Consider the following 277,246-nt stretch of genomic DNA (forward strand, 5'->3'; position numbering starts at 1 on the left):
ATGTAAGTAGGCTATGGGAAATAGACAGTGAGTGTGATTATACAAGATTGCATCCCCAGCTGAAAGACGGCCTTCAGAGGAGCACTGTATCCGTATAAAAGTATCTGCAGATTAGACGGAAACCTTATCTTCAGAGAACACCGTGTAATTATAAAGCTTCCTTGGGAGAACATCTCAGGAAATGAACATCCACACAAACAGATGCTTCTAGACACCGCAGAATCACGTCTGCTGCTCTCCGTGATTTGGTCATTTCACACGAGAGCACTCGACAGCGCCCCCGTGTGACTGACGTGGCGCGGTGGCCGGTCACCGCTCATCGGTACGCGCATGCGCATTGGGGACCGAGTCGAGCAACACGGAAGTAGCGTGGAAGAAGATAACAAGCAACACCTCGCGGCAATCTCTTTCTCAGGGCTAGTTTTATGAAACAATAACGCTCGCACATCGGATCTGGTGAGGGATATCGCTTGACTTTAACACTGAAAGCTCGTGAGGGATGATGGCGTCCATACCGTCTCTGTAGCCGAAGCTGCGTCTGCCTCATTGAAACAGCGAAACGAACTGTTGGCCAGCTGCGCGGGGTCTCCGGAAGCTGAAGAAGATGCCAGCTCGTAACCTTGTGTCCAACGAAACCCCCAACAGCAAAGTCAGGTACTCCAGGCTGTCCACTGAAGATGACGGCTACACGGATCTACAGGTAAGACAACCCTATGGGCTATGCTCACGCAGCATACGCACACAAACTTGTATCAAAACGATGTATGTTGGATGCTTCTCATCATCTATTTAACGTTATCTTTACAACTGTATATATGACCTACGTTACGTTAAACAATGCAATCATTAACACTCTGCATGTCTAATACATTTTTCCAGTCAGATGATTTTCTCAACATTCACCCACAGTATTCAGTAAACAATGCAATGCAATAAAACACATCTTCATGCACATCATTTGACATGACATTTCATGGCTCACACAGTCAGTCAGCTGATGCTACCAGTCAACCAAGGACATTGTGACTAATTTAGACTGGCCAGTCCAGTACATGACAAGGGAAACCACAGAAAGCATGCTGGGTTGGAGAATTTTTTTTTGAAATATTTCACCTCCTTCGCAGTTCAAAAGAAGCCCACCCAAAGTCCCATACAAAGCCATAGCACTAGCTACAGTCCTCTTCCTAATCGGCTCTCTGTTAATCATCATCGGCTCCCTTCTCCTGGCCGGATACTTTGGAGTAACTGTGAGTGTACCGCACCACCTTTTATACAATATGAACAATCATTTTACTTCATTTAAATGATTTTTTTCTCTCTTTCAGCACTCTGACCGAACTGTGCCCGTCCTCATCATTGGGATCCTTGTCTTCCTCCCCGGATTTTACCACCTACGAATAGCTTACTATGCATCAAAGGGCTACCGGGGCTACTCCTATGATGATATCCCAGACTTTGATGACTGATAGACACTACAGCTTTAGCCACAGTCTGCTTGTACTCCTATATACTGCTAATATTTTGTTTTTGCTAAATGATAGGCACTGACCTTTCCAAAGTAAAGTAAGTCTGAATAGATTCTGTGCATTCTCCTCAATCAATACCTCATCAATACCTTGATCATTTTATGGGGTGAGGTAGTTAGTGCCAGCTTGCTGTAATGAAGCCAAATCATTATCATGTATAGTTTGATTTGTATATTTCTTTTGTTAGCTTGTTAAATTAATAAAAAATTAATTTAAGGTATTTGTTATTTATATCCTATAGATTATTTAGCGTGACACATATGAGCTTGTTATGCATAACGAGAAATTCATCCATGTCTATTTTGGCACTGATACAGGACTGCTAACTAGCCACAATTTGAGCTTATTCAATTATTTCCATGACAAACTGAAATAGTCAGTGAGGGATCTGTAAATTGAGGTAATGTGTCTGGGTGTTGGAGAGTAGAGAAATCCCAAAACTGCCTTGTAATTAATTAATTTACAGAAAAATGAAGATGAAAGTTTTAAAGTTTTCCAGCTAAATGCTAAGCGATTCACCTGCAACATCTTTGTATATCTTGCCTGGATAACAGATATTTCATAAAGTTTCCCCTACCCTCAGTTTTATTCCTGGTAACTTCTTAGAGTACTTCTTCCTTGGGAGGATTTCGTGTGATTAATGTCAATCCTTTGATCTCCATATGGTGCACTTGGATATTGGGATTAAACAAGAGGTCCAACAAGAAGTACACAACTCTAAAACCTGACAATTTTTCCAACCTTAATCGGAACAGATTCTGCTGTAATTTGCTGAATTAGCTTATCAATTTCAACATGATTGGTGGTTTGCAGGAAAATTTGAACTATTACTGTACAAGCCAACAGGGGGCAGTATTATGTCATAAAATAAGCGACGATAAACACTATGAATTGCAGCATAACATCGTTGTGGTACTTCAGTATTTTGTGTGTCCACGTGGGAGTCATCATGTTCAGCATTTGATTGGCTAATTTAAGAGCGACTTGTCCCTGATGTGTCCCAATAACCCAATAGACCACCTCACTATAATAGCTCGAGGACATCAACAGAATTGTGGTAAGGCTAATTTAACATAATGATGATGGTAAAGTTGCCAAATTAATTAAAGCTTTGAGGTAGATTGAACGAAATACTCAATAATGTAGTTTTTTGTTGAGTTATCTCCATCAGAGTAATGTTAAATAGAAAAGAAAGAAGACGGTTAGCTCACCCCTTTACAACACGTGGCTTGACACGACACAAGAAGTCACTTAAAACAATTTTAAAAACGTCCTCTAAATTAACGTTAGCATAACCGTTTGCCAAACTAAGTAATGGCATCAATAATATCGCAGTTGACAAAATAACATGGACGGTAAATTATCTGATATGTGCCTGGTCATAATAGTTAGTTAATTAAATGTAAGGTTTCCAAGGAGAACGTAATGTTAGCTCGGTCCGTTAGCTAACTGAAAGCTAACTAGCGTTAGCTGTAGCTTAGCTTAGCTCGAATTTGAAAAGCAGTGAGTTGCCAGCTATTTAGGTAACGTTGAGTACACATGTAATGCCAAATTAGTTCCTCGTCCTATTAACACATTGCATTGAAATACATGTTGTCATTAAAAAAATGTATAGTCTAATATTACAAGAGAAAATGGACGTTATAAGGCTTTTTCAGTTCGGTGTGGACTTAGTCAGGTGTGGTAAGGGGTTATTACACTTATACAAGTCAATATTAGAGTCATGACTCTAGCTAGCTCAGTATATTTATTATCCTCACTGAAGTTGGTCCTTCGGGGAAAGTTGCAATAGCTTGGTGTTTGCGAGGTGGGTGTGGTAAAACCATCTCATATGCCTTTCATTTGAACATTTTAAATGTATCACACCTGTTCTCCATTTCACACCACGCTACTTACACTTGACATTTGTATATATCTTTTAACACCACATGTTTCTATGACCACGATGCTAGATGCTGTACGTTAAATGTTTACGTTCACGTTACTGGAAGCGTGTTTGCCTTTTGTTACCCGCCCCAAGTCTTTCCCACGAAAACGCGCTTTTCTCCTTTTGTCTGAGGCGGTAAAGTACCAGCAGCATCAAGCCACACAGAGACAGGTGGCAAACTAACGGATGTTACTTATTTCAACTTCAAAATAAAGGAGTTGCGCTTTAGTTCTTATACATACATAAATATTTCATTTAGGACTCGGGTTGCAAACACTTTCAATGGGTTTAATGGTGGCCGAACATTGTCAAAGGAGGAAAGGCACAAGTGTTACTGACGACATGCCTTGATTCTGTTTAGCTAAACGCAGAAGAATGGGAATCAGTTTAATTCATTTTTTGATTTACAACAGCCTGAATAATACCTTCTTTCATAGGGGTTTTATTGATTCATGTCCAGAGTTTTGCACGACCTAATGTTACATCTTTGTCATCAAGGTATCCAGGTATTCAATATACGATAATCTTACATTTCGCAAAAGCCAGGCGGGTTTTTATTTTGAAAGCTGTAACAGGAAGTGTAGTGATTGTTTTCTGTCCCGCTGTAGTAGGAGGGGGGAATTATAATAATGGGAGGAGAGTCACGGCGAGAGTAACAACAGCAGCGCTCTCACTAAACGTGCAGTGTGCGTTCTCTTTCGGATGAAACTTGGTTATGGATTAGCATTGCATCGACCGAGGGCCATCATCATATTTGTAAAGTTAATTCTAATCTCCAATTTATAATTAAAAGTATTCCCAGCAAGTTTGGAGAAAGACGAATGCGGACATAAAAGCTAAAACGTGGAAAGTTCAAAGGGACTTTAAATGGGCTGGCTGTTGGACTGATGAAGGTGTCCTGGGTTAATGGATTTTATTAGAAGTATTCTTTTGGGAAGTCAGATAATAATCAACGGATTTTAATTTATTTTGATCCACTCCAACGGTTTGAGAAAAAAATGTGACCACCTGCGTTTTATCCAAGACTTTTTCTTCTTTTTATTTTAAAAGTCGTTTTTTTAACTGACTTGAATCCTAAGCTATAGCAATTGGAGGTTTAAAAAAAAAAAGCATCAATGGATTGAAAGATTCCCTTTTCAGCTTTAAGTGACAAAGTGCCCCAGACAAGGTAAGTAGCCATGGTGAGAGAGCTAAAGCATCCTTAAAGGTATCCAGTATGACATTAGTTTAGCTTCCATGCTAAACGCAGTACTGGTGGAAACAGTGGGGCATTCCGCCTTTGTTTATGTTTAGTGTATCACATGCGCCACTTGTAATCCCTGAGGGAGTGTTTTTTTTTCTCCTATAATACCAGTGAATAGGTTTACTACGCCGTAATGACCCACAGAGAAACTCTGTTCTGACTCCCAGGATCAAGATACAGAGAACAATAATCTGTCAGAATAGTGTGTGGGTTTTTTTTCTCCTATGTTTTTATTCATGCGCCTCAGCTTGTATGGTCAGACAAAAAAGGGCACCTGTTCTGTTTTACAGGAGGTTGGCATGGTGACATGAAGGACTGAACATCCCTGTAGACGTGCAGACATAAAGAGCTTGATTTTTGGTGTCTTTCTATTTATATGGCCCAGACAGCCCACATTATCTTAGCATTTTTGTTCAACATAGTGCAATCGTGTTGTGCATTTCTACACAATGGATGGATCCCCCCCCAGGGCCGGGTCTAGACAGGCATGTATGAGGGGGCAGCCACATATCTTGAGGGGGCATTGTGCTCCAGCACCTAGCTCCAGCACCTAGTTTGAGGGGGCACACCATTTATTTGAGGGGGCCAGGCCCCCTCTTGCCCCTGCCTAGACCCGGCCCTGATCCCCCCTCCAGTGTTTCCCTTCCTTTTGTTTTTGTTGTGCTTGTTTGTGGTTGGTAAGACATGAAGTGCACACGTCACTGGATGATGGATTTGTTATCAGTTGCTTTTTTACACTTAAAATATATTTTTAAAAGAACTACCCAGGGGTAATTTTACATGGTAATACTCCGGATAATTTAATATTCAGCATGCCTTGATATTTCACCAGTGTTTTTCACTATTCAAAACACTGGCAACGTGCACATAGTGAGCAGATGTCATGCTGGACAATTTTATTGAGAAAGTTTAAGATGGTCACTTCTAATGGCTGTTTTAGCATAAGTCTGTTTGTATGTTCAATCTTGTGGTTTACCAAAGAAGAAAACAATCCACATGCAAGATTAAAGACAGGGCCATGATGGTCACCATTGTATGTTTTATGTCTCATTAGTGTTGACCTGTCTGAAATAGCCGTTTACATCTGGGCAGCAGAAATGGTCCCTTACAAAACAAATGATAATGCTATCAGTGAGATTAGATATTCAAGGCTTGTTTTGGAAAGCTGCCCAATATTAAAGTTATGAATTGATTGCCGTGCTATGCCACAACGGTAGACTTCAGGTCTTGATGTTGTAACTTTTGGCTTTTGACCCTCAGTTGCTCTCACTTCCGTGCCTTTAAAGAAGCTTTGTGGGACTGGCCGGTTCCCGCAGGTCGAAAAAAGCCACGACTTAAAGGAAGGATTTTAACTGCTTTGCCTCCATTAGACTTGTGTCATTCCTTACTCCCGTGAGCTCATTTGTTATTTATTAACGTCACTTTCAGTATTGCACCATTACTGAAGGCATTCATTGCATAGTAGTGGCCAAACTATTCACGTTTTTGTGCGTGAGTAAATGTCCGGCCTTCAGTCAACTGTCATTTGCAAAGGATATTAAGGGATACTGTGCAGTAGCACTATGAGTTGTGTCACAAGCTATGTTAATCCATATACATATACAACACAGGCTTTCCCAATCACGAGACTCTGGCTTCTCTCGCGTACCCGGGGCGTGCCCAGCTCATTTCCTCTAGTAAGAATACATGTCAATACAGATACTAAATTGGGTTGCTGTGCCATAGACAACATCCATGGATTGATTGCTTTGTTGTATTTATTGGCTGGTGCGACCAGTCAAGGCTGGATTGATGGCACACAACCCAGTCTAGTGTAAATAGCCGGGACATGTACTGTTTGTGCGGATCTTTTGTCATCACTGCGGCATTTCTACCTTTTGTATGAGATGGTTCTGTTCACCTGTGGCTGGGTATCGTGTGTTGTTCTTGCTAAGTTGCTACGGTCTTTTTTGTGCTGAGGCTATGTCCTCAGTCAGGATTAACAAGGATTACGAAAAGAGTAATGCTACTTCTTATCAGGCCTCTATCTGTCGCTAACGCCACTGATAGCTCTGCTCAGGTACTAAGGAACAACTCGCATGCTCTCACACGCAATGGGTCAAAAGAATTTCTGTGTTTTTATTTTGTGATTGTGCAAACAAAAATAGAAACCCTCACTGCTATTGTTGCACATCAAGAAAAGAGAAGACATCCACATTGCTTGATTTTACTCCTGCATTATACAACCCGGTACAAAGAAATCCTTAACTTTGGTATGATTTCGTTTATGCCTCCTCATGGTTAATTCTAGTGTGTTTTAGAGCATATGTGGAGAGATTTACCACTTAGAATCTTGTATTCAACACTAGATATCAATTTATCTAAACCTGCATTATTTTTGCTAACAATTAAGCGAAGAGAGTATTGTCCAAATGGTGGTGTAAGTCTACATTTATTATGTCATTGCTTGGCAGTGGAGATGGGGAGGAGTAGCATCTACAATTGAGGTGTCTGATGATCTGTTTTAGAGGATCACTGGCTGCATTCCACATGGCCCTTTGTCGACTGTAGTCTCCATAGAATAAGGACAGCACAACCTGCCGGCTCCAAGTGGGCAGAACGTTCTGGAGAGGATAGTGACTTGGTTCACCAGTGATTGATCTCTTCACAGCCAGATGACAAGATTGTCCTTGGTTTGTCTCACCAATGTGATCTCTAATTCAATTACACTATTAACACTCTGAGCAGCAGGGCGGGATTAGCGTCGGTGTTTCCAAATGAACAGTCCAGAAGGTTAAGTCATGACTAGATCTAAAGCAATTTGTGTCAATGGAATCCAGTGAAATGGTCAACTGTGTCCACATGTCTGTTACGCAACTAAATTGAGGGGTGATGAGCTTGATTGTTACATCAGTTTTTACCTCAACATTCCAAAGATCCTGTCGCTTCATTGTCAAAGATCTCTCTGGTCGTATCCGTTTCACTGCTGAATGGTTGCCCTATTTGCCCGACTTCATTTCAATCCACAAGTTATATGATGCGTTCAGTCTTCTCTCTCTGCAGGGCTGTGTGAGAATAGCAAAGATGTTGCTAATTATGTCAACTGTCCTTCAGATTCCCTTGTGAGGAGATTAGTGTCCAGGAGTAAACCCATCTCACCTTGGACTAGTGGAATAGGAGATGTGTACATCAACGTACCTTTCGTAAGATAATTATGTATGCAATATAACGTATGTTTGCATACGTCTCATATTGCAGTCAGATACAATCAATCAAAAAAAATCCTTTTGTTTTCCTGTATTTGACCCCTTGACCTGGTTTATATATGCGGGCTCTTTTCTAAGGCTTCCTCTGTCCACCATGTCAATTAAATGCCCCCTTGCTCTGCTCTGCTGCCTGAGGAAATACGCTGGTTGTCTTCTGTCCTTTCCAGCACCTGCAGATAAAGCTGCCCTCAGGGCTTCCTCTGTAATATATTGGCTCAGTGTGGGCGTGGCCGTCTCTGTCATATATCCTGGTGAGGAGGCACAGCAGAGCCGACGGGATCAAGGACGAGATTAGTCATTCTTGAGGTCGTCAAAAGTTTCTCGCGGCCTGGATATGAGCAAGAAGTTTAGATATACGATAAGATTAGCACATTTCTTATGCTTTTGTGTTATTAGAAGGACTGTTAAGATGACGGTTAAGGTGATGCACTGCTGCACAATTATTTCCACAATTATTTTAGCTGCAGGTAAATGATTACACAGTAACGATTAGTTTCCTTATTTTCTTTTTTTAATCCATACTAAGAGTACTGCTTATTCCGTCACCCCCACTGAGCAAATAACGTTCGCACAGTAGGAGTAATCCTTTCCTTATTAACAAGCATTCTGTCGTGCTAAAACTACCAACCTCAGCCTTTTATTTGAGCCTCTACTCTTCATCAGCTTTTACTGTAAAGCCAAACCCACTCTAATGACTTTTTGTCCCACTTGTCTTTGCAGCATTTGTCCTCTGCTTTATTTTAGAAAGATCTTAACCCAAACTTATCACACAGCTTCATGGCCAGCTCCACCGGCAACGGTCTCAACCTTGTATCGGTCAAGTGCGAGCAGACAAATGCACGTTTATGCTGCTCTATTCTGGGATGTTTGTTGACTCAAGTGCAAGAGTCAGAACATGTCCGTCATGTTGCTCAATGATGCTGAGTTTCTACAGTGCATCTGGGGTCGGATATCAACACCTACTTTCTTTCTATGAATGCCTCCCTTCTTATATACCTTAAATGAACTCAAAGTAATGAGCCGGTATTAGGGGTACTGAGTGGAGGGGGCAAGGTCCTTCATTATGTTTGAAGGGCAACAATTTAAACTTGTGCCTCCAATCCAATTTAAAGTGGAGGGCCTCACGGGGTTGCTGCAGCTGTTCCCATCTTCCCGGCTGTGAAGTACTGTAGACCCACAATTTGGTTAAGTGGAGTCTTGTTTGTGGGGCTCACTATAAAATATAAATCAGTGAATCGTGCTGGTTTGTTCACACGAGCTGTTTGTGAGTTTAACGGTCAGGTGAACGGCGCCCAGGGCCGTCAGCTCGACACGTGCCGCACTAAATGGAGCCTCAAATTCAGTTTAATTTAATCGCATTTTTTGCCACTTAAGGCCCTATTTTTAAGCAGTAGTGTTAAGAAGAACCTCTGGAGTTGAGAAAAGACGCATCTCTCAATATTGATTGTGTCACCTGTCAGTTGCTATTGGCCTATTTTGCGCGAGACAAGACCGCCTGGATGAGCTGAACCAATCACAAGCATCAGGTTAATCTGTTCATACACCTACAGTAGAGCCATATGTTCCCTGTGGAAAGACACAAACACAATGCGGATATTTGTTGAAAAAGCCTTTTTACCTTCATCCAACCAAAGCGCAAACATTTGGCAGAGGAGTAATTGTTTTCAAAGAATACGGTTTAAATAGCTGCGAGAAGCATCTGTAACAGGGCGTAGTGGTTGGATTATGAGTCAATGTTAACTGGAGGGATTACATTTCTCTGAGGGCGGATGTGAGGGATGTCGTTGTACAGTCGCGTTCTGTTGAAGAGTGAACGAGATGTGTGGTCTTCTCTTTCAGGTCGGGAGATGTGTGAAGCAGTGTGACGGACGGCCATGGGACTGCAGAGACGGTGGCTCCCGGCTGTCACGACTGCTGTAGCCATCTGTCTGCTAAGTACGTATGCTAATGCATGCAATACATTTCCATAATTCATCTCTCCTTGTTTAGAGTTTCTCTCAAATGGTTAGAAACATTTCTCAGTGGGCGTCTTCGTCAAAGCTGTTAATACTACTAAAATTGTGAAATTGATCATCCACACAATAGATCCAAACTTCCAAAACGTTTAATACAATTCCCCAAATGATGTGAGTCATCTGAAGCAGCTGGACTAACTAAACACAAAACACCAGTAGAAACGGAATTATGTAACATGGAAAAGATTTATTTATGTAAAAAAACAGATTAATAACAATGAAAATATGCTATTGTTGATTATATTTGACTGATGTTGATTCTGCTTTACTGAATATCTTCAGTCTTTGAAGATGTATTTTGAAAACCATTTCTCAAATTAGCGCAGCATTATCACATCACTTGTCACTTTTGACTTTGCATGTTTGATAAGAATAGTTTTTTTTTTATCTAAGGACTAAAAGGGAATCTAGATTGAATTTAGTCAAATTATTTGTTAAATTTGTACACAGTTAACTTGTAGAAAATGAAGACCATTTGACGGGTATTTTATATTATGTGTTTATACACATTAACCCCTTTTTGTAAAACTTTAGGGCTTTCTCAGCTTAACCAGATGGTCTCCCTCCATTTGTCTCTGCTGTTTGTTAACTCAGCTTCACCAAAGGTTCCATATTTACCAACGTCCCTCAAGACCTGCACTATGGCCCTTGTATGTTGCCGCTTGGCTGCCATCGGTTTGAGTGACACCACAACAAAACTGGCACAGCGACGATTGCCTTAGATTGGAGAAAGTAAGGAGGCGGGGTTACAACATAGGGACATGCGTTGAGTAGAGAGAATGGGGCCAAAATCCAACTTAAATAATATCTGTGGGTGTGGATTTAGATCAATCTGGGATTTATGCAACCCCCAATGTGAGGCACGCTTCTCTATGTGTGCGTGCATGGGTTTGTTGAGGGGGGGGGGGGGGGGCGGGGGTGGTTGGTGGGATTGATTATGCTGGTCTGCAGGCCATGTGTGAACCCCAGGGGGTTGTGGGAGGTCGGCTGCTGACAGCACGGAGGGTCCTGCCGCCCTGCATCAGAGCATGGGGCCAGACCAACCCCCTTCCGAGATTAAAGCAATCACCAGGCCAGATGAGTAGCAGAGCAAACACTGGAAACCCAGTTGCGCACACACACACCACGTCAGCACACGGCGGCGAGGGAGAGGGAGGAGAGCGGACATTGCTCCAGGTGTCACTAATGGGATTGCTGTGTGTTTGCTGGCTTTGCAGATATATGATCCTGTCACCAAATGGCACTCTGTTGTTTTCCACGTCCTCCCTGACCCAGGTTTCAGCGGGGAATGCTGTGGGGATCTTGTAGATTCATGTTGACTAGTTTGCCACCGACTGTTTTGGGCCCTGGCTTCTTCTTCCCGGAGTTGTCCTGCGCTCTCCACTCTACCAAATAGCGCCGCAATTTTTTTATGAGCAGTTTTAACCACAGCAAAAGCTTTTTGTGGGAATCAATGACTCAAAAAATTCCAGAGAGGTTAATCTGGCCACTCTTAAAGCCATAACTCTCTTTAAAAGGGCCATATTTCTTAGGCTTGTGTGAAGCACAATTTATGTGTTTATTCAAATTTTGGGGAGTCATTGGTCATCTGTGTTATCTGAATCTCATGCTTCATCCCCGGTGATGTGCCGTTGCTTTCACAGGTGTGTCTCAATGTGTGTCCTCGTTGGTTCGTGCCAGAGAGGGGGGCTCTGCAGAACTAAGCTGCGATCTCAATCCGCCATCCAAAGAAGCCACCACCCCAAACCTCTTTCCTCTGCATGTAGTGGAGTGGGTGCGCCTCGGTTACAACGTTCCCATCCTCATCAAATTCGGAGTGTATGCTCCTCGAGTTCATCCAAACTACAAGGGTAAGAGTTTCTCCGATGTGTTTAATTTTAGACTCCTTTTAGAAAACACAAGACAAACACATGTTGTATCTTCAGCGGCAATCCTTTGAAATATACCTGAGGGAACATTCTTTGATAAAACCTTTTTCCAGCGCTTTCAGCAATTTAACTGCACAAAGACCCTGATGATGTGCGTTGAAAACATGTCTCAGTAGCAGGAAGACACGCTGACTCTGGAGCTGTCATCGTAGTAGTTTGTTTCTGAAAAGTTTGTGGGACCGGCCACCAATTGACAGATTTCTGTAATTATGGTTCTTAGGATTTTTATGAGGAAGTGTCAATGTGACAACATTTCTCGAGTAACAATCCTGTGCGGGCAAAGTTAGGCATTAAGTGGTTTGGATTGGATTGGTATTTATGAAGACTTGGGGAGGGGAAGTTTGAATGAAACAAAACTCCAAATAGGTAATCCATCTAAACCCTAACCCCTGTAATTACTGCCGGCGTTCAGTCTGTGTGTGTCCAGACTGCAGCTCGCAGTGCAAGGGGAAAGGCAAGAATGGATGTGTTTTAGTGGAGGCAGTTAAAGGGGGGTGGGGTAGCTGAGCAAGAAGAAGGAGGGTACCAGTAACGCCGTGTATGGGGGGGATTAGGAGTGTAGGTGGGGGCTTGGAGGTCTGATGACAGTGTTTTATTAGTATGCTGAAGGGTGACCCACTAAGAGGGGATTGTTGTGCTGGAAGGAGGATGGATGAAGCATTGGGAATAATGGGAGTTTTCTTGCTGGAGCCCTATAATCCTTTCATTGTTCTAACACGGGACAAAAGACACAGAGGGGTATCACAACCTCCCCTTGCTTTGCCGAAGCCAACTGGAATACTAGGACACCCCAAATCCCATACTGTCCCAACTAGGTCACTAAAATGTACAGAAAACCTCGCTACAAGCCCTCCGCGTTTGTCCTAAGCGCATTTAACGTCTGCAGGCACTGCACCAAAAACAGGCTACCGCTGCCGAGCAGTCAAACTACATATGTTTGTCATGTTAACCCTCCAGTAGGCCGTTAACCATGTCATTGTTTAGGGGCAGTCATCTGATGCACATGCAGCCATAATGAAGTAAACACCATTTCAGAGATGTAACTTGGAGTAGAAGACTGTTTGGGTTGTCCTAATAATCTGGTCCCTGTGTGTACTTGTCTGGTGTGGGCTTTACCCTGTCTGCCTCAGATCCTCATATCTCCCCTCCCACTGGAGGCAGATGGCAGCATGTGAAGCGTGTCAGCGCTGTGTCTCTAATGTATTCAACCCTCAAATTAAAATGTTTGGGGATTTCAGATTTAACCTAAAGACAGTTGAGTAGAAAACCTTTCCTATCCTTTGTCTTGGCTTGTCTGAGGTGTTGAACAGGAGGGTAGCGATGAGGGCATGTACCGTTGTTCAGAGCCCTAGAGGGATTTACAACATGATGGCTTCTTCCAATATAGCTAAGTAAGGTGTCAGACTTCAATTTGCATTGCTAAATGAAAGAGCTTTCCTGTCCTTGCTTTGGTAAACTTATTGCATTGCAAATACCGAGCAATAAAGGAGACTAAAATAAAACATAAAAAGCATTCCCAAAGGCTGTCTGTCCTTGGTCTGTTTGCTTTATCTCAAGCTCGCCGATGCAATGAGCCATTTTTAGATACTGAGAAGAAAGAAAGGCAAGTGATATCTTAAATAAATATTTCAATCCATTAAACAAACATGTTTTGATACAGTATCAGGTGTATTTTAGATTGCACTGTGTTTGAGAAGCAGTGTCCTTTCCTCAACCTGTTACAGCCAACAGCGTCTCTGAGAGCCTCCCTTGTCTGTGAATCAGAAAGGTCTCCCACACCCTGCTCGCCCTGCAGGCCTGACATTAGTCAACTCACAACAAAGAGGAAACAGCCGGATAAACGCTTTCAGACACATTATTATGGTCTGTTTGAATTTAATTAGTGGAGACAATATGTTCAAGGCTTGCAGTGTCAGGATGCTTTACCGTTGCCGGGTTAGATCAAATGTCTCCTGTGTGCTGAAGTAAATCAGCAGAGACGGTGAGCAGGGAAGTCCCGCCTGAGGTTAGGACGACAATGGGTAAAACCCCTGATCTCAGCAGGCCTTCATTACGCTCTCAGTGTGACCTCTGATCAATGTAGAGGCCCGCACTTCACCTACACACACACACACACACACACCTAAATTTACAGATGCACATACACACAAAACCGGAAACCTAAAAACTTTGAACAACACTGCTTTTGTAAACTTGCAACTATTGCCCCGATTTGCTGAGCTGAAAGGTGAAACTGATCACCTTCATCCGTCACCAACCAGTCTTTCCACTATGACCAGCTCAGGATGATGTTTGACAAACAACAACACAATGAAAGAACAAAAGATGGCTCCAGCTGGGGAATTTTTCTCTGTTTCAAAGAAGCAGGCCAGTACGGATTCTCAAGAGTCGGTGCTGAGCAATCAATGCTGTCCAATTGTCTTTCCATCAATAAATCTACTACTGTAAGATTACTTCAAATTACCCACCCAGAATATTCAGCTCAGTATGACAAGCTTGATGCTCACTAATGATGAGGGTTCCTTTCAGAGACTGTAAATGGTAAATAGACTGGACTTGGGCAGCGCTCAAAGTGATTTAATGCTGCACGTCATCATTCATCCGTTCACACCCTGATGACAGCACACACCGTTCACAGTTGCTCATCAGTAGCCAACGTTCACAGCTACGTGAGCGATTTTGGGGAGAAGTGTTCTGCTCAGGGAAGAATCAACATCTGATACTAGCGCAGCCGGGAAATCAAACCTCTGATTGGAGGACGACCCTGCTCTCCACCGAGTTACAGTCTTAAGCTCTTTTCCAATATTCAACTCTAACTAAATCAACTTTTGATTGTTAACATTCGTCATCTCTTACAGACTGGAGAACAAAGTTCAAGTCAAGCACCCAAAAAACAGTTCAAACACTTCTCGTGATTTGAGTGGACCGAATTCCATATTTTATAATACTCTGCTCCCCCATTGTGTCCAAGGGGTGCTCATGTCTGTGGCAAGTTGAAGTTTGCCACATGAGCTGTGTGTGTGCTTTGAACAAAGCTGGACAGAGTGAGAGGGACAGAGTTAACTGTAATCTAGCTCACGACAAAGAGCTATTCATAAGAGGGTTAAACTGATTAGGGAGACAGGAGGATTGAAGAGAGAAATTTGGGGGAGTGGGAAGGGTGAGCTGTCAGAGGCAGGGGGCCGGTCCCAGACTTATGATTGTATTCAAATCAAAACACAACCCACAATGCACCTCTGCTCGGCTCTCTTGTGCACATACGGATGGACAAAGAAAAGCAGCGATGATGCCTCTCCAAACAGAGTAATCCGTCTTCCTCCGTAGTGCCCCGGGGATTGTATCGCATGAATTCACTATGCGCCGTGTATTGTCAGGAAGTACCAGTGTGAACCCCCAATACCCAAAATCTCATGTAGGTTTCATTGCTTTTTTTATTACCTTTATTTAACAAGGTAAAATCCATTGATAACCGATTCTCATTTACAAGGATGACCTGGCCAAGAGACAGGCACAGTCCACACAAGTGACACAAACAGCACAGACACAACACAGTATGACACATGGCTAAAAACAACATAGTTAAATTAATAAACACTATGTACAAAAAAGGAAGCTATGGAACAATGAAACTCCTGTCCTGGAATATAAGTTGCCACAAAACCAAGTAAATACATTAAACATGCAAAAGAATGTTGTAAAAAATGTGACTGAAATGAGCCAGAATTATGTGGATAAAATGTATGTGACGTTGCCTCAGCCCCTTTCCATTTCAGTGGTTTCATTTCACTTCATCAATCTTGACTCCAAAAAAAAAAAGAAGAAAGAATAGGAAATCAGAGACCGCGAAGCAAAGGCCGGCTCCTGGCCAGCGGCACGAGTCTGAAAGCTGCGTAATTTGAACCTGACTCCCGCTGATATGAAGACGGGGCGCCTCCAGGAGTTTGCACAGCACGGCTGGATTAATGTTTCAATTTTTCTACCCGTAGCTTCCCTGAACGGTAATTCTTTATAAACAAAGGCTGATTTTAAGGTAGACTGGAGCTGTCATGTGATAGCTGCCGGAGGAGGGGGGCAGCAGCTATTGTTTCAACCATCCTCCCCTTCCACCATGGAGTCTAATGACCAGTGTCTCTGGAGGAGGACTTGTGGACATTGTGCGAATCTAGAGCCAGGGGGGCGATGTATGGTGATGGATGTGTCTGGCAGGGAGTTTCGGAGCACAAAGGTCAGAAAGATCAACCTCTCATAGGCTGTCGGTGGGTTATTGATGCGCACAATACGAGTAACCTCTCTGTAACCTCTCGTTCGATTCCTCTTGGACATAAAAGCAGGCCGGGTTCTTACTGATGTAGCTGATCGTTTCTCATCCTTTGTGTCGTTGTTATTGCAGCATATTGCCGTTGTTTCCGTGCATCGGGCCATCGGCGAGAAAAGCAACCCTTTTTTTTTTGTAACGGAGCACCTGCTGAGTGCCATTTGAGATCTCTGTTCAAGTCCAAAGATGCAACATTCAAATCTAAATAAAGCAACATTTGTCACACAGCGTCAGCCTTTTGTCCGTCCACAGGCCCAAAAGAAAATACTGCCTCATTCATATACCCCTCTTTCACTTTTCTACCTCCTGTGCCGCTGGATGTGACACAAGATGGTTTCTAAATCTAAATGTGTTTTTTTTCCCCTACTTGTAATTTTTTGAAATCTCTTGACAGTAGACTCCCACCCCCCACCCCCCGCTCCCGTCTGCATGATCGACCCTCCCCTACCCACGTTTGGTCCGGCTGTGTTTCTACAGCAACTGAATTCAAATCTAAACCTACAGCCCGGGCTTTTCATGGTCTCATCGCTATGGTAACCTGAGAGAATGAGGAATGGGAGGGGGGTGGGGGGGAGGGGAGCTGCCGTCTCTTTGTAGTGACAGACAAGAGGGAGGCTACGGAAAAGGGTTAAGTGTTGGACAGCAAAACCAGAATTCCCCTGTGGAGACCCGGTGGGCAGGGCGCTCACAGATTTTTGAAAATCAACATGTACTACACACCCACGTGCTTCTGAACCCACCCGGTCAGTTCAGTAGGTCAGAGGGATTCCCAGAGGCTGCGTTTCTGCCGTGTTACAAAGTACGACAGGGGGTGCGATTAGCCACAGTGATCCCTGAGTATCCCATAACATATCGCCACACAAAGACGTGCGTGTTAAAGAGCGCGCAGGAGATTTTGCACGTGAAAGTGTTTTTCCTTCTTAGTTGGCGGTGCGGGAGTTAACTCTGTGTCCGACTGGAATGGTTTGTGTAGGAAATGGGCAAAGCAGGGAGGATCCCTCGTGGAGGAATGAAAGGAAAATACCTAAAATTATCCGCACACCTGTAATCATCTACCTGCACATTTCCTCTCTCCTCGCCTCACCCAGTTGTTTGACACATGCTGGACTGAAACAAGAGCTGCTCGTTTTATGGCGCCGTTTAAGTGAGCGCTGGCCATCTTTTATGAGGTCAGTCAAACATTAAACCTAACTATTAAGCACAACAAGGGCTCAGGAATGCAAGGTTAATTGTTAGCCATTGTCCGCCTTCACTCACAGTGTGAAGGCCACAAATAGAGTTGAATGAATTTCATAGCATTCAGGCTCTCCTCCAGACGCTGCTGTGTGGAGGGAAAGCGTGTGAATGGTCAGAATATTGTGTTTCTTGTGATATTGTTGCCTCAGGGTTGCCGGACATTCAAGAGTTCTGAGTTTATCAAGAATCCAAAAATCAAAAGGAAGTGGATTATTTTTTTTAGTTCATTGCAGAGGATTGGATGTGTAAGACATTTTCTACATCATTCAAGGGACCTGTTGGCTGCAAAACAAATAGGACGAGATGCCAGAGACTTCCTGTATTCTTTCAAATGGTTTTGGCCGGGGGTGACAACGTATCTGTTCCCCCCCCCCCCCCAACACCCATCCTACTGTCGTTTAAAGCTCTGAGATTGAAGGGGAAAAAAAGAGTTCATTGAGAGATGGAATAAAAGGAAGAGGGGGGTTGGGTGTGGAAGGGTAACTTCAGTACCCTGAAAACCAGACTGCAGTCACCAGGCAACCAGCAGATCAAGTTTCAAAGCATGACAAGGAGTTGTAAGAAGTACAGAGTGTGTGTGTGTGTGTGTGTGTGTGTGTGTGTGTGTGTGTGTGTGTGTGTGTGTGTGTGTGTGTGTGTGTGTGTGTGTGTGTGTGTGTGTGTGTGTGTCAGTCAGTCATTGGGAGATGTGTGTTTGTGTCCTTGAGTGAGGATCCATCTGTGTGTTTCACGGTGTTCACACATACACATAATGGCATGAACTAAATTGTTTACCTCAACTGTTTACCCCACCAAAAACAAGCAACCTGCTTAAAAATGAAGGCATACTCATCCTCACACTCCAGCCCCCCACCATCCAAACCCTAAATCACAGGGAACCAGCTTCATCTGTAATTTAGTTATTTTTGTGTTTACTCTCCAACTTCAGGGTCGTGCACATCTTACCCCTCAGCCCCCTGCCTGATAAATAAGGGTGATGTGGTGGCTTGTTTGTGACCAACTACAGTGGATGTTCACACGCTGTGTGATTTGTCCTCCAGCATAAAGTCTGTGACTGGCCTTTGTCACACTGGAGGCCTGTGTCCTCTGCATTGTGAACCCTCTTCCTGCTTCTGCTGAGTCTGCCTGTCTGGCCATGTGAGTGGGTGAGCCTTACCCTCTCTCTCTCTCTCTCTCTCTCTCTCTCTCTCTCTCCCCCTCACAGGTCGTGTGTCTCTGACCAGCGGTGCTTCCCTGTTGGTGGATCGTCTGACCCAAGAGGACGAGGGCTGGTTTGAATGTCGAATTCTGCTCCTGAACAGCAAAAAAGACGACTTCAGAAACGGCACATGGACCTTCCTCTCCATCACAGGTGCAGCACTGCAGGGTTTTGGGGACTCGGGAGCAGCTCCTTTCACTGCTCATCACTGGCAGTGTCCTTGTTTAGAACAGCCACAGCATGGAGCTTGGCTGAGACTCTGAAGGCGCTGGCAAGCCGAAGTGTTATAGCGGCGCATCAGGGGTGTCGTGTGTGACGTTCTGTGCACACAGTGATCACATCTTGTATTTGTCATTGCTTAGCAGGCACTAAGCTGATGTCAGCGTAGGAATTATTCTTAACAATAACATTGACCAGCACAGCAAATGGGTGTCGTGTGTTGGCTAGATTAAGGGTAAATGCTTAAACCAGAGTCTTTTTAACCCTCCTGCTTCCTACTCTGTCTCTCTCACACACACACACACACACTAGTTATCCCTTAAGACTTTGAAATTCCATTGAAAGTGTGAGGTGGGAATTTGATATGATTGTACTAGAGTGAATGAAAGGCCTGCACACGTTGCATCAGGTGGCAGATTAACACGGGACACCTTTTGTAGTGTTACATCAGTACGTGAATGAAGTATCCTATGAATGCATGTTTCCCTAAGACTGTGTTAAGCAGTCCCTAAACTAAACGCAACACACATCCGTGTACACAGATGATGGCATTTCTTTCCAATTAAATGAGCGCATGTCATTTTAACATGGACAGTTGCATTGCCGAAAATACCATGGCCCTGATAGTGAGGTCCATATTGTCCTTTCAATAACACAGGCACAAAAACATTTACAAAATAGCATTGTTATGTCAATTCTGTCAGTCCAGTTTTTGTGGGAGTTGCTGCATTTTGGTGGCAGTTATTGTGTGTCATTTACATTTGTGGTTCTCAAAACATCACATTAGTAAGAATGTGCAGCGGCTCATTCCAATTTATTCATATGTATATAAATAAATCTGAGTTATAAATCTCATTAACGAACAGATTAAATCGCCGCTTTACATCCAAGAATACCCACCAAAGTCCCATCTCCACACAGCAAGCCGCCACTAAACTATATAGGTTTTCTTTTTAGACATTTATCAACATGTTGTCCGCCTTGAAGAACGTGCCATGGTTAAAATGTTTTGTATGCTTTTAGTGCTAGTCAAGTTGGTGCTTGGGTTTGTCTCTTATCTCCTAACTGAATACGTAAATGAAATATAATACCTGTGCTGTCTTCGTTCCAGCTCCACCTGTGTTTATCAAGACGCCACCAACTTTCGTGGAGGTTCTGCTCGGAGACTCGCTGACTCTCAGCTGTGGAGCCCATGGCAACCCTCGGCCAACTGTTGTCTGGCATAAAGATGAGAGCCAAATAGAGAAACATGAAAAAATAAAAGTGAGGTGGATTAACAGATGGCATTTTTTGTATTTTAATTAGATGCTTTATAATTAGCATTCACCCGTAAAAGTCATAGCTGTGATGTTCCTTTTAAAGCAGGCTGCTTTGTTTTTCCGTGAGACCCCCATAATTTTCCTTTCCTTTTTTTCTCTTCTGTCTTCTTTCTCTGTGCCCTCTTTTAGGTACTCAATGGTACCTTGTCTATGGCCTCTGTTACAAGAAATATTTCAGGAGTGTACAAATGTCACGTGTCCAACTCAGAGGGGAACCTCACCCACTCTACACAGCTGCAGATCAAAGGTCAGTGTTGAGCTGTCAATCATCAGGGAAATCTCATGTTCAGTGAACCAACCAAATGAATTGTGTTTTATTGCTTCTCCGAGACAAAATATCAGTCTTCCTATCCTTGTTTTCCTTGAAAATGTGTCTCCGCTATGCATGAACTCAGTGAACAGGTTGACAACCATAGTGATAGAGTAGAGAGTCCATACTGCCACCTACAGTCCATCCCATGATGTGGCTTTAATTCATGGACTTCCACACCATCCATCTCTTGAATCTATGCCATCTATGACTGTATAGACTCTCCTAACATCGGGTTGTGTTATGTTTTGTTCCAACTTGTCAAAAGGACCTCCAATCATCATCATCTCCCCCGAGGACACCACTCTTAACATGTCCCAGGATGCAGTTCTGCAATGCCAGGCAGATGCCTACCCTTCTAACCTCTCCTACGATTGGCTGAAACAAGGACAGAATGTTTACCATATTGAGTGAGTACATGTCTTTAAAGTATAATGTAGAGTACATGTCTTTAAAGTATAATGTAGACCCGAAACGCATTACATTACTTTTTATCTGTTGACTGTTAGATACAGATAGTATGAAATAATTAAGCACAGTATCCTAATGTACTTAATTGGAAACAAGGAAGGCACGTTTTCCAAAGCATAATTATAAAGCAATCAGTTGTAATTAGATTAGTAATCTTATTATTCCATTTTGTTGTGTGTTAACAAGTACGCTCTAAACTCGAGACGAATTAGATCACGGGTCAGATCATTGTGATATATTCCCACTTGTTTTCATCATAGTGAAATTGGTTTTCTTATCACTGTGATCACTTCTTGAATTGCACCATGTGTTCTGTCTTTTGGCTTTAGGTCGCTTAAATCCAGAGTGAAGGTTTTGGTGGACGGAACACTTCTTATCCCTAATCTCATTCCCGAGGATGCTGGAAACTATACCTGTATCCCAACTAATGGGTTACTCACCCCGCCCTCGGCCTCCGCACACCTCAAAGTGAAACGTAAGGGTTTAGTCTGCTGTGAGAGAGTGTGGTTTTCAAATACACATTCATCTTCTTTATATTTGCGATCAATTCCTCTCATTTCATCACAGACCCTGCACGTGTGGGCCGAATGTCCCGGGAAACATACTTGCCTTCAGGCATGGAAGGGGTCATTATCTGCCCGGTGCAGGCTGATCCCCCAGTGCTTTATGTCAACTGGACAAAAGATGGGAACCATTTGAATCTTGACAAGGTAAGCCGTGCTGCTTAGAAACACTTTGTCACAAATGCAAGAAAAATCCTCATAAAGTACTGCCTCATTTCTTCCTTCATTGATCTTCCCAGCTCCCGGGTTGGATAGTGAACTCCGAGGGATCTGTTTTTATAGCAACAGCCAATGACAACGCTGTAGGCATGTACACGTGTACGGCCTATAACAGTTATGGCACCATGGGACAGTCTGAACCCACTAAGGTCATTTTGCAGGTGAGGCTGGTGCCCTCAGCTCTTATCGACTATTTTTCAGAGTTCTAAATGGATGAAGGTAAAACCATTCTCTCTATTTCCCCCTGCCTCTCTCTCTCTCTCTCTCTCTCTCTCTCTCTCTCTCTCTCTCTCTCTCTCTCTCTCTCTCTCTCTCTCTCTCCTCAAGGACCCACCATCATTCAGAGTGCTTCCTCGGCCCGAGTATCTCCAGGAAGTGGGCAGAGACTTGATCATCCACTGTGAAGCCATCGGAGACCCTGCTCCAAACATAACTTGGAGCAAGGTAAAAGAAATGTTTAACTACATTTAGTGGGAGTGCATACACACCTCATGCTATGCCTTATTTTTAACCTGCTACGGTCCTTCTTCACAGATTGGTCCTTCCCCTCGCTCCCCGTACACGGTGCTGGCCAACGGCTCCCTCCTGCTGCAGCCGCTCAGTAAAGATCACCAAGGGGGCTGGGAGTGCTTGGCTACGAATCGCGTAGCGACCGTCAGTGCAGGCACAGTGGTCATGGTGCTGGGTGGGTGGACCGACCTTATTTCAGCGAAAGCGCGCGTGTTGACATTTTGACACATTTAATCGGATCGCATCCACTCGTGTCGTCGGCAGTGTGAACTTACAGAATCGTTTGTCTGTTCCTCAGGCACAAGTCCTCATGTTGTGTCTTCAGTATCTGTCGTCACAGAGATGAACCAGGCCAATGTGTCCTGGGTGCCCGGCTTTGATGGCGGATACACCCAGAAGTTCACTGTATGGTCAGTAACATGCTGCACGAAAAACAATCCAAACTGTTTCATGTTCTGTTTTTATATTTTCTGTTTTGCTTTTTTTTCTCAGGGTCAAGCAGGCATCTCGAGGGAAACACGAGTGGGCGTCTTTGCCCGTGCCGACATCCAAAACCTACCTGCTAGTGACGGGGCTGCTTGCTGGCACCGGCTATCAGTTCAGTGTCCTGCCTCAGAATAAACTCGGCTCCGGACCTTTCAGTGAAATTGTGTCCGTGCGGACTGAAGGTTTGTGCAAGTTCTGTCTGGACTGTCCTTTACTCTCTCTAATGCTGTTTTGTGTTTATCACCTTGAACTTATATTTTGTTTTGTTATCAGATGTGCCAACAGAAGCCCCTACAGCTGTCACCACTCTCCCTTTCCTGGATCCTCCAATATTCCTGTCAGCCAACCGGACTGACCGAGGAATTTTCCTCCAGTGGTTGCTTCCCGAGGCTCCATCCTCTCCACTGACGGGCTTTGTGCTCCAGAGCCGAAGGGATCAAGGCCAATGGGTCGTCCTCAACAGCGACATCAGTGCCAATCAGAGTGAACTACTTGTACAAGGACTGTTTAGGGTATCGATCAGTTCATTCTATATCTTTTATTTAAATGATCAATCAGTGTGTGGCTTCTGGATATCTTGCATTCACAACCTGGTTGCATGTTGATTCATTAGCTATTTGGCCAATTGTTTCATATCAAACCAATGTGATCATTTACAAAACATTTGAACTCTCAGTGGGCATACTAGTTTATGTCTTTTGTCTCTCCATCAGGATTCCAGTTATGATCTGAGGCTGATGTCTTGTAGCAACAAAGCTCTTAGTGAACCGAGTGAGTCTGTCAATGTTTCCACCCTAGGTGAGTAGATTTGTGTACATCATGATGCCACTACCTGCATATTGAGCATAGGTTCCGGCATCCCACTTGCAACAACCCTTATTGACTGATTACAGGGATGGAGATTTACCCCCTGCGCCCGGGTTTCTTGGAGTTCATTCCTGAGCCCCTGTTGGCTGGTGTGCTAGCAGGAGTGTGCTTCCTGTTCGCGGCCATCGTTCTCTCGTTGGTGACAGCGTGCTACATGAGTCAATGGAGGCAGCGTCGGCGCAGAAAGAGAAGACAAGGTGAATGGTTTATTTTATCCAAAAAGTTGAGTTACAACTCTGCTTGTGTTGGCTTCCAGGTTTATGGTGAATACAATGTCATGTTTTGACAATTTTAACTCCTGCATTTCCACTCCTCGTAGATCTCCCATCTGCCCTGCAGAAGAGCTCATCCCCACAGTAAGTGTCCTTATCTTCTTTGATGTGTGGATGTATGAGCAGAAAGTTACATGCGGCACCGTCTAAAAGTTTTTTGTCAGAACCCACGGTTCTTTAATCAATTTAAGTTAAATTAAAAACAAATTCTTGTCCATGTCTTTCTCAGAACTCGATCACCTCCTCGCAGTCCAGACAGTGTCCTAAAGCTGAAGCTGTGTCCGCCGCTTCCCTTCTTCCCCAACTCCTCCTCCTCCCAGTCCGATCGGTCGTCCTTTGATAAAGGCAGCCGCGGGGAATACCATGACCAGCGGAAACAACTCCTGTCCAACTCCTCTCCGCCACCACATTACACACTCTTTGAGAGTCACTTGGGCTCTCAGGACGCCTCACCATCTGCTCTGGAGTCTATCTCCAGAGGCCCAGATGGGCGCTTCACTGTCCAACCCCTGCCAGAGGACTCCAGTCTGTCCAATAAGAAAAACTCCAGAATAGAGGTTCTGCAAAGTAACGGCGGGGCGAGTGGTTCGGGAAGCAATAGGACGTCATTCAGGGAGTCACCCGAGTCGAGGATCTTAAGCTCAGAGAAGGACAAGAGGACAGAGTCTCCTCTCACTGTGGACGTCCCAGAGCTCAGCCGACCTCCCTCCTCGCCTGGAAGAGTACGCGCCATGGCCAGAAACTTCTCCCGTCACGGCTGCTTTTACTCCGACGACGAACAAAGCTCAGAGGCTCTACTGGAAAGAGCCAGCTTCTGTTCAGACAACAGTGAGAAGAAACCCAGCGATTCTCTCAGGAGATATTGCATGCCAGGCAACACTGAAGATCTGTTCCCAACCCTGGGGAGGAGAACAAAGCAGCTGGACAGAGACAGACGACATCATTCAAACTACCAATCTCTGGAGAGTCCGCTGACTAACAACAGCACCCTGGTGTCACAGTTGGACAGCGAGCTGGAGAGCGGTAGCATTAACAAGTGTGTCCAACTGGCAAAAGAGAGGGAAGAAATGGAGAGGGAGCTGGAGAGCTACACTGCCGGTCAAAGGAGTCAAGGTAGCGGGAGGCACGAGGGACAGTCTAGTAAGACGAAAAGCTATCAAAGGGACAGATCCAATGTAGAGGAGGAGCCCGTATGGAAGCCACAAGAGGTTATGATAAGACCGAAACACAGGCCCTCTGGTCAAACAAGCCGGGTATCTGACTATCGAAGGGCGTGCTACTTTGGGAACACCAGCAGTCCCATGGACCGGCTCCCGACGTCTCGCATACAGTGGGACCTGAGTCCTGTTACCTCAGTCACCAGCCTCATTCCTGTACGGAGCCCCCGGGACACCGCGTCATCGACCAGACCGCAGCATGCTCGCGCGTGCCGGGACACCACAGAGGACTCTCTTGCCGTTGACTCCTCGCGCTCTCCAGCCACTCAGAACACCTCCCTACCCATGCTGTCTGGTCACGTGACCTCAGAAAGTCTCCCTGCCCTGTGCCTAGAAGCACCAGATAGAGCCAGGTCACAGAGTCCTCTGAGAGAGACGGACAGATGCAGGAAGTCCATGACCGAGCAGGGCTTCAGGGAAAGGACACAGCAGGGCGCTGTTGCTTCAAGGTCCAGACACTCGTATGCTTCTGCAGGAACTCAGCCCTGCGGTTCAGCTGCCAGAGGTCCTTCAGTTGAGTGTGAGAGGCCCGATGAAAGTTCAGCCTCTGCACAATATAACCCGCCTGAGAGAAATGCTAAATACTACACAGCCACAAGAGACCCCAGTCCATCAAATTATCCTACCTTGCCCTATGAACACCCTGAAGTAGGGGCAAAGGCCAAAGAGAAAGACACTCAGGCCCGGGATGACCGACGGAGTTCAGGGTTTTACTCCGAGCTAGAGAGAGAGGGTGTGCGAACGCGCTCCAGGAGAAGTGACAAATGTCTCTTCTCTGATAGTCCGAGCCCCGTTTCAACATTGACACTTGTAGAAGAAGTGGATAGTGACCAGTCCCAATTTTCTGTCCCTGTCGTGTCTGGGTCCTTCAAGGCTAAGCCTGTAGCTCCGTCTCCCCAGATGTCCCCTCTGCAGACTAGTGCAATTCTTGAATACCTGAGCCTTCCAGGTTTCATTGAAATGAGCGTCGATGAGCCTGTGGAAGACGCCGCAGTCACAGACACCGCTGGACAAGGTTCACAACCAGAGCCAGAGGAATCCCCCGGGGCAAAGCCTGATGTGGTTCCTACCAACTGGGAAGTTCATGTGCAGGACAACCGGGGAAAACCCTCGATACACCAATCAGCCGAAGCCAGCTTTGATCCTGGTAATAAACAAGGCCATAAACCCCCCCTCCGTGCGGAAGCTAGAAATTCTTCACATCGAGTGAGATTTCCCGACGAGGCGACCACATCGCCGCCCGGTCCAGAGAAAACTAGCAAGCAGCTCTACAATGAGAAAACACAAATTCGAGTTGCCAACAAAAGCACAGACACACCGGGATCCAGACCGGGGTCCAGGTCGCCTCACACCTTGTTCAGTGCAGCTAGAGGAATGGCTGATATAGTGTCCAAACACCCACAGAGCTTTGTAGACAGTTGTGAGTCTGTACCAGAGCAACCCCAAAGACCCCCCCAGGGCAGCAGGACTAATAACATTGCATCCCGGATATGTCTCGCACCTGTACCATTTCTGAAGAAGTCCTTGAGCATAGGCCCATGTAGGACACTCTCGGGTATGGGACAGCCTCGTCCTTTCCTCAAGAAATCCATCAGCCTAGGCTCACAGAGGTGGGAGCACTTTGAGAGCCCCAGGACGTACGTTTCTGAGAAATGTTACTGGGACGAGTTCCCAAACCCAGACGTCAGGGTGAAGTCCTACAGTTTGGGTCGCAGTCCGCCTTCCCTCCCCAGGCCGGGACCCTCCTGGAGGGAGTACGTCCCATTCAGACGCCCCAGCATGGGAAGCATGGAGATGCCCCGCCACGCACTAAGACCTTTAGCAAGTCCTTGCTACCTCACTCCTTCCATGTACCCACCTAGACGAACCTCAATGTCCCCGATGCTGGAACCCTCCGACCTGCGGCGGCAAGCCGCTGTTTTCCCAGAGTCCTCCAGGTGGTCTCCATCCTATCAAGACACCACAAGGTCTGCCCCGCATAAATGTGTCCCCGGGCCCTCGTCCATCCCTGTCCCCCAGCACCAGCACTGGCCAGGATCCAGAGGGGACAGCATGAGACCCATGGACCCCGGCAGGGGCCCACCGAGGACATACCTACCCAGAGGCATCAGCTGGCCCTCGCCTTGCTACGCCCCGTTCCCACCCAGAGAGGCAGAGTGTTACAGACAGCCTGACAGGGTGATGGTGGTGAGGAGGGGAGGGGAGACGGAGACCAGGGAGGGAGGCAGGACCAGTTACGCCAGTCAGAGCAGCGGCAGAGGCAGCGCCGGACTCTTCCGGCAGTCCCTGTCCATCACTCCCACGCTGCTCAGCTCCCCCGAGACCACAGAGGAGAGCGAGCGGCACGCGGCCGAGATGGAGCTTCCTGTAAGGAGAACGAAAAGGTGAAACGGCACCACACCTGGAAAATAGCTGCAAGCTCGCTGGAGCGTCTTCTTGGCAGGGGGATTTATTTCTGTTGCCAAAATAACATGAATTCTGTTGTTTTTGTTTCTTGTTCGGGATGACTGTCACCTGACCCCTTGTTCTGTGTATCTCATTAGAAGGAACACATCAGTAGATGAGAGTTATGAGTGGGACTCTGCTGATGCGTGCGTGGACTCGGAGGTCCTGGAGGCCATGAGGTTTGATCAGTCGTGCGATGGTCTTTGGAGAGGCAGGGCGGAGCTCAGACATGATCAAGCCGGTGGCCTCCAGGACCAGCAACAGAAAGGTGATCATTTATTGTCCTTTTTCTCGTTGTATGTGACGCTTGATGTGATGGTGCTGCATGTGTTCACCCTGTGCCCTTTGTGCTGTGATTATCGTGAGCTTGCCCATCCATGCATTTCCTCTCCCGGATGCCATCCCCAGGCCCGTGTACCTCAGTCAGACCGCCTGTTTCCAACCCAGCTCGCTGCCAGTACGGCCGCTCGCTAAGTGAGGCGCGTTTCAACGCTCTCCGCCAGGAGTACCAAGAGTACAGGCAGACTCAGGAATCCATCTGTCCCCGTGAGCCCTGCCTCGACCGTGGCCACGATTCAGACTCTGACTGCGGGTCAGCACTGCTTTAGCAGTTTCATCCGGTCCGTTACTCTGCCTGCCCTCTCGCCTTCTTCCCTCTGTTCTTTCCCACCTCTCACTGCTCCCCTGCATGCATCCTTTTCTCGCCTGCTACCCGTGTGCAGTCAACATGTGCATGCGAAAAGCTATGTGGCTCAAATGTTTGAAGGTTGCCCTTAACGACCGTTCTAATGCTGTATTTTGTCTTTGTCTTTCACAGGTATATCTAAGACAGAGACCAAAAAGCAGTTTTGATGAACCGACGACAGCACTGTGGTACTGAACACTGTCACTGGAGCTTTCCTACGTGAGAAAACAACATTGTTTCATAATGTTAATCATCTGTTACGGCAGATTAAAGTAAAACAATTTAAAGAGACAGCACCATATGCTGTATGCCATTAAATATAACAGAATGCAAACCCTCACATATTATTTTTCCTGTACTCCATTGTGCTTTGCACAATGAAGCTGAGAAGGGATTATTTATTTTTCTGAGAAGCTCGTGCAACTGTATTTTGGGATTTTTTTTTTTTTTAAACCTTGACAATCAGGCACAAGGGGCTCCTTTGAGAAATAAAACTCCCTCCCCCAACTGAGATGAAAAGAGGCCTGCTTTATAAAAGCAGTAGCATGCTACATAATGATGGTTGTATTTCAAGTTCATGTTCATCACATCAAAGTATATAGGTTTGTTTGCAAGCTAACATCTGCTAATGGAATTGGCTATGAGTGCAATGTTGCCGTGTTGCCAATCAGACACCGATCAAAGCATTTTCACCACCGTCTCTCTCTGAGTATGACAAGAGTACTTGTATAATAGTACCCGAAAATCACATGATTAGGCAACCCTGATGGTTCTTTATTGAAAAGAAGAGTTTGTTATTTGCCACCGTGGTTTTCCTGTTTGTTCCCTCAACTAATTTCCTGTTATATACAAATATTCCACAAAACGTGAAACTTGAGACTTTATGAATGAAATAACTTCAAATAGCCTTTCAGTATTTGTTCCCGATGTACAAATGTTTATATGCACCTAAATGTGAACCCTGCTGCATTGTATATTCCACTTCAACCTTTCATCTCATGACAAAATGCTACTTTACTCCAGCTGAATTGGTCAAAGCTAGCCCCTGTAATTAAATTACAGATATTTGCCTTATTTTTGTTAACGTCACATGTTACTTGATTCACCATATGAGGTTTGAGCTGACGAATTTGAAAGTGATGATCAGAGGATTCAAAATAGTTGAAAAGTTGTAACTTTTTTTTACAAAGGTTTTGCTCACATGAAGACTATCTTTGAGTTATGATATGCAACAATGTTTACAATTCACTTCATTGATCTGAAGTCAACACTGTGAAAGACTTCTGATTCTTATTTGAATTTCTGTGAAGTCCAATGAATATTAGCCTACTTTTATTTTAGTTCCTGAAAAGAATTACTGAAAAAAAGCTGTTTTATATAACGTCACCTCATAAACAGAGGTTTTAAGAATATCTTTGTAGCTAAGATTCTAAATTTGTGCTATATTAAACCCAGAGTCTTCATATGGAGCAAGTATGCATTTCTGATGATGGTTTTGTACAAAATATAAATTTTTATATCTCAACACCTGGTCGTTTATGTCATTTTTATATGTTTGTACTGAATGAATAAATTGTTTTATTCTGAATGCACCTGAATGAAATAATGTCTTTTTTTGTATGTTGAAACAAAAAGTTTCCAACAATAAACTCAGCTGCTCGTTCATTTAATTCTCCGGAGCTGGGCCTCCCCTGTAATCACTAGTGAAGCCTTTTTAAATCTGGTTAACGTATCCTCTCATCTCACCTCAGCTACTTGAGAGGCTTCTACGTGCCTTCTGCCTTCGCTTCTATCTGCTTACACTAGACATGCCGTTACTGTGATGGGGTTCATCATGACGAATTAGATCGAAGGCTGAGGCGAGGACAATGAATTCCTCCCAGCATGTTATGAAATTCTTGGGTCGTGACCCATGACCCCCTCAGATGTGTAGATCGGCTCTATGTACACATACATTGTAGCCAATACAGAGAATTACACAACAGCCATTTGTTTTTAAACTAAAGCCTTTATTTTGTTTCAGGTAATCAATCATCACAATACAAGGGTATGAGTTCGAATACACTAATTGCTTTTCCAAGAGAAACTGTCACATCACTTGGTTGACATTCGCATGACATGTTTGACCATATTTCCAATGCCATCAAAGATGTAGTGATAGTGATAATCTGTTTCCCACATGAAGGAAGGAGTGCTGACCACTTTGTTCTTCTCATCCACATAGGCCTCGTAAAAGAAAGGGTTAAGGGCAAAAGCGGGAGTTACTCAGGATCACAAGCAATGACATAATGGTCACGAATCCAGCCTCACAAAGGATATGTATGGCTCACGGACGTTGTGGCTGGCGCCCATGCTCTTCACGGCCTGCACCACGCTCGTGTGAGGCCAGTTCCCCCAGCGAGTGTTTTCGTCCCGTTCGTAGCCCATGGTCACCTCGATGCTGGGCAGCACGCGGCAAGCCAGCACCGGAGCCATGCTGGCCAGTCTGAAACGCCGGTCGAGGGTTTTAAAGGCGAGTCGACGTTGAGACGCCAGACGGATCAGGGTGGGAGGGTAATAGCCTTACCAGTATCGGACAGGATGGGTTTATAGCCGGAAAAAGAAAAGCTACCCAAGTACATATCACCTGGACAGCAATGTGAACCTCAGTGTGCGCTTAGAAAACTACTAGAAACATAGAAGAAACATACTCGGATACACTGAACTGTACGCTTGAATCTCAAACATTTTGTGAAGTTTTAGTTATTCGTACATTTTTGCTGCCACTTGATATGACTATTTCACTGATACAGCTGACAACATGGCCCTAGAGTTGTTGCTAACGGGAGCACCATTCCCATTAATCCCATTAAAAAACATGTTAAGCAGCAATCTTGTACTACATTTGATGAAACCATATATTTTTTGAATGCCCCACACAACTGCAGTGTGCTCCACCCGCCCGGGGGATTTCACTTATTGTGCCTGACTGGAGTGGATGTGCACAGCCCACACGTGACTGATAACTCTCCACTTCACCTGTTGTTTTTATTTGATAATTGAAAGTGCTATTCCTCCCAACTTGAACCTATAGAACCAAAGGTTGAATCTGCTGAAGAGGAAACACCTGAGTGCCTTTAGATAAATACTGGTGTGGGCTTCTTGGTACTAAGTGAAGATAACACACACACACACACACACACACACACACACACACACACCAGCAAAGTGCAATCGCACCTTGTGGTCTCCGTATGGTGTCAATTTAGCTCTGCTGCAGGAATTCTGACTTCATTGTAGGAAAAGTGCAGGTGTTAGCAATAACATAAACAATAGGTGGGTTTCTTTCTAACACTGATGAAGTGACCAACATTTTAATTACTTTAACATCAGTGTTAATATACATACCTTTCTACAGTTGTCCCATGTCCCAATTCCATAACGGGGATTGTTTATCTCTTGTGTCTTTATCTAGTTAAATGTAAAATCAGCAACAATCTGCAAGTTTGCCTCATGGTTGGATTTAAAATGTGAATTCTAATCTTGCATGCTGCTGCCCTAATACTACTGGTATCAAAGAGAAGTAGATTTTCACTGTGTTACCCTTTCACTACTGCTACAGATTCAAATGATACATACCCGATGGGCTTGCGTGAGCGGTGGAAGTCCTTTAGCACCCTTTCCACATCACTCTGCAGCTTGCAGTCTTTGCCATCCTTCACGAAAGAAGATCTAAAGAGTGGATCATCGTACACTGGTATTAGTTCTTCGCCCTTGTCACGCCAGCCTGTACCTCCGTTTTTTACTAAATTTCCCACTACGCAGTCTTTGTATCTCCTTATTTCTCACAGATTCTTTGTGACGCCGTGGCCTCCGGGAAAGATGACTGCATCAAAGCTGTTGACGTCCAGCTTGGACAGGTCTTGCATTTGCATCATTCCTTGACCATGACTGAAGCGAGATGATTCCATCATCATGTTCCTACGTGACGGCCAGAAATAATCATAAATACTACCTTATGGAATTAATCACGTCAGGTGTGTAAACACATGTTAAGTAAGATCCATTTGAAACTGTATCAGTGTCTCCTAACAAGCGTACCGGTTCTCCCCGGAGCCAGGCTGCTTCTTCATGTGGTCCATCACATGCATTTGCTGTTGATTTGGAGCAAAAATCTGGAAGCGAGCGCCGTTGCGGCTCAGGTGGTACATGGTGCTGAGGACAGAAATGGAAATGGCCATCCCTGCATGGTGATGAGGTTGAGAGGAGTGTGTGACATTCTGATACTCACTATACTCCCTCATGGACATCAGTCCCATCCCACCAGCCGCAGCCTGAGAAAACCTGGATGACATTGTCATTCACAAATCACAATTACGCCCACACTAAGCATTTGACTTTTTTCACTGGCCACGTGTTGGTATGTTTCACTTACCACCGCAATATTAGTATTTCCCCAGTTGCCATGGTCACCGTGGTGAACAAAGCAGGCAGGCTGCCGAGAGAGAACAGTCAGTGTTTGTTTCGAGAGCAAAGTCCTGGATGCCAGCATGATTTAGCCTCACTAATCTCACTGTGTCAGGAGGAGAATGTAAAAGTTTGCCAATGAGCATGAAGACTTTGAATGGTAGTAACATGGATCTCGCTGTGCCTGTATATATACCAGCAGAGAGCGACCTGGTGACGTTACCACGTAAGCTCTATTATCTCTGAACAGCAGTTACTTATTTGTCTTCAATGGACTATTCCTCAGCTCGAACACCCTTCTCTATTAATACCTTGTTCATAAACCTGATTACCTTAAGTCATTTGGCCACCGAGTGATTCTTGAGCTCTGAGAGTATTCTGAACCTGAAGTGCTTCAACACTGAAAATATCTTGACCCATTTAGAAGACAACTATTTGCATAACATTTGGATGGAGAAACCTGCAGAAATAATGCATTTCATGTAGTTTTATATTTTGTAGCAGTTGACTGGTAACTTAAAACATGACACACTGCCACCATATGCAGTTTTAAAAGAAATGGTGATTATTGTATTTGAATATGGGGGCTGTGATGCCTTTCCCAGTAGAAGGCAGACTGTATGGCCTTTAAAGTCTATTAGGTTGTAAGGCTCTTACCTACTGTAATTCCATCTTCCGTCTACGTCTAGACAGTAAACCCTGAAATACCCCGGTCAGACGGAAAAGTCAAAGTCACTATATACGGTTTAATATCTACAGCTCTCACCTCTGGACCGCATTGGGTGAAGGAGTTGCACTCAATGAAGAACCAACGATTCAATGTAGAAATGACAAACATGAGGCAAAACATGGCATTAATCTTTATTATGACCACTTTTTATGTAGAAACAATCAATATTTACATACTGGGGATGAAAGCATACGATGACAATTTGAGAAACAAAATGCAGAAATGAGTAAACGGAACAATATACAACCAACTAGTCACATCAATCACAATTTTAAGCCTCAGCTGGCTGCGAGATGTTCTCATACAATTCGGCCTGAAGGGTTAAAATGTGCACACAAAAGAACGTGCATAAAACAAACACGGACTGAAACAATCACGAATGGCAATCACAAAGTAAAAATACAAGAAACATGACATGAATAACTAAATGTCTCTCATTGTGAAACATAAAGCCATGTTTCTCAAGTCCTGCGTTGCTGCTGGCTCTCCACCACTACACATGCCACACTCCTTTAAAAACACCACAAAGTGGGGTCGTATTTTGACAGTTTTCTTGCTTCAAGTAAAGATGTGATTACCTAAGACTAAACCAGTGGCAGGTGTCTACCGACAAAAGAAAGAACGTCTCCACAGAAAACTAAATAAATAACCAGGTCCATTTGATAATTTATAAGAAAGAAATGTCTAAAAAATTTAGTATATTTCTACATTTTTCATGTTTTAGGAAAATAAAGTTAGACGCACTGCAAGCATATAAAAAATAAAAACAAAATTAGGTTTAAGAAAACTTTCACGCTCGGACCGAGAGCAATACAAGCGCTGCTGATCTGCCAACAGCCCAACGTCAATACCGTCATTGGCACTGATCAGGCTGCTGCCGTTTCGTCAATTACTTGCGATGAGCCATGTTAAGCAACTCTTGGAGTTTAGTTTGCTTTACATGTAAGAACCAATTCCTAAAAAAACATTTACATGCAAATCACTAAAGATTTGAGTGGTGAAAGTAAGAACCGTATCCTAAACGCCACCACAAAAGAAAGCTTTCATGCACCCAAGCACTGTCACTCAAAGAGTTTGTGCACCAAGTGTGCACGCTGTGTTCATTATGGAGCGTATTTGCGAAGATATCCCTTTGATAAGAGCGGTACTTTCCTCCTCGAGCCAATAGCCGTGCTGAGAAAGAAGCGAGAATTAACAAGGCCAGACTGGCGGCATTAGGGCGTGTAGGCAGGCGGCGGCTGAAACTGATTGGCAATGTCATAATCAGCGGGATACGTCTCACTGCTGTCCTCCATCTCCGAGAGCAACACTAGAGCCTGCTCCTCTTCCTCGGTGGGGTAATGGCGCAGCAGGTTTGCCGCTGTGGCGAGGATAGAGGCTCCGCCCGCCCCTGCCACCAGGTAGAAACTGATGGCAAATGTGACGTATATGAGAGAGCCGTGGTACTTTTTGTGTTGCTGCTGTAGTGACAGGATTAGCTCCGAAGCCCAGTAGCAGAAGCCTATGACGGTGGCACACTGCAACACTGATGGGAAACAAACAAAAACAGTAAGTTAGAACAAACACCACAACCTGCCTCTTCTTCAAAAATGTATAAAAATCCAAGAATCTGAAAGGAACCGTTGTACAATACCTGTGAGGATGTGTGCAAATGCATATCGGCGTGTGATCTTTAGGGCAGGGTGTTTGGGTCCAAACACATCTAAAAAGAAGGCAATCAAACTGCACAGGATGCCCAGGAAACAAAAGGCAGCGATCACCCTCATCAGCAGGATGGTCTGTGGATTCACACAGTAATCTGAAGGCACACAGAGATGCCACAGAGAGTGAGTTACTAGACTCATATATACCATTTTCTGGTTTTGAATGCACTAGTGTTGGTCCTCACCGTCCAGAAGCTTGGGGTCAATGTACCCGAGGACATCTGCCACCCCGAGCTCTTGTCTCGGACACGTGCCTCCATGAACCCGCAGCCAGGCCGGTTCTGCGAGAGCCGTGCACAGCGCTGTGATGGACAGCGCTCCGGGCAGAGCGGACACCAGGCTCCGCTCCGGCTGCTTGGGGACGGAGGTGCCCCCTCTCCTCCTCCGGCCTCCAGGGACAGTAGAACCCGGCGGGGCATACATGGCCACTCAAATATATCCCTATAAATAGTTGAGTTTTCGTTTTTTCTATTATTTACAGTGACGTTATATGCCACGGCACTAGACGACCCGTTGGTACTGTTGATCACCTGACCGGCCAAAAAAATAAACAGTTGGCCGGTACAGCGAACGTTACCCGGGCGATGGACGTATGACAGCAGTCAGGGCGCTTTGTTCTAATCGTATCTAATGTTTCCAAACAACGTTTGATCCTAGAACTAGCTGCCTGATACAAACGCGATGATATTAAGTGACTTACGCGCAGACAATGGACTGGTGGCCTTCTGGGCCCGTTAGCTATGTTGTTAGCGCGTGAAGCTCAGCCAACGACGAATGTCAAACAATAAAATCAACTTGATGGTGACGAAACCAGAAGAACGAAAATATATTAACTAATGTTGCAAGCTGTTGTGGTGACAAATGTCCACCAATTCGATATAGAAAATCAAGACAAAACAAAACAAAAGGGAGCTTACGCTGGCTTCCTGTAAAATATCAACTTCCTTGTTCACAACATTCTTCTTTGTTGGTTCAAGAGGCTGCAGTCTGCGCGCGAGTGGTGCTCAGTGCTCCCACCTGCTGATGAGACAGCCACATCACAGCGGTAAGTAGGCATTGCTTCATTTGACCTATAAATTATATCGCTTTTTTGTGATAACATACTTTGAGATAGTTAGACGGTGTGCTGATTAATGATGAATTGGATACAACTGTTTATGCCCAAACTCTTTTTCTGCCTTTCAAATTACAATTATTTGGCGAAGAACTTTCAATGTGTACCTTTTGTTAAGCCTTTCATATACACCCACACAAAAATCTGTGTTGACATAGCATGACATATGAAGTCATACAATAAATAATAAAAGGTAATACAAAATTGTGTTATTTCAATGTATTTATAATCAAATATATATTTTAGACTGATATAATTAAGCAGGTCAAATAATTAAAGAATTTTGATTAATAAACAAAAACAGCTTTTAGTGCGAGGCTGATATTGTATGACGACAAACAAATTAAAATAAAAGCAATGCAATGAGTTGGCACTTCCTCGGAGAAACAGGAGCACGGTGATGGATACTGGAGCTAATCTCTGATTATTTTCGCGCAGGGTGGCGATAATTCACCCATTACGTTTAATGTCGACCGCCGCGAAACCCCACGAAGAAGAAAAAGAAGAAACAAGCAAACATGGCGGCGTTTCCGACCCGGTGGTTTTTTTGAACTTTTGTGCGTTGAGGCGACTCCTACATTTCCTTTTCGTGTTATCTTCGAGTTGACAGACCCCCCCCCCCCCTCCCCGTCGTCGCTGACAGCAGCGGTGAGCTCGTGGTGTTCGTTAACGTTAACCGATAAATCCCTCGCGTCCGTGAAACCGTCATCGTCCGTGACGGATATTCAGACGGCTCCGGAACCGACACCACGTGACATCAGCGGGTCAAACATGAAGGCGGGGTTGATCCCGGTTCAGACCCTGAACGCGCACCCGGACTCCCGGTGCTGGTTCGTCGGCTGGAGCCCCAGCGGGACGCTGCTAGCCTCATGCGGGGGCGACAACGCCATCCGGATATGGGGACGAGAGGGTGAGTTTTAGACTGTTGGCTTTTACAACATTCAGCTTTAGAGTTGATAAAGATATCATAGTTTTGCATTTTATTAAATAACGTTACAACTATTGTTATTGTAATCACTGAGTTCGTTAGGCTGTAATTTATTTCTTCCGGGATACTTCAAGAAATCCATCGCACACAACCGTTGACGGAAGTAAAGGTCCTGCCATATTGGCACATATTGTTTACATTAACATGGAGTCAATTCTTCTTACTAGTTTGCCATCGCGGGGCCGATCAATAAGTCAAACGAAGGGGTTGTTTTATCATTCTTATTATATATTTATTATAATCTTCTATTATTGGTAAAACGTTGGTATGGTTCTTTGGATACAAATTCAATCTAATAATCTGAAAAACTTGATGATATGGACAAAATCCTCTGAGTATATGCATTGAGTTATAATCCTTTCATGGAAAAGAGGTTAGAAGGGGACCGTAGATAAAATAACCAGAGAGCGAGGTCTGTTTGAGCTAACCCAGTACAAATCCAAGCACCTCACTACATTGCTGCACAGATCCAATGAATTGTTATCACTAATAAAGCAGTCATGCTCATCCATTTTTAGCTGCTCCAATATTAACGAAACAATTTATCTTTTTCCAGGTGACTCGTGGATATGTAAGAGTGTGCTTCAGGATGGACACCAGCGCACTGTGAGGAGAGTGGCCTGGTCTCCCTGCGGCAACTACCTGGCGTCTGCCAGCTTTGATGCGACCACTTGCATCTGGAAAAAGAAGAATGATGACTTTGAGGTCAGCGGATTTACTGAACCTTCACTTTGAATACGCTGTGCCCTCGTAGATTTTACCCAGAGTTTCACCGTGTCTCCTGCAGAGTCTGACTGTGTTGGAAGGACATGAAAATGAGGTCAAGTCTGTGGCGTGGGCACCTTCGGGGAATCTGCTGGCAACGTGTAGCCGAGACAAGAGTGTCTGGGTCTGGGAAGGTTTGTGTTGAACTGCATCTAGATTCATTACATGTCATCACAAGCTGACGCTTTTATCCAAAACTATTTTTCAACCATAAGGATACAAACCCAGAAGAACAAGGAAGTGCAATTTCATCAAATAAGCCGATTTAAAACTTACTATAGATAAAAGCCATTATAAGTACAATTGAAGTGTTACAAGTTTTTTTTTTTTTAGGTGAAGGTATAGTCTGAAAAGGTGTCTTTAGCTTGTGGCGGTAGATGTAAAGACTCTGGGGTCAGATTCATGATTAGTGAAACTACTGATGCCATGTCTCTGAATCCCTTCGTTTCACAGTGGATGAAGAAGATGAGTACGAGTGTGTTACCGTTGTGAACTCTCACACGCAGGACGTCAAGAATATCGTGTGGCACCCGACCCAGGAGGTAGGTTCCTCCTCTTCTGCTGCTCCTCAATGTGTTTCACCGTTGTCTCACGATGCGTTTTCCCAATGTTCATACAGCTCCTTGCGTCAGCCAGCTACGACAACAACGTTTGTATTTACAAGGAAGAGGATGACGACTGGGAGTGCCGAGCCACTTTGCAAGGACACACATCCACGGTGTGGAGTTTAGCTTTCGATGCCACCGGGCAGAGACTGGCCTCCTGCAGCGATGACCGCACCGTGAAGATATGGAAAGAGTCTCCTAATGAAAGCGGACAAGGTTTGTTTTCCCCCGAAACAAAGTTCTTCAGCAGGCAAAGATCATAAGTCACATAAATGTGGTGAAATAATCTGAGGCTGATGTTTGTTGTAGCTTCCACAAAGTGAAGTTATCAGTGCAACAAAAATGATTTTAGATTTGTCAGATATATTACTAACTTTACCCAACACTTTTAGTATGTATTGAAGTAAGTGAATAAGTAGGCAGGTTTTTTTTCCCTCAAGCTCTGGTTTCTTGCTCTGCTTGTTTAACAGGAGACTTGTTGTGGAAATGCGTTTGCACTCTGTCTGGGTATCATGGACGAACAGTGTATGATATTTCCTGGTAAGAAATCTATTCTGTTTGTACATCAGTAATCCTTTGCTATATCATGAAATATTAAGTCTTTATTCATCCATATTCCAGGGAGGATTTGAGGGTAAATAAACCAAGGTAAAATTGTTTTTCCCTGATTAGGTGTCGGCTGACTGGCGCCCTGGCGACTGCCTGTGGTGACGATGCTGTGAGAGTGTTCAAGGAAGACGAGACGGCCAATCCAGAGCAGCCGATGTTCTCGCTAGCTGCTCAGGTGACCAAAGCCCACAGCCAGGATGTGAACTGTGTCGCCTGGAACCCGAAGGAGGCGGGACTCCTTGCCTCCTGCAGCGATGACGGAGGGATTTCCATCTGGAGGTTCCAAGAGGAGGACTGAACCCAACTGGCTTGAAGAAGTTAGAGCGCACGTGGGAACTGTACTTTAGAGTTCACCACAAATAATTCATCCAACTTTTCCTGATGGCTCAGCTTGATTTTGCATGAACATGACTAAACTAATGCTTCAGCACATCTTTTGTTTATATATAAATAAAAAAACATGAATTGTGTCCCTTCTCTTTATTGCAAAAAAAAAAAATCCACAGATTAAAAACATCACAAATTTTATAAAAAAGTTTTTCCAGGATGAGAGCATAGGTCACTAATTTAACACAGAAGACTATCTTGGTGGGTTTATGACATTTCAATGAGATCACAGAAAAATACTCAGATCTGGGCTTCAGTGAGCCTTTGACTAAAAGATCTTGTACACTTATTCTAGACAGGTGTACATTACTTGGGTGACTTAAAATGAGACAAAAGTAGTTATTTCCATGAGGGTAAAGATGACAAGTCAATCACTGTTCAGGCTAAATATCTACAGTAAAATAAAAAAAAGACCTGATCCCTCTCAAACAATAATGGAGATGCAGTAATTGATTAGTCGGAGTCACTGTCTCCCTCGCTGTCAGCCTCCTTCACATCGGCACTGAACTTGTACTCCTGATCACAGCCCATGTATGCGTCACTCATGAAGTACAGGGTGTAATTATGGACGCCCATCGCTGGTGCAACAAAGTCAAGCTTGACCTGCAGAAGGGTTTGGGGGAGAGAAACAAATCGAGACCCGTTAGTTTAAAGCACATCCGGAATAAAATACTGGTGAAGTGTCTGTTCACAACAGGCCGAATCAGTTTGGCTTGCAGCTGTCGTGTACTGCTACAACCTCCTTATCATTCCCCAGCATTACACCTGCCATGACATGCGGTAGTTGGTTGTCACACACCCACCCAAGTCATGACTACTTGCGGTTAAACACGCCAGTGAAATGGCTCAGAATAAATATTCTAGCTGCAGTTTGCCCAAAGTGGACAACATATGCAGGCCCCCAAAGCCCAGCTCCCTGATTGGAGCAGTGTGCCCTTGCACAGTGCATCCTTCCTTCATCCGACATACAAGACTATCACTGACCTTTGCTTTCTGCTGGAGAGTCAGCCTCTTGATCGATATAAGGCTGTTAGACTTCGGGTCTCCAATCACCACCCACCAGCCCTCCTCGCGTTTCTGTAACAGTGGAAAATATTTAGAAAAGAGTCGTTACATGGCCTGGGGAAAAAATATATATTTATTCTTGAACATGCAAAGACATATTGCCTTTACCTGTGGGAAGAGCGGTGCGATGACAGGTCCAGTCACCTCCTCCTCCCTCTCCAGCTGAACCTGAACCAGAACCGGACTGCCACTGCGAAGAAGCAGACATCAACATTTAACCATAAATAATGTGGGAGGGACTAAAAGCAGCTTAACTTTAGGATTTAACTTTAAGTTTAGGATGGAACATAACTTTCGGTTTTCGTTCGGTCATTACTACAAACAAATGCTTCCGATATCGGACTCCACACATACCTCTTTATGTTCTCCTTTTCTGCCACTTCGTAGGACAGCTCTATGTTCGGGTAGCGGTTAGAGAAGCGAGCCACGTCGGCCATCTGGGCGTCTGAAAGCTGCAGCAAAGCGGTTCTTTCTTCATCTTCCATCTCCATGATGTCAAAGATGCTCTCTACACCCTGAAGAAAAGAGCAATGTTACAATGGTCAGTGTTACGCATACAACCAGTGTACAATCATACCAAAGTGAGTGACGATTTAGAATAACATGAGAGCAGTGGGATGGATACCTTGTCGGTGCAGCGCTTGATGTGCTCTGAAGTGAAGAAGGGCAGCTGTTTGAGGTAGGAGTCCTTGGACCACATAGCCTGAGTTACCATCTGGGCCAGCTCCATAGCCGCTAGGGCAGGACTCAGCCAGCCATTACTGGACAGGACATCAACGCAGGCCTGGATCAGACGCACCGCCTACAAAAACCACACAGGTACATCGTTCTATGCACAGGTACATCGTTCTAGGCACAGGTACATCGTTCTCCTTCCGCTCCGGTGCCAAAATCTCCTTAAATCTGCACCTTGCTCAGGATGTCCTCTGTGTCCGACTGCAGCTCAGCGCTCAGCTGCATCCTGGAGAGGTGGGCCTGCAGCAGCAGGTTGGTCTTCACGTGGGGGTCGTTGTACTTCGGGTTGTTCAGTTTGTGGGGGACTTTCTGGGCCAACTGAAATAGAAAAATAACTTGTTGCATCCCAAAGGCATCTGCTTGGTAGGAGTGTGCTGAAAAAAGTATATTCCGAGTTGTTTGTTTACCTGTCGGAGAAGGGCATCCTCGTGATGTCTAATGGGAATGTTCTTGTATTCGGCAGCATTGGAGATGATCTCAATCAATCCACGGATCTTTGTCTTGGCATTCAGGGACATGCTGAACAACTCTGCCAAACACAACCACACAACAACAGGTCAGTCATGTGTTCATTCAACACACTTTTATGTAAACACACAAGGTATCTAAGACCGGCATGATGATTAGGAGAGTCGGATAGGACCCTTTAATGGCACAAACCGATGGTGGTGTAGTTGATGTAGTAGTAGGCAGCGATCATGCCCAAATTGAGCGGCGCGACGTCCATCTCGTCCTCAATGCTGATGCACTTTGACTGCTCCAGGTCATGCAGCGTGTGCTCCACCAGCTCAGACAGGTGGTCCGACAGATGGCGATGGGACATGCCTGACAAAGTAAGCACAAAGCTTGATACCAACATTTTATACAGTGTATAAGAAAAAACATTTCAAAGCAGCAGTTTAATGCTTAATGCTTAAACCAGATGACTCACCTTGCAGGTTGTAGTAGTTGGGGTTCTGGGTCATGCGGCGGTACAGGAATGTCCACGTCAGGTAGTCCACAGCGTCCTGCTTGTTCTCCACAGTCTTTGTTACAATCTCAGCATTGAAGTGGTCATGGAGGCAGTGGTCCAGATGAGACTCCACCGGCAGCGGCTCGTACAGGAACTTTTTGAAGAAGTCCTAAGAAAAGAAAAAAATATTTAGATATTAGTTTGGTCTCGCAGTCATACAAGTTACCGCTTTCAAGACTGAACCAGACAGAAACAAACAGATTTCTCTACCTTCTTGGAGCCCTGACACATGATAACACAGCGTCCCTCATCATCCAGCATTGGTCTGTTCGCCTTGCCCACCATCTGGAGGACGTCGTATATGGGATAGTCCACGTAACTAGGGGAAAGACGGGAAAACGGAAGTGTTAATAACAATACATATCATCCATAGTACAGATCTTTGTGAGAGCATTGACTGTTGGGAGCCTTACGCATGGATTTTGCCGTTGTAGTACTGGGTGTCCATGACTATGACGAGGTGTGCCGATATGTTGATGCCCCAGCAGAGTGAACGAGAGGACACCACCACCTGAACAGCACCTGTCAAAAGGGAAAGAAATTAGATTAAAATGAATTCTTTAGTCCTCGACGTACACAGACCAAACAGGCACAAAGTGACTCATACCAGAGTTGAAGAGCTGCTCCACTATTCTGCGTTCCATTGCAGACAGGCCCTCATGCAGGTAGCCCACGCCATTGGCCAGAGTCTCTTTAAGAGTGGAGTCATTGATTTTCTCCAGAAAGGGAGCGAGGTCCTTCTCCGTGCAATGCAAGAACCTACAGAGAGACAAACATCTGTTGTTTGTCCAGTGTCGAGGCGTAAGGGTAACAATGGCGCCCTCACGGCCCCCTCATCACATGTACAGGCATGACGTTGCTGCAGTGACTGACCTCTGAGGGACGACGTCAGCGGCACAGAAAGTGAGGATGTCGATGGCCGTGAGACGAGTCTGTCTGCGGGACGGGACAAACACCACGGCCGGCTTGGAGGGAGAGTGCCTCATGATGGCGTGGTACACCGGCTTGGCCATGGACAGCAGGCGAGTCTGGGTGTGACTCACATTGAAGCCCTAAAAAAACACCAGAAATGTTAACAGCAAGGTTCCTGCACAATATCTCCATTTTCTATTTACTTGCGCACAATTTACAAACCTGGATGTGCAGCTCCAGGGGCACAGGTCTGACGTTGGGGTGGAAGTTGAACGTGGCCGTGGTGTTGCAGCCCAACCAGTGGGCCACGTCTTTGGCGTTGGACAAAGAGGAGCTGAGGGCAACGATACGGATGGGGCGCTCAATCTGAGAAGAGATGTACCTCATCCTGGAGCAGATGACCTCCAGCACAGGCTAAGAAAAAGAACCAAGGGAAGTTAACATGACGCACAGTTTACACATGACTATGGCATTGCACTCCAAATGTGTATGACATGAAATGTGTTATGTTCTTACTCCGTTTTCTCCTCCAATGAGATGGGTCTCGTCCACGATGAACAGGCTGACGTTCTGGACGTTCTTCCTCTGTTTCCAGCGGCGAGACAGGATGTCCCATTTGTCAGGGGTGCTGACAATAATGTCTCCTTTTCCCAAAAGCTTCAGATCTGTACTTGTTTCTCCCGTCAAAAGCACCACCTTTTTGTTCAAGATGTCCTGAAACTTCTGGTGCCAGTCGACAAACACCTGGGTGACAGAAATTCATAGTCATTTTTCATTACCACCGATGTGAAAATAAAGAGACTAGTTTTGAAATAAGCTCACTAAAATTACAGTGGACTTCATACCTGTTCAGCCAGCGCTTCCATCGGGGTGATGTAGACGCAGCGCCCTTCGGCGTTGTGCAGCAGCATCCTCAGAATAGCAAACTCGGCACAAATTGTCTTCCCGCTGCCGGTGGGCGCTCCAACAAACACGTTGTCATCGCTGTTGTACACAGCGTTGAACACTGGAGAAACAAAACAACTGCAGTCAGGACCGACCGTGATATGGTCAGAGAGCCTCGGGGCACTCCTTCACACGGAGAACCACAAAAAACGAATACAGAGCAGCAGACACTCCTCTTCTCGTTCTGTACCTTGTGTCTGAATGGGGTTGAAGAAGGGGAACTTGTTCTGGTAGAGAGCCTCAAAGGCAGAGTTCCTGAGAGCAGTGACAGGCAGCGGCTGCAGGTCCAGCAGCTCAGTAGGTGGAGGGTATTTCTCTGGTAGGATCAGATGACGGAAGGACACCGGGAGCTGAGTCTCACAGGCTGAAGGAAGACGGGACAAAATAAAGCAGTTAGTCGAAAGGCTGGGAAAAAAAAAAAACTCCCAGAGAATTCTCAAGAGAAGAACGTTTCAATGAGAAACTTACAGAGCCATCGGTCCGAGACCACGCGGATGAAGTACTGCGGAGGGAGAGGCTCAAACACCGGGACGAAGAAAGTCACAAGGTGTTCGTCCTGAGCGTACTTGGCTTTGAGCAGGAAGTACTCGTGGTGGAGTATGACCTCACTGTCCACATCCTCAACCAGGATCCAGAAAGCCTCAGAAGATCCATGAATCTAAGTGGGAGAAGTTACGTGTGTCAGGAGGCCGACACACAGCTTAGTACAGGCAGCACATCATAGGTCTACGGACTGACCTTGTCATCCCACTGGAAGTCAGGCGTGATGGTGAGCTCCACTTTCAGTGTAGAGCGGGTGATGGGCTGCAGATGGACAGCCAGGTCCAGTTTGGGGAACTGGTGGACGAATTTGTGGATGGTCTTCCCCATTTTTGGCATTCGGATCAGCTCACCTGAAAGATTGAACGCATTACTTTTGATGACTTTCCGGGCTGAGGAGGGAATTCAGGGAGGTTGTCGTGGGGGAAGAAAACTCACCGATCTCATTGTGGTTGAGGTCATAGAGACGCTCAAAGGGGAAGTTCTTCTTCTCGATCTTCTTGATCACTTCCTCTGGCAGTTTCTTGAACTGTCGCAGTGGAGACATTGACTGCCACCTGTGGAGAGCAGGCGTACAGAACATCAGAGGGCGGCCTCTGAAAACATTACAGCATGAAGCCTATTTTGGAGAGCGAAGAGAGACCCACTTACATTCTTTTATCAATCATCTTGCAAAGATTCATGGTCTTGTCTGTCAGTTGAGCCCAGCCCCGGTTGAGAACAATCTCAAATATGGCCCGCATTAACCTCCCAGCACTCTGCAAGGGATAAAGAAATATTAATAGAATAGATTACATTTGTTTATTTCAATGACAAAGAGTAGATTCTATTACCACAAAACATTTCTGATATATGACACATGAAGTCAAGCTCCAGTACTAAAGAAACATTTGGGAAAACTTCAATGCGAAGAGATAAAATACCTGTGTGACATAAACCATGTCGGCCATGAGGGCAAAGCCTTCCAGTTTGAGTTGGGAGATGTACGCCTGGAGCAGCACGTTGATCTAAAAGGATACAACACAAAATACAAGGAACATTTTTGCTTTATTGTGATCTATTTAATGATTCTTAGTAAATGCCTTCACGTTGGTAGGGCACGTGTCTGGAAACTTGTTAAGAGTAGGATTACATGGCCTAAAATCAACCACATTGTTGGTATGAGAATGGCTATTTTTGTAAACAATGACATGTATTTTTATACAAAGTTAAAACTTGATCTGAATGCTACCTTGGCACTCGGCTCCTCGATGCTTTCCTTGACAGGAATAGGAACCCTTTCCAGCAGCTTCTGAAGTTCCAACTTCTCCTCCTAAAAAGACAGCAACATTTCAGCATATAACTTGATCACGTTAAATGGAGTTTTGTTGAGTTATGACCAAATAACCACGAGTGGCAACCATACCTCTCTCACGTTGATGTTCCTGAACTCTGAGGAAAGGGAAAATACTCTGAAGAGCTCAATCTCACTAAGAGTGGGCTTCAGCAGCTGGTTGTAAGTTTGAATGGAGTCATGAGTGATGTAGAAGTGACTGGCAATGCGTCCGAGGTCTGTAACCTTCAGGTGAAAAAATTCAACCATTAAAACTTTACAGCATTGGAGTTTAAAGAGAAGATGAGATAATAACTGATAGATGTGCATACCTGGAAGCTGCCGGTCCTCTTGTCATATTTAACAAGAGTGTTCTTGTCCAGGACATTGGCTGCTGTGTGGACCAGGTCCATCCTGCGTCTCTCCAGCAGGGGATCTGCGCTCCGGTCATCGTGGGACACACCGTACAGGGTGGGGTTACGCAGCATGCGCACATACAGGTAGGTGTAACCCAGCCAGTTCACGGCATCCTAAAGCAAAGAGCAATATGAAATGTTTTAGAAATGTTTTAATAGGATATGTGGTTGCCTCCTTATGCATTCGATGATGGATTTTTCCAAGCCACCCACCTTAACGGTCTGCACATTGCCCAGAACGATCTCAGCGTTGAGCATGTCAGGCAGCTTGCACACCATCTGACTCTCTATGGGCAGCTGCTGGTTGAGCAGGGACAGATAGTACTGCAGCTCTCCATGAGACGTGATCAGGATTCCTTCTCCCTTGGTGTCATACTGGGGGCGGCCGGCTCGACCAAGCATCTGAAATAAAAACAATAATTAAATTGGGTTTTAACCGTTAGTGAGAGGTATAAAGCACTCTTTCCTGCAGTTTAGTACATGACCCGCTTTGTATCAGGCCAAACTCACCTGCAAGATGTCCAAGGCTCCAAGTTCAGTCCATCTGCCTTTCTCTGGGCTGTACACCTGAGTGCCTTTGATGATGACCGTGTGTGCAGGCAGGTTGACACCCCAAGCCAGAGTAGCTGTGGACACCAGGACCTGGATGTGTCGATCTGCAAACAGATCCTCTACCAGCGTACGATCAACTCTGGTCATACCAGCGTGGTGGATAGCAAAGCCATAGGGCAGCAAATCCTTCAGTTCAAGGTTCTAGATGACAAAGTTGAAAGTTTAAGTCAAACAGGGTTCCTAAAGAGTACTAAAAACCTTTACAACTTGGTTGCAGTTTCCGGTTTCGAGGTGTCGGCTCACCTTGCACTGCTCGGCCTCTGTTCTCAGCACTTCAGTGGATGCTGAACCTTCTCTGAGGAAAAGCCCCAGCGTGTCCTTTTCCAAACACATGTCTCTTATGGCCCTTGCCGTCTTTCCGGTCTCCTTTCTGGAGTGGACAAATACGAGCACCTGATGGGAGACAAGTGAATGTCAGGATTTTCTTTAATCTGGTAACAAACTGCTGATTAGTAGTAGTAGTTCAGCAAGTAGGGCTGCACAATATTAAGTAAATTTGAATAAAGGAGTTTCTTCCTTGGTTAAAAATAAGACATACCTGGTTCTTTCCTGCATGCTCCATGATTTTTTCATAGACAATCTCATTCATGATCTGGAAACGCTTGATGGCCTTCTTCTCTGTAATGCCGACATAAGTCTGCTCCAGCGGCACGGGGCGGAAACTACGGAGAACATGAACACAGGGTTACTGGGGGGGAGGAATATGCAAGATGTGCAGCTGTCATGGAGACTTTCTCCAAATGCATGTACCAAAAAATGAAAAATGCACTTTTTTTGGTCATCCTTCTAACAACGTACCTGTTGTCAAAATAGAAGAGTCCCTTGGCAGGATCTACACGCAGGCAGGTAGCCACATCTTCATAGTTTGGCAGTGTGGCACTGAGGCCCAGCAGACGCACGTCCTCCTGGGTCAGCTCCACATTGCGGATGGTTCTTGCCACCAGAGATTCCAACACAGGTCCACGGTCATCGTGCAGAAGGTGGATTTCATCCTGCACATCCAAGTTTTATGTCAAAACATCTGCACATGTACTATACTAGCCATGTTTTATAACATGATCTTTCATCAACATATTCCCGGTACTTACAATAATAATGAGCCGCACTAGCTGTGTGTAGGTACGATCTCCGCCCTTTCGGGTGATGATGTCCCATTTCTCAGGGGTACAGACAATGATTTGAGTGGCATTAATCTCCTCTTTGCAGAGCTGGTGGTCTCCAGTCAACTCTGACACTGTGATACCGTAACTCGCCAAGCGCTGTAAAAAAAAATTTAAAAAAAGGAATAATGAAACCAGAAAAAAAACAGATGCCAGAGAAATGTAGTTATCCCTACAAATCCCTGCAGGACAGAGGTGGGCCTCACCTTACTGAAACTTCCCACCATCTCCTGTACTAGCGAGCGCATGGGAGCAATGTAGATGATTTTGAAGTCGTCCACGTTGATCGTTCCATCCAGGTTTATGTGCTTTCCAATTTCTCTCAGCATCGCCATCAAAGCAACATTGGTCTTACCAGCTCCCTGGGCACAGAAAGAATACGTTATAGGGCAAGATACACTTGGAGAACAAACAGTCACCATGCTTTGTGCTAGTTCAACTTACTGTAGGTGCACACACTAGTAGGTTCTCGTCTGTCTCCAAGGTTGTCTTGTACAATTTGCTCTGGATTCGGTTGAGGGTTTTGAAACCTTCAAATCCGGCCTGTGCATACTTAGGCAACTTCTCAATAGGGACGAGCACCTGGTGACAAAATAAAATGCTGAATGAATTCATCTATACACTACAGGTCAAAGTTTTGCATTCCTTGCGCACAGCAAGTTTGTTTGTAATGAGACATGACAAACCTCATCATCAGCAAAGGGCTTGGGTTTGAGGGCAGGCACGTGGACCTCCTCATAGCCTTTGCGTTGTTTGCGAAATGAGCCGTCTGGCAGTTGGCAGCGCTTGTTGGCCATGAAGTGGCTCCCCTGGGTGAAGGCCAGGTCATCGAGGTCTAACAACTGCCGAGTGGCCATTGACTGCAAAAGAAAAACAACATGTAACATTTTTTGTAAATATACCAATAACCAAGTAATTTTGGGGTACCTTACAATGAAAACACCAGCATGATAGTTGATATGGGAAGAGAAACACTAATTACCTCTCCATGGTCAATGTCCATTGCTTCATCAACACGAGACTTCCTCACCCTCTCCCTACGAGATCGCTCCTCCTAAGCAGACAAACGTCCATGAGCACCAGATGGCACAGAAACAACTAAAAAAATAAGTTTGTGAGCAAAGGGGCTTACCCGAATAATATCCTCCTTCTCTGTCTCCTGCAGCTGATAAAGGATCTTTGACAGTTCCTGATCAGACTCCATCTTTCCAATGATCCTCTCCTTTTCTGCCTCACTCTGAGCACTTGCCAGCATTGTGCAATACTGAACTGTAGGTCAGAAGAAAAAATGAGTTACTTCAAAAAAGGCACAAGATCATTATGAAAAAAAACATGATTCTATGCTACCAACTTACTCATACGACGATGCTGACGGAGGATTTTGATAAAATCAAAAGTGTTGAAGCCCAGAAGCAACACCAGCTGGTTCTCACATTCTCTATCATCGCTGGCAGTCTGTTGAATACGGCGACACAATTGACGATCAAGTCTGAATAATATACACGTGTACATGCAAAAAGCTCACAACAGACATCCTTTACCTTGAGGATTTCTAACACTTCATCAGCTTTCTTTTGGGAGACAATGGCATCGTCATAGAAACGGCTGAGCTGACGCTGGAGCCAGAAGGCATCGATGTCCCGAGGATGTAGATCTTTTTTCTTTGCTGACATTACGTCGCCCGTGGCACCAAGCTAAATGGCAAGTGAATTATTAACTCTCAGTGGTGTTACAAAATTACATTTTTTTGTAAACGTTGATTCAGAAGTTGCACTTACATTGGCTGAAAGAGCGCAGCCCAAACCGGCCTCCTCTCCTTCGCTGTCTTCATCCGAGTGTTCATCGCGTACCTCTCCAAACTGATCTTCATCCCCCTCCTGAATGGATAGAAGGAATAGATATATACACATGACACAATACACCTTAAACTGATCTTTTAGCTACATATCAGGAATAAGATTTGGTTTGAGTAAAAAGCCCTCACCTCCTCATCAGATTCAAACTGGACGTTCACACCGTAGGTTTCATCGATATTGTCATCTGTAAAGGCAACATTTGGCCCACGGTCACAACATTTTCTTGGAAACATGACACATCACTAACTTGTTAATAACTACTTTGTATACATTTTGGTGTAATTACCCATATTCTGCAAGTCCTTGTCTCCTCCGTAGTCAGAGATCTTCTTTCCCAGGTTAACCAACACATGGTAGCGTGTGTCATCCGCAGGCCCGAGAAGCTGCTCTACTTCACGCCGCCGTTCCTTGTCCCTCATTTTATCATTCTTCAACACGGCTAAAACTTCATCTGCCGCACCGCACAGGATATCACGCGGCTGCAAGAAAATATAAAAAGGTCCTTAAAGAAACCTTAAAGAAAAACGCTGAAATTTAAACAAGTGTTTAAAGAGTTTACTGACCTGATCTCCCAAAGCAGCATGAATGAAGCTAAGCAACACCTCATATGTCTCTCTGGTTTCTTTGGTTTTGGGCTTATACACAATGCCCACCATTTCATCAATGCCTTCAGAGAGAAGGGTAAAACCCTTCATCTTGTTAATGTCGTGTCTGTCCTCATCTCTCTTTCGCCTTCTGTATAGACGGAACAAGGCAAAATGAAAAGAGTTAAGAGTAGCATCACTCAGGGATGACAACATAACTGTTAACAATATCTTGAAGACCATACATCAAATTTAGCCATTTGTGCCAAATATATTCCAGTCCATGACCGATAAAATAACACTACCGTGGCATTTATTTTATGTGTTTTGGTGATGGATAATTCTTCTTTGCAGATATTGTTGTGAGCTTTAGTTTTTTTTGGAAGTTGTTACAAAATAATAATAATTGTTGATTTGCAAAATGCTTGTTTATGTGTATTCTGGGTTTATATTTACAAGAAGCAATGTCTTCTGCAGCTAAAAGTTCAAAATGTCAAGTTTAGACACAAAGACCCATCAGATTGTTTAAAAGCTTAATTATCAGCTTTGTTGGAAGGCTCTGACGACCACATAAACGTGTTACTGTCCTTACGGGGTTTAATGTACACAAGTTAGTTGTATAAACTTTGAAAATGTCGCTCAAACGTGTTGTTGACATGACGTACTTGTCTCGTCTCTCCTCCAGTTTCTGTGGTTTGGTCCTCTGAGCCTTGTCGCCCATCTTGGTCCCCTCCAGCTTCCCCACCAGGGACAGCACCTCTCCGTTGGGTTCATCTCTCCGTGTGCGGTCGATCAGGGAGCGATCGGCTTGCAACACCAAGTTGGAGTTCTATCAAGTCGAGACAAACGCACGTAAGGTTACGCTGATCCGCTAGCAATCCACAGCTAGGCTAGGCTAAGCTAGTTAGCGGAATGGCTAGCTAAACACGAAGTGGCTTGACTTATACAACTTTTAGCGTCGATTCTTTTGTTCCCTGATTCCCTTAAAGCATACTACAAGAGGGACTAGAGACACTACGAGAAATACTAGGCTTGGAAATCATACGTTTGACTTAATAAGTGTCTCCTCAATCACAGTCGCCACTCACCGCTTTGTACTCGTACTGCAGGCTACGGGCAGTAACATCCGCCATCGTGCGAGTTTCTTCTTTTCGCTTTTAATGCACTTTTGACTAATCGCTACCACGCCGGCACACTCGGAACATCCAGAGCTGACTCCACGCTGTTTCTTCTATGTGGACTCTGGGATCATCCGTGCAATCATAAGGTTTTACAGCATGGAACAGTTTTCAAAATGTCGGAGTGTGATGTAAGTAACTGCGTCTCTCCGACGTCACAAAACGCAGTTGTCTTTTCCGTTTCCGGTGTCAAAGGTCAAACCTGGCACACACAGCAAAGAGGGCCCCCTGTAGGCTGTTTTAAACTTTTCATACTTTCGTTTTAAATTGATTGAGAAGTAATTAGCACCCACTGAGATTGTGTTCCTTACGTAAAACGAATGAAAGCAATGATTCTGTTATTATTGCCAACGGGTTGTGCTAAAAGCTTTACGTTCTTTTAGCCATTTTCTTAAATAACCCAGGCAATATGGATATAAACGTGTCTGGTTGCTCCGAACATGTCAGGGACATATTGAAGGTAGACCCAGATGACAGCTTAGAGAGTTTTGTGTGTCCAATGTTTGCTCAAGAATACTTGAGCCAGGGATCGACCCCTCCTAACTTCTTAGTAACAGCCCCTGGTTTAATAGGTCGGCCCTTCGATCAACAGCCATTTAACAATATATCAATATACATTTAACAAGTGTATGCTAAAGTATTTCACGTGTCAATTTGAGAATTCTGGAACATGGTTCTAAATGTATTAGGCTCTGAAGGTATAATTTAGGATCACCATTATGAAACAAACTGACAAAAACAAGTAGATGAGAAGGAAGATGCATTTAACTCCTTTTACACATCTGCCAACATCTGTAATTTTCCTCCATTCTTTAGAATCTAGTCAGCCTGCCTTTTAACCTTTGTCACACCCAATGGCAGACACACACGAACACACGGGCAGCACAGTGAAACAACTCATAGGTAACATTGTGCATGTTGGGGGTTGAGGGATTACTGACAACTAAGTATAAACGTCCACACACACGGTTGTTCCAGGTCATATTAGAATGTGTTGATCCTCCTCTCGAGTCTATACATTACTTAAGAAGCACACTTGTCTGTCCGCTCTGCTTTAAATGACTTATAGTTGTGTTAAACATCAAGGACGGTGCTGTGCCTAATTCTTTGTCATTATAGATAGAATTAGACAACTCAATAAAATTATTTGAACATTCAATATGCGTTTGTGTTAATTCTCCGTTGTACTTGTGTTCAGACAATTTGATCTGTGTGGCCTGCTGACTTAGGGACACCACATGAGCACACTTCAGCTGTCTGAGCAGCTGTTGCTGTGACGCCATCTGTGAACAAACTCAGCCCCGGAGCTCCCTACAGGAGTGTGAACACACACACACACACGGCCTAGATATAGTGGAAAAGGATTGCTTTCTTCCAGGAAGAGTCTCTATAGCAAGATTTACAGCCTGTGCCACCACAGCTTTGTATTAAGCCACGGTTAGCCTAGGTAAGGCTTTAGCGGCTGCAGCTCCAGACATGTGGCTCCTACTCTTCTGGTCTCGACCGAAATGAGTGCCATCATAATCATCTTGTGCTAATAAATTCAAAACAGCCTCACATTTGATCATTTCTCTGCTACAGTATAATGACCCCGTTAAGAAGAGTTTCCCCCTTTGACCCTACCGGTTAAAAGTGACCAAACAGGACATTTTTTACAAATGGTAAAAAAGAACCACATCTACTCCACCAAGACAACAATGTAAGAAATGGTGAGCTGTGAAAGTCATCACACAATGAAGCTTGGTAACGTCTCTCTGTACAGTTTTATTTACATGATACTATTCTGTCGTAATGCTGGCTAGCAAGATTATATGTAATACATAAATATCAACACAGTTTGTTGTTTTATCATTTTTTGTACAAATTTGCATATAACTAAGAATCCAAAAGGAAAAACTCAAAATACATAGTTGTCTTTTAAATGAGAAAAAAATAAAAATAAACATCCTTACAGGGGGAGAAAAAGGGGTAATTAAACACCGGTCAAACATACATTGGGTTTCAATGTGTCAGGCAGCCAAGAAAACACTCTTACATAGGAATGTGCACATGCACACTCACAAAATACACATACACGCTTCTCTACGGTGCTCTAAAGCAGTCACACAGACCAATAGCCATTAGACAGATGAGATGTTACATCTAATCCTGGTATCTACTATTTTTCATAAATCTAGCTCTGGCATGCTCCTGTAGTTCTGTAAACGTGTGCTGATAAACCGGGTAGCTCCACAGACAAAAAGGTACACACACGCAAATGTTTTGTTAGCGTATTAAAAAAAAAAAAAAAAAAAAAAAAAAAAGAAGTTAAAAATCATGATTCACATACCCTAATTCCACAAATGCACTGAATGCATGCGCTAACATCAGTACAATATCAATGGAAGAGGAAAAAGGCTAATACATCTGATAATAGTCACTCAGCAAATAAAATATCTGAAATCCTAAGTTGAGAGGTGGCAAATATCTCTGAAACACTAAACGCAGATGAAGAGTAACTCATGCATTTATCCCATTCATCCAAGCTCCTACACTAATGCTGCCTAAATCCACTGACCAGGCCTGCAAGGGAAGGGGGGCATCCTTCTTCTCAGGCCACACAGCCCTGCACCAGGCGTCTGCGATTAAAACACGAGTTCAGACCAGTTGGGGAACTCCTTTACCCATCACGTCCACGGTTTGAAAACGTTGATTAAAACTTGGGGCGTAATTAGTTTGTGCCCGTCTAGCAGGATACCTCCAGCCATAATGGACAGCCTCATCACAATCAAACCAACCAAAGTCAACACAGCCATGCTGATCAGAGGGTCACTGAGGCCGACTATCAAGATGATCCATAGTTCTGCTGGGGTCGAAGCTGATGAGAACAACGTAAAAGAGACGACAACAAAGCTTAACACAGCAGCTGTGAGGTAGGTAAAGCTAGGAAAGACAGAGACAAAGTAACAAAGCCCCTTGTGCGTGGTGGGGGACAGTGGTACGGTTCTCCAGACGTCGACCGACTCCAGTACCGACGGAGCACAGAACAAAAAGCTCAACGGTTGAGGAACACAACTCGTGTGGACAGTTACGGTGTTTTTTTGAATGCTTTGCGAGACATGCGAGTGTCTTACACACGACAGGGTCTGAGTAAAATGGGTGTCTACGGTTTGGCACAAAATGGCCCTGGTTTGGGTGAGAGGAGCACAGCACATCCTGTGTAAGACAATACATATTAAAAAGAAAAACAAGAAGAGGACTGAACAGCCGCAAATTCACACACAGAAAGTAGGAAAAAAAACACAACTAAGGAATTAATAAAATTAAAAGCAGAAAGTGATCAATCATGCATGTCCCTCAGGCAGGATCTTTTGATTTTTCTTCTTTTTTTCCAACATTTTCTTGAGGATGCAATTTTGTACATCAAGTCCTTTCGATCCCCACTTGGCTACTCAATGCTCCTTCCAAAAAGGTTCACATGCCAGTCTTTTTTCAAAGGTGTTGTCATCGTTGCCACTTCTATCGTTTTGTAAAATCTATATTCTCTGGATCTTGTCAGCCACCACCACAGGGTTTTCTTTACGGATCTTGGCGGCCGCCTCGGCCTTGTAATCATAGGGACAGTTGTGCTTGTCGGAGTACCGGTGGATGCCACAGAACAGGTTGCCGCAGCGACAGTCGAACCCTGGAAGCACAAATGTCAGGAGTCAAAGTTAGAACAGGAGAGGTGAAAGTCTAAGCATTTTCGCTTGCTTCCCCTCTGGTTTAGTCTTTTGTTCCGTGACTACAAAAAGACATTCATAATATTTGTTTCATCAGTCACACCTTTGAGTGCCTATCTGCTCACCTGTAAGGCCAACCCTTTTGCGACACATGAAGCACCTATTCTTCTTGGGTTTTGGGGTTTCACCTTTGCCTTCTTCACTACTGGAAGAAGCTACAGGAGACGGGCTAGAAGCAGCAGGCTGGTTTACAACTACAGAGGGGAAAGACAACAGGGGGAAACATTACTTTTTAGTTATGCTTGATTTCATACTACCATATTCTATTATCTTGAAATAAGACCAACCAATGAGAACACTTTGTAAAAGACATGCAAACCCACTGGAAACTCTGTCTCTCTAAATTGCATTACACAGAGAAAGCCCTCTGGTGTGGGGGTATTTTTAAACAAGGTTTATTTTAAGATCTCCTTTCTTTCTTGGAGACTGTAAGTAAAACCAACAGTTGGGTCGAAGGTATGCAGCCAAGCATTTAAAAAAAAGAAAGAAAAAAACCCTGGGTAGAGTGCTTCCTATTAGGCGATATTTGCCTTACGCAGTCTGTATGGAAGCATTCATCTTTATGTGTCTGATCTTCGCCCGTGTGCCAAGTTTGTCGGCTAGCCCATATAAACAAGAGTGCGTCTAAGTGGGTGTATGTTTTACCAGGCTCTAACGGTTCAGGCTTGTCCTCTCTCGAGATGCTCATTTCAGTCATTTGTTGGGTCACAGGAAGAGATCCTTGAACAATTCTGGAGATTTAATAAAACGGGAGAAACGAGGATGAGCAAAAGAAAAAGGAACCAGAAGTTCTCACATTCTCCAATTACTAGCTACCATAAAAAAAAAAACATTGCATTACTGACCTAGACATGTCTGGTGAAGAGGCAGGGGAGGCGTCCACCTTGGCTAGACTGGCTTCAAGTCTCTGGATGGCCGTGGCCTCCGAGATAGGCCTGCTAGCTGAGCCTGGGAGAGAAGAGAGTGATCCCCATTAGACAAAACAGTAAACAGGTTCAGCTACAAATCAACCCGATATCAATAGTTGCAAATATATTCAGTTGACTGGGGCACAAAATTATTGGAACCATTTTCTTTCTCAAAGCTGTACTCAAAATAGTCTCTCTGCTCGTTGTACTGTGCTTGCTTTGTTTGAAACGTAGGTCTCAACAGGTTGTCCCAATGTGAGAGACACTTCCATGTTTGATCTTAGAAAGGTTTAAAGGAATAAACACCCAACTAACCTTGAACACCGTAACGAAGAAAACAGCTGTCTTTGATTACAATGAGTGGAAAAACAGAGAGGGAGGGCAGGAGGAGGAGAGCTAGGAAATACACGGACTGGCCTTTCATAAAAATCTTTACACCCCCCCCATTATCTCAAGTTATACATTTATAGCTCACCGTACACCTATTTGTTTATGCGTCTGAAATCAATTTGGGGTGCAATGGTTCAAACAGCTTCCCCAATCTCCTGTTCACTTCTCGATGAACTTACCCATAGGGCTGTGGGGGCTCATGCGGTCGCTGCTCTGCTGCCGTGTGAGGTGATCCTTATAGCACACGGAGCACATGCCATCGGTTCTCGGGTTGCCATAGAAACCGCAGCCTGTGGCACAAAGCATCGGCACCGCGCTCTGGTTCGTCTCTTGCGCCATTGCTAACAGAATGGGAGAAACGGAGTGAGAATTAGACTGACAGACACACAGAGAGATTTTTTTCCTGCACCAACACATCAACGTGAAATACAACTGAAGGCTGCAGTGTTTTTGCCGTCACGGGGCACATTCTCCAGTCAAGACACTGCTGTCCCACCAATCCAGTTCCAAAGAAAAAAGGGCTCACAGATAACAAGCACCACGATATGAAAATTTGAGAACAACGTCCCTTTCTCCTTTGCCTGAATGCAGCAATGAACACTTCTCCACAGGAAGCCCAGAGGACAAACAAACACTCGCTGTGTTCTGCTCAGCACCTTGGCAGAGGCTGGACGCTGTTCTGTCCCACTCACTTGGTCACATTTGTGCCCCCCCCCCCCCCGCCAAGTTAAATTTGTTATCATCATGATAATTGTATGACCAGAAATGACTCCTCCCTATTACTAACACTGCCTCGTCAGTCAACTCACTTCCTCCAGTTAAACGCGAAATGAAGCGGTGACTCACTGGCAGTACCTCTGCAAAAATCAAAAGAACAAAGCAGTTATAATACGCAAGCCAGAAAACAAACTCGTGTGACTCGGGAGGGAAACCGTGTAACCCTATGGCGTCATTTTCTCCACTGCGATGCAATACAACAGGAAGTTGGGTAACAGGAGGCGCTTCCATTGAGGCAATAGATTTAAAACACCTTGATGAATGAACAACACACAGGAAATGCCAGATCAGCTGGGGAAGAGACCTCTTGGGAAACGGACTCATATTTTGGCCGCTGGTTGGTGCGTCGCAGAGAAGCTCGTCTACATTGTGGTCACGGACACAAACCGTGCTTAATGTTCCAGGAGGTGACGGGTGGCAGTTGTTTAAGAACATCCCGTCAGCTCACTCCAGGTGGACAGACTAACACGGCCCTTTAAATATTGAGCAACCCACCCAGCTCATCTCCCCGTGCCGTGTCACCTCTTCTGCCTTTGTGTCACGTGTTCTCAACTGCTGACCGATGAAGAATACCAGACGTGACTGAATGAAAGTGATCATCTTTGCATGTGATCACCAGAAGCCTCCACTTTAAACCAAACTCCTGTTCATTATCATTATCATCAAGGTGATAAGAGAGAAGCACACATGCATAAAACATAGCTGATTGTTGGCAATGTCGGTTTCTGTCTGCTGCTGCTTCAACCACATTTATTCATAGGCAAATTACTGCTTAGTGAGCTGAAATGTCCTAAATATGACGTATGACATTGTGAAATACTGAGCACCTGACGGGGCAAGTCAGGGAATTTCCAGCACAGGGCAGATCACCAGCCAGTCATTCACCCAACTTCCTCTGGCAAAAACACTAAAACACTCGCAGCAATAAAACGTGAACTAAATTGTTCTCTTTGGTCACCGGCTGATCGACTATTGAACCCAGTCGAAAGCGACGCGGCTGTGAAAATGTCGAGCAAACAAAAAAAGAGGGGGAACACAGCGCTGCTGTTTGAGACACGGACTCAGCTCCCATTCGAGGCCCCGCTGGGCTGAAATCTACTGAGTCACACCGTGGGACAGAAGACAATGTACAGGCACGGAAACGTTGCTCTTTAAAAAAAAGAAAAGGGGGGGGGGATACTGGTCGGAGGCAGTCAGAAAAGGCCGCAGCCCTGATGTTTTCTGAAATAACCTACAGTCTAGACAGTGTGGTCTCTGCTCCCTTTGTTTCTTCTTTCTTCCTTTGTCTGCAAGCTCTCCGCTTCCTGTTTAGACATCGTTTCAGTAGCTCCCCCATTTTCTAGCACCATTTTCTTCTACTAGTTGCCATCTTCTACGTTTTCTCTCTCGTTTTAAAACGAGACAACCACGACCACATAATCACACTGGAGTCCATGAGAGACTACTCGGTGGTGGGTGGGTGGGGGGGCACACAGCCCTTTAAACGCCGAGCAAACCTCGTCTAATTCTTAAGCTAAAACAAACACCAGGGGCATTTCACTCACATTTAACCGTACCCAAATCATCAGCCGTCGTTTCGGAGCCGCTCTTTCGCTCCCACATGCACATTCGGCTTATAAATTTTCTATTTCTAGACAGGAATTAGCTGGCTTTGGTCCCCCCCCCCCCAGCACGGGACAAATAGAAAAACAGAGACAGCAATCAGCACTAGCTAGCTGCCTCCCTTGTTTTCCTCCCCCGAAACAGACGGAGTCACGTTTGAGGGCTTGTGATATTTCGCGCCAGGATGAGGACGGCGGTGACAACATCGGCGAGCCGAAGACAAACAAAAAAAATAGCTTGTTTACCACACATACACCCCCCACCCTGACCTTTCAATCCCCCGGTAAAGGTCGCCGTGACCGACCATCCGCTTAGTTAAACACCCTTCTTTTCGTTGTTTACCTCCACAAGCTGAGCTCACTTCAAAATTCATCCTTAAGTGAAAAAAAAGCAATAATCCAAGATCATCACCTGCTAAAAAACGACGAACGAAGTTTGTCCTGGCGGAAGAAAAGAAAAAAGCGGTGGAGGGCTGGAGGTCCCGCTAGCGTCCTTCCCTCTTCCTAGCTGTCCGTGTGGCGTTGTCCTTCGTGTCCGCCGGGTCCAGGTGGCTTTAACGCTCCCTCCCCTCCTACCTCTCTTTCTTCCTCGGTCCGTCTCCCGTTCCTTCTGGATGGATGTTTGTTTCCTTCTTTAGTACGAGGAGTGGCGGGTGACGTCACGGGTAAAACGACGTGCCGCCATTGGCTGGCCGAGGAGCCCCCGAGCGCCGTGTACAGTTTAGGGAATCAAAGGGATGTCGGCTGTGCGCATGCGCGCAGTCAGAGTGTTGCGTTATTACGCATATGCTCGTCATCCACCAACAAGGCCACGAATCTGCTGTATTGAGTAATCCACCTAGACAAATGCAAAAATAAATAACAGTGTTGACACTGGGAGCATAATTATTGAGCGGATGCTAACCTGGAAATGCCTCTTTGTTCAATATTGTGTATATTATGTGACAAGGCACTATTTCTGCTTGAAATTGCGTCGCCCCTCCAGCGACCTGGCATGATTCTATTTGCCAGGGGGGACAAAACAAGTGTACATTTATAACCTCAGAAATAAACAAGACTGGTTGTTGTGGGCGAGGTTGATACTGTAGGCTGCCTATGCCTTAATTCCCTCCCTCCCCACAGACAACACACACATACCTGTTTTGTTGAGGTTTAGAGTGTAACCATCTTTTCTGGAGGTGTGTGTGGATCATACCATAACTATAATTTGAAACTGAAACTAAGTCGAACTGCAGGAAGAATCAGATGTAATTTTCTAATCAGATTGTAAATACAATCCAGATTCAACCAGCTCCTCTGAAATATGTTTAATGTGTTCCTTAGTTCTCATTTGCCCAGAATACGTTTCGTGTTAAAAAAAACAGCCTTAAATCGTAAGTATTGATACTAATCAGATAATCACTCACCTCTATTGAAGATTATTTACTTCAACCCTACCCTCTAAACGTAATATTAACCATCACATGGACATGGGCCACCCCAACCTTACACACAGATTTCTAAATTATCTCTAAAACTAAAACTGTTTTTAGAGTAAAACCACTTTGTGAAGATCCAGTCGAGCTAGGACACATTAAAAAGTGTCCTTAATCAAAAAGCTTATTTTGGTCCTAAAGAAGTACCCCCCAAGAGAGCATTCACACAAACAGATACACTACCCCAACAAACCACACACACATACACACACACACACACACACACACACACTGACTTAAATCGTAGTTACTAGTTTCGGTAAACAGGGTTGTATCCACCACCGAGGGCCCTGATGGCATGACCTCAGTATTGATTCAAATTTGGGGACAACTTCTATGATGTTGGCTACAGCTCTGGTAAACATACTTCGAGTGGTACACCGTCCTCATCTGGCCAAACTGTCACTGAAATTCTAACACCAAAAAATCATGTGAGTTCTTCCGTTCTGCTAAAGTTAAAATTAGCTTCTTTTTTTATAACACCCAAGGTCACCCGATCATATCACACTGGCCGTGTTTTTGTGAAACAAGAAAACAAGTTCCTCCCACTGTGATGCAGTGTGTTGTGTGTGCTGTATAGTTTGCCCCGCAGGTCTGACAAGTCCCGACGCATTGCCCCACCTTGTCAGTGTAACGTCACACATGTGCAAGCGCCACAGGCCACGCTGAGCAGAAAACAAACACTCGGGGGCACGGCCGCGTCATCTGTTTGTGCGTATCTGAGCTTGGGGGAACATGCTGTCTCATCAGCGGATGGTTTCGTGGAAACTTAGAAGGCTGGTACAGTGTCGCTCCAGTTCAAACCAGAATAGAGGTTGAAACAGGGAAAAGGTTCCCCCGAATGACAATAAACGTAGCTGCTGATCTTCCACTTTTTGAGAGGACACATATATAGTTAGACACACATATAGATGCATATGAGTGGAAGATTCTGTCTTCCACCAAAAAATGAATTACCTCTGTTTACTAATACATTTCTTTTACTGTAAGAGAGTTGAGACTTGTAAACATCAATAGCAATATTAAAGGACCACTTGCTTGACCAGCCGTACCCTGTTCAGTCAGATTGTTAATCTCTAGTAACTAAACCAGCTGGTGATTATGTGAGTCGCCACGTTCTCACTTATTATTTAAAGTAATTAATTTAACATCGTAAGATGTTACTGTTGTTGTTGTCTTCTGTGTATTTGCTTTAACAACACTAAGTCATTTTGCATTCAATTTAAAACAAGGTGTTAGGAGAGGGTCTTATGGCATAATTTGATGATTAAAGGTACTAATCTAATAATGTAATCAAATTAGATTGAAGGGCTACAATATTGACCACTGAAAGGGAGATGTTGAGGACAACAGTAAAGAGAGCTTGTGAAAGCTCATCAGGTGGAAATTTAATGGAAGTCATTCTCCATGTGTCATGCACTGCTCCCTTGTTATACAGACATAAGCTTTTCATATGAGAGTCAAGAAGGCACGGGGGAGGGAGGGGGAAGTTAGGGGGAAACCAGGTCAGTGTTTTACACTGAGGTCTCTGTGTGTGAGTGTTGTGTCTACGCAGACCTGTAAAGAAGCATGTGTATGCAAAGGGTATGTGAGGGTTCATTTGTTTCAGTGAAGGGAGGGGGCAGGTGAGGAGAGAGCAGAGGTGTCGAGTATCACTACCCATCCCCCGTGCTGTCACAGTGCGGGTTTGTAGGTTTTTAGCACCAGCTATGAATGTGTGTGTGTGTGTGTGCGGTTGGGTAGGTTCAATGACGCTGGTGGTTGAATTAAAAGGGGGGACAATAATTATTTTGCTCGACCACAACATATACAAGCGAGTAGCAGCCAGTGACAATGTTTCCATGACAACAGATGCAAAGAATAATCAGCGATGCTTTTTGTTACATTTCAGTCTGTGTGTGGGGGGGGGGGGAGGATTACAGCCTGTCTGTAGTTACTAAGCAGATATTGGCCTGACCCACCCACACACACACACACACACACACTCACACTGATGCACAGCTTGCCTGTGTCTGGTGTCTGTGTGGTGACACTGTTGATAAAGGGGATGGTGGTGCAAATGGCAGCTTATCCATTTACATAAGCTGTGTGCGGGGCTTGATAAGCTCTGCACTGAGGCAGACTTTAACCATTGCTTCAAAACTTGATCCCCCACTCTGCTCTGTTCACATTCAACTTTGAGTACAGCCCCTCATTAAAGGGGCGACCCATGTGTCTGTGGGGGGGTCTGTTTGTTAGCACAAGTAAAGAAAAACATTTTACAAACAGAGGGGGGCCTGTGTGATTCTGGAGAGATCAGGGACAGCTTTGTTGTAAATCCTTGCAACTTTTGGTTCCTTTTACACTGTTATGTTGCAATTGTTGAGAAATTACTAAACGAACATGTGACATAAACTACAACTCGCTCAATTATGTGGAAATGTGTCCAGAAGCATTGCAGGTTTAGAAAGGAAAGTGGAATAAAGCAATAGAGAGATGAATGGTAAAAGAGCAACAATCGGATCAAATGAATGTGATCGCCAGAATCAGCACCAACTAACCATTTAGTCCCTCACTCGTACGGCTGCACAACTCCTCTATGAATCTCTCATGAATGTGTTTCTTGTTATTTCTGACCAGGAAGGGAGTACCCCCCATATTTTTCCAGGCACACACTAAATTGTCTAAACTTCCCTCTTTCTTTGTGCACACAATCCTTGTGTCTATCTGGATGTCCGTGGGAATAACTTTGTGTGTGTTTGTAAATGTTTGTGTGTGGGATTCTTTTGGAAAGCTGCAGAAGGTTAATACATATGTTTGTAAAAAAGTGTTTATGCGGCTTTGGAATAATGAGGGTAGTTGCTGTTGAGTTGCTGTGCCTGTGGGTTTGTCCTTTGCAGCGGATACGTGAGACCCTGAAGGCTGCATGCCTGCGTGAGGTGAACAAATGTGAACCCTCGCATGTGAGTTTGTGAAAGAGAGAGAGAGAGTGTGTATGTGTGTGTGAGTGTACATTTGTGCACAGCAGATGTCCTGTGTTCTGTCCTGTTCCCCAGACTGGCTGGTCTTTGTTGCTGCTCCCTCGTGCAGATGGGCCTGGCCACGTGCTGCTATGTCTGCAAGGACACGCCACGCCTCCGCCGCTGTAATCTGTCAATTGCAGCGGCCAAACCCCGCCTCTAACAACACCCAGGGTACGCCCACATGGTTGACGACACTCTTTTAGTCATGCATACTTCACATGCTCTCTTTTTCTCTCTTAGTCACCCCTCAGTGTCTGTTTGTAGTTGTGCCATGAACAATCTGCTACAAAATTGAGCAACACACTTGTCTCGTCCTTTCATGTAAACGACTTCTTTCTCTCACTTCCTCTGTAGCTACTGATGTGTTGAGGGCTGAACTCGTCTTCCTGAAAAGTTATATTTCTTCCTCTTATTTCATACTGGCACAACAGTCACGTCTTTTGTGAAGAAACACTTGGAGGCATGAGAAAGGAATTTAGTAAAAGGGGTAAAGCAAGGGAGGGAGAGCTCCAGGTGGGCAAAGGCTAAGTTACGAGGCTGAATTGTGTGTGTATGATGTAATAATGTTCCAACGTGTGATTGTTTTTAATCTAAAGATTCTCCATGCGCTGATGGTCTCATTTTGAATACCTTTGGTGAAAATGTGTTGTATAGCCTGCAGACACAACTGATTAACATGCACTTCTGAGCTCCCTCGCCTCTCTGAGAAAAAGAAAAAAAACAAGCATTGCCCTCTGGGCCACAACTCCCTGCTGCTCTCCGTTTACTGTCAACATTTCTGGAACTACAGGGACTTACATGCCAAATAAAGTTCACTGTTGTTTTACAGCAGAGAGAGGGATAGAACCATGCAGGCCGTGTTTGAGCATTTGTTTTTTACTGTACACTGAAGGAAATGGGACATTAAGGATATAGCTGTACCACCGTAATCTGAATATGACCAACAAATGTTGCGTTTGCTTTCATTTAAATTGTCTCAACAGTTATTTTCTCATGTGTATTATTTATATTCTTTAAAATTCTTTAAAACTAGTTTTCAAACATGCAGTGTTTAAGACCTTAGTGGACAGACTCCCTCTGAGATCATGTGTTTTTTTTCTACATCTCTGCATCAGGTGGCAGAGAACTTGTTGACAGACAGATTATCTGTTACAGAGATGCTGTTATAGTCATACTGTACACTTTACAGGGTTTGCAAGCCCTTAACCATGCCAACTGTGCAAAGAATCACTGTCTAATGTTTGCAGAGTGCACACTGATAGCTGTAAGTCATTTCAGTGTGTGACGAAACAAAGCATACAGCACAGATGTCCTGCTCGGATTCCCTCTTCAGAAACATGCAAACCGTAAGAATCCTTCACTCTAAAGTACATAGACATGCAGTAACATGTATTACATAAATGCACATAATCCTATAGACAGACACATTTGTGTGGTAAAATATTGCATGTTGCAATGTTCTGTTTATAGCTAGATACCACGAGAGATCAATTTACTGTCGGATGCGTAGTGCAGTGTGCAGTGGCCTCGATGACCTCCCTCACCTCTATCACAGGAGAGTACACAAACATGCAATGGGCTTTCTCCATGTGTGAATGCACAGATACACAGACAGGTGAAAAAACGGTCAGTAAAATATAAAAATAATCATAAACACAGCAGAGGTGTGTCTTCCTACACATTCAAGTAAAGAGCAACAGCGCCCCCCACAGGTTCATTGATTTTGTTATTTGTATTTTCTTTTTCAGTATGTTTTCCTAGTTGCTTGGTAAATTTTTGAGGACCAGCTTTTTGTCCTTTAATGGGTGGTGAGTTATCCCAATGTGTCCCCCATCTCCTCCAGAAAATGATGATGAAAGATAACACACATTCAGATGTGTCAGATTGCTGGATTAGTGCATTAACCATAAAACCCATGACTCGTTTCATACTCTTTAGCGGCCTGGATGAAAATTGAAATGAAATGTCCGCTTTGGCCTTTATTTTAGTTTCATGAGATTTAGACTTAAGGATGAGTTTGTGACCAGAAACACCACAACAGACACTATTACTGCAGTTATTTGTACACAAACTGTTGGAAAAACCGCAATAATGTTCCACCTTAGTACAAAACCCATAAGACTCATTAACTTAGAAATAGTTGGTCTGGAATCACTATCAAGGTCTGTTTACTGCTTTACTGGTGCTATACACTGATTTATGTTGCTCTTTTTAGCCATAGAGTGTGTCAGAGGAGAAGAACTGATGGATATGTGAATAAACAAATCTAGGAATCCATCTGTATACTAGTAGTATAGTATAGTAATTTGCCTTTTTTTATGTTGATCTACTCAAATATAATGCTTCACCTCTCAGTGAAATGCAACAGCTGAGTTATGTGTTGTGGTACATTAAAAACATCTCTTATGACTCCCTCTAAGGCCTGCTGCTTTCATAAATCTCTTATATTTTTATTTTTATACAAATTCTGACAAGTGTGCACACACACATTAAACATTCACAAACACACAGACAGCTACATAAAGGCAGTCATAACTGTTTTGAATAATTGATCACGAGTGAAATTAGGGAGCTCTAGGGTTTCCAGGCTGTCATTGTCCCTGTTTCAGGTCGATGGGTCGCGAGGAAAAAGTAAACTTCTCATGCAAGTTACTCATGTACCAGCCTTTCACCACAAACACATCCGTACACACACGCAGACACACACACACACACACACACACACACATTATTCGACCCCATGGCAGTAGGGGGGACACCACTGAAAAGCTGAAGGTTCATTTCCACTTGACACATGTTCAACGTTGGCTGGATGCTGGGGCCTCTGCTTTAGGGGTTAAAGGACCATGAAAGGAAGATGCCTCGAGACAATTTGATTACTTCTGAGAATGACAGTAAGTCCACTACCATCTCTTATTTCATTTACCAGATGGCTATTTTGGTTTTAATCATATTTCGAGTCTATAGTGTATCTTTTTAGAATTTTGTCTGTGGAAACAAATACCTGATGGACAATCGGGTTTGAATTATTTTCAAATTCTAGTATATTTCATCATGTTCATTAGAACAAATTATGATGGATTATTTAAATAAAGGACTTTTGGTTCCTGTGTTTGTACTGTTACATAGTTGCGCTAAATTATTATTACAAAACATCAATATTTATTACTTTTTTCACGATATAACAAGACAAATTTACTGGATTTCTGGTTTCAATGATCAATAAGACTCCCCCCAACTATCTCAAATGTATTCATAATTTCTTGCATAGCACTGCATATTTAGTAGCTGGCCTCTGGCTTGTGGCTGTGTCCCTGTCCTCGTGGACTCAGCCGACCCGTCTCCCTTCATTAGGCCATTGTTTGTCTCTTTTGTGCCACTCTTCTGCACACAGTCTTAATGACCCGATCGTGGGCCACTCCGGTTACACACGACACTCTTCAAAGGGTTGACTAAATTAATATCATTCCAATTTGTCACTGGTCCTCTTTGAGAGCAGGACAATAGTGCCAGGTTCCCAATAAGGTACACTGAGCTTGACCAGTGAAAGGGGTGAGTGTTGTATTGAAGATATTGAGAAAGGACTGGATTTTTAAAGCTGAGGTCATCGGAGGACAAATGACATGTCGTGGATACAACTCTGAAAAAAGTTATGATTATTAGACAACAAAAACATAATAGAATGTAAATTAAGGAGAGAAGAGAAACATGTTCACTGTTTTTTTCTGATTATATGATTAACAAGTATGATCACTTTGATTTCTTCACTGACTGAGTCTAATCTTGTAACTTATTGGATCAACTCATCGATTACGTAACGAATTGTTTAAAAATATGTTAAACTTTTTCAGGATGTTCCCAGTTTGCATCCGGTTGGGAGGAAATTATTCAAGCGTCTTGTATTTTCTAACATGAAGAATGTTTCATGACTTGGGTTGGTACCTGTCCTGTTATAACGCACTTAACTCTGTCAGGAAACTGAAACAATGGAAACCTTGAAAAAGATCGGCATCATGTGGGAAAGGATTTTGATTAACTGCAGTGGTCCTGATTCTGATTTGTATGCTTGTTATTGTTGTCATAACTTGAGTTAACTTCACAAATAACCCAGCAAATAAATGATGAAAACAATGATATTCTTATCTTTATTAATTTGTGACTTTGCCTGTCTCCGGCAGTTGGCCTTGTACTGGAATTCGAAGGTGAGTGGGTTCTTACCTTCAGGCGGTTTCAAGAGGTCAGACTATGAAAAAATATTTCAACAGCACCAAGCTATTCGGGAGGCAGGTTTTTCCCCATGTGTCCTCTTACATATCTGACACCTTGTACATATCTGACACTGCTGCGCAAACAGGTAATCTACAGTTTCAACTCCCCTCATAGTGGCATCTAATACTTACACTCCCTTTGGCCCCTTGCGCCACGTGTGCCCGTAGTCACAGGATTATGCCATCTGAATTTAAATTTATCAGGGGGAGAAAAAAAAAGACAGTTTAACTATGTGGAGAACAATGACAAACTTCACAATACAATGCAGAAATAAATAAATCGAAACCATTGAAGTGTCAATGATGTGTGAGTGTAAATGATCTGTGCAGCATTTGAATGAATTAACACATAATATATGTTTTAACTCCAGGTGAAGATTCATCTTTTCAAGAGGATCACGAGAGGCATCGACACAGAGAAAAAAGAAGCGATGGTGATATGGGGAGAAGGAAAAGAGGAAATGAAAGGAGAAAAGGAACATCCAGAGCAGAGGAAGGGGATTCACAGACCAGGCCTGAGAGGATAGATAGGGGAAGGAGGAAGAGAAGAAGGAGTCATCAAGATACAAAAGGGAGAGAGGGGGATGAGGAGTTGCCCCCCAAAATACAAAGTGGCAGGGCTGCAAAAACAAGAAAGCACACAAAAAATGAAAAAACAAGAAAAGAAGAGGAGGAAGAGGAGAAGAAGGCTGAGAAGAGTGAAGGCAAAGAAAGACATGGCAAGAGAAAAAAGACACATGGGAGTGCTAATAAAAAAGATAAAGAAGAGGATGGAGGTAAACATACAATGAAGGAGAAGGCACAGGAAGTGAAGAGAAAAAAGCACAAGCGAGTTGTTGAAACAAGGTAAAGTATTATCCAATAAATGAACTGTATCCATAATGTTCCCTATCAGGGAACTCAAGCTGCGTGAAAACGCCGTGGGAACGTCATGAAGCACGTGTGAAATCAGTCCAATTTCGAGCTGGTACGTCTTAGGCGGGCGACGCCAGGACCAGGAAGCTATAAACAGCCCCGAAACACAAGCCCATTGGTCTCTGTGCCTTCATCAATTGCTTGTGTGAATCTGACGATGGCTGGTAACCAACGCTGTGTGCCGTGTGCTTCCCCCTGCACCCGCTTTATTACGGGGAGGGATTCGCACCTGCTCTGTGTGGTGTGCCTGGGAGCGGAGCATGCCCAGCTAGCTCTCGAGGGGGCTGGCTCCGTGGGCATTGCGAGCGCCTCTCATTGGGTACGCTACTCTCCCGTCGGGCGCTCTTCGAGGAGGGCGGCTCGATTCGCGCTCCCCGCGGTTCGGGTCCCGTTTTTGCCGAGGCGAAGCGGCGGCTGTCCTCGGGGTCGCAGGTGTATCTCTCGGAGGGGTTCGGGACGGCTGAGGCACTTTCCCGTCCTTTTGCCGCGAGATCCAGGGCCTCGTACCGGGCATCGGAAGCACGCATGGCGGGTTCTTCCACCCGGGATGAGGCACCTCTCACGCAGCCATCCAGCTCTGAGGAACGGGATGTGGTTAGCGTTGAGGCGGCGGAGGCTGAGGACACATCACCTCATTCCTCCGCGGCCGAGGAGCTGTTGGAGGTACTCGCCCGAGCTGCTGAGAGGCTCGGCATTGACTGGCCGGCGGAAAGACCGGAGCCTACAACATCAAGTAAGTTGCATGAACTGTTTCTGCCTTCCCGTGAAGTACCTCCTCGCCGGTGTTTGCCTTTCTTCCCGGACGTCCACACTGAGGTGTCGGCGTCCTGGGGGAAACCGGTGTCCGCTCGCGTGTATAACCCGCGTACTTCACTGTACTCATCCGTGGCTGAGGCTAAACGGTACGGTTACGTGAGCATGCCGGTCGCGGAAGAGGTACTGGCGAGCCATTTATCTCCCGCGGCTGCGCCCTTTAGGACACCGGCATTGCCCACCAAGCCTTTGAGGACTACCTCTAAGCTGGTGGGCAAAGCTTATTCGGCGGCAGGGCAGGCGGCTTCCTGCCTGCATACGATGGCGTTAATTGAAGCGTATCAGGCGGAGCTGCTTGCGGACGTGGCCGAGGGGAAGGCATTCACTCCGGAGGTAGTGCGTGAGCTGCGGCACACGGCGGACTTGGTTCTGCGCGCCACTAAGGAGACGGCCAAGTCGGTGGGCCGCTCCATGGGAGCCCTGGTAGCCACAGAGAGGCACCTGTGGCTCAGCCAGTCAAATATGAGGGAGAAGGACAAGTCCTTCCTCCTCGACGTCCCTCTCTCCCCGTCAGCTCTCTTCGGGGACGCCATTGATACGGCCGTGGATAGGTTCCACGATGAGAGGCGGCAGGCAGCGGCATTTGATCAATTCCTTCCCCACCGACGCCGCGTCCCCGGGGCTGCTCGTGGGAAGGGGCAGCCCCGGCAGTCGATGAGCGCGCATCACCTGGCACAGCAAGAGAGTGTCGCGTCACGCGCACCCCCTCGCCGAGGCTGGGCCGAGACGCGGCGCTCTCAGACTGTGTCTTCGCGCGGTAGGGCTGCTCTGAGGACGGTCGCTGCCGCCAAGAAGGCATCGTCTAAGCGGCCCTGCCGCCAAGGTCACTAGGGCCCGGAGGGTGATCCCCACCGGGAGGGACAGGCCTTCACTGCACTAGGGTTCCCCCATCCTCCCGGTACTCTCCAGGGGTCAGGCTGTTGTCCCCGCCATCGTTTCGGGGCACGGCCGGCCCCAGCGAGCGCGAGCCCGAGGGCCGCTCGCTCCCTCCGAGGAGGGTTCCGGTGCTGCTAGACCAGTGTTTCCCTGCCAGTGAGCTGTCACAGGGCACTGTGCCTGCAGACCCGAGAGTTCCAGAGGCCAGTCTCGAGAGGCTGGTACCCTATCCATCCTTCCACAACACAGGAAGTTCCTGAGGTTCGCTTTTGGGGACAAAGCTTACCAGTACCGGGTTCTTCCGTTCGGCCTAGCTCTCTCGCCCCGTATGTTTACCAAATGCGTGGATGCAGCTCTGGCACCATTGCGTCTCCAGGGCATCCGCATGCTAAACTACATCGACGACTGGTTGATTTTAGCTCCGTCCGAGCGACTGGCGGCCCAACATAGAGATGTTATGCTCCCCCACATCAACCGTCTGGGGCTGAGACTCAACGCCAGGAAGAGTGTACTGTCCCCGCTGCAAAGGACCACCTTCCTGGGCGTGATCTGAGATTCGACCACGATGCGGGCACGTATGTCTCCCGCTCGAGTAGCTTTGATCCTCTCTGCAGTCAAGCAGGCCAAGCTAGGCCAGTCACTCACTGTCAAACAGTTTCAGATACTGTTGGGTCGGAGTGGGTATTGGCGTTCCACAGCGCCTGATAGGGAACGTCTCCGGTTACGTATGTAACCGTAGTTCCCTGAGGGGAACGAGACGCTGCGTGTTCATGGGCTTGTTTCGGGGCTCTTTATAGCTTCCTGGTCCTGGCGTCGCCCGCCTATGATGTACCATCTTGCCATTGGACTGATTTCACACGCAGGGGCGTTCCCACAGCGTTTTCACGCAGCGTCACATTCCCCTCAGGGAACTAAGGTTACATACGTAACCGGAGACGTTCTGCTGAGAAAACGTAATCCTCCCATTCTGCAAGGTTATCAGAAGGACCTTTCACACCACTACCATGTCATGCACACAAAGGTGCAGGGACATTTAACCCATCTTCTATACCATAGTCCACAGCCAAGTGAGGAGGAAGACCTTGATGAAGAGGTCAATGAGGAAGAAGAGGTGAGACCAGAGTGTCTCTCATCGGAGGAGCTGGAGAAATTGAAGGAGGCCGTGGACGAGAGGAAGAAACTGATCCAAGCTCTCAGGGGAAAGCCGTGGCCCATTAAAAAGAAACGTGTGACATTAAGGTAAAACAAAATCACTCATGTTTTCATCAACGTGCACTTTAAAGTAGTGTCCTGAAAAAATCAGAATCTTGAGCTCATAATCTTTGTCCTTTTAGGGAATCTCAGGAGTTTGTGGAAAAATATGAGGGAGCTTTAGGAAAAGGGAAAGGCAGGAAACTCTATGCATACAAGGTCTTGATGAGCAAGGTAAGGAATTAATGAAGGGCTCGATATCAATATATCTATTCATATTATTATTTAGATCATATCTTTTTAGAATATGATACATGTTTTTAGGAATTATATTTCTTCTGTAGAAATGGATGAAGTTTCAACGTGACTTTGAAAACTTCAAAACTACCTGCATTCCCTGGGAGATGAAAATCAAGGAGATTGAAAGTAAGTTTGGTTTCTTGTTATAGATATTTAGTTTACTTCACGTCATAGTATTCAAGACGCCACGGACTTTGCAAGTCTTAGAGACATTTAGCTTACACTTACTACAGCAGCTGCTTACAGAAAATCAATATTGGTGTCACAATCATCCTGACATTTGTTCCCTCTGCCCCGCAGGTCATTTTGGCTCCTCAGTTGCCTCTTACTTCATCTTTCTGCGGTGGATGTATGGCATCAATATGATCTTGTTTTGTCTGACCTTTGGTCTAGTTATGGTGCCAGAGGTACTGTACATGGCGTTTTCATAAAAACAGAAACAAGTTGTAACTTCTTCAGTTTTGCTATCACGTGTATATCTTTTGTGTGTGTGTGTGTGTGTGTGTTTAAATAACGCACCTTGCTCCAATGCTTGTTGCCAACAGGCATTGATGGGGAGACCGTATGGCACCATCCCAAGAAAGACTGTCCCCCGAGCCGAGGCAACCAGTGCCATGGACTTTGCTGTCTTATGGGACTTTGGAGTGAGTTGCATCATCACACTCGCCTCAATTTCTCAATCCCGATACGTTAAAAGTTTCACCTTCAAAAAAAAAAAATTGCTTCCAGGGTTACGCTCAGTATTCGGTCCTCTTCTACGGTTACTACAACAACCAGCGAGCCGTCGGCTGGCTCAAGTTCCGCATGCCTCTGTCATACTTCCTGGTCGGCGTGGGAACAGTGGCCTACAGCTATATGGTGGTTATAAGAACGTATGTTTATTATGACTACATACGCATGATTAATCTCCTTTGGGCAAAATGTGTTATTGTTGTTATTTCTGATTACAGGATGGCCCGTAACGCAAACGAGTCAGGGGTCGGAGACGATAACAGCTTTAATTTCACCTGGCGAATGTTCACCAGTTGGGACTACTTGATAGGAAACCCTGAAACTGCGGACAATAAGTTTGCCTCCATCACCACCAGTTTCAAGGTCAGTGTAGCTGGTAGAGTACAGTGGCCGATGCCTTGTACGCCACATCCATCTGTATCCGGTGTCCTTCTACCCCCGCAGGAGGCAATTTTAGAGGAGCAGGAGAGCCAAAAGGACGACAACATCCATTTGACTCGTTTCCTGCGTGTGCTGGCCAACTTCTTGGTCTTGTGCTGCTTAGCGGGAAGTGGATACCTCATCTACTTTGTAGTGCGCCGCTCTCAGAAGTTTGCCCTCGACGGTCTGGAAAATCACACCTGGTGGGAAAGGAACGAGGTAATACAGGAAATACACGTTAAGCAAGTCGTACGTGTGATTTATGGTTGTGAAGCCTTAGCAACTACAGACCTTTTGGATTTCAGCAGATTTCAAAACTGTTATTCATTTGTGTTTTCTAGGTGAACATGGTCATGTCACTACTGGGGATGTTCTGCCCAATGCTGTTTGACGTCATCAGCGCCCTGGAGAACTACCACCCCCGTGTCGCCCTGCAGTGGCAGCTGGGTCGCATCTTTGCCCTCTTCTTGGGTAATCTCTACACCTTCATCATTGCGCTTATGGATGAGATCAACCTCAAAGTGAGAACTACGGCATCAAGACGCGGGAAATCCTTTATAAATGTAAAATATACTTCACCTGTGGCTTGTATATGAATTGCAGAGGGAAGAGGAAAATATCATTAAGTTCAATATAACCGTCTGGGAAGCCAGTCTTTACAATGGCACAGTGTCAGAAAACGGCACGGCTCCACCCATCACTATCGAGCCCGCCGATGTGCCCCGAGGGCCCTGCTGGGAGACCATGGTGGGCCAGGTCAGCGGCCACCTGTGTGTGTAAACTAGTATGTAATTGTATAATGTAATCTTCTTTTGTTTGTTACATATATCCTAAGTGGCCAATATTTAATACAAATATGGATAATGGATACATTTTTTTAGACTAATCTCTGTATTATGACTTTTAATCTTTATATCCATATTCATTCCAGAGGCGTAGGGCCAGTTCTGTGATTAACTGTAATTTTGTCTGAGTGGAGAGACATTGACTAGTACAGCTACTGTACTCTATTGAGCGACCGTGTATTGATTACAGTGGCTTAAATACAGTAAATATTTGAAATGGAGAAAGAAATGTACTCGCACTAAATTCTGTTGGGGTGGGACAGAAAGTGTGGTTACATTACTTTAATACAAACTAACCGTGACAGGCATATTAAATATTGAGATACACAGAAAGAGGAAAAAAGTAAAAATATACAACCTGTGTAAAGTTACCACAGATATCCCCAAGAGAGAATACGATCTCATATTTCTTCATTGAAAGTATGCATTGAATTGTGTATGTCTACAAACATAGAAGCCTTATACATTGAATGATTGTATTTTATGTTGCTTTGTTTGTTGTTGCAGGAGTTTGTTCGGCTCATCATATCTGATACCATGACGACCTATATCACGCTGCTGATCGGTGACTTCCTGAGAGCCGTGCTTGTCCGTTTCCTCAACTACTGCTGGTGTTGGGATCTCGAGGCTGGATTTGTGAGTCGTCTACACTAATAGATCTCAGTGACCCCTGATATGTATGTTTTTTTATTACTGTAAGTTTGTATTTGTGGTTACATATGAATGAAGTTCACCCTTTTTTCAGAGGTGCATTGAAATCAGGGTCAAAACTTTTATTTTTGTGTTTTCTTGTGTCGCTTGTGAAAGCCTTCCTACTCTGAGTTTGATGTCAGTGGGAACGTACTGGGCCTAATCTTCAATCAAGGAATGATATGGTGAGAAAACCATACTGGTTGAAATGAAAACCACTTTCAGTTAGTCCTCCAGTCAGTGTTTAGCTCACTTTTTCCTCCAGGATGGGTGCTTTCTACGCCCCCTGCCTACCCGCCATGAATGTCATACGGCTCCACGTGTCCATGTACCTGCAGTGCTGGGCCGTGATGTGCTGCAATGTGCCCCAGGAAAGGGTCTTCAAGGCCTCTGGCTCGAACAACTTCTATATGGCCATGTTGCTGGTCATCCTCTTCCTTTCCACTCTGCCTGCCATCTACACCATCGTCACCATCCCCCCTTCTTTTGACTGCGGACCCTTCAGGTAACGATGCTTGTTCAAGACAATCTGCCAATTTTAAATGTGGTGTCTCGGCACTCCGTCACGCTCATCCTCTTGTCCTCAGTGGGAAACAACGTATGTTTGATGTGATCCAGGAGACTCTTGAGTCAGACTTCCCTGCCTGGTTTGGCAAACTGTTCAGCTACGCCTCTAACCCTGGACTGGTGCTGCCCTTCATACTGCTTATGGTGTAAGTGATCAGCAGACTGCAAGGTTCTTCTTCTTCTTCTTATCATTATTCAGCTTAAGTTAAATACACAACCACATTCTCATCACTTCCTTTAAGCTGTAAAGTTTAATGTTCTGATGGTAATAATCTTTTATCTTTTCTTTCAGATTGGCCATTTACTACTTGCAATCCACATCCAAAAGTTACAAAGAATCTAATATGGAACTGAAGAAAAAACTCCAAACGGTAGTCCAAAATGTGTTTTCCCCACTGATCCAGCACTCTTATTTTAATGTGTATTTTTAAAGATGCTTGAATAACTAAAGTACGTACTTGAAAATTTCACATAGATATCGCTCATAGTTAAGTGAAACACAGTTGAGGACAATTCTACGTCACAAAGGTATCCTGTAACATTCTAAATTAAAAGGGGCTGTTCAAATTTGTTCTAAAAAAATTGTCACACATGCCAAATGTCAAACTTTCCAAAAGTGTCTAAATGCACCAACAGTGAACTCGGGGGTCTGTTTGTTGTGCCTTTGGCAACACTAGTTGTGTTAACATCGTCACCCCAGCAGAGAGCAGCAGAGGAGGCAGCTCCTCTCTGTCCAAAGAGGAGCAATTTAATGAAATAAATACAAGCTGACATTTCTGTACTTAGCAGTGGTTTCTCAATTCTTTTAATAATTTATTTTATATCCGTTTCAAGCAAAATGAGGAGAACAAGAAGAAGAACAAACTAGCAGCACTGAAGGCACAAATGGATCTAGAAGAGGCCAGAAAAGGTTCATCTCGAAAAGCTCAACAACAAAAAAACAAAAATGCTTCACTGCAAGTCCAAGAGGGTGAGGCCTTTTAATTTTAAAAGAATTATTGAATGCAAAAATTCAATTTTGGTTCATTTTGTTATTCAACTTCGAAATGTTTGGCCTAAATTATCTGCCCTATTTTCCCACTACTGCCATGCAGAAGTAGCCATACAGTTAACACTGCGAGCTTGTCCTTGATAAAACATGACTTAACTGCTACTCTTAAATCCATACAGCAGTTTGCATGGCAGTAACGTTGAAAAGTGAAACACTTATTTTGTTCTACTTTCTAAATCAGCAGATGAAGAAGACCACAGAAACAGTCAGAGGCTACATCGTAGTAAAAATGGACGCGACGTTTCTCATTCAGTTAGAGAACAAAGAGGCCAACTCCCAACCTCCAAAGGCCCTGTCGCCAGGGCCTATCGACATGGTAACCAGGGGACTCCTGGGTATCTGCCCAGTTTCCCTCAGCAAAGTGAACCGAGGATGCACAGAGTGCTGAGTCTGCAGAGACACTGAGGGAATAAAATTCTGTATTTGAGCAAATGTCACTTGAAATCCAGCACATGGATGTATGTGGATAGTCATATATTGGAAAGTTAGTCACTTGGTGCACATTTTCTCCTCCTGTCGATGATCAAAAAAAGGTTGCATGCATTTCAAATGAGTAGCTGATGCTTTGTTTACCAATTAAACGTTAACAAAAACAGAATATCCTTATTTTCTTATTTCCGTTGAATTATACTTTAAATCATTAAGTGTCTTTTCTCACAATCACTAAATTTGTAAATCTGCAATAAATTGGAAATCCATTTGAAATTAAATTATTCTGACAATTTTTTTCAAACAAAATAGGAAAACTGTTGGTGTATTTTAATGTTTGATTGGCTTGGTTTAGTCAAGTTAATCAAATGGGCAGATTGCTATAAAGATGTGCTAGACACGGGGGTGTTATACTTGAATTATTATTGTTGATTAATTCTCTGCACTTTACTTTTTACTTGTTTTTCAGTTTCCCAACATTACTTTTTAAATTTTCAAATCATTCTACATCACAATGAAAAAATATTTATTTCTTCTCCCTCTCCAAATAAAAGTTAGGAAACCAGAGCACAAGAGCCCTTCAAGCTGTGACTGGGCGAAGTAGTAAATACTTAATAAAACATGGAGTTCATTTAGCCTAGCAAGGTTTAAATGGAGGCTTTTTCATCTCTTGCTAAACTTGTACCCTGAACTTTAAAAGCCGTTATTTAATGAGCTGATACACAACAAACATTAAAGTGTCTGATCATTTTTTTGGACATAATTCAATCTGTGAAAATCCTTGAGATTTGAGCTGTTTGTGAATCCATACACTTGGACCTCCTGACCTTTATCATGTATCAGGGGCCGTATCATCTGATAACCGCGCGGCCGTATCCAGTGTCCGTAGCTGATCGTTCTCTGCGTTCCTGTCAATCAACCTCTCAATTCAGCTGACCTGTCAGTCACACGTAAGAGTAAAGGTGTTGTCTCATTAGGAAAAGTTTATTAACCTGAAACCCTATATATTGATGGTCATTCAAAGTCTTGTTCAATTAAACATTTAAGAAGAACAATACAAGGGTTTTCATCGAGGAATAAGTTGTGTTTAATCATTTAGGACAGCTAGTCATTAAGCTCAGAGTGGCACTGACGTTAAATTTCAGTGTCAATCAAATCAACTTCCGTTGATGCTCATGGTTAATTCATGACAAGTGCATCAAGTATTAATCCCTGCAGCTATTTGAGAACTAGTGCATGGAGAAAGCCTCTATATTCTTTCATCGTGGGCCAAGAAATGTCAATCGCATTGTGGGCACAGTCTTTCTCAGTGATCAATAGGACAGTAGGACTGAAAGAGATTACGTAAAGTCTCCCATCCCTTCTCTTTGATGCTGTCATAATATGCCACACACAGTTGTGTTTTGGCTCCATCCCAGTCTCCCTGCCTCGTAATACAGTTTAGTAGAAAACTGAGCCATGGCAGGTTGCACATTACCGGATATCTCAAGGTCAGCTGTATGCAAAGCATCTCTTATTCCCTAACGCCGAGGATCGTGGCACTGAGGCGCTTCAAGCACTGATTTGACTGCTGCTACGTCGTTTGCTTTGGAGAGCAAGCGTTGTCACGGAGTGTGAAGTTGTAAAGTTTAGTAACTAACTAAAGGTTAGACACAATTTTGTGGACATAAAAAATAAATGCATGAAGCCTCAATCTAGTATAGTAAGAAGAACGGATGAATATTAATATTACATGGTTTCAGGAGTGGTAGGACAATCCAGGTGAGGAATGAGAGGAGTTCAGTGAGATGGATGTAGCTTGGGTATTCTTTATGGTGTGCTGCTCTCTTTGTAAGCATCATAGCAGCCAAGCATCTCATGTTACCGCTGTATAACTTCACAGGTTGAATCATACGATCGGAGCATACACAACATTGCTCAGCCGAGAGTCCTCATTTCTAGCTCTGATTAAAATAATAGTTTGCTTTTTTACAGTCTGCCCTGAAACATGGTGGTATGGCTAATGTTAGGCATCAGCAGTCTAAGGTACTCAAATCAAAGACCTATTTTCACAATCAGTATTACTGTACAGTGTTTCCTTGTTGAGCAACTGGAAGAATTTTGTGAAAGGAATGGGATTTGTGATTCATTCCAAATAAATGAGGTATTTTAATGTACATCTTGGCTTGTCAATATTGTATTTAAGATGGACTCGAACAAATGGGGAACTATCCTTAATAAACAGCTTGTAAACCTGACAGACTTGTCCCTTTAATGAAACACTGTTAGTGAAGTTACAGGACTCTGTATAGTATTTAAGTACAATGACTTGTTTCACTTTTCTCTCAGGATTACTTAAGCTTCCATGTAACTTTAATGAGGGCCCGACCTTCATGTCAACATTTGCTCTGGTGTCTCCTTTCTGGCTCACAACTTAGTGATGGCAAATTTCCTGTGCCATCAGTTTTTGTGTGTTTGTTTCACCACATAATTACACATATTATATGACAACAATACAAGTTATTAGAAATTATACAATTAGAGGAATTCTTCAGGATTAAAGTAAGAAGACTGTATCCAAGCTGCTATTGTTCCAGTGAAAAAAAATTAGCATGTTGATGGACAAGTCCATTCTCTGACCATGTGCAGCATCCTGATAATAATCTAATTAACTGTGTTATCTTTGTCTGTTGTCGAGGAGCCCAGCCTTTTAACAGCCTAAGCAGAGGAGCACCTGTTCCTGTGTGTGTGTGCATGTGTGTTTTTGTGTTGGAGAGTGGGAGGGGGTGTACCCTGGCTTTCTGAAACATTATCTTTACAAGAGCCCCTGCAAGAACCCCTTACACCAAGTGAACCATGGCTGGAAAGGAAGCAGCGTGTGAAGTGAGCAGAGGACTAACTGCAGGAAATAACTTTTAGAGATGCAGCAAAATGCCCCCAAAGAAGAAAAACGAGGCTGCAATTAAAGTTGAACATGGTAAGATTTATTTTTACTCTATTTTTCTATCTTTAGTTTGTTTGCTTAGTGTGAAATAATTTTTTGGTTGAGATGAGTCCCCTGCATTTCTGCATGTTCACAGTTGGGATGGAGATTGATGTTGCATCAGACAGTGGGAGTGAAGGTAAGTTTGTTTGCTTTCCTTATGTCTTTACGTTATGCCATCATGTGGTGATGTGATGACCAACAAGTGTAAAGTACGTTTTACCTCTTCCTTCTCTCTTCTTCTAAACCAAGTTTACTCTTTTACACTTTGTAGAATTTTGCACACTTTACTGTTACTTTGAATTCTTGACAGGCTCTCAGCTGATTTTCTAAAATGTCTATGTTTGTTTTCAGATGAGGCCAGACGGAGGTTTCGAAAAATAAGATCCAAACCTCAACGTAAATCCAAACCAGTCAGCGATCTGGAGGAGGATGAGGAGGATGAGGAGGATGAGGCACCGAGAAAGAGAGTACGAAAGAAGAAGGTCAAGCCCCCGGACAGCGATGAAGAGGAAGATAGCCAGAGTGTGAAAAGAAAAAGTTCAAAACCATCCAGGAAGAAAGCCAAGGAAGAGAGTGAGGAGGAGAGCGAAGAAGAGAGAGAGAAAAGAAGAAAAAAAACAGACTTGTCCAAAAAGAAGAAAGAGGACCAGAACAAGGAGAAGAAGGGAAATGTTAAAGAGAAACCAAACAAGAATATGGGTGGTAACCATGACAAGAAAAAGAAGAGTGGGAAATTGAGCAGGTGCGGTATTCTCTAAGAGCGGACTCTCACATACCTGCACCCTCCACGGACCCGTGAAGGCTTCCTTCAGCCTCTTACAGACGTCTGGCAGACTGCGGGGATACAAAGCTAGTGCAATTTCTTCAACATTGTTTCAACATAGAATGGATAAGTGATGAATAAGTTTACATGATGCTGATTCGGGCAGATGTGATGCATGGTGTAATCTAACTTGTTCATCCATTATTTAGGCAACTGCTGCCATAAAATAAAGGCAACGGGACAAAAACCCCCCGAGACACCAGATACTGTTTCATTGGGAGTGTTTGGGAGTTGGCTGCATTTTAAATGTTCCAACTGCCAGCTCTGACTATCTAGTTAAAAAGGTCACGATTGACAAGCTCTTTAAAAATGATTTGAGGATTTTTGTAGAACGTTATGAAAATGTTATCGTAGGTCACTTTCTCTGACTTTGGCATATTTATTGTCATGCGTTTGGAATATGGTACCTTTAGACTATGGTAGATTTATACTACTAAGTGAAAAAGTGACATACAATAAAACAAAAATGGTGGCGCTGTTGCCTTTAAATAACTAAGAAATTGTGTTGTATTTTGACATTGACGTTGCCTTTTGTGCCAATTTGTGTTGTAGTTAAGAAATGAGAAACAGCAAAGCAGGAGGAGAAATGTATGAAATGGGTGCACAAAACTTTGACCTAAATGCTAATATCAGCAGGCCAACCTGCTCAAAGCGTCAGGTTAAGCTACTATATTTGCAAATGTATGGAAACACACCAGCATGCACTAAATCCAAAGAACAGATAGCTAATGGAAACTGATGGGAGCAAGTATATTGCCATAAACACATATTTTAAAAATTGAAAAGTGGTCAATGCAAACAGCAATAATAAAACAGACTAGTTGGTGTTTTGGGTTTCAGATTTGGTTCCGGTGGTGGATTTGGCATGTGACAGCTCTCTCCCTTTATCAGCTCATCTTCCGCCTCCTCTATTTCTGGTGAAGAATCGCTGTCGGAGGGAGAGATCGCAGCCCTGAAGGAGCAGGTAGAGGAGAAGAAGAAACTGATTGCTACGTTAAGGAACAAACCCTGGCGCATGAAGAAGAGACTTGTGCTGCTCAAGTAAAAAACAAAAACTCACATCCTCTGCCTGCTTACGTGTGATTACTACTCTTTGGCTGCTCTAATCTTTGGTGACTGAATCATGTCACTTTTTAGTTTTTTTGGTCATTAACTATTTGTTAGGACCACCTCCCTAAATGCATACCATCACTCATGTCCTGTACATGTGATATCGACCATTCATTATTAAAACATCTACGTCGCTAGCTGTTTTGTACTTCTCTTTATCAGTGCAGTGCTGTTGCAAATCAAACCATTCATACTTTCAGGAGACTGGAGACATAAAAAATGGACTCAACACAAAACCCAGCGCATGGAAACTTGGCAAATGATGAGATCCAAGCCTTTATTCATCAACATTCACATAGGTATTCAATAATGTAACCCTAAACAACACCAGCACCCCTGTACACATCTTCTCTGTGTGAGAAGACATTAGCCTTACGAAGGGATAATAATGTGTGTAGTCGGTGTGTATGTTTGTGTATGTACAGATCAGTGTAGGCAACCCGATAGGTGAACTGTCTTAAGTCTTTCATGAGCTCGACACTGTTTTATGCATGTTGTGGCTAACCGACCTGCTGTTCGCCAACTCTTCCTTCCTAAATTCGTAATTCATGCAACGCAATGCCATCAATCAGTAAGTCCTCCCAAACATGTCACTTTTCCTGTTGTTCCTGTCGCTGTTGATTAATTGGGTGAGAAAATTGTGTTTTTCATTTGGATATTCTGCACATTATTTATCTAATCAGGAGATGTTTTTCTCTAAATGGTCCAACAGGGAGGCACAGGGGTTCGTTGAAGAGTTTGAAGGAGCTCTTGGGAAAGGAAAAGGAAAGAAGTTGTATGCATTCAAAGTCCTGATGGCCAAGGTTATCTGCTCATCTTTCTACAATTAATACAACTTTAAAACGAGGATGAGAAATGATATGAGATTGAAAAACGTTTCTATTTTTATTTCAGAAACTAATCAAGTTTAAACGTGACTTTGAGAACTTTAAAACAGCCTGTATACCCTGGGAGAGGAAGATAAAGGACGTAGAAAGTTGGTGCCCAACATTATTGGAAAATAGTCACTGCTCTGCGTTCACATTGTGTGTAAATCACAATCTCCGTTCTCTTAACTGCAGGTCACTTCGGTTCATCTGTGGCGTCCTACTTCATTTTCCTGAGGTGGATGTACGGCCTGAATATGGTCCTGTTTGGGTTCATGTTTGGCCTGGTGGTTCTGCCCGAGGTACAGGTTCTCATGTCGACGCAGTGGGCACACGAGGATGCTGCACATGTTTTTCAGCTCCTCTGTCTCACTCCCACATTCCTCTCCTCTGCTTTAGATTCTCATGGGTCTTCCGTACGGCTCCATTCCCAGGAAGACTGTCCCTCGAGAGGAGCAGGACACGGCCATGGACTTCTCCGTGCTCATCGACTTTGGAGTAAGCATGACCTAGACAGGACTCATGGGCGCCTTGTATTTCAGAAAGAAAGATGTTATAGTTTCATTAGCCACGATCGTAGTCTTGTTCAAACGAGGGAACGATTTGCGCAGTTGAATCTTTCAATTCCTCATCAACAGGGATTCTGCAAGTACTCCTTTTTGTTCTACGGCTACTACAACAACGAGCGAACGATCGGGGTGCTGAAGTTCAGACTCCCTCTTTCGTACTTGCTGGTGGGAGTTGGCATCTTCGGATACAGCCTCATGGTGGTCATAAGAACGTAAGGCGAGACACAAAAAACAACCCTGTTTACACAAAGGCCGACTTTTTTTTATGTGGTCTTTTTGTCCCTCTCAGGATGGCTCGTAACTCAAATGAAGGCGGCGATGGGGCGGAGGAGGGAGAATTCACCTTCAGCTGGAAGATGTTCACCAGCTGGGACTACCTGATAGGAAACCCAGAGACCGCGGACAATAAGTACGCCTCCATCACCACCAGCTTCAAGGTGAGCAGGTGTGTGTCTTCGTATTGGAGCAGTGTAACGTTAGTTAACACTTCCTTTGATGCGTGACGATGGAAAAGATGTTGGAAATCTTAAGTGCGTAGAAAAGTTTATTCCCCTGTAATGACTTGTTTTGGCTTGCTGCAGGAGTCCATCGTGGATGAACAGGAGAACCAGAAAGATGAAAACATCCATCTCCGACGCTTCCTCCGGGTTCTGGCAAACTTCCTGATCACATGCACTCTCGGAGGCAGCGGATACCTCATCTACTTTGTTGTCAAACGGTCGCAGGACTTTGCAAAGATGCAACAAGAAAAACTCTCGTGGCTTGAAAAAAACGAGGCAGGTGGATATTAATCCTGGTGTTTTAAGTCAAAATAAGGAGCTTTTTAAGCGTTGCGGCGTGAAAATTAGGAGACTAACCTCCACTTTCTTGTCTGATGTATCAGGTGGAGTTTGTGATGTCTCTGTTGGGGCTAGTGTGTCCTCCTCTGTTTGAAACCATCGCAGAATTGGAAAATTATCACCCTCGTATCGCCCTCAAGTGGCAGCTAGGACGAATCTTTGCCCTCTTCCTTGGAAACCTTTACACCTTCCTCTTCGCTCTATTTGATGAGGTTAATGAAAAGGTATGACGGATGTCTACATATTTGTTTCTTCCGGTTGCTCGGCAGGCACAGTTGGGTTTATACATATTGGGCTTGATTTGGCCTGTATTTTGAAAATCCATTGCTAAAACCTCTGCTGCATTTTATCTAGATGCTCAACAATTTAACATATGAATGACTTGCTTTTAAAATACTGTACCCACCCTCAGTTAAGCTACAAATCGTGCGAGAGAAGATGCCTTTAAAGCAAAAGCTCTGAGATTTGTGTCAAGCTTTTCATCCAACTCTCAAAGGAAAGTGCAAAGCATTTGCTGAATTGTGTAACTACTCCTTTAAATCTAGGTGGCAAATTGAGCATATTCCTGTGGGTGTGACTTGTAGTACATAAGTAAAGGTTGAGTTGTGTAAATTAAATGAGATACTTTCTATGCTTTAGCTGGAGCAAGAGAAGTCCATCAGGAATGCCACTATATGGAATTTGCAACAGTACCACGCCAACTACAGCCTCCACTTCAACACGACAGATGTGCCGCCTCCAAATGTGTCCCCAGCCGATGTCATCAGAGGACCCTGCTGGGAGAACGCAGTGGGAATAGTCAGTAGTGGCCTTAAACTGTTTTCCAATGGTGAATGAGAAATGATTGGTGTATAAACACTACTGCAGTAGATACCAATTAGTTCAGTTTGCAGATTCATGCCTTTACTTTATCTTCCGATTAACCAAACAGAGGTGACTGATCATCTGAATTAATTGGTAGCTTTGTATTTGTTTTCATTTCTTTTACTTGGTTTCTTGTTGGTTTCTGATGTCGTGTAGGGATTTGTGAAGCTGGTCGTGTCGGACATTCAGGTGAGCTACCTGACCATCCTGGTGGGGGACTTTCTGCGAGCTGTCATTGTCCGCTTTCTGAACTACTGCTGGTGCTGGGACCTGGAGGCTGGATTTGTGAGTAGGCTACTTTTGTGTGTTTGTTGGTCAACGTGTCTCTGTGTATATTATCTGTGAGTGTGTACGATTCGTTTACAGCATGTTTACAGTCATGTGGTCAAAGAAGCTGCATCCGTTTATGTCAACATTTAGCTATTATTGAACACTGTTTGAGTACAGCACAGTTCGTATAGCATCCAAGTCAACCTGACACCTTAAGACGACATCTTGCAGGACAGCTGATCCCTGACATCCAGTAACACAGAGCACTGCAATGAGAACTTAATTACAGAGAGAAAGAGAGTGAGAGAGAGAGAGAGAAACATCGCAATTTAAAAGTGATCAAACTGGAACATGAACTCATTTGAGCATGATAATCATATTGTTGTGTTGATTCTAGCCTTCATATGGGGAGTTTGACATCAGTGGAAATGTGCTGGGGCTTGTCTTCAATCAAGGAATGATATGGTGAATTACCCCTCGTGTTTCTGTCATGAATGTGCTAATAATATGTAAGAAAGTCTTGCTTTGTTTGACTGTTAACCGTAAAAATCAATTACATTGAATCATAAATTAGAACACTCTTCATAAATTATTAGTTAAAGGCTTTTTTTGTGTATCTTGTGGCTAATGTGGCTGCTGTTTTCCTTTAGGATGGGAGCATTTTACGCTCCCGGTCTGGTGGGTGTGAACATTTTGCGTCTCCTGTCCTCCATGTACTACCAGTGCTGGGCAGTGATGTGCTGCAATGTTCCTCACGAGCGAGTATTCAAGGCATCGCGGTCCAACAACTTCTACATGGGCCTGTTGCTGCTTGTGTTGTTCCTCAGCGTGCTGCCTGTTGTCTACACCATCATGACCTTGTCCCCGTCGTTTGACTGTGGGCCGTTCAGGTCAGTAAGAGATGGAGACAGTATGACCCATATGGTGTGCTGTTTGATAGGGAAATTAATTACATTTACAAAGTTAGATTGATGGGATTATTTGTGATGAGTTCTTCTGCAGCTTAAAATAAACTCAGTAATTTAATTAACATAATGTATCAATCCAAAACTGTTTAAAACCTATGGAGTATATATATATACAAACATACTGTTTGTTCTTTGAAGGCTTTTAAATATTTACGCAGTCACTCTCAGTCAGTTGCTCATCCTCAGTGTTGAGTAGTATTGAACTAAATCTTCTCTACTGTAATCGAACCCCCTTTGATGAGTATTGCCCTCAGGCAAGCACTATCACACTTTGTGTTTCACCTCTGTGTAGTCCCTGTAGCTCAAAAAAACATTTTGCAGATGCCACTTTTTTGTGATGGCACTTCACTTGAGAGGCATTCAAGCATTCTTTTGCCTAAACTGGCTCACGTTTGTAATTCTATGGACCCTTTTATGTTGATATGCAACAAAAAATGTTGGCTAATGCATTTCATCCATGCTTTTCCCCTAGTGGCCAGGACAAGATGTATGACGTTGTCATGGAGACCATAGAGCAGGACTTACCATCGTTCTTAGCGAACATTTTCGCATATGCCACAAACCCAGGACTTATTCTGTCTGCAGTCCTCCTCATGTTGTAAGTATTACTCAAACGTATTAATTTGCCCTCCAAAAAAATTCATTACTTGGAGCGCGTGACCTCGCAATCGAATTACTTTTAATAATGCACAACAGGTTGGCCCTCTACTACCTGAATGCCGTGTCAAAGGGATACCAACGAGCAAACTTGGACCTTAAAAAGAAGATGAAAATGGTCAGTGTGAATGTTCTCTTGCTATGTCCAAGCTACGTTTTCATCTCTTTCTTTCCCTCCCTTTCTCAATATTTAATATTTGATAATTATTTTTAGGACTGGCAAACACATGACTGTCTGGTTTCACACTTTAGGCACGAGACGAAGAGAAGAACCGCAGGAACAACAAGGACAGCACTAATCAAGTGATGAAAGACTTGGAGGACCTGCTGCCAAACAAGTGTCTAACACCGCCTCCCGTCGCGGAGGAGCCAGCCCCACTTGGTACACACACACACACACACACACACACACACACACACACACACACACACACACACACACACACACACACACACACACAAAGATATTCCTTTGTTGCACACGCTGTCAAACACTCTCCCTCTGTTTTCCAAGATGCTGTTATTACACAGGGCAGCAAGTCTCCCAAAATAAAACCAGGTTCAGCGGCAAAAGGGGTAAATCTGCAAAAGGATGTGTCCCTGGCTGCTCCAAACCCCAGAGCTGCAGTGACCTGTGCCCCGCGGCCAAGAAACGGACCTCCTGGGAATTCCAGGGGACCTCAGCCTGGGCCTGGTAGAGGAAGAGGTCGGGGTAGACCCCCGAGGCGACATGAGTCATGATCAATGGACGAAAACCAACAATTTACAGTATTAAAATGTAGAAAACAAACAAACAGGATCACGTTTACTGTATTGTTATCCGTGTTAACTTTAGTGTTTTATAATAGGGGTCAACAGTATGAAAAAAGAAACAGGTCTACAGATTTAAAATTGGAAATTCATGTGAATAGTATGTCAAATGTCTTTCTATTTCTGTTTTACAAAAGCTAAAATATTTTTTTTCTGGCAAAGTGCTATTGAAAAAACGGGTCATCTCGATTCACGTAACAGACAGTAATAGAGAACATGTTAAAGAACTTTCCTTTTCCTGTCTAAAAGCCACCACACGCCTTCAGATCCAACAAACAAATTTTGCAAAAATCTTTGATTGTATTGTGATATGCTGTGTCACTACATGAACATTTCTTTTTCATTTCGTGTCTCTGTCCCTTTACATATCTGTGAGAACACTGACTTTCATTCATCCATCTATTCCTTCGTAGATGTATTTAATATGATGTTATTATGAGTTCTTCTGTGAGATTTTGATGGTGACTGCCTTGACTTCTATGTAAGAGAAGAGCATATTCCCCTCTGAAAAAGAGAAGACCATTGATTATGTGATGAACATTACATGAGCAGTATTTACTAAACAAGTGTATTACTCACAGTTCCCTCCCGTTCCCAGACATCTTGAAGCCACCAAAGGGACACTGAGCACATAAGTAGGAGGTCATCAAGTGTGTTTGTGTCCTTGCAGAGGTGTCTTTCAGCAGAACATCTTATTTTGCGATACGCATGTCGTCTGTGACATTGGAGAAGACGGTGGGTTGGATGAAAACCTCATGCGGATCCCCCACACTCCGGTGTGGCTCCCCCATGCTTCCCGCTCTCTATCAGCTCCATTATCTTATCAAACTGCTTCTGGTCGATCTGCAGAAAACACCATGTAAGCATTTCAAGCTTGCAATTGAGTGCTATGGTCTAAGTGTGTGCCGCACCTGTGGTCCTTGTTCAACCCCTGGCAGCAAAGGGTTTCCCAGGACTTTGGATCTTGCCTTCTCCACACTGCGCTGGACAAACTCTTCATAGATTGTTTCCTCTACAAACACCCTGGATCCAGCTAGACAGCACTGGCCCTGGTTGAAGAACAGGCCACTGTGGGCCTGCTCCACGGCATAGTCTACTGCAGAACCAACTTGTGCACATGTCAAGGGCTGCAGCATTACAGGGAAATGGAAAAGCGCTACACAGTTTGAACTTCATTTGCAACTAGTGCTATTTGAAAATGTTGATAAGCAATCATTTGGAATCACACCTGTCACCTGTCGAGTGACTTTTTAGAATTACTCTATCTAGCCTCCTGTAAATCAATTCAATGTAAAGCATCTTGGCTTTATCAACAATGCATTAAATAATATGATATAACATACTGTAAATGCCCCCCATGAACAAAAAAAACTTTACCTTTAAAATGTAACAATAGTAATGCAGTAACTCTACTCACAATCACAGTCAGCAAAGACAATGTTTGGGTTCCAGTGTAACTCTTTTTAGGTTGCTTACCCCCCCCCGCAGACTTCTGGATGAGTTTCCCAACCTGCCAACGAATTCCAACAATGACATGGAGTTATATTACAATTAATACAAAAAAAGAGCAGAGGACATTAAAACAGTAGAAGAAAAAGAGCAGCAGAGAAGAGGCAACTGCTCTATTTCCGGATCACTTGAACAGTAGACACTAACATCAGCAGATCCAGTGAAGGCTACTTTGTCGATGTGCATGCGGTGGGAAATGGCGCTACCTGCTGTCTGACCATAACCTGGCACCACGTTCACCACTCAGCCTGAGCACAGACAAAGCGGTGAGAGACACAAGTTCATCTTTAAAAGAGACATGAGAGCAGTTTTTAAGCTTTTAAAGCCTCAGCAAGTTTATGGTTTTTGGACCACATGGTCTTTTGATCGTGTGTCATTGTCGAGGAGAAAGCAGTGATACTTGAGTACCTCTTTTAAGAGCGCGGCCATGTGCGGGGCTGACAGTGGGGTCTGTTCAGCAGGTTTGATGACTACAGTGTTCCCACAGCACAGAGCGGGGGCAATTTTTCACGCAAACATCATCACTGTGTTCCACAAAGTTCCACTGTGAGGCTAAAACACGTTTGACTTGCAGCAGCATGACTATCTTGTATGAGTAGGATTAGCATCTTAAAAGAATTTCCAGGTACATCCAATATGTTTAAGTGCTGTGTATCCAGTCTTCTCTACTCACAGGAATGATTTGACCACATACCCCAATGGGTTCATGCCGTGTGTAAGTAAAATACTCTCCATCTTAAGAAAAAGCACAGGTAATTAATTCATGCACACTGTGCCTTTTTATTTTATAACATAATTGTCCAACATGGCAACATACAGTACTGTACAGCCAGTACACCAGTGTGTTGGAGAGACATGTTGAAAACGGGGCTACTCACCCACAGGGATGGTTTTGCCTTGAATCTTGTCTGCTCAGCCACCATAATATCTCAAGGATTTGACCGTGGCTATTAGATCAACAAAATATGCCATGAGAAATACTTTGCCAGAGTCCAGAGCTTCCAGGGTCTGGAAAAATAAATGTCAGTTGTTAATATAAAGTGTAACTTCTTCATAAACTAGTTGTGTATGTGTGTTTCTCACTGCCAGTAGTAGATGGTCTCTCTCCACTAAGTCAGCCAGTTTGTGAAGTAATAGACCTCGGCCTGAGGCGTCCATTGGATCGCCATGGAGACCCTGTCTACAAAGGCCGCTCTGGCCCTCCTCACCGCTTTCTCCACATCGTGAATGTAGTCCAACCGTCTCACTAAACCATCACAGGAAAGTGGGTTCAACACAAGTTGTTCCTTAGATTTAAGTCCATTGACCAAGTCTGATAAAAACAAAACAAAGTTCAGTGTCTTGGATAAATTGAAGCCTAGTATATAAATATGCTTTTAGTTCACTCGTTGCGCTGCTTTTATTGCTTCATGGTTTCCTGTGTCAGCCCACGGCGGAAGTCCATGAGCCAAAAAACAGCAAACCTAATTGGGAAGATGTTTTCTTTGATAAAAGGCCTCCTGCTGCTTCACTGTCTCCCAGGAACAATGCGCTCACATAACTTTGTCTGGTGCGCCTGTTTCAATCTTGGTTGTTTGGAAACACACACATCCGTTTGAGAATCAGACAACACAGCACAACTTTTTCAAAAAGATTAAAAAAAAGATCAACAGCATTGTACTTACACAGTAGAAACTATCTTTGTATAGTTATATTTTTGTACTTTAAGTTGGGTAAACTGGGGGCATTACAAATGATTTACCCACATTCTGCTCGCTCATATGTGAGTTTAATAGTGATGAATAGATTTTTGATCAAAGTGTGTAGCCTTATTGTCACGGAGGACATGCTAGGCACAGACATGCTCAGGAGTCTGCCTAGTTTAGGGTTTGCATGTGGGAGTTAGGACGGTCTGAACAACCTTGGTTTCATGATTAATATGAACAACACATTCTCTCCTTCCAGTCACTTCTCCATCTAGTCAGGTTCTACAGAGAGAATGTGGGTCTCGGCTCTGTCTGCCAGGTTCGGACCGCCTCAGTCTGGGGAGGACGTGGAACACCGGGTCAAAGGAGCTGTCGTTCAGCCCGACAGCGCCGAGTGTCCCACAGTTGAGCTCGAGCTAAATTGGTGGTTCGATGGAGAGTAATTAAGAGAAGATAAGAAAAGCAACTAACGATGGAAAGTTAGGGAGCGGGAGGAGGACGTAATACAGGCATGATTAGGGAAATGAAAGCATGTATTAGTAAGTGGAAAAAAGAGAAAAAGACAAAGGATATTGGGCTTGTAAAAAGAATTGTGTTCTAATGTTATGGAAAGAAATATTGGGGATATTGGGTTGAAAGGTAAAAAAAATCTCATTGAAAATGAAGCTAAAAATCATTATCTTGTGAAATGTTTAAAAAAAAAGTCTAAATATGTTAGTTTGGGAAATGTCAAAGTAAATTTGGTCAAAAAATGTTTAAAAAAAATCAAAATATGTAAAGTCGTAAAATGTCAAAAAATGTCATTCAAAACTATTAAGGAGAGAAAAGCAAAATAAATATGTGGTCAAAATATTTTGAAAGGAATTCTAAGTTGGTTAGTCAGAAAAATTGTAACAAGATAAACAAACAAAAAAACAAAGGTTTGAACATCAAATATGTCTGGAAATCTAATTTCATATAAGAACTATGGTAACCTTCCATGCCAGCAGCTGTATGAACAGTGTGACTGCTGAAGCTGCTGAAGCTGCTGAAGCTTTTTAAAATCCCTGCCGGGATGTCAGAGAGCTTTACACGTCATCCGTGACGTAAGATTCTACTGATGTCTGAAGCCTGAGAGCACTGACCTCAGTCCAGACCATATGGGAAGTTAAGTGAATCAAAGAGGACGGACAGCACCCTCTTGTGACACATCACATTCATTATGAAAAAGTGGTCTGTGGGGAGGAAGCAATTCGGTCCTTTATAAATTCTAAAGTAAAATCAGTGACATTGGAATTTTTCATTTTGTTAATGTGAAAGGCAAAGTAATTCAAAGCAAGCAATTTGAAATATTTGTTTTTGGTGGAGGTTCCCGGAACATTTTCAGATGACTCTTCTGGAAAGTTTTAGCCAGGAGGGGCGCTTCTTGTGGATGTGTGCGGTCTGTGGACATTCGCTTTCACTGGCTGGTCAGGACGGACTCGTACTTTGAACTGGGCCAAGTTTCTCGCCATGTGTGCCTCTCCATTGTTAACGGGCAGCAGCTCCCTCTGCAGGGGGCCTGTAGCTGTTCAATGGGACGTCCTGCACTGCGAGCTACTCTCACCAGAGGATCAGAGCACAACCTTCTGCCCGCCTCAGTATTTTGGTCTCAGTTACTACTTTCATTTACAACAAGGTTACAGAGGATACTGCATGGTGAGTTTTCTAAAAAAAAGAGTTTCACTTATTTCTTGTTGTCTTCATTTAATTTGCCTCAAAGCTAAGTTTTCACCTTTTATTCTGTTATCTTTTAACATTCTTCCTCACTCTCAGTATTTAGAGTTTACCTGGCAAGATGAGACTGACTTTTGGGATTTTGCCCATCAAGGAGAACACGTGTGCTTCTCTGTCTAGTGTCACAGTTGTACTGTGTCTTATCAACCTCCTCCTAATGGCCCTCATATGCCGTAAGAACCACCACCACAATTCCCGATTGGACCACACAAAATACCCCACTCCCCCCGGCCCCACGCCGTGGCCCCTTGTCGGCAATCTGCTCCAGATGGGCGACCAGATTCACCTTTCTCTAACCCGCTTGAGGCTCCAGTACGGCGATGTTTTCAAGGTATGCACAGTAGAACGTTTTTGAAATGTTGCGGTCGGACAGATGATTGAGATTTTTTTTTTTACTTGTGTCATTGGTTCCCGTCCTTCACTCTAGATGCGTCTGGGCTCTTTAACCGTCGTCGTCCTGAGCGGACACAACACCATCAGACAGGCGTTGGTTCGGCAGGGAGAAGCTTTCGCCGGGCGACCCGATCTCTTCACTTTTTCTGCCGTCGCCAACGGGACAAGCATGACATTCAGTGAGAAGTATGGACCGGCCTGGATGCTCCACAAGAAGCTCTGCAAGAATGCCCTCAGGTCCTTCTCCCAGGCGGAGCCCAGAGAGTCTGGTGCCACCTGCCTGCTGGAGGAGCATGTCTGTGCTGAGGCCGCTGAGATGGTGGAGGTGATGTTGGAACAAGCTGCTGCTGAGAGGCAAACGGGCCACAAAGTGATGGGCATAGATCCGGTGATGCCCCTGGTAACCTCGGTGGCAAATGTCGTCTGTGCCCTCTGTTTTGGCAAAAGGTACGACTACAACGATAAGGAGTTCCTCACTATAGTACACATCAACAACGAGGTCCTGAGGATCTTCGCGGCGGGAAACATGGCTGATTTTTTTCCTGTGTTTCGTTACTTTCTGAGTCCATCTCTGAGGAAGATGGTCCAGCACATCCAGAGGATGAACGGATTCATGGAGCGCAGCATCGAGGAACACTTAAACACCTTTGATAAGGTAAGATGGCTGGCTCATAAAAAACACATATCGAAAGGAAATTGCAGAATTACACGGATTACAGGATTGAAGTGGTGTTTTTATTTTAGGCTGTCAATGTTGATTGCTTGTTGCAAAAAAATGGATGGAAAAATTCTTTAAATCATTTTAAAATTTAAAAGAAGGGGACATGTTTCATATGTTTACCACAACCAAGCCACCACAAAGATTTGTTAAATATATTAACATGGAATTAATTCATTAAGAACAATAAGAACACCGGTATATCTTAACCACAAAAAACATAGACACTTTTAAAGTATAATTTTCTTCATATTAGTCCCACTAATTCAACTTCCACCACTTAATCTGGCATTGCACCCATACAGTCGTAGCTGTGAGGGAAAATGCAGCCAAAAAATAACAAACAAGTTCCCTGGGAAGGACCTTTGTTCTTGTGCAGAGTGGCTACAAATTTTGCACGCACTCTAATTAGGAATTAGCATCCCACTGGATGACACGTGTCATTCCATATCTGATGGCTCGTTTTCTAATTATTGCATTAATAACAAACATTCACATGCGCATTATGTTCAATCATTGTTGATGCTACGTCTAGTCCTATCACGTGTGTTTCTGGATTGCAGAACTGTATTCGGGACATTACGGATGCTCTGATTGCACTCTGTGAGGAAAGAGAAGAAAACAAGGATACATCTCTGCTCTCCAAGTCACAGATAATTCACACTGTCATAGACATCTTTGGAGCAGGTGGACGGAGGCTTCACATTACAAATGGGTTAAATTGATAAGGATTATTACCCTCCTTTAACTGCAGTTGTGTTGTTTGTAATTTTCTAAAGGATTTGACACCATCATTGCTGGTTTACAGTGGAGCCTGTTGTACCTGATCAAGTATCTTGATATCCAGGACAAAATACACCAAGAGATAGGTACTGTCTCTCATTTCTTTGTATACAAAGATGAATTATCATCCGGAAGTGAGCCAGAAAACTCTAACTGGCTCATACAAAAGAGTTACCATATGCATCTAAAGATAAATAAATAATGCAAGTTTGAATAGCGAGGGCCCGTCCAGCTTCTGGTGGTATGAATGACTCAATTCTCATTGTCCCGAAACAATATGGCTGAGAAATGATTTAAATTAATAAGCTAAGAAATCTGGCTCGGGGTTTATTATTCGTGTGCCAAAACTGATAAAACTGTAAATAAATAGTACATGGTGATGCACACATACAGTGACTGTAAATATTTAAGATATCAAATAGATCCAAAGTGAATAGCTCCTATTTGTCAGAAAAGTACAACAAATGTGTTTTTAAGGAGACAAAGGTGTCAAAATGAATCACAAATATCATCACCACACACCATAGCAATCACCAGTCAACCCAGGGACCTTCCAACAATCCGAAGGCCAGAGAAACTCAAAAGATCGGTCCAATTTGCTGACGCCAGAGCTGAAGCGGGTCGAAAGAACTGGTTCCATCTGTTCTGAGAGAGAGAAAGAGAGAGAGAGAGAGAGAGGGAGAGGAGACAGGATGAATCAGAGAGGGAGGCTCACACAACCAGAGAAAGGAAGAAAGGAAGGAAGGTTACAGAGTTGTTCCCACCCGACACAAAGGCAGGAACACGCAAGGCACATGATCTGAACACACAGTAAGAAAACTGTTCACTCTTCGCTTATTTTAAATGCAACTTAAGTCTGAGTACAAAATACTCTTGTGTAAAATAAAACACAGTTTTCTGCAACGTCATAGTGTTGTGTTCTCTTTCGTAGACGATCACATCGGCTCAGCCAGACTGCCCATGTTTTCGGATAAGCCCAAGATGCCTTTCACGGAGGCGTTCATATATGAAGTGTTTCGCCATGCTTCATACGTCCCGTTCACCATTCCTCACTGGTAAAACAATGCTTTTGTTTACAGTACTTTCATGTTTACAGATTTTAACACCTAACTCCATTTTTCTCCCCTTCAGCACCACGAGAAACATCACCCTGAACGGATACTTCATTCCCAAAGACACATGTGTCTTCATTAACCAGTATCAAGTCAACCATGATGTGTGAGCACCATTACATTTGACTTTCACAAAGCAAGTGCATTAATTCAGAGTAAAGTTATTCAACTCCTGCTTTTCAGTTGTGGAGAATGTGATTTGGGGTTTTATTGCTTTTATTGGTCCTTTTTTTTTTTCTCCCTCCTAGCGACCTTTGGGGCGACCCGGACAGATTCCGTCCTGCACGCTTCCTGGGATCCTTGGGACTCCTCAACAAGGATCTGACGGAGAAGGTGCTCATCTTCGGCATGGGGAAGAGACGCTGTCTCGGTGATGGATTAGCACGCTTGGAGATGTTTGTGTTTCTCACTACGCTGCTGCACGGGGTGCGGATTGAAAATGTCCCCGGTCAGCAGCTGGATCTCAGCACCGATTTTGGTCTGACTATGAAACCACGTCCCTACAGGATCACCATCTCCTCAAGGTTTTAGACCAAGTGATTTTTAGTAGCCACCATATTGGGATAACCTAGTAATGCCGCAGAGATACAGTTCTTCGCTTTGGGCCACAAACTATACTCAGGCAGGTTTCATCCACATTCCCATGAGCCCTCTCCCTCCTCTCCAACTCTTATAACCTCCTCAACCCTCATCCCCGCGATGTCCTCTTCTTCTTCTTGTCCTTATCCTTATTCCTACGCTTCCTCTTTTATCATATCATCAAAGCAAACACTGTTGAGCAAGGCGTTTACATCTCCAAAGTGACGCACACTCACACACAACCTGATTAGATGCATTTCTGGACATTTTTGTGGGGTGGTAATGAGGACAGCTGAGCTAAACGCCAAGAAACATGGCCGACTTGACGAAAAAGGAGTCAGGCAGAATGAGTCTTCCTTTATGGAAAGTTTGAAAGTTGTTTTCATTAACTTTCAAACTTGTATCAATGCAAAAGTCTACTGAGGCCTAGTCTTTTTCTTGATTTTACTGACACGTCAATTAAATTTAAAATCTAACTTTAACTTATTTTATAGACCATCATGTTCAACTTTTGTGTCCAGCAGATCAACTTGCGTTCCAAAAAAGTTCAAATTTGTCAAATCAAGTGACAAATAGTGGTTATTAGCCTTTATATCCAGTTATTCAACTTTAAACAATAGTGTTTCAATAGTTCTTTCACAATATTAGAGTGAATAAATGTTTACTTTAGTACACACGTTTCTTTGGTCCAGACTGTTTTGCCAAAACTGACAACTTTCTCTAACTCTAAACATGATTAAATAACCTCTTGAAATATTTGATCTTATCACCATATTATCTTAGGAAAATAATATAATCTTTGTCTCTTGTGAGAACCGAAGTACTACAACACATCAATATTGTGAAGTAAAACTTTAACTTCTTGTTGAATATTGTACCATCTGAAGTTTTACTTATAACTTTAATAAAAATAGGGAAATGATTAACTTATGTGTTGCTGTGACATTATTTGTCTATATTGTAGAAGTAGTGTAACTCTTATAGTGTTCAATGACTTAACAAAAAAAAACGTAGGCCTTTATTTACCGTATTAAAGGCTTTCCAGTCTTGCTGTGTGTGGTCATACAAACCTCACAGTGGTGAATCTGTTTGTGAGACCTCTGGCCTCTCATCAACCCTGATCCCTCTGTACTGTCTGCGTCTTTGTCTCTCACTTTGTTTCTGTCCACAGAGCTCACAGTGTGATTTAGACTATCATTGAAGAATAAGCAAATTACATTGAACATGTGCTGATGGCGTCTGATCTAAAGCCGCAAATTAAACCCAGCACGCAAAGCAGGCAATCGTGGCTCTAATGTGGTGCAACGCAGAAGAGAATTTGTGAGCAATGATGAACGGTTCATATTTATATCAAGGAAAAGAAAACCTTGGAGGCCTAGTTAATTTGTTTTATTAACAATGACAAATCTAACAATGCTCTCCTATAAAAGATGTAAGATGTTTTCACCAGGATAGTCTAATCTGTCAATATTAGCGTTACATTACATACATTATTCCTATTGATCATCCCATTGATTACATCCATCACACCAACACAATTCTTCCTGTCATCACTGAGGTCACAAGTAAACCAACACCTATTTTATGTCACCCATCCCTCCAAAGGACCACATTAAAAATGAAAATGACAGAGAGAACACTGAAGAAATGGTCCAAACAATCCCAGTGAAACACTCCAATTGACTTTTATACATAAAAGACTTCAAATGTCCTGGTCCACTGTCTGTACAGACCTCAGCAACAGACATTTGGGCGATTTCTGTGCTTTACACATTTATCTGGGATTTGTTGCTTTTGGCCTTCACTCTTGTTGCTTAACTGGAAGGTTCAGTGTTTATTAAGAAAGAAAAAAAATCACTGATTTGTCTTGCATGACAGGTGTGAGCGTCTCATCAAGGATGCATTCAGATGTAGAGATGTTCACGATCAAAAGGGTTTTGTAAAGTTGCAAAGTTTTCATTTAATTCAAAATCCAAAGTATGCTGCTCGTATTTACTGTGTATTCCTGTATGGCACATGGAGGGGACAAGTCTGAGATCACGTCCCCCAGTGCACTCAGAGACTTGTTGATTGACTTATCCTCCTGCATATGACGGCATGTAGGGGAATTTAATGTGTGAAACATCTCATACGGATTGATTATCCTCACAATAACAAAACATCTGAGCAAACCTGTAGCTGGTGGTCCTCTCTCACGGCCGGCCAGGTCCACGAGGCTCGGCCTCCCGCTGCTCCCATGCGTCAGACTCTTGATGCAAACACAGAGAAGGGCAGAAGAACTCTCCGCATTCATCTCTTGGGAAACATACACAACAGAAACGGCTCTTAATGATGCGTTACCCTGTGGCTGCAAATTAATTAAATTATTTTTGTATTATTTAACTGGAATCCATCATTTGGATATAATAGATTATTTTCTAGTTTTTCATAAAATAGTGGGAAGTGATACATAATAGTCATGAGATTGCAATTTCCTAGAACTGAAGAGTCCAAAAAATAGTTTAAAAACCATATAAAAACAAAAAAGCTGCAATTTTGAAATGACTTAAATCATCAAATGATTGTAATGAATAATTAAATTTTACAGGACAGTCAAGTTTACGATTAAAACTGGAAGCATAATTAAAAACAAAAGTTAGTAAGGAAAAGGTCCCTCATTAACAATCTGGTCTTTGTACTGACTTAAAGGATATCATATATTATTCTACTAAATGTTGTAAATCATTTTTTAGTGCTCCCTATGATTAAAACACTAGGCTCATCCTACAATGACTCTGCTGACCTGAGGGAGTCTTTAAAACAAAGGGTGTCCTCTTCCTACAGGATGCTGATTCACCGTTTGGCTGCTCAGCCGCCCACCGTCCACTCCAGTAATGATGTACCTAGCTGCCGCTCCGCCACACTGACTGTGACTAACGCGATTAATCCAAACCATTTAGCAGGGCCCTGTTTGAACTTGGCAGCATGGCACAGGACAGAAGAACTCACTGGTGGAAGCGATGTGTCTGTTGGCGCGGGCCTGCTGGAACAGAGCGCAAAGCTCCTGGGCACTGGAGGCCTCTTTTGTCTCTGCTCCTTGGGCAAACACAGCCCCTTTTCTGTTCCTCTTGATCTCCACCCGCCTTGCCGGACTATGGGACCGGGGCTGTGCCTGGGCCTCACCAGCCGGGCTCACAAACAGGTCCCGCAGCCTGTCACTGTGCAACTGCAGCATGTAGGCCAAAACCCGAGGTAAAGGATATGGGTGTAGAGAAAAGAGGACTGCAGGGCCAGAGAGGAAGAGTGTTGAGGGAGTCCATGCGGTTGATGTACTTTCCCATCTCCAAGATAATACTTTGGTGACTGTTACCGTGAAGACAAAATACAGTTCTCCTGTATGATGTCAAATATGGCATTAAAAGATGTTGGCATGATCCCAGGGTTGTTTTTTTCTCTGTTCCCCTCCATGGTGTAAGTCTTCCCTGAACACGTTTGGCCAAATGCAAAGATACAGACGTGGAGACCTTGAGAAGCCTCAGCGTGGAACATCATGTCAAATTGAAACTGCCTCGGCCCACGAGGTGTCGCCACAGTGGCGGAGTAATCATCTATTTTCTCCACAGCGATGGTTCGCCCCAGGATAACCTCTGTTTGGTTCACTGGTCGAATTCGACAAAACACTCACAAATTGTGTCAAAAAGCGAAGGTTAAACTGAAACAAATTTCAAGGATAAATGTCTGATGCTGACAAATGTGTAGCTTTCATGTCTTCCACCATGTGGAAAGTGTTCTTCTGAGCAGACACTAAAACCATGGATGCAAGAGATGGACTTGTGAAACAATTGTAGCGCAGGCACAGAATCTGATGTTATACAACAAGACTAATGGACGTGGGTCTCGACAGCTTTTGAAGATATGAGAATCACAGTTTCTCTTGAAGACATATTAGTCCAATATAATCATTTACTGTGGTCAACATGTTTATCTATGGTAGTCATTTACAATTTACAGAACTTTCTCCGCTTTTAATGCAGTCCAAAGCCAACTGGGACAGTTTCTCGTATTAAAGACAAACATGACTCATATTCATCTAACCTGAGAAGTGGATGAAAACATTGAGATTATTATTATATTTCAGATAGCTAAAGGAAGGCAAAATGGAAATTGACACTACCTGTGACTATTCTAAGAAGTCCTTTTTAATTTATATCAGACTGTTAATGATCTCTAACCGGTCCTGGTCAGTGGTCTCTCTGTATTTACTGTCTTCTTTGTCCATCTGCTGACCGTCTGCTTTGTATCGTGCTTTGACAAGAGCCACATTCTCCTCAATCATCAGGTCTCAGTCTCAGTTCTGGTCTCATCCACTGCACTGCAGATTGCATGAGCCTATACAACAATACAAAGTGGTATGTATAGAAGTCATGAAAAGGTGATGTCAAAGACAAACAGAAATATTTTCTGCATCCAGCTTAATGGATGTTTGAATGCATTCAATACATGGCTAGTTTACAGGCTGCATGTTTGAACAGCACCTAGCATCAGTATAAGCTGATTAGAAGCAGGACGCTGCAGGGTGGCTGAGGGATGGGAGTGATGGGAGTGATGGGAGGGATGGGAGGGATGGCAGTGATGGGAGTGATGGGAGGGATGGGAGTGATGAGAGGGATGGGAGGGATGGCAGTGATGGCAGTGATGGGAGTGATGGGAGTGATGAGAGGGATGGGAGGGATGGCAGGGATGGGAGGGATGGGAGGGATGGGAGGGATGGGAGGGATGGGAGGGATGGGACTCTTCTTTGCCTCCAGCAGCTCAGGGAACTCGTTCTGGTATAGGCTCTCTTTAATTTCCTCCAGACAGGCTTTAGCTCCCTCTAGTGGCCGACGTGGTTCATTGCAGGACTCCAACAAAGACTGTTGTTAATCTGGAAGTCCTTTGTTCTCAGAGTGTCCACCTCCCTGAACGACTTCCTTGCTGCTCCTGTGATAATGCTGTCAACATTTCTTGGACTTTCCCTACTCCTTGTCTAGCCATTTGCAACTCTTGCAGCGCTGATCAGTCACAATGCAATTTTGTGACATAGATATGAATGAAGGCATGACTCACTGGCACCCTTGTGGCTGCGCAGGAGATCAAACCTGCTGCAGAACATTTCCAGCATTTTGCTTTAAAAGGAAGACCGGAACAACGATGGTCCCAAAAGTGTGTATGACATTTAAAAAATATGCTCAAATATGGTAATAAGGATGTGAAGATGAAGACTGCCAAATTCCTAAGTAACCTTTTCTCTAAGCCACTGCAGGGCATCCTCATTACTCCTCGTTTTCTCAGCTGTTTGGTCTTCCATTAGCTGCTCATTCTGTGTATTCAGGGCCTGCAGGAAAATGACAAGGCAAAGAGAAGAATGAAAACTGTAAATACATGAAACTGTTTCATCTTATGTTTCATCTATATCCCCTGTAAAAGGACAGATGAAGAATGGAGAAGAGATTTGAGTTTGCGGGTATTTTTAAAAAACTTTAACACTAGTGAGGACTAAGTAGCCTACATGAGAGTTGCAGAAGCCGGCACTAGATACTGAGGACAAAAACAGGGTTGATTAGGTTTGATATAGCAAAAGCACTTTGGTAGATGGTACTGAGGGTGAAATGGGCTGACCATTAATGACCGCAATACAGCGCTCCCAATCCACGTTCTTCTTCTCAAACTTCTCCTGGTAGAGGTCTAGGATTCTCTCCAGTGTTCATCTTGTTCTGGTGGTTCGATCTGATCTTCTGCACGGTCCACTCCTGATCACACAATCACCTTTGCATCACTGTTGCAGGCCTTTTTCCCCCTAACGCCTCTCCTCATCTGGTTCTTCCATGCAGTGGGCTGAAAGTCCTCATCCAGTTCTTGCACCGTTTCCAGGTGTCTTCGCTTCATCACTTTCATGTCCTCAGTTGTCTAGTTCTGGATTTGTAGTTTGCACACAAACACGTACACAAAATAGCATCCTGGTTGCCTTGCATATCTATTGCCTCCTAGGCCCCACCAGCAGCATCCGTGCAGCCATGTGAGTGTGAAGAAAGAACACCACACAGCACGGACAGTGACTTCATTGTGTGTCTGCGTGTCTTCTCACTGAACAACTCGACACAGTTAGGTCACATGTCTGCTTAAAACACAGTTTCATTAGTTTGGAGTCATCTGTTTTGCTTGGTGGTATAACTCCTGCTCTGTGTTGTTTCCCAGCAATGATGCTGGTTATTTTACCTCAGTGATGCAGAGCTCTGTTGAATCGTATGGGATGTATATCCTGACATCTTGTTGGCTCTGAGATTCTGCAGGCTGATCGGCATCACTGCTCGCTGGCGGATCAGAAACTAATGAGCCTGCAAGAATAATATTCTGTAAATCAACATATAGCTTGTAACTGTTTGTAATAAGGGTACAAGTCATATGATGCATGACTGCAACCTATTTCTAACCTGAAGCCTAAAAAAGTCTGAACCCGTAAATAATCCTCTAAACACACTATGAGCACGCTTTCCAAAGATGTTCCCTCGGTGAGGTCTTAAACTTAAATCCAGGCTCACAAATATACAGTATTTGTCCGACATATAAATACATACGGATACACAATATAATCCTCTTCCACGTCTTTAAAACAAAGTTTTTTTTGTCTGAACGGACCTCTTCACCCACAGCTGGAAACGACTGATGCAGTAATAGACACAGGAAAGAAAAGAAGAGCAACAGCAGGGGTTGTAATATTTTCTTCTATTGCCTAATTATTTTGCAATGTAGGAAATCTGTTCTGTTCTAGTTTTTTTTTATAATACATTAATATTTTATTTAACTGACAAGACTCCACTTCTGGGGAAAATAAAACACGTAAATATCAGTTAAACATTTTACATTTTATTCATAGTGTTTAGAACATGTTTTACATCTTTATGATGATGAGAGATTTGAGTGCCATTTATTGTGTTTACATTTTAAACTAAAATCAAAAAAACAAACAAAAAAAAGTTAATCCATTAGCGACCGTGTTAATAAAAAAATGAAATTCCATAAAATGCCTCCACTATGAATATTTCTACACAGTCGTCTCTTACATTCCCGTCCCTCCCCCGTCTGGGTTTCCTCAGACAGGAATGTGGGTGTGCCGTCCCGCTGCTACTTTCTTGTCAGAAACACCTTTCACCAGAGAAACAGAAGTTGTGACAGCAATCACAATGCACGGTGGGGGGGGTATCTGTTTTGTTTCGTCAGGTTTTTACAATTAACAATTGTTTCCACTTGTGTAATTGTGCGTGTGGAGTGAGAGTTGTCTACCTGCAGTTCTGTCCGTGTGCCGGTCGAGCTGAGAGTTGTCAAACATTGCACACGGCCTCTCGTCCTTCAGCTCTCGAATGCTGCCCGGTAAATCCTCCAGCACATGGGCTGTGGCGGGGGCCCGTGCAGGTCCAGGCGATGACAGCGGACCTACGGGGCAGTCAGACCTGTCTCTTGTCTCCCAGGCTTCTGAGGAACAAAGTTACACCCAGTAGGTGTGTGTGAAGCCAGGAGGACATTTTGTCACTCAAAGCACAGAAACGACGTGGGAAGTAATGAGGCATGGAGTACACTAAGGAAAAACAGTATGCATGACAAACATTTTTCATTGTACAAAAACATCTTGATAAAAGATGGTGGAGCTTATCTTGAAATAATGTGTACTTAAAGCGGGCCATTTCTTAAATATCTCACAGACCGCTGCACACAAAACATTCTGCATTGAATTCCTGTGACAGCGAGTAGATAAATGTGCATACTTCCGTCTGTTGTCTATTACTCTGTGTAGCTTGTTGCCAATCTGGTTCTAGCTGAACTTTATGTTCAGATCTACAGCCAAACCCTGCAGTTTGTTCTGATAAACTGAATGCTCAACCAAGCACCTGAAATATTTAAATCTCATCGAACTGAACCCGTGAGCCTGCATCAGAGTATTTACTCAGAATAGCTTCTTCTATAACTTATGATATACAATACAGATATTGACATGGTGCAAAGGAAGAACCACTTTAGGCATTTATTGATGTTTTACACTCACTTTGCTTGCCTGCAGGGGCCACACAGTGATGTCTCCCCACTTTCTTTCCCAAGAAGGTCAGTGAATAAGATCCATTCTCAGCTCCAGATGAGTTCACATACATTGTGTATATAACTAGGAGTTGGCTGCTCTTGTTTTTGGTCTTAGTGTTGGAAAATAGGCAACTATGTTGTCCAAGATCTGCAGAGAAAGGAGAGTTAAACTAGTTTTAAAGGCCCAAAGGTCCTCAAAAGTTTATACTTATACTTATAAAGTTTTAATTTATATGCTTAAGATCACAAAAGATTTTTCTTCTCCATTACTCTTGTTTAACCTTGAAACTGTTTGCAGATTTTGAAAAGCTCACACAGCAGATTCACTCTGGGAGTGTAATCCCTTTGGCAGCCAAGCCACTATAAGCTACAAAATTAAAAAATACATAGTTTTATGTTTTAATTTTACTGTACTGTTTAAGAACAAATCTCACACATGGCAAGAATTGATCCGATGCCAGTTATTTTACTGGATTAATTCATTTGAATTGACAGTGAAATGACATTTGGGAAACACAAAACAAAACTTTCAAAAATCCAAACCATGCATATGATTTAATAAGAAAACACATTAACATACAAAAGAGTAGAGAACAGAACAGACTAAGTGAAGAAAGCTTGATGATAAAAACTCTACCTGGTCTGATCCCTTCGTTGTGATTCACAGTAGTTTGAAGAGCTGCTTCTCACCGGGAACGCAAAGCACGCATTGGTCCTGATCTCAATGGGGAACCAAACTCTCAACAGTCTTTAATTATTAAACCTGCAGAGATGGAGTTTCACCGAGCACTGCCTTAAACGCCACGGAGTCTGCTGGTAAAAGGATGACCCGAACGGTCCTCAGGTTTCCTATATGTGAGATAGATTGTAACAGGATGCGATCGCACATTCATATTCACACACACGCACACACACATACACGCACACACAGGCCCTTTTGGTTTTATGTTTGTTTTCCCGGAGGCTGATTATTTTAATTGTTAGATTGAGAAACTCATTTAGAAGATTTGGACCACAGCTTGAGCGTCAAGTTAAATCCACCCACCATGACATTATAATGAAAATTCATCTTTACCTCTTGCTTTTTCCCACAAAAAAGCCAAACTCCGCCCCGACCGTATTCCATTGTGGATGTGTCACTTTGTGAAATACGACAACTTCAATATGAGGAAATAGTTTGCCAATCAGGACACGTATACGGATCCCAACATGAAAAGTGATGTCTTTCAGTACAGAGCAGTTTGTTTAGAGGTCATCAAGGTCCTGTGAGGTCTTGTTCATTTAGACTCTCCCTTATAGTGTAATGCTATAAGTCTGACTGGGCTAAAGTGATCAGTAATGTGTCATTACACATTACCTTCTGCTGAGGCACGTAGAGAGCAGGTACTGTCAGACACCTGGGCCTGGCTGTGCTCCCATGACAACATGGCACACCTTAAAAAAATGAATTATCTAATTATACCAAAGGCGTACTTTTCTTGAGAAATGGTGGTCTTTACTCAGTCACTCCAAGTACTTTTAATCTGATGTATACAGGGAAATAGACCAACAGAGAGTGCAGCACCAGTTCATTTGATGAGGTTTAAAGTGAACTACTGAGAAGCCAATGCTTTTGCAAGAGGTGAGAATGTCCAGCAGCGCCAAGATCGAAAAGCATAGGTGGCAGGTTCCTTAATCCGACATGGCATAGACCAATCGCACAACGGCATGTGACGGCATCTGCCTCCTCATCCATATGCAAATCCCATTTAAATGAGTATCTTTTACGACTTTGTGTTTTACCACTGAAGACTAGAGGCATGTTGGTAGTAGTATTAGTCGTAGTTACTATGTGATCAAGAGGGAAAATACACTGCTATGAATCATATTGTAGCGTGTCTGAAGTTCCAAAATGTATATGGTTCTGTTACTGTTAGTGTTGCTTGGGCCAGGGTTGGGGTGCCGCCCCTTCCGGGGGTTTTGGGCGCAAATGTTGGGGGTCGGGTGTGTTGGAAGACCTGTGTTTGGTTGGTGAGAAGCAGAATAAACCCAATTCATCATAAACCTGGCTCCTTATTGGCACGGAACGTTACAATATTTATGTTGGTGGAAAGCGGTGAAGCATTGAATCGGGCCGCTCATGACTGCTACATGTCAATCGCTCACATGCCATTTATATGACTTGAACATGTGTCACACTCGGGCTGGGGCAGGATGCAGTGAGGACTCAGGCGCAGAGTTTTTCAACACAAAGTGCTCTTTATTCTTAAACTAAACCAAAACGTGCTCCAACAACGAGGGACATTTGACAATGACGCGACAGGGGACAACAGGCACACAGGGCTTAAATACACAAGGGAGGTGCAGGTGATTGGACACAGGTGGAGACAATCACGCAATCACAAGACAAGGCAGGAAGTGAAGTTAACCCAGGACCACAAGAGACATGAAACTTCAAACTAAAACAGGAAGCGAAGCCAAAACGTGACAACATGCCAATCACTCAGACTGACATACATGCAGAGTGGCATGGCAACGTGAAACAAAAGAGAGGAACATATGGGTCGTTGAGTAGTGCTAATTTCTCAATAAAGGTAGAAAAAAAAAAAACATTTTGGGATTTGCATATGGATGAGGAGGCGGGTCCCCGCGCGTCATGCCGTTCTGAGATTGGTTTATGCCTTTACTGAAAAGCAACCTGACACTTTTTGATCTCGGCGTCACTCGGAATGTCATTGCGTCTTCCAGCAAAGGAACCAGCAATAACATCAAACCTTCAAACCAGCAGACATGTGTGTACCTACCACACAAACATAGTTCCATGCTGCTGGCCTTCTATCCGCCCCACCGGCAGAAGCGAATGCGTCACATGTAACGTGACCAAGTCAAAATGAAATTATACAAACTCTATAAAAATGTATTAGGGATGAATTGCATTGAAACCACATTACACAAGTGCATGTTTTGGTAAAGCACAGTACCGCGGACTGATGTGGCATCCAGCGGTTCAGTCCAACAGCAGCTGCGGAGGGGGGTGTGGGCCGGGCCCGTTACTAGGTGGGGTTTATCGCGGCTATAAATGAACTCTCTCTCTTTCTCTCGCTACAACGCCCCAGGAACCTCAGCCAGACACACTTCCTCGACTCAACGACACCCCGGTAAGACGTTTTCCCTTCGCTAAAAGTCTCAAATCTTTTCTCCAAGTTTTAGTTCGAGAGTTTGCGGAAGTTTGGTGCGATGCCTTTAACGTCCATCTCCTTCGACGCATTGATGCGAATACGAGGGTGTGGTTGGGGAAACGGAAGCGATTATGTAAGGATTTACACGAAGTATTATTTTAATACACTACTGAGGCGGAGGTTTTACTCTTAATCAATATTAAACTATACTGCCTTTTAATGCATTTTATCACTGTATACCATTGTAATGTGTCCTAGTTTTTCCTTGGCGTGGCAACGCACTTAAAGTTTCCACATGCTTGCGGTTATAGAAACGCATCATAGACCCACGGTAATTATGTGAGGCGTGATCTCTCCACGAGAAGAAGTCATTTCTGTTAAAAAGTTTAGTAGATAATAAATGTACTCGAGAAGAAAAAAAACTATAAACTAGTGTTACGTTCTTCTTTGAATACTATCTACAATATAATGACTGATCACATCTTCTCTCCATACAGGCTCCAGTAATCCCAGAAATCCCACCATGTCTTTCATCCAAGCCTTCCTGCAGCAGACAGTCTATATGGGCATGCCCGATGACTCAGTACGTAATTCTCTGGTTCTGTTCCAGTTGCTCAGGCCAACAGCCTTGTTTTTTTTTCTTCTTTTTTCTAAATCTTCCTGTGGTGGTGGAAATGTTTGGTCAGGCAGCTCAGCACAGGCAAGAAAGAGCGAGAGGTGTGGAGTGACACAAAGAGAAAAGGAGTGGGTGGGGTAAAGGGAAGCGAAAAGGAGTGGAGCAGAAAGATAAGCAGCGATCTGCTTTAAAAGGGGAAAGGTGGACCGGACTCAAAGAGTTTATGCGACTTAGAAAGATGAGCATTCTTGTTGGAGAGTGAGTCATGGTACCAGGAATCTGCGCCCCTCCCTTATACACTCAGCAATCTTAACAGGGCTCTACTTCTGTTTTCCATGGCTTCTTTAAAGTGAACTATGGGGAAGTTTCATATTGTCGTCTTACAGAATCTCGTCTGTGCTTATGAGGAGGATAGATGCAGCAGTGTGTGAGGGGAGAAAAACATGTTTTTTTTTTTAAAGAGCACATTTGCAACCATGGAATTTGTGTGGGAATATTGCCTCATGCACAAAGCCGGTTAGTCTCAAGTATGTATTTACCTAACGCACAATAATCTGTTGTGACTCGCAGCTCCTGCAGAAGGAGGGAACTGTCACTGCAACACCCAATTTCAACGCTAATGGAGATGCAGGCGTCTTGGAACAGGCCATCAAGGCAAAAGGTGAACTTGGTGTGCACACAGGGAAACTTTGGAGCATGAGTCAAGATGTCTCCGATTTGTTGTGTTAGAAGTCTGGCATGTTTGCGTCTGACATGTTGGCCTCCAATGTAAGAACTTTAACATCCTCTGCTGGCCATCATGCACCATTACAGCTCAGTCTAATCGCTGTTGTAGAAAGTGTATCAATCAGTGCCACTTTAACTGTGTGTGTGTCTTTCTGTCATACGGATGCAGGATAATATAAATGATAATTCTACTTGACAACGTATTCTCTGCAGGTGTGGATGAGAACACCATCATTGAAGTCCTGGTGAAAAGGAGCAACGAGCAGAGACAGCAGATCAAAGAGGCTTACCAGAAAGCCAGCGGCAAGGTAATCAAATAAAGACTTTCACAGCAAGACTGCCGATGTCCCGACGTCCACACACATGCTCTCAAATGCTGTATTTGCGCATCGGTTGTTCTTTAGCCTCTGGAATCGGCTCTGAAGAATGCTCTGAAGGGAGATCTGGAGGAAGTGGTGTTGGCACTCCTGAAAACACCGCCCCATTACGATGCCCAATTGCTGAAACTGGCAATGAAGGTACAGACATACACACACTCACAGATGAAAACAACCGCTCAAAAGGAAGACCTATATAAGTTTTATAAATATTCATAAACCAAGTGTATTTGAGGTGGATGGCATGGCCTTTCCATCATGTTTTTTTTTTTTTTTTGGAGCATTTAATAGGATCCACTCACTTTCACATTCTTCATGTATTGTTACCTTAACAGGAGGTACAAGGTGTGTTGTTTTGAATGGGGGTAGTAAAGAATGAGGGGTCTCTATCATTCCTTCCTTGCATCCTGTTCTCAGGGTCTGGGCACAGATGAGGAGGTCCTTATTGAGATTTTGGCTTCCAGAAACAACCGAGAGATCATGGATATAAAAAAAGCCTACAAAGAAGGTGCGTCTCAACAAACTTTAGCAACGTTCTCCATTAAGCTAGTTTAAAAAATAAAAGTGATAGCTCATTGATAGTTAAATGTTTTTGAATGTGGCTTAAACCTTTTAAAAAGCACTTTATGCAACATGACATTTTTAACATTATTTCATATCAATGTTAATATCTGCACTTCTTCATTAAGATTACAAGAAGGACCTGGAGGCTGACATCAAGAGTGACACCAGTGGAGATTTCCGGGCTGCTCTCCTTGAACTCTGCAAGGTACGTGTGTAACGTCGTGTGTGTCATGCTGTACTTGTACGGGATCTTGCTACAGAAACCTATTCATTGGCACCACCAGGATGCGTTAAGTTCAGAGGCAATATAACACACCCTACTGTAGCTGTTGACCCTTTATTGTACCGATAATAAACAAACTCACTCCCTTGATAAACACTTGCATGCCATCACAACACAAGTTAACATTGGGCCTTTAATAAAAACATTTTGGACATCTTGCAATTCTAAATGTACAGTACAAACGCAATATGCTGAACATTGCTTAAATTTAAATTACATTTTGATAAAATTGTAGGAAATGGGGATACTGTCTGCTCTTGTTTCTTCTGTCATTTTAAATGACTCCTCGGTCATAGTGGGCTTCACCTTTTGTGTACAGACTAAATTAGTTTTTTGAAAATAAAACCGCTTCTTTGCCGTTTTGGTTGTATTCGGCACTGTGACGTGTCTGTGCTTGTCTTCATCACAGGCCAACAGGACTGAAGGAGTTTGTGAGCAGATGGTTGATAGCGATGCCAGGGCTCTGTACGAGGCCGGGGAGGGCAGGAAGGGCAACAATTGCCCCGTCTTCATTGACATCCTCACCAGCAGGAGTGCCCCTCATCTCCGTAAAGGTTAGCTGGCTATACATCATGTTCAGTAAAATCATTTTGTTTATGCTTGTGTCCGTCAGAGCTAACACTCATCGACTACTTCTCCTTCAGTGTTCGAAAAGTACTCAAAGTACAGCAAAGTGGACATGACCAAAGCTATTGATCTTGAGATGAAGGGAGATATTGAGAGTTGTCTCACAGCAGTAGGTAAGGCAACAACCATTGATGCTAACCATCATTAGTCCTGTGATTTAAGCCTAGATTTCATTCAAACTTGACCCTTTTTTTTTTTTTTTTTTAAATAACCACAGTAAAGTGTGCTGGAAGCCGACCTGCATTCTTTGCTGAGAAGCTTTACTTGGCCATGAAGGTACAGCATAAGTAGGATGTTCGTTACAAGCATTTCAAAATAAGTGCGCGCAGTCTTCCATGCCATCCATCAAAAGGCCTTCCCTGACTGTTTTGTGCCCATCAGGGTAAAGGTACCCGCAAAAACATCCTGACTCGCATCATGGTGAGCCGCTCTGAAATTGACATGAAACGGATCAAGGAGGAGTACAAGAAGACTTATGGCACAACTCTCTACAGGGCTATTCTGGTGAGCAATTGACAATAAACCCATCTTGCATTCATAGACTTAAGATGTATGATATTCATGTGGTTTACAAAACCACAGGCAGTGTGACACGGTGTACAGTGGGGAAAAAAATAATAAATTATTTTCTTTCAGGATGACACTGCAGGCGACTATGAGAAAATTCTGCTTGCTCTCTGTGGGAGCGAAAACTAATCGCCAATCAATGGGATCAAGGCTCATGCAGCTGAAGAGCCGGCCGCCAGCACAGTTGTGGAAAACCACCTATAATCTTCTGACACATATTGTGCCCTATATGCTCTTGTGGAGAACTGACCAGACGGGTTTCAACAGCAATGCTCAAATGTTAACACTGAATTGCCACTCCTTCAGCAGATATGCTCACGTTATTTCTTCACACTACTAAACTCATCTGTGAAGATTTGTCCGCATGCTGGACCTGTGCTTCTCAACACACTTGAGCTTTTTGCTTTTTGCTCTTTACATTCTTGTATCCGGTGTTTGACGACTATAGCTAAAGTCAGTGATCCCAGTGCAGATAACAAATGTATGCAGGTCACTATGTGCCAATCCTATTCCGCAGCAGTTGGCCTACTCTTGAGAGAGCTCGGACAACTTGCAAATAAAAGCTTTTGTATGAAAACTGAGTGGTTTTGATACCTTGCATATACGGCACCAACTATAAAATATATACATATACAGTATAAACACAGAGCGGTGAAAACAATAAAGAGACTTTTTTTTTCTTCTCAAATCACAATCTCTACGTCTGGCTTCCACTCCAGTGTCTGTTAAATTCCAATCCATTTTCATTCTTTTATGAAAAGTATATAAACTGGTGCTTTGGTCATCCCTATCCTTTTACACTAGGTGCTGCAAAAGTAATTGGAATAAAAGACTCAAACATTTTGAGTGAATATAAGCAGTGTTTCTATTCTGTTTCACTGGCAGAGGAATTCAGTGATTGTAGGGTTGCTTCCATTCTTAAAATTTCAGACTGGTTTAAAAGAATAAGGTTAAGCCGTACTGTCACGTCCAGTGACCTCCAAAACCACTGGCAAATAGCACCTGGGGTAAAGTGCAAAGTGAGGACATTCAAATCGGGTTCCTCAATTCGGAGGAATGTTATTATTTTTTTATTCAGCCATGTTTTTTTTCAAATTTTGACCAGTTCTCTTTTTTTGCAAATAAATGAGAATATTAGAAATTTGTAAGAAACTTTGTCAGTATTTTAAAGAATAAAACTTTTTCATTTTGGTCCAACACATACTAATAGTGAAACTGTTTTAAAGTAGTTTCTATATTTTGTGCGTGTGTGTACAAAAAAAGAGACATAACGTTACAATACAGCTAACCCTGAAGTCTCCGTAAGCAAACAATGCGCCAATGACCAATGCATCACACACCGGGTGATAGATACATCTATTGCATACCGTAGTGTCTTTTAGGGACTTCGGGTTGGATGATAAAAATTGTCCTGCCGTGTAATAGCGAACACCAAATTGTGCCAAATGGTAAATGCTTTTACGTTACTGGTCTGCCATCTGGAGAAGGGGGATCGATGTCACAGAACCTGGCAACCGCATAGCTCATTCAGACCACAACTAATACACACAAGAGGAGCACCTTCACCAGTTAGCGAACGCTAAGCTAACCAACTTACCTCAGTAGGAGTTTATATTATGTCATAAACAGAACTGTTTTCCTGATTGCAACACAACCCCTTGTGATATTGTCACGCTGTAAAATAGTTTTAAAAGCTATTCGTTTAAGAGGGTTTCGCATGGCTGCAAGCTAGCTAGCTAACGGTAGCTCATCTGACAGTTGGTCAACAAACTTCTCTGTCACGTTAGTAACGTTAACTGTAAGCAAAATGTCAGCGACACAAAGTCACGTTTATGTTCTGATATAATTTAAATTATTCAAACGCATGTGTTCTGACGCAATATTGAACATTTTAATGTCTATAGCTCATTTGACTTTGATGAGCTAACCGTAGCTGGGTTAACGTTACCGATAACTGAGATGGGCAGCCTCCGATAGACCGTAAAACAGCAGCGAGGACGCATCCTTTTAAGGCTGCTGGCGGGAGCTGTGGCGGTCTTCAGTTACCCAGTGAGTGCTTTAACAAGGCTGTGGCTTCAGCATCAATAACAATGAACCTCACATTGTTTTTTTTTTTTTCTCATTTCAGTTCGATCTTCCCTTTCCTTCGACAATGACCTGACCCATGGATCACAGTCTCTGCTGGATTAGAGGGTCTCTCGTGGATGTTAGATCATGAATGACAAACTTGTCTTCCTGGGCCTGCTGTACTTTGTCCAGGGCATCCCCTACGGTCTCCAGTCGTCCCTGCTCCCTATCTACCTGCGTGGAGCTGGCCATTCCCTAACGCGCATTGGCTTCACCAAGATCCTCTACTTTCCATGGGTCCTCAAGGTGCTCTGGGCCCCTTTCGTGGACCGGTTTGGCACGAAGCGCCGCTGGCTGGTGGGGACGGTGTCTGGGCTGGCTCTAACGTGCCTCTCTAGTGCTGCCCTAGCTCCAGAAGCACATATCTGGGGAGTAGCAGGAACCCTGTTGGCCATGAACTGCTTGGCTTCTGTCCAGGATATTGCTGTGGACGGCGTCGCGGTGGCGTTGTTGAAAGGTCGCGGGGAGCTGGGCCTGGGCAACACAGCCCAAGTCGTGGGCTATAAAGCTGGATCTGTGTTTGCCGGAGGTGGGCTGCTGGCTGTGATTGACGTGGCTGGATGGAGCTGGATGTTTATGCTGTTGACGTTCGTGTATGCGGGCGTAGCACTGTTTGTGTTGGGGGCCCCTGTACTGGACGATGAGACTTTGAGGGGCCAACAGGCAGATGGCGGCCGGAGAGGTGGGCAGGGAGCAGACGGCATGAGGCCGTGGAGAGTGTGGAGGAAGATGCTGGCAGTGCCGGGCACCCCTTGGACAGTCCTGTATGTGCTGACATACAAACTAGGTGAGTCCGATCAATGCGCACATTCTTGTTGAAATGACGACCAGATTCATCCATTCAGAGGCCAAAATCTTTTAATTTCTTACCTATATATCTTTGCAGTCTAAGCCTAATATGAACATGGATTTTATGTCTAAACCTTCCCAGATTATACTATCGTATGTTTTAAGGCCTGCTTCTTGACAATAATTTTCTTTGTCAATTGTTGGATCTATAAAATGTCAACAAAATGTAAACAAAATTTTTCTAGTCCTCAAAACTCAAACAACGAATTCAATGTACAAGGATGTGAAACAGAGAAAGCACCATATCATCACATTGGAGAGGCTGGAACCAGAGAATTAAATAGTTTCAGATTCATTTTGATCAACTGATTGATCAATTAATATTTGTAGTTCTAATTATTTGGCTGGACTGGACAATCATTATACATCACTAAAGGACAAATTGCACAAGAGATTATAATAAATAGGAGCTTTTCCAGGTAAATAAGAAACCATTTCATAAGCTTCTCAAAAATATTCTGAGCCCTTTGAAGCACTAAAAGGTTCCTGAACTGGTCCCATTCTGTCCCACTGTGAACGTTTCTTAAGTTGAGTTCTTCATGTAGTACCCTGAACGCACCACTAGATGTCTCTGTTGGTGTGTCGTGTCGACGATGCCAAACTAGGGAATGGATTGGAAAAGTTTGGGAACTACTTGACTATTCATTTTGTCTTAGCAAGTCCTGTATGTACATTGGAAACTACAGGTCTTTCTAAGATACGTGATTTTAACGTTTCGGGTATAACGAATAAACACACGACCCTCGATCACAAAGATAATGTCAGTTTGAATTCATTGTGCTCTCATGCGGTAAGTTTTGTATGTGAATGAGAGTTCCAAATAAACAAAAAACGGAAAGTAGTTTTGGATAAGTCAAGCTTGTGTGTGTGTGTGTGTGTGTGTGTGTGGTGGAGGGGGGGGGGGGGGATTGATGCGACCAGAGTTTGGTGTTTGGTAGCAGAAGGGGATTATGTAAGGATTACTGTCTTTGTGTCTGTTGCGTTCAGAAACCGAAATGGAAGACAGCGCATCATGCTGGTGCATGTTTTTTTGTGTGTGTATGTGGGTGGTGGGAATATGATTGTCTCCTCATATTTGCATAGCCTTGACTTGTATATGTGCCAAATGTCCATACCTTTTGTTTGTGTGTGTGTGTGTGTGTGTGTTTTTTTGAGAGTTTTAAGAGTGGCTCAGTAATCGGATGAGTCCCAGCAGACGACACTACTAGACAAAATATGAAGGCTGACTGGACCCCTAATCTGTCTGGGGAGCAACCCCCCCCCCCCCTGTACTCTCTCTGTCACACAAACACTCACCATCGGCTGATGCTCACGATTACAAAAGAATTACTGTAGTGGTTAGTGTTTTCTCAGTAGATTCATTAACACTGTTATCGCTCATTACGTATTCCTGTTGTAGCAGTCTGAACATTTCCTGTCTCTGCGAAGGGAAACAATATTGTATAATATTTTAGATTAGGCCTGGATGTGCCAGCATAATTGCCTATTTGAGACAGTATTGTTTTTGTTCAAGGGGTGTGTGGGTATGTTTGTGTTATGTTCTTGTCTGAAGCCCCTCCCCTCTCCCCCTTGCTTAGCAAACACTGATGCGCACACAAGCAAAGACCCCCCCCCCCTCTCCCTCATCTGTCCCTCATGAACTCTGATTTTGCGCTGGGTCCAACCCTGGCCAACCATCGGGAGCCTCGTGTCTGAACGGTGACCTCTGAGCTATCCGAGGCCGTAGGCGCGGTGGGAGAGCCGTCTAGGTGGACTTAGAGGGACGGACGGATGGAGGGCTTAGGGAGGGAAAGAGAGAAAGCGGAAAAGGTCAAGAAATAGGTAAACGAGGCTTAGAAGTTGCAGATAAGCCCAAATGTTGTATTCAAACACTTTGATATCCCGTTGTTGTAATGTGTAAGGAAACCGACTGCTCTGTTCTGTGCTGACATGTGAATCTGCTACAATGGCCGTCGTTGCTCTCTTTTTAAGCGTAAAGTGTTCATTTCTATAATTTGACAATTTGAGGAACATTGTTCAGCTGTTTCATCAACTTCAATGGAAATTCATTGCGTTTCTTGTCTTCAGTTGTTCTCATATTATTATTTGCAAAGATTGAATCATGTGTCAATGATACAACCTTGCACATTCTGTTGCACAATCTGAGATACTTTTTTTTAAGGTAGAGGGTCAGTAGCCATGGATGCGTGACAAGTGACATGAATGATGGTGAGAAAGCCCCCCCCCCCCCCCCCCGATGGTGGCTCCCCCTGGGAACTGACCAGGTGGACGGAGAAATCGGATGGATGGGTGAACACGGAAAAAGAAAAGCTTTGTCCCAATACTCCTCATTGAACACTTTCCTCCATAAAGACCACTGCAATGATTGATTAATGCTAAAATACATCCATTCAATAAGTGTCATTGATAAAATTGGTTTAAAAAAAACATTAGAAACGACTCGCGCACAGCTCAACACCATCAGGCATTACATCCGTCACAATGAAATCGACACCATTCAAATTCAGTTTGAACAGAAACCTTCATGCAGAGAGGGTTCATGTGCTGTTGTATTCAACTGTATTCATTTTAGCAAGACCGACCTAATAAACTGGAAGGGCAGTGCTGGAAGGCTCGTGTGTTCATGGGAATATTGGAATGGAACCCACTTTAAAAAAGGCCATTAACAAGGGTCTCTATTTTCTTCTTGCATTATTTAATGATGTACAGTTGCCCTCTGCTGTGCTTGTTTTCTTCTTTTTTTAGCTTTACTCAACAAGCTTTGTAAATTCATTTCTCTCTCTGCCTTTGAATTTCTGAAGGACAAGTCAAAAGAGGGACGGTCCAAAAAATAAACCTCTTGAGATTGCATATCACATGCATGCTCAATTCGGAGGGGAAGAGTTGAGGTCAAACGGGTAAAATGAAGACTTTGAAAGCACTGTTTGTAGGGTTGCTGTGAGGGTATAAATACATTTTTATGTCTAATTAAAAACAAATGTGTGAAAGCAAAAGTTGCCCTGGCCGTCTGAAATACTCTCACTCATACTCACTCATACTCACTCATACACTCAATCCAAACATTATAGTGTAACAGTCCTGTCAGAAGAGAAGTTAAAGAGACATTGAAATTAAGGCGGGTGAGTTTCATGGAGGTCATGGAGTTCTGAGATATAAAGGGAGGTGGAGGAGTGCGAATGAGAGAACAGAGATACTTGGGGGGGGGGGATTTCCAAAGGGAGAAATAAGGACTGCAGGGAGGGAGGCTGAAGGAAGGAATGAATAAATGAACAACCACCACATGGTGCTCTGAGAAAGACAGAGTAAACACACTTATCCATGCAGAAAAGTATAAAAATCATATATTTCTGGATGCTAAAAAGTATTCTTTGTCACATAACTCATATAGTGAGCTAAATGCAGAGCTAATTTTATATCTTTATGATGAAAAGCACCATCCCATGCTTTCATAATGTTGGGGGATTTTGTTTTGTGAACTTCCATTAAATTAACAATGAAAGTAGCACAGTATCACATATACGTTTTCATATATAAAACGTGGATGCAAACATTTGTTTGAGTGAAGTTGAAGTGCCTTTTTAAAAGATTTAATGGAATTGTAGCATAGGCAAGTTCATAAAGCAATTCTTGAAATATTGTTTAAGTTCAATGGATATTTAACTTTAGTTCCCAGAATAATTTTGGTAAGAAATTCGCAGAAAACAAAATCAACCCAGTGACCCAGCAGGTCTGGGTAATGGTGCTTCTCTTGCTTATGCATAGTTAAAGAGTGTATCATGACCCCCAGACGGCCACAGAGAACTCCTTGACATCCACATTGATCTAGTGTCTATGTGTGTGTCGGGAGGGGGGGGGGGGGGGGGGTCAATCAGCTAATATGCATAAGATATTGTAATGGTGTGCATTAACAGGACTTTGTTCACTGGCTTTGTTCCCAGGGAGCTGAAAGCTGTGTGTGTGCATGTGTATGCATACAGTTATTTGTGTGTGTGTGCGCGCGCGTTGGTCCAACATGTAGTATGCATGTATGAACCTATCACTGTGCACTCTGCAGCGTGTGATGATATTGTTCTGCATGGGGACTTGGTGTCCTCGTTGATCTCTCCTGCTCTGCCGACTCTTTTGTCTAAACTGCGGTGGGGACATCGGGATTCGACCCCCCAGTCTTTGTCGACCTCTCGCCCTCATCCTACACATGTCTCCCCCAAATCGTATTCCGTTCCCATCATTCACACATACTCTCTGAATACAAGCAAGAATTTGTTCAAACTGTTGGGATAACTTTGCATGTCCTACACTAACTAAGACCAAGGTGACTACTTTGTGTCAAGCTTTTGGTAGAGTTTAAGATTTCTCTTGAAGTTGTTTTCGGATTTACCCCTTAAAGCATCTGAAATAGATTATGATTCTACATTCTCTCCACGTCTTTATTTCGCAGTGCCCGGACCCCTCTACACCCGCTTACATGTCTAGTAGGTGACTGAAGTCACAAAGCACCTTTTTAAAAACAGTAGGTTAAAAAAAAATAAGCCAGCCTCGTTATGTTTTTTCTTCATGTGCTGTCTGCCTCTGATGTCAACAGTGTTCTCTCTGAGTGTGCCATCCCTCCTCTCTAACCTCCTAACAATGCCTCTGTTCATCCCCCGCCCTTCTCCTCCCATCTTTTGCCGTCTCCATCCCATGCTGCTCTCCTTTTTCTTCAGTTGTTCACATCTTTTTTTTTTTTGTAGGTTTTTAAGACAAATGCATTACGATTGTCATTTCCTTTTCTTTATCAAATTTCTACTTCCCTTTTTACACCTACTGAGAGTTTCACTCCATGCCATTTTCTCCATTTACTTTTTCACTTCCTCACGTTCTTTCTCTTATTCCCCCAGTCCTCCCTTTTTCTACCCACTCTGTTCCCTCTCTCTCTCTTTCTCTCTCCCTCCCTGTCTCCCCCTTCGCTGTTGTTCCACCCCTTTCTCTTTCCCCTTCATTCTGCTTGTTTAATCTGTGCGGATGTCTAATGAAATCCCTGCTGAAATGGACAATTGTTGCTTTGAGAATATTTATAGAAAGGAATAATCAGCCTGCTTGTGTTTGTCTGCACGCCCTCCCCCAACCCCCTCTTTAAAGAAATAATTAGTTGAAGGCAGGACTGTGAAGCTTTGAGCTACACAACAGGCAGACAGGAACGGGAGCATAGAACCATGGGTAAACAACCCGGGCATCATGGGTACCGCTGCTGCCAGTGTTTACTTTATTATGACTAACATGGTTACGGCTAAGTTGATGCTGCTCATAACAGTTCAGCACAGATGAGGAGATGTGTATCAAAATGGGAATAGTGCACAGTGAGGGTGTGACTATCAGTGCATCTCCCACTTGGTGTGAGGAGTGACTAATGTAATTGTATTGTGCAAATATCTACTGTAAGTCTTATTATCTTAAATGATTGTCATGTGACTTATTCGTAAAATGATATTCGAATAACCCAATTCTACGCGTGCTGCTCACTACGCCTCTCTCTGGATCCTCGTTGCTCTATTTGGCTTCCACAGACAAGTAGATGCGTTTTGAGAAAAGCATACCTATCGTACTGGCTCCCATCTTCATTACTACTTGAACACAGTCGTCCCCCGTCTTTATTAAATTGCCAACAGTGAAACCTGAGGGACAGAAGCGAGAGACGAGTGTTTCCTGTGCCATGTTTCAGCCGGCTCGTCACACCAGTGGTGACACTCTCGCTCGGCTGCCGCACTCCCCATCAGCTTCTCGGCTTTCTCATTTCAGTCTGTTTCATCTGCCTTTTTTTTTGTATTTTATTCCTCCTCTATTTTTGTTTGTCTCCTGGCTGACTGACTGAGTGAGTCGTTGCGTTGCGTCGTCTTTGACAGCAGTCTGGGAGCCGAGCTGTCACTCACACAGCTCCTTGGTCCCACTGTCTGTCTGAAGTCAGTCTCCATTAATATAATAATGGCGCATAGTCTGCGCCACTGAATATTTTACTGTAATGTTCAGCAGAACATTACCCCCGCACTCAACGCCACACAGAGAAAGTCTTATTGTCTGACTGAAAGTTTTTATTTTGACTGAAAGGTCTTTGTGAGGTCTATTTCATCTGTGGAAGTTTTGGTGTTTTTTTGTTGTGTTTTCCGTTTTGTGCTTTAGGAAAAGTGCGAGGCCCCGTTTGATAAAGTGACTGAGGGTATTCTTTTTCTTGTCAGGCATCTATTATTGACACTTTCCAGGAATAGGCCTGGGTGCGCTGTGTGTCGGTGTGCTGTGTTTGATTCGGCAGTTGTCGTCTCAGGAAAACCGTGTCGTTCGGTCCTACAGGCTAAACAGATTGGTACAACATCTTCATCCTATTCGGCTGTCATTGGAATAAGCGTGTGTATTCAGGAAGTGTCTCACATATCTACTGTAGGTAAATCATATTAATGCTTAGTCAGAGACATACCGTACATAACACATGTTGTATCAATTGTATGTTCTAACATTATATCCAACCAAATAACTCTCTCTCCTTGTTTTCTCCACTTCTTCCTGTGTCTCTCATCTTCTCGTTCTTCCCTCTTTGTCTGGCCGTCTCTCCTGTCACTATGAATACAGGTGAGCAGGGTGCAGTGACCATGTTTCCCCTTTTCCTGTTGGATCATCACATGACCGCCAGGGAGCTCGGCTTCTGGAATGGCGTCATCGCCATGGGTTTCTCCATCTGCGGGTCGTCTTTGGGAGGCGTGCTGCTCGCTCAGTTCAGGTAGCCTTTGTCAAAAACGTTATTAGCAGGTTATCACAGGCTTCACCGTAATTGGTTCGGAATGGCGGTAGTATTTGGGCCCTCTGCTTAATTTGTTTGGTTGACGTAGCATGCTTTTAGTGCATGTGACTCCTGTGACCGCTGAAGCAGATACCTCCGTCTTGAAAGCGTAGCACAAACCCACCTTTCCCTTTCGGATAATAACTTCTAGTCACCGCTGCATTTTGTTTGCACTGGTCCTGCTGTTGATACAGTTAGCTGCCAGAACCTCCTCCTCAGCCAAATCCACACATTCAATTGTGTTGTCCAATATTCACAAGTTTACAATTAATCAGCCAGTTATTTCCTTCATCATTTGGTTTATAAAAATGTAAATAAATACGTTCTTAATGCCTGTCAAATATTCTAAAACCCACATCAATGTCTGCAAATATCTTGTTTTGCCTTAGCAGTCAAAAACCTGAATTCTTCTATGATGTTAACAAACTGGGAGTAATCACAGATGAGAAGCTGGTGCAAGGTATTTGGTTTAACAGTAGCAGTTCATAGAAACAAAACAAGCCAAGACTCAAAGAGGTAAATTACAGTTTATAGGAGAGGGAGATCAGACCTGCTCCTTTGTAAAACAACTTTTTTTTGTTTCTGGCCATGAGAGAAAAGTGAGTATTGATAAGGTCCAGTTTCCCTCCTGCCTCATACTCTGTGCTCTCGTACCGTTGAATGTAACAATATCATCATCATCATCATCATCATCCTAATCCTCCTCTTGCTCTCCCTCTTCAGCCTCTTCCAAGCCTATGCAACTTGCTTCCTTCTCCTTCACATCTTCCTCATCACTCTGGGCCCGTTCCTCCGCTTTTTTATTACTCTTCATAGGCTCTAGTTTGTGTGTGTGTGTGTGTGTGTATATGTCTCTGCCTGTCTGACTGTGTGTGTACAGTAATTTAAGTAAACATAGCCTTGTTTGAGAGCTCAGGGACCCCCTGTGTCTGGTGTGTGGTGTGTGAACAGCATGAGCAGCCAATCCATCACACACACTCATGCGCGCGCACACACACGTAACCACCCCTCAGGGTTTGATCCCAGAGAGGCAACGTGCAAATGTAGTTGAATTTTATTCTCAAATTTGACAGAAAGATACCAAGATGCAGAGTTTCAAATGGCAATTGTGTAATATATTATGGTGATATGTATTACTTTAAATGTGGTTATATCAGCTATAGAGTGTTGAAAAGCTTGTTAATGCGGAATTATTATATTGACGACCATGCATCAAGAGATTTCTATCGCAGGTTGTTTTAGTATTGAACTGAACCTTTTATATCTTTTCCCCTTCAGCACATTGACACTGCCATTTGTGTCTGACCATTGTTGCATAAGGTCTTATGTCTGCTTATACTAGGATCACATCATAGCACAACCCTCCCTATGGCCAGTGTGATGTAATATCAGCTATTAATAACAGCAATGCCTCTGTAGAGGATAGTGGGTTAGTTTCAGCACTTTAGGTTATTGTACTCATAATGGTAGCATATGTGCAATTCCCATATTGCAAGGCATCCTATGCTATATGTTTTGTTGACCTTGGGTTATCTAAATTGTTTCTGTCTTGTCTGTCTTGCACTGTGTTTCTAGCCTGCTCCCAGGGTTTTTGTGCCACTAGCTACACACACACAGCAAGCCATTCAAGAGATGTTGTTTTTATACTTTTTCCCTCCATCTCACTCGTAAAGTGAGTAGTGAAAGTACTTGTAAAGCCAGTAAAATGAAAACAATGTTCATTTTATTTATTTGATGAATCAATGATCTATAATTTGTGCAAAGTAAAATATATATATCAACTCAGCTCTAGATTATTTGATAAGATGGATGTTTTTGGTTGGATGAACCGTCCAGTGTCATATGAACACTTCTCTTTCCTCACCTCTTTCTGTCACACACTGACACACACACACATTCACACAGAGAGAGTGCTGTCCACCAGGCTGCTGTCCCACCTCTAAAAGCTCAGTTGGAAGGTTTATCCTCCCCTCCATCGGAAATGTCTGAGTGGTCAGTGAATGACCCCTTTACAACTGCCACTGGCAACCTGAGAACATGGCTATTCTTATCTGGGCCCGGCCCGTGTGAGGTGGCAGCCAGGCAGTTTCTCTTTCTCTCTCACAAACATACACAGACACACACACACACAGACACACAGCATCTCCAGAGAGTGCGTGATATGAAAGACTGTCATTGAGATGGTAAGCAAAGGAGCTGCTTAGAGAAGAATGTCTTTAGCATGTGAATGATGCAGGATTGGTTTTCAAGCAGAGAGGTAAGGAAAGGATGGATGGTGAGGGGGAAGGATACAGAAGAGGGAGGGAAGGAGAGATAGAGGTAGGGAGTTTTGCACTGACATTAAAAAGTAAAGTGAATATATGGGCAAAATATTTTTCTCCTCAAAATGCCTTATGAATCAGTGTCTTATGGCATTTCGGGAAAATATTTTGTTTGTTATACACATTATTTTACCATTAAAAAAAATTACTGATTTTTTTTGTCTGTAGTCACTGGAGTAAATATTATATATAAAATATTCACCTTATATATTTAATGTCATACAGTCATACATCCTGGGTTGTAGGTCATTGTGCTGGGCACTTGTTTTATTCACTCTGTTTTATTGTGTTCAGATCAAGATCAATCAATTCATCAAGAATGTAGAAATTGTTGTTCATATGATCCATTCATGCGCCGTTCAAGTGCGCTTGGGGATGTGTGGTGGCCCTGGTCCTCATTCTCCCCTTATTTCCTGTCGCATTTGTCAACAATGGGAAAAAAGGAACACATTAAGAGATCAGTGTCAATCAGAAGATCTGAGTTTGGTCGCTGCTTCGCCAAATACAGATCAGGGCTGAGAAGAACATTGAGCGTTAGGTCTCTATCATAGACTGAAATTGTTTCTTTCCGTGATCTTATCCAACTAAACCAGATATCCAGCTCCTCCTTCCTCACAGCCTATTTTACACATAAATAATGACATGCAAAAAGACAAACAAACAGTCCTTTGAGTGGCAGGCATCCTCTGGGTGATTGGCATTGTTAATCCCTGATGTCACACAACATTTGTATGTGTTTGTGTGTGCGTGCATGTGTTAACAGTGATTAATTATCTTCCTCATGCTGGGGATCTCCTTAGGTTATTGATTACGTCACGACCCAAACCCACAGGGGGATGATTTTCTTGCACTAACAGGGAATCAATTAGTCTCTGGGGACTTGTTTACTTAAGCACGTGCACACATGTCACTGTGTGTGTGTGTGTGTGTGTGTGTGTGTGTAATTGTGTGTAACATGAAAAGAAAATGCACAGTGTCTTAAAATGTACCGTACTGGAGCCCCTGGCAGCACACATCACGCTGCTGATCACTAACACTCGCACCTCACAGTTGTCGAACGTCTCTCTGATGCTTCACTGGTCTGTCTGCAGCATTGGGGCTCTGATGCGACGTGTGTTTGTGCTGCGGACCGTCAGCATGGTCTTCCAGAGCTCTCTACTCACGGTGCTGGAACCATCGGCACTCATGAAAGGTGAGAGACGGACCTGCAACGCACTCACGGGCACCAGTTACACCGGATCCCAGTTCCGACACATATTTCCTTTTCCCGTCATTCTATGTGGTCCAGTTTGTCTGTTTATGTTGGTGCTCTGGTGTGATTATATCGCAAGAAAAGAATCTCTATCCACGGGTTTAAACACACATAAGAGAAGTTAGAGTGACCCTGTTTGTCTTTTATTATTTGCATGAATAGTGTATCAGCGTGCCACATGTTCTATATTACATATTGTACATATTTAAACCGTCCAGATCTTTATCCCATAAGCATCCGGTCCTCATCTGCCCCGGCAGTCTGGTGAATAAACACATAAACATTTAGGTGCGTTTAAAACGGCTCAGGTCGCAGATGTACAATATGACTTTATAATAAACTATGACCTTAAAGTTAGCATATGAAAAAGTATCTTTTGTTGAGAATTAAAACTGTTTATTCCACGCAATCAGCATTTCCAAAGGCCGCCGTTTGAATACGCTCTGTAATCAGTCCTAAAAACAACAATGTTATGTAATGTGGTGGATAACAGAAGGCAAAGATTATGGTTCAAGTGCGTTTGATGATGATGATGCGGTACACTGAACACAGCGAGACTACATTCGGAAAAGAAGGAACAATGGTCACAACTATGCATTCACACCAATGATTGAAAGACAAACAAATATAACCGACTAGGTTCTCTAAAATGAGCATTGAGTGGGCCTCTGACAGTCTCAACAAAGACCACATTATGACATCCACTACCCTGCTACCAAATGATTATTTTGCCGCCTAGCCTGGCAGGTAGTGCATTAATATTGAAGTTGGGTCATGTCCGCGAAGCACAGTTTTACCATTAAGACTTTACAGTTTTAAGATATTTACCTCCTCAGTGAAAGTTCTCAATCCCACAATAGTGACTCCTCTCCTTCTCTGGTCCGGTGACTTTGGATGAGGTTGGATGTCAAAAGGTTTTCCTTAAACTTTGTTTACCATTTCCTCAGGGGCAGCGAGATCCATAAAGGGTTGCAAGAAGGGATTTATAAACAAAAGGAAGAACACATTTTCACCTACACCTTCAGGTTCTAAACACACTTTTACACACTTACTCTCTTGGAAGCCATTCACAGTGTAATTTAAAAAAACAAAGGCTCTTTACATAGAAGCTGCTCACTTTCTCACTTCTACACACCTGAATGTTGGATTGACTTTTTAAAAAGAAATTTTTCCGACGCAGCGACCAAAACGTTGGGAACCAGCGACCTGCCGCTGGAGCCAGATGTCCAGTACTACCGCAGTGGCCGATGCAGTGGGCAGCGATAGACCACTGATTTTTTTCTCTCTCCAGAGAGCCATTCCGTTATTAATATCTGAATAACACATTGGATTCTGTTACACTGCCAGTGCAAAGCTTGTGGGGATTCATATCTGCGCCCTTATCTCTGTCTGAGTTGTCTCTTCCCCCTATCAAGGCTCTCAGACAAAAAGTTGGGGACTCTCCCCCCTTTTCTTTAAACCCAGAACAAAGATTTCAGGAAAAAAAAAAAAAAAAAAGAGAAACGGAAAAACATTCAGTTTCAGATTTTTCAATATTACATGATAACCCTCCGCTTCCCACTCTACCGGTCTGATCAGTCGGTGCATCTGTGTGACTCCAACAGTCTTGTGTCGCTGACTGAAGAGTCTTATTCGGGGGAAAACTCTGGCGGCTTGAGTGAATAATTCAGTGTTAGCGGGAGCAGAGACAGATAGGCTCTGTGGTTCCTCTGTGTTTCCCCACTAACACCGCTCTGCCACTTCCCCTCAGAGGATACGCTACATGTGTTTTGGGGACGATGGAGGGGGGGTGAGAGAACGGAGAGGAGACACTTTAGCAGCTTACTGTTTCTTGCTGCTTTGTCTCTCTGCTTTGATTGTGAACATGGAGTGGTGAGAAGTCTAGCAGAGCAGCAGTAGGAAATTGATAGTTTTCTGCCTATTTCAGAAAAACTATAGATGCAATAAGAAGTTCTGCAGTCTGTTTTTGCTTGATTTTATGTGTTCGGTTCCTCAGGTATGGCCGTCCTGAGTATGAGCGTTCAACACTTTTTGGGAGGGCTCATCACCACGCTCACCTTCACTACCATGATGCATTGCACTCAGAGGGCGGAGGAAAGCATTCAGGTAAAGCAAACTTTATTCATACCTACCAACGGCCCCGTTCCAGACTGATGATAGGTCATTCATTTTTCTCCTTTTGTAATGGATCAAAGCAGGGCTCTCTACTTTTCACAAAACCTTGGAGTGACATGTTGTTGGCGATGGGGAGGCTCGCGCGGACGCTACTGGGAAGGGGGGGACGATATGGACAGCCCAAGTGGGATCGGGGTCAGGGTGAAAGGTCGTCCTAACGGGGCGTCTGCAGGTGCTGAGGAACCTACGCTGCTGGGACCAAAGTCCATTTTCTTTTTTTTTTTGAGTGAGAAATTAGATGTGTGGCGAGACTAGACCGAAATGAGTGACTGTCACGCTTGAGAGCCCTGTCAAAGTAAACTCCTGTGGCTTCATCAGACAACGCAAACTTTCTTTTCTTCTCACCCGCCATCTTGGTTTAGTTGTGCCATTACGTAATTTTAGGTGATTTCCTTTGATCGTCAGAGGCGGCCGTAGAGGGAAATCCTCAGAATACAGCACCAGACCTACTGTCGCCTGTCACTTCTCATCAGCTGTTTCCACCTGGATCCAGTTTCTATTATCTGCTTCTTTCTGCCCCCCCCCCGCCCCTTCTCCCTCCCCTGTTGTCAGAATTGTCCATCCTATCAGCTCACTCTATTTTTGTCACTCTGGGGTCCTTTAACGCTCTTCCACTTATTCCTCTCCTCTGCCCGTTTTTACCTCTTTAACATAACTGCTTTTGTCCCCGTTGTAACTGGGCCATCGGTGCCTGGAGGTGATCGCTACTCGCACAGCCCCTCACTCGTCATTCACTATCTTTGAAGGTGACAAATTTTTTATTTTAATTGCTGTCACTCTTAAAGTGGAGAAGAAAGGGGACACAAACCACAGGCTGGCACAGATATTAGGATCTGGTTTCCGATCAAATAAATGACCAATCTTAACATGTGGTGATCAGAACCACCGATAATTCCAGAAGTTCTCGTGACACATCTACTGTTTGATTGCGAATCACTGTGTGCGTGTGTGTGTGTGTGTGTGGAGAGCATTACCTGGCTGCCCTTGTTGTGTGTATAGCTGAGTGTTGTTAAAGGTAGTGCTCTCCAATGACAGAAAGCTGATAGTGAGAGTGCTTGTTAACGATCCCCAGGAGATCGAAACCCAATCTGTTAAACAAGTTCGTCAGAAAAAAGGCCCTCCACTTAGCGGTGGTCACAGAGACAGGGTCTCAGAGTTCTCTACCTCGTTGTGCAGACCACAGTAGTCTCAACTCCCCACCAGCTTTTTTTCACTTTTGTTCACTTCTATTTTTTGACTTGTTCCAAAATGACTAATGAAATGGTGCACAGTGTAACAAACGTTGTAATAGAAGCTCATGGTATAGCTTGTAGATGCTCACAATGCTCACACTGTTAACCTGGGCAAATTTAAACCAGTAAAATGTCCATTTCTGTATATTTATTCTGCTATAATGCAGAAGAGTCATTTATCATTTAAAATGTACTCAATCTATACCTACAATTTTCTTTTGATGGCGAATAGACATTTGTTATGATAAAGAAAAGAGTCCTAGACCTGAAGACTAAAGGAATCCCGTCGATGGTCTGGGTGAGTCCTTCTGTTTTCTTCAGCTGCCTGCCTTCCCTAAATGCCGTGCTGTTGGGCAGAAGGAGGAGGTTTAGGTAAGATTAGGTAATCTGTCTCTCTCACTCCCTCCTGCCTTAAGGCTGGGATCAGATACTCTTCTTGGTTTGGCCGCTATCCATCGTCTCAGGCTCTGATCTCACGCTTTCTCTTTTTTAAGATCCTTCCAGTCTTCTGTATCTTCCCCTCTACACTTCCTTCAGTTGTTTCCTTTAGCTCTTTTCTTCTCCTCCCTGTCTGTTGTTGTGATTTTGTATTACAGGTTTAAAAACATCAACAGATAAGTTGAAGTTGAAGTGCCTCCTCCTTACCTTCTCATGAACTACTTGTTTTTACTTACAATGTGCCTTTTTCCCCCAAACTCTCTCCTTCCTCCTTCCCCTTTGTGCTTTTCTCGGCTCACTTCCCTCTCCTTCACCTCCTCCTCTTACTCCTTTCTCATCATTCCTGCCCTCTTTTCCCCTGGTCCTACCTGCACACTCAACTCCATCCATTAGGCGACCCACTACAGTTTCCTGGCGACTCTGGAGGTGCTGGGGAAGCTGACATTCAGCGCTCTGGCTGGAGGCGTGGTGGATTGGTTTGGCTTCCAAGTTGCCTACCTCTTCTTCCTCACCCTCTCCGCCGGGACAGCCCTGCACGTGTGGACGGCTACCTTCACCGGGGCTCTCAGGGAGCACCAGCTCAAAGAACAGCCCAAGTGAGATCGGGGTCAGGGTGAAAGGTTGTCATAACGAGGCGTCTGCAGGTGCTGAAAATGTATTGAAATACCTTTTGTTTGACCACTAGTGTTCAGACACCTCAAAAGTTCCTCTGATTGATATCATTCTTATGACTTCAACAAACCCTTTTAGTCAGGTAGATATGAATAAGTTGACTTTGCTGTTTTGCCATTTATGAGGAGAAATCAGCCATGCAGTTAAATACTCTTATTACAGAGTGTGCCATTTTTCTTTTTTTTTTCTCTTTGCACAATTGTCATTTTACTGGCAAAACTGGCCTTAAGTTTTCTTTTTATTGCATTTGAAATGTCTGGAAAAGTCTTAATATTTACAGTAATGTAAGGTGATCTCATAAGTATAATGAGTTGGCTGGGTAGAATGGGATCGGTGCATCCAATCAGTTTGAGGAATTTCCCAGTGACATCAAACTGTACTTGTGAGTTGACAAATTGCATAAGCAAATATTAAAAATGAAAAGCTGTTTTTATCATCTGAGCCATTTTAGTGTTTCAATAAGCCAGCAATAAGAGCTGCAGCCAAAAGCAATATTGCTACTTTAAGATGCTCGTTCTATTATATTGTATGGTGTATAAATATGTCCAGCAATCTCCTTGTATGGTTTATATTTCTAAATGATTGAATCTCTACTACCTCGTATCACCACTGTATGGTACGACACACAGGGAGCACATGCAAACAGTAGCTGCACCAAGTAGAGCATACACGCATTGTGTCATTACACAATGTTACCAAAGCTACAACCGTTAGAGAACGTAGGATTGCAGGTAGTCACACTGTTTCATTGTTTAAATTGGTTTACAAATGAATAAAAATGCAATACAGCTGTTGAATCAAGAGCATTTATTCTTTTTAGTTAACCATACTTTTTCAGTATGCTTGGAATCTATTGGTCAACTCTGACCGCCTAACCTCAGCCTTTCACATTGCAGGTTCTCATCTTGTCGGTTTTTCATAAATCATTTTGACTTATCAATGAACTGATAATAACTGGGTTCTTGCAACAGCATGTCATAGCCTGTGACCGGATTTGAACACATTTTCTGTCCCCAAGGGGACAGTCTTTGAGGACATTCCCACCTTTTGAAAATCCACTGCTCCGAACACAACACTGGCTCTCTAACGTGCACTGGCCCAGGGCTACGGGAGTGAATGGGTCCCATGTCGCAGGGTGCACAACCCATCCAGCTCTAATGACGCAACAAATACACGGCCTAACAACACACCTCAACGTTACCATTTCTCACCTATTACTATAGGCGGAGACTGTTCCTGTAGCAGGATAGGCAATGCATACACACAGGGAGAGTTGGAGGACAGAGGATTATATTTTTTCCTCAGAAAAGCACAAGCATCAAGAGCGATGGTAGTCTTTTAAAATGTCACATGCATCAAAAAGCCCACTACTCATTGTGTTATCGCAACTTATTCCGCTGTATTCTAATGCTCTATACAAGAAAGGAGGGCTCTGCTCCCCACAGAAATGCTATTGAACGCAAACAAACAATAACTAACTGTAAAGTCACCTCAATGCAATAGGGGTTCATACAATGTTTTGGCGTTAAAAAAACACTGGAAAATTCTGTTGGAAAAAAAACACATCTCTGAAGAATCAATCTACTGATTGCACTTCATTTGCTAAATCTCCACTAAAGCCTGTGTGCAGACTAGAGAGAAAAGAAAGGTAGACAAGTGGTCTGAATCCTGCAGCGCTGATGAGAGTCAGACCTCCCACTGTGGTTGCCAGATTGGCAGATACCCCCCGTGAAGAGAGTGCGTGTCTCTGGGCCACCCTCCATGCCACGGCTACCATTGCAGTGATAGATTGTTGGATTTCATCTGCGTGTTGCTTCACATGTGGACAGTGAACTTTGTGGAATAATAACAGTTGTTATGGGAAATGCGTAAGACGGGATGCCAAATGGGAGAGAAGCTGGCCGAGTTTTCCAGACGTGCTGTAAGCGCAAAGTGTAGCCTTCCTTGCACCTAAAAGCGTTGTGTTATCACAGTATGGGAATCAGAATATGGGTTACTCAGTAAATACATTATTTTGATATGGCGGGGCACACGACAATTGTGTTTATTCCTGAGCTGTTATAATCAGAGTCGGGTTCCCTATAAGGAAGGGTGAAGCTGGCCCGTTCCTTTATGCTGACAGATACTCAGTTTCAGCCATTGACAATCAGGCGGGGGCAAAAGTCTGGCCACATCGCCAACTTTATACCCGTATCACACGGCAGAAGGATGGGCCTCCTCATTCACGGCGTGCCAAGCCTTATCCGCTCATCGCCGCTTCACAAGATGCAACACAATGTCACCCAAACAATAGTATACACAGAACAAATAAGGGAGATTTTATGAGTCGAAAGAGAGAGAGAGTTCAGCGACATTTGCGTCTCCTCTCCCCCGGGGAGCGACTGACGCAGGAGAGGAGAGCCCAACTTCTCTTAATCTCAGCAAACAAAGGTGTTGTATCGCTTTTTTTTTTTCTTCTTTTGTCTCCTTGCACCCAAAGGGGAAAAGAGGTGTTGGCTTTTTTGCGCTACTTTTTGTCCTGTGGCGTGCAGAATAGCCTTCTGGGAAACTTGAGTGGGCAGGTGGAAGAGCAATCAGCAGCATCAAGTGTCACAGTGTTTCCTCTGCCGGTGTTTACTTTTTGTTTATTTGCAGAATGAGCGACATGGACACCTCTGTCTCCTCTCATTCTTCCCGCTGCTTTGTCCTGAGACTTTGTTTTCCCCCCCTGGCTCGCTCGACTAACTTTATAATATGCTCACATAGAGTTTGTTTTTGTTTATCAGATTCGCGGCGACACAGAAAAAAAGGATTTAGACTTCATTGTCATTTCTCTACGGATGTTGACAGTTTCCAAATGAAATCCAGCCATCCTGTTTCTAATAGCCCATGTTGAGATACCTTGCAATTGAAATATAGCAAATTATTTAATTACGTTTTTGCAAGATTGTGGATTTTGATTTTTTTAAACTACGTTTTATTCTTTCATTTAAAGCCTATGCATGAAAATGACTCTCCATCTAAATGTTTGTCAATGCCAAGAGTTGCAGCGGCTTTAAAACTCAATAGATGCTTTATTCTGAATAGTTATTGAAGGTTCTCTATCAATACATTATAACTTCTGTCCTAATCTTAACTCGACGTCCAATTACTAGTTGTTTTGGCAGCTTACAGCATTATCCCACAGTCTTCATCAATAAAGGAATCTACGAATATCCTGTTTAGATTGACAATGATACGGCTGTTACTTTTGTTTTGAACTGAATATTACAACGCTCTACCACAGTAATAATATTCACATTTAAACAAACAGATGAAATGTTAAAGCACAATAATAGAAAGTTGAACAGATAGAGTTTAATTAGATATTCAGACAAAAGCGACTTTTCATTCCTGATACTGCTGGAAAGATCTCATTACGTTACTAAAATCCCACATGCACAACAAACCATATTAAATGGCAAATGATCAGCACCCATCTCACTATTTATTCTGTCTAATCATAGAGCCGACATCGTATCTTTTAGTTAAGTGGTTCCGGCCGAAGAAGCCGTGCTTCAAATGTCCAGCTGCTGAGTCACATTAAGCGTAAATGTCATCTCTGTGTATCTCAGGGAGTGACATATGTTCATGTTCCTTCCTCACGACAAACTTAACGTTATAACCCACTCAAGGTTCTAGCACATGTAGCTGAACAAATAGATTCTTTTTTTTTTACGGACTAATGGATTCTTTTATATGCCCCCACAGCAGTTGGGGCTTAGGATGGAAGAGGAAAAGAGAGAATCTATGCAGGAAGTATGGCAGAGAGGAGTAGTGAAGGCTCAGTTTTCTGTTTCGCTGAGATACAACGGCCGTGTTGTAACTCTAGCCCCAGGAGGACGGAGCACTCATGTATTTTCTTCCATTGCAGCCAGGCAGATATCTTTACCTGGTGACCACACAAGCCAGTGTAGATCACATGACCCGATCACCACTGTGGGAGAAAATGTGCTCAGCCAGTCTTTGTGAAGATTCATCAAGGACCTGAAAAGATAGAACACAAGGAGGATAATTATGCACTTGCTTAAATCTGCAGTTGGACGTGTTACAGTGATACTAGAAATACACTCTCAGATATTATTTGAGGCAGTCGCACATGCACACACGCACCCATGACTATTTATCCTGTTTCACAATGTCTGATAATTGTGTGTTGGAGAATTTTCTTTTTGGGAATTACCAGTATTTCAATTCAGTCCATTTAAAATTCACGCAAATAATCCCCTGCACTTAATTTAGAGAAATCCCTTTTCCATTTTGATTAAAGCCTGAGTAGAATTTTCAATTATCTTGCAATGAAATGCTGTAAGTTCACTGTATCAGCCTCTGAGCAATAACCACAAGCCCGACCCCACTGAATAACCTACCGAAAGAATAAATTGTATGTTCCTCACTCATTTCGTTAATAATACACAAGTTGTTTTCATATAGGATCCCTGCTCCCAACCAACATCATCATAGTTTTCTATTCTTAGGTCATGGTTTATAATTTGCATTTATACATAAGCAACTCAACCAGATAGTGGGTGGCAAGTTTCTTCAGCGCATATAATAATACTTTGTTCTCCATTACCAAGAGGGTCAATAATAGGTCTAAAGTGCTAATATTAGGCCTGATTCTAACCTGGTATTAACATGCTTTTTGGGTGATCACAAACTGACAGCTCGAAGTACGTCAAGTCACACCTGTCTCCACAGGATCGAACCATCGTATATTTGAACCTCACAGCCCTGCGCTACAGCCGAATAAAGCAGGATATGTTTCGGGAGGTAGCTACCCTGTGGTTGACCGGATGACGTGGAAAACAGCCTTCCTACACACTTACTCACTCTATTTTCATGCTAGTAACCTTTGGTTATGTTTGCTGTCATAACGGTTTTAAAGACATCTGTAGCGCCTTTTAGCAGCAATTTGTACACTTGAAGTCAAATATTGAATAAAAGTGGATGCTTTGACATAGCTAATTAACTTTTTCCATTTATGACTCCCCAGATTCACGTTTTCCTCAAGGTCCCTCAAATGTCAAATTTTCCCCCAACGCAACATGAACATTTTGAATACTGGTGTATGCCTTTCCACACACTTGTTTAATAAAAATGAAAGGATAGAAGCCCCGTGTGTGGGCATTTGATGCGAGGGTAGCTGCTCTGTGGTGAGACGGGCTCTGCTATCCGGTCCCTGGGTGATGGGCTGGGATGTGACAAGCTGCCAGCTCATATGGTGTCGAGCCTGAGTCACTTGGCTCTGGTTTGCCTCAGTCTCCAGGCTCAGACCCCTTCAGCTCAAACCTCCTGCATCCCCACTCTCTCTCTCTCTCTCTCTTTTCTCCCTTCCCTCTCTCTCAAACACACACACACACACACACACACACACACACACACACACACACACACACACACACACACACACACACACACACACACACACACACAAATCGTCTCCCCCAGCCTCATTTGGACCATTAGGGCCAAGACAGGAGAAGACTCGTTCTCGTGCACCCACCCCACTTCTTCTCTTCCATTTTCTGTCATCTATTTTCTGACGCCTTCCGATCCATTCCTCCGTCTCGCTGCCCTCCGATGCGGACAACCCGTCGGGACTAGTTGTTGACGGGGGAGTTAACAGAGCTTGTGATGGTGTTTAAAGGGTTCCAGCTCTATATGTCTGTCCGTCTAACTTGCTGACTCCATGCCTCCCGGGGATGGAGCCTTTTTAGGTCATCTATTTATCCATCTATCCATCTCACCAACTATCACTCTATCGCTCCATCTATCCATTTATTCGTCTATACATCTATCACTCTATTGATCTATCCGTCTAGCCGTCTATCCATCTATCCATCTTTTACTCCATCCATCTATCCATTCATTCATAACAAGCGAAACTCATTGAGGAGCTGTTGTTGGCAGAACCAGTCCTATCATATTCCAGGCATATATTGTTTTCAGTATCTCTAAGGAAATTCATTCTTTGCCAGAGTTTGACTAAGAACAAACTCTATTGTTTCTTAGAGTGCAGCCGCACAAGAAATACTCAAATTTCTCTTAATCCCTTATCAGAATGTTGGTGGTGGTGTATTGAGTTTATGAATAAATGGAACATGTCAAATTTGTCGTGGTGATATCTATTACCAATGTTTGTGTTACAAAATACAAAGACGGTTATCAAGGAGAGTATTAGCTTTTGTTTATTATCCAAGTCAGTTCCTGGTCATTTTCTAGGAAATATGCTAGAAAAAATTACTACATGTATAATTTCCTGCACATTTTACAAAAATATTACAATTTTGTTAGGAATTTTGTTATATTCAAAGAAGTTTCTGGGAAGAAACTATTTAATTTAGACCCAGTACTCAAACATGAATCGTTAATCCGTTATAAGAACTAAATCTGCAACTAAAATAATCACAAGGCGATGCTAGCAAGGCCAAATTTACCAATTAACCATAGACTGCTTATTTTTTAGAAATTATGGAGAAATTAGAAATTTCAAAATGTGCAAATTTCACACCCTTGCAGGTCCATAGTGCCCATTATCTAAAACGACTGTATGTATATGATGGGTGTGTTGATGTAGAGAAAACATGAAATGACGAGGTGATAGAGCGAAGAGTGGAGGAAGCGAGTTGAGGATGAATGGACCAAATGACAGAGGGGGAGACACTGGACCATTACTACACTGTTTGACATCATCAGGGATTCAGCCTCAGGCCACAGCGACTAATGGGGGTCTCTCTGCCTCGTCTCTGTTTCCCCCCCCCCCTCTCTCTCTCTCTCTCTCTCTCTCTCTCTCTCTCTCTCTCTCTCTCACACACACACAACAATCACATCGACAATGGACACCACATTACAGATATGGGTTTATGCATGCTTCAGTACTTAGAGCTCTACAAACAGACACATGTGAATACACATGTGCACAACTACGCACACACACAGCTGAGCTGCCGTGTCAAATCCAATAAGGTTTTCATTCAGAGCTTAAAAAACCAAATAGCTGAATCTATATTTCCTGTTGGTACAGCAACGTGTTTTCATCTTAATTTTTGTTATAAAACTGCTGCACATATTGTTTTGTTGCATGGGATTTGCAAAAATGATATGTACAGCATGGTCCTACACATCCTATTTCCTCGCTGCTTCACGGGTAAACTAATCTTAATTATATTCATGTAACTGTTGATGTGTCATCTGTGAGACAACAGGGAGACAGTTTAGGCCCTCTTTCTCATCCCGTACCTTGAAAGCTGCACCGCTTGTGCATCTCCGCAGTCTTTGAGGGGGAAAAAGGGCTTACAGCGCCACGCTGACGAGAAAAGCCAACTCATCCCCACCAGCATTTGTTGTGCTCTGCTTTAATCTAATTCAACTGCTAAAACCCCTGTGACAGCAGATCCTATGCTTCAAGCACTGAACTTACGGGGTCTTAAGGGGAAACGACAAAGAAAATACAGATGAGCAGTAAAATAAGCAGAGTGAAGCTAGGGGGACAGAGGAGGTAATGCATCCAGATGAAAAGAGATGGGCGAGGGATCGACAGAAAGAGAAAGGTAGGAATACGGCGGAGCAGTGGTGTCTCTGGTGGAAGCATCAGAGGCAGAGTGTTGACTGATGTAGACAGCTGGACATGGCTTTTTTAATCCGTCTAAATAGGATCTGCCCAATGCAGGCTTTTCTCCTGAACAGCAGGCCCAACACTGAGGTTGTGACAGCCAGACGACAGCATGAGACCACAAACACTCGCAGATGACACCGTGTGTGTGTCTGTGTGTGTGTGTGTGTGCGTGCGTGTCTGTGGGTGTGAAGGAGAGCCCCGCGCATCCGTGTGAGGCAGGAAAGGGAGAAAGTCAAAAACTTAAAAACTTAACACAAAGTCTAAATACCTTCAAGTTTTCCAAACAAAATGCCAGATGAACTTTGTAGTTTTCTTTTTCAGATTTCCATCTAAAGCCAGTCGTCAGCAGAGTTACGTTCAGCTGAGCAAACTAGGGTAAAACTCAACAAAATATGGCGCACAATTTAACCAAATCATGTTAATGGTGTACTATACTTCGTATGTTTTTAAGATATTTATTAATAATAGTTTTTATAAATAGTATTCTGTAACCTTTTACTGAGACTGATGTGGACATTACTGTGCCTGCTATGACATATTCTAGGGACTTTTTTTTACATGTCCTTGACTTTATTTTACTTACAATTATGACAATCATACCCTTTTTGATGGTACTTTAGTTTTAATGTTTAGCTATTTTAGTCATATTCAATTTATTTTTAACACATTATAGTTTTTGGAGAAACCATGCTATGACGTTTCAAATACATTTCTTTGACAAGCTGTACTTTTTGATGAACTAAACTAAGACTTTTGTCACAGATTCTAGCAATCTACTACTCATTTTTTAGTGATATTTCTCGTATGATACGATGACCTTTAGATTACATTATGCCTTTTTTTGACATGGCTTACAATACTATAACTCTTCCAGTATTGATACTTCTTGTGTGTGTATGTGTAAGTGTTTGTGCCGTGTAGTTGATGGGGGTGTCAGCCCGGCCTATTGTCAACTCTGTCAGACGGGCTAACAGGCTCTCGGGGCCCCCGGGATCCAGAGACGGTGATGGGAATACTGTTTAATTGGGGTAATCGCCATGCTTTTAAGGACCTGCTTATTAAAAGAAACCCTTCACACACACACACACACACCCCACACACACACACACACACCCACACTCTCGCCTCAGCGTGGACAGACAGACAGGCAAAGTGACAGCTCTGTCTTTGGCCACCCAATGCCTTCGCCAACAAGACCCGAATCAGCAGGCGGGAAAGCAGTGCATGATCATGAATGTGTGTGTTTATAACATCACAACGATGACATCTCAGTGATACTATCAATGTTTAACAATAATCACATGTACAGCGTTAAAAGTGGAGTGGTGATGAGATAACCTTTTGAAAAATATGATCATTTATGTTAAAAAATAAATGCATAGATAGTGAAAAACGATATATTCATATTTTTGCAATAGATTTCTAGTCAACATAAGATACTTTTTTAAGAAACTGAGGGTAGACTGATTAGAATGTTTAATCTACCAGTTTAGCTCTGTAATGTTTTAATTCATGTTACAGTAAATAAGTGTTGCATTGCGTAATCTTCTTTCCAGTAAAAGCTTTGCTTTACTAAAGCATTAGTTGGAAGATATGTGCTGAACGAGCATGCTCAGTCTAATCTAAGCTTCTATTGAACAACAAAACAACGTTCAACAGTTACATTCATTGTCTGGGGCAACAATGACTGAGATTGTTTTACCTTTAACCCACGTTATTGTTGTTGTGAGATAGAGGGATGTGAGGATTAGACTCTGTCTGACTCGGCCTAACAAAAAACTGCACACACACACACATACACACACAAACGCAAACCTTTCCTAACCCCCATATGTAATTTGCTGCCGTAACATAAACATATCACTCGATTCAGATAAATAATTAAAATAAATGTAAGATAATTCGTTAATCACACTACATAATTAATATGGCTGCCTCAGAAAATACCATATAGATCCCATTAATATGTCTTCATCAACATTATCCCAACCGGACATATCTTCACCAGAACCTTTTCATTTAATTCTCCTCTCATGCCATGATCCATGCAAACTCAACTTCACAAAACTCCACATTACACACTTTAGAGGCGAGGAGATGGGAATCGAGTCATCGTGATCCCTTGCATCCCCTCCTCGTTCACTCACCCTAACACAAAAGGCCTTTTATGTGATGTTGTGCTCTCTGCTGGTCTTACATGTAGAGATGTCCCCCAGTCTGACTGAGGGTCAACACATATTGTTTATGAAAAACAAAAGGATGATGATGTCATGTCATGTCTAGACTCCATGCAAATGAACACGGTTCATAAAAACCCTCTCGCAAACGTGCGTACAGTACTTTCAGCGCCACGTAAATACACACACACACACACACACAAGAGAGGCAGACAAAGTGGGAATGATTATGGAAATGATAATAATCATGGCTGTCATCATCGTCCCCTCCACCATGTTAAAAATTAATCTGAGTTAACGGTAATCCACGTCTCCTCATTAGATTACTGGTGTGGGGAGGGGAGACTCGCAGGCCATCTGTACATCATTAACAGAGTCTCAGTGACAGCCTTCTCCTCTGCCATCAACTTCCTCTGTCGTTACATCTCTGCATCTCTATTCCTCCACCTCATGCTGCACCTTAGTCACTGAATCTCCTTCCCTCTCCGTCTTTTGTCTCCATTATTCAGTGTGTCAAACATGGGTCACATTTTACAAACCAAAGCCAGTGACTGCGAGGGGCGTTATTATGAGCCGGCGTCAGCGTCCGTCCATTCAATCATTATGGCATCTATTTTGTCATTGGACATTTTTAAGTAGTTCCTGTTCCTCCAAACCTCTACAAAATAAATCCACCCGAAGCTTTTTGTTCTGTAGAGACATGGTTCTTTACAGTAATGTTCAAAGGTCACGGCCTGTTAGACTGCAGTAGCCCACTGACTTGAACTGAAGAGAGGTTTATTATGTTGCTGGAGGCCCTTGAGCAATGGCTTGAAACTCTTGCAAAAAACTGAATTTTACATTACTGTGCTGAGTCAAGCAAAAATGTAAAAAGAAGAGAACAGAATATTTAATTTGTGTGTAGTCTGTGAATTTCAAATATGTTAAAATGACCCTTTAACTAGACAGAGGATGCAGACAGGACAGGGTTGTAATTAAACAAGGGGAAGAGGTGATGAGCATAGAGAGTACAGTAAATGTCTCCAAGGCCCTTGATAATTGATAACATCTGTGCCTGTATTTCAGCACGGGGCGAGTCTGCACTGAGATCTGTCCTGGCGCAAACATCCTCCTCCTCCTCTGTCTTCAGCACTCATTTACAATCAGACGCATTAATAGTAAAGTATGCCCGTGAACTATGTTGTCCATGAGGACTCAGCAGAAGTCACCACCCAGCGATGCGCCGGAGCGTTTGAACTGCCAAGACTCCCAAATCAAAGCGGAATCATGCGCAGCACGGCGACGCAAAGGAGCTGCTGAATGAAATCCACGGTTCGGTTCTCCAAGTCTCAGGTGTGGTTTCACGTCGCTTTAACCTCAGCCGGCGCCCCAGCCATCTCATTTTCGACAGACGTTTGGGACGAGAAGCTCATCAACTTTTACTGTGACATCTGCCAGAGAAGAAAGTGTGGAAACAGACAGAAAAAAAAATGTTCAGCTGCTCCTCCTCCCAGGCCTTTTGTCTCTGTCAGAACTTCATTGATTTTTCTGCTGAATTTATAGACAGCTTGGAATATTGTTAGGAGGCGGAGCTCACAGCGTTTTGGGTTTGCGTGGTGATGTGTGTGTGTGTGTGTGTGTATTGACAGATGGTTGTCATTGTATGAGAGCTAGTTTGCACATTCATGTAATGGAGGCAGAGAAACGCAGCAAACATATGTAGTGGACAGCAGGGACTCGCTGACTGGAACTAAAGGATGCACGTTCATAACACACGCCAAACACACTTTGACTGCATCCATTACATACGTGCTGTATGGTTAAGTGTGTGCAGCATGTCCGTGTTGTGTGACGCAGGTTGTTTGGGGCGTATGGAATGAAATATTTATGTAATTAATTAGCACCGTGTCAACACAGGACCTTGAGCGAGGTTTAGAGTAAGACAAAGATCGGCATCGCACAGAGACACATTAATGAGAAAACGTCTGAATGCAACTGTTTTGACTAAAAACTGACACAGACATGACATCATAAGAGTTGGAGAGACTCATGCTAGACCAACTCACTCTTTATCACTCTTTTTGTGTATTTGTCACTGTGTGTGTGTGTGTCTGTGTGTGTGTGAAGACCCTGGCCCCTCCGCTGGCCCCGCCTCTCCATGCGCAGCCGCCTAACCGTTCCTGACAGCCAGTGGCTCATTAGAGCTGCTGTTCAATGTTCCTACCTCCATCCACTCGCTCCCGGTTTCCTGGACGCAGCCCCCCCAAACAATATGTGTGTGTGTGTGTGTGTGTGTGTCAGCTGGCTGCACCCAGGCCAGAGCCTGGACAGGCGGGGGTGGGGGAGGGAGGAGGGGGGGGGGGGAGTCAAGGCCTATTCACCGGCATAAAGACATAATTAACAAAATTGGCAAAAGGTTTGAGAAACCGCCTCTTGAACACTGTGCTTGCCTTTGGTTGCTATAGCAACTCAACATTTTTGGCCAAGTGTGTCTGTGCTGTGTCCGATGTCCGTATTAAAAGTCATAAATGAATATTAGGCGGATCGATGGAGACCACACACACACAAAAAAAGGAACTTTTTGTTGCAAAAACCTGTGCAAGAGATTCAACGACATCATTCGATTTTTGGCAGATAGCAATTTATATAACCTCAACATTTCAAAACAAGATTAAATCCAACACAGGATGGAAAAGGTGTCTCTGCTGTGAACTCACGTCTTTGTCTGTTTCCTCTAAGAATGATTGGAGAGAAGGTGATGACAGTCACACTCACACATCTTCTTCACAGAGGTGTGTGTGTGTGTGTGTGTGGGTGTCCGTCAGATGACTCTGACTATGAGTCAATGAGACATTGATTACAGTGACAGTGGGACAGACATCAAGGACAAACTGCCTGTAGATCAATAACTGCATGGCTGCACTCTGAGTGTGTGCGTGCTCAAAGCCTGTACTGATTTTCTGCTTGTGGCAGCAAACATTTCATATATAAAGCACAGCTGCATAAGACATAGCTTTATCCACCAAATATAGATTTCGCTGAAATACAAAAGATGAGGCTGAGTTGATCTGTACTACCGAGCAGCAATAAGTTTAGTCCGCAGAAAGTTGCTCTTTTTTTGGAGTTACTGTAAGGTTGCGGGGTTTGTTTTTGTTTCTGTTAAGCTGTCTACCTCCCGTCGACTGCAGCCCCGTTTTGAGGTTAGTTTCTGTAAAGTTGTGCCTTTTGGCACCAAGCAGCATTGTGGTTTGGGAGCTTGAAGCTTGGTTAAAGATAAACTTCAGGTCTGACTGAAGAGTTCACTCTTTCTCGCTCTCTTTCCCTCCCTCAGACTCCCTCTCTCTGTTTCTTCCCCTCCCATCCCTCGTTGGGCCCCCAGAGTCACAACAAGAAGCAGCAAACAGCTTGTGCATCCCTCATACCAGGAGAAAATGCCCCATTTTCATCTGTTTGAATCTGACATTTTTGGCACATTAAATATTGGACATTAATAAATTAAACGTAATGAACTGACATGAAAGAAGAAAAAAAAAGTCCAATGGTACAATGCGAGAAAGTATAAAAGGCAAGAGTGCAAAAGAAAGAAGCAAAACAACAACTAAAAAGAAGGCTCAAACTTTTTCCTTTAATTCTAATTAAGTATTGCCTTCTGTTGCCATTGGAGATTATTTTTCATGTTCATTTATTCAAACAAATATTGAATAATTTATCGTAGAGGGAATAACAACATTAGAAATCCGAACCACTTGGTGCCAATGGAGGGAAAGAGATCTGTTTATGAGGAGTGTGGTTGAGTAGCACTCTTAATATGTGTGACTTATTGGTCATTTAATCTAATTAGATCTCCACTGGGTGTTTTGTAACATTGAAATAATCATAACTGCTCAAACGGAGCTGATGCAGCTGATTGTTGACCAGCAATTGCACTTATTTACGAGGTGAATAAATGTATTCAAAACAATGTACACCTGTACTGGTGTACTTTGTGTATGCGGTTGGGTGTTCTCTGTGTCACCGTGTGTAATTGTGTGTGTAAGTGTGTGTATGTGTCTCTGGCCTGTATGCATTATGTAGGTTGGTGTAAGTTACACCCGGGGTCACACCCTATGATAATGTTGCATAACACATTGATTCCTGCATATCCCATAGCTTCCCCCCGTCGGCCCATCTGCTATGTATGGGATTCCTTCAAAATAAGATCCCAAATTATGTCAAATAAGAGAACTTTTTTATATGAGTGACAGCAAATTTGTCATCAAAAATAATCCTCAGTAAAAGCAAACTAGTTTCTGATAAAGGTGTCCGACGAATGTTAGTACAAATTTAACAGGTATCAAGAAAGGTCGACATCGAAGAACAGTTGAATGGTGATAAAAAGTAACAAGTCAGCAACTGCAAATATATCAATAAATCAAGTTATTAATCATTTTTCACCTGCATCCCGGCAGAAACTGAGCTACTTCTTTCATACTAAGGTGCTGTTGTTCACTTTCATTGTGTAAAAGTCCCTCTCTCCCAACTCGGGGGTTCAATTGGTTCAGAAAGATAATAGTGAGCTGGCAACACATTGTCATTTAACAGTGAATGAAAACAACAAGTTTTGCATGTTTTCCTCAGAACAGTGTTGTCCCTGTTGACCAAAGAGTACTGTGATTTACAACACCTTGTTAAAGGGAATAGGTGTGAGACCTCCTGGTAAATCGAGCCTAGCAGCAGGCCCAATGTAGCACCTCAGGACCAATTATCTGTTCCTCTCATCCTCCTCCCCGAGCAAAGGGCCCCATTAGAAGTCCATAAAAGACATCACCAATAGACCAGAGACCAATTAGGTGTCCTCAAACTAATAACAGCAGGTAGACCAAGTGATGACACAGGCGTCCAATCTACATTCTCTTGCACAGCCGCATGTGTCACCGGAGGTGTGTAATGAAGCCCTGCAGGCAGAGTCCACTCGGTTGCCCTTAACTGTAGACGACTACAGACAGCCCGACACATTTATTGGTACATTTGTAAGTTTATGAGTACAGAAATGTAAAATTAAAAAAAATCTATTTAAAAAATGTTGAGAAAGTGTTTCTTGATGTTATTTTGATGCAATACTTTCCAGCTATCACTTAGATGCAGAACGAGCAATTCATTACAAATCCCGCTGTGGAGAATTACATTTCTTATTTCAGCCCTCCTGGCTCCAGCTCTGACAGCAATGCCAAAAAGCAAAGGCACTGGAACTCCGGATATCCACGACTCCACCCTCACCACACCCCCCCCCCCTCCTCCCCTCCTCCCCATCTCCCCTCCTCCCCCCCTCCCCTCCTCCCACGCCTTACGTCCAAGCGTCCAAAAGGCGCTCCTCAGGATCGGGCATCAGCGGAGGGGTAGCCAGCGTTGGTGGTGTGATACCAGTTTGACTAGCAGACCAGAGGGGAGGAGCGAGGAGAGAGACGGATGGCAGCGATGGAGAGGAGGAGATGGGAAATGGAGTAGGATTTCAAAAACAACAACAATAACAGCAAGAAAACAAACAACAGGGAGAAAACAAGCAAGAGAAAAGAGAGAGGAGCAAAAGAACCTTACAAGGCACCCAAGGTCCTTGAACTAATTAAGAGGATTTGCATTTATTTATGAGGTTTAATGAGCGGCTTTTCAATAGTTTGTTTTTAAATAATATGAATATTTCCTTTTCATTCTGTTACATAGTTGGAGAATCTCATTCTTTCCAATAATCACATCATGGCCTTTCTGTTTCTGCACATATTGATGTGGTTATGTGTGTTTTCCAGTTTGCTGCAGATAAACTTCCTACTTCTTACTTATCTATGCAGTTGTACTAAACAGATACAACTCCAACGGTAACATTGACCTGCATCATTGCGGTGGGCTAGGAAACATTTGGGGATTTAATGTTTTTAACTTATATTAGGAGTGATGCTGGATACGTGTAACAGCAAAACGAGCTACATGGACCACCAGCAAGGTCACCACGTTTAGTTAAATGACTTTAAATTTGATTATAGCTGGATTTCATATAAATTTCCAATATAGATTTTTCATTGGACAAAAGATGATGTGAGTAGCTAAAGCATGCTAGCAAAATAACAACTTGAATTCATAAGCAAACAACTAACCAATAAGAGTTATCCTTAAGAATCTTCCTTAAGGTATCTTCCCCGAATCCCTTTTTGGCTTCACATGGGACGCAAGGTCCACAAATCTGTCTGACTCTTAACGTCAGTACAGGGCAGATTGATTGTTTCCAGCAACATTGTGACTACAACAAAACAGGGGACAAAATCAATGAGCAATTTCCAGCAGATGTTAATCAAAATCCTGTTCACGTCCTGCTGTAAATAGGCACACTTTTCGGATCGTCATTAACAAAGGCCATATTATCCAGCCATACTGGCCTCACATGCCGGATTTCACTGGGAGGCCCTGCAGGAAAATGAATCAATGAATGATAGAAGGAATCCATAGTAACCCTATTGAATGTTTATTCTGCACAGTGTGTGTGTGTGTGTGTGTGTGTTCTCCTCAGAAGTGAACCCTGCCAGCCTGGCCAACAGTCCTATTGGCCATATGGCTGACTGTATTTATACATAATGTAATTCTCTGTGAGGTTGGGTGTGCATGTTAGTGAGTTTGAGCTCATTCTTTGTGAAACTGTCAGATTGAATGTTCATACATTTGTTTTTCTCTTTACAGATACTTTGTGTATGAGTGGGCATGCGTGTGCGGTATGCCTTTGGTTAACATGTAGCCATATGGAGAATTCAGGATGTTATGCTTCAAATAAAAACTATATTATGAGTTTGATAGTGTTATATATTCTGTAAAGCCTTACATATTACATGTGTCAATGGGTTTATTATGTTTTATAGTTCTTGATATTTGTAAGTGCAGCCTGATGTCACTGATGTTTTATCCTTTTAGAAAGTTCACAAAATAATGATAATAAAAAGGCATTCTATTATTTCTATATACCTGTATACCAGACTATAACTGACAACTCTAGTTCACCTTTGGTTCACTTCTTGTTGAACAATTGTTTTTGTTTAAAACCCTGTCTGAATAGAAAACCACACTGTCCCCATAACGTGAATCATTAAGGCTGAAACCTCAGGGGAGTCTCCAGGAGACAAATGTAAGTAAATGTGATCTCCACAAAGTTCATTAAACACAAATGTGTAGGTGTGCGTGGATGTCTATGCTTTATTACAACTGGCATATTTTTGTAGTTTTAGCCATCATTTAAGTCAATTATGATATTATTGTACTGCATTTATCAACGTAATTCCTTAGATCTTGGCATTGCTACAAGAAAGTCTTATGGGGCAAAAAACAGAAGGAATCAAACAGGTTGTAAATAAGTCAAAATTTTGAACTTAAAATATAGACATAATTCTTCATTGCACAGGAAAAGGACTGCATGAAGAACTACGGCAAGTACAGTGAGGTCAAAGAACCAGCACTACAAGAAGATCGGTTAACAAAATGTTCTAGCATTTCTGAAGATGGGCCGGGTCTTTAAAAAGAAAATCCATTGAACTTCATTGTTGTGCTGACACCAGATTCCCAGATCTCAACAGTCACTTCAGCCCATCAGTATGAATAATGGGACCTGATCATTAACCAGAATCACAGTAGACCTGATTACTGTTGACTGTCCTGAAACAATAAGTGTGAAAATCCCTGGTAGGAAGGTTTTTCTTGAAGGCGGTAATCAGGTCGGTCTCAGACGGGAATCTGTCGACAGCTCGCGTCATCCGGTGTTCACCTGAGCCGGACCGCAGCTACCTGACACGAGGCGAAGGGTAAGTGGAAACACACCAAGGAGGGTGATGGGGGTGAGAGGGTAACCGCAGGAGACTACTGGATGCTGGAAAGCCCTTCTGCCTCCTAAAACACAGCCTGTGGCCCTGGCACTCTCACACTGCGACCCTCTCCCCCGTGTAACCATCAACATGGTTGTGTGCGCGAGCATGTGTGTGTGTGTGTGTGTGTGTTTTCTGTATGCCTGCATATATGTTGTGAGACTCCAGGTGTGACTACAACATATGTATGGCTTTGATGTGATTTTGTTTTTTTAGCATCTTCCCCCCCCCCCCCGCCATCACCCCCTCTCCCTCTCTGTGTGCGTGTGGGGGGTGTGTGAGTGTGTTTGTGTGAGGATGATGAGTTGTGACAGGTGTTGTGGCCGCTAGTGCTGTAGGAGAGGGCGGAGGAGGAAGAGGGGGGAGTAAACGAGAGCAACACAGATGATTATTTAATTACTGTCTAATACTTGGTACCCCCTACCCCACCTCCCTCTCTCTTCCCCATCTCTTTCTCCCCAACTCTCCTTGCCCTCCTCTCTCTGCACACACACACACACACACACCCTTTCGCCTCCCCCTCTCCGTTTTCATCCTTTCTTTATTAATGAATAATCCGGGCCTTTCTACAAATCCGCCAGGGCTTACCATACCCCCCAGACACTGCATGTATTTTTGAGTGTGTGTGTGTGTGAGTGTGTTGTTTTTTTTGTTGAGGACATTTTTCTTTATGCATAGATGTGTAAAGGTTGTGTGCATGTACAGTGTCGTGTTGTGCATACTCACACACCGTTGCTTCATATGACTTGGGCGAGTTCAACAGTAGCTCAGTGTGTGTACTCCAGCAGTATGCAATGATGTTGCACACACAGGCGGGTCGCGTCACTACTGCAGGTGTGTAGTGGAATAATGTGTGAGGTGATTGACGTGGCCCCGGTGTCCAGCTAGTCTCGCACAGTAACAATGCAGAGGTGATCACTCTGAGGCTGTATGGTGAAAGGCAGCGCGTCACGGAGGTGGACAGCATTACTTTTTAACACCATATATGCCAACACTGTGTTGCAATATCGAGGAAAATAAGCATTACTATGTAACCAGTTTTTGTTTTTTTTGCAATGCACCTTTAATGCATGAACGTAAAACGACCATATTTAGACGAGTCACGCTGTCTACAGCATAGCCTGCTTTATTTATATTTTCTCTAAATGGGATCTTGATATAACAAAAGAAAATCACGCAGTATTGAAACTAGCGGTTGATACTATCGACTGTTTTATGAGTTTAAATCAGGTAGAAGTAGGGTCATATTGTCATAGACTGCTCTGGCATCTGACAATTAACAATCAAATGACTTACTTATATCTATGAATGATGCATCAAGTGTGATCCTACATCGTTAAATGTCAGTGTGAGATCATCATTCCTTGACTGTAGACCAATGGAAGTTTTTACAGAAATGAAAAATGTCTTACAATTTAATTTCAATGTGTACTAACAATTCATTAAGTATTCACTGCGCAGTCTTCACACCCTGCCTTCTCTCACTCTTCCTCCGTCTCTCTCCCACCGCTATTTGCTCTTCTCACCTCGTTTTTTTGACCCTCTTCATCCTCACCTCAGCTCTCACATCTCCACTTCATCTCCACACCTCTCCCCTCACTGCCGCACCCAGGGCTCCCCTCTCCCTTCTCCTCTGCCACCCTTCACCTCCTCCACATCTCGTCCCTTCCATCTTCCCCATCTTCCCAACGCCTCCCTCTTCCCTTATCTCTCTTGTTAATAATTCAACAGCAGTGCACACATGAGCGGTCATCGCGGAGCTTCACATGGGGGATCTGGAGGACAAATGAACCATAAGGGTGGAGGAATTAAAAACTTCCCCACGGCTCGACTACAGGGCCGAAGGAATCTGCCGCCTGCTTGCCTGGCTGAAGCCCGTCTGTGCGTTCTTTCCCTCCTTCCCCCCGTGCTAAATGTGAGCACGCCTTTTTCAGGGTGGGGTGGGGGTTTTAAATGCTAAGTATGCCCTGAGTGGGGACCGCCTGGTGACATTTTGTCTCTTCACACAGCTTGTTCTCCTATTAGAGAGTTGCAGAGGACGCACCCGTTTGTGCATCTAAAAAGACAATGGGATGCGAACACAAAAATGTAAATTGTAGACGGTGACACATTCCGCGACATTTACTCAGCGCTAGTGAATTAAGCCCCTATTTAAATAAACCGGACAAACATTATCATTATCTATCTATCTATCTATTAAGTCTGCCTGTTTAAAACTGCATAAATATCTGTGAACTATTAACTTAATATATTATATATTTTTTAGATCTTTTCCTTAGCATCGGGCAGAATTAGGTTTTGAACATCAACAGCATCTCTCTTGCAGTCAGTTGTGCTCATTTCTCTCAACCCTTAAAACATTTGGCTAAATAGATGCCGTTATTTTGTTATTGTGCATCTTTTGTTTAAGTCGTTTTTTCAAAATGATCATGTTGAACTGTCCCATCAGCTGGCGTGAACGTTTCTGGCGAAAGAAAGATTTGTTGTATTGGATTCAATTGAATTCAATTCAAACAATTATTTAAATGTTTTATGTTTTGAAATAATTAAGAACTAAGTTCTGACTTGAATCAGTTGAAATCTCCCTATTCACCTCTTTTTGGATCCCACAAACAAATAGCTGTGTGCAAAGCACAAAACAACAATCACTTGTTAGCATCTCTTGGCACCACTGTGGTAGCTTATATACATAGATAGCTATTGCTAATGCTCTTAGCTAAGTTATCACCGCTGTTAGTTGCTTTATTGATTACTATACTATATCAGTCAGTACATAGAGCATATCTCCTATGCAGCAAATACCCTGTTTTTTCTTTCCTCAAGCTTGTAATGGTAAACAGAACAGAAGAGAAAGAGAAGAACGGAAGGTCGACTCACTCAGCGGAAGGAAGAGGACGAGGTGCGACTTGTTCCAACATCCTTTAGATTTCACCACAGCAACAGTTCTGTCAGTCGAGGATCCCAGAAACAGGTGAATGTCACAGCATAGGTGCTGTGGTAATGACAGACTGCTGGCCAACACACACACACACACACACACACACACACACACACACACACACACACACACATTCTAGACAACAAAAACACTGACCCAAAATAACACAGAGTGTGTACAAACATTGGAAACACAGGTACACGTTGAATGAATTCTAAACTAATTTGTTGTAGCAGTTTTGAACTGGGAGGCATCAAGTGACATCACGGGGCAAAGCAAACGGAGCCACACGTGAATGAATACATTAACGTCATCTTATCCACCATCAAAAGATTCTGCTGGCGTTAACGCGCCGAGCATACAGATGTGCACCTGCCCAGTGTGCTGTTGTGTTTGGCGGTCGGCGTTGGAGACGGAAACGACCAAAGAGTTCCTAACTTTGTCTGGCTGAACAATGACTCCTCAAAACAACTACAAGCAGCTTACCAGTCGTGCCCAAACTGGCAGAAATATATGCAAAACAATCACAATCACATGGAGCAACTGTTAAATACCAGGCTCCCTTCAACAATGCACAATCAATGTGTAGGCTAATGGTATATAGAACAAATAATTAAATAAGTGAATGCAAAATGAAAGACTAATTATTTAAGTACATACTATATAAACATAAATGAGAGATGTAATATTTATTTGCCTGAAAAATGTCTTGTGACCTAACTCTGGGCCAGACCACAAATTAGAATATTTCCCAATACATGGGACAATTCCTTCAATTGTGCTTTCCTTGATTGATTAATACATTGAATGCATCGTATATGAACATAAATCTATATGAGCGGAGTGAATATGAGCGCAGGTCTGATACTACTTCCTAAACATGAATGAAAAAAGCCCTATAGAGGAGAAATGATAGCGTCAGATGAAAGAAAACACAACATTTTTCTTGTTTGTGTGCCCGCGGATGCAGTGTCTCAATATTTGGCAGCAGCATCTGACAATAATCTCACATGCAAGACACCTGCCCAAATAGTGGCTGAGTTGCAGAGGAGCCAAATTATTTATAGTTTAATATAACCTGTGAAAGTGGAAAGCTAAGGGTACGAGAATGGCCGGTGTTTTTTTTTAACTGTAGATAAGGAAATCAACCACATGAACAACTCAACCAAATTAGAATGTGTTTTAATGTCACCGCTGCTATGAAAAAGATTCTTGCGGTTTGGTTCCATCCAGCTGTTTCAAACTATGTGTGTGCGGTCTGTCTGGTAAAGCTAGACACTCTAAAGGGTTGCCTCCTGCCCCGAGGCTGCAGCGTGCTGTCTTAAATGAGGAACTTAACAGACTTGATGCAGCAGGGAAGAAAAGAAAGAAGAGAAATTGCGTTAGATGGAGAAATGAAACATCAATATTAAAGTAAATCTTCTCTTTTCAAATTAACAAGTTTAGTTTGCAGATATATGGTCGATTAAATTGTATTATTACGTTATAACCTTAACATTCAACATCTGGCAGAAACACTTGCTGTGGTTTAAAGAGAGGCCGCTTTATTTAAATTTGATGACGTCTAACTACAGTAGGAGCTACTGATCCACGGCAAGGAGAGAGAGAGAGAGAAATAGAAAGAGAGAAAAATGGAAGCGAGAGACCGACTGACCATCAGGGAGAAAAAGAGCTTCACATGGGAGCATACGATTGAGCTTTAAAGAGGTAGACACTCAGGACTCGTCTGTGCACAAATGGAGCACTTTACAAGAAAGACCCATCCACCAGTCTCCTCCTCTGAAACTCCTGTCCATCCTCATCACCAGAGACACGCGCGCACACACACACACACACACACACACACATAGACACACACATCTTCATGGCTAGGATCTGCGGGTTCAGATCGTTTGCACTGGCAATGCTTTACATTGCAACGCAAAGTCCTCTCAAGTGTAAACTTTCTTTATTCATGATTCTTCCTATTTTGTGTGCTTTCAATGTTTCTATCATTGAAATCCGAATGTAAATTTAAAAATATGAAATTACAGCACATCAAGTGGGTCAAGTACAGACACAATTCTCAACAAATAACTCATTATTTAACTTAAATGACCTCCCTCGTTTTGGAAGTTTTTGTCAAGCGTAATTAATATATTTCAATAATATCCACCTTACCACTTTGAGAGCTACTCCCAGTTCGGTGTAAAGCTTTTGTTAATGAAGCCCAACACTTCCTGCACTGATGTTTCACTTTAAAAATAATATTGCGGCTCAAAGGGCATTGCTGCATGCAGTCCATGTTGGCCTTAATAAAAATGATATCCGGTTTAATCGGTATATAATCCCATTGTATTGCAAGGCATCATGATTTCTTGTGAATAGGCATAAATATTGTGTTGTATTATCAACATGAAGCCGTATCTCTGGGGAATGTTTCCCGCACCACGTTGAATCTGTGTCACCAAGAAAACAGGTCTTTTTTAGAGGGGAAGAAATACCTTAGTTAATAAAATGAGGGCTTGCTGCTGAGTATAGCATAAGACTGTTAAGTATGACATATAATGAACATATCATGTGAGCCATTATAGTCTATAATTCCAGCTCTCTTCCGTGTTCTTCACCTTGATCCTGTGACCAGTCTTTATTTGTTTTTGCTGAATGAGATCTAATTATTATTTAAAGCATTATCTAAAAACGGTCCATTTGTCTGAGAGTAATTATAATAATATAATAATTCAGGCTCCAGAGCTCAATTATAGTAATAGATTTTAAAATAACAATTATTTTTTTATCAATATTTTCTCACTTAGCAACCAAAGAAAGTAAATCATGGTGTGAAGGTGTATTATCATTGGAAAAAAGACTTAACTGCTAAATTAGAGGTTTTGTCATAATTGTTTTTGCGTGTCGGTGTGCTTGTGTATGAGTGTGAGCAAGTGTGTCCTCCCGGAACTGTGATTGGAGTTATCCATTATTGATGATGTCCTGATGAGATCAATCAAGCCTGAGTTTTCTCGTCGTCTGGCAGCTGAAGATGATAATGCCGTTATGACATACTAATCGTCATTTCATAAATATTTAAATAAAAAAAAAACACGGAATCCATATTCATGACCTTTGCATTCTGTTTTTGCTTTTTTTTAAATTGTTTTTCTCTCGTCTGGAGTTGCCCCCCCATCATGCACTTTAAATTCACTCCTTCATTTTACACTATCTTTATAGAAAATGTACAGTCCCAATCTTATTTCCTGTGAATCTCACTTTCAATATTTGGGAAATCGTTCTTACAGAATACAACAGATCGCTGTTGCGCTGTCTTCCTCCGTGACCAGAAGTCCACAGAGAGCCCAGCTACATCTCCATTGCATCTCCATTGCATCTCCGTTGCATCGCCATCTTTTCTGTTCCACATTGTTGTTTTATTTGCCTCAGAGACAAACACCATATTTATTCATGACTCCTCACAAAGTGCTGGTTAAATAAACATTTGTTTCCTCCTAATGAAAAGCATGTTTCTGAAATGAGTTGTTTGTTGTGTGTGCAACCCCAAACAACTTGCTCTCAATAAAACAAATACGTATAAAAATATAAAGGCAATAATGCGATTGGTTAGCGTAATACATTTTTCCCCGCGACTATCCTGTGGAAGCAGAACAGTAATAATTCATAATTAAAAGAGCTAACTACATTCATAATTCACGAGGGGAGAAACATATACACTCCATTCACTGATGGAGCTCGCTGGGTCAATGTGCAGTTAAACAGAAAACGTTTGTGTCTTAAATGAGGGTTTGAAGCGCAGCCTCAGCGAGACACTTTTCAGATTAAAAAGTGCACAAAAAAAATTCTGTATCTGGAAATATCTTTTTAAATCTCTGCAGAGAAAAAGTTAGACTGAATTATTTTGTAGGAGGTTGTTACGATTTTGACAATACAGACACAAAATGAGTGTCTTTGTACTAGTTGCAGCTCACAGGTAAGTGTGTATGTGTGTGTGTGTGTGTGTGTGTGTGTGTGTGTGTGTGTGAATGTGTGAGTGTGTGTGAGCGCGCGTGCGTCCCTGTCGGTGCTGCCTGCAATGAATGTTTCAGAGCTTAAATGGAGCCAGACATATTGAATCTTCGCTTCTCCTCGGGAGAGGCCCCTGGCGCACAAACACAATCACACACACACACACACACACACACACACGACCAAGGCTAGGAAGATCTGTGTGGGAATACTGACACAACGTTAAATTTTAATAGATTGAGAAATACCAAATATGGCATGTGTGTGTGTGTGTGTAAGTGTGACTTTTCATATTTCAAAATAAAACACGGAATTACTCAATTAATAAACCTCCTAATGTGGTTCTCAGGGTCTTTATTTTTGTACTGTTGCGTACTGAAGTACTGGGACCTTTGTACTTGAGAAGTGGAAGGTGTAATGTTTGGCCCCAATGGTTCTGAAATTAAAAAACCCATTTGTTTTCTCCATGGCTGGACTTTCCTGTAACTTCTTTGGCTGAGGCCGCGGTGGAACTATGAGTACAACAGCTGGAAAAATGAGAGAGGGATCTGAAAGCGGTGTTCACTTAGCAAAGCTGTCTAGACCTCGGGATCTTAACAAATATTACAAGTGGATTTCATTTAGAAATACACTTACACGTTAACACACACAAGCACACCTACTCAGACACACAAAAACCCTCCATGGTCATCGTAAATACCGATGATTGTGTTTTGTCAATTGGATAGACGGATGGATTAAATGGACGGATAGATGGAATACGAGGGTGGATGGATGAGGAATAATAGGAATAGAAGGATAGATGAAAATATTGGACGGAAGAAATATAAAAGGATGGATGGGATGAATAGAGGGATGAACTGAATAAATAGGGGGATGGATGGTCGGCATTGCATTTCATGCTGAGTGACCAAAGAGGTGGAGCCTCAGGCTAAAGATGTCTTACTGTTTATTTGTCTCTATCTGTCTCTCCATCCATTATCTCACAGACTCCCTTCCACCCAAATCATGTTTTAAGTCTGATGAACCACTTTTACTCCTTGACTCATTTTCACTTGAATGAACTAAAGTTTTTAGTTCATCGGCGTTAGAAGAAAACAAACCACACTTTTCTCTCCTTTGTATAAACGTTGCCAACAGTTCCTCTCCAGATTTCTAGTTCTGTAGCTGCTCTGTCTGCAAAGATACCAGACTACCATTGTAAAACACACACACACACACACACTCTCTCTCTCTCTCTCTATCCCTCACCATCACCCCCTACTCGTGATAGGCCAGAGGGGGTTCCATTAGCCCCTACCACCTGCTGTGATACTCCCACTCATCCTCCCTCCCTACACACACACACAAACACATACCCCGTACCCTCACTCGCATGCACTTGTGCAGAAACATATTGTTCTTACTGACTCACTTTTACTTCCTTTATTATGTGCACAAAACACGATGGCTCTGTTTATTTACTGGACTGGTTTTTGAATTTCAGTGTTTGTTAAAAAGTTGAAAAATGCTTAAATTGTTTACACAGACAAATAAAAGAAATCCACAATTACTAGGAAAAATATACTTAATAAAAGTAGGAGTGAAAGTAAAAATGTAGAAAATAGATATAATAAAAATAATCTTAAACAAGCTCTAAAAGCTATTCTAGAAGTCAAAGTGTAGCTGACCAGCAATGCACCACTCTCAGAAAAAGAAAGTATTTTGTCATTCTTTTCCTCCCTCTTCCCTTCACCAACCCTCATTCCACGTCTTCGTCTTCCTCTGTTTTCCTCCTTGTCCTTCCCACATTTCAATTCTCTGCACCCCTCCCCACGCCCCCCCCCCCACTCTCTCGCCCATGCCCCTCCTAAGCTCAGGAGCTGTGGAGAAGATGGGGCGATGCGCTGCAATTACTCTAATTGATTGTGACTTCTTCATTTACATGACAAGTGCGCTGCAGTCCTGGGAACCAACGGCTTGCTTTCTGCACCCCTGCTTCAGTTCTGGTCAGCCCAGGACCGTGGTCCTGTGGGGTTTTTAGGGGAGGGTGAGTGAGGGCAATGGAGGGAGACAAAGGGGGTCTTGCATTGGATGCATTTGGGGGGGGGGGGGGGTACCCCAGGTCTGGAAGGTCCAGACTCATGGGAGTCTGCCAGAGGAGGAGGAGTCTATTTCTATCAAGCATGGAGCATTAGGAGCCTACCTGTAAAGATGATGACGCAATGAAGGTTTTTTTGTAGTTTTGAAATATATATTAAATGTTCTCGGAGATTCTGAGACACGTACGATATATTTCTGCTGATAGAGCAGGCGTTGGGAGGATATTTTGCTCTGAGCGACAACTTTTGGGGGTTAAAGGATGGTGGGAGTGTTGGATGGAAGCTGCACAACATCACTGTCTGCTCCTCGACATTCCTCATGCTCATCGTTACGCCGACGCTGCTTCCCCCCCCAATGGGCCCAAAATCTCAAAACAGCAAAACTTCTCATTAGCGTGGCTGGTGTGTGCATGTATGTGTGTGCTTGTGTGTGGGTTTGGCACTGTTAGTTTAAGCATTAAGAGTGCACTCAGCTGAGCCATTCTTATGGTAATTCAGGAGTTAGGTATTCATTCGGGTGGGTGGCTCTGATGTTTACTTTGCTGACAAAAAGAGGGTTTTATTATCAGCTGAAGTTTACTTGTCAAGACAAATCTCATTATAACTGCCATTCTTCAGGACAGAGAGGACAAGGGGCAGCAAACACACACTCAATAAAGGGTAGTGTTGTCTATTTATGAAGCATGCGATTCATGCCGTACACCGTATGTAGTGATAGGACCAAAACCCTTATGAAGATGTGTGAGTATTTGTTTTAGTAAAATATAATGGTTGAATATTTCAACCAAGGTATTTATCCTCTCTTTCTCTAACCAATAAAAGCCCTCCTGCAGATATGCATCATGTTACATTAATGTTATGCTTCTTTTAAATGTTGTTCACATGTCCTCTACCATTTTCTTTTTGTGAAAGTCGGGACCACTGTCTTTCACAAGTCTGTTTTCACTTTTAGAAAGCCAGAATTGGTCTGTTTTATCCATGACCGCAACAGTTCCCTAATGTCAACCCAGTAGATATTGTTGTATCCATTATGAGGAAAGTTCCCTGAGCTTAACAAAATACATAAAACCCAAACTAAGAATTCTTTGGACATTCACAAGTCCACGTGGCAACCCAAACAGTGAATGAAAAGATCACTTTGTTTTGTAGCAGAGAGATAACTTACGTGACTTTGGATACTTCATTATGAGTGTAAAAAAAGGCCTGGGGATCACCACAGGAGCTGACCTGACGGAAGGTCAATGATGTCAGTCTTGACCCCTTGTGACCTCTGTGAGGACCCTTGACTGCTGAGAATTTAAACAATTGAGTGTCTCCCTCAGGGTCAGGAAGAGGAGAACAAGGGACAAAGAAGCGAAGTGAAACAGGTCTTAGACTCAGACTGAGGTTAGTTGAACGTGACAAAAGGTTAAATGAGGGGAGATGAGGAAACAAGAGGAAAGGGAAGAAAACAGAAAGGCAGATGAATGTGAAAGAATGTTACCTGCAATAAAGAAGGTTTCCTTTAGCATGTGATCACATTGTACGTCCCCATGTGATGAATTTCTAATTAGGCTTTTTTCAATATACATTGTGAAATCCAATTAGTCCACACAAAAACGGAACATTGCTCTCCCAAGGTGATGATAGATTAAAATAGATTGGCAATTTCAACTGATCCTTTAAAAGGTGCTTCATCTTACTTTTTCTCATTACGCTATCCTTGTCAAATCAGGCACTCTAATCACTAAATCAAATATCTTGGTCTACTCGTTTGTGTGATTTTCCAGACAAGAATATTAACTCTCTCTTTTTAATTTGGTAAACATTTTACAAAATGAGCTAGAACAATATGTTAAAAATATTCTTTCTTGTGAAATGAACCTTTTAATATAGATATTTTGAGGTGTGTTTGAGGGTTCTGGAAATTCCTTCAAGTGAAACAACTATTATCAATGACTTTTCATTATTGTGATGAACGTTACTATTTTGGTAGTATTGTTTCATCAAATATCCCTGCTACTGATGGCCAGTCCACTTCTGTGGACACTAGTCCCTTCGACACACAGTAACCAGGAGAGGTTTCGTGCCACATTTCACCTTTATTAGTTGCTGTCTGTGACCTGCTTTACCAGCAGACTGGAGCACAGTTGCTTTGAGGTTGCATCACTTAGACCGGCAACTGCGTTTGAATGGCTTCCTCACTTTGATCCAACAATCAAAAACAATGCCAGCAAAACATGTTCGTTGTGCAGCTTGCTCGTGTGAATGCGATTGAACAATGAAGTGTACCCTCGGTCTTATCTGTCTCTCTCTCTCTCTGTAACGACACCGACACATGATGGGGGCTCTTAGAACAAATCTTTTTCTCTCCCTTCCGTCTCCACTTCGCCTCAAGGAAGCTGCTTTTGGTGCTTTGGCAGCCAAAAACGGCAGTATCACTGTGATATAAAAGAATGATTGTTTTCTCACTCTCTGGAGCCTTTGTGTCCTGCAGAGATAGTGAGCAAGGTGTGTTCTCAGAGAGAGCTGCGTGCCCTTGTGTGTGTGTGTGTGTGTGTGTGTCTGTGTGCGTGTTTAGTCAGCTAAGCTTTTGTTGACTGTGTGAAATACGCACTTTCAAAGTTGCCTTTTGAAGTTGTGGATCCTCAGAGAGAGAAAAGCAAAGAGACAGCTCTGACATAGTGGCAAAGTAAAAGGTATGAGGTGTATAACAGGACAGGACACATAAAGACACACACACATGGACATGTGATCACTGATACGCACACAAACACACACACACACACACACACACACACACAGACTCGGCCTCTCAGCAGGCTGCCAGATTCCCTACTGAACAAGCCAAGGATGAAACCCAAAGCTAACGTGTGTGTTCTCTCTCTGACCACAGCTGCTCCGCTCTCACGCTCCCTGAGGTGTGTCCCTCACACACACACACACACACACACACACACACACACACACACACACACACACACAAAATACTGGGATAGTGGCTGAAGATACAGAAACACAGAATTTGATCAACAGAGGGAGAGGATTGGTTTGACTCTGCCAGCCTTGTCACTGCTCTCATCATGGTACCATTCAGAGCCAGGTCACGACCACAGAGGCATCGGAGATGAACTCCGAGTGAAGCCACAGAGGGAGAGAGGGAGAGAGGGAGAGGTCATGACCACTGTGACACGGAAATGAACCCTCCACTGCCACCAGGAGACTGAGCAAGAGGAAGGAGAAGGAGAGCGCGTGGCGCAGGATCATATATTGCTAACAAATTAGTTTTGGCTCGTCTTTAGAGATTGGCTGTTTTGATTGGCTCCCCAGGTCTCTATGGCACACAGCAATTAGGAACCGCACAACCCCTGCTCTCCACAGGGACAAAAGCTGGAGACGCTGCTCCGGCTGTGCCATGCCGACTGAACCCTGACTAGCTTCTGGTGAGGGAGAACATAGACGACTGAAGATGGAAGAAATGCACTTCCTGGTGCTTTGTCACAAATAGATTCCCCACCGACAAAGGTACACCAAAATCATTCATGGGTCTCTGGTAAACTGGTCCTCCGGTGCACAATGCACATAGATTAAAAACATTAATTAACCTATACAAGAAGTTTTGTTTTATAGTTCAAATAACGGTAAACTCAACAGATTAAAGTTCACGTCGTATCTTTACCGCTTGAATCAGTTTATTCTTAAAGCACTGTTTTCCTTATCGGTAGCTCCAGTTGTTTTTGAAGGCTCCGTTTTTTGTGTGAAAATACACCTGATTCCTTTACGTCTTTGTGTGATAACTATTAAGACTGACAGAAACCTTCAGGCACCAGCACCCAGTATCCTTTCTGTTCCAAAATTATGAAACTTCAGTCAAACAGTTACAGCCACGAGTCTCCGTCAACACTGATAAACGCAGGTTCATATTCCAACACTTAATACATATCTACATTTAACTCCATCCGTATCTGAATGGCGGCTGGTGTGAGCTTTTCTCACGATTTCCAGTGTGAAACATATGCTACATTAAGTTGAAATGACTATGTGTGTGTGTGTCTGTGTGTGTGTGAGTTGCAGCTCTTGCTCATTTCCAGTCAGAGCACCCGTAGGGCATCGTCGCATGGTCACTGCAGGGTGTCCTGCCCCCCCCTTCTACTCAGCCTCAACGTCCTAACCCACTGTGACATATTTACTGTCCTGCTCTCATGGATTTACGATGTGTGTCTGTACTCTGTTGGTGCGTTTGGACTATGTTTTATTTTTAGGTCCAATAGTACTTGATTAAAGACCTAACAGCAGTTTGTGGTCGTGCTTTGTCATTCATTAAGCCATTAAGTCAATTTCTGTCAATTTGTGTGTTAACCCTCTCAAAATGTGCCATTTGTCTTTTGGGATAATTAAGTGAATGTGTTCTGATCTTGGACTTGTGCTCTATTGTTTATGAGGACGTTGCTTAACTTAAATGTCAGCTAATCTATTAAAAAAAAAAAGTCTATGTAATATATAATTATTTTCACTCTCACTCTAGTTTTCATTTAGTGAGGAGAGTTTTAAACACAGAAATACACTCAACAAATAGCTGCAGTTATATGTTATATATAAAATGCATGTGGTGTGTTTCAAAGTCCTTGTGTCAGCGACGGTGAAAGCACATGCAGTTGAGTCTACCGCTGGTACCACAGAGCCCGAAAGACAAACCAGCCACTTCTCACCTGATTGTAAGTTGACCACTATGCAAATGTAAAACTTGTGTCAATAGCTCTGCAAGGAAAGTCAAATTCGCTCTGTTCTGGGCTGCCGTCCCGCACCGACACATTTACACACACATCTGTAGTCAATTGATCAATCTGGCTGAAAAATAAATACATGCCATTGTTTCCATCCTTTTCCTCCTAATTGTACTTCCGCATGCCGGTCTTCTCCTGTCGCAACACAAGGAAAGTTACAGAGGCAAAAGTTCGCACAGCTCCTATGTCTTGGGTGGCTTTTAAAGTGTTCTTTATTCATGTGTTATTTGTTTATGTGGATTCATTATTAAAAATCTGGTGCATTTTACAAAGGTTTAAGTCTGCAGATAATGACTCCTCTCCATTCTCTCCCAATGGGTTGTGTTTGTAATTTTCTTGAATATAAAAGTTGCATAATTCATGTGTATCGGCGGGCCACATCTATTAATTATGTCAGCCTTTTAGGTGCCTGCGTCTTTACCACATCTTCTTTTCCTTTTATTCTTTCTCCCTCTCTTTCTATTTTCTTCTCTCTCTTCTTTACTGAATCACAACAGCTACAAAGACGTCCTTGGCAGTATTTTCGTCTCTCTTATTAGTCAGTTCATAAGGGTCAAATGGACTCTGTCCAAGTTTCAACTCGAAAAAGATGAAAGGAAACAGTAGAGAAAGGGAAAAAGTTTGCAGTGGCGCTGTGATGTAAATGCCCTTATTTAGTAATTTATAGAAGAGGGAATTGAGCGCAACTCTGTGGAGATTCATAAACTATTGATGTGTCTAATCTTTCAGATCCTGCCAACATGATGATCATGATCTGTGTTAGCGTGAGACGCTCCCTCCCAAACTCCCTCCTTCCTCTCCCCCAACCTCCCCCTCAACTCTTGTTTCTGTCACTTTCCCCTTTCTTCGCCTTCGCCTTTGCTCAAAATACTCAACACTTTGTTGCTCATCACTAAATGTATTGATCATCTCTGTAATGTCTGATACAGACCAGCTGATAATATTGGGCATATTTGGAGAAAGTTCATTAGAAAAGGTCTTGTGGTCGTATAAAAACCTGCATTATTTTAACAAAGGAAAACAAAAGTCACTTTTAATGCTTCCCATTTTACTTATCTTCTTTGCAAACAGAGATTCAGGCCAAGAAAATATAATTTATAATCCAATAATACATACAGTATCCTATCAAAAAACATTCACTGTGGTCAGGAAGTTTAAACTAATTTTCCTGACCTGCGCTGAACTCTCTTCTCACTGAACTGGCAAAAATGGACAAGTAAGTATTAGACCTCCCTTTGTTTTTTCTACTAACCAGAAATAAAGAAAAACAAAAGACCGAAAAGCCCCTCCTCACTGCAAGTGTGTAAAAGATAGCGGTACTTCACGTCAGTTCTCGACTTGAATGAGATTTCTGATCTTTGACATTTAATTAACAACCAGCGGCTAAATTTGGCTCTACACCACTAATTCATGCAAAAAAGTATTATTTTTATCAGCAGCAAACTACTTTTAAGCACATTTGACTCCAGCACTCACCTCACAAGTAAGTGCATGTCAACAAAGTACATTAGTTTGATATAATACAAATAAATAAATATATATTCTTAAAATTACTTACTTACGGTTATAATATATTTTATGTTGAACAAAATGTTCAATAACTAAACTTATACTGTGCTGATCGAGCAACAAAAAATATTTTTTTTGCGACTTCTAAATAAGCTTTGCTTATAATAAACTCAGTTGGAATAAAGTGTGGTATAATAAGACACAGTTAACAAAAGCAACAGCAGGAATAAGGATAGAAATCTATGCCCATCTAAATAATACAGCCATCAGTATATACTCCAAATCTCCCCGGGCACAATCTTCCCCCTAAGGGTGCATGCCTGGAGCTGATTTGTATACAAAACAAATCTAATGCATGCTTTCAACACATATTTAACATATGCCACACTGATAAATTATTAAAGAAAAGCGGCTTCAATTTTTAATCAACAATGTTTCGTCTTCCCAATAAGTAATGAGAAAATAGGAGGACAATGGGTCCGAAGAGAGGAATGAAAATATTTTGTTGACTTTAATTGAGTGTAATAGCAATCTCATGTGCACAGAGTGTGTAGATGAACTTTACCGTCATTTTCTGTCTCTATATGTAATGATTCTCGACGGCTATCCCTCTGCGTTCAAAATATGATAGAATCAAATATTGCTCCTCTCAAATATGCCATTGCAAAATACCTCCAAATTACCGTACAAAGACACATGAACTGAAATCATAAAGGTTATTAGTGTCTAGGAAGTCATTTCTAATACACATTTATTATTCAGAATGTGCCCTGTTGTTAATGTAATAAGCATTCAGAGACACATGGAAAAATATAAAAACACACAGAAGGCCGACAATAGGTTCCACCCATGTCAACACTTTCTCAACAGATACATACACACAATACATGCACACACATGACTAGAAACACACTTTCCACAAAATGTTTTGTTAGTCCATCTTTCTTCCAGATGTTAACTGTGTGTTTTTGTAATGTCTTCCTCTATGCCACAGGCATGTTCACTCTCTCTCACACACACACACACACACACACACACACACACACACACACACACACACACACACTTACAATAAAAAGCTCAGACACAAATGTGCACAGAAATGTCACAGTGCACTCATACAGTTCTTGTGTGTCTTTGCCCGGAGCGAGTTTGGCGCGATTCATACAGGAGTAAATAAAATGGTGCCCAACATCAAGCCTATCACAGTAGTGATCTCTAATTACATCAATTTCAGACACAACGGATTTATCCTGAAGAATAAAGCAATATAATGCACAATAGGAAGGCAATGTTTGTTTTGTTGTGCCATGTGAAAACACTGTGTGATATGTCTGAAACAATGTCTTGAGATTCACAAAAGTACATTAACTTCAGGAATTGTGTTGGATCGGACATATATTCAAACATAAATAAATAAGTTGGTTTTCTAATTAAAACTTTCTTAAATAATAAAAGTGTTTACAGTAATCTGACACTAATCTTCTAGCAACCTCAGACAAAAGCGTACGCTGCTGAAGAATAATTTTATTTTTCAACATTTGGATGGAGAACTGTTCAGTTAATAAGTAAGTTTTAGAACGTTTTTGCCCTAAAAGTCTTTGATGAAACTTTGAGCAGAAAACCACTCGAAACAACTTTGATGGCACCGAACATATTTTGTTGGCCTAAAATGAGACGCCAGCTAACCAAATGTTGTTTTGTTAATAAAAAAAGAGAGTTAAAGAGATTTGGTGGCACCACAGCTTTAGGAATTATGGATATTTTGCCCATGAAGGGAAAAATGAAACCAGCTATTTTCACCTAACACTGACCATAAATAAGATGTTGAAGTAGACACGTCGCACCGTGGTTGCAACTTGTCCTTCACAAGGTAGAAGCGCCTTAAATTATGCCCTGCTTTATTGTCTGATTTACCCTGAAAGGAACCATCATCAACTGAATGAATATCATACCGAAATAAAAAGACATGACCAAACCAAACCTTTAACAACAGCATTAGATATTGGAAAAAGGGAACAAAATAAAGTAAAAATTAAGTAAGTTTAATAAGAGAAAGACACAAAAATGAATAATAATGACCGTTTCTCAGTTCTAACATTCCCTGCTGCCTTTGTTCTTTTTACCCTGACGCCCTCCATCCCTTCATGACTTTGTATTTCACTAAATACTTGTCAGTTCTATCAATGGTATCCTTGCTTCTCTGTCCCTCTCTGTCCTTCTGTCTGTCTCCCGGCCCCCCTTTGGGTAAGAATAAGGAGCAGCAGTGCTATTCCAACCCAGTCTCCAAAAAAAGCGTGAAATGGCTACGTTGGTCCACCGTGATAAACGTAGTCATGTTACGTTTTCCCCCAAAATAACGTTACTATGTTACGTTTCTTTTGGCCCATTCATTTACATTGCTTTGCAAATAGGTCACGTGACGATCAAGTTTCCCGTTAGTGAAAAGAAAAACATGGCGGACGGTCAGCATAATCTCCGTGAAAAACACAATATTTTAAGAAAGCATCAGCATTTGTATGCATTTCGATGGCATTTCTAGCGAGAAGTATGCGTTATTCTTTCATAATCTTCTATCAGAGACTGTAGAAGACCTTCCGTTTATTCGTTTCTGCGAAGATTTGAGTGTCCCTTTGGGAAAGCGTGATTACGCAACGCCTTTAACGGCGCATTATTAAAAAAACACTTCCAGTGGGGGCGTTACCGTAAAGAAGCGTTCAGCCTTAAAGCCACTAATCGCCAAACAAAACAAACTCAAAGCACTCGAATCACATTATGACTTTTTAAACATAAATTCCGTTATTTTTATGAGTTTTCAATGAAAGAATGCATCATTTCCGGGGGTAGGCATGCCCGGGACATCCCGAATTATGGGCAATTTTGATTTGTCCAGCTTTTTGACAGCTCCAGTCCCGACTTCCAATCACAGCCTCCTAAATCAATGACGCGCCTAAAACTCTCGGTTCGAACATTACGTCTTGTTTACATGGGAAAGGGGGGCGGGGCTTCGCCCTCAGAGCGGAGCGTCATTTCTCGCTCCACACGTCTCCTCTTTTTACTGGCCAGGAAAACGGGCGATCTATCCCACGTGGGTCTGGCTCCATTCCATTGGCTCTGACGAATCCATAGAGAGGCGGGACTTATAATTTGCCCGGCAAACGGAGAGATTTGAGCTGCATTGCTTCCACTGTGCGTGAAGTGGCCGTGAGGCCTCCACTAAAGTCTCTCTCTATTTGTTCTGCTTTACTCAATAAAAGTAAAACCTTTACAGATATACTGTCCACACACTAGGCTAACATAATGGAGACTTCCAGGCTTCGTCCTTTATGTTTTATGGGGATAAAGCCCCTGTAAGTAGTTTTTTCCCAAGCAAATCTGAGTTTCTTCTTTTTTTGTGTGTCCCATACAAATATCAAAATATATATACTGATTTTCACATCCAAACACACTCACTTATGTTCCCTTTTATCATGACAACAAGAAATTTCAAGATAAACCTTTTGCTTTCATAAATCATACAGTTTTAGTGTGTAAATGCCCAGCAGTGTACGGTCCGGGGGCCCCTATCGGGCCACTTGTTAGATGGGTTTGATGGGTTACCGACTAAAATATATGCCCCCACCCCCTAACTTGATTTAGGTCTGTTGCCTCAGGGTAACTTGTAAATATAATAAGTCAAACAAGCAATGTAAGCATTAAGAAAGTAGTGCATTTTGAGCACATTAACCACAAATGGATTCAAACATAAATTCAAAAATATTAAACAAAGAAATGAAATGACCAACACTGTATGTACAAAATCCACATACAAAACATGTAAACTTAAAGGGCTTGTTTGTGTCAAATTTTATGGCATACACATTCAACTGGCCTACAATAACCTGAAGAATGTCTTAAAATACTGAAGGGGGGGACATGATATCATTAGAAATGTTATGCCAGAGGGAGCACAGAATGTATTGTGGGGTGTTCAACAAGGAGGATTTTCAACCTCTACTATGTCTCCATCCTCATCTTGATCGACAGACTCACTGTCACTATCATCAGACATGCGTTATCCTAGTTTTAGTGTGTAAATGCAATTTCCAGCATGAGACCTAAAAAACGCCTACAGGAATAAAAGGGTTAAACCAGATACAACTTGCTTGTTTGACTTATTTGACTTATTATATTTACAAGTTTCCCTGAGGCAGTTAGGGGGTGGGGGCATAAATTTTAGTCAGTAACCCATCCAACCCATCTTAAAACTCAGTCGAAGGAGTCTAACGCCGGAGTCACAGGGTGCAACAAAACTCTGTAGTGAAAAAAGTGAAGGCCGAGGCATGCTGGGTGAGGTGCGATCCCGGCCCTTTTGGGACAGTGTTGTGCCTGAACGCGTTCATTGAACGATAGTTCATAAACTTGTTGATATTTTGGGCGAACGTGAACTGAACGTACTGTATTAATGCCCGATGAACGTCACTGTTCTCGTTCATTCTGGTGTCTATGAACGGCGCGTTCGTTCAGCTTAACATCGTTCAATGGGGTACCAGATTTCTATAGAAAACACACCATAAACGCGCATTAATAAGTGTAGCAAAGAGGCGGCGTATAATAATTTTAAAGAGTTTATGAAGTTACTGACAAGGTCGGTGAGGATGGGAGGAATCTGACCTTTCTTTGCAAACATTTGCACCTTAATGATTACTGTCCTGTTTTTCTTTTAATAATTCCTTATTTAAAAAAGACCATTTAAGCAGCATGTGTTTGAGAATGTAGTGTAGGGGTAAACTCTGCAACTGCTGCTAGTGTGGAGTGAATAGACAGCAACATAGCATCAAAGAATCATTAGGGAAATGCTGTCCCCTCAATGCTAATGTAAACCCTGGTTGGATAAGGATTCAAATTGGATAAGAAGATTAAATCTGATGCATCGCTTCAGTGTTAAAACTGATAAAATAATTGCTGTCTGTGGTTCTGGGCTGTGGCAATAATTTAAAAAAAAAATAGCTCGCAGCAACGTATGGAAAAAAAGAACTGAACTAGTTCATTTTTAAAATTTGTAAACTAAACTTTGAACTAGTTAATGTAGAAAGTAAACTTTCCCAACACTGGCTATAGGACCCCGGAAGATGATGAACTATGCCTGGGAAGGGCGAAGCCATGCCGGTACGAGCATGATGTGCAAATTAGTCGTCAGATCAAAGTATAGTAGTGATAGACTAATCGAACCATCTAACAAGTGGCCCGATAGGGGCCCCCGGACCGTACACTGCTGGGCATTTACACACTAAAACTGTATGATTTATGAAAGCAAAAGGTTTATCTTGAAATTTCTTGTTGTCATGATAAAAGGGAACATAAGTGAGTGTGTTTGGATGTGAAAATCAGTATATATATTTTGATATTTGTATGGGACACACAAAAAAAGAAGAAACTCAGATTTGCTTGGGAAAAAACTACTTACAGGGGCTTTATCCCCATAAAACATAAAGGACGAAGCCTGGAAGTCTCCATTATGTTAGCCTAGTGTGTGGACAGTATATCTGTAAAGGTTTTACTTTTATTGAGTAAAGCAGAACAAATAGAGAGAGACTTTAGTGGAGGCCTCACGGCCACTTCACGCACAGTGGAAGCAATGCAGCTCAAATCTCTCCGTTTGCCGGGCAAATTATAAGTCCCGCCTCTCTATGGATTCGTCAGAGCCAATGGAATGGAGCCAGACCCACGTGGGATAGATCGCCCGTTTTCCTGGCCAGTAAAAAGAGGAGACGTGTGGAGCGAGAAATGACGCTCCGCTCTGAGGGCGAAGCCCCGCCCCCCTTTCCCATGTAAACAAGACGTAATGTTCGAACCGAGAGTTTTAGGCGCGTCATTGATTTAGGAGGCTGTGATTGGAAGTCGGGACTGGAGCTGTCAAAAAGCTGGACAAATCAAAATTGCCCATAATTCGGGATGTCCCGGGCATGCCTACCCCCGGAAATGATGCATTCTTTCATTGAAAACTCATAAAAATAACGGAATTTATGTTTAAAAAGTCATAATGTGATTCGAGTGCTTTGAGTTTGTTTTGTTTGGCGATTAGTGGCTTTAAGGCTGAACGCTTCTTTACGGTAACGCCCCCACTGGAAGTGTTTTTTTAATAATGCGCCGTTAAAGGCGTTGCGTAATCACGCTTTCCCAAAGGGACACTCAAATCTTCGCAGAAACGAATAAACGGAAGGTCTTCTACAGTCTCTGATAGAAGATTATGAAAGAATAACGCATACTTCTCGCTAGAAATGCCATCGAAATGCATACAAATGCTGATGCTTTCTTAAAATATTGTGTTTTTCACGGAGATTATGCTGACCGTCCGCCATGTTTTTCTTTTCACTAACGGGAAACTTGATCGTCACGTGACCTATTTGCAAAGCAATGTAAATGAATGGGCCAAAAGAAACGTAACATAGTAACGTTATTTTGGGGGAAAACGTAACATGACTACGTTTATCACGGTGGACCAACGTAGCCATTTCACGCTTTTTTTGGAGACTGGGTTGGAATAGCACTGCTGCTCCTTATTCTTACCCAAAGGGGGGCCGGGAGACAGACAGAAGGACAGAGAGGGACAGAGAAGCAAGGATACCATTGATAGAACTGACAAGTATTTAGTGAAATACAAAGTCATGAAGGGATGGAGGGCGTCAGGGTAAAAAGAACAAAGGCAGCAGGGAATGTTAGAACTGAGAAACGGTCATTATTATTCATTTTTGTGTCTTTCTCTTATTAAACTTACTTAATTTTTACTTTATTTTGTTCCCTTTTTTTTTTGGGGGAAAACGTAACATGACTACGTTTATCACGGTGGACCAACGTAGCCATTTCACGCTTTTTTTGGAGACTGGGTTGGCTATTCAGACCGGTAATTACATTTCTGTCCTTTGTTGGAGCCGAGTGTTATTTTCCATTAATGGTTGAACACATTATGTAAGAGAGTCTTTATAGGAGTAATCATGGTGGTGGGGACAGAGGAGGTGGTAAGCTGGCAAATGTATTAGTGTTGCTCTTTTTTTTACAGAAGGAGCACGACCAAGCTTTCATTAGTCCTTGAAGAGTACGCACATAACCCTGCTGACACCTGGTACACATGTGTACAGCTTAATACAAGGAGAGATACACAGACAAGACAGAGATACACTTAAATGCACACATCTGGTTACCCCCCCTCACCATTCTTAGTTCACACACACATCAGCCCTACTCCTCATTCAGAAAAGTAGAGAAATAGGCCACGGTGATATGCTGATGCAGAGGTTATGCCCACTTTCATGGTATCATTTATTCATCCGTTGTTTGCAAAATGCTGTATGAAATATGGATGGTCTGAGTTTGGCTTTAATGTTTCATATGACCACGACTTTTGTAGCAGGAAGGCTGGGAAACATGGCCTCACATTCAGTACAAACACAGTAAAATCACACCGGATGGTTGTGGAGAAGCAGAAGATGACACAGGGGGCTAGTCACATCTTTATTTTAGCATGACGCACTTATCCACAATAAAAAATAAAGAGCTTAGTTACATTTTTGATCCTGATCGGTACATAACGCTGTGACATAAACCAATTCAACGATAATAAAAGGAAGCAGTGTCGTGAAAAGCGTACATAGCAAGGCACCACGCAGCCATCACATTTCATGGCTAGAGCAAAGCATGATGGGAGGTGACAGGGGTGCCTGGGGCAACATGCATGAACGAGAGGATGTGGTCAGCTGTACTGATATATCAGTCTATGTATCGAAGCACACGGACCCTCCTACACCACTAAATGAGGTCAAAAGGTCAACATTTAGGAATAACATTTATAATCTAATGATTATTGAGCTATAGAGGTGCTGATGGGGGAATTTTGTTACTTTTGAATAACCAGCCAGTAGTTTTAGGCCAAACCACTACTTTATGAAAACCAACTATTATATTGTCAAAACTTGCATCACATTGAATGTATAGAGCTAAATTTTTTTTCTTCAAATTTGCTTAAATTGCCGATCAGAAAAAACTAATTCTATCTTTGACTTTTTAGGAAATTGAAGGTTGAAGGGTTACCTGCCTAAGAACAACAATTATAATTCAATAAAGGCTCAATTCTGCCCAATTTCTGCCAGTGCAACACTGTTTATATGAGCATTGCTGTTTGGGAGACGGCTTCTAAAATCTCTAGAATTTGATATATTTTAACCAACTACAACAATTAATAGAATATTTAAATATACGTCAATTAATTAATAATCAATTGATAAGGTAATGAAAACCCTAACCCTAACCCTAACCCAAAAAAAGTCACAGTGAGGAAGAAAGAAAAGAAACACTTGAGTCAGAAGTCACCATATTATAGTGAAAGTCAAGTTGTTTGTTCTCGTATGAAGAGGATACGTGTGATTGATTACATTTTGCTGGAAAGGATCTAACATGGTGTCCTTGCTCTGTCATTATCACATGTACAGACAAAGTTAACGAGGTTGCGAGGTAATCGCAACATCTCTTCCTCACAATGCCCTCTAATGAGTTTTCAGTCACATATCCATTGATTTAAGCCTGTTTGCACCTTCTCAAACAGAGAGAGGCTGGAATTAGTTCTGGCACAAATAGAGATGAAACACAAAAGCTTGACTGTTGTTCAAAGTAACTTTTAAGATGTTTTTCTGCTTTAATGAGATGAAGACTCACGGTGGGATGATATAACAATACTGTGCGAGGTGTACAAAGATAAATGTGTATGTGTTTTCCAAACCATGTTTAACTCCTGCATGGAAGGTAAATGCAGAGCATGTGTGCATGCCTGCGCTGGCATGCATGTGTTTACATTATATGACACAAATGAGTATGATTGAATGATTTTGAATTCAATGAGAGGGGATGTTAATCTATGTGATCTAAAGATCTGTAATAAGCTTATACAGTGAATCATTTTCAAGATGCCAGCCATGAAGTTGCATGTAATCTTGTGTACATTACAATTTGTGTAAAATGTGCAGTGACATGAAGATCCATCGCAGATTGTATTTGTCCTCTGAAAGCCATGAAACAAAATACATCGTACAGTAACGCACTAGCACACTTTTAATCCTATGAATCTATCAATATTTCAGTGGGGCAGAGTGGCGGCTGTTACCAGGCAGATTAAGAAACAATGATTTACAAATCATAATCATGATTAACAAATGGCTAAACCATTACATGAAGCATTAAAAAGACACAGAGTCATTTTTCATTTGAGTCATATTAGATACAATAAATACCTATATATATATACTCCAGAAATACGGCCTAATCTCCCTGCAGAGATTAATGACATTTTATCCAAATCATTATTATTATATGATTTATGTGAAGTTTTAATAATCTGAATCAACAAAGTAACGAAGGACAGACATAGGAACAGACCGACTGGCGGACAGACAGACAGAGGTGTTTGAGGGGGGTTCTCGTCCTACGCAGAGAGCTTTTATTAGTGAAACACCATGTAGACTAAACGCTAGTTTTGCAATATTTAGTGGCTCGTGATTATTAGAGGCCCTGTATGGCACATTGGACTAATGTTCCCCTCCTGCATCCCCCACCTCATTGCTCTGGCTGAAGAGATGGAGAGCTGGCAGGCCGGGTGGAAGGACTGAATCAGTATCCAGGGAGAAAGAGGGGGGGGGGGGGATCACATCTGGACCACATGAGTAAGGGGAAGAGCAAGAGGAGGAGGAGGGGTGGAAAATACACTCAGTTGAATGAATCATTGCCATGCCACACACACACACACACACATACACACCATCACCCTATCTACCCTTCCCCACAGCATGTTGCACCCTGCAGCACCCACTGCCATACAGCTGCCGACCCCCCTTTTAAAAGAGTCTACCGCGGACGTAGTTACTGTGTATTCAGCTCACATTCTGTAGAAGCTCACACAACCACATGCACGTTGTGTCCAATTTATTTATTTCCCCATCCATCCAACTCATCAGAGAAATATGATAGTGATAGTTCACCCCATTAATACACCTTTCATCAGCTGAGAATTAGCATTTATCTGTGCTTGAACATTTCAAATACATGTAAAAGAGCGCCCTGTGGTAATATTTGCCCTGTTTTAAATATCAACGGCCGGCTAATGGCATTTACACTGACATTTCTACCACTCTGGTGTTCTCCACGGATGCCGTTAATGTTTTTGGTAATGCCCAGTGTGCCGCAAAGCTTCCTCGCAGGAACTTTGCCCCACAGCTTTTCTCTTCCGTTGGTGTGTTTCGCGTGTGTTTTTTCCCTGACACGAACGCACACATAGGCGCAGTCAGGCAGTCAATGGAGCTCCAATGTTATGCGGTGATTGTGCTGGTCAATGTGCTCCGCTGTGTGACTGCATGCCCCCAAGACTGAGGCAGAGTCTAGACACGAGTCAGCCAAGCCGCCCTGCTGACCTATATCCTACAGTTACACTACGAGAGAGACATGGAGAAACAGTGAGAGAGGAGAAGAGCAAGGGAATAGAGAGTGGGATGGAAGGGGGGGGACAAGAGGAGGGGGGCAGGGGGTGGGTGAGTGGATGCGGAAAGTGAAAGGCTGCCATAAAGTAAGAGAGCAAATTGAGAGAGAACGGGGGATGAGACGGAAACGAGAGACAGAGAGCGAGCGAACGTGCAGACGGGAGAAAGGGGGATGGAGAGGGGAAAAGGGAAAAATGTGAGAGAGAGAGAGAGAGAGAGAGCGATGCAACTATGGATAATTCAGAATGAGTTAAAAGGGGGAAGGGATAGGAGGAGAGGAGAGATTGGAAGTGGCAGCCACTAAAGCAAAGAGAGAGGGGTGGTACGGTATGTAAAGCTAAAAAATAAAAAATTAAAACAAAGGACAGGAAAAACAGACACATTGAATTACAACCATTACATCACAGAACTGCATCACATCTTCAGGATATCACTTTTCCAACCATATTAAACGTTATTGTAAGATGTGTTTAGCAATATTTTTGTAAATGAAGAACAGTCATCAATGAACAATTTAGTCTTTTTTTAACTTTTTTTTGCTTAAAACCTAAACCTAAACTGTGCACTAATAGTTTTAATAATGTGTTTACAACATGTCTAATGCTGCAGAACCACTTATGACCATAAACAGGTTGTCTTTGAATTTGGGAAAGTATGAATCACAAACTGTATCATGTTGTCAATACGATTGTGCATAACCCAGAATTTGTTGCAATTTTCTATATGCAATATGGTCAGAATTTACAGTATAATAGTACCACATTGCATCAGTTCAGATATAAGTGAGGTTACTAGACAAAAGTTTTACTGTCTCCAGTAGCATCATATGATGGTGAATCTGGTGATTTTGGATATTTTAAACACAATCTTATCATTGTTGGTCCAGTCGCCATCCTTTTGTTGAGGTTTGTACACATCCAAAATCTCTCTGACCACTCTGAAGTAACTTAGTGTTTACCATCTCAACCATAAACCTCAATGGACAAATCATCATCTATGTCTTTCCAATTTCTCTTTCTCTTTTCCCATTACTCTTCTTCCCATGTATGAGAGAATGAATAGGCCCAGACAGAAGAGGACAAAGACTTAACATGTTTTTTTCTCTTTTCTTCTGCGCTTTGAGAGGATGAGCTGGACTGTACTAATAGTCTTTGTGTGTGTGAATGGGACAGAGGGCTTTTTGTGTGTGTGTTCCAGACAGTAGCGCATAAGGCAGGACTTAAGTAGATGTTCAGCAAAGCGTAAGTAATTCCAGGGAAATATCAACTAATCCCTACACTCTTCTACCCTATACCCCTCCCTGAACATATATTCTTCTACTCGTCACCACCACCATCACCAGCAGTAGCATCATCCTACTTTGTTGTTACATTAAACCTTGTAAAGGTAAATCTACCTCTAATTTCTTCACCTGAGCAAATTTGAAGCAACGGAAGTGTCAAAATCAAAAAATTCAGAGATGTACATTCAGACATGGAACCACACACATACTATAGGGCACACTGTCTCTCTCTCTCCCTCTCTCACACACACACACACACGCTCCATGGGGGATTGTTGTTATTTCTTAATCCTGGTGGATTAACAGACTAACAGTCTCATTTTACCTCAGCCCAAACAAAGAGAGATGTCAAATCATCCACCCAACGCTAAAGGTGATGATCGTATTAACGTGATGAAGCCGTACGTGTTTGTGCGTGTAAATGTCTGTGAGTTTTGTGGGGTGAGGGGTGGGTGTGGTAATGGGGATTTATCGGGCACACACAGCATGAGAGAAAAGCAAAAGGTCTAAATTCACGACACCTGTTGGAAAATCTTGCTTGGACATACACACTTTTTTCTTTCATTCTAATCCACGTAGCAGAATTTTACAACCGTGCATTTATTCACATCAACCCGCAGCATTGAAGCGTGCGCCAGGATTTTGATTGCATAGCATGTCATTAGCCAATGTGCTAACTCCAATATCTCACAGAGCTGTGAGTATAAACTGCTTAAAGACGTAATCTTATATTCGCTGTCGGAAACGCAGCATTCTGTCAAGCAGTGGTGCTGCAGAGTGTCCACTAATCCACATGCTAGACTCCAGATTAACGAGAAGGGATGTGGGCGAGGGAGGGGTTAAAAAACATTCAGTCCAGACCCATCCCCTCTCCATCATCATCACACACACACACACACGGTCACTCCCCTCCCTTTAGATTATGGTGCTTAGTGCTGGCCCTGTGCGACAGACAGTAAGAGGATCTCTTGGTGGCGTCCCCCAAGGCTCCGTTATTGGTCTTCTAGAAAAGCCCCCCTTGACTGGACACCTACAGATATATGGGTGGGAGTCAGAGGTCAAGGGCTCGTGGTAGGAAGGGTATGAGATGAGGTGGTTATAAAGTATACATCTGTCTGTTTTGATATTAGGGATTATTGTAAATAAAGCCAGCGATGCCTCAAGAGAATAAAAAAGAAAAAAGCTTAAAGTGGAAACTGAAGATTAAAATGTGATTGTGATAACAAATTTCCTAAAACAGTGGAGGGTCTGATATTTGTTTCTTGATATTATATTTCTATGGCAGACACTCTCAAATCGGACAAACCATTTACTGTAATTGGTCCTCGTCGATAAACACTGTCTTTGGGAAGTGTCTCCTCCAACCAACCGATCTTTTGCAAACCATCAGTGAATATTAAATGAAGACACTGATTTGCAAAGCTGTTGCCGTATCCTCTGTTGGTTTATATCATTAAGAACCACTTCAGAAAATCAACATAACTATCAAGTAGCCCTGAACATGAAAGCCTTGAACAGTCCCAGTTTGCAATTTCCTCCCCATTTCCACGTCAACGTTTATTAAGCTCTCCCAAAGAAATCAACGACGACTAAATTATTTTGAGAGAGAGCCTCGGGCTACAGGGCATATTCAATATGCCGACCGAAAAAAGAAAGAAAAAAATGTATAAATATATATATATATAACTATATATATTAAGAGGAACAAGGAGAGAAGGGGGAATGACTGACTCAAAGTAAAACTAGATTTAATATCATAATGGCTTTGTGTGAGGAAAAAAACAGATAATAGAGAAATCCAATTAAAATCTGATGATTGGCACTGTGAGGTAGAGACATGAAACTGTTTGTCTGAACCACTGGCTCTATATAAAGCTTTGATTAGATGATGCTAGTAATAGTACCAGCCAGACTAATAGGTTGTATATTTTTAACTCTGATATACCACAGGCTCTAAGCACTTAACACAGATGTACAACACTGAAGCATCAAAAGGGCTCGGACAAAGTGACTGAATACAAATAATGGAGTAACTCGTTACTGGAAGAATTTTTTGCATTTTCATTAACACAAATAATCTTACCGTGTCATATTAAGAGATCGTGTGTGTGTATGTGTGTGTGTGTGTGTGTGTGTGAGGGGGGAAAGGGGGGTTGGTATAAGTGTTTCCCTTAATGCTTCTCAAGGTGACTCGACCTTGATCCTTCAGGGCTTTCCTTTCAATTCTTTTTGGGATTGAAATTATGATGAAGTAATTTTTCTACAGAAATTGCCTATGTCACTTGTGGTATCTCTCGGCAAATTTCTCAAGTGTATTTTCAATCCCTCCTCCTCTCTCCGTCCCCCTCGCTCCATCTTTCATCTCGCCCTCTTTGGCGCTCCCTTTCTTTCTTTGAGTTCTCACTTGACATGTCAATGTGTCAATGTCACATTACACAGAGGCAATATACGAGGAACAATTTGGTGCGTGATAGAAAAAAAGAGTTACTCTGGGCATGCTCGCATGCAAACAGACACGTGTGGAGATAAACAAATGCACTCAGAAAGTTAGACACACAGGCTGATACCCACACACACACACACACACACACTCGTGGATACAGTCTCACAGTGAAAAATCACCTGCTTGTTTCAGGGGAAAATAAGAGGCAGTGTGAAACATGTCGTCAGATTGGAGAGGGAGATTCCTCAGAGACATGTGGCCTAATTTCTTATTTTCAAGAGGAAACTTATCTAATTATATATAAGTTAACTTCCTAGTGGTTGATTCAAGGGCAGAACTGAGTGGATGAACAACCTTAACAGAAACAAGGCTATCACATCCTGCTCTCCTCGGGCTAGTTGTTGTCTCTCTTTTGGGTTTCCTCACACAATCATATCTCTTCAAAGGTTCACTCTGCCACAGAGTACCTTGATCAAAATTTGGATTTGTTGTTGAGAAACTAGCAACTTCCAACAATCTGGTAAGTTAGTTCTGGCTGTGTTTGAGTATGTTCATATTGTGTTTATATTGCATCATATCAGAACTCAAAGGAAAAATCAAAACTGTCTAGCATGCATTCATTAAAACTCAATTGACATTGATTATCATGTCTTGTTTAAATGAAATAGCCTTATGATGCAGATTAATTCAGCAAGGTGCTTTAAACTCTAATCACATCCACCCTATAGGGGGTAACTGTAGTGAAAGTATGAGGCGTCTGCCACTGGATTTCCATTTCGCAGCAGGCTGTGGGATAAAACTTTTTGGGGTTTAGCTTGGCGAGAAAATAATAAAACGTCTCACGTGTAGATTCACATCAAGTTCATTTCCTTCCATTTTAATTCAATTGCGTTGCGAGCCGATCTGGGAATATTTTAATGCCAGCGATGCAGTACTTAGCTCTACACTTCAAGCCTTTTGCTGCATACGTTTGTGCGTGACAATCAGTATTCATAAATGTGAAAGTATTTTGGTCACTGGCTTCCCAAACCCTGCTGCCAGCCTGTGACGGGGACACTCAGCCTCCCCCCATGCTAATGGAGGGGGGAGGCTGTATTTGGTTCAGCGGTACCTTGAGCTAAATGCTGACAACATGGTAATTGACACAATTGTGAAACTGCTGAGGCTGATAGTAATGTCATACATTTTTTTGCCTGTATTTTGTCATAAACCAAAAAATTTTGAACAAGATAATCACATTCGTTTAGGTGTGTCTTTTCCCAAAAACGGCCGAACCGAAATCTCCAAGGAAATATGTCCAATAATGAAAATTGATGGAGGTGGAGGACAGTTCGACAGTTCGACAGATCGACGTCGCCATCATGGCTATACAAAAAGGATGAAAGACAAGAGGAAGGAGGCATTCTGAAAGAAACAAAAAGACATGCAAGCATAAAAAAAGACAGCCGTGACAGACAAGATCCATCAGTCAAGGTTTGACTGTCTGTCACACAGGTAGACAGACAGAGGGACATTAACGGGCAATCAGGCCGCCAATTGAAATAGACAGCGAAACATAAAAGCAGAAGGACCTAAGAACCCATCTCGCCGCAGAGTGCAGCTTTCCCTTCTTCAGCCCTCAGGCATGGCCCGGTCTGCTTCTCCCGCTCCCTTCCTCCCTCTAACCACCATATGGACATAGCCGCCTATCTCGGCCCAGTCATCATCCCATCAAACGCAGCCTCCACGTTCCTTTGCTTCCCATCGCTCACCAGACGACGCACATATTTGTTCATGTTTAAAGTCATTTCTCTTGCTTCGGGAGAGAAGTAAATAGTTGGCAATGAGGGGCAATCCTTCTTACTGGAGTCACAGCACTCAGATAGATAGAAGTAGGCACAGCGCACAGATCATATAAGGACACATTTTATTGCTTTGACAAAAAAAAAAAAAGGGATGAAACTTTTATTGCATTTTAAAGAGCTACAGACGCCTCCTCGTTCACCCTCCTGTCTGTCTTTCACCGTCTCTTCTTTTCTTGATCTTTTTCTTCTTTCTGCCTGAAGAGTGTTTCATCCTGACCAGTCTGGGATTTTACCATGCCTGCTTTGGTCATTACATCACAATTATAGAGCTGTTGGTTCAGGAGAAATAAGAGATGAAAAAAATTGGTAGAGTGGAAAAAAGCGACAGATGAAATGTAGGTCAGTGGAGATGTGCTCGGGGCAGTTTCTCTCTCCGTTTCTCTCTGTTTCTCTCCCTCCCTGGGCCACAGCTAAAGAGGCTAAAAGAAATTGGGGGTGAAAGTGCCTCCCGTCCACACCTGCCTCCATCCATACAGATGTGCAGAAGCTGAGGCTGTGTTGTTTCTTAGGAAAAACACTATTGACAGACGGTGAATGCCGAGAGTGACGATAAACGCGTGTGACAGCCGAGGCACTTTTCAGCAAAGGACCGACAGTCACTTCTGGCCGTTCAGGACATGACAATTCACATTTTCCTAATATTTCACTGGGCAGAGCACAAGAGGTCACCTGGCGTCATTTTTTTAAATCCACGGAACTTGGTGGGGTTTCTCTTTGGCTCGATCAGCAGGGTTGACTATACGCTTATGATCACTATATTATGCTGTGGTTATAAATCTGCGACGTAATGATAAGACAACATCACTTAACCTTAAAAAATAATAATTATGTAATACAACATACATCTCATGTTTTTGTGCATGGATTGTTACATTTTCTGTTTTTTATTCAGAAGGACATGCAATTTACAACAGTATTACAGTAATCCATAAAAGACATTGAACCATTTGACGCGTTATATATCAAGCCACCAAACACTGTATTTGAAGTCAGCAAAAGAACATCGACACGATTTATTAATTTATTTTAACTGGAAAGTGGACAAATGATCTCTCAAAAGATCTCTGCAGACCAGATTAAAATCGCACTTGTTTCTGTGTACAAACCTCTTAATTGCATCGAGCTGACCAAATGTGAAGAATGACATTAAAACTTTGCTGTGACTCTCAGTGTTCGCTACTGTGGCAGCGGAGTGCGCTCAACCTGTGCGGTCGTGTGTCTGTGTGTGTGTGTGTGTGCGCGCGCGCGGGCGCGCCTGTGCAAGGGCTCCGGGCTGGAGGCTGAGAAGGAGAGAGTGGGAGGAGCGGATGGTGCTTCCAGTCCAATCACGGCCGCCGGGTAAAGCCTCTCCTATCCGCTCGTTCCTCCCTCAGCCCGCAGAAAACAGTGAAACCCTCCCACAGAGGTGAGAGCGTAGATGACATGAGGAAAGCGACCGCACCGCCACAGCGCAACGACCGACGCACCGTGCGACCTCAGCCCGACTCCCTGCGCTTCGCTCTGGGATGCTTTTAGCGCAGCGACGCCTCCACTCAGGACAGCGCGTGGACGTCAGAAGCAGATCGCCGACACTCTTTTCGTTGTTGTAGTTATTTTTTTAACCGAGGATCTTTCCCCCGGCAGCCGCCCCCCTCTCCGCCCCCAAAGCTCCCCCCCCCCCATCCCTCCCGTTTCAAGTGTTTATGTTTGTTTCTTCATGACTGCTGCTTCGGGAAGCGAGCCTCAGCACCAGCTCCAGCAACGGCAACACCATGCGAGGTAAGACCATCCCACTGCTCCAAACACCGCCGCATTTCCACCCCCCCCCCCCCCCCTAAGCTTCATCCCGCTAGACACGCGCATGCACGCACACGTTGCGTGGCAGGCTTTATCACACTGGCTATAAAAGTTTATTCTGCGAGTTTTTTAGCAGAGAGGCCGGTTTGTCCCCCCGCGCGTCTGCATGTCTCAGCACCTCACGCTGTAAACGCAGAAACAATTATCTGGGTTATCTGCGTGCGTGTTTTAAGTTTGAGTATATTTGCGTGTGCTTGTGTGTGCTTGTGTGTGTGTGTGTGTGTGTGTGTGTGTGTGTGTGTGTGTGTGTGTGTGTGCCTGCGTGTGTCAAAAGTCAGGCCTACAGCTTTGCAAATTCATGCGCAAAGCCACTGGAATCTGTGATTGCAAATTAAAAGTGGCGCATGAGGTCTGATCAAAGCTTTAATCATTTTAGCTCCCGGAGCTCCCTTGCACTCTAATGGAAACTGCGATAGGTTTCCACCAGGTCAGATCAGGCGCTGTGGGAAAAGAACGACTTTATTTCGTTATCTTCTAGGCTAGAACAACTCCATTGGAGACTTTCCTCGCGCTCCACCAACATTTCGGTAACGTTCTGCACCACGCCGGGGATGTTGAAATGCAACGTCAATGTCGTCCTGCGCAAACACACCCTCTTTACCTCTATCAGGAAACTCAAACACACACACACACACACACACATACACACACACACACACACACACACACACACACACACACACTCACAAGTTTACAACCCCTTCCATTATCACTAAGTCGTTCCTTACAGTTACATTTAAATGACCTTAAAATCAGGAAAATGCATCCGTTCGTTTCTTCTCCATCGGTGTTTGCATTATATCGCTCATTGAATGAATGCTTAAACATTTTACCTGATTATTATCAGCTGAGAGTGTCGGAGTTTTTAATTATGTACTGCTCTTAGTTTACGGTCAATTATCAGGAACTCTCGTTCAACCGGATGATCTAGAAGTCAGTCTGTGTGTTGTGACATCCAGTTGGAGAAGGAAGAGACATACATTTTTCACGTACATTTCCCGTATAAATGCGTAAAAGCTTCTCTATTATTAATAACAACACAAGATGTCAAATTAATATAGTTTCTTCAAAATAGAACACATGCCTATACTGACTTTTTAGATTGGACTATGGTCATATTGTAATCAGACGTATAGTTGTGTATATTATCAGTTTATAGCCAGTTTTATATTTAAATGATTTTTTTTCATATTATAATTTCCATAATAATTAATAGTTAGGATAAACAGGAATAATTAAACTAAAATACTATTATATGGATTAAAATTTGAATCCAGTTTTTACTACAAAATAAAAGATAAAACATTACCTATATATACATGCGTCCATCCATCTGTTTCCATCCGTTTTCTGACACTTTGTGTTTTTGAATGTCATATAAAGCTTCCTGCCTCCACAGCTTCAGGCCATCAAACCTCAGGCATCAAAAGCATGGGAAGGCCAAACACCTCTCTCTCTCCCTCTATCTTTCTCTCTCTTATCCCATGGCAAACTCATATGTCGTGGCCCTTGTATTTTTACCACATTTTAATGGGCCTTGCGACCACTCTCGTACATGGAGGCATTGGGGGGGTACACCAAAAGCTCCTGCTTTCACTTTATAGTAGTGGTAGAAGAGGCCCCTGAAGCGTCTCTCTCACCCCTCTTTCGCTATGTCTCTCTCTCTTTTCCCCTCTCTCTCTCTTTTTCTCTCTCTCTCTCTCCATCTTCCTCTCTCTCCCTGCACGCCCCAAAGGGTTTTGTCAGATAGAATTAAATCAGTGTGGGCCGTGCGGCCCCCACTCTCAACCTGTGTGTGTGTGTGTGGAGTCTCGGCTGCCCTTACACACAAATGTGCTCACAACCACAAGGTTATAAAAAATAGAGGCCCCTCATGAGCCGTGGTAATTATCATTTAACAATAGCTACAACTCCTGAAGCCCTAACCGAAGATGATGTCACCACATCGCTTGACTAGGAAATAGCCAAATAACACATATTAATATCATCACGGCCTTTTCAGAATCTCGTAAAAGTGCCTATTGTGGGCGGGTTCCTCAGTGTTGTGTAAAATGTATTAACAAGGTAATTCTTTTTGTATTTTCAACAGAAAAAGGATAATACCATGCACAAAATCTTCATCTAAAAAGAGAAGGGCATATATAGGGCAAAAGGGCAAAATAAAAACATGGACAAATAAGAATAACACCTTTACCTTAGTTGGATTTAAAAAATAAATCATCATCATTGCATTTCAATTTTCAGTCATCTCAAAAAAAAAGAAAAAAAGATTATCAACTTTTTGTCTCATTTATGCGCATTGAGCCTCTTGTGTTTTAACACAACCAAATGTACACGCCAAGTGCGCATAAAAATAACTTACACAACATCAAAAACATAAATTGGTTTGCTCGACATGTAACGGGCATATCGTTTCTTTACATTTCTTCTCTTTAACCTTTTGTAATCCTTGAATGAGCTCATTTGCCAAATAGATGCACCGGTTCAGACGGGTCAAAGAGTTCAGCTGTGAAAGGAGCAACAGGGGAGGAGTGCTTCACGGTGCCTTCTCATCTTCTCTGATAACAATGTGTGTTATCAATCGATCACAATCTCCCATGCTCCTTCAACATGGTAGAAGGAAGGAAAAATGTGTGAGTTTCACAAGCAAGGTGATGACGAGCAGCGTAAAAAAAATTTTAGACCACAGAAAAAAGGCTTATGCTTAAATCTAAAGCGACGGTGACATCATTGGTGGTTCTTCCAGTCTCAAAATCATTCATATTACCTCGGGAGATGGTATGTGGTCACATACAAACACAGAAAGCAGTAAAGACGCATGCAGGCACACACAAACCGCCACAATACTACGCATGACAGCCTCATGCCAATATAATTAGTCCAATCCTGCTTTGCTTTGGAGGCTTTTGTTAGCATTGATTTGTCAGATTCTAAAGCATCCCGCGATCAATTTTTTTTTGTCAAAGCCAACGGAAGCAGTATGTTTAGATAAATCTATGGCACATACCTAGCATTGGTAAATGTGCCAAACTTTTAGATCAGGAGCATAAATTGAAACAAGTTTCACTAATTATTTTATTTTCCGTATGTTTTTGTTGATGTTCCTATTATTTCTTAGAAATTTTAAGAAACCGTGTTTGTAAGACATTGCTGCTGTATGAAACCATATTTAGAATTAACACGCAAACATCGAGCATTTTATTATATTTTAATGAATTCATTGATGTGTTTTTTAATGTTTTGTCAACAACTATAAACATATAGTGAATGACCATCTAGTAAAGCACAGTTGCAATGAAATCAAATATGTCTACATAGGAGACGTTATAACTATTTACAATGACTATACATTAAAAAACACTTAAGATACCTTATATCTGCTTAGAACTACGCTGCGGTACATTATAAACCATTTCTTAAATATTTCTTTGGTGCTTAAAAATGCGTCATAGGTGAGTTAAGATAACAATGTGAGAAAGACATAAGAATGACATAAGATGACTAAAATCCTCAACAGTGAGTCACTGTTACCAGAAGTTGGCACAAATAGCAACAACAATGAACAACTACGGCGAACAGAGGCTGGCCTGCTTCGTACTGATTGACGAGGGAGTCTATTGGAAAACCAGCAGCACCATCCTCAGTCAGAAAGAGCAAGCTTGTTTCACCAAATCACTGTTGTCCACTGTTTCCATGAAATCACTCATTGCGCACACAGCCGGGGCACCTGGCGCCGGCCAAACTCCGCTTTGGAGTCTCACCGGGGCTCTTTGTGGTCTGTTGTCGAGCTCGGCGTTGTTGATTGTGTTGTTTATTGTGCGTTTGTGCTGACTAATGTCCCAGTGTTATGTAAGAAGAGAGGAGAGATTACCCGGAGCCCATGCAGGCCACGCTGTTAATCCCTCAGCACAGCCCCGCTGGCTGACTGAGGCTCGGCCAGACTACTGTTGCGATAGATTCCAGCTTACATTCAGTACTCGCTTCCCCTCCGTCTTTTCTCTTGTCTTGACGAACCCAAGGTCTACTCCTCACTCCCCCCCCCGCGCGTGTCTGCCTGACCTTTTTTTTTTCTCAAGCCGCCAACCAAAAACATGGCGCCGTGCTGCGTGTGTGTGGCCTGAATAGCACTTCTGTGGTCCCACTGAGCCGCTATCATGGCTTGTGTTTGTTTAGCACGTGCTCAGCGTGCGCTCCGTGTTGGTTTTATCCCTTTGCGGCTGTCTGGTGGAGTCTAGGCGAACGGTTTTCCTCCTCAGTCAATTCTCATTCCCTCATTTCTAATCTTCATACACACAATGCGTGGGCTATACGGCACGCTTCGGTTTGTGTCTCCACTTTATCTTAGCCAGGAGGGATTTCAGCCTGAACCACTCCTAAACTCTAAATCTGCCTTGAAGTCATAGAGTCCTCTGACAGCTCCTTCTGTTTTGTCGGTTTTACTCATCCATGAAGCCAACATCTCGCAACGGAGGCACAATGAAATTCAATATTCACATTTCCCTTAGATTTGCATTGAAGTTAAAAAACGGGGGAAGAGGGTGACTGTGTTTGTTAAGAGCAGAAACCGAGTAATGTATGAACAAACGCTCCATGGATATTATTGGGTAAAAAAAAAACTGTAGTTATATATATATATATATATATATATATTAGTTATATATAATGTTATTACAATATATTACATGTTAATACAAATACAGTTTTTTTGTGTCAGAGATAGAGTGCAATATTTGATGGTCCAAAGTCCGAGAGCATGTTGCACTTCTAAACTCTGTTTTCAAGAACCATAGAAATCATCTACAATTGGAATAATTCAGGGGTAAATATCATTTAGTCTAGGTTAAATAAAAATCACCATAGAAGCAGGAAAATTGTGATTTTTTGCTCTTCCGTGTTTGTCTCTTTGTGAATGTAAGCATTTCCTTTTCTGGAATGCTCTTCTTTTACTTTGAAAATATTTTTGAATTATTTGAAAATCTATGAATTGGATAAAGATCAAAAAGGAAATTGCAATTCAGGAGATAAAGAGAGAGTATAGAAGGGAGAAAGTGAAAAACGAGGGAAGGAGTGAGTGAATGAGTGAGTGAGAAAAGAGGGATCAAGTTAGAGACAGACTAAACAGTTATATAATAGTGTAATCGTGCATGTGTGTGTGTGTGCTTGAGCAAGAGTGTCTTTGTATATGTGTTTGTGTGTGTGTGCAGCAGTAAGGGATAGCAGGGTAGAGGGTGAATAAAACAGTAGATTGTGTTTACTTGCATGCACATTGACACATAGACACACGCACACGTGCACACACAAAGATACAGACTGCCGTGTACTCGCAATATACTTGCAAACCCTTAGCAATGAATAACGCCAGCACCCATAATAGTAGCGTCCAAAGTCCTAACTTGCAAACTACCTACTCGACTTTCACTAACTCTCAAAGCAGATTACTTAAGATACAGTGCGTTTGTGTCAGTGTCACATTTAAATCTCTACTTTATACATATACTTTATACATATAGATTTAGTTTGCGTTTACATTAAAAGGACTATTAGAAGAACGTGCAAAAAGACAATCCACAATCTATTTGAAATTTCAAGGCCAATGTTGCTGGATGTCCATGCTTTACTGTACTTCACTATACCATACTGTAAAGGTGTTCAGTGCTGGCAGGTGCAAAGCACGCAGCAGCTACAATAAGCCTATAATATGACTTAACCTACTACGGCATCTTTTCTCAATGACAAAGATTAGCCTGTTTTAGTGCTTGTAATCTCATTGAAGAGACTCTATTAGGTCTATCTCTCCCTCTCCAAATCCTCAGTAACCATGAATTTGTGTGTGTGTGTGTGTGTGTGTGTGTGTGTGTTCAATTGTGTGTCCTGTGGCTGTTGATGTGAGGTCTCCTGTCATTTACAAAGAGAATGTGATTACGAAACCAAGACTGCTGCTCTCTCGGCTACGATTTAATGTTCGTAACGCATTCTGTTAAATCATCCCACTCTAGAGAGTGAGAGTGAGAGAGAGGGAGAGAGAGAGCAGGTGGAGAGCAGAGCAGGCCGGGCGTAGCAGTGCCGAGCGGTGTGATAGTCTTTGTGATCAATTTGCCTCTGTGAGAGATGCCCCTGGGGCCACTTTGGGGAGAACCTTGTTAGGCTGAGTTAAATTGTTGCCCGAGGCGAGCTATTAGCAGCCGTCCCTGAGAGAGGACACACACATAGACTGACTCACGTGCATGCTCACACAGTTGCTTTAAAAGACACACGCATTCCCACAATTTTCCAAAAACGCTCATGAACTCAAACAAGAACTCATTTAAATGTTCACGTTCACAAGATAGTTTCACTCGTCAAGGAATACATGAATCCAAAATCAAGTAGTTGTGATATAACAATGTTAAAGTTGGGTTTACGACCATAACATTGAATTAGAACAAATTTAAGAATTTTTCAAAATGCGCTTGCATGCTATAAGGAATAGGTCAGAAATAATAATATAATGAAAGTATCAAATGTAAGAGTGCTGATTACTGGCCCTTAAATAGATTATGTTTAATGTACTACAAGGTATTGCTGATTTAATGTATAGCTAGAAATGTAATAAACATAAACTGGTGTCCTTCATAAACGGTTTGGTAGTTTAATCTATACATTAATTTGTATTTGTTGATCATACATCAATTAACGTCATTAACTAGTAACTTCTACTAAGCGGCTCTGTATTGGGATCATTCATGCTTTTCCCCTCTCGCAGTAGAAGAATTAAGCAGCACAAAATGAAAGGACTTCAAAGTTGACTTTATTGCAGATTTAATCTGTACGTGCACACGCACATGTCTTCTCGTTATGTCTGCATACCGTCACAAACAACTTCAACATCATCCAGGCATATTGGAAAGGAAATAGTTTGATGTGATTGACATACACAGGGAATGTTTTCATTTTTCTCTGAGAAATTTCCTTCAGTCAGCTACTCAGTGCTTAGTGCTTCCTTCATTATAGCCTTTAAATCCATTCCTCACTTCGGTTGATGATGTTTTATCTCACTGACTACCAACTGCCAGCATAGGATGCGACACACAGGGAGCGATTCTCTGCCCATTATCTAACAAATGAAAGCAATTGTCTGTGTCTCTCCATGGATTCCCCTCTAGTTCTATCTCCTCCTGCACTGGGATGGCCACCTTTCCTCTCCCTTCCCCCTCAAAGGCACACACACACACACTAACACACACACACTGTCATCTGCAATTAGGCTCAAGAGAAACAACACAGGAGGAGCAGCATGAGGTTACGGGAGAATGAAGACATGGCCAACAAAACATTTTCTCACCTCTCAACAGGATTTTAGTCAGTGTGTGTTTGTGTGTCGGAAAACATATTTGTTCTGCATCCGGACGAGACACAAACACCACAGCCGCGCTCTGTGCTCTAACAGCTCAGTGTGCACACGTGTCAGCTATCGGGAGGTTAAAGGGCGTGAGCGGGAAAAAAAAATACATTCAAAAGAGCGCTTAGAGCACTCTGTGCATGTGCTTTTATGTGTGTTTGTGTGTCAGTAAGAGAGCCTCAGTGTGCATTCTCATGGTTGTTGTCAAGGCGGTAACGACCAGATGAAGATCTCTCACACTTCCACTTCGAGGCGATCCCTCAGTCCTCAAGGAAAGGTCGGAGGCCGCCAGGGTCCTAAAGGTCATTCAGGGGGTGCGTACGCCTGACCGTGTGCATGTGTACAGTGACCATGAGAGGCAGATCTGAGTAAGCAGATGGGCAGACTGTGTGTGTGTGTGTGTGTGTGTGTGTGCATACATATATGTGTTCAGGCAGGGGATGGGTTTACCCTGTGGATTTTTTCCCACGCCTCATCTCTTATCCATCTGAGGACACATGCTGCACTGGGTGGAAGACTGTGTGTGTGTGTGTGTGTGTGTGTGTGTGTGTGTGTTGGGGGGAGAGGGGGCAAGCATAGAAATCATACAGTAAAGTCTGCTTTTTCAAAAGCCGTTTGCCGTAATGTATGCATTGAGGCATGTCTGAATGTGCCTCTGCGAGTGTGTGTGTGTGTGTGTGTGTGCATGTGAATCGATGCACTGGATGACAGCCAGTGGCCCCCTTCTGTTCCCTCCCAGTGGCATCCAATCACGCCGCTGCACAGCATTCTATGAGCAAACCGCAGCTGATCCCAGACCTGCTATCTGAGCAATTACCCAGAGTGCTTTGGTGCCACATGGCAGGCTGGACAAGCTCATGCCCTCTGATACACAGCAATGGGGGGAGGGCGGGAGAGACTGTTTGTATGTGTCTGTGTGTGCGTTGGTAAAGCGTATGTGTGTGTTGGGAAGGTGGGGGGGGGGGTGACGGTAGACTTATGGAAAAGCTGAGGCCGGGGGTGGTAGCATGTATGCTCGTGCAGCAACAGTGTGTCTGAATTACTCAGTGGACAAAGACATGCTTGCCGGTGAGGCTTGTTGATGGGGGAGGGGGGATGGGCACTTTGCTTGGCATTATGATTATTATATATATATATATATATATATATATATATATATATATATATATTAACACACAAAACAGAAGACTCGACAATCAAAGACAAAACATTCCAGGACTGTGACATCTTGTATTACTGAGGATGGTTCATGCTGATATGTCAGTGATACATTCATCAATCAGATCTAGGTTCCTCAAACGTCAACAAATTATTTTGGTCACTATCATTTAATCTACCTATTATTTTTCTTAATTCGTTCATTAAACGCTTTGAAAAATAGTGAACTCACTTACATTTTTCCAATGTCCAACCTATTGTGACCTCTTCATTTGACTTATTTTCTCCGCCCAGCTGACCCGAAAATGAATTCCCAATAACTGTTTAAGATTGTTTTTTATTCAAGAAGGTCCTGTTATAGCTGTTTGTGTTTAGTTGACATTCATAATTTGAGAAGCTTGGCTTCTTTAGTCAAATGGATGATTTTTTTTCAGTAGACCCTCATGTTTGAGTATGTATGGTTTCTGTTTATAAATAGTGGCGCAAATAAGCATTGCTTGTATTCAGTTGCAGGGGCCGCCGAGGCCAATAAACAATGACCGTACTTAAGAGGTAAATTATGGACAGACAGGAGAGCAGATATTCCACCACTCTTAAATTATATATTGTTTTTTTTCAGACTGTATATACTTTTAAAAGTGTGACAGTCTGTTTAAAACCATATGCAGTGACAGTGTCTTATTGATTTTAATGGGACAGTATGAAGTGAAAACATGACAGAAGACACAAGGGACATAACCCAAGCAGCATTACTATACTCTATTCCCATCTGTGTGTTTTAATCCACTCAGCGATCACGCCGACAAAAGTTTTCTCTGCGTTTTTCATCATCGGCAAAAAAGACAACAAAAGAAAAGCGTTTGTTCCTCTAAGCTCTGTGTGACAAGGAAGACAGAGTTACGCTGAGAGATGGAAATAGATCATGAAATACAGAAACTGAAATGATTTCCCAGTCATACAGCCACTTACGGCGAGGGGGAACACAGAGACAAATGCAAGAAATGGAATGGATGGTGAACAGTGATTGCATATTTCACAGCGTATACACATCTGAGACCAGCGCCGGAGTTGTTCGGATTTAACAAGGAGTGGTGGGGGGTAAAGTGCTGATCTCCTTCATTTTCCCAAAAGATATCTCGTTAACAGGCGAGACGCTATACATATATTTAATGAACTGGAGATACCACCCACATTCATCCTCGACAAATCAACCCCAGGGAGTACAGTAGGAGTTGTTCTTGCCTCTCTTAAGTGCCTTATATTGAAGAAAGTTATGGTAGAAAGTAAATTCAACTGCTCTCATAACAGTTGTGTTATTGCACTATACTGTGTGTGTTACTCTGGGTATGTTGCTTTTGCAGACCGCCCTGCAGGTTGAATAAATAAAACATGCATAGCTAGCCTGCCCATCTTGACACACACACACACACACACACACACACACACACGCACACAAACACACATTTAAGCTAAACATGCATAGCAGCACCTAGTGGCTGTGCTGTTACATTGTCCTCATAGATGAGGAGAGCTTCCCTTTAAAATGTGTACGTGTGTTTCACTCTCATGCGTTTCAGATGAATTATCATTGAAACATCGGTGCAACGCTGATGCTTTTCTTTTCTGCAGTGCAATGTAGATAATTAGGACTATATTTAGAGTGAGGGCCAGCTCGGGAAATACACATGAGATCCTCACTTCATTAAAAATCAATTATCATAACACAGGTGCCAGCGGAATACAGCCCTCATGGCCACAATCAGCTGCGCACACGCACACACACACACACACAGGGACGTCTGCAGACTCTCACTGTGCTGCATACATGTAGTGCACACTAAAGCTATCTTTGCAAAACAATCTCTTGTTAGTCCTCTCCATCTTTTTCTCCCTTGAGAGGTCGTGCAGACTTGATCCTCCTCTTAGCTGAGAAATCGCCCGTGTTGTAGTTCCGCTCTTACATAATAACCTCAGGATAACACTTGTGCTCCCATTAGCAGGGGATGCTGTCAGTCTCTCAGCTCAGACTGCGGGAGTGGTGGTTTTCCACTAAGCTTCCACTTGGAAATTGATACCCGTAAAGAGGGTTTAGGGGGAATAGCTGCATTAGAGACCTTTCTCTGCGCGTGCCACTATATTTTAAAAGTTCACTTTTTCTATAGTTTTGAAAGTGTTCGATGTTTCTGTTATGTTAAAGCTGGAAAACGCAGATACCTACAGCCATTAACATACATCCTAACTTTAAAACAAGGAGAACACGGCCTCCTGGAAACACCCAACAGAAAACACGTCTTAATTCCGCCGTCCTCCACGGCCAAAGTGAAACGAGGCAGCGAGCATGTATTGTTGACTGGATACGGAAGTGGGTGCTTTGGTAAACAATTCACAAAGCCTCCACGGCTGAGAGAGGGCGACAGGATGAACACCGACGATAGACTAGTTGGCTCCACAACCCCCGATGACATCACTTCCTTTAGGAGTGTGACAGCTTAGCACATCATCGCTGTGACAGCCAGACGACTGCAGCGAGTGGGTGGTCACCCTGGCAACAGCAATGCTGTCACGACCGTCTCCCTATATCCTACCTGACAGCCCCTGCTGGCAATGAGCACAACGTACACAAAACAATGCTAACAGACACCCACACACACATATTTTTCAAACGCACAGACATCTACGAATACTTTATCTTTCTCTGTGTCCTTTCTGTAAGTGAAACGCTCACTCAAGCCCTCCCGGAAACACACGTTGGAACAATGCACATGCCCACACGCCCTTGCTCTTTTGGGCTGAATGATATGACAAAGAGGAGGAGAATCCCCCATGGGGTAAAACAAAATGCAGTGAAGATATAATGTAATCACTGGAGAGAAACAGCAAGCACACATTCCTCTAAAGTGGGAAAAAAAAGAGCTTTTTCTCAAGAAATCAACAGAAACAAGTATGTAAATCCACATCAAGGCAGCAGCAGGTGCTGGCTGAAAACATTCAGCTTTATCCAAATGCAAAGAGAATAAATTGTTTCATGATTAACAATTCAATCAAAGACTTTTTCCTTAAGTACGCGATGAACAGTCGCAACTCTAGAGAAGAGTAAAAGGAGTAAGACAGATGAGGTGTGGCTCATGCTTCTCTTTCTCCTATGTGCTCTGCTGATAACACGCATGTCCTGGGTGCAACTGACCTGTTTTTCTGAATATAAATAGTGTGTTTCAGGCCACGTTCATTGACAGCTCTGTGTATGTGTAGTCTGTGTGTCGTCCCAGTCCAGTGCTACGCTCTGACCCAGTTTGGAGCCATTTGGCCAAGAATTGGAAATGGGTCACGTTTCCAGCCGCTCTAGAACTCACTGCATTGGGTACGATACCTAAAGCACACGGTAAAACAACAAACTATTGTTGAGGTGCTATAGGAACATTAGAATTTCACACGAGACAAATAAAGAGGATGAAGGCCCGTTCACATATTGAATGCCACTAGATTGGATCACGTCTGACCTGGGGTCAGCTTGTAGTCTCGTAGACATGTTTTCCTGACGGCCACAAGGAGGCAGATAAGCAAGTGAACAAATTGAGGAAGGGGGACATAAGTATGGCCGTGAATCAGCTGGCGCTGGTGCATCGGTTCAAATTCATTCATTCACGACCGCAAAAGCTGTATATTTACTTCTGCTCGGTGACTTGTGTTTATTTCGGAGCTTCAGAGAACGTGCAGGACGTACAGAAGTTTGGACTACGCGGGGAGATTACACGTGAACGGCTGTTTCAGCTGTGGCTAAGCCCGTGCTCACCAGAGGAGGAAACCAGCTCGTCGGGAAATAATTTAGGATTAGATAGGCTGTCTAATCTCTTTATGGACGGTGTGCCATCTCAGCAGACACACCTGCCTACCTCTACATCCACCTCATATCTCTCAAGAAACGGTGGTTATCTTGTTCCACATATCATGGGCGAGCACAAAGACAACAGTAGAAGGTGTCTTCATGTCCGCGTGTTGCGTTGAGATACCTTTTTGTTCATATTCTGTGCCTTTGGGCTGTGATCATACATGGAGCTGCCGATACACAGTGAGTAACGATGCAAAGGAAAAGTAATTACTGTACATTTGTAGATTAACACAAAGCTAAACAGGTTGGAGAACTAAGTGTGTGTGTGTGTGTGTGTGTTCTCTCTTGTGATAGAGAGAGCAAAAAGAGATGCAACCCGTTTTCTCATTATGGGCCACCTTTCTAATCTACAGGGGTCTTCTCCTTCAAAGCCGCCCCCCCCACACACAATTATTCGTGTGTGTATGCAGTCCTCAATGTCATTAGAAATAACTAATTCACTGACATACAGAATGTCCAGATGTCACTGTGCCTGTGTGAAGTCAAAGTGACACACACACAGTGGCACCTGAATCAGGTCCTACGGGTAAACCATGCAATGTGCCTCAAATTAGACTACCAGCTGAGCTCTAAAGGATTGGTGAGGCCGCTGAATCAGGCGTCCCTCTTACTGGGAAACAAATCTCTTTGGCGGTGCCAGAACTGATGTTTTGTAATTCATGTCTTTTCTGCACCCTTTCTGTTTTTTTATTTGCAGCCCAAATCGAAGTCATACCTTGCAAAATCTGCGGAGACAAATCGTCAGGTATCCACTACGGAGTCATTACATGTGAGGGATGTAAGGTGAGACCCTTTACAGTACTTCATCAAAGCCCGTTTCGTTTGTCTTCAGAGGTTGTGCACTCATTTAAGCAGATTCTGCGCTCTTCGGGTACACTTACGTCTTTCTACTCATGCTCTCTTTGTTGTGACCAGGGTTTCTTCAGACGGAGTCAGCAGAACAATGCATCCTACTCCTGCCCCCGCCAGAGGAACTGCCTCATCGACAGAACAAACCGCAACCGATGCCAACACTGCCGCCTGCAGAAGTGTCTCGCCCTAGGAATGTCCAGAGATGGTGAGTCCCGTGTGTGACACACACAGATGCAGGCACACTGTGCGCTGTGCTTTATTTCTTCCGTATTCACCCAGAAGAATCTAAAAGCTTGCAACGGTTCTCTTTACTTTGATACGTTCCGTGTCCCCTCAGCTGTGAAGTTTGGTCGCATGTCCAAGAAGCAACGCGACAGCTTATACGCAGAGGTCCAGAAGCACCAAGCGCGGCTGCTGGAGCAGCGGCAGCAGCAGACGGGCGAAGCGGAGGCTCTAGCGCGAGTTTACTCCAGCAGCCTGACCAACGGACTGTCCACCCTCAACCACGAGATCGGGGGCACCTACGCCAATGGCCACGTCATTGAGCTGCCCAAGGCTGGCCACGGTAACGGAGGTGGAGTCCAAGGGGGATACTATGGGATGGATTCTACCCAGCCGTCTCCAGACCAGTCGGGTTTGGACATGTCGGGCATGAAGCACATTAAGCAGGAGCCGGTGTACGACCTGACGCCAGTGCCTAACCTGTTCAGCTACGGAGGCTACCAGGACAGTCAGTTGGGACCCAATAACGTCAGCATGGGAGAGCTGGGTAAAGACCGCATTCGATTTTGCTTTGTTTTCGAGACCGTCGCCGATGAATAGGTCATTATTTAAAATCTGATTACAATATAAGAAAAAAAGAGTCAGGGTTCTAATCTGAGTGCCGAACAGAACAGATATGGAACGGACATGGACAGCGAGCTGACAAATTTAACACAAATACAAGGGAACGATATATTAATTTGTTATGTGTAGCAATGAAAATAGCCTCATTTATTTCCACTAAACTGTTTACATATAGCAGAATAAAGTGCACAAAACACATTTGTTTTGTACCTTGTGTCACGGTTTCGGTCTGCTTGTCTTATTTTGTAGCTTTCTTGTGTCTCGTGTCTCTGGGTAACTTCACTTCCTGTCCTGTGATTGCCTGATTGCTTCCACCTGTGTCCAATCACCTGCACCTCCCTTGTGTATTTAAGCCCTGTGTGCCAGTTGTCCTTTGTCGCGTCATTGTCCATGTCAGTCCTCGTTGGAGCACGTCTTTGGTTTGTTTAAGAATAAAGAGCACTTTGATTGGAAAAACTCTGCGCTTGAGTCCTCCCTGCAACCTGCTCCAGCCCGACACTCTGACACCTTGCAGCCCCAACACACGGCACATATCATCAATGTGTCGAATGTATAAATGAACGACCATACTGAGCGGAAATGAATAAATAAACAAATGAACACTCTGTTTTTCAGACCGTATTGCTCAGAATATCATCAAGTCCCACTTGGAGACATGTCAGTACACAACAGAGGAGCTGCAGCAGTTAGCCTGGCAGACACACTCCTACGAAGAGGTCAAGATGTACCAGAGCAAGGTGAGATTTGACTTTTCAGGACATATTCAAATAGAGTTTGGCTGTCATTTTCCCTTCTGTTTTTAACACAGTAAAAGCCTTTGTTTTGATCTAGTTTTAGTGATTCGGTCCCTGTGAAGCATCTGTACACATATAGAATCATCTAACTAGTACACAAAATTGCAAAACAAGTAGTTACGCTACAGCTGGATTGCAGAAAAAAGCATTAAGCCGAGGTCTAATCTGTTGGTGTTTGGGTCTAGCCTCGGGACGTGTTGTGGCAGCAGTGTGCCATCCAGATCACCCACGCAATCCAGTACGTGGTGGAGTTCGCCAAGCGCATCTCAGGGTTCATGGAGCTGTGCCAGAACGACCAAATCCTGCTGCTCAAGTCAGGTGAGTTGCTTGGACAAACAGTGGGGGGGGGGGGTCGGGGATCCCTCTCTGTCACGTTAAAGGTCGGCCGGTGTAGCTCACTGTGCTCTTCAGCCGATACGTCGGCTGCAAAATCCTCACAATCCGTCTCCACGTTCCACCCAGGTTGTTTGGAGGTAGTCTTGGTGCGGATGTGCAGGGCGTTCAACCCTCTCAACAACACCGTGCTCTTTGAAGGGAAGTACGGAGGCATGCAGATGTTCAAAGCTCTAGGTAAGAAACAACTCACCTGAGCATTTCGTTGGAATGAATGAGGGAAAAGGCTGGTTGATATTGGATAAAAGGGGACAAGGACAAAAACAGAAATGAAAAAAAAAATCACATTTCCCCTGTGAGATAATTTAACCACATACATGACTGGAATAAGTTTAATGAATTTCTCTTTTTTTGTTGTGCCCTTGTCTGTCCTCTCCTCTCTGTTTCCCTCCAAGGTTGTGATGACTTAGTGAGTGCAGTGTTTGACTTTGCCAAGAGTTTGTGTTCACTGCAGCTGACGGAGGAAGAGATCGCTCTGTTCTCAGCAGCTGTACTCATTTCCACAGGTCAGTGCACATCACCTAATATTATTATAATACAGGAAGCAACCTGCATGCACCTCTGTACTTGCACAAAAGCACAAAGCCGAATGCAGACGAATTGTCATTCTCTGTGTCGAGAGTTAAATCCATGTAGGGCGATCATCTGAGCCGTATCAGCTTCATGAAAAGCTCTCCAATCATCACGTCATCTCAAATAATTAGCAATAAAGAACAAACACTTCCTTTCCGCCACCTAGATCGACCGTGGCTAATGGAGCCTCGGAAAGTCCAGAAGCTCCAGGAGAAGATCTACTTTGCTCTGCAGCACATTATGCAGAAAAACCACATGGACGAAGATGCATTGGCGAAGGTAGGTCGAGCTACTCCTTTAGCCGCAAGGACAGGCGCAGCACTTTGCAAAAAAACTCCACATGGAGTCACTTCTAACCACGTCGTTGTCGACGTTCTTTGTCACCGGTCAGCTGATCAGCCGAATCCCGACGTTGTCGGCCCTGTGCACGCTCCACACGGAGGAACTCCAGGCCTTCCAGCAGCTACACCCAGAAACCGTCAACGTCCTCTTCCCTCCGCTCTACAAAGAACTCTTCAACCCCGACCCCAACTCCGCCATGGCCATGCCCAAGTGACTGCCCGCGGCCCCGATGCGACGGACGGCATCGGCGGACGGCCGAGAAGACAAGGAGACAGCCACGCCCGACGAGACGCCCGACGAGACGCCGGCAGACGCGCCGGCCACGTCAGCGCCGTGGCAGCCGCGTGTTCCCGCGCCCCCCGAGCCCCACTTCATGCCGGGGGGAGGGGAATCGTCCGCCAGAAACTTACAGTTACCGCCAACAATACTAGGAATGTCAAGCACTTATCCCATCCTGTTCACCGATACAGTCTGAAGAATGTATATATAAGCGAAACTCGCCCCCGAGCCACAACAACCGCGGGGTTTCCTCCCGTCTTCTGAACTGACTGACCAGAAATGTACAGACTTTAAAAACATCTAGGAACAATTGTAAGCTGTCGATCTTTAAAAGAAATGGGTAAGTTAATTTGTTTCAACACTGAAAAAAAAATCTTTGGGGTTTGTTTAATTTTTTGTTGTTGTTTTTTTTACATGAGGAAATGGTTAGGTTTAAGGCGGCGAATGGGGAAGGGCGCTGTGGATTTAGAAAAGCTATTGTAGATATTCTTCTAGTGCAGAGCGGATTCCAGTATTACTTCTTGTTCTGTTAAAATAAGTTAGTCCTAATTTAAATATACAGCAGCCCACTGTGGCTGACTATACCTTGTCTATGTGTTTTATTTGATAGATTTTTGTGTACAGAATTTGTAAAGTTCAGACTTTTAAAAGAATATTGGGTAAAACCAGGCGTCGATTCGGGTTTTGTTGATATATAGAAGCCTTGTCTGGATTTTGTTCATATGTAAAGAAGGTAATTCATCCTTCTAATGAGAACTTATTAAGATGTAAAGAGAGCTTATGAAGGATTTAAAAAGAAAATAATGGCTACTACTTTTCAAGTTGAAGACATATACGTAAATATTCTATTTTCCAAGAAAAATAATCTGGCAGATTTGCCGGTTTATCAATCATTTTCTTCTCGCTGCAATAATAACGTGAAATTAAATGCTGGACTGCTTTTGAACAATCAACCTGAAAACACCCAATCAGAAACTAGGACCTCACCCTCCATTTATTATGTATCAGGGCCTCAACGTGAGAATCCAGCGGACAGAAGTAGGATAGAAATCCCAATGAAAAAGTGGAGGATAAAAAAAAATCCACCAATAAAAGATGACAAAATCCAACCCAAATTTAACTCGCAACTTTAGAATCTTCATAAACCTCTCATCCCTCCCATCACTATTTGCACAATTCAGTCGGTGGATGTCAATCACTCCAGGCTGAGAGTATGGAGGACCCTTTTCTCTAAAGAGCAATAAATTTCACACTGCCTTCCTGATCTTACTTCTATCCTTTTCCTCCTCTGCATATTTTCAGCTGTTCAGAACAGGGTTGCAGTTTAAACTAAAATGCACTATATTTGACTCTCTTAGTCGGTGTCTTAACGATCATCTCATTCCTTCACTCTGCATGGTTTCAATGTGGCACAATATTGATCTGGGGTTAGGGAATAGCACAAAGCACTGACTGAAAGATGTAAGAAATACACAGTATGATCCCATCCAGCCATCTTGAACACTTAAGGCTGCAATATTACATTGACAATTCACACAGGAAGCTGTGATAGACAATCATTTTTTTGTTTTTCATGTCAGTCACTCCATAATCCTTAGCACTTACAGATTGATATTATTTTTTGCCCTTTCTACATGAAGTTTATGGTGATTATCATTTGGCCATTGTGTAAAGTCAGTTTTACCTTCTAAAGATGTTGTTATCACAGCCCATCTGCAGTTCTGCACTCATACTACTAAAGATCCTCATTTGAAATGACTATCTACCAAAATAAGTGACCAACAACCCAATAATAAACCAACCTTGATCGGCTAACTGTACCCTTGCAGTTTGTCCCCTAAATACTTGTAAGACAAAATGACAATTTTGCAGAGTGGAACTTCTTGCTGATCCAAGACAGCACTTGGACTTTTACCTATAATTTAATGACAATGATTTTATGACTGATGGAGTTATTTAGGACTAAAAGTGAAGGTTAGGTTGTATGTTCTTTGCACAGTGGCCAAATATTCTTACTGGCTCTCAGAGCACAGACACGATCAGACTAGGTCTAATTCCTTAACATTAAAACACTCGATCATTGCCATCCTCACATGTTTTTTTCATACAGTGAAGACAACTGATGTCGGCAGCATGGGAAACGAGTGTCGATGTTAAACACTAGTGATCTGCTCATACGATCCATCCCCTGGATCCTTCCTTTGACCCCTGACCCGACCCCAGATCAGAGGCCAGTGACTCTCTAAGACAATCACTTGCTCATTAAGGCTTGATGCACTAGCATCTCTCAGGGAAAAGCTCTTTTTCTGACTTTGCATTAAAAGAGGGTTTGATATTTTTGCAAATTTACGAAAGAAAGGGTAATTATAAAATTAACTTTTTAAGATTAAAAAACGGCATGCGCCGCAGAGGTATGCTGGCAACGGAATCCGCCCAGACAAGGCTTTGATAAGTGTGTGTATGTGCTAATAGAGCATGAATTCACTGTCCACATCTCTTTAACAGCCCAGACTATATGATAAACATTGTTACATAGCACATGAAGAGAAACAAAAAGTATACGTAGTGTATGTTGGTGTGCTTTTGTCCACACTGTACAATCTGTGTTTACTGCTTATTTTGCTGCTTTTGGGACAGTGAGGGGAGTCCCCTGGCAAGCTATGAGACAAGCGCCATCACAACACCCCTGGGACAGTGAATTCCAACTCTGAAAATGAAGTTTTTGTGTGTGAACCTATTATTTTCCCTTGTTAGACTGTGAATCAGAGGGATTGGATGGGGTTATGAAAGGGCATGTGCTGGCAAGAACGAGTGGCAACGCAACACTGTAAGTACGATACTGTAGCAATAAGAACTGAAGGCATTTACTACTGTCGTGTTTGCATTGTAAGATTATTTTTTATTTTATTACTATTTACTATTATTATTGTTCTTATTATGACTACTATTCTTCTATTACTATTAGCCTATTGTTGTTTTGTTCTATTTGCATGACGTTTCATTGCAATGAAACATTTGGGGCTTATTTGTGTTTTTTTCTTCTCATGATATTGTGAGTTTCGGGAGAGGGAGGGGTTATCGACAAAGGGAGGGGTTATCGACCAAGGGAGGGGTTATCGACAAAGGGAGGGGTTATCGACAAAGGGGGCGGCGGGTTCAGGGCAAATTTCACCTTAATTCAGTCAGTTCAAAGAAATTCCTTTCACAAGCTGGAATTTGTTTTTTGTTTTTTAAATAAAATGCTCTTATTTATAGACAACCAATTTAAATGTTGTTTGATTTAAAAAAAAAAAAAATCTCAACCTTTGAGTGTTTGAATGTGTGGGATAGTATGAACACTTAGTGAACTACCCTTTCTGAACTGGCCTTATTCAACCGGATTAAAGGCCCTTAACCTGCAGCCAGGGAGGGAACGATTTAGGTGGGGGTGGGTGGTGGTGGTGGTGTTGGTGGTGGGGGGGGGTATCTATTCTGAATGTTATGGAGTAGCCAGTTCAGTGTGAGGGGCTGAACACATCATCCGCCTTTACCACTCCATCAACACAGAGTGACATCCAGACGCACACAATTTGCGCAGACATTTTTAATACCCTTGGTTTAAAATTTTCATTTCAAATTCATGAAGTTAAATTTAATGCAACCGAAACCTCCTCCCTTTCCTGAGAACACCTTTGTGAGTGTGTGTGGGAGAGAGAGAGAGAGTGAGAGAATAAAATGTTTGCTCTACCAATGCTTTGTATACTTTCTTAATGCATAACACAGTTGAAGAAGTGTTGAAATATTGTTAATTTATTGTTTAAAATGTCTTTACGTCCCAGCAAGAGCAAATGAAACAAAAATGTAGCAATCTGTACCCAAAACCTAGAAGGTTTTTGGTCTTCAGCACCTCTTAAACGGGACTAACAAAACTAAACTAAACATACAATAAAACAAGACCTTTTCATTGTTGTTTTCAAAGTGCCATAGCTAGTGAGGAGAAAAAGGACTGGTAGAGTGAGGCGTAGATGCTCTACTATGTGAGTTTACTTGAAGAAAAAAAAAAAAAATTAAAAAAGGAGAACTCCGAGGAAAACTCGATTACACTGACAAACAGCTTTCCCATTTGATGCTTTTCCATTTGGAGAAAGGGGACTCTGCTGGACTCCAAGCTCTGACTCCTTTATGAAACCATCAGCTCTGCTCTAGACTTTTTTCTTGTTTTCACATGAGAGTAACAGACGCAGTCTGCTTCCAGAGTCACAAATCCACACTTGATGGATGAGCATGGGTGGAAGTTCAGAGCTATGCAGGGCCCTCTCCGAGTCCTCCTTTGAGATGTACATACAATATGAAGGTCCGAAGTGATTTTTGTAAAATTCTATATTTTATCGCTTTTGTAGACACTTTGTTGTGGGAAGAAAAAAATAAAATAAATTTTATTGATGCATTTCTGCCTTCTTTTTGTCTAACACATACATGGTCAAATATTTATATAATAACTGAACAATGTACAGGTGCTTGTTCATTATAACAATTATACTCATTACTTTAATGTCAAAATATTTGCATACAAAGTTCAGAAAAATGTCTTAGAAAACCATATAACAATATTTTCTTTTATGATTCATACAACACAGTATAATTATTTTAAAGAATACCTGCTAAACTCCCCTGCTGCCAACAGTATTCAGTCAATATATTAGATTGTTTGTTTAAATTACAGGGACAAAATCTTGATTGTCCTGTCACAGACTGCTTGTGATTAGAGTTCCCTCTCTTCTCTCCCTGCAAAGCAGGACACTCGAGAACAGATTTGAACATATTTTAAGAGAACATGTGTCTGTGTCTGTTCAAGGAGACATGGTCTGTACTGTGAAATGTGCTACACAAATAAAACGGCCTTGCCTTGCCTCACATGTGTTGATAAAAGTGCATATGTGGATCTTCCCCTACTTCCTTGGTCAGCGGTTACATCACGGTTTCGTCGGCCTCTTGTTCTTCTTCTCTTGTCGGCTCCGCCTCGCTACTGTTCTTGCAGCTGTTCGGACTTTTTCTTAAATCTGAACAACAGAAACATCAGTAAGCGACATGTCGCTCCAATAACACAGTCATTACCACAAGAAAGAGAATACTGACAGGCCTGGGAGGAAGTCCATGCATCCAACATGAATAATTTGGTTTGATTTGTTGGAGACATGTTGGAGAGGACACAAGAAGAAGAAGTGCAAACACAATGCACCTTTGAAATATCAAAACAACTGTGTCTGAATGTTTGTGTTTGTGCGCCTGTTTGTTTTCGAGCACAGTTTCTCTCCGAGCAGTTATCCTCTAGATGCCGGTACCGTGCCTACCCAGAGACGTTAATTAATAGCTAATCAAAGCTAATGTCTCAGCAGCACATCGCCAGCACAAAGACGTGATTAATATGTAATCAAAGGCCACGGAGCACAACGCACAAAGCAGGGCCCACCCCCACGCCTCAGACACTACTGTTGTTATAGGAATAAACCAACACTCGCGGCTTAATTAGCTGGCTGTTGGAGTGTGTTGTCTTCATTTGAAGTTGTTGGGGATTTATCTCGGAGCCAACGTTGGCCTCCAGAGTGACGACACTGAGGTGACACGCAATTTAAAGTGCATAGACAAAAAAAATTGTTTAGTTTGTTGATTAAATTAAATACATTAAATATTGTTTATTTTGATTAAAAAAAAAAAATCCCCACGTGTTTTAACAATGTTAATACGCACACAGTCCTTCTCTTTGCAACGAATACACACAGTAACACTGAATTGGTCTGACCTGCTAGGCCCAGTCTGTGGCAACAGGCTCCGCAACAATGTTTCTGCCGGAAACCGCTGATAGCAGCATCTCCGAGGTTATCTGGACCAAAATGCACCTCACTCCTACTCCCACTGCAACAGGGTAATAAAAAAGGTTTATCTGTTTTTACAAATCTGTATTCAACATCATTGAAAGTTCTAAAACCGGAAGGGAAAGGTTTCCAAAACGTACCTTTCATTGTCTGCCATAATAACTGTTGGATCAGTCAGCTCCTCTCCTACACCTTTCAATTAAAAACAACGTATCATCACTGATATAAAAGACACATGAGTGGCTGCAGAGGCATGCTGCAAACCCACCCGGAAGAATCTACCTTGCATATCGAGCACCAGAAGCTCTCTGCAGGAGTACTCGTATGTCCAGTGGGAGAACGCCAGCAGCATTTCTTCCAGTGAACAGCAGGGGGTGATCTCTTCTCCATTGTTGTTGTTGTACTTCCTGAAGTCCCCGGCCATGTTCCTCTCAATAGTCAGCCACTGGCCATTCGAATGCCAGAGGATCAGCGCTACATCTAGAAACCTGGTGGTAGGGGGCGTAGATTAGTACACGCACTGACACACATAGACATATACACTTGACAAAAACACACACACACACCTCGGTGAGTGATGCATATCGTCGGGTTTGATGGAGTTGAAGACTTGCATCATCTTCTGGGCTGCTCTCTGCTGCTGGATCTCCTTCAGAAGTATCCAACGACCACGAGGGGTTAATATTGTGAAAATGTAACTAAATAGAAGTTAGAAAATATGGCTTTCTTTTTAGGTACACTTACCCTCAAACAAAGCTGCAGTGCCGTACTACCATGGAGGTACCTTTGCCAGGCACGAATCACCTCCGGCCTGAAGGCTTTCACCACGTACACCAGACCAGGTCTAAGCACGTCGCGTTCTGCCCAGGTACACAGCACCCTGCAGCCCTGCCGGAGACCCCCATCCAAAGAGCCCTCTTCACTGGAGAGGGGCTGCAGCATGGCAGACAGGCCTTGTGTCGACCAGGAGGAATCTGTGCCACATTCTGGGTGAACATCAGAGGACAATTCCTCCAGAGAGTAGACACTCACCTCCTCACCTCCTGCAGAGAATGAAGTGAATGGAAGGAAGAACGGTAATTTGTGGGAAATAAATCGACTGTGACCACGGATAAAAACAAAAGAGTTACCTCGAATGGAGACAGGAGTGAAGGGGATTGTGTGAGCCAGTCTCATCAGATTGTTTCTCTCCATAGCTGTCAACAGACCAACAAAAGAGCTTAAATAGTGTAGTGCATATAACACATAAAGCAGATGCCCCATAGAAAAATCCAGGTATATAAGCGGGAAAAATCGAGTAAAACAAAATTGTGGGAGCCAGAATTTATTCATGTTAACAATCTACATAATATCTCAATACCTGAGTAGTTGGGATACAAATTTTCGGAGGACTGGAATGAGGAGTTTTTTGCTGAAGCAAACAAAACACAAAAAAGTCAATTTCACGGTGACAAAGATAATTAAATAATTGCAGCAAAGCTGTTCATAAATACCTTCAGAGGAAATCCCACTCTGTAAACTATATCAAATTCATAAAGGAAAATATTTGATACAATTATAACACACGGTTGCATGTTTTGAAAGTGCTCCGGCAGAACAAAAGAGGGGCAGACTTACGAAGACCTGCGGCTCATTGACCGGGCCCAGCTGTTCCATGACGAGTTAGTGGGGCTCCACACATCCTGAAGGCAGATGGACATTGTTTACACTCAACATATCTCATTTGTCATCAATATTCCTCAACAGAGTGAGCCCACAATTTGTCACATATTTTACCTGTTGGGAAAACACCTGCTTTTTCAACAAATCCAATGATTCAAAATCTGAAACAATTTTTGAGATTTTTAATATTCAAAGAGAGTGAACAATAAGTACAGAATCTTAAAAAACGCCATGATAATTTCAGATCAGAGTTGGTTTGGTTTGGTTTAATAAAACAGACTCTTCCTAATCTGTCCATCCTCCATATAGTCAAATGCCTTAATGTTCCACTGAGCATTCTGGTTCGGTGGTCCATGCCTCTATGCTTACACTATTGCTATTAACTAATAAGATCTTAATGTGAAATTTCCTCACTGAGTTGACTGAGACTGGTTGAAGCCGACCAACACGTCGGCTCTCCTCTCAATCTCCGGTACTTTCTCCAGCTGGCACCAGACAGATTGGACTGCGTCGTTGCCTTCGAGGAATACAGAATCTAAACAATGAGCAGGTTGTATGATCCTTGCAATAGGCAAACGTCACAAATGAAGTAACACTGTGAACATCTTACAGTCTCTGGACTGCTCTCTTGAATCTTCACCGTCTTCCTGTTATGTCTTTTTCTTTTGCCGCTTGAGACGTGAGTGAAGTCAGAGGACTTGGACCACTCTGTAGTTTGTTAGGAAATGGGGCTACATGATTATACAAAATCAAATTGATTACACAACAGGTATAACATACTACTTTTTTTAAACGGACGTAGAACAAAAAGAATGCTGTACATTATAAATATCCAGTTCCTCTACTAAAATAAAAAAATAGAATAATAAAGATAGTTAGATAGTTGCATGCTCAATACAAAGATTTATCACCGAACGCTTATTCATTTGTTTTAAACCGTAATAATGACCTTTTCTAACCCCTGCGTTGCAGTAAACAACCTTTACCTTTGCTCCTGCTGCACAGTAGTGATGTGTCGTCCCTGAGACTCTTTACATCAGACAAACTCTCGTTGTCCCTCGTTTCGTTGAGCAAAGGGTATGATCCCCTCATGAGAGTGAGGGGCGCTCCACAGATAGCGATGTTCTCCACGCTCGATGACAGTGATGTGCAGGGGCCATAGGGGCGGTCTCTCGGCGGACATGCCCATCCGGAAGATTTCACAGTCCTCCCACTTTGGCTGGAAGGTCTGGACTGAGAACTTGGTCGGCAATCATCCTGAGAAAAGGCAGGGTTGACCAAACCCTCGGAGACGTCTCGAGGCTCAGACAGAAGGAAAGCATTGGAAGAGGCTCTGGATAATTCTACACTACACAGCTCTTCGTGGGTATTTTTATCCTCCGGCTCTTCTTCTTTTGGTCCTTCTTCTTCCTCCTCTTCCACGGATGTTTCCTCCTGACTTGGATGCAAGTGGGGCTCACATGTCCAAAGTTTATGATGCGCTGACTCCAAGCTTCTGGGAGAAAGAGGAGATGATCCAGAAGACTGACAGGGTGTCTGATCCCTGAAACCATACAGATGAACACTATCTCCGTAAAAGTGAGAGAAGGAAGCATGATACGAAGGTCTAGGGACGCTCAGCCAATTCTCCCCGGGGTGGGCAACAGTTGCAGACTGTAAATCGCAAAGGAAAGAAATATGGAAAAATGATATAAACTGAAAACGTTTCTTCGAGCTGAGAAAACGGTGCTGTGTATTAAATCCTCATTCTATTTAACAGTTTTCATAATGAAATGTCAACAGCAAGTACCTGATTGACTCCTTCCTCTCCATCTTCATTGTGTCCTTGTCTGCTTCCCTTGGCTCCGACATTGCACTCCTGAGTACAACCCTGCAGAAAAGAAGGCGGGGTACTTTTCCACGACCTGGGCATGACTTGACGCACTTGAAGGACATCCCAGTCGGCTTCACTTCTGTGAGGGAGGGTCCAGCTGTGAGGGAGGGTGTGCCGGGATGCTGTGATCAGCCGACATTGAACCAGGCGGGCCTCCTCCTGCTGCAGGCTGTCCGAAGCAGAGAGCAGAGTGAGGGTGTCCACGGCCAGAGCCGACAGGTCCTGGAGTTGACCCAGCTGACAGTCCAGATCCAACAGGCTGTCCTGAATGAAGATGACCTTCTCCGAGACCTCCCCCACCATCGTGCACATCTCCTCGGCTCTGGTAGATCAAAACAAAACAAAAAATAGGCACACGGTTCAAACATGTTTTCTCACCTTTTGAACCAGTGATTTCCATGTTTAATGTTTATACCAAATCTCACGGCTTGACAACAGAGTGAACTCTGTAATGTGATAATATGAAGGCAGTGACAGGGCGCTTTACACAGTGACGACATATAATAGTGTGTGTCACGTCTATAAACAGACATTCGACTGAAGGCTTTGTAAGAACCACGAGGATACCCACTCGCTGGATTACGCAACAATAAGAGAAAATATGAGAAAAGAGAATTGCAAAGAAAGATATTTTTCCAATATTACATCACTTTATGTACATTTAGGTCTTTCTATTATAAATCTGAATCAAAGCTCATTGTTAACGTGGGATTTAACCTTAAAATATCCAAAAGAGTGGCATCACCCTGTGGAAGGGCCTGAGGGAATCAAATGTGAAAGGCCAGTGAGTAGCTCACAGTTGTAACTCTGTCTGGGAGGTAAAACTGAGCCTACAGACATAATCTCAGGTAACATTAATTCATGTCCCTTTAATTCTACATCCTACACGCCTGGTCAATACCAGTCAATCAGAATATCAAAGAGACCTCTCGGCTGTGGCTCTGATCCGGTTGATTTGACTGCCGTGGAGGCCTTCGCTCTTCTCGTGGAAGTAGGCCTGTACACATTTCTCCTCAAACTCGTGGAGCCTCTTGCGATCCTCAAGGCCCAGCCGGAGCTCTGGCAGAGACAGGTAAAGGTAGGAGAAGTGACTTAATACACAGATTCATGCTACGGACTGACCGTATCTGCACAAATACACATTGCGGTACTCACTAAGTCCTGAGCCCCTCTCCTCCTGATCAGCATCTCCAATCAATTTCCTGTAGATGGCTTTCACACCTGATGTCAGGTGACTGAGGAGGATGAGTGGCGGAGGCAGCCACGGCCTCTCCTGGTAGGTCATTATGTAGCGATAGCGGTTGTACTTCCACAGTTTATTAGAGGTTGATGCCATGTCAAAGTATACGTTACTGTTATTGAGAGGACAACATTGGCTTGAATGATTTTAGGGCACTGCCAAACATGATTTTTTGGAATATGCTTCCCAGACATGCTTACTTAAAGGCTTACTTAAAAAATGCAATGAGGATGTTGACCATGATGATATACTGGAAGAACAGATACACCGCCTGGAGGAATGGCACAAGGAAGGAGGCAGGAGGACACGGCTGACCGTCGTCACACGCTATTAAAACACACACACACACACACACACATTGGACCTTACAGAACAACCAATTAGCAGTGGGACAACATTTTACCCAATGGATGATTCTAAATGGGTATAATTTGGCATTTAATCACCATGACTGACAAACAACGCAGAGAAAAAATATTAATTTGGAATTTCTTATCAACTAAGTCTATACATACATTAACTATACATTAGCTATCAAAATAATCAAGCACCATTTAAACATTAGGTGAGAATAATTCAGTTTGCTTTTAAGTTCAACAAAATCAGATCTGGTCATTGAGCGAAGGACAAGTGGCAAGTTAATCTGACTTTAATCCCCTCAACTAAGAAAGTCAAGGCTTAACCAAAGTGAAAACCAACTTTTTTTATCAAACCGGTAATTTATTATAACCGGTTTGATATTTTTAAGTATTTCTTTTTTTCTCTTGAAACACTAACGATCAATCTCGGATGCGTAGACCTCTCCGTAGATCATCCAGTAGGGCTGGAAGACTATGTCTCGAGCTAAGCTCCAGGATGGCTCCTCATCTGGCGACAAGATGGCCTTCCTGGACACCCCGAAGCTCAGCAGCACTATTGCCATCATCACCACTATGAAGAACATGTTACTGGTCTGATGAGGGGAGAGAGAGAGAGAGAGGGGGAGGGAGGGAGAGAGAGAGAGAAAGAGAGAGAGAGAGAGAGAGGGGGGGGTAACTAAAAATAGAAAGAAAACACACGTTCTTCCTCTCCAACAAGTGGCGTAGAGCCTCTCTACTCACCATCTTGGTGATCATGGTGAGGTAAGGGCCAGCATGCTGGTTGACCGCCAGCAGATCCAGCACCCTGACGAACCAGAAGATGATGTCCAGACAGTAAATGATCCGTCCTGCCGTCTTGTACGGATTAGCATACCAACGCAGGGTCAATCCGGTCAGGAAGAAGAGGATGGCAATGACATCCGAGATGTTCCAGTACTCTGAGAACCAAATCTTCAGCTTCTGGCTCAGCTTTCTCGGCTCAGACATGAGTACCTAATGGAGATTTTACATACTTGATCGATCCATAAAAAATCTAAAGAGCATCTAAAAAAGAAAGAATAGGAATAAAGAAGAGAACACCTCTCTGGTTTTCTCCACGGCAGTGGACAAGATGTATGCTATGACCAGCCACTCCTGTACACTGGGTAGATCCTGCATCTCCACCAGGACGACGTAGGAGAATAACATCAGAAAGGCCAAGTAGAAAACCTAAAATGGAAAGAGAGACAGTGGAAAAAGTCAGACAGAGATTTAGGAAAGATTTACATTAAATATCACACACGTTGCTGTTGTTGTTCCTCGGCGGAAATCCTCTGTTTTCAGAAGAGATTTTTTTTTAATTTTCCCTTAATTATTAAAAAATGGACACCACCCACTGTGTGAAACCAAAACTTGACAACAGGAGCTGCGTAGAAGTCATAGACTCGTGTGATCCAGGAAAAACAGAGCAGCGTTGTAGAGCATACAGTTTCTGACACGTGACCAAAACATCTGCCACGGGACGACAGGCCTCGCTCCGCATCCCGACTGCCCTGCCAGAGGAGAGGCCAATAGATTAGGGTGGAGGACAGAATGAAAACTCAAATGGACAATACTTGAGCTGCTAGGATGTAGTGCTGGTTAAGTGCACTACTGGCCTTGTGCCGTGTGATCAGTTACCTCGTCGGGTGGTGCAGACTTCACAGGCTCAAGTCCAAAGAGCATTGCCTCATGGGATTGTGGAACGTGACACATTTCCGCTTCGCTTTTAAACTCCAGAAGTAAGATGGCAGGGGGCAGGAGAAGGCTCAGAATGATCTGAAGGAAACACATAACAAGTGTATTGTGTAAGCTTGTGCAATTATCCGGAAACCCCAGGAAATAATGCCTCCAATATAAGCTTAGTGAGGGAATATTTCTTTGATTTACATTGAATGCAATTAGTCATTGTACTGTGAAAGGAATGCAAGGAGTTATGGACCCACTGAGATGTATGCGCATATATCATTTTTGTTCTGCTTAAAGTGATAGAAAATAAGTCATACTTAGTCTAAGTCATTGTTATGACACATGCGATCAGTGGCTTAAGAGGTGTATGAATTTAAAAACAATATTAAGTTCCTCTAGTTTATCTGACTCCTGCATTGTTCACAATGTTTACCTTGACAAAGGAGTTTTTCCTCATGTTGAGCGGACCGGACCAGAGGTCGGTGAGGAGAGTCTGAGTGCAGGAGTGGGAGACGAATGGTCGATGACATGAAGAGACGGCCATCTGCAGACAGGTGAAGTGACTCCATGCCTCCATCTCTGAAGTCAACAGCTTCATGGCCATCTGCTCATTCTGGCGAAATGCACAGTCTAACAAGTCCACCGCCAGCTGACCAAACTCTCTGAGACACAAAGACAGGATATATTGTATCCGGCGCCATTTAAGGATTTTCAAATACACCAAAAGGCTAAATATGAATCATGCTACTTTGTTATGTTGCAGTGGTCTCTGCAGGTTGAGCACTGACAACACACACACACACACACACACACACACTCGGCCACACACACTCACAGTGAGTGTGTCTTGAATCGCTCTGAAATGTTGTCGTCCATACTGCTCAGCCGCGCCTGGTGGGCCATGGAGCGGTAGAGTTTAAAGGCCACGGCCGCACGCGCCAGCACTTCCTCGCCGTGCTGACACAGGAAGAGCGCCATCTGCTGACGCTGATGAAGTATGGCCCACACGAACAGGTCGTTGAAGTTGAAAGGAACCAGCAGCAGAGCGTCACCGAGGCCGGGGCTCGACGGGATCTCCCCACTGCTCCCGGGTGACATATCCTGCTCCTATGTATAAAAGTTATAAAACCAACGACAAAGCAATGCAGGTGAAGAGGAAGGGATCCCATGAGGAAAATTATTTAAGAGGATGTTAATGTAAGTGTAAATGTTTGAACGGAGCAAATATTTAAGATGTTAGGACTGGCCCAGAGTTACAAAAGTTAAGAAATAATAAGATAGCTATGCAAGACTATAGACCTTCTCAAATCAATTTAATTACATTTGAATAGTTTCAATTATGAGTTGAGTGTTTGAATGACAGAGAATACTGGGAGAAAAATAAACCTACCAAATTGTATTTGTAGGGTTGAGCTGTTCTAAATAATTGCATGTCCTGAAGGGCCCGGCCCCTTGTAGAGTATGGAATGAATCCCCGTCCCTGTTTCGACACGGAGGCAGAACTGTCCCATGTAGCCTCCTAAAAACCGAGAAAAGGACGAGAGGCCGTTGTTTGTAAGTGCCATCATTGCACAGGACATTTATTAAATGCTTGCAAGCATGGAGCAGGGTTGAAACACATACTCAACGGGTTTTAGTTAGGTACTAAAAAACTCTGTCAACTAAGGGGAAACATTATTTGAGTTTTCCCAACAGTAAGCTAAGTTTAAGTTAATTTAAGTTAAGTTTAAGCTAAACATAATTACTAGTGTTGTCAGTTAAACACGCTATTAACGACGTTAATGCAGACCCATTTTAACAACGTCAATGTTTTTTAGCAGAAGATTAACGTTTTCTTTTTTTGGGGGGTGGATGACTTTTGCCTGAAAATTTTACCTTTTATTGGTAACCCAACTGTTACGGTTCATTGTTTCTGAAATAAGAGGCCTGACTGCTTTGTTCACAGCAAACTTGAAAAAAAGAAAATATTAAGCCACGGTTTAACTGCACTATAAGCTGAGTCCTTGTTTACCTGAAATGTGCACTTTATCATTTTATTTTGTACCGCACTGTTTGCCAATGTTGTTTTTCAGTGAAATAAAACATTTGCATAAAGCAAGCCAGTCCACTTTTCCATGTTGATAAGCGCATTAAAATGAATAAAAAATTATTGGAAAAAATAAATGAAGGGACATTTAGAATAGATAAAAATGTTTGATTAATTGTGATTAATTTTGACATATTTGATATATGTTATATTTACATCTATTTTTATTGACAATTATGACATAAATGCGATTAATTGTTTGACAGCACTAATAATTACACTTAAAAAAAACATTTAACAAGGAGATCAAAAGAGTGTACAAAGAAAGAAAGAGTTCTAGCTACTTTGTCCAATCGGCTGTTGTAGACCGCTCTGAAGTGTTTCCGTGTGTAGGTGCTGCGGTACGCTCCTCCGATGAGGTACTCTATCACCAGGCCCATGTCAATTAGTGACAGACGGTAACCTATGGGAAGAGAAGTCTAAAAGAAAGAAACAGGCCCAACCCTTTTGTTAGTCCAGACCGAGATGTTTGATTAGAAGCTGACGAATAAAAAGTTAAGACTAAAATGTCCGGACGTTGAGTCAAATGAACTTAAACTTAGATTTTAAAAAAATGAAGGATGAAGTTTGATGAATGGGCTTCAGACTAAAATGGATATATTTACAAAGGGATAAGACTAAATAAAAGAGATATACAGTATAACAGTAGAGACGATGAACACCAATAACTGATGAGTAAACAGAATAATTGAAAATCCATGTGATCACTACTCACCTGTTTTGCATCTTCAACAAGGTGGCGTAGGAAACTGCCCGTCTGCCCCTGTGGCTGTGGAAAGAAACTTGAATTATTATTCTGAGTAAACGGGACATCTACGAAATCAGAGCAAAATAAAAGCTCTACTGGGTGCTTTTTAACACAGTTGCATATTGCGTACCCTGTAGCAGCCTTGGGACCCTTAGCTGGTTTCTTAGGGGGACTTATTATCCCAGAGTTATGAATAAATAAACAGGCAGTGATACACAAAAGAGAACCGTGGAGATGGCCAAGTGTGAATGTACTGATGACAAAGAGTCTTATGACCTCAAAACACCCTAAAACAACAACCGGGAAATCCCCTTTATGTAATTGACCTGGAAACAAAGAGATTTTGGTGCGATGCACATACAGTGCATTATTGGGACTTCGATCAAAGCCACAGAGTTTGTGCTTCAAGAGTCCAAAACCAAAGAACTGAGTTTACTCTCTTTTGTAAACTAAAGTGCAAGCCAACAGCAAGACAAACAGAAGTACTGTAGGGTGGAAAATATTTTGATATGTTGTTGTATGATGTATTTCTAAAGTAAAAACTACATTCGGGATGAGACGGACGGTCCCAAAAATAAGTAGGTACTTTAATATATTATAGTAACCATGTTATAGAGCTCCTCCAGGCGATCCACAGTAAGGAAACGGCTCATGGTCATGCCGTTGTCAATCAGCAGTTTGACAAAACTGACCCGGTCCATCACCAGAGCATCCAGCATGGCCTGCTCCAAGGAACCCACCTGCACAGCAAAACCATTTGGGTGGGATCAGAAACCACATTTTCAGCGTTGTTTGAACGAGCAACGTGACGTACAATAAAAAACACGCATCACACGCAACGTGCAGTAGTGAGTCACTGTGTGCAGTCTCACCTTCCAATGCTGTCCGTACACCAGCACGTCTTTCTGTGCTATGTCAGCCCTGTCCCAGGCCAGGGCCATGCTCAGCTGCTCTGCAGGACTGGCCTTGGTGCCTGCTCATCATTCAGAAGGAAGAAAGTGAGAAACCGTTCTCCCACCTGACATTTTGACTTAGCAGGAGAAGCCCATTTCTACCATTAATGACTGTTCATCATTGTGCCATTGATGTGCACAGGTAATTCTAATAATACAAAACATAGAACTTGTGAAGCTACCATGCAGGAGTTATTACTGGTAAAAAAAATAATGTTTTTATTTACGTTTGTATTTTGTCCCAATCATCACAGAAATCTAAATACTACGGTGGCCGAGAAGGTTCAGACAAATACAAAAGCAACAACACAACCGCAAATGCCACAACGCAACACGAACGCCACAACACAAAATACAAAAGGCACATCACAACTGCAAATGCCACAACACAACACGAACGCCGCAACACGAAAATACAAAAGCCACATCACAACCGCAAATGCCACAACACAACACGAACGCCGCAACACGAAAATACAAAAGCCACATCACAACCGCAAATGCCACAACGCAACACGAACGCCGCAACGCAACGCGAAAGCGAAAACGGAAGTAGCTGCCCACGGGAGCGAGCGTATTTTGGAGGAACGCCCACGGGAGCGAGCGTATTTTGGAGGAACGGAGCTGGAGGATGGCAGATCGTTCAAGAAGTAAGTGAAACATGATTCCTTACTTTAACTGTAGCCGCAAGGAATCATGTTTCACTTACTTCTTAAACGATCTGCCATCCTCCAGCTCCGTTGTTACGTGCCTACTGGTTTTTGAACCTACTGGTTTGGCTACGCGTTTAGATGTTATTAAGAGAGTAATCCTACTTGGGCAATGTGCTAGAAAACCTGACAGAACTATGTATTTCACGCTACGCCACCAAAAACCAGTTGTCTTGGCTCACCCTGAACCAAAAGATGTTCTTGCCACTGACGATTTGCAATTTCATGATAAGTAGTGAAATCAGTAGCGGCATTTGACAGCTCGGTTGGCCGACGGCGTAGCGCCGCCGTCTTATAAAGTTTTGCTATTTTGCTCGACTGCGAGTTCGAATCCAGGTTGTGGCGATCTTTTAATAAACGTATGTTCTTTTATTTATTTCTTTATACGTAGCAGTGATGTAGTGCTCACTTATACAATCATAACCGCTGCATTGGATATGGGATACATTTTGAACATTTTCAGAAATATGTTTGCGACTGTGTGACGGATCAGGTGACCGAGGCAGACAACATCTGCCGCTGTCGGGGCAAAACAAACACGCACGCGTAGCCAAACCAGTAGGTTCAAAAACCCAGTCGGCACGTAACACCGGAGCTGGAGGATGCCAGATCGTTTAAGAAGTAAGTGAAACATGATTCCTTGCGGCTACAGTTAAAGTAAGGAATCATGTTTCACTTACTTCTTAAACGATCTGCCATCCTCCAGCTCCGTTCCTCCAAAATACGCTCGCTCCCGTGGGCGTTCCTCCAAAATACGCTCGCTCCCGTGGGCAGCTACTTCCGTTTTCGCTTTCGCGTTGCGTTGCGGCGTTCGTGTTGCGTTGTGGCATTTGCGGTTGTGATGTGGCTTTTGTATTTTCGTGTTGCGGCGTTCGTGTTGTGTTGTGGCGTTTGCGGTTGTGTTGTTGCTTTTGTATTTGTCTGAACCTTCTCGGCCACCGTAAAATACCCTTGAGACTAGTTGTCAAAATGGCTGCATCAGGCGCCGTTTGGTCCTCCGACTCAGAGTCAAAGATGGTTATCTGTTATTCAAAGACACATTGCAAATTGGAAGTAGTGAGTAGTCCATGTCTTGAATCACAAGGTAAACATTTTGTGATGTGATGTTTCACTTACAGACTCTCGGTGATTCATACACTGCAGAAGGACACTGCAGAGATGAGAAGCTTCTGCTGACTCAACCCCGAACACATTTCCAATCCTGACGAGGAAGTCCTCTTTAATATCAGCATCCAACGGCCTAAAGTAACGCAGTGACGCGGCGTAAGTTGTATGTGTGACATTAGTCTGCTCATTAAACAGCTGCTACTCGTCACAAGATGATCAAACCGGCATTAGTTTACACAGTAGGGACAAATCCATCCCACCTACTGCTGTAGCTTAAGTAAGGGACATGCACACCTGTCAGCAGACGTCTGCTTGTGCAGGAAGGCGATCAGGTCGGCAGCCCTGCCCGATCCCTCGAACACAAACACTGGCACAGGGGGCACGTTGCTAACGTAGTCCAGCACTGTGGACACGAGGGAAGGGCCTCCCTCCACTACCACACACACCACAGGCACGCCTTGGTTAAGTCCTGCCAACAAGGGAAATGAGTGGGATATAACATCAGCCCCTGAGTTTTTCCTCTCTGCCTGTAAGTATTGCACAAAAAGGCACACACACACAGACTCACGAGGGTGTATCTTCTGTAGATGGATGTGTTTCTCCAGCTTCCTCCTGAGACCTTGTTGGCAGCCATGTTTTCCCAGCGTTCCATCATCCACCAACAGAAAGTGTGAGTGGAAACCATTAAGACAGGCCCTTTTGCTCAGAGGGTTCCCCAGTGGCTGGTAGGGCCTGAACACCTGAGCCCAGGCGATGAAAAGTCACATTTAGAGACACAAACTTAAATAGTCAAACTGATAAAATCAACATTACATAAGATTTCAGTGCTCACATCTCTGCCGATGAGGTCCATGTGGTTGTCTATGACTCCCCACGGCGTGATGCCGACGGTGTTTCTCTTCCTTAGGTTGTGGCCCCCAAACGTTTTCACTGCCTCGCCCACATACTTGGACACACCTAGAGGAGGTGAGGAGCAGCTGAACGCACAGCGACTGAACACTCGAGATTATAGATGAGCAAATCCAGCTCTCTCAAGACAGGCGTCGGACACGCATCTCTGCGCCAAGGGCCAAACAAACAAATGGGCATGGCGCACTGCTCTTCCTCACGGGTTAGAAACAGGAAGTGATAGATCTCCCCACATCGACCTACCTGTGTTAATGCCGTCGGTGAGTATCCACGCCCCGGTGCTGAGCGCGGCAGTCATCAGCCCTTTGCTGAAGGCCTGCTTGACTTTAAGGGGAAGGGGGAAGTTCTCCGAGCCCCCCTGGACAGTCAGCAGCAGCTTGGGTCTCTCCATCTGCCACTCTCTCAACATGAGTTGGAGAAGCACCTCTGGCTTGGAGTCCACGCCCACACGGACAAACTGGAGAGGAAAAACAATGGGGACTGAGAAGCTGTTCTCTGCTTTTCTCAGTTACTGCGGAGCAGATACGATCTGAGATCACAGCCTGCCAAATGCTTGTTTGCACGGCGGTCATGCTCGACAAATCCTGGACAATTATGTACCCTTCATTTTGGGAGTAATCCTTGATAGAAAATAAGAGATTAGTTATAAATATGTGGCACAATCATTGAACACACAAGGAAATGTGTCCCATGACATGCTGTGGAGTTGGTAGACGGGCAGACCTTGGCTCGGCAGACGCGCGTGGCGGTGTCCTGGAAGTCTATGGTCCCGTAGGCGTTGGTGGGACTGGCTTTGGTGTGGCGCTCTATGGACCAGTCCTCTTCCAGGCCAGGACCAGGATAGAGGGATACGGGGGGGAAGGACTCGTGCCAATGGTGCTCCATGATCAGGCGGCCACAACAACATCTATTAGATGAAGCAATGAATCATGTAAATTATTATAGCAGGTGGTGCGAGCTGGAAAAAATTCAGTGTCACTTCTTTTTCATGTCGCCCGCACTTACATTGATTGTGTCACTCCTTTGAGCTATCAGAAGAAGCTTTTTGCTTGTGGGGGAACCATAAAATGTCGCCATTGATACTGGTAACATTCACGTGTACCTGAAAGGCCTCCATCTGGTCTGTTTGAACGAGGCTACTGCCATTTGTTCCCCTTCCTGTCTCCCTCCCTTCCTCTTCACCCCCCTTTGTCCTTTGGTCTATGTTTGGCTGTGTTGATCATTTACAGCCCCACAAAACTCCCACACATCTCTTATCCACTCCCAAACCTCCTACACTGCTGACAATAATGACTTCCGTAAATTATGTTTATTTTCTATAAATGGAACAGCAGCAACATAAAAGACAATGCCACTATCACTTTCATTTAGGCAGTTAGGGACCGTTTAGTGCTTCTTTTATAAGCTTGATAATTCGAAATCCAAGATGCTGGAAAAAATCTAAAAGATGAAATAAAGTGTGAGGGGGTGGGGGGGTAACTAGTCTTCATTGGACTAGCTGGTGGGGTGTTGAGGGGGAGGCAGTTGGTTTGAGGAGGGTGTAAAGACGCACATGAACACAGAATTCATAGACTATACCTGATCAAGTTTTGGCATACTTGACATACGGGAATACATCTGTAAGAAACAGGAAATAACACATTATAAAAAAATCCACACGGTCTCTGTTCCTGGAAGGAAGGGCCAAATAGTTTTGCTCTCAGAAAAATGTTTTTTCCAACAACTGTTGATAATATCTAGCTATGCAGGAACTAAACAATTCATAATTTCTTCTGAGAATCATAAAAAGCTGTACTTTTCTGGAAGCCCATCAATGCAATCAGATTACCTGTGCAGGTCGCGAGATGAAGGGATGAACTTCACACACTCTCTCTTGGAGAAGGACTCCTCAATCCACAACTTTCGTGGCTGCAATAAGAAGAGGAAATATTTACTTACAGTACACAGAGCCTGGAGCAGCTTACCACTATCTTCTCAACTGCATCGTTAAACTCAAACTCGCAGCAAGAAAACAACACTATTTGCTGGAGGATTTGAATCAATGACCTTAGCGGTGAAGCTCATTAGCGTGCCGGCAGCGGCTCACAGTGTGGATGCAGGACCCACAGTGAACTACTTTGACTGTAGGTCCCTCCCCATCATAAAAAAATGAAGAAAAAAAACCCAGCCAATCAGAGGTCCAACACTTCATCTCTCATTGAAATCTTTTCTTCATGCTCTGCTTGGTCTTTCAAGGTCTGTCCAGCTCCCGCTGTCCGTTCCACAGAACAATTTAACAATGGAATTACTGAGTAGAGAATTGTTGATAGGAAACATACACACATCCCCTTCCTGAGATTAGTACACACGGCTGGGAGGGAGCTGGGGAGCAGACTGTGTGAACACTAAACAGATTTCTAAGGGTGGCCGATGTTTGTGTACACTGTGTTTGTGTACAATATACTGTACATATGTATATATATATATATATATATATAAATGAATAGTCCATGGACCTACTAGCACTATGAGGGAATATAAAAATATATTTACATATATGGCCACAGGGTATCAATGTTATTCCAGGTGGTAAACCGAGAGGGCGTTCTGCATGGGACTTGACATTATTAGCAGCCTTGACATTTGTTTAGACATTGCATTGTTTATCAAATTTGACTTCGATTTCTATCAAAACTTTCATCATGTAATATTTTGAGCGACTTGTTTCCTTCACAGTCGTTGTTTTCGATGGCACTAACTTGTCTCTAATATGACGCTTTCACTATCAGATAAAAGATGTATTTAAAAAATGTAATGCAGAATATTTGGTTTCATGAAATGTAAATACATACTAGAGGTACCTCAACTTTTGTAAGCAACTTTAATTGTCCAGCCTTAGATCTAATGTTAAACCGTTTGCTTTAGAAATAACAAATGATTTCATACAGAGAAAATAAAAGAGTTAATTAGGTTATCTGTTAACTTCGGCCAACATTGAAACCACATCAAAACTTTGCTAACATCAGCTGTTTGCAAAACAACAGTTAATATGTAACATTTAATGAATACTTTTTTAACCATAATAAATAACTGCTGGTTCAGCTACTGGAAACAAGCTGCACGATTTGCAGATATAATATTTAGTTACATTTAACTTACCATGGTAGCAAACCGCAGTCACAGACGTGTTTCATCTGCCTCGAGGCGAATCCCACCTTCTCCTCTGGAACCAATCGAGCACGAGGCGCCTTTGATCCGCCGCAGGTCCAAAGGGCAAGGACAGCCTCGAGGAGTCCATGACCTCCTTCCCCCAGACCAATGAACGACTCTTTCACCTCCAGAGCCGTCGCGTTCCTCGAGAAAAGGGCCACGTTCCCCATCAATCGGCACCCTATTAGCCCAAATGATGCAAACAGGCAAGAAAAAGAGAGAAATCGGAAATCGCTCGTAGAAATATTCAGACTCCAGTTTGTGGTCCAGTGCCTCCTTGTTGCTTTGCAATATCTAAATAAAACTTTTATTCTCTTTTTTTTATGGTGCACGTTTGGCTGATTGCTGTGCAGCCTTATCAGTTGAAAGTCTGTGTCCTTTATGGCAAACAAAAGACAAGAATTCATTGTGAATAGAACACTTGCAGCTGTTGTTTTAAACCTTGAAGCGTATAAAACCATTTCAAAGCTTCAGTAATTGTGAAATGGAGGCGGGAGTTTGGAACCACCACGATGTTTCCTCAAGTTTGTTATCCAGCCATACTGGACAATCGGTCCCGACGGTTCTCAGCATGCTGGTTCTCAGCGGCTGGGACAGACGGACTTCCGGTCAGGATTGATGGAGGGATGAACGCAGCAAACAGAGAAGCTCCTCCAGAATGCACGCAACCGCAGACCAGAGGGAGCGTTTTCAACTTTCAGCTCTTAGCATCTAGCGAAGAGACCCGGAGAGGCCTCGAGTGGCCCTGCCAATGCCATAAACCCCACAGCACACCTGTGGAGGGACCTGAAGATGGCTTTTCTAGAAGATGTGCCAGAAAGAACGACATAAACTTCCCAAATCCAGGTGGCAAAGTTTGCAGAGATTTACCCCAAGAAAACCCAGAGCTGTCATTTCTGCCAAAGAGGCTTCTATAAAGTGCTAAATCAATGGTAGTGTATACTTATGTAAATGAGTGATTTAAGTTTTGGGATTTTTAATTTGTTTACATTTCTCCTGATGCAAACTTTAAACAGAAACCACAGAAATGCACTGGATAGTTTGTTTGTTGGTTTGTTTGTGTGCTTGTTTGACATAAAGGAACTGCATCTGCATTTTGTCGTGCAAACTTGTGTTGTACCAAGACAACAAATGAACCTCCAACCATAATACATTCGCAAAAGATTCTATGAACATGTTTTCATTATAGGTTATTGACTGAAGATTGACCAAAATGCCAATTATTTCAATCTAAATTCATAGCCATACAAAGTTTGCAAAAACGTCTGAATCTTTTCTGAATCCACTGTAATTCTGCACCTAACTGAAAACAGCAGGGCTCGGATGCCACGGAGCACAACTCACCCAACAGCTGGAACACATCTGAATGCAGTGACGTGCGGTGATGTCAGTAGGAGGGTAGGCACGGAGTTATGAAAGCCAGATTGTCTCAGTTGTTGTTTAGGCTGACAATTCATAACGGTAAACGTTACGCACACACACGGGGTCGATATCAACACGTTTCAGGGTCATGACTTTTTGTGTCCTTCTCTCTCGCTCACACGTGCGCGTGCAAACACGTACACACACTAGTGCTTAATTCCCAGCGTGTTCGTGTTCCATAATAACCATTGAGAGTTTTGATGTGTGTGTGTTATTTTGTACCATACAAGTCTGGAAGAAACCTTCTGGTGTAAGATGATCGAACACAACTGGTTACATCTGGGTCCCGGTACATTGGCAGAGATACGAATCGATTCTTAATTTGCAGCAGATTTGTGTCAGGCAGCAAAAATGAAAACACACACTGCCATACAAGTCTGGAAGAAACCTTCTGGTGTAAGATGATCGAACACAACTGGTTACATCTGGGTCCCGGTACATTGGCAGAGATACGAATCGATTCTTAATTTGCAGCAGATTTGTGTCAGGCAGCAAAAATGAAAACACACACTGCTGAGTTTGACATGAAGGCAAATGGCTTGTAGTCGGCATTCATTCAACCGCACTTATCAATTCTATATTAAGTCCGAAATAGTTTCTCACTCACCAAACGGTAGATTATTTGTACTTAAAATCCATCCAAGACATCATTCACAGCGTTTTAAAACTCCCCTCAGATGTGTGATATGGGCGGACACCGCTCTGGTCATTCTGACTTTGAATTTTGCGGCCAGCTGCGCAAATGTCCTGTGATATCTCGATTTATATTGGTCCGTGTTTGATACGTTACGTACATGACTACTGGCATAACCTATTTACGTGCAAAGGCACAACAGAGCTGTGCTTTTTGCCGTACATGTTAAAGAATACAGGATCGAAGTGCGCATGGAGTTTTTGTTTGTCCGCAATGAATGGGCAGTGCTTATTCTACCATCTTTTTTTGTATTTGCTTATGCGTAACAGCTAAATTATTTAATAAACATTCTTGTGTTTAAATTTTGGCGGAGTCGGCAGCGCCTACCTTGCCTACCCTGACTGCACGTCACTTTAGGAAATGCAATCTTTTATAAAGCAAACAAAGAAGACTGTTTCTAACTTGGCTTTCTTAGTAGAGAACACTTTTGTATTGTCAATAACAAAAAGGGGGTTGAGACAATGAGCTCTGATTGGTAATGAGGGGAGTCGATAAAATGTAATTAAAGTGCTAGCCTTTAATAAAGTGTTTTAACAAATGTATCAAACTTCTATAACGGTCATTAAACCTATAAACAACCACTTCAAAATAGTTACACAAAATATGATATTCTAGTGTGATTATGATGTGAACTGTTATCACACCGTTTATTAACATTATTTATTAATAAAATACTATATTTGCAAAAGACAAAAGTATGAGTCATTCTTACTACATCAGACTATACAACACGGTTTTGGTCACCACTGAAACAACAGTATACGGCGGTGAGGATCTCAGTGTTGATTCCCCGAAGCCACTGCGATCTCAGACCAGCATGAGGTTCCCCGACAGGGCTCCCATCAGGATGTCACATCTTTCCTGGATACATTTAAAGCAAATGCATGCTTGTGCAAGGGCAGAGTAGAGCAGACAGGCTTCCACCTGCAATCTTCATGTCTCCATGAATTCAGAGGAGGAGTCTTTATATTTAGGCTCGTCTTTAGTAGTGGAAGGGCTAGGATCGTCCAGCAGTGAGAGGTTGAGTTCAGGTAAGGGGGCCCTCCAGTACTGGAAGGAGTTATAAGCGCTGTCTTCAGTGGCGTTGTAGTCACCTGCCTGGAAGGGTTCAGAGAAGAGAGAGGGGTTGAATTTAGAAAGAATGCACAACACCAACCTACAGCAACATTTCCGTGGGTGACATCCACGAGCTGTGGACAAAAAACAAATCAAGGGAACATTCTCCCGACTGGGACAGTTTATGGGACGCGGTGTGGGGGAAAACAGAAGCTCTATGACGGCTAACGGGTGACCTCTAGTGGACACTTACTACCATTACGCCACATCACTTTCTCTCCACCATTGGTGCACGCCGATAACTTACTTTATCGTTGGCTTTAGGGGTGACGGCCTCTGAACCCGCGCGGTCACCTCGGGCTCGTTTCTCGGCGCTGGAGGCCGCGCCGGAGCTGCGGCGGCCCGGGACGCCGCCAGAAGGGCGCACAGTCAAAAGATTGGCCGCATGCTTCCTCGTGTCGCAGTTGGCGGGTTCGCGGCGGAGGGGGGCTCCTTCTTCGCGTTTCTCTGGGTCTTCTGCCGGGTAGCGGGGCCTCTTTCTGCAGCGGGTCCCCATCAAATCCAAAAGGGACGGTGGACTCAGGCCCCCGGTCGGGGCCGTGCTCTGCAGCGGCTGGTCTGCACCGCTGAGAGAGAGGTGACATCTTTTGGAGGGGGCGCCGTGCAGCAGAGTGTGCTCGGCCCGTCTCTTCGCCATGAATGTCCGCGCAATATTAACTTATACCGCAAAGAGTAAGAAAACAACAACACGTGGGGGCTCTGATACGGTCGGTACAGATGCTTTTTCGCTGCCGATGTTGTGCAAAGGTGCGTTCGATAGTTTCAATCCCGGTAGTGCATTTGTTGGGGCAGTGCGGACAACCAATCAGTGAGCGCCGCTGTCTAAAGCCCGCCCACGTTACGGGTGCCATCCTGGAAGCTCAGAAAACAAAACCAGTCACAACTATTAAATACTCTACATTCTCTTACATTGTCATTTAGCTGACGCTTTTATCCAAAGTAACTTACAATACCTGCATTTCAACCATAGGGATACAAACTCAGAAGAACAAGAAACAACGTGCAATTTCATCAAATAAGCCAATTTACAAATTGTTATGGATATGTGCCATTACAAGTACACTTTAAGTCCTACATAAAGGTGTGTCTTTAGTTTGCGACAGACAATGTAAAGTACAGGTGTTAAACTCAAGGCCTGCAAATTACAGAAAGACATACTGTAAATTGTATTTCTATAAAATAAGCTGCTATTCCCAGAAAGCCCACTGGGAGTCGCACTCTGAGTGAGCGCATGCGTTAGACCAGGCAGAACCGGTCGTTCACCAACGCAGTACTTGGTAGATCCCTTCATTGGAAAAAAAAGGTCACGCCACCACGCATGCAGGGTCGCTTCTGACAGACGAGAAGCCCGTTGTGTTTTTGGTTTATATGGATACGTTCTCCTCCCGGTGCTCGTAATTATTATTAATATTTGGGCGAACAATAGAGCGCCCCTCCCCCCCACACACACCCGTCCTTGAGTGCTGTTATGAACAAAACTGGAGATTTTATTAATGTTTGGCTTTATTCCAAAGTGTGATTCGAAATCAGAAGACGATGAACGTCAACTGCAACTTAAAAAACAATGCATTCTTGAAAAGCTTAAACATGGTATAATTACATTTTCAGTATTGACAAATGATCAATGCAAATGAGTAGACATGATTATTGACATATAACAATATTTTAAAAAGCTAATGACGCACATCAGTTGTGCTATCATACACACGCGCACACACACACACGCACACACACTCTCTCTCTCTCTCTCAGGCAGTGAAATTCAATGGAAATGAGAATTGTTAAGACCACAGGGAATCGAGCAGGCAGGACTGCGGTAAAAAGCAGCGGACACACAAAGCACTGAAACAAAATAGCAATTGAGGGTAACGGGCGTATCTCAAGAATCTGGTATCAAGAGATGTTTTTCCTTGTGTTACACATTACACAGGGCCTGCGGAGTTTAGCACATTCCTCCATGATACACATCATAAAACATATAGATGACATAAAATAATTGTGCACCAATTTTTCTTTCTGGGTCCACATTATTTTTTTTCCTCTTGTCCATCTAAAGTTCACTGTTTTTTTCACAAAGGATTTCCTGTCACGTGAGGCAGTCTGTACCTTCTCGCCGTGGTGACTTTGCGGCCGGTGGAGAACTTTGTTGTTGGTCATCGTAAACTTCTTCTTCTTCTTCTCGACCGTTAAAATACAGGTTTGCCGGCTTCCGTGCCACAAAGAAGACGCAGTCGTAAATGTACCTCAACATAGAGCGGTCGTTCTCTGTGTAGGTGGTCTGAACTGACGTTTTCTCCACCTGCAACAGAAAAATAAAGCCACTTTTACGCTTAGAAAAAGATTTCTGAAGAAAAATAATGGTGAGGCATGAATAGGAATTTAACTCCTTGAATTACCTCTATATGAAAGCCAATGTTAACAATCGCTGTCCTAATGTCTTCATAGCTAAGTTCAACCGACAGCTCGTTGGCCATGTTCTCAAAGTGGTACAGCAGTGGACCTGAAGGAACATTGGTTTTAAACTTTTGAGATCATTTTAAAAGAGAAGAATCAATTAATCAGTGTTAATAGCATTTTGGGGTTAAGTCTTTCTTCTAATATTATTTCTATTTATTGCTAAAAACAAAGAGCATATTTGGATATCTCTCTTAGTAAATTAATATTTTTTTACTCATTTGGATTTTGAATCAAAGGCTGACTCACCCAGGTTGATCCACACTCCACCAGGTTTAAGAATCTTCCAGATGGTCTCCACATACTCAATGACGTTATGAGCTGTGTCAATAAAGAAGCAGGTAGCCACACAGTCCCAGGATTCTGACCCAAACAGACAATGCATTATTACATGATCATTAATGTTGACGAGGAACACAATTACCCAATGATTAATAATTCACCATTAACAGCACATTCACATTAGAATGGTCCAATGTAAGTACAGTTATTTTGTGGAGCTCAAATGAAGGGCATTATAGAAAATTGCAGTAAACTATGCCGGAAAGAACATTTTGTGACTTAAGTCCCGTCTTTTAATTGTTGAAGATAAACACAGCTTCAACTGACCTGGTTCGCCATAGACTTCCACAAAGTCTCCTGCAACCATGGAGAAGTCTGCATCTAAAGGTAAGCTCTGAGGGTTGACATCGGGGAATACGATTGGTCGCGTTTGGTCGGAGGATTTCTTGTTGTTGCTAAACTGGTGGATCCACGGGTACAGGGTCAGAGAGTTCACCGTTTCACACCTGAACAAAGCAGTCAAAATGTATGAGGACAAATGGATGGATGGAAGTGGTAATCAGAAGAGTAAAAGGTGAGAATTGAAAGATAAAAAGAAATGAAGGATTAATGAAGGATTTTGTTGTAATCATTGAAAAAGTTACAGCTTCATTATATATAATTATGATTGATCAATATACAGTTACACCTCTTGCAAGCAAACACACCTGCATAGAATATATGCATAGAAAGGCAATAGTCCTTAAGTGTTGTGTAAGGCACCAGGAGTCAAAGAGTGATAATTGCAGTTTAAATGCTGTACCTATTTAGAACGAAGTTTGAAGAGAAGAGCATGAAGAAGCTCCATTCGTTTCCCTGGCAAATATAGCCCAGTCGTGCTATCTCCCAGGCTAGGCGGCCAAGCCCGGCACCCGGAATCAGCACGCTCACCTTAGACACATCACTGACATAATAAAATATTCAAAATGCACATATCACATGGAAAACATATAATAAGTCACATCGTTATGAAACCATAACACAAGGAGAAAGTGTGTCCTTGCATCATTGGGTGTCCACACATCTCACTGTCTTAGCATGCATGCATGCAGGTGGCTCAATGTTTGTCTGTGAGTGGGGATATGTGCTTCTTACTATTGATCATCTGGAAATAGTCTTTGGATCTCTTGGATGATGGGCAGGTAGCAGGTGTCTCTCTCCGCCCGACCCGTCTCGCTCCAGTCTCTGACAAACTGCTTTATGGTGGACTTAAGCTTGTCCATATCAAACGTAGTAGATGGGCCCACCTTCCGCGGATCCTCCTGGAAGGTGAATGAAACCACAACACCTCAACCTAAATTTCTTGAGTAAATAATAAACAAGAAACGATGCCAACTGTTTTTGTACAGTAGACCACCTGGCGTAGGCCTTACCCTCTCGCCGTATTCAATGTTCTCAAACATGTGAAGGCTGTTGTGAACGATGCCCTGCAGGATCTCCTGGTTGTGGTCCGCACACTGGCTGATCTGGGCCAGATTGGACAAAACATCTGGCAGCAACTCCTGGTGGCGCTCCGGGAGGCTCAAGAACTGTCGCTCGGCACGCTTAACCTGCTCCTGGACATGGACCCTGACATGAAGACAAGACACCAGTCAGAGAAAGAGTTCACACGCTTTTATTTAAGGTGTCCCCTTAGGAATGACACATTTAAGGAGTGGGTATAAACTGGGTATAAGACTGATTATTGATCCAGTTTTGGGTCCAAATGGTTTATGCATTATTTAACTCCCATCGATATCCTTCACGGGCGATTGCCAATCAGTCACAATATTCCTCCCCGATGTTGGTTTTATCTAGAGGTGCTATATAGAAACTGAGAGTGCTACAGATAGCTGATCGAATAAAAGTAAATTCACTTCGGAAAGCACTAATCAATGTTTCAAATAAATGAGTTAGCAGGTACCCCAAACATAGTCATCTGTCCTTGCTAACCACGTCGTTTATTGACAGAAACTTTCGTTACCTGCCTTGTACAGAGTTTTAACCTTCGCCGATATACCTGTAAAATCTAAAAGCATCGATTATTCTCCAGAAATGCTGTCTTTCGAGCCTGGCCTCCTCCTCTGGGCTATGTTTCATTCTTTCTTTGTTAAAATACGGGCTAGCTGGCGGTTCCTCTCCAGTTGTTTCGGCCATGACGGAGACGAACTAACAGCCGTCCAATCAAAACGTGTCACAGCTTCTTCTTCACGGAAACGGTTAATTCCAGCAGACCAGGTTCCGGAAGACGGGCTGCTGCCCCCGAAGGACAGATGAATACACTGCACTTGGTAGCTCTAATAAACAGCACAGTGTCGTCATGTTGGTTAATATAGAAACACGTGGAATGATTAACCCTACTGAATAGAGCACATACGAGGAGTCCCTCACTGTTGTCATTGGTCCAGAAAACTTATTAAATATATCCCATTTGATTACACGCCGCTTTTCTTACGTTTGTTACACAAATGCAACATTTTCTTGAATACATTTTATTATTTATAAATGAAAAAAACACTCAATCATAAAGAAGGAGGACAAAGAAAGAGTTTTAATTTGCTCTGCATTTTATATGTGACTCAACAGCAATGCCTGAGCAGACATAAAATACCTGTTGTATCAGATGTTTGGGTTTATAATCTTGCCCATGAAGAGAATTTGTTTTGTGTTGCGTTCAGTGATGATAACCATAAATGGACGATTGAACTTCAAGACAGGAATGTGGCGGAAGGACAGAAGCATTATGCCAACGCCTGTGGCGGCTGCAGCGGTGGCTCCGGCCTCATCGACATCCAGGGTAGCTTGGTGAACAACCTACAGCGTGAAGGAGGATGAGTGAGATGAGAGGTGCAGGGCGTATAGATACAACGAAATTATGTGTCAAATAACAGCGTCTTTATGTCCTTACTTCAGAGACTGAGAGTCGATTCCCATCTGAAATGCCACTCAAATCTGCACTTTCACCGAACATGTCCGTCATTCCCATTTCCTTCAACACACCATTCAGTTTGTAGGAAGTCTTGATGGAGAACTTTGGAATAAATACCTCATGTGTACTAAAAAAAGAAGTAAACAAATATCTCGCAATTAATTTGACAGTAATAACTGACCTGGACAGTTGAGTTGTTAATATGGTGTCAGACCTTAAATTTTAGAAATCAAACATTTAACATCTCCCAACCTGGACGTCATCCACTTGGACCATTTGGTGACGTGGGCCTGGCTAATGGCATTCTCCAGAGTTGACATGTCATCAGGTAACAACAGCAGCATGGAGTAAGAGCTGTTGAAGGGCAGGTGCAGGACTGATGTGTTAATTGCCCTGTCGTAATAGGTATCAAAACGCCTCTGCTTATACATCATCTGGACCGAAACCTGTAAAGAGGGCAGCCCAAACGTGACTTCTCTTACTTGGAAAATACGCATGATGATACTTTATGACTTTGAACCATTCTGAATAAGTGGTGCAACTTTGAACCTTGGTGTTCTCATCCACCATGAACAGGTCTTCCCTGGTGAGATGGGGATCGAATGGAGTCGCCCACTTTCCTGTTTGAGGATGAGCAGAAATAAAACACAATATAAAACTTAAACGTGTGACCTCAACAATAGTCAACAAGCAACATCTCACTTGTTGTTTTACCTTTGTAGTAGATGTAGCTGATGAGATACATGACTGTGCTTTCATCCAGACCTTCGACCAGCTTGTCTATCTTCCCATTGGTCTTATCCTCTACGTACTTATTGATGGTATTGGCACTATCTGTGGTCTCGCTGAAGTCAACACTGAACCCATCTGCAAGGTAGGACTGCATCAATGTCTCCAGGAAGTCGGCCTTTGCCTTGAACTTGTGGTCCACAAATACAGCGGTGCCTTCACTGATGTCCTGAGATGTGTCGTTGGTCTTTTTAAGGAGCTTCTGGAAGGACTGATCTACATCTGTCTGCGTCAGTAAGGAGTCGTTGAAACCCAGACCCCTAAAAAGCTGATGGTGGGTCTCCCCCCGTGCTCCTACGGACAAGGCAGCCAAGGCAACGGAGACACTACTCGGGGAGAAGAAGATATTCTTGCCTTCAGAGTCGGCATGAGCTGCCAATTTCCTGTACAGACGGTAGGCAAAGTCTTTGTTTGCTGACGTCACCTGAAGGAAGGTGTTGGCACCGCCATCCTGTGCAGTGTCTTGATCTGCTCCACCATGGTGACTATGGTTACCATGATCGTGGTGATGGCCTCTCCCCACGCAGATCACTGCTGATAAGATCCAGATAGCGACAGCTGCACGTATCATTGTGAACTAAGAGAACATTTTAAAAGGTCAGCACTGTTTTTTTTAGCTTACACAATGTTTAATATTGAAAGGACGAATGTACTAATGTGCCAACATTAGTGCAGTTTTGGTAGTTTTACATATTTGTTATTTGTTTATATTTTCTGTGCTTTGAGTAAGATTCTGCTGAATGTAGGCTGTTTGGTTACTGTCAGTCAAATATAATCAACCCGCACTCACGTACACACTCACACGCACAAACACACTCACAGTCAGTGTTGTGCCTGAACGCGTTCATTGAACGATAGTTCATAAACTCGTTCATTTCTATTGAAAACACACCGTAAACGCGCCTTAATAAGTAGCGGAAAAAACACCCAATCTGGCAACACCAGCCACCAGCGTCGCACCGCGCATGCGTCATAAAAAAATAAAAAAGAGAAATGCATGGAGGCGACAGCTGCGTGTAGCAAAGAGGCGGCGTATAATAATTTAAAAGAGTTTTATGAAGTTACTGACAAGGTCGGTGAGGATGGGAGGAATCTGACCTTTCTTTGCAAACATTTGCACCTTAATGATTACTGTCCTGTTTTTATTCCTTATTTAAAAAAGACCATTCAAGCAGCATGTGTTTGAGAATGTACTGTAGGGGTGAACTCTGCAGCTGCTGCTAGTGTGGAGTGAATGGACAGCAACATTAAAGCAACAAAGAGGAAATGCTGTCCCCTCAATGCTAATGTAAACCCTGGTTGGATAAGGATTCAAAATTGGATATGAAGATGAAATCTGATGCATAGCTTCAGTGTTAAAACTGATAAAATAATTGCTGTCTGTGGTTCTATATGGGCTGTGGCAATAATTTTGAAAAATAATAGCTTGCAGCAACTTATGGAAACATATGGAAAAAAAGAACTGAACTAGTTGAAACTGTGAACTTAGTTCAAATATTTAAGTTTGAACTATGAACTGAACTAGTTCATTTTAAAATTTGTGAACTGAACTTTGAACTAGTTCATGTAGAAAGTGAACTTTCCCAACACTGCTCACAGTCTTCATGAAACAAACCAGCACAAGTGTTGAGTGTTAAACTCTGACTAAATTATATTTAAATTATAGAATCTACAACATTTTATGAGTTGAACCTGCAAAGACTTTTGGAAGACTAAATCTAGTCATTTCTAAAGAATGTACAATTACAGTCTTTTTTCAAATGACATGCGTACAGCGTCAAATCTCAAACTCAACGTATCAAACACATACTGCTTAAACAATGCATTTTAGCTCCCTCCATTCTTTTCACCACTTACCTTCTCCTGGTGGAAGCACCAACAGCAAAACACAGGTTGGACAGAGTGAAACATCCTTATTTAAGAAGTCTGATCAGAGCAAATGAACTTTGGCTTTGTTTAGTCTTTATCACAACCTCTTATTTGCTTTGCCTGAGTAATCATTGCGGTCCAACTATTGCATCAAACCGAGCCTCTAGTGCAGAGGTCACTAACTGGCGGACCGCAGTCCGGATCCAGACCCAGAAGCTGTCCCATCCGGACTCGGACCAGAAGCTAAAAAAAGACGGATGAGATTTAAACAGCGCACTATTAGATTGCGCATCTTTGGTCGTCTTTGCAGAAGAGGCTTAAAGCACAGACCAATTGCATTTGAGTTAAACCATCCCACGTAATACTACTCAACCAATCAAGTCTTTGCATTCAAGGCAGGAAGATGATATTGTCTCAATACTGCGGACAGACGAGAGAGCGTTTGAGAAAAAGACAAGTGAGACGGAGACAGTGAGAGAAAGGGACGGGTGGGAAAAATGAGGAACAAATGGACAGTGAAAGTAGAGCATTTCATCCATAATGAACGAACTGGTTTATGTTCAGGCAGAGGTTTTAAATCCTGGGGTCCGTTTTAGTGAAAACTCAGAGTTTGTTAACCCTGAGATGAGGGAAACTCTGGGTTGTCTGTTTCAGAAAGGGAGGCAACGAAACCTCAAGGTCAGTCGCTATGGTAACTGAGCCTGTGAACCAACCTGGTCGGGAGCAAGTTTTCTTCAATAAACCCTAGAGTTTCTTTCACAGGCTCCTCCCTCTGACAGCAGCCAGCCCATGATACAGCGCGCTTTCATTTCCTCATTGACTGAGTTACTCCAAATCAGACTTTTTCTCAAACGTGGCCTGTCATTTTTTGCACAATCCTGTTGATGAAGAAGCGCTATTACTTTGCAGGGTGTTAAACATACGTCGAGAGAATATCGAGGCCCCAATTAGATATATTTTCATTTCCAGAGAACTACTAAATATGTCCATAACCACACCCGTCCTCATATAACTAACGTCCCCCATCGTGGACATGCTCTCACATCCGAGCACATTCTTTGTGTAGCATTACGTTTTTTTTGCAAACGGCAGTTTCCTTTACAACATCGGTGATGTGGAGAATATTAGTAAAGCTACTGTATGCAGAGCCGTGAGAAAAATGTGCCTCGCTCTGGAACATTTTTGTTCCCTGGACACAAACCAGTGAGCCATTAAAGAGGAGTTCCACAGGATGCACCTGTATAAAATACATTATAGGTTCAATACCATTGTACCAGTTTTTACCAGCGATATTGTTCTTGTGATTAAATATGAGCATGGTGTGTATTTCATGCCTGTGTGTAATGCGTTCTAACAGAGTGTAAAAAAGATAATTTTCCCACAGGGATTTAGTCAAACGTATGGATTATGATTAGTGTGTACATTAAATATTAATTGCTGACACTATATTGGAACTTTCGCGTGGACCTGAGCAGCAGTTTTCTCCCACGCCGTTTATCCGTCTTTTGTTGCAGTAAGGGTGTTGCTTATGTTTCTTATGACGGTTCACACTCGCCATTTGCATCAATATTTCCAGCTCAATAGGGGTGACATATGCCGACCGATTGTTTGTGGTCGTTGCCATTGTTAATTGTTGTAGCAAGGCTCCATTCGTGCTGCCTTCAGTGCACGCGCTCAACTCTGAGTGAACCTACTCCGAGTTGATTGAACCAACTCTAAACAGCTGTTCTGAGAGCCAAAAATGTAGAGTTCCCCATCTCAGGGTAAATCAACTCAGAGTTTAGGGTTTGACTCAGAGTTTGTTCAACATCCTACTTGAAACAGACCCCTGGCAGGACAAACTAGATCTTATTCTCCCACTTACCAAAAAAGTGTGGGAGTGGATGTATATGTATATATATTGTATTAAACTTTTTAGATTTATTATTTAAAATTTGTTGAGGTTGTTGAGTCCAAATGTAAATCAGAAAGGGTGAAATTTAAGCTTATCTTTACATTATTTTATTTTTTTCTGAATTGAAGCACTTTATTTGAACATGAAGACATTTTCACATTTTATTTTTTTTAAATGGCATTTTAGTTAACTACCCCTCCTCTGGTGGGTTTCTATGCACAAACCAAGCTGCTGTTCTATTTCAGCCACATGTTCAAACGCGTGTTAGCGATAACTATGCTCTGCAGACCATATTCTATCATACACAACCATTCCAAACAAAGCAAATTAATGATTTAGTATGTAAGTAGCACCAATGTGCATATCGTGTAAACTCTCTCATGGTGCAAGTTTCTCCTCATGCAATCGAATGTGAATAATGATCAATTACCCTTTCAAAAAATGGACTAAAGTCTAGACTTGTGCAATATTTGTAAAAGTCTTAGTCCACTCTCTCTGTCACAACACAATAATATGTACATACAAGGAACGCAGTTACAAGGCCAGGCTGCATTAATCTCAACATCAGGGATTCATGCCCTCCCTTGACCTGTTCTTCTGTTTATCTATCTGGACAGGATAAAGAGGAACCTCTGTGAGTGTTTAAGTGTCACTGGTGAATAAATGAATCAAAATTACACACAATTTTTTTTTTCTCGAATCTTGTGAATCTTCTGAAATGAAATCACCATTTGCCCTATTTGTGGTGTGCATACAATGGCCACAAAACGTATATATCACTCAAAAAATGAATTAATTTCATAGTTTTGTTCAAAACGTCAAAGGAAATGGGCATTCATGATTCAGGTTTGTCTTTTTTATTTCTGACTGTATAAAACCATGCACCCCCTAAAATATGTCACTTTCTTTTAATGAGAAAAAAGGGAAAAAATAAGACAGAAACAAGGTTAAAATTAAACACTTGAAGTGCTGTGAACAACATTGTCATTAAACACAAAACATTAACCTGCCTTACTACTTGCAATATTTGAATCATTTCTGTCATATGAATTGAATCTATTGTACATCTTTTATGTTGTTCATTCTGTACACTTGACATCGTAGTCTGTCCATCTATTAAAAAAGGAATTGAATTGAATTACTGAAAATGTACAGGAGCTTATGTAATACTATATTCTAAAAAATGTATCTATGTATGTAAATACATACACACACACATATATATATACCAAGTGTTTAGGACGGAATGAAAAGAACATCATTTTATAATCATTTTAAAACTTAATTTTCTTTGCAACACAACATTTGACCAACATTAGATATTCTCTTCTTTTGACCTCTTTGGTTTGACTTTGGTTAAAGTTATGTAGATTAATTATAATGTTTAATAGAAATAAACCTCAACTCTATTTTCTAATCGTCATTATTTACTACATTGTGATCAACAAATACTTCTACTTTCTTGGATTTATTTTGGGTTCTTAAATTAAATACATATTACAAAATGTTTGCAAATGAACTATCGACATCATACAAAATGAACAGCATTAAATATACTGTATCTATACCATGCATTAATGACCTCTTCTAATGCTTGAATCAAGAACAAATTTCTGGCATACTGTATTAAATGTTCTATTGCGTAACTTTTACTATAAAAATGTATGAACTTCCGGTTTAGTTGCTGCACTTCGTGCGTTGTTTTAGACAAAAACAAAAAAAGGGATTCAGGACAATAAAAACCGGTTGTTTTCTCTGTGAATTTGGACAAGAAAACCTAAAAACGGCGCGGTTTTTTTTTAGGGCGAAAGAACAAATGATACACGAAATACGGTTATTTTCCCATATTTGTTGTCCAAATCCAAAAAGGAAAAAACGAACAATTTTTATCGTCCAGAATCCCTTTTAGTTTTATATGTATGTAATCAAAACATTTTCACTAACACATTTTAGTACATAAAAACAACATTGGCAGCTTTGCAGGTTTGTGCATAGAAGCCCACTAGAGAGAGGCTCAGTTTGATGCAATAGTTGGACAATATCATTATAAACAAATGCAGACAAAAAGCAAATAAGAGTTTGGGACGAAGAATAAACAAAGCAAAGTTCAGTTGATTAGTCTTATAAAAAAGGATGTTTCACTCTGTCCAACCTGTGCTTTGCTGTTGGTGCTTCTACCAGGAGAAGGTAAGTGGTTAAAAGAATGGAGGGAGCTAAAATGCATTGTTTAAGCAGTATGTGTCTGATACGCTGAGTTTGAGATTCAACGCTGTACTCTGGTACTCTGTAACTCTGTAATTATTTTTAGAAAAGACTAGATTTAGTCTTCTGAACCTTTGCAGGTTCAAATTATAAAGTTTCATGAATTTTTATATACAGAAGCATTGAGTTTACCACTCAATATTTGGGCGGATTTGTTTCATGACAACTGTTGTGTGTGGTTGGGTGTGAGTATGTTGGGGGTTGATCATATTTGACTGACAGTACAGAATATACAGAACTGCAAGAGAAGAGAGCTGACGAAATAGTTTTTCAAGGATTTTAAACCATCATGACTATTGTTGCTTTTAAATTAATGAGTGCATTAGTACTTCCAATAACATTGTGTAAGCCAAATGAACAATGCAGCCCTTTTGCATGCTTCTCTTAGTTTACCATGATGCATGCAGCCGTCGCTATCTGGATCTTATCAGCAGTGATCTGCGTGGGGAGAGGCCATCACCACGATCATGGTGACCATAGTCACCATCGTGGAGACACTGCACAGGATGGCGGTGCCAACACCTTCCTTCAGGTGACGTCAGCAAACAAAGACTTTGCCTACCGTCTGTACAGGAAATTGGCAGCTCATGCCGACTCTGAAGGCAAGAATATCTTCTTCTCCCCGAGTAGTGTCTCCGTTGCCTTGGCTGCCTTGTCCGTAGGAGCACGGGGGGAGACCCACCATCAGCTTTTTAGGGGTCTGGGTTTCAACGACTCCTTACTGACGCAGACAGATGTAGATCAGTCCTTCCAGAAGCTCCTTAAAAAGACCAACGACACATCTCAGGACATCAGTGAAGGCACCGCTGTATTTGTGGACCACAAGTTCAAGGCAAAGGCCGACTTCCTGGAGACGTTGATGCAGTCCTACCTTGCAGATGGGTTCAGCGTTGACTTCAGCCAGACCACAGATAGTGCCAATACCATCAATAAGTACGTAGAGGACAAGACCAATGGGAAGATAGACAAGCTGGTCGAAGGTCTGGATGAAAGCACAGTCATGTATCTCATCAGCTACATCTACTACAAAGGTAAAACAACAAGTGAGATGTTGCTTGTTGACTATTGTTGAGGTTACACGTTTAAGTTTTATGTTGTTTTTTATTTCTGCTCATCTTCCAACAGGAAAGTGGGCGACTCCATTCGATCCCCATCTCACCAGGGAAGACCTGTTCATGGTGGATGAGAACACCAAGGTTCAAAGTTGCACCACTTATTCAGAATGGTTCAAAGTCATAAAGTATCATCATGCGTATTTTCCAAGTAAGAGAAGTCACGTTTGGGCTGCCCTCTTTACAGGTTTCGGTCCAGATGATGTATAAGCAGAGGCGTTTTGATACCTATTACGACAGGGCAATTAACACATCAGTCCTGCACCTGCCCTTCAACAGCTCTTACTCCATGCTGCTGTTGTTACCTGATGACATGTCAACTCTGGAGAATGCCATTAGCCAGGCCCACGTCACCAAATGGTTCAAGGGGATGACGTCCAGGTGGGGAGAATTTAACTTCTTTAAATATTATATTTCTAAAATAGGCACCATATTGTCTGTCTATGTCAGTTATTACTGTCAAATTAATTGCTAGATATTTGCTTACTTCTTTTTTTTTAGTACACACAAGGTATTTATTCCAAAGTTCTCCATCAAGACTTCCTACAAACTGAATGATGTGTTGATGGAAATGGGAATGACGGACATGTTCGGTGAAAGTGCGGATTTGAGTGGCATTTCAGATGCGAACCGACTTTCAGTCTCTGAAGTAAGGACATAATTTTATTTGACACATAATTTCGTTGTATCTATGCGCCCTGCATCTCTCATCTCACTCATCCTCCTTCACGCTGTAGGTTGTTCACCAAGCTACCCTGGATGTCGATGAGGCCGGAGCCACCGCTGCAGCCGCCACAGGCGTTGGCATAATGCTTACGTCCGCCCGTTTCACCCCTGTCTTGAAGTTCAATCGTCCATTTATGGTTATCATCACTGAACGCAAAACAGAAAAAATGCTCTTCATCGGCAAGATTATAAACCCAAATATCTGATAGAACCGGCATTCAAAGTTTGCTCGGGCACAGCTGTTGAAGTAAATAAAAAATACTGAGAAAATCCCTTTTTCTTTTTTTTCCTTCTTTATGAGTGTTTGTTCTTTATACTAGACTGGTAAAATAATGAGTGAATGAAATGTTATTGAAAGATATTAGAATTTAGTATTTGTAAAAAAAAACAATAAAAGCAGTGACATTGTAGATCATTTATCTAATTTTTTATATAATTAATATTTGAAAAGTTAATAATGGAACTTGACTGCTGCTGAACAGAGCACATGGCACACATAGACTCCTGGGACTCCTCGTATGTGCTTTATTAGGCGGGGTTTATCATTTCATGTGTTTCTATACTCGCCTTCATCCGGTTGACGCTGTAATATTTATCAGAGCTACCAAGTGGGTCCGTTATCTCGTTTCAAACAAAAAGCCACAAAACGAAAATGGGGGGCGTTTTCGTTGTCCAAATCCCCAAAAGAGGATTGGTTTCTCTACTATTAAATGAAATACAAAGGGAACGCAGCTAAACCGGAAGTACGTACATTTTCACAGTAATGGTCAACGTAATAGATAGTTTGTATGCTAGAAATTTGTCTGTGGTGCAAGCATAGAGCAGGGTAAAATTGGAAGAAAAGTTAATTAATGTGTAGATGTAATTAAGGCCGTTTATTTCATGTGATGTTCAATTCATTTGCAACTACTGTTGAACATATTGTCATATTTATTTAACTTACTTATTTAACAACCAAACATATGTTACAAACCTGCCAGTTCCTCCTCCTCGTTGTGCCTATTTGCGTCTCCCCTACAGGTGAGCGGAGCACAGGTGTGACGTGTTGCCAATGATTCCTTCCAGGAACGCCTGGGATGGCTTGATGTATCCTGGGGGGTTTAAAAGCTCTGGAGACCTGGTTGAAGAAGGGCTGCCGCTTCTCCTTCTCTCCCGCACCGTTTTGTTGATTTTGTTTTCTTTTACATGACTCTTCATATACCCTGATTTCATAAGCTTTCAGTTTTCCTGACTAACACTTATACTGACTTTATTTACTTTACGTTGCTCATGCGTTATCATTAATAAACTGTATTTTCTTTCAATCAACTCATCCGCGTGGTCTTCCCTCTCTGTTGCATGGCCGGGCACATGCAGTATGTAACACATAGAAAAAGGGAGCATTTGTTGATCACAGTGTAACAAATAACAATTAGTTCAGAAAACTTATTACATATGTTTTGATGTCCTATCTAAGTGGGCCATGTGTTTGGTCCAGCAGCAACCAAGTCCCATTTTGTTTAGCTTTTCAAATGATATAAAAAGCTTTTACAGAGACAATGAATGAAATAAAAAATGCTATATATTTCAATTACATTTCATTTATTCAAGAATTTACCCGTATTGTATAAAGTATCAACACCCAATCATAAAGAAGGAGAATAAAGAAACACTATTTTCTCAGTATTTTTTTCCAACAGACTCTACTGCTGAGCAAACACAATATGGCCGCTCTCTCAGATGTTTGGGTTAACAATCTTGCCCAGGAAAAGCATTTGTTTTGTGTTACGTTCAGAGATGATAACCATAAATGGACGATTGAACTTCAAGATACGGATTAGTTCAACAGACTTAGGTACAATGCCAACGCCTGTGGCGGCTGCAGCGGTGGCTCCGGCCTCATCGACATCCAGGGTAGCTTGGTGAACAACCTACGCCGGGAAGGAGGATGAGTGAGATGAGAAATGCACGCAACATAGATAAGGAGAAAATATGTGTCAAATAAAAGCTTTCTGTCCTTACTTCAGAGACTAGGGTTGCCTCTGAAATGCCACTCAAATCCGAGCGTGCATCAAACATGTCCGTCATTCCCATTTCCATCAACACATCATTCAGTTTGTAGGAAGTCTTGATGAAGAACTTTGGAATAATTACCTCGTGTGTACTAAAAAAGAAGAAGTAAACAAATATATCATAATTAGTTTGACATTATAACACGGGTAGATGAAATCAAGCGCTCTGATTGGTTGAGAGAGAGTCCTGGGGGGTGCATTATTGAGCCTCCATATCACTGCGCACTCAAAGTAACGGGTTAGCTTATGCATGACTGTTAGTTGATATTTTAGCTTTTAGCTCGGTGGCGATCGCCAGAAATCCCACAATTGATCATTTTCAGGCAATGTGAGCTTTCGCAACCGGACAATTAAGGTGGACGTCATGAGCGATGTGAATGAATGAGATTGTGTGAGACCCAATGCTGTTTACATGCACGTACAGGGACTATTTTTCCTCTAGACTGATGAAATGTGATACAAAACATCTGATGGCTACACCTAGTTTGTGGTGAAAGGTATGGGGCGCTGTTTGTAAAATGTTGCACATTCTAAAATCCTGCGCAGTTTTGGTACATTTAGCATTATGAAAAATAAAGCATTATCATATAAATAAAAAAAGCAGGACAATTTTCACAGTCACTTTTTCAAACATTTAGAGACAAAATCATGTAAATTCATGCAACAACTTTTCCAAGTACAATGTTTGGCAGTAACACAAAGTTGTTAAATAATACAAATATTTAATCTAAATGTAAATGTTAAATATTATATATAAATGTTGAATGTAAATGTAAATGTAAATGTTAAATGTTAAATGTAAATGTTGAATGTAAATCTAAATGTTAAATCTAAATGTAAATGTAAATGTTGAATGTAAATGTTAAATCTAAATGTCAAATCTAAATGTAAATCTAAATGTTGAGTTTAAATGTCAGACATGACGACTGAAAATTACAATTTTTACGGTAATTCATGCAGCAAGCCAAGCTGGCAAGTCCGTATGAATTACCTCTTGTTATAGAGCAGGGGTACCGCGGTGCGGTAGATTTAACATTTAGATTTACATTTAACAATTACATTCAGATTAAATATTCATATTATTTAACAACTTTGTGTTACTGCCAAACATTGTACTAGGAAATGTAACATGAATTTAAATGATTTTGTCTCTAAATGTTTGAAAAAGTGACTGTGAAAATTGTCCTGCTTTTTTTATATATATGATAATGCTAAATGTACCAAAACTGCGCAGGATTTTAGAACGTGCAACATTTTACAAATGGCGCCCCATAGAAAAGCAGCTATTTACTCACCATTTGTAATTTCGCTGGTAACCATGTTATAAAAGCAATGTACTTGAGGCAGTACTTTATCTTCAATAATGTAACTGTTTGAGGGTTGCCTAACTACACTCTCGAACTGTTACATTATCGGACTATAAAGTACAGCCTCTCGTACCTTATTGCTTTAGTAATAACTGACCTGGACAGTTAAGTTGTTAATATGGTGTCAGACTTATATTTTAGAAATCAAACATTTAACATCTCCCAACCTGGACGTCATCCACTTGAACCATTTGGTGACGTGGGCCTGGCTAATGGCATTCTCCAGAGTTGACATGTCATCAGGTAACAACAGCAGCATGGAGTAAGAGCTGTTGAAGGGCAGGTGCAGGACTGATGTGTTAATTGCCCTGTCGTAATAGGTATCAAAACGCCTCTGCTTATACATCATCTGGACCGAAACCTGTAAAGAGGGCAGCCCAAACGTGACTTCTCTTACTTGGAAAATACGCATGATGATACTTTATGACTTTGAACCATTCTGAATAAGTGGTGCAACTTTGAACCTTGGTGTTCTCATCCACCATGAACAGGTCTTCCCTGGTGAGTTTGGGATCGAATGGAGTCGCCCACTTTCCTGTTTGAGGATGAGCAGAAATAAAACAGATTATAAAACTTAAACGTGTGACCTCAACAATAGTCAACAAGCAACATCTCACTTGTTGTTTTACCTTTGTAGTAGATGTAGCTGATGAGATACATGACTGTGCTTGCATCCAGACCCTCGACCAGCTTGTCTATCTTCCCATTGGTCTTATCCTCTACGTACTTATTGATGGTATTGGCACTATCTGTGGTCTCGCTGAAGTCAACACTGAACCCATCTGCAAGGTAGGACTGCATCAACGTCTCCAGGAAGTCGGCCTTTGCCTTGAACTTGTGGTCCACAAATACAGCGGTGCCTTCACTGATGTCCTGAGATGTGTCGTTGGTCTTTTTAAGGAGCTTCTGGAAGGACTGATCTACATCTGTCTGCGTCAGTAAGGAGTCGTTGAAACCCAGACCCCTAAAAAGCTGATGGTGGGTCTCCCCCCGTGCTCCTACGGACAATGCAGCCAAGGCAACGGAGACACTACTCGGGGAGAAGAAGATATTCTTGCCTTCAGAGTCGGCATGAGCTGCCAATTTCCTGTACAGACGGTAGGCAAAGTCTTTGTTTGCTGACGTCACCTGAAGGAAGGTGTTGGCACCGCCATCCTGTGCAGTGTCTTGATCTGCTCCACCATGGTGACTATGGTTACCATGATCGTGGTGATGGCCTCTCCCCACGCAGATCACTGCTGATAAGATCCAGATAGCGACAGCTGCACGCATCATTGTGAACTAAGAGAAAAGTTTAAAAGGTCAGCACTGTTTTTATTAGCTTACACAATGTTTAATATTGAAAGGACTAATGTACTAATTTATCTAGAACAATATGGTCATGATGGCCTAAAGCAGTGGTTCTTAACCGGTCTGGCTCCGGGACCCTCCATCCATTTTATATTCAGGATGTTTAATTATCCTAAAAACCCAATGTCCCCCCCATATCAGAATGGTTTGACCCAACTTGACACACACTGCTGAAAACATGGACGGACGAGCCAGCGAAAATGAAGACACTCCGCTGCATTAAAAAAGTTCCTTCAAAATGTTTATTTTCTCATGCAAAGGCCTGGCAGCCATTAAAAACGGGTCCGCGACCCACTACCAGTTGAGAATCACTGGCCTAAAGGCCTAAACATACCATTTCCTAGTAGTTTCCATTTTGGTAGTTTTACATATTTGTTATTTGTTTATATATTCTGTGCTTTGAGTGAGATTCTGCTGAATGTAGGCTGTTTGGTTACTGTCAGTCAAATATAATCAACCTGCACTCACGTACACACTCACACGCACAAACACACTCACAGTCTTCATGAAACAAACAAGCAGAAGTGTAGAGTGTTAAACTCTGACTAAATTATATTCAAATTCATGAAAATTCAACACTTTATAAGTTGAACCTGTAAAGAGGTTTGGAAGACTAAATCTAGTCCTTTCTAAAGAATGTAAGTTCAAGTCTCCTACTGCTTAAACAATGCATTTTAGCTCCCTACATTCTTTTACCACTTACCTTCTGGTGGAAGCACCAACAGCAAAGCACAGGTTTGACAGAGTGAAACATCCTTATTTAAGAAGTCTGATCAGAGCAAATGAACTTTGGCTTTGTTTATTCTTCATCACAACCTCTTATTTGCTTTGCCTCTGCATTTGTTCTGTGTAATCATTGCGGTCGAACTATTGCATCAAACTGAGACTCTTTTGGGTTTCTATGTACAAAACGTGTTAGTGATAATTATTGTCTTCAAGCCCATACTCTATATCATACTAGCAAATCTCTGCTAGGGTCAGGCAACGTGAACAAAACAAACACGAAGGAAATAAGGAAACTAGCAGACAATGAAGACTGTGAGTGTGTGCGTAAGTGCGGGTTAATCACATTGGACTGACAGTAACCAGTCAGCCTATATACAGCAGAATCTAATTCAAACCACAAAAGACAAATAATTAAAACTGCACTAATGTTGGCAGTATGGCTGTATGTTTATGCTGAAGCCCATCATTCACAGCAAGAGAGCTAACAAAATTGTTTTTTAAGGACTTTAAACCATCAGGCTTGTAGTTGCTTCTTAGTACATTAATACTTTCAATAACACACATTGTGTAACCCAAATGAACAATGCAGCCCTTTTAAACTTTTCTTTCAGTTCACAATGATGCGTGCAGCCATCGGCATCTGGAGAGGCCATCTCCCTGATCATGGCAATCTTACTAGTTACTATGAGTATGACGATGATGTCGATGACAAGGCAGATAAAGGCTCCGAACCATTGGGGGATTTGCCTACCGTCTGTACAGGAAATTGGCAGCTCATGCCGACTCTGAAGGCAAGAGTATCTTCTTCTCCCCGAGAGTGTCTCCGTTGCCTTGGCTGCCTTGTCTGTAGGAGCACGGGGGGAGACCCACCATCAGCTTTTAAGGGGTCTGGGTTTCAACGACTCCTTACTGACGCAGACAGATGTAGATCAGTCCTTCCAGAAGCTCCTTAAAAAGACCAACGACACATCTCAGGACATCAGTGAAGGCACCGCTGTATTTGTGGACCACAAGTTCAAGGCAAAGGCCGACTTCCTGGAGACGTTGATGCAGTACTACCTTGCAGATGGGTTCAGCGTTGACTTCAGCCAGACCACAGATAGTGCCAAAACCATCAATAAGTACGTAGAGGATAAGACCAATGGGAAGATAGACAAGCTGGTCGAGGGTCTGGATGCAAGCACAGTCATGTATCTCATCAGCTACATCTACTACAAAGGTAAAATGTAGACTGAGATGAGATGTTGTTTTGTTGACCAATGTTGAGGTCACATATTTAGGTTTTATAATGTGCTTTATTTCTGCCCATCCTCAAACAGGAAAGTGGGCAACTGCAATTAATCCCCATCTGACCAGGGAAGACCTGTTCATTTTGGATGAGAACACCAAGGTTCAAAGCACCATTTTATCCGAATGCTCAGACTCACAGTAATAAAGCATCCTCATACATATTTTCCAATTGAGCGAAACCAAGTTTAAGCCACCATTTCTTTATGTTCCAGTCCAGATGATGGAATTGAGGTGGTATTTCGATGCCTATTACGAATGGAGGATTCAGACCCGAGTGCTCTGCCTGCCCTTTAACAGCTCTTACTCCATGCTGCTGTTGTTACCTGACAAGATGTCGACTTTGGAGAAGGCCATTAGCCCGGACCGCGTCACCAAATGGGTCAGCTCGTTGTATTGCAGGTCAGGGGAATTTAACTTCCTACATTTTTGATTTTTAAAATCGGTCTAACACTGTATTAACAACTCAGCTTTGTCCAGGTTAGGTATTGCTGTCGGATTAATTTCTAGATATTAGTCTTCTTTTTCTAGTACCAATTTTAGGGTATATATTCCAAAGTTCTCCATCAAGACTTCCTACAAACTGAATGATGTGTTGATGGAAATGGGAATGACGGACATGTTTGGTGAACGTGCGAATTTGAGTGGCATTTCATATGGGAACAAACTCTCAGTCTCGGAAGTAAGGACAGAAAGACACTTTGAATTGACACATATATTCTATATGCCGTGCATCTCTCATCTCACTCATCCTCCTTCACGCTGTAGGTCGCCACCAAGCAACCCTGGATGTCGATGAGGCCGGAGCCAAGCCTGGAAATTTATTTACAATTGAAGCGTTAAGAAGACCAGGCTGCAGGCTGTATAGTCCTACAATACGACCCACTTTCTGGAAGTTCAATCGTCCATTTATGGTTATTATCACTGAACGCAACAGAGAACAAATACTCTTGATGGGCAAGATTATTAATTCTAAAATTACTAAGCCTTAAGCTATCACTGATTGCGTTCAAATATATTTTTCAATCCACAAAGTAATCTGATGGCGTCAATACCTTTTCAAAAACAATATTATCAAAAGTAGAATGGAAATGCATGTTACGTTCCCTGCAGGTGTTAAGCAGCATAAACAAAACAAACACGAGGGAAATAAGGAAACTAGCAGACATCAGCGGATAGGGCAAACAGTAATCACAAATTTATTCGTCTTATATGAAGTCCCCAAAAACTCAAAGTTGCAAAGAAACAAAGGCAAAACAATAGGCCATAACGCATCGTGGGGGTTCCGTCTCGGACTGTCTTTCCGCGGCTGGTGGACTGCGTCCCTGCGGGGGGCAGCTAAAGCAGCCCATGCCTCTCTCCATGCACGAGCCCCTGGGTGTCCTCCAAAAGTTTTAAAGGGGCCAGCTCTGACCACGCACCCAATCGGCATGGACCATCAATTAAGCCTTCAGCTGGGCTGTCTGCAAAACACGGAAAGACACAGGCCACTAACAATGGTCAGGGACGTACCAATGTATCTTATTATATTATATTTTAAACAATATGCCAAATTATTGATCTTGTCATGTATTTTCTCCTATGTTCTGGACTCATGCAATCCGACCAGTAGCGCTACCAGGTAGAGTTCACCGTGTGCGAAGGAGCCGGCCATCCAGTCTGATCAGCTGTCGCAGGAAACCCCGATTGGGGATGACACCCCGGTTATCTTTCACAGCACAAATAGCCTCCACCAGGCTCAGGTCCTGCTTCAGCATCAGGTAAGCCAGGACCAGGGTGGCCGAGCGGCTCACTCCTACCTGACAGTGCACCAACACTTTGCCTGAGAATCAGAGAAGCATTGCAATATTCATTTGAAATCCAAATGTCTTACAAATCTCTCCTCTATCCCTCGTCTCACCTCCCCTGCCGAGAGCCATGTGGATAAATTCCGCGGCTGCCTGGAAGTTGACGCTGATGTCAAAGCCGCAGGAATCATGAGCCGCTATTCCCATGTAGGTGATCCCCATGCCCTCGTAGATGTCTGGCTGTGCTCCGCGTTTGCAGTGAGCTGCATTGAGGATATGAGTGACTCGATGCTTGGATAGATCTGCCAGGTTCTCTGCACTGTGTCTGACAATAGGTAGAATATAATGTGAAATGTTGCAGTGCTTTTTTTCTTGATTAACAATTTTCACGTGTTGTTGGTGATTGATGGACACGTTGAAGTTGCTTTTAGAAGTTTGAGGTGAACTTGTCCAAAGGTCTGAGCTGTGATTTCATGGCGAGGCATCCGTGGAAACTCTCTCACAGCACAACCCCAGTGATGCCATTTGTGGGATCTCAAGTTCCCTGAATCTGATTAACGATCAATAACAAATGGACTAAAGTCTAGACTTGTGCAATATTTGTAAAACTATCTGACCACTTTCTCTGTCGCAACACAATAATATTTAGAAAGCAACATACCATACCGTTTTTTTAAATGACCTCTCCTCTTGTTAGGTGAGAGTAAAAAGTATAAAATAAATATACACAATTGTGCAGAATAGTTTTGACATTGTCACGGTAACGACATGTTTCAGCAACGTGCTGTCCCATTTGTATTTACACCATGGCGTCCCCTTACTGTCGTTCATAGTCAACCATTCACAGGGCAAACGAGTAAATCCATGAGTTGCTGGTTTAAGGCCTTTGGTCAGGGGACATAGGAATTGGGCCCAAAAGATTTTTTTTAAAAGGATAAAAAGGTGATTTACTTACTGGTCACCAATGTAAAGCCTTGGCCAGACTTCGTCTGCGTGGCTGATGATGGCTTTGCCAGTAAACAACAGTCTTTCCAACTCAAACACGGCCAATCCAGGGGAACTCAGGTCAATTTCCACTTTGCGAGAAGGAGGTTTATCATTCCAAGACGCAGGAAGCTTGGATGTATAAGACATAGCTTTTTCTGTGGTGGTCTCTTGATTGACAAGTTTTCTAGAATGCAACTTCTAATTCTATCAGAAATACAGTTTAAAAGGTCACAAGCCAACTAGTAGCAGCCAACTGGTTTACTCTAGAGTATAGTAAAAAACAACAACAATCAAACAAGCTGTATGGAACCACTGTACCAAACTAGGCTGAGTTTAACAGCTTGGCTGATTCTAGTCTCAGGCTTCTTTCCCTCAGATGTACTCACCCAAGGGTTTCCTAAGGTTTGTGAGGCCATCTGACCCTCACATTAAATACAGCCTATGAGCCTCAAGCCCTCCGGGACCTGCGTCACGTTTTTGCATCAAAATAGCTGTCTATTTAAAGACCTGTATGCAGCCTTGCAGATGTATGGAGAGCGGAGGCATGAAGCAAAAGGAACTCGACCAAAAAAAACAAACAAAAGCAATTTCCTATTTTTTAATTGTATAACAGGAGTTTCTTTTTAAAAAGGAAATATGTTAATGTATCTGTTCCTATTATTCATATAGAGCTGAACAAATTATTGGAGAATTTGGCTTATACAATATAAAAGAGAAAAAAATAAAAATCCTTTTGATCACAGGTCAAAAAATATATAGACATTTAATTATTTCTCTATGTTCTCACTCAATAATTTAAAGACTTATCAGGCAAATATTCCCATCTTGTGTTGAAATCATGCATTACATCTTGAACTGTACAGGTACACTTCACTTTACCAAAAAGTTAACAGCACAGGAAAATGAACACATCAAAAGGTTTTTTTTTTTTATTCCATGCAAAGCTTTTGATTATATATATATATATTTCCTTTTCTGACTATATAAAACCAACCCCTGAAATATGGCACTTGTTTTTAATGTTTGGAAAAAAAACAAAAAAAACAGAAACAAGGTCCAAATTAAACACTTGATCCAAGTGCTGTGAACAATTGTCATTAAGCACAAAACATTTCTGAAAATGTTAAAGTACATACAGCAACTGATGGAATACTTTATTCTGAAATTACAATTCACCTTCCTGTGATGTAACTATGCATGTATAAACATACACACACACACACACACACACACACCCTCCAAGTGTTTAAGACAGTATGAAAAGAACATAATTTAACTTTCTTTTTCAAGTAATTCTCAAACTTCCTATGTATCTGTTATAACAGTAGTTCCTAGAGTAAAATACATGGCATTCATATGTAGGTCTGATTCTAGATCCACACTCAGGAAGAAATTTCATCCAAAATGGAATAACAAGGGGAAAAAAAAATCTTTATTTTTTTAAATCCATTATCTAATCTGCTACGTTTTAGGGGCCAATTACGCGCTTTTAGACGGTAGGACTGTAATGAGTGCTTGTCTAACATTGCAGTGCATGCATGGGAGCACAATTGAAAAGCAAAGCTTTGCACCTTTTCCTGCAGAGAATTGGAGAAGTGAAAATGGGATACTAAGTGTATGGCCTCTATTGGATGTGAGGACAACATCGTGCAAACAGATCCAAAAAAAAAAAAGTAGAATCAGAGTAAAACCAACCCACGATCTTGAGGGACAGCATGAATCTTAATCACAGTTTACAAACCACCAACAGTTGCAACGTGGCACTAAATCACCTTGTATCTCTGCCTTGCATTATGCTGGCAAAAGCACTACATTAAAGAGAAGCTGAGCAAGAGCGTCGGATCATGTAGCCTTCAGTGGGACTGACTGATGCTGCAAGTCGCTAATGTGTACAACCATCAGCATACACTTATAACACCATCATCTCATTTTTACCAGCATAATTGGGCCTTAAAAGGTTGATTCCAGGTAGCAATAATTGCTCTGCCTTGGTCTCAGGGCAATGCCACTTTTCATGGCATTGAATATGATGGGGATGGAAAGAACCTTAAGATAAAACAGCTCAGAGAGAGATCGAAGAGAAGTCAACCCTCATCGTGTCCATGGAAGATCTAGAAGAAGAAAACAGACGTAGTGACCCACAAACTAGTAAATAGGTCCAATTCAGAAGGCCTTCTTCTCCAGCTGGTCCAGAATGGCCTGGATCCTCTGTACAGCCTCCTTTCGGGCTTGCCGGACATTATCCTGTCCCTTTGTCTCCACAGAGTCCAGCTCCAGCAGCTCTTTGGTCAGCAGTTCCTCCAGACACCGATAACTCTTGTCAGACTTTTTGCCAACAAACTCATCAACATCCTCCTGGAGCAGTAGCATTCGGGCCATGACCTGCTGGACCGTAGCTAGGCCACGGTTATCGCTGAGGGGATGAGGTCCAGCATGGGAGGGAGCTGGAGCTCGGGGTGGGGCCGAGGGAGGGGGCTCACCTTGGGATGGATTAGGTTCCCCTCTCCCGGTTTTTTGGTATATTTGGGGAGGTGAACTTATTTCAGTAGGCTTTCCATTGGGGGCATTTATGGAGGGGGTCGGCCTGGGTTTAGGTCCCACTTGTGGAGCACGTTGGTGCAGCTGCTCCTATAGCAACACAAAAGAAAATGTTGTTATGATACTTCATAATCTTTGAGTGAATTGAAATTTTATTAACTTAAATATCTACACTGTGCGGAAACTGGCCTTTTTCTTTGAGATACATTCATTTAAAGTGGTTATGAAATTTCCCAAAATAGTGTTGAAACCCTTCCTAATATCTGTAAGGTAATTCACAACAACACGTGTGAAAAGCCACTTAAAATCTTTGTGTTAAAGTGACTTGACTCTTGAGATAACAGTAATTGGAGAGTTTGCATTATTAAACAATCTTGAAAACCCACATTGAAATGCAGTGGATGCAGACTCCTACCTTGGGCTGGTACGGTGGAGGAGCTCCACTTCCAGTCCCCGGCCAAGCCGGAGGATGAGGTGGACGGACAGGATTCCCGTAGTGGTTTTGTGGGGGGTGCTGACCTGCCTGCCATTGCTGCTGTGGGGGGGCATACGCACCGGAGTGCGCCCACGCATCGGCCTGAGGGTTCTGGTGGAGAGGCTGGCCGGTGGGGTACGGGGGGTTTGACGGCATGGCGTGACCACCTTCACTGTAGTGAGGGTACGCCCCAGGAGGATATCCAGGACCCTGGGAGTAGAGGCACCACAGAAATTTGTACTTTGTTTGTTTAAGGTGTGAACGTAATTTCGCTTCAGACGAAATTTGTAATACTTACCTGACTTTGTATTAATGTGTAAATCAGTCAGAGCCAAGGGTGCACTTAGGGTGCGTTCAAATGAACTCACCGCTTGACAGTGTGGACCAGGGTAGTGATGATGTTGGTGTTGGGAGTGTGGCGGCCCAGACGGCCCGCCGCTCTGCTCCGGAGGACAGCCCTGGTTGGGATAAGAGCCTGGAGCCGGCCTTTGAGTGTCAGCACAGTAGAACGGGTTGGATGGGTGGAAACCACTCGTGGAATACTGACTCTGTGCTGGGCTGTAGACACCATGGCCATTTGGATAACCTCCAGGCATTACCTACAAGGAAAGCACAAGAGGGTTTGATTTATCAGACATACACCATTGTGTGTGTGTGTGTGTGGGTGTGTAAACGCCTCATATGTTGCAGCCGACGGTTGGGACAATGTGAGGGAAAGGTGAAAGCTCTTAAGAGACTTAAGGATAAAGAGTACATTTAAAGGGACAGGTTCTCTTGCATCGGGGAGTTGTACCTGTTGATTGTACGGAGACTGAACGTCTGATCCCGAGGGGTAGGGATTTGCATAGTGTCCCGTGGAATGAGACTGGGGGTACCAGTAGTGTGAGGGGTAGCCCGGATACTGAGGGGCATCCTGTGAAGACAGAATATCAAATCGTGAGAGTTAATACTTTCGGAGGATATTTCCGTCCTGAGAGTGCAGGAGTACCATTTAAAAGTCGGAGTTGTCCTTGGGAGAAGCTGGCAGGCGTGTTTAAACCACATGCTTTCAACAGAACCAACTATCCCGGGAAATGCAGCAACTGAGTAAACAGTGTCAGTGCATCGCTTGCAGAGCCCGTTCAGCAGATACATACTGTGGAGCAAATCAGGCCGCGTTGGTCGTTTGAGGAATGAGATTTTCTCAGACATGTGCGATGCGACACAACTGCATTAACACCCAACGTTAGTACTATTATTAGCAGCGCCGACCCGTCCAGATAAACGGGACAATGTCGGGCGACAGCAGAACAAGCAGCACAGCGCTAACTGTTACATAATGCCAGCTAGCTCGGTTAGCCGTCCAGCTAGCACGGATAGCGCGGTACCACTGCGGGGGTAAGAATGTGTTATGTACAAAACCAGGTCATTTTATAACGATTAAGCACACTCGTGGAGAGGCAGGGGATTTGTCAAAGCCGTGTCCCCCACTTACCATGGTGTTATTCCAGTTTCCGTTAGTATTTTCCGAGTTAGCAGTCGAGGGCCAGTCGGGTTTTTGCATTTGATGAAGATGATGCACCAGCTAAACGCGATCCGCGGTAGCCGTCAAGTTGATTGCCATCGTAAAAGACAAAACTACCGCTTCTGATCCGAGCCGTGAGTTGGTCCACACTGTAAACAACAATGCGGCCGTTTCCACAGAAGTAGAGGTTGTCTGAATGGGATCAGTAAATGAAGGAACCGCACAAAGCGTAGGCAATCCCGTCCGGTGGCTTTCGTGAAGGGTAAAACGGAAGACCTCTGACTCTGCGGCTTTTTCATGGCACCGCGAATCGCGTTACACGGTGTGCAACATTTTACTCAAGCTACATAAAGACATGGGGTTCTATTATTATTATTATTTTAATTTGGGTATATATCAACTACCACAGTAGTTATCTAGCCACATAAACTAAAGCATTGAATTGTTCCAAATATATCACCGTCTACTATACACGATCTTTGTTGTCACTCATGCGTCGGTTGACGCGATAAACCAATGGGAAACACGTCATTAAATATTGTATTTTTTAATACAAACTACTATTTTAATATTTCTACATTCTGTCTTTGTTGGAAATGTAATTAAATAGGTTTTCTTCAAGCATCGGTCCTAAATATTTTGTGAATTGAGATTAAATTGTGTTGCAGCGCTTAAAGAGTTAAGCAGATACAGGAAGTGTATCCCGGGCGTGTATAAAGACGCTTCCTGTACGCCACTTGAAAGAAACATATTTTGAAACATTCATGGCTTGACCTTACATAAAGATACACGAAGCAAATTAAAACAAACAGCCCAAGATGAACTACGTACCAGGGACAGCCAGTCTCATTGACGACATCGACAGTAAGTCGGAGGCTCCGCTCCTTAGTAGAGGACGCGTTAGCTGAAACATCGTTTAAAGATGTGGCATCGTGTCTGATACAAACTGGATCAATTTGTTACCGTTCAATGTTGTAACTAGCATGCGCATGTTGTTGGTATCTTGCAGAGAAGCACCTGGTGTTGCTCCGAGACGGCAGAACACTGATCGGTTACCTCCGAAGCATTGATCAGTTTGGTATTATTTCATTTAATTATTTTTACTTGTTTTAACTCATGAGGTGAAAAACACGCGCCAAACCATTTCGGCTAATTGCACAGAGGCTCAATTGAGGTTCCCGCGGACCCTATTTAAATGTTGATGTTATTCTTCTATATATAACCATGTGCTTTAATGTTCTTCACATGTTTCTCTTCCCCCCCCCCCCCCCCCCCTCCCCCCCCCCTTTCAGCCAATCTAGTCTTTCATCAAACAGTTGAGCGCATCCATGTGGGGAAGAAATTCGGTGACATCCCCAGAGGAATATTCATCGTGAGAGGAGAGAATGTGGTGCTGCTTGGAGAGATAGTAAGTGAGCGTATCCTGTGTTTTGGTACATGGCTGAAATGACGCCGCATTACCTTTTCCACCAGATCAAACTCATGTTGTTCATGCATACTATTAGAAATGGGTGTTTGAGTCCTGTGGCTAAGGAGCTAAATGTGTTTGTTTGGAAACAACAAGTGAACACAGCGTCAATGAGTTGTTCATATTTTCACGTTTCCGTGCGGTTAGTCACTAAGTTACCAACTTAGTAAATACAACAGCTTGGAGGCTTTAACAAATCTTTTTAGTCTGAGCCTCCTTCATTTCGCAAACGCAGAATGAGTTGCATTGTAAAATTGCATGGTGAGATGTGATGTAATGCATAGCTTGTTAAAACATTCATCCATCTACCATGTTGATGCACTCTAAAATAAACAAAACTCAAAAGAACCCTGAGATATCTGAAACCTACAGTAAAATGCAACTCGTGCATGGCCACTTAAAGGTCTTGTTCAGAACAGTTTATGAGACTGAACCTTCCCTAATATAAGTTTTAGTGATCATCATGCGTCTGTAATGTGTTCATTTTTGTCATAGGTACTCAACTGTGAGTGACAAAAAATCCAGAAAATCACATTGTATGATTTAAAAATGTCTATATTTTGCTGTTTATTGCAAGGATTTTGGTCAACTCCTCCATTCAGACCTTCTCCAGATCCTTCAGGTTTCAGGGCTGTCGCTAGCCAACACGGACTTTCAGCTCCCAAAGATTTTCTATTGGTTTCAGCTCTGGAGACCTGCTAGGCCACTCCAGCACCTTGAGATTCTTCTTGCAGAGCCACTCCTAAGTGGCTGTGTGTTTCGGGTGGTTGTCGTGCTGGAAGACCCAGCCACGACCCATCTTCAATGCTCTTAATGAGGGAAGGAGGTTGTTTGCAAAGAGCGATACATGGCCCCATCCATCCTCTTCTCAATACGATGCAGTCGGCCCGTCCCCTTTTCAGAAAAGCATCCCCAAAGAATGATGTTTCCACCTCCATGCTTTACGGTTGGGATGGTGTTCTTGGGGTTCTACCCATCCTTTCTTCGCCCTCTAAACATTGCGAGTGGAGTTTAGCCCAAAACGCTCCATTTCCGTCTCATCAGACCACATAACCTTCTCCCATACCTCCCCTGGATCATCCAGATGGTCATTGGCAGATGGGCCTGGACATGCGCTGGCTTGAGCAGACGGACCTTGCGTTCGCTGCAGGATGCTAATCCATGCCGTGTGTTGCAAATGGTTTTCTTTGAGACTGTGGTCCCAGCTCTCATCAGGTCATTGACCAGGTCCTGCTGTGTAGTTCTGGGGTGATCCCTCATCTTCCTCATGATCATCGATTCCCCCACAAGGTGAGGTCTCTCATGGAGCCCCAGGCCGAGGGAGATTGACAGTCATCTTGAACTTCTAGTTACTAATAATTGCGTAAAGGCTGTTGCCTTCTCACCAAGCTTCTTGCCTATTGTCCTGTGGCCCATCTCAGACTTATACTATTTTATCCCTGGTGTCCTTACACCACTCTCTGGTCTTCGCCATTGTGGAGAGGTTTGGAGTTTGAGTGTGTGTGTGTGTGTGCGTGTGGAGAAGTGTAAACCTGAAATTTCAACAGGAGAAAGGGAACTCAATGTGTGGTTAATTATTAACAAGTCTGTTGACCGATGACATGCTCTCCCTTTCTCCTTAGGATATGGATAAGCCCTGTGACACAGTCCTGCAGCAGGTTTCCATTGAAGAGATTCTGGAGGAGCAGCGGTTGCAGCAGCAAGCCAAACAGGAGACGGACAAAGTGAAAATGCAGGCCCTGAAGGACCGAGGTCTTTCCATCCCCAAAGCTGACAACTTGGATGAATACTAACCTTGATTGCGTCTCTCAGTTTGTATCAGACTGATAAGTTTTATGTTGAGTTTACTTTCCCCCCCCTTTTTCTTACGTGGCTGCATCACGCTGGGCCTGTATACTGTATGGATTTGATTTGAATTTGGAGAAGAAAAAAGTGTGATGCTGCTCTCAGTTGTGCAGATCCTTCCAGTAAAATGAAAGAATCCTGTGTTTATGTAAGACCACCCTGTCTGCAAGTTAGCAATTATTTTCCAGCAGCACTTTCTATTTTGTCAGTAATGTGTCAAGCCTTTTTATTTGGAGAAATGTGGGCCGGCTATTGACAAACTACATGCTATGCTCCAATAAAGAGTTTAGTTTTTCATTATGAATGGCGAAATGTTGTGTTATCCTAAAGTGTGACCATATTGCCCAATCTGTATTTATTTTTATTTTTTTTAATCCCTTAGTAAGGCATTAAAGGATGAAGTGCAGTATTTGGGTACCATTGCATCCCGCGCGCCCTATTGATCCAGTGTTCCATGCTGCAACGTGACATCCAATACATGCAGTCTCTGTTAAACTTTTTTTTTTTTTTTTTTTTATCCCTCAGGGGAAGGGGGCTAATCAAGACCTGGGAGAGTAAACCGATTTTTCATAGACATCCCTGTCAAATATAAAGCAGTGAGTCCAAAGGATATCATCAGATAGCAGGGATATACTTTATATGTCCCTATCATTAAAAATAGGACTAAGAAGTTTGGTAAACTTGTGCCTTCTGCTTTCTTTGAGAATTTTTTCCCCCCAGAATTGACATAATTCTGGCGTGAGATAGTTAGACATTGTCTCACTGTCTGGTTGCTGTGAATCTGATGGATTCCACAGTCACGTGTCTTAAAACCTGCACAAAATTACCTAGCTTTTTATCTAAAAACGTGGGAAATGCTGATAAAATAGAAATATTTTTCCCCAAGATTCTGAAGCTTCTGTCGACTCTGATGACTTCATGCACGTGTGCAATACACACCCATTATAAAGTCAGAAACTTTTTTTTACGTTAAAGCATGGTGTGTCACTACGGATCAAAGATTAGCGACAGAGTAACATTCTTTGGCAGGGACCCTAAAACAAGAGGCATTGATCCCAATTCAATGTACCGTACTCCTCTTATTATGAAGTCAATTATGCGGAATTCCTACCACCAGGGGGCGATCTTATTCACACTTAACATCATAACCATCATCGTCATTTTCCCAATTATGTCATTACAATCAGGAAAACGTGCAGTTGAAACCAAGATCAAGAAGAGAAGCAGCGACTATGTGCCCAGACATGTCCGATTAAATACTATGTGACAAAGAAAGCATTGGGTTCGTCCAAGTTTGTGCGATAGGCCTACTTCTTTTTGTAGCCCTTCAACTTCTCCACGCGGCTATGTTGCAAAGAGGAAATATACGCTCTCATATATTTGCTGCTGGCACTTTTGCTTTACCTCTGGCGGGGCTCGTTTCGCTCTCCGGTTGACGCAGCTGTTACGGAGAAGCCCAACCCATTTCGATTACGCACTAACGGAGGAGGGGAGGCGCGCGCTTGATGTCCTCTCCAACCCTCTGCTGTTCTAACGTAAAGCGAGTGTGTCCTGTGGTACCGCTGGTAAGGGGCTCGGATCGCGTGCGTCGGTGCCTCCTCCTGAAGTGCTCTCTGCATCGGGGAGAATCCGCCGCCGCCGCGTTACGCGTGGAATGGTCTTGCGGGGTTTGGAGTAGAAATGTGTTCAGAAAGGCTCACTTCCAGCCCGCAACCAGAGCCATGCCCAGCTTACCTTGCAAGCGAATCTATGACATCTTGTTTTTATTCATTACGACTTTGATATGAGTGATATTTGCTCGGATACCGCCGAGGAGTGAAGAAGATAAACACAGGCTTGAAGGACGTTGTTTTCGCTGCAGAAACCTCTGCATTTAGGATTCTTCTTCTTTTTTTTTGATGGAGCTGGAGAACATAGTAGCCAACACTGTACTGCTAAAAGCGAGAGAGGGTAAGTTGGCACATAAAAATGAGGCAATTAGTAGGTATTCGGCCCGGCTGTGTTACAGTTTGAACTCAATATGCAGAAAAAACAAATAGGTGGCAATAATGACGGTGTCTGCGGACTCTACAGGGCTCATACAGCCGCAGGTAAATCCTACAGATGCCACAGAATCCGCTTCCTACGCAATGAGACACATCGCGTCGGAAATAATTTGTCCGGTGATCTATTATAACCTTAATTGAATATCCTGGATCGTTAGTTCTCCTCACTGGTTTTTAACGGATTATATGCGTTTTCCAACATAGGCGAGGGGGGTGAAGGGGGGGGGGGGGGGGGATCCCTCCCACATCCGTTTCTCTGTCTGCAAATGAATGCGCTCTTTCGCAATATTACACATGCTGAGGCACAGAGTGAAGCAGGGAACAGCGCTTCGCACAGGGGGGAGCAGATGGGGGTCGATTGGCCTGCGTTTGAGCAGAGAGACTGGTTAACATAAACGGTCCAATGTCTGACGAGGCCAGATATTCTTCTCCGTATCGTCTGGAATATGGATGTTAATATGGTGTTATTGATAGCGAGTGGAAAGGATGGTGCTCAGGTCAAGAGATAGGCCCGCAGGTAAACATCATGCAGTCTGACGCCATGATTGTTTCCCTTAATGTCCCTAAACCTGTTTTGGGGAACAATTGAGTGATCGAAAAAAAAAAAAAATTCCAACAGCATTGTACTTTTCTATGCAAGTATAAGGATGTGTGTCATACTTTTGTCTTTTTACAATATATTCAATTTTCTAGAAATAATTCTTCTAAATAGGCCAAACTCAGCTTTGTGGCACACACTCAATGTGGCTTCAGGCAGCACGTGGTTCCATGTGGCAACAGTCGCTGAGCTGTTGCGGGGTGACGCAGGAGGAGACTTGAACTTCTGGCAGCTCCTAATTTATCTCACACGATGACATACTTAGGAGAAAAAGAGGGGGGGGGGGCTGGTCTGCAGAGAGAAATTAACAAAGTGATGAACTGAAACAGGAAGCTGACATGCTGTCAAAAGCCTCAACGAAGGATGCGTTAACCTGCGGGTCAATCCGGACATTTTGTTTCATGGGAGCAGAGCACAACTCTGCTTGTGAATTAAGCCTCATGAATAAATAAGAGGAGTTAATGGCCCATGATAGACTTCCATGTCCCAGCTGATCTATTGGTGCTCCTTGACTGTGTGTGGGAGAGAAAGGACCTTTTACAATTTCTCATTATGGGACGAGAAGGTTCCTTTTGAGTTAAAGCTCGAGCAAGACATTCTCTGCAGCTCGATCAATGGCTCTACAAGTGCAGACCAACAGTGGAGTTCAACCCTGTTGCACAGCACGCAGCAGCCGAATCCGTCACAGGTTGTTGTGAGTGTCCTATTAACTGCGTGACTCATTAGAGGTTTTACCTTACAGGGCACAGCGGCAAAGAGAACCCAGTGTGCTGCTGCTGCTGCTGCAAACCCTGCTGCTTCTCGCTGATACGTGGGGGCAGATGACAGTATACACAGAGGCTTACTTTAGGGTCCACACACTAGCAACAGTGAGGGGATGTGAATGGAGCGACGAACGAGTTTTCATTCCTGTCCGTTGACGCAAGTGCGTTTTTAGGCCAAAGCCAAAGCGAGAGGCATGCACCCGCTCTCCACAACTCTTCCCAGGGACGCACACCAGCGAGGCCCATTTTCCACTGTGATCTTTGGCGCGTTTTATGCCAGCGTCTTCGCGCCTTCCAAGCCAGTAAAACAGTGTGAGTCGCAGCGACGCGTGCAGTGAAACAAGTGATTTGATGTCTCCGGGCCCGGAGATGCAACACAGGCTCTGTGCCAACTTCCATCGCTCTTTGGCCTTGCTGTGTCGGGCAGATGCAACGGCGCAGGTCAAGATTTTACCTTGTGAACACTTCTCATTGATTAGAGAGCCAAGAAATGGGAGAATAAAACCAGATGGTACTCGTTTTAAACATTAAGGTCAAAGAGAATCTGCCACCAAAGGGCTATTTTACGTTAATCACGGTGGAAAATATGTCTCGTATGGATGAAAAAAGAGGCAGCTCTCATGGTAGCGAACCATCTCGTTAAGGGACTTCTCTCTTACAGAAAGCCAGACGGTGTTCTACACCATCCGATAAATGGTGCCCATAAGCTATTGAACCGAATTGATTGTTACATAACAAACTGAGTGGGCTACTCCATCTTCCTGTGGAGCTGCTATCCGGTCACTGCGGAAGATACTTTGCAGATGATGAGTGAGGGTGCAGTGAAATGAAACCACCTCATCCAAGTATCATCCGGCGGTGGAAATACTTTTAACAAATCTCAAAAAACTGCGCCCGCATTACTTTTGTCAGCTGAGGAAACTTCACAGCAGATCAAAAAAAGCTCAGTGAAGTTATTGATGTTTCAATGAGATCTGTTGGAATCTGCATTTTATACTGTAGATCTACACTGTATACGTTATAAATAAGAGTTTGGTGCGGGGGGGGAGGATTGTTTAAATGTTACCTGGCTGTCGAAGTCAGTGAGAATAAGGGGGGGGGGCTTCGCTGCATGCAGATGCCTTTCATGAATTGCTGAGGCGGAGCCGGCTTATTTTGCTTGGACTGAATTCCACTCGGATGCCTGCTGTTGTGCTTTTGGAGGTTGTGGCTGTAAAAAGGAAAAATGGCTTCTGTTACATTTGGTGTACAATTCACTAGAAGGAAATGCAATGATAAAATCACTTCAACAGAAGATGATTAGTTTATCTACAGGTAGCTAAGGTGAAACAACAACAACATCATCACGGGGATGACAATGATCACGATCGGAGTATGACGGCAATTCTTCTTTTCTTTTTCTTTTTTTGTCACACAGATTTAGATGATGCTGTTAGATTGAGAACCGGTCTAGTTGGTTTTTGAAGACTTTGTTAGGACTGTGACTCTTTACAGGGATATATTCATTCAGTTTAGTGAAGCTTGTTGCTTGTTGATAAGATCTAACTGACTTTAACTTTTAATATTCTTCAGCCACGACTGTCAAACACACAACATGGTTGTGATCCGCCACCTGTTAGCTAAGGCTAATGCTAGTATGAAGAATATCCTACATACACTGACCCCTTCAGAAGAGAAACACAGTGAAACATTGTTTTATCAGCTTGGTGGTTGGACACACACTCCCACTTCCACACAAACAAAAACCACATGCCTGGAGTTCACCTCCATCGGCACCACCCCGAAAGCATGGAGCCACAACACAATGCCATAATGTGTTGCCCTGTATTTATCAGTTCTCTTAGAGGGGATTCACCTTTATTAAAGCAATGGTTGTTTTTTTTTCACGACATGCATGCCTCAGTAGCACTTAGCGTGCAACATTAGACCCCACAGAACTTACTGTCAGTCAGGGTTAGCCTACTGCCAACTTGTAATAATAAAGGATGAAGTGAAATAATATTGGTGATTCCTTGAATATCCATCTAATTTGTCCAAAAATAATGCCATTCCCATCAACCTTACCTGCACTTTGGGATCAATTGTTAGCATGTTTACAGGGAAAATTCAAATGGTGAGCATCATACCTGCAGACCTGCAGCATGTTAGCATGCTCATTTACATGTATTCAAAGCACTTCCATGGTCTTGTTTAAATGTTTCTCCTGATTACAAACAACATATTGGCTGCACCTCCTTCTCCACGTCTTGATATTCATAAACACAGGCTTCCATATTATTGCTAGTTTTAGATTTATTTAAACCTTTTTTTTCTCTCTTTCTTTTTTTCTTCTTGCACTATAAAGACATTTTTAAGTTGAAATGGATCAACAGTTAAAATCTTAATTCCTTTGTGAGATCTTTAGTATAAAGGCACAGGAGGTTTTTCCTTGGCTTGCTGGTTTCTACCAGTGGTGACATGGAGAAATAAACAAAATAAGTAGCAGATAAACCCATTTCTCCATCGACAACACAACACAAGGCTTGCCGTGATTTGAGTAGGAGTGTGACTCATTTTTTCTTGAGTGGAAGAATTCTGCTCTCTGGCTCTTACTATCTCTATTGTTATCGCTGCCTCTACCCACATAGACAGTATACATAACTTTGCTAGATACTAGAAGTTCATGCCTGTTTTTCGGGGGATGTCGCCTGTAATTCTGAGAAATATAGCAGACAAATAGAATTAGACATGGTTCGCTGAAGGAAGAAAAAAAATGTGAATTTTACTCTCCAGGAATGTACCAAACAGCCAAAATGATGATATATATCCCAGGTAAATGAAACATAAGCTGAAACAGCAGCTTTCTCTATGCAGTTTAGCTCACTCAAGGCCACAACACACACATTCCAGTTCGTTTTTCTTTCTTTGACGGACGTTGCCATAACAGGGACAAAAGAACATGGAATGTCAACACGGGAGCAAGACACGAAACAAACATCTTCATAAAGAGAGAGAGAGAGAGTGTGTGTGTGTGTTTTTAAGGACAGAAAGTAAACGGAGAAAAGCTAGAGAGGACAGCTTTAGAGGAGCAATGTAATCACTTTAACCCTATTTCCGGGGTGTTTGTTTTGTTCGAGGACAAACACATGTTTACTGCTTTCTATCCACATAAAGCACAGTGCACCATGTGTTCCATTTCTTTGATTTCACTGGAAGCTCTTTCCTTGATGTTTTCCACAAGCGAGGGGAAGTAAAATCATCCCTCATTGAGGTTTAGGATAAATTTGCTGTAATGTTTTGCCCTATGAAAACATTTATAGAGGTGAACAAACATTGTGTCCCAGCGTAGGTGCACCCCATTAAGGCTATCCTCCTGTGGACTATGCTCTGTCCTGGATCTTTATGGATGAGCAAACAGCATGTATTACCCAGAGTGCCCTGGGCTGTGTGTGTGCTTTGATCGGATGGCCTGGTGGTTTATATCATTTCAGTTTATTGAATGGTCTTCCCCCCCCCCCCCTTCACATTCCATATTTAATATATTTATAGAACAGGAAACGTGTGGCACATGACTGTGTTCCAGGAAATGTACCCTTTTGTGAGATTTCTGTTGTGCATGCACGTTTTTCACACCTACAATCACCGACATAGTCACTCAACTGTCTCAGCTCACAGTCTGTGAGGTCATGGACCGGTTTGACCACCTTGGTTTGTGTTATCACATTGCTTCTGTCCTTGGTCTACTTGCTATTTATAGTCGCAATATTTACAAAGGCATATAGACAGGGATTATTCACAGTTGTGTATTTTTTCTTAAAACCTTGGGTAGATATAGCTCTGAAGATCATGTACCATATACTGAATTTATGTCTGTATAAACCTAAAGCATTAGCTTTCCTTTTCAGCTTCATTGGTAGGGTCATGTTACATTCAAATGTTATCTCGGACACAGTAGACATGGCCCATTGGGAAACAGCTGTACACTAGTAGATAGCGTTGATAAGGTCTCTCTTTATTCTCTATGACTAATTTTGAGTTTATGATCCTTCATTAAGTGGTTAACATGTGAGCCCTGCAGCAGCCAAAGGAATAGCTGAGTTGAGTGTTGCCCTGTAAAAGGTGTACGTCACAGATGTTTGTTTTGAGACTGCTAGCAGATGTTGCAGCCAGTATTATGCTGCTATTATTGCGATAATGCGGAATACACGGCCAGAGAGGCTCGTTTAGGGTGACAATAAGGCGGCCAGACAGAGAGGGACCGACATGAGATCAGCTTGAACAGGGCAACAAAGACCTCCTTCCTGCTATAGTCCTCCCTCTGTTCAGGTTTGGGAAGGGTTTTCACCAGCTTTCTGTGGCACACAGACCCCACACACACTCTTTAAACTATTAAACTTAACCTGAGAGCTAACCCTAAACGTTCCTGTCTAACAACAGGTCATGTAGGAATCGAATACTAAATAATGACTCCGGATCGACTGCAGGGTTTAATCAATGAGAAACCTGGACTGGTGGAGATGACTTTGGCCTTCAATGCTTCAGCTTGAAAGATAGATCTAATAAACTGGTAAAATATAATATATGTAAGAGTTTAGTTGATTACCTTCAATCTTTATTCATCTCCACACCCCGGCTTAAAATGTGTGTATATAGTAACCTGCAAACACAGGACATGCTGCACAACCCACAAAAAGCAGGATCTGGGTGGGTGTGTTATGTTTCCAACTAACTCCCTCTGTCTGTTTTGCAAGTGATGGAAATCTAAAACAAAGTCCTCTAGAGGTTCCTCAATGCTAGATCAAACCTCTATGTTAACTATTGCTCCTCAGAGCTCACAGAGCATTCCAATGCAAGCTTCTCTTAGGTTTTTTGGATAATCTGCATGTTGTTGTGTTTTTTATAGGTTATGTTTTGCATACTTAAAATCTCCTGCCCCTACCTGCACCTAAAAGGTAAATGAAGTCCTTGTATTGGACGGTTTATTGTCGTAGGTATTGGTACCTCGCTGACTACCCTGGTGTGACTCAACAGCGAGGCCGACATTTAACAGTTCAGACCCAGGAGGTGACATAGAGGAGATGTGTGAGTGGAGTCACATAAATCTACCGAAATCTCACATCTCTGCAGAGTGTTTGTGTAGCGAATGGCTCATATTCCTCCTGCGAGCACACTCTTCTGCAGATGCTGTTGCCACCTATATGCCAGATGCACAGTGTGAGCTTCTGGATGTGGTTTCGGCTGGTTGTCCGCGGTGATCTGACAGCATGTTTGGAGTGACAGTGTGTATAGAGGTGAAACCTCAGATAGACGTGTGTGTGTGTGTGTGTGTGAGCAGAGCTACACACGGGTTGATAATTCCAGTTTCAACATGAGGGCCTGCGTAAGTGCCCGAGTTGGTTAAACTGAGAGTGACGACATTACTAGAAACAATGTGAGCACACACAGGCAGACGCTGCCAATCCCCTGATGTTCCACGCGAAGGAGCTTGTTACCTCTGTGACCTTATATTTGCTTCCCTTTACATGCTTTCATCACGTCAGAACTGCTGAGCAGAGACATATAATGTATTTGTTTCAGTGCATGCTGGCCATGAAAGAGCGAGAACTCTCTATTAGAGAAAGAGGGGAGCAAGTACAAAGGCGCGTCCAGGCACACGAGTCTCTTTCGGATGATATTTGCATGTTTCTGGGAGTGGTTGGTTGGGTTTGCGTACAGACGTTCAAGTCTTTGCATCTAACAAGCCTCTGCTGGTACTCCTGTTCCTTTCTAGAAAAAAGTTTTACATGCCGAGAGAAGAATTACATTTTATTTGGTTATATTAATAAACTATATTTGGCTAAATGAGGCTCCTTAATTAAACGTAATCAAGACTGCAAAACATATATGTTGCAGCAACATTTCTTTACTCATTAATCTCACTGATGCATTTAACATTAGTTTGTTCTATCCCAATTATTAACCTAATTATGCTAGAAAATGTCGTCATCTCTATGATCCTCTGTAAATACATTTATTTTAGTGTTCAAAAGGCCAATGAGGAAAGGAAACCATTGACCTACAACAAGACGCTGTTTATATTCGCCAAAAACCTGCGACCTCATCTAACCCTAACATAAGGGGGTCGATGGCCCTGAAGCAGCAATGATGTGAAGGTTACGGTTAACAGAGTACAAAAAAAAAAGATTACGCGAAACCCTGAAGCACTGAAGCTGATGGCAGGAGAGAAGAAGGAGAGGGAGGGATTGAAATAAACACAAAAAGAAGTGAGGCAGAAAGAAATTGGGGCACTGCAATAAAAAGGAGGAACTACATTATTTGGGCTGGTCTCAGCATTGTGTAGAAGTTGAATGCCCGGGTGGAGCGCAGATGGTTGGTACAATTATTTGACCCTTAGTTGACCCTTCAGAGGAAATCTTGGCATTTTGTTGACGCTTTTATCTACTTACAGTATCATTTATTTTTAGCATGGCAGCCTCCATGTTGAATGACCTTCTCGGCTCACTCTCCTGATGCTTTTTGGCAGTCGTCTGTTTTTTAAATTCTTTTATTATTCTGAGCTTTACTTTTACTTTACAATACTAACTGTTTTCGGAGAGCAACTGGTGCTTCAATAAGGAAGTGTGCCTGTTCAAAACCTGTTTGGTCTACAGTAATGGTGATGAGGAGCAGGTGCTGGGAGTTAATGATTCTCTTGGGGGATATTTTGACTTGAGCTATTAATAAATTCACGTTTGTCCGTGGTGATACGGCTGCACTGTGTATCAACTATGGTGATGCAGATTACATGATCCAAAAACATACCTGAAGTTATTATAAGGGTTCCTACATGCTTTAAGTCCCCTTTTTGTGGATAAAAAATGTGAGGAATAATTAAGTGAAAAAAGGGAATCTAACATTTTCTTTTGTATCCGTGTAAGCACATTTAGGTTTAAGAGACTTTTGTGTCATAATCATTTTATTTGAAATGTTAACAATCCACCGGCAGCCGGTTATGAGCCTTTAACATTCATTGTGTCGAGTGTCATTTAAATATTTAAATAGCTTGAATCTTTTGCCCAAGTGAGTATATGAAATGGCAACGTGGTTTATTTGATTTTATTATGTACACAACAACAGAGGATGGAAAGATTAGGGAAGTGATGCAGAATAATTGGTATGGAAAACCAGAGCTTTCTCTCAGAGGCTCCAGCTAGACATAGCCCCACTCGCATTCCTAGCTTATTAGCTAAAGTTGTCTACTTGTCAACTCCTGCTCTCAAACTCTCAATGTTGCCTCTCACATCAGGCCAGCTGCTCGCAGCCAATTTCCACTGCGGAGAAGGGTTAATTAAAGGAAATCGCTGTCCGTTCATTAGAGCAGGGTTTGCACATTAAGAAGAAAAAAATAAATAAAAGTGAGACAAACATGACGTAAGGCACAGCAAGCTGGAATGGATGGAAAACAGTTCTCACAGTTGTGTTTAAACATGATCATAGATGGGAAATGTTGAGGGGGTCAAAAGTGAAAGGCACCATAAACTGGATTGATGGATGACTGCACAGAAAGTTCCCTTTTAGGATGTGGGTGTAAGGGATTTTTTGTACACAAGCTGATGCACTATTGTTCCGAGCAGTCTCGCAAATTTGTGGGTTCTGATGGGAACGGAGCTGGTCAGAACATACTTTTTGTCTGTGCACACACACACACACACACACAGCAACACACACGTATACTGTTTCACAGAACAACTGAGTGGGGAAGAAAGTGAGGAGCGATTTGAGGAGGAAGTGAGACACAATCTATGAATTATATATATATATAAATACACATAAAGACTATGGTTCCAAGGGAGAGGCCCCTACCAGCCTTCTCCTACTCCCTTTAATCATGAGGCATTCATCTGCTCCTCGTTTATAAAAATAAACTTTGAACATTTTCGGAAGTTCGCTGTTATATTTTTCGTCTCTTGTTTTTCTCAGGTGGAGGAGGAAAGCGGAAAGGGAGGAGCAAAAAATGGAAGGAGATCCTTCGTTTCCCCCATATAAGCCAGTGCACTGAGCAGGGAAACAGCATTGGTACGGGTTCATGTGCTCCCCGTCATCAGAATAGGTCGTGTGTCTATTGTTTTTTTGAACAGCAGTTTTAAAGTGTGTACATATTTCTTTCTGCAGAAAGGGACTATGTCAGCATCTGTGAGAAACAGCCTATCGGACGGCTACTGTTCCGTCTTTACTGTGACACCAGACCTGAGCTGCAACGATGCATCCAACTACTGGACGCACTGGTACGCATGAACGCACGCACACACACACACACACACACACACTCTCATTTACTTTGAGTGGGGGACTTTTTTACATTACGATTCTCAAGACTATCGCCAGGAATATATGGATCCAATGAATAATCAACTCTCTTTTTCCTTTTAATAATTACTATCCAAGTGTTTGTATTGAAGGCATCTCACCTCTAATTGACCGCTCACTAACCCCAGTTTCAACTATGAACAGCAGGCCTCGTCACCTCTGGATTAATAGCTGGGGGTTCTATTTAGAGATTTCTAAACCAAAAACAAGAGCAAAACTGTGAGGAATGGATAAACAGGGGAGGGGCTTAACGAACGGTCTATTTATCCAATGTGCTCAGGTGTTCATTTTTTTAGTGCACTCACTTGTATTACAGCTCAGCCTAAAAGTGCAGCCAGAGGAGATAATTAAACTGAGTAGTGATGATTTGACTGTCCGTAATTCCCAGCTTGTTGTCCCCCCCCCCACCCCACCAGTCTCTTTTTTTTGCGTCTAGACAAATAGTTCCCACATGACACATTTAACCCTTTTCTATTCCCAGAATAGCTTTGCCGGCATGTGACCGGACAGAAAGGACAGCATTGTTTCCCACACCACCCCTTCCAACACCACCGCCCCCCACCCTTCCCAACCCCCCATTCAACAACACAGCCCTAAAAATGATCATCACCCTCTGCATGCCACTAACCACTAACATGCACTCATCCCAAACACATGCTGTCGTTAATTCTGCACTGTGTACGGTCACACTCGGTGTTGATTATTATACCCACCAATCTACGGACCAGCAATAAACCACAACAGAGGGTGCTAACAACTAGGCAGGTGCGTGTATTTTAAGTGGTTCATGTGATTTAACACGCGATTCCTCTTCAGAAACCCTTTAATCCTGACGTAGTGTATCTAGAGAAACTATGGAAAAGTATATGAGTTTTTCATCTGTCGGGTGAACATTTTTCTACTATATGTTCAGTGGAACTAAAGCCTCATTTGGAAGCTTACAAGCTGTCTGTAAAATCTCTACAAGTTTTGCAGATATTCACAAAGGATAAGGTCCTGGACAAAGGTTTAAAGAGTAAAAGTTACTGTTTGGTAAATGTCAGACATAGTCCTATAAAGTTTAAGATCTTTCTATTACTCAAGAGAAAAGATAATCGGCTTTTCACTGATGTTTCACCAGTTTGTTGATGGTCATGCTGTAAACCTGACCGATATTTGGCCATTTCTGGAGCTCCAAGCTTCTCATCTTTTACCAAAAAGAATGAAAATGGCTGTTTTTTTTTATTTTGACTGCAAAAAAGTTAAGCTTTTTGTATTTCATTATGACTGTGATTATTATTATTACTTAAGATATTTTTTCTGGGGTGTGTAAGCCATTTGAGAGCATGAAAGCGTGTGCTTTGGTGTGTGCAACAGAGGAAGGAATGCACTTAGGGGGCTCCAGTGATTTCTCTTGCATCATGAGAAGCTCCATGTGCATACAAGTTGATATGTTTAGTATGTTGGATCCCCTCTGCTTCTCCAAAAGGCTAAAAGGGCATCTTCTTTTCCATTTGGCTGACCACCCACTGGCTGATGGTAGTCAGACAGCTAATTTAGAGTGTGTGTGTGTGTGTGTGTGTGTGTGTGTGTGTGTGTGTGTGTGTGTGTGTGTGTGTGTGTGTGTGTGTGTGTGTGTGTGTGTGTGTGTGTGTGTGTGTGTGTGTGTGTGTGTGTACACGTTGTAGTGGAAAGCCGGTGATGCTGGTGCGACACACTATGACACTCCAGGACCTCAAGGAATCCCGTCGTGTTTACTGTTTGGTTGCCAAGCAACACAGGACCATGTTGGAAACAGCCCCAGATAGAAAGAGTTGGGCCAGTGTTGCTTCCCCCCTTTTTTTGAGAACTTAAAAGTGCTGGTTGGGAAATGCGTCTGCTTGAGGATCCAATATGTTCAGCATGGAACATCCAGAACTGTTTGTGTCAACAGCTTCACATGTTAAATACGAAAGCCAAGAGCAGCATGTGTTTATGTGAGAGTGACAGCGACACACAGAGATACCGAGGGAGAGGTGTGTGTCCTCGTCACGAATAAACAGCAGCTACTCCGTCACGCGAATTACACAACCTACTAAGCATTTATTTTTCTCATTAAAGGTAGAGATGGGAATTTGACAGATGCTTAGCATCTTTCCTTTTTCCTAGGTGGGAAAGCAGGGCGAGGGTACATTAGTTTGGAACATGTCCCTCGTCTCTGCAGGCTTGTGTATCCTCGATAGCTCAGTGTTAAATCGTTTGTAAAAGACGCTTTTGCTTGTTTCTCTTTGGGATACATTTTTATCAGTTCACACATTTTAGTTACAAACTGATCAGTTTCTAAGGTTTGATGTAAGAAATCCTCTGTAATTCCATTTTGGACTGCACAAATACATTATCTTCTGTAATACATGTGCATCCTGGCAATCACAAGATGATATAAACACAGCGCTCTCATGTCATCTATTTACATTTCTAACAGTGTTTCGGGAAGAAAAGTAAAACGGCAAATAATGATGTCTACGATATTTCTTTATTCAGGAAGACTACGAGGTGACACCTGATGAGAATAGAAAATGCCGAGGGGACCAGATCATCAAAACCTTTCTCTCAAAACAAGTGAGTTTCTTTTGACATTTTTTTTTTTAGTATAGCTTGTATTGTATTCTGAAACAGTGCCATTTACAAAAAAACCCTGACAGTAACGTTGAGGTACCACTGACTAAAAAAACAACACCTACAGCGTTTGCACAGCGTGCGTGTTCATAATGTGCTGACACCATGAAATGTTATGTGTGTTTCTCCTTAGTCTGATGTAGTGTGTGTAATAAAAGGTTATGTATGTATGTGTGCACGTATGTCACTGTTTGTTTGCATGTGTTGATGTAGTCACCTCAGCGTGTAGACATAGCAGAGGTTTTTGCAGAACAGTGCAGAGAGAACCTCGAGCTGAGTCCATGTAAGGAGATCTTCAGCAACTGCCACAAGTGAGTCGCCACTTTGTCTTTGTTCCTTCTCACCTTTGTCGGACTCACCTGCCTTTTTTAATTTTTTATTTGAGCTCTTTAAAGAATGTATGCAGCAGACAGCACAAACGCTGCCTGATTTATAGCTTGCGTTGTATTCTCAGTTGTATTTGTTTTGTGTGGGACCAGGACCGTCCATGACTACCTGAGTGAAGGTCCATTCTTGGACTACCAGAACAGCATGTACTTTGACCGATTCCTGCAGTGGAAGATGCTGGAGAGGTACGCACATGATTTCTCTGTTGTTTTTATTGTACCACTAAATTTGGTACACCCAAACCATCTGATGCAGTTCGACACATATGCCAAGCATTTGAGTTCCACAAAATGTATGTAATGTTCTTGTTGGTATTGTAAATTAAATTGTATGTGTTTATTACTGAAGTTGAACAGAACTATTTTGAGATATTTTCTTATCCTCTCTATTTACATGCATGAAGGTTGTATCATGTTAAAACACCTCACTATGATGCTGTCCATTCCCAGATCTCTATGACAGAGCAAAAATTAACATTATAGTCATCAAATAAGTTTACTTTATAACACAACTGTTGTATGGGATGACAGGTGCACCTAGCAAGGGGGCCACTGAGGGGGATTCCCTACACAATAAATATGATAAATATGATCGTCTGAAAAGCATCTGCAGAGCATCTTGCGGTTACACTCTTTTTTTCAGTAATATTTTAATCAATAATGGAGCAGATGTTCAGAATTAAAGTGGCAGTGCAACAATGTGCAAATAGGCCATTAAGTGTCTCTTCAATCAAAACACATAAATATTGACATCAGAATGACCCCTGTGATGGATGCATGTTACGGGTACTGTTGTTGTTCAAGATTTAAGCTACTTACCTTTTATACATTGTGGAGAAGTTCCATCTATGACCATACATCTATAAGGCATCATACATGTTATTACATGATCCTATGTAAGTAGAATTATAGCAATCACTCAAACAAATCACACAAGCAAATAACAAGTAAACATTATTTTAAATATGCAATAGGTTTACTTTTTTTGCATTGCACCCCTAATTTTCCACAACGTTATTTCAGTTTAAAGAAAAGTTGTAACTTTTGATAGTGTCACACTTCACTTCAAAGGCTCTTACTATCATACAAGAGTAGCATGATGAAATAATAATTGCTGCAGAGTGCATATCACAGGCAGTTAGAAGTTCAGGCTCTTAGAGCAGCCTCGATTGCATCGTTGTCTGGAAAGTGAAATTGTGCACACGAGGCCCCACCCCCCCTGCACAGGAAACAGACAGGGTGATATTGAGTTCCGTTGATAACGACTCAGTCCTAATCAATACTATATGAGCATCCATTAATGGATTTTGCTGTGTCTGTGTTCTGTCAGGCAACCAATCACTAAAGACACATTCAGACAGTACCGAGTGCTGGGGAAAGGGGGATTCGGAGAGGTAAGAGACGACGAGGAATTTAATAACAATGATAACGATGACGCCGCATGAAGCATTGTGATTTGAATGGCCGCGACGCAATGATACCCTTTTGTTTTGTTTTTCACCCCAGGTGTGTGCCTGCCAGGTTAGAGCGACAGGAAAGATGTATGCCTGTAAGAAGCTGGAAAAGAAGAGGATAAAGAAGAGGAAAGGGGAATCCATGGCTCTCAACGAGAAGTTGATTTTAGAGAAAGTCAACAGTAGATTTGTTGTGAGTAGAAAACAGAAAAGAAGAGTATGACCGTTCTATGCATAACTGTTGCTTTGTCTGAGCACTTTCACGCCATTGACCTTGTTCTTCCTTTTCGTCCAGGTGAGTTTAGCGTATGCCTATGAAACCAAAGACGCTCTCTGTCTGGTGCTTACCATCATGAACGGTGGAGACTTGAAGTTTCACACCTACAACATGGGCACGCCAGGCTTCGAGAAAGACAGGGTCCAGTTTTACGCTGCGCAAATCTGCTGTGGCCTGGAGCATTTGCACAGGGAATCCATTGTCTACAGGTAGCACTACATATGTTACCCGGTCTTAAATGCGTTCTGAAATCTATTTCACTTTAATTTTTTGAATGCTTTACTATCGACAATAACCTGTCAACTGATACTTTTGTCCTTTAACACGTGCTGGGTTATTTGCAGGGACTTGAAACCAGAGAATATCCTATTAGATGACAATGGTGAGTTTCAGTGTTTAGGGTACCGATTGCTCCATTGCACAGTATTTCTTGCTGTACCAGACAATTTCAAACCCCACGAAGGGCTTTACATTACAGTGAACTTTGAATAAACAAAATGCATAATGCCCACCACTGTTACGCTGCAGGACACATTCGTATCTCTGACCTGGGGCTGGCCATCAAAGTGCCTGAAGGAGAACTCATCAGAGGCAGAGTGGGGACTGTGGGCTACATGGGTGAGAAATGCTAATGTAATCAACAGTAACACGTGCAGTGCATTCACCTGAGCTATTCGGCAACTTTAAACCATGACGACATGTTTTCCTTCCTCCGTAGCTCCGGAGGTGATAAACAATGAAAAGTACGGCATGAGTCCTGATTGGTGGGGGCTGGGCTGTCTGGTGTACGAGATGACCGCCGGGCGGTCGCCCTTCCGCGCCCGCAAAGAACGAGTGAAGCGAGAGGAAGTGGAGCGCAGGGTGCAGGAAGAGGAGGAGGAGTATAGCGACAAGTTCACCGCGGACACAAAGGCCATCTGTAGAATGGTGAGCTTTGGAGGGGAAAAGTGTTTGTAGGGAGAGACGGATGGATGACGATTCATCGTAATTGTTTGTCTTTGCTTGTGCTCGCCCAGCTGATGACCAAAGACCCCAAGCAGAGGCTGGGGTGTCTGGCGGACGGAGCGGCAGGCGTCAAGGCCCACCCCTTCTTCAAAAACATCAATTTCAGGAGACTGGAGGCAGGAATCGTGGAGCCCCCTTTTGTGCCTGATGTGAGCCATCCTTCTTGTTAGGGTCTTAAATTGCCTAAAATGGCGACTAAAGCAAGTCAAATCCAGAATTATGAATTATCTTTTTGGATAAACTTGTCTTCTGTTTTTCCTTTTAACCCCGATCTTTTTCGCGGTCGTTGTCCTTTCCCAGCCTCGGGCAGTGTACTGTAAGGATGTTTTGGACATAGAGCAGTTCTCCACAGTCAAGGGAGTAAATTTGGACCAAACTGACAATGACTTCTACTCCAAATTTACTATAGGCAGTGTTTCCATCCCATGGCAGAATGAGGTAAGTGTGTGCACTTAATATGACTTCTTTCAGTTCTGGGTGGACTTTCTAACGGCTGGAAGACACTTAAAAAGTGGAATAGAATTGATCCGCCCTGTGCTTTTCTCTCCTCTCATTAAGATGATTGAAACTGAGTGTTTCAGAGATTTGAATGTGTTTGGGCCTCAAGGGACCAGGCCTCCGGATCTGGACTGGAATCAGCCACCAGAGCCGCCCAGACGCAGCCTGCTGGACAGGATCTTCAGGAGGCATGTGAGTGAAGACGCACACACACACACACACACACAAACATAGCTTAAAAACTAGCTAACACAAATCTATCTCCCTCTTTCTCTGCAGCACCCGGAGGTGTCCATCTCCCACAGCCGTGTGCAGTCTTCCAGTGTAAACTCTGTGGACTCCATGTCCAACTCTGCCCCCTAGTGGCACAGGGACAGTGTGGGAGCCCTACACACTTAAAGGGAAGGAGCTCTGAGGGGCTTCCCCGCTGCTGATTGGTCCACAGCCGGGGCATGAGCAGCAGCTGGAGACAGCCTGTCTAAAAGCCTGAATGGTCGTGCCATGGGGGTTTTGGGGGGTGGGGTGGGAGGGTGGTGGGGGGAGGGAGGGGGGTGACCAGAGCCCTGAGACCCCGTGCATTTGTATCGCGAAGGTCAATGTTGCAAAGACGTTTGGAAATATCCAGACAAACATTACTTTCCCTTGTGGATTGTTGGACTATAGAACAGAGCCACTGTCGCTGATGAAAACAAGCTAATATTCAGGGGATCCGCTGTATAATAAAGACCACCACAGAGGATAGAAGACGGGGTCTTGGTGAATCGTTTTTTGTTTTTCCTGAAATGGAATTTCTTTTTCACTCTTTTCCAGTACTTTTCTTCATGACCTGTAACTTATATCTCTCCATTTATCTACACACCTTTGAGCTTCACGTCTAAAGAACTCTTACTCAACCTTTTCTCTGCATTTCCACCTCCCGTACTGTAGCTCAGATCTCACTCCGAATACATTCATAACGCATCACCTCAACAACCTCAACACATGAAGTACATTGCCTTGCGTGAGCTCAGGCCAAAGACTACAGCTTAGTTTTGTGATACCGTTGTCATGTTGATTTATTGTTTGTTCAAGGCTTCAGCCGCCGCTTAGAACCACAGGAGGATCGCAACGTGTGATCCGTTTTATACCCTAACTCTAAATATGAGTCTTCATACATATCATACCGCTCAATGCATACAGTACAAACATTCGCAATCTGACAAAGACAGAATGGTGAAATTTGTTGTTTTGTTTCAATTGCATGGACAAATGTAATTATGGACAGCTGTACCCTTTTTCGCTTCTGCATACCTCATTCCACCGAAGTTACCCCCGTACACCGAATACAACACGTTTACAGTGTCTCTTTATATGGGACATTATGTGGAAACAAATTAATATGCTGTACAGAAACAGAAATCTTGAAAACTCTCTTTTTTTCGGCACAGTCCACGATGGAGTGAAGAGGAACACATGCACTCAGCACGACTTTCAAGTTGCACAGTTACAACTGACACGCTCTTTTTTTTAAATCTCCAAATGAAGATGTTTTTACCTCTGATCATTAGGGCACATTATTGTAGTGATATTGTAACACCCTGCTTGTTTACTGAATCTAAAGTGTACTTGCTCTCCTAATGCCTTTTTCCATTTAAGAGATATTTGCTGTATCGCCATTGCCGTCACATGTACAGGTTTTTATATTCTGCCCCTTTTGACTTAACATGCTCTTATGAAAGCCTCACAATTCGGAAGGGCCTTTCTCTTGTTTGTGCCAAACCATAATCTTAACAATCAGGGTATAAACAACTACGTGCAAGGTTTATCTCATCCATATTTTATTTTAATCGGCCCAGTTCATCCATGTCAGAGCCGAGGAGGAGAGGAAGACGCCAGAGGATCCCGCAGACACCACACAAAGAAGTGGCCTTCTTGCAGCAGCACAACCAATTGAAAGAGCTCTCTCTCTCTCTCTTCTACTTGTTTTAGGAATGTGGTATTTTCATTTTGTGTGGTAAAGAAAGCTGTTCAGTGCAGTAACTTTAATTGTCCGTGCCGATCTTAAGCAAGCGTGTTTTTTTCCCCTTCTATTCTCTGCATACTTCATATGAACAAAAGAGAATCGGACTGAAGTGCCTCCTTGTTAGCATGATCTCCCGGGAAGTTCCCACACGCACATCAAGACTTTGTTTATTCTCTGACTTTTCGTGCTCAGTTTGTTTTTCTGGGAAATGGGTCAACACAAATACATACTGACTCACACCGTTTTGGAAGGATGGAGTGGAGGGTCGATGAGGAAAATCCTATTATTGTGATGCTGAGTGCATGTGAACCCCAAACCTACTGTGTCCTTCATTTCCCAATAAACTCTGTGCTATAGTACTCCACAGTCTCTTTTTTTCCCACATGGCCATGCAACATTTCCTTGTTCCTACTCACCGTCTTAGAGTTCTCCACACGTGTAACATTAGACCGCAAAGCTCTCATTGTGGCACAATACTGCAATATTATTATTTGCTATACTTTAAAAACATCATTATGAGGCAGGAATACTATATACCTACAAATTATATAAAGTTATTGAGCAGGTGAATCATAAGGTGAGAAAATATGATTTCTTAGGATGGACAATTATTTCTATTCTTATTACTATAATTAGTTTCTAGTCAAATATATTTTCCATAATTCAACCAAAACCAATACAAGGATTATCTAGTTTGAGCTTTATAGATGAAAAAGATTATATTGTGTTTTATTACCGAATTCATCAGCGCAAAGAGGATCTGTCCCATGTCTCATTGTAGGTTTGGGCACGTGTTGTTTTGAGACAGACTTAAATGTATCTATCCGAAAAGGGTTCATTAGACGGTAACACATTGTTGCACATCAAAAGACCTTAAATGCTTAAAGAAAGAGACTTTTTAAGCCTCCTCCAAGTTCTTCAACTCTGATCTGTAAAAGATCCAGATTCCAAAAATGCAGGACGGAGGCTCATCAAAGCATAATGCAGATGTTGTCAAATAGAGAGCCATTAGAATCTACTATTTGACCCACTTTGCAGAAGGCCATGGCGACTGACGGATAATTCTGCACACTTGCCAGAGGAACGTGAGGTTGCAGGTTAAGGTTCAGTTTCTCTTTTTATTTTTTTTATCTGTTTTCTCTGTCAACTAATCAGATTGCCTGCAACTCTCTTGACAGGTTTCCATTCCTGTGGCCGTGTTTACTGTTGACTCTGAATGCACGTTTGACGCGCAAATCGCTGAGGCAATATTGATGTTAGATCGTTTGGATTGTGCTTGGACGGAGTAGGCAAGGTTGTCAAAATACACAAGCAGCTTGATAAAACACGCAATTAACAGATCGTGTGTTTGCACTGTTGGACGATTAAGCAACCCTGCTGGAAAAACGCTGAAAGAGTGATTTAATCCTCCTAATAGAGGGCGAAAGCAGAATATTGAGGCTGATGTTTGGATGTCGGTATTTTGAAATTTGATGTGTTTGACAAGTCTGACCAACATGGAAAAACTGTCCGAGCTTCTCTGTACAGTGCTGTGTGTGTATCTGACACCAAAATTATATCTAAAACATTGTGTTTAAGAAGCGTTTGATTGTGCACAGCAAATTTCAGACTTAAATTGACTCTGTGAGATTTAATTTTAACTCTAAGCTGGCATTTATGTTGTCCCAATCTTGTCAGTGTTAAATTGACACTCAAGTGTTAACAATTTAACTCTGAATAAGTGTAAAAAATAAATCTGCTCAGTGTTAAATACATTACATGTCATTTAGCTGACCCTTTTATCCAAAGAGAGTTACATTACATTTCAACCCATGGCTTTTACATTCTAGTCCAGGGACCAATTAGGGTTCAGGTGTCTTGCTCAGGGACATTTTGACATGGGACATGGAGCAGCAGGGTTCAAACCACCGACCTTGTGGTTTCCAGCGCATCCCTCTCCAATCCATGCGCCTCAGTACGTCGAGTTAAACCCAACACCAGGAAATGTGACACTGTACAGTCACATTTCAAACCTATCAAAGAGTTCATTTAACTCTACTAAGTGTTGCAAATGAATATGATCTTGACACTGGATAATGACTCCAGCTCTTTGGTACAATTGACTGTAACAGTTGAATCAACTTTCTGCAGTGTGATTTCAACACTTTTGCCGAACACCGGAAAATTAACTCTAAGAATTTTGCTGTGTTACATTTTTACTTCATGTAAACTGTTATGAAAACTCCAGCAACAGAAATAATCGCTGAATGGGATGCTTTCATTTGTGAAGCCGGCTTCCTAACCATGTCATCAGTTTGAGATCATGTTTATTGTCATGAAATCAGGAAGTACGAAGGTAATAAAACAGTGTTTTGAGTTGTTTAAGTGAGCCAAAAGCCTCAATGACCACGAACATAAAAGTACGATAATGTTTTTTTCCACTCAGTAAAAATGACTCCAGCGATACGCTTAATAATGAGAAGAAACAAGTCTAAATGTTTTCGTTTTTTTGTCTTAAAAATTACGACAGTTCAGGGCGTAATGGACCGCTGATGAGTCATTCAGGGGCTCTGCCACTGACCTCTCTTTTAGGTATTTCTATCACTCCAGAAAGGCTGTCTCTCCTATTACTCACAGCTCTGGAAAGATTTGTGAGTGTGTGTGTGTGTGTGTGTGTGTGTGTGTGTGTGTGTGTGTGTGTGTGTGTGTGTGTGTGTGTGTGTGTGTGTGCGTGCGTGCGTGAGGGCAATGGAGTGGGCCCTGGCACTGGACGTTATCTGACACAGTGTTTGTGAGAGTCTGAGACATGCGCGTCGTGTCCACCGCGCAACCTTGGCGACATGGCCGTTGGAACAGTGAGGGGATGTGTGTGTGTTTATCTACGGGGTGATAGCCCCGCGGCCTTGTGGGGGTTGCTCTTATATATACAGACACTTTCAAACCTCCACAGTTACAAAATCCACACCCTCTCTGCAGCAATCGACGCAGTCTGTTCACTTCTTTCAAGATTTTTTTACCGCTCAGCCACATTTTGAGCCTTTGTGATTCACCTTCTTTTACACTTTTCTAGTTTTCCCGAAGCTGCAAACACACTCCTAAAAATGCTGCCTGCAACCTTCAAGCTGTGTGCTGGCATCTCGTATCGGCACACAAGGAACATGACAGGTGAGAGAGCCCTACTTAAGCTGACATTGAGCAATCTTTCCTTGGCCATTTTGTCTTCTTCTTCCGGCTCAAAATCACAAATTGACTGCACCGAGTGCGACTAAAAGAAGAAAACGAACGAAGAACAAAGCTAAAACTTGAACTGTTATCTCCCTTTCTTCTAAAATACGGCACGCACAATCAATGGATTTAGATCTGTAGTGATTGCCTATTTTTCACCCCTGACTCGCAGGTTTAAGGAAGAATGCCGTTGTGGCCATTCACCATGAGCTTAACAGACTGGCAGGTCCGGGCCCCAGTAGCTGGATCCGCCAGGTCCGCCGACGAAGCTCCCTCCTCAGTGAGTTGTTACATGTGGA

At 43.0% G+C, this 277,246-nt stretch overlaps 26 protein-coding genes and 1 pseudogene across 42 annotated transcripts in view; 14 read left to right on the plus strand and 13 right to left on the minus strand.

Moving 5' to 3' along the window:
* Nucleotides 1-327: 327 nt before the first annotated feature.
* tmem230b (transmembrane protein 230b) lies at nucleotides 328-1,740 on the plus strand. The gene is made up of 3 exons (XM_037481723.2): nucleotides 328-700; nucleotides 1,125-1,247; nucleotides 1,326-1,740. Exons 1-3 carry the CDS (start codon nucleotides 605-607, stop codon nucleotides 1,464-1,466), a joined length of 360 nt encoding a protein of 119 aa, XP_037337620.1. The 5' UTR covers nucleotides 328-604; the 3' UTR covers nucleotides 1,467-1,740.
* Nucleotides 1,741-4,099: 2,359 nt separating this feature from the next.
* igsf9b (immunoglobulin superfamily, member 9b) lies at nucleotides 4,100-29,803 on the plus strand. The gene is made up of 22 exons (XM_037481592.2): nucleotides 4,100-4,621; nucleotides 9,781-9,876; nucleotides 11,600-11,806; nucleotides 18,640-18,786; nucleotides 19,964-20,115; nucleotides 20,301-20,418; nucleotides 20,750-20,891; nucleotides 21,282-21,427; nucleotides 21,520-21,662; nucleotides 21,755-21,895; nucleotides 22,062-22,178; nucleotides 22,269-22,419; nucleotides 22,543-22,654; nucleotides 22,737-22,912; nucleotides 23,004-23,242; nucleotides 23,444-23,528; nucleotides 23,624-23,794; nucleotides 23,917-23,953; nucleotides 24,099-27,470; nucleotides 27,630-27,799; nucleotides 27,940-28,123; nucleotides 28,349-29,803. The coding sequence occupies exons 2-22, from the start codon at nucleotides 9,816-9,818 to the stop codon at nucleotides 28,356-28,358; spliced, it is 6,081 nt and encodes a 2,026-aa protein (XP_037337489.2). The 5' UTR covers nucleotides 4,100-4,621; nucleotides 9,781-9,815; the 3' UTR covers nucleotides 28,359-29,803.
* Nucleotides 29,804-30,232: 429 nt separating this feature from the next.
* gatd3l (glutamine amidotransferase class 1 domain containing 3, like) lies at nucleotides 30,233-32,810 on the minus strand. Its single transcript, XM_037481699.2, has 7 exons — nucleotides 32,631-32,810; nucleotides 32,487-32,539; nucleotides 32,297-32,410; nucleotides 32,045-32,176; nucleotides 31,835-31,927; nucleotides 30,536-30,701; nucleotides 30,233-30,445 (listed from the first exon to the last, which is right to left on the minus strand). The coding sequence occupies exons 1-7, from the start codon at nucleotides 32,745-32,747 to the stop codon at nucleotides 30,311-30,313; spliced, it is 810 nt and encodes a 269-aa protein (XP_037337596.1). The 5' UTR covers nucleotides 32,748-32,810; the 3' UTR covers nucleotides 30,233-30,310.
* A 699-nt stretch (nucleotides 32,811-33,509) lies between these two features.
* tmem127 (transmembrane protein 127) lies at nucleotides 33,510-36,151 on the minus strand. The gene is made up of 4 exons (XM_037481708.2): nucleotides 36,013-36,151; nucleotides 35,281-35,536; nucleotides 35,026-35,190; nucleotides 33,510-34,917 (listed from the first exon to the last, which is right to left on the minus strand). Exons 2-4 carry the CDS (start codon nucleotides 35,516-35,518, stop codon nucleotides 34,607-34,609), a joined length of 714 nt encoding a protein of 237 aa, XP_037337605.2. The 5' UTR covers nucleotides 35,519-35,536; nucleotides 36,013-36,151; the 3' UTR covers nucleotides 33,510-34,606.
* Nucleotides 36,152-36,583: 432 nt separating this feature from the next.
* On the plus strand, nucleotides 36,584-39,646 carry ciao1 (cytosolic iron-sulfur assembly component 1). The gene is made up of 7 exons (XM_037481693.2): nucleotides 36,584-37,119; nucleotides 37,754-37,902; nucleotides 37,985-38,096; nucleotides 38,416-38,504; nucleotides 38,582-38,783; nucleotides 39,038-39,107; nucleotides 39,240-39,646. The coding sequence occupies exons 1-7, from the start codon at nucleotides 36,981-36,983 to the stop codon at nucleotides 39,472-39,474; spliced, it is 996 nt and encodes a 331-aa protein (XP_037337590.2). The 5' UTR covers nucleotides 36,584-36,980; the 3' UTR covers nucleotides 39,475-39,646.
* On the minus strand, nucleotides 39,642-52,061 carry snrnp200 (small nuclear ribonucleoprotein 200 (U5)). Its single transcript, XM_037481590.2, has 44 exons — nucleotides 51,801-52,061; nucleotides 51,378-51,541; nucleotides 50,692-50,863; nucleotides 50,415-50,607; nucleotides 50,257-50,312; nucleotides 50,051-50,149; nucleotides 49,814-49,966; nucleotides 49,628-49,727; nucleotides 49,405-49,541; nucleotides 49,255-49,326; nucleotides 48,959-49,132; nucleotides 48,717-48,854; nucleotides 48,479-48,634; nucleotides 48,201-48,371; nucleotides 47,911-48,104; nucleotides 47,651-47,774; nucleotides 47,356-47,505; nucleotides 47,011-47,253; nucleotides 46,714-46,902; nucleotides 46,417-46,614; nucleotides 46,178-46,330; nucleotides 46,004-46,084; nucleotides 45,696-45,779; nucleotides 45,424-45,530; nucleotides 45,211-45,329; nucleotides 44,971-45,125; nucleotides 44,701-44,890; nucleotides 44,423-44,596; nucleotides 44,133-44,293; nucleotides 43,804-44,031; nucleotides 43,510-43,701; nucleotides 43,249-43,427; nucleotides 42,983-43,134; nucleotides 42,789-42,897; nucleotides 42,586-42,694; nucleotides 42,295-42,484; nucleotides 42,024-42,188; nucleotides 41,771-41,892; nucleotides 41,538-41,681; nucleotides 41,254-41,430; nucleotides 40,983-41,143; nucleotides 40,737-40,818; nucleotides 40,548-40,640; nucleotides 39,642-40,166 (listed from the first exon to the last, which is right to left on the minus strand). The coding sequence occupies exons 1-44, from the start codon at nucleotides 51,843-51,845 to the stop codon at nucleotides 40,017-40,019; spliced, it is 6,405 nt and encodes a 2,134-aa protein (XP_037337487.1). The 5' UTR covers nucleotides 51,846-52,061; the 3' UTR covers nucleotides 39,642-40,016.
* Nucleotides 52,062-53,634: 1,573 nt separating this feature from the next.
* Nucleotides 53,635-60,042, minus strand: zfand5a (zinc finger, AN1-type domain 5a). Of its 2 annotated transcripts, none has more exons than XM_037481712.2 (6): nucleotides 59,671-60,042; nucleotides 57,129-57,290; nucleotides 56,497-56,599; nucleotides 56,297-56,382; nucleotides 55,717-55,845; nucleotides 53,635-55,554 (listed from the first exon to the last, which is right to left on the minus strand). In XM_037481712.2, exons 1-6 carry the CDS (start codon nucleotides 59,699-59,701, stop codon nucleotides 55,406-55,408), a joined length of 660 nt encoding a protein of 219 aa, XP_037337609.1. In that variant the 5' UTR covers nucleotides 59,702-60,042; the 3' UTR covers nucleotides 53,635-55,405. The 2 variants fall into 2 exon arrangements, with proteins under 2 accessions (XP_037337609.1, XP_037337610.1); XM_037481713.2 differs by having other exon boundaries at nucleotides 59,740-60,040.
* An 8,452-nt stretch (nucleotides 60,043-68,494) lies between these two features.
* tmc1 (transmembrane channel-like 1) lies at nucleotides 68,495-76,909 on the plus strand. 8 transcript variants are annotated; one of them, XM_062562408.1, is made up of 18 exons: nucleotides 68,497-68,918; nucleotides 71,733-71,915; nucleotides 72,011-72,101; nucleotides 72,212-72,293; nucleotides 72,468-72,574; nucleotides 72,713-72,811; nucleotides 72,897-73,039; nucleotides 73,118-73,262; nucleotides 73,344-73,538; nucleotides 73,661-73,840; nucleotides 73,923-74,075; nucleotides 74,672-74,800; nucleotides 74,972-75,039; nucleotides 75,120-75,359; nucleotides 75,442-75,567; nucleotides 75,714-75,792; nucleotides 76,256-76,391; nucleotides 76,654-76,909. In XM_062562408.1, exons 1-18 carry the CDS (start codon nucleotides 68,512-68,514, stop codon nucleotides 76,875-76,877), a joined length of 2,787 nt encoding a protein of 928 aa, XP_062418392.1. In that variant the 5' UTR covers nucleotides 68,497-68,511; the 3' UTR covers nucleotides 76,878-76,909. The 8 variants fall into 8 exon arrangements, 6 of the variants coding, with proteins under 6 accessions (XP_062418394.1, XP_062418392.1, XP_062418393.1 ...); XM_062562406.1 differs by having other exon boundaries at nucleotides 68,503-68,918; nucleotides 73,118-73,538; XM_062562407.1 differs by having other exon boundaries at nucleotides 68,505-68,918; nucleotides 73,118-73,538; nucleotides 76,657-76,909.
* Nucleotides 76,910-79,735: 2,826 nt separating this feature from the next.
* tmc2b (transmembrane channel-like 2b) lies at nucleotides 79,736-87,582 on the plus strand. Its single transcript, XM_037483607.2, has 20 exons — nucleotides 79,736-79,857; nucleotides 79,961-80,002; nucleotides 80,218-80,533; nucleotides 81,602-81,730; nucleotides 82,512-82,602; nucleotides 82,694-82,775; nucleotides 82,861-82,967; nucleotides 83,065-83,163; nucleotides 83,304-83,446; nucleotides 83,524-83,671; nucleotides 83,816-84,010; nucleotides 84,118-84,297; nucleotides 84,713-84,871; nucleotides 85,094-85,222; nucleotides 85,605-85,672; nucleotides 85,858-86,097; nucleotides 86,648-86,773; nucleotides 86,872-86,950; nucleotides 87,085-87,214; nucleotides 87,347-87,582. The coding sequence occupies exons 1-20, from the start codon at nucleotides 79,812-79,814 to the stop codon at nucleotides 87,571-87,573; spliced, it is 2,736 nt and encodes a 911-aa protein (XP_037339504.1). The 5' UTR covers nucleotides 79,736-79,811; the 3' UTR covers nucleotides 87,574-87,582.
* A 493-nt stretch (nucleotides 87,583-88,075) lies between these two features.
* LOC119225129 (aldehyde dehydrogenase 1A1-like) lies at nucleotides 88,076-90,368 on the minus strand (annotated as a pseudogene).
* A 2,012-nt stretch (nucleotides 90,369-92,380) lies between these two features.
* LOC119225620 (cytochrome P450 1A1) lies at nucleotides 92,381-97,048 on the plus strand. Of its 2 annotated transcripts, none has more exons than XM_037483608.2 (8): nucleotides 92,381-92,513; nucleotides 92,631-92,922; nucleotides 93,019-93,639; nucleotides 94,266-94,389; nucleotides 94,482-94,571; nucleotides 95,417-95,540; nucleotides 95,617-95,703; nucleotides 95,846-97,048. In XM_037483608.2, exons 2-8 carry the CDS (start codon nucleotides 92,653-92,655, stop codon nucleotides 96,126-96,128), a joined length of 1,599 nt encoding a protein of 532 aa, XP_037339505.2. In that variant the 5' UTR covers nucleotides 92,381-92,513; nucleotides 92,631-92,652; the 3' UTR covers nucleotides 96,129-97,048. The 2 variants fall into 2 exon arrangements, with proteins under 2 accessions (XP_037339505.2, XP_037339506.2); XM_037483609.2 differs by having other exon boundaries at nucleotides 92,408-92,513; nucleotides 92,712-92,922.
* Nucleotides 97,049-98,368: 1,320 nt separating this feature from the next.
* Nucleotides 98,369-100,491, minus strand: si:dkey-96l17.6 (uncharacterized). Its single transcript, XM_062562179.1, has 4 exons — nucleotides 100,419-100,491; nucleotides 99,542-99,814; nucleotides 99,165-99,437; nucleotides 98,369-98,424 (listed from the first exon to the last, which is right to left on the minus strand). Exons 1-4 carry the CDS (start codon nucleotides 100,489-100,491, stop codon nucleotides 98,369-98,371), a joined length of 675 nt encoding a protein of 224 aa, XP_062418163.1.
* A 6,774-nt stretch (nucleotides 100,492-107,265) lies between these two features.
* On the plus strand, nucleotides 107,266-111,763 carry anxa1a (annexin A1a). The gene is made up of 12 exons (XM_037483473.2): nucleotides 107,266-107,401; nucleotides 107,920-108,005; nucleotides 108,609-108,699; nucleotides 108,978-109,072; nucleotides 109,169-109,282; nucleotides 109,559-109,649; nucleotides 109,831-109,910; nucleotides 110,398-110,542; nucleotides 110,633-110,728; nucleotides 110,833-110,891; nucleotides 110,997-111,119; nucleotides 111,252-111,763. Exons 1-12 carry the CDS (start codon nucleotides 107,323-107,325, stop codon nucleotides 111,309-111,311), a joined length of 1,119 nt encoding a protein of 372 aa, XP_037339370.2. The 5' UTR covers nucleotides 107,266-107,322; the 3' UTR covers nucleotides 111,312-111,763.
* A 788-nt stretch (nucleotides 111,764-112,551) lies between these two features.
* mfsd3 (major facilitator superfamily domain containing 3) lies at nucleotides 112,552-129,850 on the plus strand. Of its 2 annotated transcripts, none has more exons than XM_037483368.2 (6): nucleotides 112,552-112,783; nucleotides 113,311-114,096; nucleotides 120,756-120,903; nucleotides 124,376-124,476; nucleotides 126,533-126,642; nucleotides 128,775-129,850. In XM_037483368.2, exons 2-6 carry the CDS (start codon nucleotides 113,397-113,399, stop codon nucleotides 128,979-128,981), a joined length of 1,266 nt encoding a protein of 421 aa, XP_037339265.1. In that variant the 5' UTR covers nucleotides 112,552-112,783; nucleotides 113,311-113,396; the 3' UTR covers nucleotides 128,982-129,850. The 2 variants fall into 2 exon arrangements, with proteins under 2 accessions (XP_037339265.1, XP_062418396.1); XM_062562412.1 differs by lacking the exon at nucleotides 112,552-112,783 and adding an exon at nucleotides 112,808-113,231.
* Nucleotides 129,851-179,425: 49,575 nt separating this feature from the next.
* On the plus strand, nucleotides 179,426-196,992 carry rorb (RAR-related orphan receptor B). The gene is made up of 10 exons (XM_037481801.2): nucleotides 179,426-179,829; nucleotides 193,027-193,112; nucleotides 193,245-193,386; nucleotides 193,519-193,950; nucleotides 194,643-194,764; nucleotides 195,007-195,139; nucleotides 195,284-195,391; nucleotides 195,610-195,720; nucleotides 195,954-196,066; nucleotides 196,179-196,992. Exons 1-10 carry the CDS (start codon nucleotides 179,823-179,825, stop codon nucleotides 196,341-196,343), a joined length of 1,419 nt encoding a protein of 472 aa, XP_037337698.1. The 5' UTR covers nucleotides 179,426-179,822; the 3' UTR covers nucleotides 196,344-196,992.
* Nucleotides 196,993-200,429: 3,437 nt separating this feature from the next.
* Nucleotides 200,430-217,722, minus strand: trpm6 (transient receptor potential cation channel, subfamily M, member 6). Of its 5 annotated transcripts, none has more exons than XM_037481795.2 (40): nucleotides 217,661-217,722; nucleotides 217,443-217,522; nucleotides 217,193-217,231; nucleotides 216,338-216,521; nucleotides 215,858-216,071; nucleotides 215,538-215,662; nucleotides 215,274-215,445; nucleotides 215,000-215,174; nucleotides 214,715-214,838; nucleotides 214,548-214,620; nucleotides 212,808-212,908; nucleotides 212,541-212,675; nucleotides 211,903-211,956; nucleotides 211,472-211,606; nucleotides 210,492-210,620; nucleotides 209,937-210,208; nucleotides 209,535-209,763; nucleotides 209,054-209,191; nucleotides 208,771-208,926; nucleotides 208,475-208,603; nucleotides 208,136-208,387; nucleotides 207,813-207,987; nucleotides 207,248-207,362; nucleotides 206,951-207,147; nucleotides 206,722-206,854; nucleotides 205,712-206,117; nucleotides 204,909-205,575; nucleotides 204,533-204,630; nucleotides 204,337-204,439; nucleotides 204,037-204,083; nucleotides 203,878-203,942; nucleotides 203,754-203,779; nucleotides 203,621-203,671; nucleotides 203,391-203,456; nucleotides 203,005-203,303; nucleotides 202,827-202,909; nucleotides 202,543-202,748; nucleotides 202,401-202,452; nucleotides 202,188-202,300; nucleotides 200,430-201,447 (listed from the first exon to the last, which is right to left on the minus strand). In XM_037481795.2, the coding sequence occupies exons 1-40, from the start codon at nucleotides 217,676-217,678 to the stop codon at nucleotides 201,356-201,358; spliced, it is 5,928 nt and encodes a 1,975-aa protein (XP_037337692.2). In that variant the 5' UTR covers nucleotides 217,679-217,722; the 3' UTR covers nucleotides 200,430-201,355. The 5 variants fall into 5 exon arrangements, with proteins under 5 accessions (XP_037337692.2, XP_037337690.2, XP_037337694.2 ...); XM_037481793.2 differs by having other exon boundaries at nucleotides 204,337-204,457; XM_037481797.2 differs by lacking the exons at nucleotides 214,548-214,620; nucleotides 214,715-214,838; nucleotides 215,000-215,174; ... (5 more) ...; nucleotides 217,443-217,522; nucleotides 217,661-217,722 and adding an exon at nucleotides 213,116-213,596 and having other exon boundaries at nucleotides 204,337-204,457.
* A 3,812-nt stretch (nucleotides 217,723-221,534) lies between these two features.
* Nucleotides 221,535-222,847, minus strand: wu:fa19b12 (uncharacterized protein LOC560551 homolog). Its single transcript, XM_037482925.2, has 2 exons — nucleotides 222,283-222,847; nucleotides 221,535-222,017 (listed from the first exon to the last, which is right to left on the minus strand). Exons 1-2 carry the CDS (start codon nucleotides 222,670-222,672, stop codon nucleotides 221,853-221,855), a joined length of 555 nt encoding a protein of 184 aa, XP_037338822.2. The 5' UTR covers nucleotides 222,673-222,847; the 3' UTR covers nucleotides 221,535-221,852.
* Nucleotides 222,848-223,506: 659 nt separating this feature from the next.
* On the minus strand, nucleotides 223,507-227,195 carry carnmt1 (carnosine N-methyltransferase 1). The gene is made up of 8 exons (XM_037482920.2): nucleotides 226,810-227,195; nucleotides 226,184-226,379; nucleotides 225,906-226,072; nucleotides 225,574-225,714; nucleotides 225,099-225,277; nucleotides 224,739-224,852; nucleotides 224,432-224,535; nucleotides 223,507-224,334 (listed from the first exon to the last, which is right to left on the minus strand). The coding sequence occupies exons 1-8, from the start codon at nucleotides 226,944-226,946 to the stop codon at nucleotides 224,122-224,124; spliced, it is 1,251 nt and encodes a 416-aa protein (XP_037338817.2). The 5' UTR covers nucleotides 226,947-227,195; the 3' UTR covers nucleotides 223,507-224,121.
* Nucleotides 227,196-227,321: 126 nt separating this feature from the next.
* Nucleotides 227,322-230,503, minus strand: LOC119225202 (alpha-1-antitrypsin homolog). Its single transcript, XM_037482916.2, has 6 exons — nucleotides 230,365-230,503; nucleotides 228,433-229,084; nucleotides 228,268-228,338; nucleotides 227,971-228,164; nucleotides 227,698-227,845; nucleotides 227,322-227,603 (listed from the first exon to the last, which is right to left on the minus strand). Exons 1-6 carry the CDS (start codon nucleotides 230,416-230,418, stop codon nucleotides 227,409-227,411), a joined length of 1,314 nt encoding a protein of 437 aa, XP_037338813.2. The 5' UTR covers nucleotides 230,419-230,503; the 3' UTR covers nucleotides 227,322-227,408.
* Nucleotides 230,504-234,334: 3,831 nt separating this feature from the next.
* LOC119225203 (hibernation-specific plasma protein HP-55-like) lies at nucleotides 234,335-236,640 on the plus strand. Its single transcript, XM_037482918.2, has 6 exons — nucleotides 234,335-234,457; nucleotides 234,921-235,563; nucleotides 235,658-235,728; nucleotides 235,832-236,025; nucleotides 236,146-236,293; nucleotides 236,382-236,640. The coding sequence occupies exons 1-6, from the start codon at nucleotides 234,404-234,406 to the stop codon at nucleotides 236,574-236,576; spliced, it is 1,305 nt and encodes a 434-aa protein (XP_037338815.2). The 5' UTR covers nucleotides 234,335-234,403; the 3' UTR covers nucleotides 236,577-236,640.
* A 1,294-nt stretch (nucleotides 236,641-237,934) lies between these two features.
* LOC119225204 (hibernation-specific plasma protein HP-55-like) lies at nucleotides 237,935-241,922 on the minus strand. Its single transcript, XM_037482919.2, has 6 exons — nucleotides 241,842-241,922; nucleotides 240,418-241,069; nucleotides 240,253-240,323; nucleotides 239,956-240,149; nucleotides 238,372-238,513; nucleotides 237,935-238,280 (listed from the first exon to the last, which is right to left on the minus strand). The coding sequence occupies exons 1-6, from the start codon at nucleotides 241,890-241,892 to the stop codon at nucleotides 238,086-238,088; spliced, it is 1,305 nt and encodes a 434-aa protein (XP_037338816.2). The 5' UTR covers nucleotides 241,893-241,922; the 3' UTR covers nucleotides 237,935-238,085.
* Nucleotides 241,923-242,548: 626 nt separating this feature from the next.
* On the plus strand, nucleotides 242,549-243,390 carry LOC119225207 (serine protease inhibitor A6-like). Its single transcript, XM_062562180.1, has 4 exons — nucleotides 242,549-242,552; nucleotides 242,715-243,083; nucleotides 243,184-243,254; nucleotides 243,367-243,390. Exons 1-4 carry the CDS (start codon nucleotides 242,549-242,551, stop codon nucleotides 243,373-243,375), a joined length of 453 nt encoding a protein of 150 aa, XP_062418164.1. The 3' UTR covers nucleotides 243,376-243,390.
* An 85-nt stretch (nucleotides 243,391-243,475) lies between these two features.
* LOC119225208 (dual specificity protein phosphatase 26-like) lies at nucleotides 243,476-246,305 on the minus strand. 2 transcript variants are annotated; one of them, XM_037482924.2, is made up of 4 exons: nucleotides 245,894-246,305; nucleotides 245,052-245,263; nucleotides 244,770-244,973; nucleotides 243,476-244,614 (listed from the first exon to the last, which is right to left on the minus strand). In XM_037482924.2, the coding sequence occupies exons 1-3, from the start codon at nucleotides 246,070-246,072 to the stop codon at nucleotides 244,780-244,782; spliced, it is 585 nt and encodes a 194-aa protein (XP_037338821.2). In that variant the 5' UTR covers nucleotides 246,073-246,305; the 3' UTR covers nucleotides 243,476-244,614; nucleotides 244,770-244,779. The 2 variants fall into 2 exon arrangements, with proteins under 2 accessions (XP_037338821.2, XP_062418398.1); XM_062562414.1 differs by having other exon boundaries at nucleotides 243,476-244,973.
* A 204-nt stretch (nucleotides 246,306-246,509) lies between these two features.
* Nucleotides 246,510-250,968, minus strand: bag4 (BCL2 associated athanogene 4). Of its 2 annotated transcripts, none has more exons than XM_037482922.2 (5): nucleotides 250,413-250,968; nucleotides 249,732-249,851; nucleotides 249,307-249,537; nucleotides 248,879-249,148; nucleotides 246,510-248,553 (listed from the first exon to the last, which is right to left on the minus strand). In XM_037482922.2, the coding sequence occupies exons 1-5, from the start codon at nucleotides 250,479-250,481 to the stop codon at nucleotides 248,089-248,091; spliced, it is 1,155 nt and encodes a 384-aa protein (XP_037338819.2). In that variant the 5' UTR covers nucleotides 250,482-250,968; the 3' UTR covers nucleotides 246,510-248,088. The 2 variants fall into 2 exon arrangements, with proteins under 2 accessions (XP_037338819.2, XP_037338820.2); XM_037482923.2 differs by lacking the exon at nucleotides 250,413-250,968 and adding an exon at nucleotides 249,927-250,396.
* Nucleotides 250,969-251,131: 163 nt separating this feature from the next.
* lsm1 (LSM1, U6 small nuclear RNA associated) lies at nucleotides 251,132-254,437 on the plus strand. The gene is made up of 4 exons (XM_037482926.2): nucleotides 251,132-251,306; nucleotides 251,452-251,520; nucleotides 251,735-251,850; nucleotides 253,533-254,437. The coding sequence occupies exons 1-4, from the start codon at nucleotides 251,261-251,263 to the stop codon at nucleotides 253,701-253,703; spliced, it is 402 nt and encodes a 133-aa protein (XP_037338823.1). The 5' UTR covers nucleotides 251,132-251,260; the 3' UTR covers nucleotides 253,704-254,437.
* Nucleotides 254,438-255,242: 805 nt separating this feature from the next.
* Nucleotides 255,243-272,250, plus strand: grk5l (G protein-coupled receptor kinase 5 like). The gene is made up of 16 exons (XM_037482774.2): nucleotides 255,243-255,705; nucleotides 265,101-265,196; nucleotides 265,293-265,405; nucleotides 267,987-268,064; nucleotides 268,335-268,432; nucleotides 268,601-268,693; nucleotides 269,838-269,901; nucleotides 270,014-270,154; nucleotides 270,257-270,447; nucleotides 270,583-270,620; nucleotides 270,767-270,856; nucleotides 270,957-271,165; nucleotides 271,255-271,392; nucleotides 271,544-271,681; nucleotides 271,802-271,933; nucleotides 272,021-272,250. Exons 1-16 carry the CDS (start codon nucleotides 255,654-255,656, stop codon nucleotides 272,102-272,104), a joined length of 1,755 nt encoding a protein of 584 aa, XP_037338671.1. The 5' UTR covers nucleotides 255,243-255,653; the 3' UTR covers nucleotides 272,105-272,250.
* Nucleotides 272,251-276,686: 4,436 nt separating this feature from the next.
* star (steroidogenic acute regulatory protein) overlaps nucleotides 276,687-277,246 on the plus strand; it is a 2,283-nt gene continuing 1,723 nt past the window's right edge. Inside the window, exons 1-2 of the mRNA XM_037482929.2 lie at nucleotides 276,687-276,887; nucleotides 277,120-277,227. Of these exons, the coding sequence (XP_037338826.1) occupies nucleotides 276,824-276,887; nucleotides 277,120-277,227 (172 nt within the window). The 5' untranslated portion in view covers nucleotides 276,687-276,823. The remainder of the gene's footprint in view (nucleotides 276,888-277,119; nucleotides 277,228-277,246) is intronic.

The sequence above is a fragment of the Pungitius pungitius genome, chromosome 5 (assembly GCF_949316345.1).
Source record: "Pungitius pungitius chromosome 5, fPunPun2.1, whole genome shotgun sequence".
NCBI classification, from domain to species: Eukaryota; Metazoa; Chordata; class Actinopteri; order Perciformes; family Gasterosteidae; genus Pungitius; species Pungitius pungitius.

What these genes read in the sequence shown, in the direction of transcription:
- tmem230b (XM_037481723.2), top strand. Translation starts at nt 605, where the DNA reads ATGCCAGCTCGTAACCTTGTGTCCAACGAAACCCCCAACAGCAAAGTC. An exon ending in ACGGCTACACGGATCTACAG is followed by an intron (nt 701 to 1,124) that starts GTAAGACAACCC and finishes CCTCCTTCGCAG; the next exon opens with TTCAAAAGAAGCCCACCCAA. An exon ending in CCGGATACTTTGGAGTAACT is followed by an intron (nt 1,248 to 1,325) that starts GTGAGTGTACCG and finishes TCTCTCTTTCAG; the next exon opens with CACTCTGACCGAACTGTGCC.
- igsf9b (XM_037481592.2), top strand. Translation starts at nt 9,816, where the DNA reads ATGGGACTGCAGAGACGGTGGCTCCCGGCTGTCACGACTGCTGTAGCC. An exon ending in TGTAGCCATCTGTCTGCTAA is followed by an intron (nt 9,877 to 11,599) that starts GTACGTATGCTA and finishes TTGCTTTCACAG; the next exon opens with GTGTGTCTCAATGTGTGTCC. An exon ending in GCGCAGAAAGAGAAGACAAG is followed by an intron (nt 23,795 to 23,916) that starts GTGAATGGTTTA and finishes CACTCCTCGTAG; the next exon opens with ATCTCCCATCTGCCCTGCAG.
- gatd3l (XM_037481699.2), bottom strand. Translation starts at nt 32,747, where the DNA reads ATGCTGGCATCCAGGACTTTGCTCTCGAAACAAACACTGACTGTTCTC. An exon ending in CCTGGCTCCGGGGAGAACCG is followed by an intron (nt 32,177 to 32,296) that starts GTACGCTTGTTA and finishes GCCGTCACGTAG; the next exon opens with GAACATGATGATGGAATCAT. An exon ending in CACGGCGTCACAAAGAATCT is followed by an intron (nt 31,928 to 32,044) that starts GTGAGAAATAAG and finishes TCCACTCTTTAG; the next exon opens with ATCTTCTTTCGTGAAGGATG.
- tmem127 (XM_037481708.2), bottom strand. Translation starts at nt 35,518, where the DNA reads ATGTATGCCCCGCCGGGTTCTACTGTCCCTGGAGGCCGGAGGAGGAGA. An exon ending in TGACCCCAAGCTTCTGGACG is followed by an intron (nt 35,191 to 35,280) that starts GTGAGGACCAAC and finishes GTGTGCCTTCAG; the next exon opens with ATTACTGTGTGAATCCACAG. An exon ending in ATTTGCACACATCCTCACAG is followed by an intron (nt 34,918 to 35,025) that starts GTATTGTACAAC and finishes GTTTCCCATCAG; the next exon opens with TGTTGCAGTGTGCCACCGTC.
- ciao1 (XM_037481693.2), top strand. Translation starts at nt 36,981, where the DNA reads ATGAAGGCGGGGTTGATCCCGGTTCAGACCCTGAACGCGCACCCGGAC. An exon ending in GAGTGTCTGGGTCTGGGAAG is followed by an intron (nt 38,097 to 38,415) that starts GTTTGTGTTGAA and finishes TTCGTTTCACAG; the next exon opens with TGGATGAAGAAGATGAGTAC. An exon ending in TCCTAATGAAAGCGGACAAG is followed by an intron (nt 38,784 to 39,037) that starts GTTTGTTTTCCC and finishes CTTGTTTAACAG; the next exon opens with GAGACTTGTTGTGGAAATGC.
- snrnp200 (XM_037481590.2), bottom strand. Translation starts at nt 51,845, where the DNA reads ATGGCGGATGTTACTGCCCGTAGCCTGCAGTACGAGTACAAAGCG. An exon ending in ATGCTGCTTTGGGAGATCAG is followed by an intron (nt 50,608 to 50,691) that starts GTCAGTAAACTC and finishes ATTTTCTTGCAG; the next exon opens with CCGCGTGATATCCTGTGCGG. An exon ending in CAGAGGCCGAGCAGTGCAAG is followed by an intron (nt 47,254 to 47,355) that starts GTGAGCCGACAC and finishes TTTGTCATCTAG; the next exon opens with AACCTTGAACTGAAGGATTT.
- zfand5a (XM_037481712.2), bottom strand. Translation starts at nt 59,701, where the DNA reads ATGAATTTTGAAGTGAGCTCAGCTTGTGGAG. An exon ending in TCTTCACCAGACATGTCTAG is followed by an intron (nt 56,383 to 56,496) that starts GTCAGTAATGCA and finishes TTAAATCTCCAG; the next exon opens with AATTGTTCAAGGATCTCTTC. An exon ending in CAAAAGGGTTGGCCTTACAG is followed by an intron (nt 55,555 to 55,716) that starts GTGAGCAGATAG and finishes TTGTGCTTCCAG; the next exon opens with GGTTCGACTGTCGCTGCGGC.
- tmc1 (XM_062562406.1), top strand. Translation starts at nt 68,512, where the DNA reads ATGGGGAGAAGGAAAAGAGGAAATGAAAGGAGAAAAGGAACATCCAGA. An exon ending in AAGCGAGTTGTTGAAACAAG is followed by an intron (nt 68,919 to 71,732) that starts GTAAAGTATTAT and finishes TCTATACCATAG; the next exon opens with TCCACAGCCAAGTGAGGAGG. An exon ending in TGAAGAAAAAACTCCAAACG is followed by an intron (nt 75,793 to 76,255) that starts GTAGTCCAAAAT and finishes ATCCGTTTCAAG; the next exon opens with CAAAATGAGGAGAACAAGAA.
- tmc2b (XM_037483607.2), top strand. Translation starts at nt 79,812, where the DNA reads ATGCCCCCAAAGAAGAAAAACGAGGCTGCAATTAAAGTTGAACATG. An exon ending in ATCAGACAGTGGGAGTGAAG is followed by an intron (nt 80,003 to 80,217) that starts GTAAGTTTGTTT and finishes GTTTGTTTTCAG; the next exon opens with ATGAGGCCAGACGGAGGTTT. An exon ending in GCCTGGTGGTTCTGCCCGAG is followed by an intron (nt 82,968 to 83,064) that starts GTACAGGTTCTC and finishes CCTCTGCTTTAG; the next exon opens with ATTCTCATGGGTCTTCCGTA.
- LOC119225620 (XM_037483608.2), top strand. Translation starts at nt 92,653, where the DNA reads ATGAGACTGACTTTTGGGATTTTGCCCATCAAGGAGAACACGTGTGCT. An exon ending in CAAAATACACCAAGAGATAG is followed by an intron (nt 94,572 to 95,416) that starts GTACTGTCTCTC and finishes TCTCTTTCGTAG; the next exon opens with ACGATCACATCGGCTCAGCC. An exon ending in TATCAAGTCAACCATGATGT is followed by an intron (nt 95,704 to 95,845) that starts GTGAGCACCATT and finishes TCTCCCTCCTAG; the next exon opens with CGACCTTTGGGGCGACCCGG.
- si:dkey-96l17.6 (XM_062562179.1), bottom strand. Translation starts at nt 100,491, where the DNA reads ATGATTGAGGAGAATGTGGCTCTTGTCAAAGCACGATACAAAGCAGAC. An exon ending in GCAGATGGACAAAGAAGACA is followed by an intron (nt 99,815 to 100,418) that starts GTAAATACAGAG and finishes GAATTCGACCAG; the next exon opens with TGAACCAAACAGAGGTTATC. An exon ending in CAGACACATCGCTTCCACCA is followed by an intron (nt 98,425 to 99,164) that starts GTGAGTTCTTCT and finishes GTTTGCATCAAG; the next exon opens with AGTCTGACGCATGGGAGCAG.
- anxa1a (XM_037483473.2), top strand. Translation starts at nt 107,323, where the DNA reads ATGAACTCTCTCTCTTTCTCTCGCTACAACGCCCCAGGAACCTCAGCC. An exon ending in CTCGACTCAACGACACCCCG is followed by an intron (nt 107,402 to 107,919) that starts GTAAGACGTTTT and finishes CTCTCCATACAG; the next exon opens with GCTCCAGTAATCCCAGAAAT. An exon ending in ACAGGCCATCAAGGCAAAAG is followed by an intron (nt 108,700 to 108,977) that starts GTGAACTTGGTG and finishes TATTCTCTGCAG; the next exon opens with GTGTGGATGAGAACACCATC.
- mfsd3 (XM_037483368.2), top strand. Translation starts at nt 113,397, where the DNA reads ATGAATGACAAACTTGTCTTCCTGGGCCTGCTGTACTTTGTCCAGGGC. An exon ending in TGTGCTGACATACAAACTAG is followed by an intron (nt 114,097 to 120,755) that starts GTGAGTCCGATC and finishes CTATGAATACAG; the next exon opens with GTGAGCAGGGTGCAGTGACC. An exon ending in GTGCTGCTCGCTCAGTTCAG is followed by an intron (nt 120,904 to 124,375) that starts GTAGCCTTTGTC and finishes GTCTGTCTGCAG; the next exon opens with CATTGGGGCTCTGATGCGAC.
- rorb (XM_037481801.2), top strand. An exon ending in CCTAGGAATGTCCAGAGATG is followed by an intron (nt 193,387 to 193,518) that starts GTGAGTCCCGTG and finishes GTGTCCCCTCAG; the next exon opens with CTGTGAAGTTTGGTCGCATG. An exon ending in TCAAGATGTACCAGAGCAAG is followed by an intron (nt 194,765 to 195,006) that starts GTGAGATTTGAC and finishes GTTTGGGTCTAG; the next exon opens with CCTCGGGACGTGTTGTGGCA.
- trpm6 (XM_037481793.2), bottom strand. An exon ending in ATCCTCATTGCATTTTTTAA is followed by an intron (nt 207,148 to 207,247) that starts GTAAGCCTTTAA and finishes TCTCAATAACAG; the next exon opens with TAACGTATACTTTGACATGG. An exon ending in GATATGCATCACTCACCGAG is followed by an intron (nt 202,749 to 202,826) that starts GTGTGTGTGTGT and finishes CCCTACCACCAG; the next exon opens with GTTTCTAGATGTAGCGCTGA.
- wu:fa19b12 (XM_037482925.2), bottom strand. Translation starts at nt 222,672, where the DNA reads ATGGCGAAGAGACGGGCCGAGCACACTCTGCTGCACGGCGCCCCCTCC. An exon ending in CCCCTAAAGCCAACGATAAA is followed by an intron (nt 222,018 to 222,282) that starts GTAAGTTATCGG and finishes GAACCCTTCCAG; the next exon opens with GCAGGTGACTACAACGCCAC.
- carnmt1 (XM_037482920.2), bottom strand. Translation starts at nt 226,946, where the DNA reads ATGGCCGAAACAACTGGAGAGGAACCGCCAGCTAGCCCGTATTTTAAC. An exon ending in ACATTGAATACGGCGAGAGG is followed by an intron (nt 226,073 to 226,183) that starts GTAAGGCCTACG and finishes TTCACCTTCCAG; the next exon opens with GAGGATCCGCGGAAGGTGGG. An exon ending in TCAAACTTCGTTCTAAATAG is followed by an intron (nt 225,278 to 225,573) that starts GTACAGCATTTA and finishes TGCTTTGTTCAG; the next exon opens with GTGTGAAACGGTGAACTCTC.
- LOC119225202 (XM_037482916.2), bottom strand. Translation starts at nt 230,418, where the DNA reads ATGTTTCACTCTGTCCAACCTGTGTTTTGCTGTTGGTGCTTCCACCAG. An exon ending in TCCAAGTGGATGACGTCCAG is followed by an intron (nt 227,846 to 227,970) that starts GTTGGGAGATGT and finishes TTCTTTTTTTAG; the next exon opens with TACACATGAGGTATTTATTC. An exon ending in ATCGACTCTCAGTCTCTGAA is followed by an intron (nt 227,604 to 227,697) that starts GTAAGGACATAA and finishes TTCACGCTGTAG; the next exon opens with GTTGTTCACCAAGCTACCCT.
- LOC119225203 (XM_037482918.2), top strand. Translation starts at nt 234,404, where the DNA reads ATGTTTCACTCTGTCCAACCTGTGCTTTGCTGTTGGTGCTTCTACCAG. An exon ending in TGGTGGATGAGAACACCAAG is followed by an intron (nt 235,729 to 235,831) that starts GTTCAAAGTTGC and finishes CCCTCTTTACAG; the next exon opens with GTTTCGGTCCAGATGATGTA. An exon ending in TTCAAGGGGATGACGTCCAG is followed by an intron (nt 236,026 to 236,145) that starts GTGGGGAGAATT and finishes CTTTTTTTTTAG; the next exon opens with TACACACAAGGTATTTATTC.
- LOC119225204 (XM_037482919.2), bottom strand. Translation starts at nt 241,892, where the DNA reads ATGTTTCACTCTGTCAAACCTGTGCTTTGCTGTTGGTGCTTCCACCAG. An exon ending in CAGCTACATCTACTACAAAG is followed by an intron (nt 240,324 to 240,417) that starts GTAAAACAACAA and finishes ATCCTCAAACAG; the next exon opens with GAAAGTGGGCGACTCCATTC. An exon ending in AGGCAACCCTAGTCTCTGAA is followed by an intron (nt 238,281 to 238,371) that starts GTAAGGACAGAA and finishes TTCCCGGCGTAG; the next exon opens with GTTGTTCACCAAGCTACCCT.
- LOC119225207 (XM_062562180.1), top strand. An exon ending in CAGCTACATCTACTACAAAG is followed by an intron (nt 243,084 to 243,183) that starts GTAAAATGTAGA and finishes ATCCTCAAACAG; the next exon opens with GAAAGTGGGCAACTGCAATT.
- LOC119225208 (XM_037482924.2), bottom strand. Translation starts at nt 246,072, where the DNA reads ATGTCTTATACATCCAAGCTTCCTGCGTCTTGGAATGATAAACCTCCT. An exon ending in AGGCTTTACATTGGTGACCA is followed by an intron (nt 245,264 to 245,893) that starts GTAAGTAAATCA and finishes ACCTATTGTCAG; the next exon opens with ACACAGTGCAGAGAACCTGG. An exon ending in CATGGCTCTCGGCAGGGGAG is followed by an intron (nt 244,974 to 245,051) that starts GTGAGACGAGGG and finishes TCTGATTCTCAG; the next exon opens with GCAAAGTGTTGGTGCACTGT.
- bag4 (XM_037482922.2), bottom strand. Translation starts at nt 250,481, where the DNA reads ATGCAAAAACCCGACTGGCCCTCGACTGCTAACTCGGAAAATACTAAC. An exon ending in CTGGTCCACACTGTCAAGCG is followed by an intron (nt 249,149 to 249,306) that starts GTGAGTTCATTT and finishes CTCTACTCCCAG; the next exon opens with GGTCCTGGATATCCTCCTGG. An exon ending in CTCCACCGTACCAGCCCAAG is followed by an intron (nt 248,554 to 248,878) that starts GTAGGAGTCTGC and finishes GTGTTGCTATAG; the next exon opens with GAGCAGCTGCACCAACGTGC.
- lsm1 (XM_037482926.2), top strand. Translation starts at nt 251,261, where the DNA reads ATGAACTACGTACCAGGGACAGCCAGTCTCATTGACGACATCGACA. An exon ending in TCTCATTGACGACATCGACA is followed by an intron (nt 251,307 to 251,451) that starts GTAAGTCGGAGG and finishes GGTATCTTGCAG; the next exon opens with AGAAGCACCTGGTGTTGCTC. An exon ending in TGGTGCTGCTTGGAGAGATA is followed by an intron (nt 251,851 to 253,532) that starts GTAAGTGAGCGT and finishes CTTTCTCCTTAG; the next exon opens with GATATGGATAAGCCCTGTGA.
- grk5l (XM_037482774.2), top strand. Translation starts at nt 255,654, where the DNA reads ATGGAGCTGGAGAACATAGTAGCCAACACTGTACTGCTAAAAGCGAGA. An exon ending in ACTGCTAAAAGCGAGAGAGG is followed by an intron (nt 255,706 to 265,100) that starts GTAAGTTGGCAC and finishes TGTTTTTCTCAG; the next exon opens with GTGGAGGAGGAAAGCGGAAA. An exon ending in GGAAAGGGGGATTCGGAGAG is followed by an intron (nt 269,902 to 270,013) that starts GTAAGAGACGAC and finishes TTTTCACCCCAG; the next exon opens with GTGTGTGCCTGCCAGGTTAG.